The sequence below is a fragment of the Passer montanus genome, unplaced genomic scaffold (genome assembly GCF_014805655.1).
Source record: "Passer montanus isolate IOZ18808 unplaced genomic scaffold, ASM1480565v1 scaffold63, whole genome shotgun sequence".
NCBI lineage: Eukaryota > Metazoa > Chordata > Aves > Passeriformes > Passeridae > Passer > Passer montanus.
The window spans coordinates 380850-662209 of NW_024371371.1; the positions used below are offsets into that span (position 1 = coordinate 380850).

The following is a 281360-nucleotide window of genomic DNA, read 5'->3' on the forward strand; positions in this document are numbered from 1 at the left end:
ATCCCAAAATCCCAATATCCCAACATCCCAGCATCCCAACATCCCAACATCCCAGTATCTCAGCAGGCTGGGTAGAGGGCAGAGCTGGAGGATCAGCAGCTGCTCTTGAGGCTGGGCTGGCTGAGTGGTGGCAGAGAAAAGCAGGAAGAAAAGCTAAAGTGGGAATTATCAAAAATGGACACAAGTATGTTCTTGCACCCACTTTGCTTTCTGGAGGATGGTGCTGGCTGGGAAAGCAGTGTGGCTGCCACCCAAAGGGCACAAACACCAGATTTCATTTAGAGTTTGAGTTTGTGTGGATAACTCCACTCCATGGCTTCAGCTGCATTCACAAATCCATGCTTGTACCTGCAGAAGCAGCATCCCAGCCTGGGAAGGCACTTCAAACTCTGCTTCCTTCTAACGTGCCTTTCTTTTTTCCTGATTTGTTTAGTTTTTCAGGAGTTGCAACTGTGCCTCCTTTATTTAATGGCTTTATTTTTAGTACTTTATAGGACACACATCATCGGGGAGCCAGAGCTCTTAATTACAAACATTTCAGCAAAAAATGGACCATCTCACTGTGTGGTGGGTCTCCTCAGCATCATGCTGCTGCCTTGGAGGCCTTCCTGCCTGTGGTCATTAGAGCTGGCTGGGAGAGGCTGGAGCTACAGGGATAATGGTTATGTTTAAGTTCCCAGACTGTTTTTGAGTCAAATAATGTATTTTCAGCAGGTTGAGCTGTTCCTAAAGGAGGAGATGAAGGTGTCAGGTTTTTTTCCAAACCCACTCCTTATGTTCTCCCAGGAGTGCCTGGAGAGCAGGCACATTTGCAAATGTTTTTTCCCCCCTTTTAGAGCTGTTTTTCTCAGCCTTCTGTGCACTCTTGACACTCCTGCTCTTGGAAAGTAAGGCCAGGAAGCTGGCTCCTGTAAATCCCATTTGTCTGTGCTGTGTACACACACCTCTGTCTGGGACCCAGGGGCCCCTTCAGATGGTGACGTGCATCAGAGGTCTGCAGGGACACAGCCCTGGGATTTTCCCCACCTCCTGGAGCTCCAGACTGTGGGAATCAGCACTGGAGGCTGCCCCCAGGAGAGGCCAGTGCTCTCCTCACACCAGGCTCTTACAGCTGCTCCCTGGCCCTGCACGTTTTGAGGGGCCAAGTTAACCCTGCTCTGCTCTCTCTGCCCCTCATGATCTGTCAAGGGCCACTTTCAGGAGCTGTCAGCCGTGCAAAATGGGATTAATCTCAGAATCATGGAATGATTGAAGTTGGAAAAGCCCTCTGAGGTGATTGAGTCCAACTGCTAGCCCAGCAGTGCCAAGGCCAGCACTAACCCACATCTCCCCCCATCCCAAAGCCACCAGCATGAGCACCAAGCTGCTGGGGAAGGAAGAGCCTCCCTCCACAGAGTCACCCTGAGAGTGACACGCTCTGCAAATGCAGAGGCCAGCTGTGCTGTGCTGTGTCACCCCAAGAGGCTGGGTCTAGGATGTCAAATCACCCTGTCCAGTCCCTTGGTGGCTCCACTCTTCCCTCTTCCCTTGGTTTCTGGTCATGGGATGGGAATGTTCAGCTCTACAATGGTAGCAGGGCAGGGAGAGCCATGCACATGGCTCTCTTCAGACAAGGCTCCCAGTATTTCACTCCCTCACAACCTCAGGACATCACTTTGAGAAGTTTCTGGAGTAAGCTGGAGGCACTTTGCTGAATCTTTCGAGTGAAAGATAGCAGGATTAAATTCCACTTTTGATATAATCCTTAACTCCCTCTTCAAGGCAAATGCAGCTTTGCCTCCAGCCCTGGCTGGTGCCTCCATGCTGAATCACTCTGATCCCAAAGTAAATAAAGCTCTTTGAAAAAGGGCAAATGTTTTCTCAGCTGCTCTTCTCCCCTTCAAACGCAGGGCTGAGTGAAATTTTTATGTCTGCAGACAGAAATATATGCAGTCAACAAATGCTTCTTGCTAGGAAGCTGTCTCCACAAGATAACTGGGTTTTGGAAAGTATACTGAGAATCCATGGGATACTCCTGGGCCACACTGCTCTCCTTCCAGCTTTCCTTTCTCCTCTCCTTAAGTGCTTTACATTTTATGAACTCCTAAATGAGCGGATTTAAGCCATTGCACATTAATCTTGGCATGCAGGCACTTCAGGCTCCTGGTGTCCTCAAGACTTTGTTTCTGCTCAGCCCTGGAGCTGTGTTTGCTGTGGGAGGCAGCAAACAGAAACAGCCCTTTGTCATGAGAAGCAGCAGAGATCTGAAGGGCCAGAGCCCTGCTGTCCCCTCACCCATCCCTGGGTGCTCCTTCTCCTTCAGCTCCAGTTCTGAAGCCCAAAACTGACAGGAAAACCTTTCTGCCAGCTCTGATGGCAGAACATCCCACTCAGCTGCCCCAAATATTCTCACCCCATCCAGCCTTCTTCTCCACAGAAACCCTCTCAAGGCTGTGAATGCAATGTCAACACAAGCCATTCTACTAAATTTTTATTTTTATTAAACTGCTCACATTGAAGCAAAGCTGCTGTGCAATTTTTCCAGTCCTCCCCCTGATGTGCTGCAGGGTTTGGGAAGGGTGCCTCACAATTTAGCTCAAGCTATTCCAACCCCCAGTAGGTTTATTGCTTGTAATAATACACAGCCTGGGCTTGACTCTGAGAATTCACTGCTCCCCCTCAGAGACAAAAGGCTGGTTTGAACATGTAGGTATTTTTAGCTGTGCTGTTCTCCTCCTCCAGTTAAGCCATAAAACCCAAGGGCACAGATATTCCAAGCACCTTTTCCCAGCTCCAAGTAATCGACCATTAGGCACAGATTACAGGCTCACTGTGCACCCAACCCCTGCAGGCAGCAGGAGGGGCTCTCAACACAATCCCTGGAGTTTGCTCCTTCCAAAAGCCAGTTGTGCTCTCTTTTCCCACTCTGTAGAAGCACCATGTGCCAGCCCTAACAAAAGGGCAAACAGGCCAGGAAATGGGGCACAGTGCCATGCAGGGGGGCACCCAGCTCTGCTGCAGCCCCCAGGTGGTTGGGACAGGGGGACAAAACACCGCCTGGGTCAGGTGGCCATGGGATCAGCCACCTTCCCCCAGGAGCAGTGCCAGAGAGGGAAAGCTGACAGCAGAAGGCAGGGGATTTAGCTGGCAGAAACTTGCCAGGCTTAGAAAGGGCAGTCTGGCCACTTCTGGCTGAGGAACTGAGAGCAAAGAATGTTCTAGCAGCTTGGCGGTGACTGAATTGTTCTTCTGAAGTGACAAGGAGATCAAAATAAAAGACTATTTTGGGGCTTATTTTTTAATCCCCTTCTTAGATTACCAGAAAATCCTGGCTCAGCTTTGGTGGGAAACAGGCACAAACTGTACCCAGTCACCACTGCACAGCCCCCAACTCACACCTCCACAACAGGAGTCAAACAGCAACACCACAGTGCTGAGAGGGCTTCAACATCAACTTTCAGGTGGTTTTATGAACCTTGGGCAATGGAACAAAACATTCTGCACAGCAAGGACCAGTGCAGGATCTCCAGCTCCTGCCTACTGAGATTTAGGTGGGACACAGTGAGGGCTGGTCTTCCCAAGCAGCCCATGCTCATTTCCCATCCCAGCAGTGGTGCTGCAGCTCCTTGGTGTTGCACACAATCCTGCAGCCTGTTCTCATTTCCCATCCCAGCAGTGGTGCTGCAGCTCCTTGGTGCTGCCCACAGTCCTCCCAAGCCCAAACCTGGTGCCCTTGAGGTGGCTGAAAGGGACTCAAGGGCAAGCCCAGGGCGAGTCACACTGCAGCAGGGAATGGGGAATAAAGGTTTATCTTGCTTAAACACAGAGCTCAACAAAAGCAAGAGAGAAGGTCACGAGATAGGGACAGAAGTGGAAATTTGAAACAACAGGGGATTGTATTGGACACCAGTACAGAGGTACAAGCAAGTCTTCCTGCAGTCATGGAGAAGACTCCAGTGCTGTCTGCTGTCCTCTAAAGAGAGGACATTTCTCCTCAGTTAAAGCTCTGAAATAAAAATACTTGTAAGGAAGCTGGAAATTCCCTTCCCAACTCCTTCCTTCTTATTTTCTTCCTTCTGTGAGAGGGGAAGCTCTTTCTCATCTGACCTTGCCTGGACATGGTCTGCATGTCGTGTGATTGACCCAGGGGCTCTCCCTTTCCCACAGACTCTGCTTGGACATGCAATGCATTTCCAGGTCCTGTTGACAGTGTAAAGTTCAATTGAGGATTGCTCTGTTTAGCTGTGCTGGGGGCTCATAATCCCAGTGGGTCAAAATGTTTAGAGTTGAAGAGGTTACAGGCTTTTCTGAGGGAGTATTTAAACTCCAGCTGTCAAACCATTTGCATAGAAGAAATTTGTAGCCAGCAGTACATTAAATTGCTGTTTCCTTGTTATTAATCTAGTAATATGTATTGTTTTCCCATTGTCATAAGAGAGTAATTAATCTGTGGCAATTTTATGCCTATAAAATTATAAATAGTAGACCTAAAAAAAAATGACAGTGAAGAAATTCAAGGGGATGCACATTGATGAGAGCCTCATCAAGAAGGGTCTAAGCAAAGCCCTTGGAATGCCTTCAGGGTCTCACATTTTCAGGGTCTCATCTTTTCAGAAACCCATCTAAGGGACTTGCAATCTGCTTCATGTTCAGTTTAATTGTGCACAGAAAAAAGCCCACTTGCAGACTTTGCACATTAAAAGGAGAATTTTAAAAAATTTAGAGCTTTTCCTCAGGGTCTATAAAATGAGCCTGAAAATGAGGAAGTTTGCTGTTGCAATTTCCTGGGAAACCTCAATCTCACCCCCTGTCACTATTGTTCTGTACTTTGGTCTATAACACAGATGCAAGTCTGATAAATTACAGGCGTCACAGACTGTTTTCTTTCCGTTTGCAGGAGAAAAAGCAGCGCAGGAACAAAGGTGACATCTGCTGCCAGACTGAGATCACTTTCCCTAGCTGCTTTGAAGAAGGTGAACCTGCTGCAGGTGTTTGATATGGGAGAGGCACAAGCCAGGCTGTGGCTGGGGCAAGGCCATGTCTAGGACACGATAAGCACTTCTGAAATGCTTATCACTGAAACTCCCCAGCCAAGAGGGCTTTCCTGCTTCCCTCCTTTGTGATAAAGATTTTTCTGTTGACTCAGTGTGGGTTCACTACAAAGAAACAGAGAATGAGGTTGGTGTTGGAGGGGGAGGATGGTGGGATAATCCTTAATGGAGCAAGTTCTGTGAACAAAGACAAAATGAGGCTCGTGTTCCTCCAGGCTCTACTCTGCTGTAACCACAGGCAAAACCCTCCTCTGCAAAGCATTCCACAACCCCAAAAATACTCAAGGTGCCTTTTTCCCCACTTCCATGCAACCCTTTCTTCCTCCTCCTGCTTCTCCCTAAGCACCTGCCATGCCACCACCTGACCTTTCCTCACCTTTTCCCCGAGCCCCCAGTTTTTCTGGTGGCACAGAAAGGCAGGAGACAGCTAAAGCTTGGCTGGGTTCTTCAAGTGCCTAACAGGGTGAGCAGCAGCTTCATCTCCCTGTGCTGAGAGGAGCTTTGTCCCCTGCCACTGTGACTGCTGCCCTTCAGCAGAAGGGGATGAAACTGGGCACTGGACTGACAGGTCACTATGGACAGGGAACAGCCCTCCAAGACAGCTTTTAAGTCTCACATAGAACATTAAATGTGTGGGAAACAGCTCAAAATAAATGAGGGCAGCCTTTACTACAAGCAGATTTCTCAAGCAGATAGTTGGGAACATTGGGGGAAAAGAATGACGTGGTTAGTTTGGGGGTTTCCAGGTTTTGGTGCTGGAAGAGGAACAACAGACTGGCTTTTGGTATGGAGGAGCACAGTAGTGCTAACCTTGGTGCTTGGTTTTTTCTTGCTTTTCTTTAACAACTAAATGAATTAGATCTACTCCTTCACCAATCATTTAAAAGGAAAATGTTTATTAGGGTGATAAACAACCAACCCTGATGTCTCCCATCAGGTAGGACTGGTGAAAAGAGAAGAGGGAATAGAAAAATCACAGAGCCCCAGAACAGCTGAGATTGCAAAGGACTCCTGGAAGTGCTCCAAAATTACTAAATGTTATAGATAGGACTGAACACAACACAAACACTTGTCTGTATCATGCTCAATACTGTTAGTTCCTAAATGCACAGTGCAATTCCTTTTGCTTTGTTGTTTATTTTGGTGACGAGGCTGTTGTTTGTTTTGGTGGTGATGTGATTATTACAGGAGTGAGAAGGGTTGAGGGACCCTCCTTTAACACCAAGTGCAAGGTGAGCAGCACACTGGTCAGCTCTGGCACGTGTTTTGCAGGGACTAGCAAAGACAAGAAGGCAGACAGAAGCCAGAGAAGTCTGATAGCTATTGACGGGAGCCCCACCATCTCTTCATTATCAGCAGTTTCCAGGCTGAGCCTTTGTCTGCCTCTTGTAACCCCCTTCCCACCCACACACATTCCTTTCCAGCAATGCTGCTTTATTTGGCTTGTCATTATCTTCTTGTTAAATCCACTTAATTGGTGCATTTAACTCTTTGTATTCCTTAATAGATCATCTGATATCACTTGTTTACTGGAAAAAAACCCCATAGCTTTAAGTATTATATTTCAAAATAGCATCTAAATTGGGACAGGTCTTGCCAGTCCCAGTAACTCCCCTTCACTCCATGAGGCACAGGGCAAGCTGGACTTGATGAGCTGTGAAGCCATCCAAGTCAAAGCCTGCACACAGCCAGGGTATTTCCAGAAATCCAAAATCTCCTTTTCCACAAGCTCCTTTAGGACAACAAATCTGCACCCCCCTGCTATGGTCTATAAGCTTTTAGTGCCTCCGTTGCAGACTGGAAGGGTTCCTCTCCCTGCTGCTCTAAGGTGATTAGTGCAGTTCCCATGTGCTCTAAATTTCCATAGCCAGATCTACCAAGAGTCTAAGGAAGAAAATCCTGACTGTAAGTGATGCCAGCAAAACCCCTAATGCCAATATGTCTGGAAATTTTAAAAATTTAAATGTTCCTCTGGCAATTTGGTTTTATCTGGGGAATTGCTGCGGGCTTTACGTACATAACAAAGCCCCAACTTCATGGCACCATCAGCTGCATCTACACTGGCAACTTCATCAGTGTAACCCACCCCAAAGGCTCTGCAGCCACTGTCCAAGGCAGCACACAGCTCTGGTGTGGAGCGGGAGGCTCTCTCCTTCTCAGTGAGTGTTTCTGTTGAAGGACTGGGGATGGGGAAGGTTGCCTTTGAAGGGCTTTGATCCACAAGAATTGCTTTGCTACTGAAAATGCAGACCAAGCTGGCACAGCACTCTGCAGTGGGGTGCAGCACTAGGGGCAAAGCTGGGCACCTACATGCCAAGGCATCAGCCAAGGTGCAAAGGGCTGGAGCAGAAAAAGCAGGAATGTGCAAGGATCCAACTCCTGCACATCCTCTGCTAGGGCTTCTGCTGGCCAGGGCACAGCACTAACTGTGAGAACAGACCTGGCCCATGGACAGTACCCAAAAGCAAAGGTTTGGCTTTATTCTCACCCCCTTTGTAACTCCTGGAGGAAGAGTAAAGCTCCTCTAAGTGTTTGGGAGGGAAATCAGGAGGAAAAACAGCAAACCCCCTATAGTGCCACATGTTCTTAACCCACTTTTTTTATTCTGTGCCTGATGCCACACTTTTGGGAGCAGGGCACTGAGCTGGGAGTCTGCAGAAGGCTTTGGCAGAGAAGGGACTGCTGACATCAGGGAGGCCTTGCACCTCTTGGTGGAAACAGCATGATTCTGACATGGCAGCAACATGGGTTAAATTCCAGGCATGAACCAGACAAGTCATAGCTTTAACATGTTAACATGCTCTACCAGGGGAAAAGCTGAAGTATTTTTAGCATGGCCAGAGTGTTTGTCTCTGCACTGTTCTGGCCTTTTTTGGAATTGTTAACTCTGCTCTGGAAACAAATACAATAGCCTTTGCAGTAGTGAAATACCACTTATTTTCTTTTATTGTTTGCCACAAAGAAGACTACGAGTTGTACTTGAAAGAGATTAAAGGAGAAACATACATCAGCTACTTTCAGCACAGCTCACTGCTTTTACAATGCCAACCAGATCACTTGCTGCTTCCCTATTTCTGCCCATGCCCCCCAGCCTTTCCTACTCACATGCTTAGCTCTGACAGAATCTCAGTGGAAAATACATTTTTCTTCATGATGAAATTCCATCCTGAGTCGTTGCTTGAAGGCATTGCCCCCTGCTCTCCTGTTTGACTGGGGTGGGAGCAGTAAGAGGGGTCAACAACACACACATTGCTCACTCATCCTGCCCCTCTCACAGCTACTCAGACCCATCTCCAAGACATCTCAGGGACAATCTGTCGACAGATTACTTGGGTTTATCTCATTAAAACCCCACCATGCTGTGCTGGGGCAGAGCCCACCAAGTGAATCAGGGATAAAGGAGGAGATGAAGTTTAAGCACAAATGTAACAACAAGAATCAACACAAGGCAAGTCTGAGGACTGAAAGGGAAATCACATGGAGGGAAGGAGGGACTCTCCCCCTCTCCTACTTTCTTATCCCATTTCAAATAGTAATCCCTTCCTCCTCCCCTCTGCCTGGTGCTAGCAGAATCATGCAACACAGCCATGAGGAGCAGCCACCTGACAGTCCCAGCTGCACCCTGGCCACACATGCAGGACACCCAGGGAAAGAAGATTCTTGGAAGGATTAATGGTGAGAGAGGCTCATGTGGCTGCAAATAGGAGACTGTGGTTGATCATCTGCTCCCTCTTGATGGGAGAGAAGAACAAGCCTTTTCTTTGTCCCAGTTCTTCTCTTCCTCCTCTTCAGAGATTGCCATTACCAGTCTGGAATTACTTCTCCAGTTACTTTTTGTTGCTTCTGGACTGGGAGAGAAGATGGGGCAAGGGGGTTGTGCTTGGCAGCTCAGACTCATCTCTCAGGCAGCAGGACGAAGAAGATGGCCTTGAGGAAGTGACCAAAACTGCAAACAGCAGCCACGAGCCAGTGGGAGCGAAGGCTGGGGTCAGTGTTCACCACACATTTTGTGATGTCTGCCTAATGAGGAGGGAAGAGAGATTGTCAGAGAGACCCTGAGAGAGCACCTGGCACTTGCACCCTAAGGAGCAACTCAATGTCACAGCATAAAAGACCAAAGCTTGAATCAGTGATGTAATTGGGTCTAGTACATGCTATACAGTAGATGATAAACACTTGGCATGTGCTGTATAGGTCCAAAAAATATTTTGTCAAAACACTGTGGAAGTATTATCTTTCCTGGAACACTCCCAGTACAACTTTCATAGGTTATTGTTCAGCTGCTTCAACACCTCATATGAGAGGTGGATTAAATCTGTGACTATGCCCAGCCAAAAAGATTGAGCTACTACACCAAAATCTCTTGTGCTGACTCCTGATAACATGCATTTACTTTCCTCAGCCTTTACAGCTTCTTTCTTTGACATTTACTGCCAGTGCAACTGCTGCCATTGTCAGGTCAGCCCCTTCTGCAGGCTGTGCCAGCCCCACAGCCCATGGCATGGCACCAGCCCTGCTGCAGCACCAGGGGCTGGCTCTGACACTTCTACACACTGACAGTTATTAAATCAGGCCCAAGAGCCCTGAAAAATACACTTTTCTAATTCCCACCAAAGTGTCCCCCTCTTCAGCCACCCCTGGGAAAAGAAATGCTGCAGGAAGATTATCCAGCACTGCCCATTTTGGATAGCTAAATACAATTTTCCTTCCCTGTTCAAAAGGTCTAGGAAGCCTCGGCAGTATCAGCATTCCCATCCTTTCTGTAGGGCCAGATGCTTCCCAGAGGTTGTCCTGTTTAATATCAGCTCAAGCTGCTTGTACGTTTTCTCTTGCCTTAATGCTTTCTTTGGAAGGCATTCAAGAAAGCCACCCCCCAGTTTAAATCTAAAGCAATGCAAGCTTTGTAGCTTTGTGGAAGTTCATATGCCAGCAGAGATGCCTCCCAGACGTGTGGGCCAGAGTAAAAGATCACTTGGGTAGCCAGTTTCAAGTATTAATGAGAAGCTGGCCTGCAATGACTAAAAAAATAATAAAAAAATGCCCTATCAAATTGATAGAAAAAGCTCTCAGCTGGCATGGGAAGGAGAAAATAGAAAATATTGAGAAGGCGAAGTGAATAGAACAGAGGTAGAGAGAAAAATGCATTTTCTGGTGCAGGAATCAAAATTAAAAGCTTTGCCCATGATATAACAGAGTTCTGGTTAAACTCCAGCCCAGCACAACAAGATGTGGAGTGTGGCTGTGTAACAGGGGCTGCACTGTTAGCACATCAACCCCACGCGGTTCTCAGAAACAGCTTTTGGGAACAGTAATCACATCACAAGGATGGCAAATGTTCACAACCCCAAAAGCTTTTTCTTTACAAGCTTAGCTCAGCAGTCTTCTATATTTTCCTTCTGACACAAGTCTCTCACTGACCAAGCACAGAGGAGTGGGACTCTCAACCCTCAGGTGTTCCTCCCCAAAACAGGACATGAGAGACAATGAATGCTCCAATAATCTTCTCTATTCCTTCTGCCTGTGCTCAAGACATGCATGAGCCTTGCCTGACCAACCTTGAAGAAAGGAAAAGGGGCTGAAGGGACAAATCCCAGAGCCTGGTTAGTGGGTACAGCCACACTAACCAGCCCCATCATCATCTACAGACCAAAGCTGTGCTGCCAGCAGCCTCCCAACACTCCAGCAGCTCCTTGCTCACCAGCTCTGGAAGGCTGGCACAGTGTCACCTCACACTGCTGATCCCCTGGGAGCACCAGGAGCAGCTGAGCTCATGAATAAGCGACAAGCAGAGACTGCAGAAGGAAGGAATACAGAGCATGCCGTGATGGGAAGGAACAGGATGACAGCGTTTTCTCTTGCCTTAATGCTTTCTTTGGAAGGCATTCAAGAAAGCCACCCCCCAGTTTAAATCTAAAGCAATGCAAGCTTTGTAGCTTTGTGGAAGTTCATATGCCAGCAGAGATGCCTCCCAGACGTGTGGGTAAAAGAGTAAAAGATCACTTGGGTAGCCAGTTTCAAGTATTAATGAGAAGCTGGCCTGCAATGACTAAAAAAATAATAAAAAAATGCCCTATCAAATTGATAGAAAAAGCTCTCAGCTGGCATGGGAAGGAGAAAATAGAAAATATTGAGAAGGCGAAGTGAATAGAACAGAGGTAGAGAGAAAAATGCATTTTCTGGTGCAGGAATCAAAATTAAAAGCTTTGCCCATGATATAACAGAGTTCTGGTTAAACTCCAGCCCAGCACAACAAGATGTGGAGTGTGGCTGTGTAACAGGGGCTGCACTGTTAGCACATCAACCCCACGGGGTTCTCAGAAACAGCTTTTGGGAACAGTAATCACATCACAAGGATGGCAAATGTTCACAACCCCAAAAGCTTTTTCTTTACAAGCTTAGCTCAGCAGTCTTCTATATTTTCCTTCTGACACAAGTCTCTCACTGACCAAGCACAGAGGAGTGGGACTCTCAACCCTCAGGTGTTCCTCCCCAAAACAGGACATGAGAGACAATGAATGCTCCAATAATCTTCTCTATTCCTTCTGCCTGTGCTCAAGACATGCATGAGCCTTGCCTGACCAACCTTGAAGAAAGGAAAAGGGGCTGAAGGGACAAATCCCAGAGCCTGGTTAGTGGGTACAGCCACACTAACCAGCCCCATCATCATCTACAGACCAAAGCTGTGCTGCCAGCAGCCTCCCAACACTCCAGCAGCTCCTTGTTCACCAGCTCTGGAAGGCTGGCACAGTGTCACCTCACACTGCTGATCCCCTGGGAGCACCAGGAGCAGCTGAGCTCATGAATAAGCGACAAGCAGAGACTGCAGAAGGAAGGAATACAGAGCATGCCGTGATGGGAAGGAACAGGATGACAGGAGAGAGCTGAGTCAGCACCAAGGTGTGGAAATACTGCTGCCTCCAGCTGAAAAACACGAGCAAACACAGCAAGCAGAGCCAAGACAGCAGAAGATGCTGCAATGTGGTACCAGTGCTTACAAGTATTGATAGTGTTGTGGAGGAAAGTAAGGTGGGTCTCCCTGAATACTTTCAGCACACTCACCCCATCTGAATTTGAAAATAATCTGGACTCAACCTGTCAGATTCCAGCAGCCTGCATGGGGCCATGTTTTAAACACACTGGTGTCAAACTGTCCCTTTAGCTGAGAGAAGTCATGCCATGCAGGTCTGAACACACATTTTAGGGTACCTGATCCTTGCTCTAATGGGCTTTAGTGCCTGCTGGGAGCCAGCACAAGGCCCATACCCACTGGGCTGTATGGGTAGGGGTTAACTGCCAGATGAGAAAATGAACTCCTCAAAGCCCTGCTACGTTCTCCCAAAGGCAATGACCTCACTGCTCTAACCAGGAGCAGCTGCACTCAGAAGCACTTACAAATTTCTATGGGGCTTGCTTAGATAAGCAAAATTGCTCAGCTGTTTAACAATTGCCTCAGCTGTTGTTATCCAAATCAGGCCTACCTGATAAGGCAGTGGAATTGAAAACTTCAAAGCCACTTAGGGCTTTTTGCCTGGTCAGGCACTGATAAGCTGTTGCAATGGCAGTTTGATATTCTATCTGAGTTGTTCAAACAAATTCAATTCACCTACACTGCTTTGTAGCAAATGCTGCCAAAAAAAAAAATCTTTCTATTGCACTACTGGAAAGAGTACTGTAAAGCCACTGCTGAGGCTTCAAACTCTTCTCAGGAGGAGATGATGCCTCAAAGGTTCTTTCTTGCTCTTCCTGTGAGGTTTGCACTGGTTCTGCAGTCTTCTCCACCCTATGGAAGCAGCATGGGAACCTGCTGCTGAATGGAGAACTTCAAATGCCTTTCCAAAATCTCCATGGTTTCTTTCCTGGACCAGCACAGGGGATGGGGGTTATTCTTGGAGCCTCAGCCTAGGCTGATGAGTGAGGGATGGGGGCCATGTGAACGAGGATGGCAAGCCAGGACAAACCACCACCAGCTAGGCTGGCAGTGGGTGAGAGGGCTCCACCAAAGAGCTGTTTGGTCTGGCCTGTGAGTGAACAAGGCTGGGAAATTCCTTGCTGCAGTGCCTAGATCAAGAGGGAGAACATCCAGGGAGGCACAGCACAAGATGGGATCAGCAGCCTTTCCCCAGACTGAAGGGAGCCCTCGTTTCTAGAGGGAAAGCATTTCCTTTCACAGCCCAGAGCTGTATCAGAGCAGCCCAGCAGCCTTCACAGAACTGTGCCTGATGAGGGGCACTGAAGTTCCTTCCCTTCCTTAGGGCCAGGTCCCAAGAGCAATCAGCATGGATTCAGCAACTCCAGTGGGAATGTGCTGTCCATCTAAAGAGGGATGGATGGCAGGAGGAGCCATTTATCTCCTCAGCTGCACAGAACCAGTGCCTGTAGCCACAGCTCTCTTCATAGAGAGCAAACAGGCACAACTTCCCAAGGGTATTTCCTGGGAATGGCAGCAAGGAACCTCGGAGAAAGAGAAAACAATTCTGATCTCTATTTTCTGCTCCTGTTGTTTTTGCACATGTAAAATGTGTTAAGAAGATTGTTTACCTGAAGGGATTTAGTAATTAGATTCTAGTAATAGTTGTTTATATTAATTAACCAATTAGGTCAAAACTGTGTCCTAACTGTCTCAAGACAGTCAAGAGTTTTTCTTTAGTATTCTTTAGTATCTTTTTAGTATCTCTTTACTATACTACCTCTTTAATATAATATAGTATTAATGTAATATAGTATAGTTTTAATAAAATAGTTATTCAACCTTCTCAATCAACAGAATCAGATACCAATCATTCCCTGGATCCTAAGACCCTACATACAGTAAGTGCTGGTCTGGAGATGGGTTTTGCAGCTTGTTTGCTATGCAACAAATTTTCCAAAAATATCCTTTTGGAACTATCCAAACATTCTGTTTTGAACTCTAACGAAGCAATACAAAAATGAAAACAAGATGCTAGCTTATCAGAGCATGCAAGTTTTACAAAAAAAAAAAAAAAAAAAAAGAAAGAAAAAATAATTGGAAACTAGAAAGAGATGCTTTCCTACATACCAGCTCTGTTTTAATGAAACCAGATCTTAGGGGGAAAAAAGTTTCAGAGAATACATTTCAAGCAGCTCTACAGGTATGCAGCTAAAGAAAGCCTCAGATGATACTGAGGCAGGGACTGGCATTCACAGGCAGGAACAGTGGCACTTAATTCCAGGATATCCTCTTCACCTGCCTCAGCACAATTAATTTTTGGAACACAAAATGAGACAGATCAGGGCATTCAAATCAAAGGTGACTTTTAGCCCAGCCAAACAGTTCCCTGAGACAGCTGGCCTCCAGGTGACTCAGTTTTAGAGAGGGGAAGGATGATTTAAGGTAGGATTGGTACTTAGTAAGTGCAAGGGATCCAAAATCAGAACAATGATACTTTCCCAGTTCTTACTATGAACGATCCTCCACAGGAACCAATGCTCACATTAAGTACAGAGAGACCAAAGAAATCCAGTGCTTAGAGGTGAAATGAGAATTAAGCTGGCAGGCCTCATTTTTTGCCAGTTTCTAGAAAACAGCTGGCCAAGAGTATCACAGAATCAAAGAATGGTTTGGGTTGGAAGAGACCTCAAAGATCATCCAGTTCCACCCCCTGCCATGGGCAGGGACACCTTCCTCTAAAATCAGCCTGCTCCAAGCCCCATCCAGCTTGGCCTGAACACTTCTAGGGACGGGGCAACCACTTCTCTAGGTAACCTGTGCCCATGTGTGGTATTTTCTGAGACCCCATTAGAGGAAGGAAATTATGAATCTGACTCCATGTTCTTAGAAGGCTAATTTATTATTTTATGATCTATATAATATTAAAGAATGTTATACTAAAACTATGCTAAAGAATACAGAAAGGATACAGACAGAAGATGAAAAGAATGAATTAAAAACTCGTGACTCTCCAGAGTCCGACACAGATGGACTGTGACTGATCACCAAGTCAAAACAATTCACATGAAACCAATCAAACATGCACCTGTGGGATAAACAATCTCCAAACCACATTTCAAAGCAGTGAAACACAAGAGAAGCAAATGAGATAATATTGTTTTCCTTTTTCTCTGAGGCTTCTCAGCTTCCCAGGAGAGAAATCCTGGTGAAGGGATTTTTCCAGAAAATATGATAGTGACACCCGTGCCTCAGAGGAATGACCCCTACAGTGTCCCACTATGACTGGCTGCTAGCTCTGGAGAAGATCAGGAACACAACAGGTGCTGGTGGGTCACGACTGAAATTAAGAAGAAGAAGAAGAATGAAGAAGAAGAATGAAAAAGAAGAATGAAGAAGAAGAATGAAGAAGAATAATGAAGAAGAAGAATGAAGAAGAAGAATGAAGAAGAAGAATGAAGAAGAAGAATGAAGAAGAAGAATGAAGAAGAAGAATGAAGAAGAAGAATGAAGAAGAAGTGAAGAAGAAGAATAAGTTGTCTCAGCTATGCAGGAAGCTGAGACAAGAATAACTGATGGTTTTGAGGCTGGGACCACGAGGCAGTAACAGAGTTTTGTAAGTTTAGCACCGGTGTGAGGTGTAAGCAGGACAGCAGCAGCCACAGCATTGTGAAAGAGAACAACCTCACACAGCCTTCTGCGCAAAGCTGCAGAGAGCGCGCTCTCACTTCCATCAACTGGGATATTTCCCTGTCTGGACACACAGAACCAAGTGCAATGAGACACGCAGCACATCTTACCCAGCCTCCTCTCCTCTTCAGCCACGTCACCAAGGTCTTGCGGACGAACTCCCCGAGGCAGTCCACGATGGTGTGAACCATGGCGGGCTGCGCGTGCCGCACGCAGTCCACAGCCAGCCCTGCTGCCACGGCGTACAGAGACACCACCTTGCCCCACGTGATGCCTGTGGGGAGGAAAAGAACACTCATTTTTACACACACACACTCTCAGTTCAGTCTTGAACAACCAAAGGAATGACTCTCCTTCATTTGGTGTGTTCATACTGCCTGTGTGCAGCCACAGCTCTGTACGAAAGAAATGGTAGGGGACCAGAATTAGGGAAAACTCTCCACATGGAGAAGCACAATGAAATAATCTGAGCTTGGTATGGTTTGATTGACTCTCAGCAATGGCTGCACAGCTTTGGGGAAAAAGCAGCCCAAAGGCACCACTGGGATAGGGGAAATCTTTTGTATTGCCCTGCCTCTCAGCCACGCACATGCTGCACAGGAGGTGACAGAATTCAAATAGTTTGAACAACCTGGGGGTTTTGTCTTCAATATAAAGCTTAAACACCCTTAGACAAAGCATAAAGCATTCCTGTTTTTTTCTATGTGATACTCAAAGCATACAAAATAAGCATCTTCAGTTCTAGAATGGCACAAAAGCAACAAGGGAGGCAAAGATACAGGGCCAAGAATAGAGGAGTCATAGAATCCTGAGCTGGGTGGACCCACAAGAATCATTGAGACCAGCTCCTGGCCTGCACAGACACCCCAATAATCCCATCCTGTGCCTGATCGCGTTGTCCAAATGCTGCTGGAGCTCTGGCAGCCCTGGGGCTGTGACATTCCCTGGTGTGCCTGTTCAGTGCCTGACCACCCTCTGCGGAAGAATCTTTTCCTGATATCCAATCAACCCCCATGGCACAGCTTCATGCCATTCCTTGGGTCCTGTCACTGCTCACCAGAGAGCAGAGTGCCCACCCCTCCACTTGTACTCAGGAGGGCTGGTGTCCTCTTCAATGTAAGCACCAGGCCTCACCTAAAAAACAGGCAGCTTCAAGGATTTGGCCACTGCCTACTTAACATTGCCTGGGCTACCCCACTGAAGACAGTGCAGGGTGGGAGAGTCAGCCAGCTCTGATCTCCCAGAAGACAGCCTTCCTGCCAGGCTGACCTGTCTGCAGCTAGTGCTCACAGAAGTTGTCCCAGCAGTGGTGATCTTCCTGCTGGTGTCATCAATAACCATGTCAGCTCAGCTCTAGGTACCAGCCAAGCTCCTGGGGGCTGCCCCACCAACACTCCTGGGCATAAATCCTCCACGCTCAAACAGTGCAGGCATAAATCCTTCATGCTCAAACACTGCAGTCAGCTGCCCCTCATCAGGCTTTTCTCAGGAGCAGTGACCTGGAAACACAACCCTTTCTCTGCCATGCAGAACTACTGCTGCACAATTTACTTCATTATCTGTAATATCCATATTTATCAAGCATACTGGGAAGTATTTTGCAGTGTTGGGTCCCTATGGAATCTATCCAAAGTCTCTCCCAAACATAGTCAGAAGCCTGGTGAAGTGCTAATATTTAAAAACCACACAGAATTGTTCTTGAAGGGTTGTGGCAAGGTGAGAGGATGGAAGATGTGTGCAGTGACTACATCTATGGATCAGGAGGGGTTAAACACACCATTAGAAAATTGGATGTGCTAAGCAAGCAAAAATACAATTTAAATGGGGTAAAGAATCTCCCTCCTTCCTTCCCTGCACTCTCAGATCCCCAGGTAGCCTGAACCAGCTCTGGGATGGAGCTCCAGCCTCCTCACAGCAGTTCTCATAGCAGCAGAATGCCCTATATTTCTTTAGAAAACATGCAGATTTCAGAGCATTTCCACAATTCTTGCACTTGGTGCTTCAAAAGGAACATTCACACTAACACTTTCAGGAACTGTTTGCTTTTCCTTAAAAAAACCCCAAAAAAACAAAAAACTAAACTTTAGAGAACTCTTTAAATGTCAGCCACAGGAACTGTAATTGCTCCCACCCTTGTTAGACTGAAGAAAATCCATTCAGCATTACAAAAAACCCCCATTTTTCATGACTAATGTAAGATAAAAAAATCTACAGGTGAACCTTTTGTGAGGCTCTCAAATGCTCTGTGATACTCTGTCCTTCCCAGAACGATCCCTGAGATCAGAGGAAGTTATTAATGTAGCTAAAGTGACTGTTCTTCTGGTTTTATTTGCTGAGCAGACCCCGCGGTGTCCCTGACACCGGCGCTGTCACTCAGGAAGTTCACTGCCTGTTTGGCATTCACACTATTTATCTGCCTTTCTCACATTGTGTGTCACCATGACAGCCAGCAGAACGAGCCAGGAAGAGGCTATGAAACCACAGAAGACTAGACAGAGGGGTTCTCCCTGCAAGGAAGAGGCTGTCCGAGTGCAGGTCAGTGCATTCCACCCAGTGAAAGAGGCTTTCAGGGGTGACCCTCCTTGCTGATGACAAATTCAGCACCAGAGCCTCAGCAGGCTCATATTCAGCTTTAGTATAAGTCAGTTTTACAGTTCTCCATCCCTGCAGAAAAGTGCTCGTTCTGCATCTTGAGTTATATAACAAAAGTTACCCAAAATTCCAGGGAAGAGTTCACTGGCTTACTCCCAAGCTTTTGCTGACAGCACTCTTCAAATATCTGAAGCAAGTCCATTAGCTCTGAGATATTTACGTGGCAGTAACAAAGACTGACAGGACTGAAGTCACTCTGCTACAGAAAAACAGCTCCAATCTTGGTTAATGTTTTGTTTTGAACCCAAGTTTCACTTTCCAACAGAAGAAAAGTGTATCCACAGCCTGTGAAAGACAGAGAGCCAAGACTTCCCCAGCACACAGGAAAGCAGTTTGCTCTAAGGTGCATCAGTCCAGAGAGGATGGAGAGGAAGCCCTTCAGCTCCAGTTTCCCTGCCAAGATTGTTCCTGCTGCAGGACTTGCACGAGGGGAGTGCTTCCCTGGCACATGGAGCAGAAAGAACACGAGTTCTTGGTCAGTGCTTATGATGGTGATGGATGTGGAGGGCTCAGGGGTCACATCCTCCTCCCAGAGCATGCCCAAAGGGGTCAAACCAATCCTTCAGTCTGCCTTTCCTGTTACCAGCAGAGTCAGTCCATGGGCCAGGAGAGGAGGAAATCCCTTCCTGATTCCCTTTTGTCTGAGGTCCCTTTGCCACTGCTGGGCTTCTCACTCACCCCAGCAGGGCACAGCTCGTGCTCTTCTTCTCATATTGTAGGAAGCAAGGGAAGAGCAGCACCTCCAACACCTGGGTCATGCCTGTGGCTGGGCCCCCTGCCCAGGAGGGCTCCAGCACCCCCCAGCCCCAGGCAGGAGAGGGCAGCAGCCCCAGCAGCCCTCCTCTGCACTTTCCCAGGACACCAGCTCCATCAGCTTTTCCCTCTCAAGGACTCCCCTGGCAGGGGCAGAGGAGCACAGCTACTGAGAGGGCAGTGCCTCTGTCCCCTGTGATGTCCAGGCCAGGTTCAAAGGGACACTAATGTGATACATCCCAGCATAAGCTGGAGTTGCATCTGCCCAGTGCACATGAGAAGTGAAAACACATTGGCTCGCTCCAAATTCCTGAAAAGGCCTGGCTGTCATCCACGCTGGGTGAAACAGGCACTCATCACCAAGCAAGACAATCCATTCACAGCTTCCCACTGCGTGGATTAACATGCACAGGAGCTAACAACAACAGGGAATGGAAAGCTGCTCCAAAAAGGAACCAAAAGAGAGAAAGCTCTGCTCAGACATGGAACAAAAGGATATGGAAAAAGTGAAGGGCTGCTTAGAAGGCTTTATAAAAAATAAGAAATTCAAGTTTCACTCTCAGCCAGCCATGGAGCTGAAGGTATGTAAACACTGCTGAGCCCAGGGTAAAATGAATTAGCCGGAGAGGAATGCTCTTGAAAGTGCTCCTGCTCATATGAGCTTGTCTGCCCCAGGGGAGAGATGAAGAAGCCATGAGACACAACTGTGCAGTCTCAGGGCACCACACAAGCTGAGGTTATTCAAATAAACTTCCCTCTGCTCCACTCAGCATCAAAGCCCTGCTCACAGGTCAGACCTTAAAGAAACACCATGCACTGCTACACTTCAGCAGCAGGGAGAATACAGCCAGACACAACAAGCTTTGGTGGAGAGAAAAGCTGAGAGGGTGGGAGAAGAAAAGCACGAGGCAGGAAGCTCAAGCCATAAGGCCTGAGTGATGAGGGAGCAGCAGGATGCATTTCTAACAGCATTTCAGAGAAACTCAGAATGGTCTGCGTTGGAAGGGAACTCAAATCTCATCTCATTCCAATCCCCGGCCATGGGCAGTGTTACACCCCAGTCACTTAATCCCAGGGTTAAAGCCAAGGGTCTTTTGCTCTGGATGGATTCAAAGGAGAAAATCCATGTGAAAATTTGCTGGCAAACTACAGAAAATTAAGGAACATTGGCAAAAGAGTAAGTGAAACATAACATCACTTACCATTGCATAGACTTGGCCCACTGAACACAGAAAACCTTTAAACCCATTCAATGTCACGTTCCATTAGAAAAGAGAAGGGAGAAAAACAGAAAGACAGGAAAGATACAGGAAAACAGACATATAGCTACTAACTTCAGTTCCAGTGAATTAAAACTCCAAAATGAAGGTAGGGTCAAAGGACAACGTGCTTGCCTCATGGTCAGGCTTCTTGAAGCTTTGGCCCATCCTGGGCCTTCCTCCCATGTGGGATTTGCAGTTTCTTGGGCTGACAGACACTGCAGGGTGGGGGTACAGGGCCAGGGCACCACCCCACCACAGCAGGGTCTGACCCACCCCCTACCACGCATTCCAAGCATCCTAAGATGTCTCAAAACAGATTCCTTTTTCCACTCTCTACCAGGCAAGGGCACCTTCCACCATCCCAGGCTGCTCCAAGCCCCATCCAGCCTGGCCTTGGACACTTCCAGGGATGGGGCAGCCACAGCTGCTCTGGGCAGCCTGTACCAGGCCTAACCTTTCTAGGGAAAAATTTCTTCCTTATATCTAATCTAATTCTACTATCTGTTAGTTTGAAGCCATTCCCCCTTATCACTCCAGGCCCTTGGAAAGAGTCTCTCTCCAGCTTCCTTGGCTCTTTCAGGGGCTTGGAGGCCACAGAGAGGTCACCAGGAGTTCCCTTGGAAAGAGTCTCTCTCCAACTTCCTTGGCTCTTTCAGGGGCTTGGAGGCCACAGAGAGGTCACCAGGAGCTTCTCTCCTCCAGGTGAACAATGCCAGCTGTGCCAGCCTTCCCTCCCAGCAGAGCTGCTCCATCCCTCTGCTCACCCTGGTGCCTCCTCTGGACTCTCTCCAGCAGCTCCAGCTCCTTCCTGTGCTGGAGACAGGTCTGAGTGGGGCACAATCTCCCCCAGCCCTGCTGCCCAGCACACTGGTGGTTTCTGGGTCCCAGTACACAGGGCTGGGGCATGCCCAGCTCTCACCCACCAGCACCCCCAGGTCCTTCTCCCAGGGCTGCTCTTGATCTGCTCATCCCCAGCCTGGACTGATCCTGGTGGTCACCCCGATGGAGATGCAGCATTAGCACTTGGCCTTGCAGAACCTCATGAAATTCCCATGGGTCATTTCTCAAGCTTGTCCAGCTCCCTCTGGATGCCATCCCATCCTTCAAGTGTGTCAACAGCACCAGTCAGCCTGGTGTCATCTACATCCACTTGCTCCTGCAGGGCAAGTGCTTTCTCCTCAGAAAGCATTCACCCTACATTCCTGTTACACAGGGCTCACTTCAGCCCAGGCACTCTTGATGAAAAGCCAAACCCAGTGAAAACCAGGCTGAAAGCTTTTAAAAAGCCCTCATGCCTAGCAGCTCTCACCAACAGGACAGAACTGCTTCCTTTAGGAAAGGAAAATGCCTCTCCCTTTTCTACTTCTGTTTTTCCACCAAGTGACCTCTTCCTTCTGGCATTCATTTTAAAATGTAAGGAAAATGTCAGCTTAGCCAGGCCCCAAACCAAAGCTTGTTAAGTCAGGGGACTGTCTCCTGCTGCCTGCAGAGCAGCTTTGGAGCACACATGAGAACCAGTGGTAACATCACAGAGATGATGGTGCTGCAGATCCTTTATCACCAAAAGCAGATCAGGGCCCTGCAGGGCTTGCTCCACTCAGGTGGGCTCACCTCACCCTCAATAACAAAATTTCCATAATGAGCTGTTTGGAAACAGGGGAACAAAATACAGCTTGAGCCTAAAGTCTCTTCTCCCAGATGACAAGCCATGGGACAAGAGGAAATGGCCCCAAATGGCACCAGGGGATGTTTAGATTGGGTATTAGTGAAAATTTCTCCACTGGAAGAAGAGGCATTGAAACAGGCTTAGGGCTTAGTCGAGACTGGTAGACAGTGTGGACAGGAAATGAGCACAGACAGAGCTGCAGTGTGAAGACTCAAAGCCAGACCAGAATGTGGAAGACAGACATGTAAAAGATTAAGGAGAAAACCTCTCCATAAAAAAAAGGATCAAAATCCCCTGCTTCATGGCTGGAAAGGCATTTTAAGTGACTAGTGGGGCTCCCCAAGCTGTCTAAGCACTGTAGTGTCAGACTGTAGCTGTTTTCTTAATAAACTTGGTAATTGGCATGAAAACTCACCCTGAACTTGAGTGTCTGGTTTCCTTTGCTCAATAAGAGCCTCTTTCCTCTGAAGTATGAAAAAAAAAAAGGAATGAACGTCTGGCTGCTACAGCCAACTCCAATTTGCTGGATTTTTTGTTAAATGTTGAGTTTTGAGACTGCAGTGGGATCTAGAGGTGTTAAAAACCAGCAAGCTCCTACCCCTCTGCCACTCAGCAACCTTCTACCTAGGAGAAATTACAGTAAGTTGAAAAAAGCAATTAAATGCACAGCTCCCAGCAGAGATGAGAAAGAATTAAGAACATACATGGAGAGCTCTGGGAAGGTTTGAATCAGCCCCTGTGCACCCAGCACACTAGAAATCATTTCTGCAGCAGGGTGTCTCCAGAGGAGGGGCAGCACTGTCAACAGAATCCAAAATCTCCAGCATTGTCAGCCCCAGAGGGCTGAGTCCAGATTCTATTCTTAATACCCTGAAAACCCAGGTTTAGAACTATGAGATATGATTCCTACTTTAATTTGAAACTACCCACACATTTGGCTCCTGAGCTGAGAAGCTGAAGAACACCAAAAAAACACAGCTCTCCACGAATTTGTCAATATACACTGAGAGCAGGATTCCCAGGAGGCAGCAGGCTTTCTCCCCAGCATCATGGGGATGCAGCATCACAGCACTGCTCCACCTGCAGCATTCCTGTCCTTCTGGCTTAGCCCTCTGTGTCCCTCCAGCTCTGGAGGTGGCCCTGTCCCAGTGCAGTCAGCTGAAGTCACCTAAGACCACCTGAAATGCAAATTGCACCTGAGCCTGCCAGCCTGACTGTTGTTTTTCTGTCAGCCTTGACAGCAGTAAAGCTCAGCACTAAGGGATAGGACAGGGCACCTGCACTTTGTACACAGCCACACGGAGACATTCCTGCCATGTTTTCCCAGCTCTTGCTTTCTGAGCTCACAGGCCCTCCCAAGCCAGCCCAGTGCAAAGACAAGCTGCAGCCCAGGCATGCCCTGAAAGGCTCTTGAGGGCTGCAGCACCAGGCACACAGTCCAACCCCACCATTTCCAATGGCACAGCATCAATTTCCCTAACCCAGGGAGTAAAATCTGCCCTGCTCAAACTGCCAGAAGCCCTGCTTGGGCAGTTCCTCTCAGAAATCTATTTTGCCATCTGTTATGATTCTGGGGAGCATCTGTGCTCTCCAGCACAGGTCTTCAGACCTTCTGCATGTCAGGGCTTCTCCAGAGTGTCAGCAGTGCAGTCAGCTGAAGTCACCTAAGACCACCTGAAATGCAAATTGCACCTGAGCCTGCCAGCCTGACTGTTGTTTTTCTGTCAGCCTTGACAGCAGTAAAGCTCAGCACTAAGGGATAGGACAGGGCACACTGAGACATTCCTGCCATGTTTTCCCAGCTCTTGCTTTCTGAGCTCACAGGCCCTCCCAAGCCAGCCCAGTGCAAAGACAAGCTGTTGAGGGCTGCAGTACCAGGCACACAGTCCAACCCCACCATTTCCAATGACACAGAACCAATTTCCCTAACCCAGGGAGTAAAATCTGCCCTGCTCAAACTGCCAGAAGCCCTGCTTGGGCAGCAGCCCAGGCATGCCCTGAAAGGCTCTTGAGGGCTGCAGCACCAGGCACACAGTCCAACCCCACCATTTCCAATGGCACAGCATCAATTTCCCTAACCCAGGGAGTAAAATCTGCCCTGCTCAAACTGCCAGAAGCCCTGCTTGGGCAGTTCCTCTCAGAAATCTATTTTGCCATCTGTTATGATTCTGGGGAGCATCTGTGCTCTCCAGCACAGGTCTTCAGACCTTCTGCATGTCAGGGCTTCTCCAGAATGTCAGTGGCTCCAGATAAAGAAGCACAGCTGATTGTGAGGATTAAAAGGTTTTGAGTGAGGTCACCTATTTGAAAGTACAACTGAAAGCTGGACTTCTATCCTGTAGCAAGTACTGCCAAAGTGACAGGAGTCCCTGCATCTTGTGACACTTCCATGCTATTGTCACTGGTTTCAGTGGTTTCACACTGCTATGCTGCTAGCAAGTTGCTTTCTTTGGATTTTTAGGGTTTTTTTGGTTTGGTTTTTTTCTTTTCTTTTTTGGTTTTGTTTCCAATCTTTAACATCTACCATCCCTTCCACAGACAACACAACAAGACATTGCAGAAAACCTGTAACCATGTCAGAACCTGCCTGACCTAAATCCCTCTAAAAGGCTTCTCTTCCCTCAATTCCCACAGGCTGCTCTTCCAGTTGTGAGCAGGGATTGTTTTCAGGAAAAGCTGAATGCAGCACAGGGCTTATTTGTGCTTTTGACCATCACCTCTGGAACCAGTCTAACAGCAGCAGCAGAATATTCACATCTAAGCAGAGAGAAAGCTCAAAGCACCTGCTCATCTGGAACAGCCTTAAGGACCAAGACTTCCCCAAGATGAGAAAGGAGAAGCAGCAGGTCTCATTGCAACTCTGGGTGTTGCTGTGGGAAAGGAAGCCTGGAGGAGAGGAGCTCTCTTGTGATGAGTTGTTTCTGGCTCCCAGCATCAGCAGCCTGAGCTGGAACAAGGGAGACTCCCAAGCAATGAATCCTCTGCAGCTGCCAATGGTGAGCAAAGAAGCTTGGAATGAGTGACCTCCCTCTGCAATGAGGTAACAGCCACCTCCTAACGAGGAAGGGCAGGAGGTGCCTTCTAGAACCAGACAGAACCTACCAGGAGGATATTACAACCCAGGCCATTTCCCTGCCAGAAGACAGCAGAGAGGAGCTCTCATTAAATCATTAAAGCAGGGCACACTGCCAAACTGCCCACAGCCCTTTCAGAAAGTGGGCCCCACCTTGCAGGCTATGCCTGCTCTGAGAGAGGTGTTGGATAACACCCTTTTCTTGACTCAGAGATGGGGCAACTGAGAGGTGCTTTAAAAATTTTATTCCATTTTCAGTCTCATGACAAGGGTGAGACAATACAGATGTTATAATTCACACTATCACAATCAGAAACCAACTATTTCCTAATTACAGTACATTATAAGGGTTTTCTGGCTTATCAGCTTTTTACCACACCATGCTATAGATGCCTTAAAACCAATCATCTAAAACTACCCCTCGTGGGTCCCACTAGAATGCATCTTTCATAGGTCTATTTAGTCTTATTTGTAAGGCTATTTTTTGAAACTTTTTTTTTAGCTCTATTTCTCTCTCAGCAATATCTGTCCTATTCCATGGCATTTCCAAATCAACATTTCTTCTCTCAAAGTTTGTACACAAACACATACTATGTGGGCCTTCTATCGGGCCCTGAGAACTCTCTACAAATCACAGAATAATGAGGCTGGAAGAGACCTCTAATCAGCATTTCTTCTCTCAAAGTTTGTACACAAACATATACTATGCGGACCTTCTATCAGGCCCTGAGAACTCTCTACAAATCACAGAATCACAGAATAATGAGGCTGGAAGAGACCTCTAAGATCTGCCATGTCAACCTATCCCTCAACACCTCAACTAGACTATAGCACCAAGTGCCATGTCCAGTCTTTTTATAAGCACATCCAGAGATGGTGATTCTACCACCTCCCTGGGAAGAGCATTCCAGTACTTTATTATTCTTTCAGGGAAATTTTTTTTTCCAATATCCAACCTATACCCTCCCTGATGTAGCTTGAGACTGTGTCCTCTTGTTCTGTCAGTCACTGCCTGGTGGAAGAGACCCAGCCCCACCTGTCTACAACCTCCCTTCAGAAAGTTGTAGAGAGCAGTAGGGTCACCTCTGAGCCTCCTCTTCTCCAGGCTAAACAACCCCAGTTCCTTCAAATGTTCCTCATAGGGCTTGTGTTCCAAGCCCCTCTCCAGCCTTGTTGCCCTCCTCTGGACGTGATCAAGTGTTTCAACATCCTGCCCAGAACTGGACACAGCACTCAAGGTGTGGCCTCACCAGTGCCGAGTACAGGGGAAGGATGACCTCCCTGCTCCTGCTGGCCACACTATTCCTGACACAGGCCAGGATGCCATTGGCCTTCTTGGCCACCAAGGCACATTGCTGGCTCATGTTCAAGTGGCTGTCAACCAGCACCCCCAGGCCCCTTTCTACCTGAACACTGCCCAGCCACACCGTCCCCAGCTTGAATGTTGTAGGGGATTTTTGTGGCCAAAACGTAGTACTCGGCACTAAGACTTATTAAACTTCATGCTGCTGGACTCTGCCCATCCATCCAATCGATCTAAGTCTCTCTGAAGAGCCCTCCCTCCTTCCAGTAGATCAACACAAGCTCCCAGCTTAGTGTCACCTGCCAATTTACTAATGAAGGACTTGATGCCCTCATCCATGTCGTCTATAAAAATATTAAACAGAATTTAATACCAGTGGTGTACCTCAGAGCCCTGAGGGACACCACCAGTGCCTGGCCGCCAGCTGGAATCCATTTCCCACAGGAGGTGGCTCCATCCTGCTCCCTGGCAGGCAGCCCTGCTGGGGCGTGTGTGGGTACTGTACCTGCGGTGAAGATCTGCGCGGCCACGGCCAGGAAGGCGTCGGACACCACGGTCTCGGAGTGCAGCGAGATGTTCAGCTGCCGCGCCACGTTCCGGTACACGTTGGGCCGGATGTACTCCAGCTCATCCCCTGCCAACAAACAGCCAGGCTCAGCAGGACACACTGCACGGAGCCCTGCTCCCACCACGGAGGGGTCACAGCTGGGCTCACTCCAGGGACGCCGTCAGGCAAAGAGTTTCCCCACCCAGCTCCACCGGAGTTTAGGCAGGCAGCAGAGTGCTTAGGGTTGTTGAGATGCAATTCCCACCATCTGTGTAATCACATATCCTCTGAACACAGAGACATACAGCTCCCTCCCAGGATTTTCCTGGGAAGCTGTGAGAAAGCTCAAAGAAAGAATGAGAAATATTTATCTCCACTTGCTGCACCTGTTGTTGTGCACACATGGAATGTGTTATGGAGATTTGTTTAGCAAAGGGGGATTTCTTAATTGGACTCTGGTGTTTTGGATGTATTGACCAATTGGATCCATGTGTGTCATGACTGTCTGGCAAGGGCAATGTGTTTTTCTGAATAGTATAGAATAGTACGGTGAAAAATTTTATATCTTATACAAATATATATATAATATGCGTATTTTATAATTATAATTGGCTTTTCACAAATATTAAAATGAATATTGTATGTGTTATGTTAGAAAGTTTTGCTGTATTCATTTTCTTAAGTAGTGTGTTAAATATAGTTTTAGCTTATAACATAATGTTAAAATAGAAACTATGCTATGCAAGATTCTTTTTTAAAAAGAGGTACTCCTACTGAGATAGCAGCCACAGGACACCTAAATCATTTCAGAAAAAAATAATTTATTGCTCACTTATCAGAAGAAACAAACTTTTTCCTGCCTTGTTCAGCCCTGAAGGCACTGTCAGGATTCAGAGGAAGAAGCTGACACTGACCAGACAGAATCCTTTGCTTGAATGGGAGTTATGCATCATGTATGAGGTGTATGAATATGCAACAGGCTATTGCTTTTAGGGGTTAATCCTCTGTTAACAAGGGTCCTTTTTCAGGCTTATTTTGCCCAGAAAGAGGTACCCGGACTGTCCCTAACTCTTTGTTCTTATTGTCTCATATTGTCCTAATCATCATAATTTTAATTACTCTAATTATATTACTATTTTATAAACATTTTGTTACTGTTAAACTTTTAATTTTTTTTAAACAGTGATTGACGTTTTTCACAGTATAATATAATAAAGTACAATAAAGCAATTGATCAGCTTTCTGCAATGATGGAGTCAATGCTAATTATTCCAGCAGGGACTGCTGCTACGATCCATCTGCACCCTGGGACTCCTAAAGGGAGCAGAGGCAGGCAGTGCCCTGTACCCGTGGTGTGGCTGCAGCACTCCCTTATATAAAAGCTGTTCCCAGGCTGGCTGCCTGCCCTTCCTCCACCACAGGAGACAGGCCTCAGATAAGCAAAGCCATGTCATTTTATTTAGAAGTGAGAAGGAGGCATGTACATCCATGTAAGCTTTTGAGAGATACGCCCTTCCTCAGCACCTCATCAGGCTTGTACAAAAATGCCTCAAGTGCAAGAGAGTGACTCAAGAATGCTGAAGGCTGATGAAAGCCAAGGATCCACCCAGGGCTGCACAACATTAATTAAACAAAGAGACTGCCAGCTATTTTATGCTCACACAGGCACTTGAGAGTCAATCTGGAGTTCTTTCTCCCCTCCAAATGGTTAAAGATGTTCATTTGCATGGCTGGCTGCTCAGCAGCAGGGTACCTGACTTTCACCCCCAGAGTGCTTTCTGCCCAGCTGGGAAATGGCAGGAGGTGTTAGGCCAGCTTGAAGACCAAAACAAAAACCACCAAGGACAAGCAGAGAACCTCGTCCTAAAGGACTGAGCTATGGAGCTTGGGAAACAACAGTAAGCTTTTGTTTTTGTAGCAAAACAAACCATTTTTTTGAGTAGTAGAATTAATAAAGCCCAGTTTCCAAGGGATTTCTCTCTCTGTAGAGGTTCATGGATATTTAATGAAGGTTGTACAGCTGCTCTAGGAGCAGGACACAATGCAAACACCACATGGGGCCAAACCCCTTTGTGCACAGAGAGCCCTTTTTGGCTTAGATTTAGGACACACCATGCTCTTCTCCTGCACAAGGGTGCTCTGGGAAGAGGAAGAGGAATCCCAACAGCTTTACATCCCACTGCAAGACCCAGGTGACTTGGCCCAGCCAGAGGGCAACTGATCGTCCTCAAAATTTCATTTATATGAGAGGTAAAAAGGAAGATGCCACTGCAATCAGGACCTTTTTATAGAGCCATTAGCTACTGATCCTTTATTCATTAATCTGGCACTCAACACAGGCAAAACGCAGAATTCCACAGCTGAGCTCTCCCAGCCCTTTCTGAGTAAGGGATTGTCCCTGTTTGACAGAAGGAGGAAACCTGCCAACACATGGTCAGCCCTGATAAGAGGAAACCTTTCTTGGACTACTCAGCAGCTGTTTTCTCCTCACAGGCAGCACACAGGCTTCCTGGTGAATGTCAGGAAATGGGGATAGCCCTGGTTAGCTGAGAGGGAGGCACAGGAGCCTGGGAGCAGCACTTGGTGGCCTGCCACAGCTCCAACTCCTACCAAGCAGTTCCTGGAGGCCCCAGATGAGATCAGGGTTTGGTTGGAGGCACACATGCCCTGTTCTGCAGCAAGGCACACAGCAGGCAGGAGCATCTGGGCAAGGAAAGCACAGGAAAGCATTCCCATGCTTGGAGAGCCTCCCTGCCCCAGCAGTCCCAGGACCTCTACACTGGTGCTGGTCTCCAGTGCCCTTGCTCTGATGCCCAACTTTGCAATATTTAGAGCAATTTGGGGGCTTCTCCTCCTTTCTCCAGTGATTATGGAGGAGTTAGCAGGGCAGCAGTAGCAGTTTCCATGTGCAGAAGCCCATTGCAGTGGTCAAAGGGCACCTCCCTGGGCCTTGGCCAGAGGAAATACAAGTTCAGATAAACCAGGCCTAGGACAGACACAGCAGGTTGGTCTGGGGTGCCTCATTTGGCTATACCATTAGGTTTTACCATGTCTGACTCATTAATTGCACTAATTAGCCACTAAGCCTCACTGAGCTGATGGAGTCTCCCTCCCTGTGACCTCCAACAGCATTGCCTGAGCCCAGGACTTCTGCTGGCCCACCAGGCAGTTCACCAGAGCCTCTGTGTGCAAGTGGGCTAGGAAATACTCCAATTTCCCATCTCCACAGGCTTCTCAGCACTACCATGAAGGAAAAAACTGGTGCTGCTTGTTGCACTGCTCAGGAAGTGGCTGAGGATCAGCATTCCTGGCAGGTGGCTGGATACCAGCTGGCCTTGTGCTGGTTACAGCAGCAAAGGGGAAAAGAAAGCGATGGGCCATGTGACAAGTGGAGTTTCCAAAGAAACAGGATGGAAACTATTCTTCATCTTAATGAGAAGGACTGCTCACCTTTCTGGTTGCATGGGTACCACATGGTGCTCTCCAAACACATTTGCTCAGAGAAGGCACCAAGTTTCTGGGACTATCAGCCAAATCTTTCCATCTGGACAATCCAGGAGACGCCTTCAGATCTGGTGAGCCACCTGCTTGCCCTTTAACATGTTCCTGGCCACCCACAGAAGGCTGGGTTGAAAGCACATAAATCTCAACCCCCAATGCAGGTGGAGAAGAAAGGGAGTACAAATAGACAGTGAGATTGACAGAAGAAGAAGAAAATTCCCCCAAAGACCAAACAAGCACTGGAAACAAAACCAGAAGTAAAATTAGCATAGAAGAGAAAAGGTGAAAAATAATGATTTTTTTAAAAAAAGTCCTTTAAAACAAACACAGCTGTGCCTTAAAAATAAACTTGGGATAATATCAAACTGGTAGAAAGGGGAGAAAGTGGGAACACCAGCCCTGGTCCTGACTTTGTTAGGCCCAGCTAAAGCTTACTTCACCAGACCTGTTTGAACTCTGATGTAATTAAATCAGATGCAAATGCTGGTGGTAGTTTCCAGCCAGATGTGAACTAATACACCAGCCTGCAGGCAAAGAGGGATGTTGGAAGCAGCTTCCAAGAATAAAGGTGTTGGTTCCCAAATGACAAACAGCTAGACTTGAGCACACAGGATGCTACACAACCCAAAACAAGTGGCCAGGCAACTGTTAACATGTAAAGGGTGCTCCTGGTACAAGCTCTAAAGCATATCTTCATGTCACCAGGCATGACCTTCAAATTGCTCTCCCTGAAGCCCCCAGAGTTGCTGTGCTGTGAAGGTGGCACCAAATGGCAGTGTATGCCAGACAACATCAACCAACTCCTTCCTGCTCCAGCAAAAACCAAGAAAATTCAGGTCTTGCTGATGACTAAGGTAGGAAAAGGAAAATTAAACACACTGTCATTAAAAAGCAGCTTTTTTAAAATCTCCAGCAACATATTTTCTGAGCATCTACTCCCAAATTAAAGCTGGGTGAGCTACTGCTGAAGCCCAAGGCCAGCTGTAGCAGTGCCCTAGAAGATGCCAGATGCATTGTGGCAATCAAGTCACTCACTCTGGGGAAAACACTGCAAGCCCAGTTAAAACACCCAGCTGAGAAAGACTTCTCTAAGTGCTGTGAGAACTGTTACACAGCTGGAGACCTGTGCACACAGAATCAATTTGCTGCTGGGCTTTCTTACACTGCTTTGTGATTTTGAGCTGTCGCAAATCCTCAGAAAAAGGCAACTTTGCAGAAACCCTGTGCTGAGCAGCGCTCCAAGAGACTGAGGAAACTCAGGCAAAGGAGCTGTTTAGGGAAGATCACCAAAAGCAGAGAAGAAACACCTCAGTATCATCACATGAGAAGACTCTTCCAGAAGCCTTATTCTGGTGCAAATCACTCCACCCAAGCTGAGCTCTCCCCACGGCAGACTCACCAAGTCGCAGCAGTATGGTGGACACCTCGGCCAGCTTGCCCCCGGGCACTGGGGCGTTGTACTCGGGTTTGCTCCAGCTGACACCTGCCTGGATCAGCCTTGAGTTTATGTAGTCTCTGCAGAGAGCCTTGGCTTGGGACACAAGCTCTTTGTCAGTGGGAGACCTGTCAAAAACCTCCATCACCTCTGCAGCAAAGACCGAGGAGCGACGCAGCACCTCCATCCCGGACTGCTGAAGCCGCAGCTCTGCGTGCACTGACTGAGGGCTGAGCCAAATCTGGATCAGAATCTGCAGGAGTTGTCCTCAAGGTCTCTCAGAGCTCCCAGCAGCTCTTCTCCACAGGCGAGTTTTTCGTTTTAGCTGGCAAATGAAAGCATCTGTTAGTCCTCTAGCACTGCAAAGATGTAAATCAGAAGCTCAAGAACACGGTTATGCTGAAGTCAGTAGCATCACATTTGCAAAACATTTGTCTAGGTCCACCTTACAGACAGGGGCAAAGTCTTGCATCTTTCAGCCACTGACTATCCCTGGCAGCATGGTCCACAGAAAGGCTGCAGTTTGGAACTCTCGAGGTGTTTCCTCTTTTCCCATTCAGGTTTGGCAGTTCTAGAATCACCCATCAGAGAGACTAGACAGTCAGAGCATGGAAACACTTCATAGAAATTGCAAACAATCTCAGCTTGTTTCAATTAAACTGAAAAAAAAAAAAAAAGAACCCCAAATACCAGTTACAGGAACCTCAACCAGATGTCAACAGACATTCCAGCCCAGTAGGTCACAGATCTTTCTGAAGAAATGGCACTATTGCAAGAACAAGGGTATGGGAGCATTGGAAACGCCTTGTTGGAGACAAGTTTTCTGAGATATATTCTCAGTTTAGGTTTTGGTTGTGCCACGTTTTTTCCCCAAAACAACATGCATAGTACTACTTGAAAACATCTAGCAACAGCAGAGAAAGCAAAACAGAAATGTAGATTTTTGAAAAGGTTTAAGCTGGGAATACCTAAAGGGAAATGCCAAAATTTCTTCAGAGGCACCTGAATTCATCTGCTGATCTGAGTTTTTAACCCAGTGCTGCTTTTGAAGTCAGAGTCAGACCAGTCTTTATTCAGAGGTTAATAAATGCATTTTTTCAGTCTGCAGTTTCAGACACCTACTTACAATGACAATTTTCAAACAAAACACAGCCAGTTATCTCAGTTTGCCCAAGGAAAAATATATTTACCTCTCATGTTGCACTTTTCCCCCCTCAGTGCTTTCTTTTTGGGTTTGGTTTCATGTTTCTTTAGAAGCTCTGCATCACTGGACACCTGGTTTAGGGTTCACAGGACGGAAGGATGTCACCGTTCTCTGCAGAGCGCCAGGCTCCTGTGCTGTGATTTCCCAGGGCTCAGCCAGCGCCTCCTGCCCGCTCCCTGTCAGCACATCCCGGCTCTGCTCCACCGGGATCCTCCTGCTTTTAAGGGATCCAGCGCAGGGGAAAGCTTCTGGCTTTAGCCTTGTAAGGAAGATGAAATAAGCGGGAGGTGGGGTTGCTGCACCGGAGGGAGACGCTCTCTCCTCCCCTTCGGTCTCTCTTAAGGAGGCTCTCGGCTGTTCTGCGCTGGGCTTTCCTCAAGGATTCGGCTTCAGGGGGAGGCTGCGAGCATCATTCCTGGAGCCACGACACAGAAAGTGATGAATGCACTGATGAAACAGGAATAATTCCTGCTGGGTTCCCAGAGCAGCCTCGGCAGAGTTGATGCTGGCCAGTCCTTTTGATAGGTAGCCAAGTGGGGGAATTGTACACGGTCATGTTCAGCCCTGGGTTAGTCCTACATTTCAGTCACTGCCATCATTTTGGTCTGTGTCCCTGCCCATGCAGGGGGCTGAAAAGAGATGATCTGCAAGCTCCCTTCCAACCCAAACCATTCTGTAATGATTTTATGATTAATATAGAGAGACACAACTCAGGGCTAAGGCAGGGCTTGCAACTCCCCCCAAACTGTGAGTAGTCTGGTTAAAAAAAAATGAAGTGGCTTTGCTGATAGGAAATAGTTTATCCAGAATTAAGTGTATTGCAGGAACTTGCCCACTTTATCTCGATGTGTTATGAAAAACATGTCAGTGAGTTCCAATATATTTATAAATTAATTTCAACATCAACCTCTCGTTGCAACATTATCATATTGATGCCACAATGTTCAGCTTTCTTCCATGTGCATGTGTTATAGCATTCCATGTCAATAAACCACGTACAAATGTTGGCTTTTTGTGCTACCATTTGAAACAAAAGAAGTTTTAATAATAGAAGTTTCCTGCAGCCAAGAAATTCTACCAGACCAAACACAAATTCTCCCCAATAATAATTTGTATATTAACAACTGGGTGTTGGGCGTGTTTGAAACACAATTTTTCCTAAAGGAGGTCAGAAGTGAGAAGTAACTGTTGTCATCTTGTTGCCTTTAAGAAAAGACAGAAGCAAGTGCACCTCTCCAAGGTGTTGAGCACATAAATCCCTCCAGTACAACGTGCACCAGTGCTGGTCTTTATCCCTCTAAATCGAGGGATAAAAAGGAACAAATGAACTGCTTGAAAAAAACCATTTTATGTGACTACTGAACATTCTGGCCAGCATCCAGCACACAGCTCAAGCTCAGATTAACACAAAGCATGTTGGCTGCTGTTAACTGGATTGCTGGAACCTGCTTTGCTGTCTTGGAAAAGGGCTGAGGTACCTCACACCCTTCAGCAGCAGATCTTCTTTCTGAGCAGGCTTTTTCAGAGAAAGGAGCAGGGTCAAGGAGGGGTACATGCAGTGATCCAGCACCAGATGTGTTTGCTCCAAGGCTCTCTCAGAAATTTGTTTTTATCCACTAGCCCTACTAAAATTTAAATACAGAAAAAGGCCTGTCCCCCAGAAGCTGAAATCAAGGCTCCAGAGATTCTGTGCTACTGCCTACCCTTAACCCACCTATTCCCTGCACAGTGGGCCTGATAGTGTCTTGGAAAATTGTATTTCTGCCTTTGCCACCTTGATGGCTGAAAAAATTATTTAAAATTATGCCTTAGCTTTCTGCAGCAGCTGACAGCTTGACACAGGGGCCCTATCTAAACTGTTCCTGTTCAGTGGGGCTATGAAATGAGGAGGAATGCTTAAATATCAGTATTGCTTAACTAATGATAATTTTTCCCAGAAATCTGGCAAATATGCAAGTACCACAGTGCTTCCCAGCTCCCTGTGAGTGCCAATCTCGTCCCACATGTGTTCCCTGCCCAACTGTCACAGCATGCAGCACCCCCTCAACTTCCACCCTGCAGCAAAGACACAAAAACTAGAAGCATGAGGGGGTTGTGTACAAAAAAAACTGACTTTGTATTACAAAACCCGCACCCAGTAGTGCATGGTATTCTACCTATATTATTTACACATTTGTATTAAAAATACAGTTTCACGCTGAAAGATGCCTCAATAAGTAAAAACAGATGAAACCACAGCATACCTTGCTCAGCTGACCAGAAAAGAAGAGGCTTTTACAATCCAAGGTGCTCTCAGTGTAATCAGAGCCCTTTTTTCCATAGAATGTTTATGCTTAGAGACTTGATCTATAATGGGAAGACCCCTGTGGCAAAGGAATGACAGGCGACAGTGCAAAAAGCAGTTTTCATCACCCCAAAACACTGTTTCCAGTGTAGCTGTTCCTGGCATGACAGTGCTCCAGCTGGAACAGGCTCCACACCACAGCTCCTGTCTCAGGTGGGGTGACCCAAACAGCTTGGAGCACTCCTTTAGTAAAACCAGGGGACCACAAGGATATATTTTATAAGCATGTCAAGTGGGAACAAACCCTGCAGAAGCCACATCAGAGAGAATACAGACAGAGTTTAATTGTGAACAGCTTCTGCTCAATATTAAGCAGTTCAAGTGAAGAGAACTTGAACTCCCTGAGAAGGAAGTCTCTGGGAAGGCCTTTCAGCAGTTGTAGTTGAAGGAAAATATCCAGTGAATTGTGAGCACACTGCAGAGGGTCTGCATGGCATGGATGCCTGCGAGAGCAAGAGAACAGCCCCAAAGGCCAAGGAGGTCATTCAACATCATGTTCTCACAGCCTGGCTCTGACTGGAGCTCTTGTTGTGTCTCCCCTTGCAGAGCTATCCCAGCCACTTCACACAGCCTACAATTCCAGCAGAAGCTACAACACAGATGCCACGTTATGAACACCTGCAGAGTAAGGACTTGGAGGAGCAGACACTTGCCAAAGACATCCAGTTAATCTTCAGAGAGCCTGGGAACCAACCCAGCCTCTACCTGCTGTAAGAAATGTCCCTTCAGAGACAAGATGCTCTGGCAAAGCTCTGGCGCTGTAGCCAGACCAACTCCTTCTACCAAACCAAGCCTGAACCATGCTCTGCATTGTCTCTCCCACTTTTAATGTACAATCTTATGTGATTTTTGCAGCAATACTTCCAGTCTGTGTTTGTGACGTTATCACTTACCTCTGCAAGCATACTCACAATGTCGGGCTTTGTGCTGCAAAGCTGTACAGGAGGGCAGGAAGGTTGGACAAAACACTTCTTTTTGCATAGAAGTATTTTGCCAGGAAAACAATACATGGAAGCAGCAGCTTAATGGGACCTAAGTAAAATACAGAGGCTTTTTGGACCTTTTTCTTGTTTCTGAAGGCCTTGATTCAAAGCCTCCTCAAAGCCATGCAGTTGAGTCACTTGCTTTATGGGATCGCTTTGGAGGGTCACATACCAGACCAAAGAGTCTGTGTCACAGTCAACTTATTTTCCACAGCCTTTAGACAATTCTCCTTCACCAGGATACAGATTTAGTGACTTAAACACATCCAAACCACTGCTTTGGTTTCTGATGTAGACTAGCACTGATAGCCAAGGCTTTCATCTCTTAACCCACTGCCATGCCCACTGTCACTGCAGACACAACTTCTCTGTTATCCATGTGTTTGACAAAGACAGACCAGAGATATGGTGCACTCCAGAACTGATGTACAAACTGGGTGAAGGAGAAATTGTGGCAGGAATTTAATTTCGGGGTTGAATCATAAATATCTCTACCTATATTCCTGAATGTTATTCTGGTAATGCTGTCTGAGAAGAGTTTAACCCACTGTTGCTGCTCAGGTAGCAGTTAACCAGCTGCTCACTGCAAGACAGCAGCTTCTAGGTACATCTAGGGCTTTGATGAGGCTGCATCATCTGCTTCAGAACCTATTTCAGTAAATATAACTGATTTGTTTGTCTCTTGTCTCCTAATTTGCTTCAAAGTGAAACATTTTACTGAATGGATCAATCATCTCATAGCCACGAAGGCAGCAGACACAAAGAAATAAAAAGTTTTATAGTTGTTCAGCAACAATAGCTTTGTTTGGAAACACAAATATTTACCACCAAAAAGAAAACACCAGATGAGGTCACTGTCCCCAAGAGATCAGACCTCTCTTCCCTTTCAAGCTCGAATCAACAAAGGCAGAGGGCAAACCTTTGTCTCATTCTAGCAACTGACCACCAACAAGGTTTGGGAATCAGCTCCCACTCACACATGGGCTACATGCACGTGGACAGATGAAGACAGGCAGGTCCCTCTGCCTGCCATGATCCTGAAATCAGAGAGCCTGGAGTGGGAGCAGGCCCTTGTGCACTGGTTCAGCAGCATTTGTGAGCTCTGACGCATTTACGCGCGGCTGCAAGACGTGTGCTGGCACACAGACGTGTCCTACATAGGCAAAGGGATTGCTGCATCTGATAAATCTGGGTAGGACTCTGCCCTGTGCACATCTGCATGCCCTAAACGTGCTCCAAGGGATTTAGACTCAGGTTTTGCATATTCAGAATGCAACCTTACTTGTAATGAAAGCCTTGGTGACTTTTGGAATGCCTCTTCAGGCTCTTCAGTCTTAGCCTCTTCTGCTGGGCAGGGCTTTCCAAAACCTGTCTTTTCCAGGTCTCAGACAAGGAGATGAGGCTGATGTCTCAAGTCTGCACAGATCAAACTCGAGTGCATGGTTTCCTCATGCACAGTATTGCACCCTACAGCACCTCCATTAGGATGCAGTTCCACTCTGAGTGCAGCAAAACATTTTTAAACACTTGATACACCTCTAGACTTTGTGGAACTCCACATTGGCAGAAGTTTTCTTCAAGGCTGCACTGGCTGACATGAGTGACCCCTCTTACTCTGGGGAGCAGTATAGGGCTGTTTTCCTCAGCAGCAGGGTCAGCTACAGCAACCTTCATTCATGTCCAGCTGCTCATACCAATTCCTAAATCATCCTTCCAAATTGCACTGTGATAATTTATGGATTGCTGGCACTGTGGACTGGTTCAGGGAGCTGGTTGGGTTTTTTTTTCATCTGGATGTGATAAAACCTTCTATTCAGAGCACATCTGCAGAGATGTATTAGTACAAGCAAGGTAGTTACAAGCAAAAGGAAACAAATTCAGCTTTTCCATCAAGAAAATGCGCAGGAAGCAATTGCACTAGTGTTGATTGTCCGCATAAAAATGCAGCTGTGGTGATCTGGAGCTTCCTAGCCCACTGCAGAAGACAGAGAAATGCTAAGAGAAAGAAATCAACAGATCCTGGTGTGAACTCAGCATGTCTGGGTTTTCCTGCATTTATAAGATGAGAGCTTTTGTGGCTTCTGATGGAAGAGACCTTAACCAGAAGGAGGAGGAAGGAAAAAGGAAAAAAGAGATGGCAACATTCTATTACCTGTTATTAAGGTATGCAAATCTGTCACTTGCAATAGCCAGGACAAAAGCAATTCCCACCTTCAGGCTGAAACATGAGCTTGATCAAGCAGGAGTCCAAAGCAGAGTTAACTTGCTTTTGTTGACCACGAATTTCATTGTCCCCCTTTCCTCACTCCCCTTTGGGCTGGAGTGTTCCCAGGAAAGGCAGCTGGGTGCAGTGGCTGCTCTAAGTGTTTGGGATCAGGTGATCCCACCCCTGCTCAGGGAAGGAGGAAAACCTCACCATCAGCAATCCCTTCTCAGGCTGCCTAGTGCAGTCTGGTTGGAAAAGAACTGCCACAGGTCCTGGACCATCAGTCCAGCAAGAGCCAGGAGGCTCTTGGTGCTCTGCTTCTTGCTCCAGTGTGTCACTTAGCACTGGCATGACAACAGGAAACATCTGGCCAGATGTTTAAAAAAGTACTGCCAAAGGTGCTCGGGATGGACCCACTTTAGTCAAAGTGATTCAAATCAATCTTAATCGCATTTAGGAATCAGCAAGCAGGAAATCTTGTTTTGAAGTCACTAATTTGATCTGTTTCTGAGAGAAGGTGAGTCAGACTCACCTGTTCACTTGTATCTGAACACAGCTCATTGCTAGGGTTTCTCTCTCAGCAAAAAAGGAGAAAAGTGATGTGTATTTAAGCCATTTTACAGCTGATACCAGTCAGAAATTGGAATGTGTCCAGGGTGTTTTGTACTTATGCTATTTTAACTTCCTGTTGCTAGTGTATGCACCCTTGAACATTAAAAAAAAAAGCTATTTAAAATGCAAGGAAAATAGAAATAAAATTATGTCTTTAATAAAGTGCTAAATAAACTGTCAAACATGAAGTTGAAAAGGGTTTTGGAATGCAGAAAAGCACTCAAGACCAAAAAAACCATAACACAACCATTCTTATACAGGTACTGAACTGAGTCAACTGTTGAAATGATTAAGCAGTTGGGAACCAAAAGCCTTCTCTGGGGACAAATTCAAGACTGCTGAGATGTTGCAAGCTCAGATAAAGTCTTTTTTACTGAGCTAATTCAGTTTGTCCTTTGACTATGAGTAACCAGAGAGGTACAGGGGAAAAAATCTACTACATATTAGGCAAGATTAATTACTTTTCATAAAAAGTCTGAAGAACCACTTCAACATAAGCAATGCTACTTGCTTGTATTTTAAAAGTCACTCAAATTTTATGCCATGCTTTCCATCACTTCAGAATTTCAACAAATCCTCACAGCTCTGATAATTTTGTTTTGCAGCAAAGAAAGGGCTTAAATTGGACATGATGATCCTAAGTGTCTTTCCAACCTAAATGATTCTATGAAATATTTACTTACCTACGTGAATAAACTCTAAATAAAAATTTGCACCAATAGATCCCTTTAGCATTCCACAAATTTCACCTGAGCAATGAACTCATTACCTGAACTGGCAATGAGTGCAGTGTCCCACGGGTGATTTTGGGGAGAAACCAGCAATACTCCAGCCAGGTTAAATCTGAAATCTCTCGGCAGCAAGGAGGAGGTTAATAAGTAAAACAGAAATAGGGGAAGTGTTTTCAAAGAATGAAGCAGAAACTCATAAAACTACAGTTCTGGGGAAGAGAGGTATCTCATTCCAGTGACCAGTCTCAGCTGCAGTGTGGAGTTACTTCAGTATTTGCAAGTCAGTGGTTTAAGGGGGAGTAATGTAATGTAATGTAATGTAATGATGCTGTTCAGCATCATTACATGTGGCAAAACCAGTGAAAAATAGCACACAGGCAAATCCCACATGTAAGAACTGCTGCATTGGACAGGAGCAAGCAATGAGAGGAACACTCCCAGGTAGCTTTTCACTGCCACCAAACCCTAAAAGCAGCCAAAACCATCTCCTTCTCTGTGAGGAAGCCAAGCAGCCACTGAGCTGTCTTGTACATTTCCTGCCATGTGTTTGGTGTTAGAGGGACAGTGGTGCCCCTGGTAGAAGCCTCAAAGTAGGGCAGATGAGCAATTTAATAGACAATCTTGATATAAAAGGAGTAGATACTAGTAATGATGAGTTATCAGAGCAAAAGCAGCTGCACACAGACCTGCACAGGGTCTGTGTCTCTCACCAGCTCCCAAAGCACATCTTCACTTAAGGTTCAATTTCTCATGTCCTGGAAACCACAGACCAGTTTTTCTGGACAGAAGCCAAGGCAGGATACAAATTCTTCCTGGCATTAACATACACACAGTATTTTGTTGGGAGAAATATAATCTTTGTGACTTCAGTTGCAGAAGCAGCCGTGAGTTCATCAGGCTCACACTGCAGTGGCCTGGAGTGATTCACACAAATGATGAGTGAACCTTGCAGACCTCAGGGGACAGAGCTGCTGATGGTGGCTTTGGCCCAGACAGCAGAGGCCAAGGAAGTGTTCATTAATGAACAGAAGTTTGATGCTGGCACGAAGTCCCACAACACAAAGAGGCCTAAAAGAGCAGATAGCTTTGCTACCTTGCTTTACAAGGAAACAGAAAGAAAGTTCTTCAGAATCCTAATTCAAGCAACTATTAACTCAACCAGCTAACTGCATCTTCCTGTTTCAAAATGTTTCTGGACAAATGCAGTTGAAGATGTCCCTGCTCTTGCAGGAGGGTTGAACTAGATAACCTTTGAAAGGTCTCATCCAACTTGAACTATTCTATGAACTAAAAGGGAAGTCTTTCATTAATTTCTAGTTTTCCCTTCTACAAGATGTGTTGGGAGTTAATGGGAGCATGGACTCAGTTCAGTTTAGTTCAGTTCTTTCCTCTGAAGTACATGAATCTGAACAATTGGTTTTATTTAGTGTTATATTCTAGTTTAATGGCTTGAAAAAACATGTTCTGGTAAGAAAAAAATGCTGTCAGAAAGGGGAATATCAGCTGTCAAGTCCTCTCTAGGTTTTTGTCCATGAAACCTTGCATGCTGAACTCAGACCCAGGGTTCAGCACTACATTGGTTTTACTTCACTGTGTTTCTCTACACACAACAGAAACCCTGAGTTTCTTTTCCAGGAGTCTCCAAATAGCTTGCACATATTGGTGCTGGCCTCACAAAGCAGCAGCTGAAGCAGTGGAAGCACAGAAGGCATAATGCAATTTTCACAGGGGAAATCTGGAACATACAGGAGTCAGAAGCACCTCAGAATGAGTTAGGAGAGAATTTTGAACTGCAGAGATCTTTGTAAACACACGTGTGACCACACTGTGGTTCTACCAGAATTACAGCTGAGTATTCCTGTTCCTAACTGACACAGGAGTGAAAAAATAGGTGTTTGGCCAATCTGCACAGGCAATAGACAACCAGAACAAGCTCATTTTCTCCAGCGCTTCTGGACAGTACCATCTTTCTCCTTATTTTTCTGGGTGGGTAACTCAGAGGGGATTCAACCACATTTAGAAGCTCCAGTTTAAAAGCAAGTCTGACCTACTGAAGCACAATGCCACGCTGTCAGTTCCAGAACAGTTTTTCCTCTCTTTCAAGGAGCCTGTAAAACAATTTTCATAGGTATTATGCAGTACCAGACAGGAGTTACCTCTGAAGTACTCAGTGAGTGCCAGGTCCATTACCCAGATAAGCCATGTGCCAGCAGCTATCCCTTACAGCTCTGTTAAACAGGGCTCTCCCCACTCACCTGCACACAGCTTCCAGGGCAGCCAGAAGAAACAAGCAGCAAAGCAAAAACCCCTCCAGAATTACATTAGCCACATCCATTCCTGTCTCTGCACAGCACAGAGACCTGCAAGAACCCAGAATTCAGTTCAATCCTCTTGAACTGCCTGCTACCACTACCCAGAAACATGGCTTGGAAAAACAAGCATTCCATGCTCTGGGCTTGGAGGAACCATCATTTAATTTAGGGATTAGTTGTTGTGGGAAGCAAAGGGTTGCTGAGCCAACAGTGTCAGCTGCACTCTGAGCTTTACAGCTGCAAGCATCACTCTTGGTTATTCCACTCTGCCAGGAAGATTGAGAGATAAAGCTCTTTTCTTTGCTCAACACTCAAGACAGCCTTAAGAGCCACACTATCAGCAGAAAATCAGCCCTGTGCAGCCAATATTGCAAGATTTGTAGTGATACAGTCTGAAAGCAGGAAGGAGACTGATGTAGTTTTAACAGCCTGCTGCAGTCTCCATACAAGCACAGATCTGAAGAGCCATCAGCAGAGCCAGTGGATTTCCACAGTTCCAGCTCAGACTGATCTGTCTTGCATGGATGTCTTTGAATTCTCCCTGGCTTTCCTACAGTGAGCACCATTTAAGGCCTGGAGCAGGACATTACAGCCAAAACAAAACAATCACTTAATACTTATCAATAGCTGTGATGCACCCAAATAGAGCAGAACTAATGTCCTATGCCTTACACCAAAGGAAGGAGCAATTTAGATTCAGAGTGATCTCTGCTCCTTTGTTGAATTCAGGTGAGGTACTGCTGCACTTCAAAGTCTTCACCAAAAATAAAGGTGTCTATGGAGAACATCCCCACTTAAAACTGTCTATGTAGCTTGCAAGCTCAGGCAGAGACTGTTCTGGCATGAGCTTGGCTAGCATCTGCTCTAGAGAAGCTCAGGGGCCAAGTCCAGACAAAAACTATAATCCACAGCAAAGAGTAAAACTGCCAATGAGTCCAGCTCTTGCTTTTTTCTGTACAAATGCATTCTTTCCTAGGGCTTGAAGGCTCCACTTTGCATTGGGAAAAACCATATGCCCTGGAAACAGGACAGACTCAAAAGGATCCTCTTGTCAAGAAGATAAGTTGCCTTCTGTTCCTATAGCACTAGTGTTTAACTGAATAATGCAGCAACAGTGCTCTTCCACATCACTGCTCTCCACAATACCACTCCAGTCACAAACCACTCCAGCCTCTTGGTATCCAAAAGGAGCCAGAAATAGCTCCTCTCCAAACAAGCACTGCAGCACCAAGAGAGCTGTTCTTGCAGCACATTTTACAGGGAAGTTTGACCCCCATCCATCCTGCTAAGTAATTCTACCTTTAGGGAGAGCACTTAACACCCAGCTCTCAGGCTAACCACTCTGCTCCACAGCTCTGTTTATGCTAGGAAAGTGCTACCACTTCTCAGGGCTCTTCAGGCTCAAGGTGCCTAAGCTGCTGCTGCAAATAACTGTAGAGTCATAGAATGGCTTGGGTTGGAAGGGATCTCAAAAGTCATCTCGTTCCAACTCCCCTGCCATGTCCCTTAGTGGCTCCAAAGCTAAAGTGCCAGATCTAATATCAGCCAGTCACTCATCTCCCTGCACAGTTATTGTCACCCTCCATGATACACTCCACTCCCTGCTGGCTTACCCTCACCGTGCTGAATTTTTTATGTGATACCCAGGGCAGATGGAAGAAACAGAATCAGACTCGGCCCTACTCACACAACAGGAAAGCTCAGAGTCCCAGGACAGAGATCCAGGCACAGATCAGCACCCACCCTGCTGCTCCATCCTTTGGAAGGGAGATGCCGGCTCCGGGGCTGGATGAACATCTCGGAGCTCCTGGCTTCGACCTGCACGACCCTCGCAGGAAAGGGATGAGCAGTGACAGAGCAGAGGGATCTGGCAGGAGCAGGGCAGCCTTTGCTGCCAGGGACCGAGCGGGGCTGCCGGGTGCTGCAAGGAGCCGGGGCTGCAGGGCGCTGTTGCCACCTGCTGGCACCAGCACAGAGCAAACCAGGCTGGCTTCCCAACCCTCCTCCGTGCCCCAGAGCCATCAGGGCCCCTGACAGCACGGTGAGGGCGCTGGGAGGGCTCTGCAGGCCTGCCGCACCTGTGGGGTAAAACAAATGGGCAGGAGATCTTTCTCCCTTTTTAACTCTGCAACCTAAAAAATAGATAACTTTCTATTCACAACATGGGGAAGGGGGGAAGAGGGTGGAAAGGGTGAGCTGAGCAGCCCCAGGACCCAGCAGCAGGACCGTGCCCTCATCTCACACCCAGAGCAGCTGCCCCACGCCCCAGGGATGTTTCACAGCATCATACTACACTGCTGTGCCCAGCTCTCCCAAGGACACCTGCACAGCCTCTCCGACAGCAGCGTCCTGACAAGTTTCTCAAGAGGGACAGAACAATGCAAATCCGGGTATTTTGAGTATTTCACACAGAAAAATCTATCAGTGCTTGAACCAACCACGAATTCAGAGCAGGTAGGATGTAGAGCACTAGCTCTTGAGGTAATTTTCTCTTGTTTTAAAAAGCTGGAGCAAGCCTGCAGTGGCACTAGACACTGACCACTGGCTACTGACCAGCATCCTTTGCTTTTATCAGCACAGGGGCTGCAGACCAACCTTCCCTGAGAGGAACACATACAAAGGGGGGCAGTGGAGCTGGGGAAGGGTTTGGAGCACAAGTCTGATGAGGAGAAGCTGAAGGAACTGGTGAGGGCTCAGCCTGCAAACGAGCTCAAGGGCAACCTTCTCCCTCTCTACAACTGCCTGACAGGAGGATGGAGCCAGGTGGGGATTGGGCTCCCAGGGAACAAGGGACAGGACAAGAGGAAACGCCTCAAGCTGGGCCAGGAGAGGTTTAGATTGGGTATTTAGGAAAAATTTCTTCCCCAAAAGAGTGGCCAGGCTCTGTCAGAAGCTGCCCAGAGTAGTGGTGAACTCCCCATTCTGGAGGGAGTGTAGATGTGGCACTTGGGGACACAGGCTGATGCTGGGGAACAGTTGGACCTGATGGTCTGAGAGGGCTTTTCCAGCCTATAGGATTCCATTATTCTGTGTCTTACCACACATTTTCACACCCACCCAACCCCTCGCCCCTTTTCTGTCTGACCCAAGCAGGTCTGCAACAACTGGGAATACAGTATAAGAAAAATTTCTTCCCCAAAAGAGTGGCCAGGCTCTGTCAGAAGCTGCCCAGAGTAGTGGTGAACTCCCCATTCTGGAGGGAGTGTAGATGTGGCACTTGGGGACACAGGCTGATGCTGGGGAACAGTTGGACCTGATGGTCTGAGAGGGCTTTTCCAGCCTATAGGATTCCATTATTCTGTGTCTTACCACACATTTTCATACCCACCCAACCCCTCGCCCCTTTTCTGTCTGACCCAAGCAGGTCTGCAACAACTGGGAATACAATAATACAACTGCAGCATTTTACCTTCCAGAGGGAAGGCAGCTCTGAGGTATCCTGCTGAAAAGCTCCTTGTTCTCCAAAGGATAGACAGAGGGTAGGGAGCATCAGGAGAGAAGGCTACAGGTCCTCTGGTGATTCCCTACACACCCCATAGCGAAAAGGAAAAGCTGACTTACTTTAGTGGGTCATTTAAGAACATGTCAGTCAAAGTAACTATTGTAACTTCTTGTACACTCTTCTCTGGACTTCACAGAAACAGAGCAAGGTGTGTCAGCTCACTGGGCCGAAGCTGTAAATACATGGGTCAATATTTCTCTTTTATGTGAGAATTATAAGCGTTATCTCAAGCAATATTTGTTCCACACTGTCAGTAAAAAAATCAATTTTTAAAAATAATTGCCTTTTTATAGAGAGAATATTTAGCAATTTTGACTAACACATCTCTGATAAAGGCTCCAGTTCTGTGGACAGGAAAAAGCAGACTCCATGGGACACACAAAACCCACCACAGGAATGGGGGCTGCAGCACAGCTTGCTTGTATGTAGCTTTCATAATTGATGTGGGGTTTAGGGGCTGGGTGTTGTGCAGAAGACTTATTTAAATACTACATTTTTATGTCACCAGCTTTTAACCAAGTTTTTTTTTATTATTCAGGAGGTTAATCCCTTTGCTTTAACAAAAGAAAATAGGAAAGGGAGAAGAAAAAAATTAACAATCTTGAAAAATCGTACAATAGAGAAGACATAACTTCTAAAAAGCAGTAAGAAACCCTAGCAATAGAAGAAACCCCATACCAGAGATGCCTTTGTTTTTCATCCTGATTTCCCCACAGCATCAAGGCTAAGGCAGCCACTCAACACACACAGCAAATATGTGAGCTTACAGGTACAGGTATTTGATTTGTCCCTACTCACAGCTCTTGACCAATTTTAAAAAGCATGGGAAGAGGAGTAGGAACACCGAAAGCATGAAAATCCTAAAATTTTGTGAAGAAAAAGGTAAGGACAGGTAAGAACTTACTCATACTTGCCATGAAGGCAAAGGCTAACCAGCAGCACCAGAATTAGCACAGAAGGGACAGCAGCAAGGCTGGCTCAGCTCTGAGAGCCACCTGCTCCACCAACAACGTCAGCACCCAGGGACATCATCCCCACCTGCTCCAGAAACAAGGTCATCCCCCACACCACCCCAAGAGACCCAGCAGGAGCTTACTCTGACAGCCAGAAGCAGGAGACAACACAGTTCTGCCCAAAGTTCCCTTTCCCACAGCCCTGTTTCCCAAGGCCAGGTGAAAGCTGTAACCCTGAACACTCAGCAGCTGAAGCCTTGGGAACTCCAGCACACCATTAATTCTCTGGTGCTTTCCTCGAGCTGAAATACCTCCTCTCCTGCTCTTGCTTAGCTGGCTTTTTCCAAACACAGTTCTCCTGGAGCCAGGGACTGGGTTTCTTTCAGTGGAGATAGATGCACAGGTAATTTTTGACATAAAAATTATATCTATACACAACTACAACTTGTAGTATGATTGTTCTATAGTCACAATTGTTAAAGATAAAATAAATTTTTTAAAAAAGGGGAGAGAACGAGCCTGCTAGGAATACAGCACTGACTGAAAACCAGGGAGCAAGATTTTGTCTCCAGTTAATATATTATGGAAATCAAATGGAGGTGATGATGGATGCAAACATGCCATGGACAACCCTGGAGAAGTCAGGCACACCTGCTTCCCCAGGGTCAGCACTTGTTTCTGCATTCTTCTGAGCACATCAATAATCTTCTCCCTTCAAACAGGCCCAGGAACAGCTGCCTGACAACAGAGCAATCACCTCCAGGCCCTGTACCCCAGCTTGTCCCAGCCAGTGTCCAAAGTGAGCAGCTACTGAGCCATGAATGGTTTCCTCCAGGTGGTGGCCAGACCAAAATCCTGCACACAATCTCTCCTGCCCTGTCCATGGAGCAACAGGCTTTGAAGCAGATGAGGAAAAACACCAGCCCACATTTGAACCCCTCTGTGTCCTGTGCTCCTGAGGGCAGCTTTAGCAATTTCAGAAGGAATTGCCATGCTAACCCCACATGACAATCAGCCTTATGAAAGCCTTGTCCTGAACTGACAAAACAAATTAATTGCTGCTCCTGTGTGTATGTCCAGACTTAATAACACAGTAATTAATGTAAGACTTCTGCCCTTCGGCCTCATGCCAACAGTGGCTGAATTAATGACTGTCCACGTGACAAGAGGGGGAGAGCTGAGGCATTGGGGTCAAATTAAATAACATACACAGGGGTCAGACAGAGAACAGTGCACCCCTTGGCCCTTGCTGCAGTGGAACCAGAGCAGAACTTCACCCTCCTTCCCTGCCTGCTTCACATGAAGCTTTGGTTTCTGTCTGTTCCTACATCTCCTAAGTAAAGGTGCCACGCTGGAATAGTGAAGATGTCGTGTTGGAATAAGGCTGTTTTTGAGACAAAATGTTCTGATTTTGTGGGGCTAGAAGGCTGGTCCTGCAGGTATAAACTCACAGCTCCAGCAACCCAAGGACCCTACAGGCAAGAGCTTTGTGCAAACCTCCCAGTGAGGCTCAGCTGATTTAAATACAAAACCAGAATCTCACTGCAGGAGTTTTTGATCCCTGTACTCCATCTATTGGATGTTTCCACTCAGGTACCTCAGAGTGCTGGCTGATGTGATCAGGGGCAGAGAAACAAAGAGAAGGGAGACGGGTGGGGGAGGCACTGCAGAAGGGAATAAGAGGAATGTGGGGGAGCTGCTGGCTGCTGCCAGCCCCATCTGTGCGTGCAGTGACAGCTCCAGCTGTGAAAAACGCCAACCACTTCTTTTTAGAATTTTAAAAGTAATAAAATGGTTATTAAAATAGTAATATAATTAGAGTAATAAAAATTTGAACAACTGGGATTTAGGACAATAGGAGACAATAAGAACAAAGAGTTAGAGACAGTCTGGGTAACCTCTTTGTGAGCAAAATAAGCCCAAAAAAGGACACTCTGTTAACAGAAGATTAACCCTCAAAAGCAACAGCCTGTTGCATATTCATACACCTCATACATGGTGCATAACTCCCATTCAAATAAAGGATGCTGTGTGGTCAGTGTCAACTTCTTCCTCTGAATCCTGATGGCATCTTCAGGGCTGAGAAAGGCAGTCTGTGTGGTCAGTATCAACTTCTTCCTCTGAATCCTGATGGCATCTTCAGGGCTGAGAAAGGCAGGAAAAAGTTTGTTTCTTCTGATAAGTCAGCAATATTTTTTTTTCTGAAAGATTTAGGTGTCCCTGTGGCTGCGATCTCAGTGGGAGTACCTCATTCCTCTCTTTAAAAAAAAAAAAGAATCTTGCATAGCATAGTTTCTATTTTAACATTGTGTTATAACCTAAAACTATATTTAACACACTACTTAAGAAAATGAACACAGCATAACTTTCTAACATAACACATATAATATTCATTTTAATATTTGCAAAAAGCCAATTATAAAATACGCATTTTTCACACCAGGGTTGCTCCTCTTGCTACAGCTCACCTGTGCTTCAGAGCAGCACCAGCTCCCATTAGGAGCAGCCGGTTGTGATGAAGGCTTTGTGTGTCAGAGCCATGGAAAACCTGTGCCGGGGTTGTTCAATGCAGGACCAGCGTTAAAGCTGCCTGGCAAGAGGATAAGAAAATGGTTTGGGTTTTTTGGTGTTTTTTTTCCTTTCTTAGGAAAACGTGAATCAGTCCCTGACATTACAGCACGCGAAGGAAAGCCCGGTCCCGCAGAGAACGAGGCCGTGAGGGAGCTCCCGTCCCCCGGCCTCTCCTCCCGCCCTGCCGGCTCCGCCGGGGCCTGGCGTGCCGGGCGGGGAGCGGACGGCCCCTCACCCTCAGGAGAGCTGCGGGCGGGCCTGTCCGCGTCACCGGGGGCTCCCGGGCACAGTCCCGTAAAGGCTGTGAGGAAATCCCCGTGAGGCTGGGCTGGGAGCACACAGCCGACTGTCCCGCTGGTGCGAGGCGGCGCGGAGCCGCTGGGCCGGGCAGCGCCTCAGGACTCCCCGCCCCAGCCACCCCCGCGCCGCCGCCCGCCCTGCGGCTCCGCCCCTCCGCTGCGCGCGCGGCATTCTGGGCACTGCAGTCCAGCAACTCGGTACCACTGCCGGGCGGTGCAGCGTGAAAACTACATCTCCCGGCGCGCCGCGCGGCGCGGCCTCCCCCGCCGCCGTGCCGTGTTGTTGCGCCCGGCGCGGCGCTCCCCCCCGCCGCGCCTGGTGTCAGGTGCGGCGGCTCCGGGGCCGGGCGGGGCGGCGGCGAGCCGCACAGCGACCGGGAGGGTGCCGGGCGGGGCGCGATGAGTAGCCCGTGATGGCGAGGGGAACGCGGGAGGGGGGAGATGGCTGAGGTGTGAGGGGGATGAGGTGTCCGTGACGGGCAGGGGGCAGCTGTGGGGCCGCACCGTGACGGGGATGCTGGGGTGGGGGGCCGTGGGGAGGGCCGGGCCGAGGGGCCGCGCTGGGCTGGGGCTCGGCTGCTGCTGGGTGCGGGGAAGGGCCGCGGAGGAGAAGGGAACCGGGGAGCGGTGTGAGGGGAAGGGCTGGTGCTGCCTGGAGAGGAAGGTGTGAGGTGCAGGGCTGGTGCTCCCTCAGGAGGAAGGTGTGAGGTGCAGGGCTGGTGCTCCCTGCAGAGGAAGGTGTGAGGTGCAGGGCTGGTGCTCCCTGCAGAGGAAGGTGTGTGCTGAGCAGCTGAGCTTTGCCAGTCGCTGTAGCAAGGACAGGAGTGCTCGCAGTGAGGGGATTGCTGAGGAGGAGCAGGAGAAAAGGAGTGTCTGAGGATGATGCTGGGACTGGTGGTGAGGCAATAGAACTGTGGGGTTAGCTGTAATACTGGGGAGCATGCTGAGGTGATGGCAGGGAAAATGGAGCCTGGGACTTGGTTAGTGTCAAACATTACAATGATGTTCCTTAACACATCTGGAAGGCATTTCTGTAAAGAATTGGGAAATGTGGTGTGCAAGGAGGGCCTGGCATACTTAGAATGTGTTGGCAGGTTCAAGGAGAGAAAAAAGATTCAGGTAACTCTTCAGGGGAATGAGCCAGCTTCCAAGAACCTCACTTGAGAGCTGTGTATTCTTGCTTGTCACAGTTGACCACAGGAGAAATCATCGCTTTCCTGCTGTGCTGCAACATCCTAATCCCCCTGATTTTGCAAAAAACCCCATCCTGTAGGCATGGCTCACCTGAGAGAATTTGCTAGCCAGGTAAGTGGTGATTAAAAGTTTGCTTTAAAACCCTCTTCAAGGTTTTCCATAATGGTGTTTGCTCTTGATACAAGGGTTTCAAACAAATAACCAGAAAATCACTTTTTGCCAGTCTTTATCTCTGTTGCACAGGTCTCAGCTTACTCCTGTTAGCTGATTGACCTGTGCCTGACTCTGTACCTGGTGTTGGGCTGATAGTGATGGTTGCCAGCCATTCAGTGAATTCTTCACCCACTGTGGAGCCTTTCTCTGGGATTAAGTGTGTTCTTTCTAGGGACACAGGAGTCATTGGCTTTCTGAATATTTTTGGAAGGGGGAAGTCTAGAAATGGGAACAGGAAAACTGTGTATGCTGGCCCTGCCAGACATACCTTTCTAAAGTTTCTCAGAAAAGTGGTGCTTGTAACCTTGCTGTGTAAGAGGCAGTGATATTTGATACTGGGTCATAACTCTTCCTAGAAATCTCAGCCTCTGTGGATGTGGTTAAATGCTGCTGTTGTGGTGACATTTTCACAAGAGGAGTGTGGAAAGATGATGCCAGGATTTGGGACTAAAAGCTAAACCACATTAATAGTATTGGCTTGCATCTTCTTCCCTCTGATTTTGGTTGTGAGGCGTGTTTGATTATTGGCAGATGTCAGTACTGAGCACAGGTCTTCTTAAACCATGTTTTGGGGCTTTATTCTGTTCTGCTCCTAGGTGTAGAATTACTAAAAGCTTTAGTGGTTTGAGCTAATGCTTTCTCTGAACCTTTGCTGATTTCAAATTGATTTGCAATGCACCTTAGTTTGCATGCTGTCTTGCACATCAACTGTTTCCCCAAAGTGTGCGTGGAATTAAATGTAAATATAATGCCTGGCTGAGTCACTGTACAGGGAGGGAAAGGGAAGGATACTGTCTGATTAGGGCTGAAAACAGTTCTGTAGCTGCAGAGGAGGTTGCTCTGAAGCTTTTTATGTACACAGCACTCACTCATGAAGCTTATCAGCATTCTAGTGGTTTCAGCTCTGAATTTATTATGGAAATGTTAGACATTGTCAGACCCTGTCATCCCATGACTGACTGGTCTTGGAATAAAAATCCAATCTGTGCTGTCCATTCCTGCAGTCTTTCCAGGAATCCCTGGTGCAGCTGAGGCTTGCTGGGAGGGCAGTAGGAGCTGGCCTGAAGTTTTCTTCCCTGGGATGTAGGGAGCAGTGGGAGGTGCTGTGAAAATCAAGAGATTAAGACTTGCATTGGGCTGTCAGGGGCTTGATTTGTCTTTGATTCTCACTTCTGGTGCTGATGGGCAGAGTTACCTCAGACCACTGCCCAGGCTGCTCTGCCTGTGTGCTGCCATTTCCCTGCCTCAGCTGGCTGTCTCCTCTCTTTCCCTGGCTCCCTTGTGCTGTGAACAAACAGCACTGCAGGCCTCTGCTCTTGGTCTGAACCTTTATCTGCCAGGAGATGTATTTGTGTTAGTTACTGTGTTTAAAGCTCTGATTTGAGCTCTGTTTCTAGATTTGTTGTTCCTTACCTGACCTTGGAGAAGCCATTTAGGTTTTTTTGGCTACAAAATGCTTCATCTGCTGAAGCAAAAGAATACTGTCTGTGAAAAGAGTTGGGAGTTTCAGACAAACAGTGTTTCAAAGTGTTGAACACAAATCTCCCTCTTTTCTATACTCCAGAAATTCAAAACTGTCCCAAGTTTTGGCAGCTGCAGAGAGCTGTGCACAAATTTCATATAGGCAGGGAAGTTTTCAAATGGTTCCAGGGTACAAAGCTGGTTTTACCAAAGTGACTGTTGGTGTCCCAGAGGTGAGTGTTTGTCATGCTGGGTGGGAAGCTGGGGAGCAGAGGAGGCAATGAGGGAAAGAGAAGAGCAGATGAGTTCTATTAAAACCAGCTTCTGTCTTCTACTGTGTTTGACAGAGCAAAATTATATTTGTTTGTTTGTTTGGCTGGTTGGAAAGTGCTCCAGTCAGAAATAACTCTGAATGTGGCTGGAGTTCCACATAAACCCTTTGAAGGTGCCACCTTCCTGGTCAGCTTCAGCTCATAAAGTGTTGTGGCCTTGGCAGTCTTCTGTTACAGAGCTCTCCAATACAGAGCAGTGATTCCAATTCCAACCTGCACCAGATTAAGGAGTTCTCATTTCCAAAAGAGTTTAAGCACCCTCAGTATTTTTTTTGCAACAAATGCAGGCATGATTCTTGCTCTTGAGTATCTTGCGAGTAAGATCCAGCTGGACACAGCCCAGAGAGAAGATCTTCAGCTGGTTCAAATGGTGTTTGCTTCTGTTCCCAAGATGCAGCTTATCTTTTCAGGCAGTAGCTTTGACATGAGGGCAGATAGTTACCCTTTTTCTCTAGTACTTATCCACATCTTCTCAAAGACTCTGGCTATCATGTCTCAGCAGCTGGAGGTGGCAGAGCTGCCAGAGCCATTCTTTCCCCATGAAGCAGCTGGTGTTCCTGCCAGCCTTGTCTCATAGCACACTGCATTTCCTGATAGCTGATGGCTGCAGTGAGTTGGTCTGTTTTAAAACATGGCATCATCAGTCAGGATGGCAAACACTCCCACACCTGTCAGGACAGAGCATCCTTCTTTCCTGTGCTGTGAGATTGGATCCCGGAGGGCAGGAGTGGAGCACATTACCAGGAAATTGTCATCATCCCTTTCATGCTTATTCCCTTCCTGCACTTGCAGCTGAGCTGGTGCATTGTGTGCTCTCCTCCAAAGCCTGCCCAGGCCTGCCTGAGCCATCTCAGTGCCTGACTGACTGCTCTCAGTGCAGAGGAACAGCAGGAGGCTTTTTGCTTCAGAACTGCTGTAACAGGCAGTCAGACAAGGAAAAAGTTACAGTGTAGTGATCATCCCTTTAACGGCTTTACCTGCAGTAGTAGAACATGGAGCAGGTGCTGCTGACCTGGAGCTCCATTTTTTAGCTCTGGGTTCTGTGAATGTGGAAGAAAAATGGGAAGCACCCAAGCTGGTGAGCAGTTGCAAAGGTGACAAGTCCTAATGATCTGCTCTGGGTTATCTGTGCTCATTGAAGCAGGTAATAAAGCAATTCATCTGGATTCTGTTACTTCCTACTAATGAAGTTTTCCAGTGTATGTGTAGCACCTCAATTCCAGAAAATTTCCAGCCAGTGGCAACGAGCAGTCAGACAAGGAAAAAGTTACAATGTAGTGATCATCCCTTAACAGCTCTACATGCAGTAGTAGAAGAAGGAGCAGCTGCTGCTGACCTGGAGTTCCATTTTTTAGCTCTGATGGGTTCTGTGAATGTGGAAGAAAAATAGGAAGCACCCAAGCTGGTGAGCAGTTGCAAAGGTGACAAGTCCTAATGATCTGCTCTGGGTTATCTGTGCTCATTGAAGCAGGTAATAAAGCAATTCATCTGGATTCTGTTACTTCCTACTAATGAAGTTTTCCAGTGTATGTGTAGCACCTCAATTCCAGAAAATTTCCAGCCAGTGTGGTTCTCTAACAAGATAACTGGTACTGAGATAAGTCATGTTTAGGAGAGGGAGGCATGGTGCTTGTTGCACCTCTCACCATGGTGCTGTGCAGGTGTGTTGGGGAAGGGGAGAGTCAGGAGGCTCATCCTTCTCTCTCCTGACAGAGCAGTGCAGTTCCACAGTTGTCCATTCTTGGTGGAACTGCATTTGTGCTGCTCTCTGAGTGCTAAGGCTTTTATGCCCACAGATCTGAACATTTTTGTTTGTCAGCCCAGGTCACCATGTGGTGTGTCAAACTGGATTTTTTTAATGGACAAGGGCTTTTGAACAATGTCCTGCAGACAGGACATCTTAGTTTGTTGTGGAAGTTCAGAGTTGCTGAAAATGCCACCTGGCAATTTCTTCTGTGGTGTCCACAATGGTAATTCACAAGGTGTGCTCTTGAGCAGACATCGACCTGCTTGAATTGGGGATGGGCCTGCTTCCTCCTCCCTGTTTACAGAAAGGGAAGAAATTCATCAGCAAACTGTGCTCCTCCAGCAGTCTGGAGACTGTAACTGTGGCTGGAATGACTCTGTAGCCCTTGGGCCCTGTGCTGGCTCCCTGGGTTCTCTCTGTTGCTGGGTCTGATTTCTGCAGTTTTGGCCAGTGCATGGAGGGATGCTCGTCCTCAGGCCCTCCAGAGAGTCAGACTCTTGCCCTGTCAGCTGTGAGCTCTAAAGCATTTCCAGGTCAGTACTGGGAAGGTAAATCCTGTACCTACAAAAGAAATGTCTTAATCTTTCCACCCTAATGGGGGTGGGCCTGTCTCACCTGTCCATCAGTTACATTGTTTTCCTGAGTCCCTTGGGCAGAATTTCTGTCTTCTTGTCAGAGGCTTTGTCTCCTTCACCACACCTACCTGAACTCCTTTGTCCTACAGAAAACAGGATAAACCAACATCCAAGTCTGGAAGCTGGTTTACAAAGCTGTCCATGATTACAGAGCCTGCCACATAAGGTGGTGGTTGTCCCTAAAGCTGCCTGCCACAGCCAGTGCTCTTGTTTGAAGTCTTGATCTGGAAAAATGAGTCCTGACTCCGTGATGTGTCCTACCAAGCTGAGGGGGAAGCAGTTACTTCCACTTTGCTGTTTCTTACCTCATGGAAAAGTTACATGGGAGGGGAGGAATGTTTTCTTGAAGGTTCCCTGCAGTATTCATGTGGGTAGTGTTTCTTGTTTCTTTTCTGAGCTGAGCAGGTGCTCCTAGGAGATGATCCTCTTTCTCTCCATTCTCCCTGATGTGTGGGAGTGGCTGATGTGTTGATAGGCATTTTTAGGGTGCAGTAGGTCACTGTGCACAGTCATATGTGGGGCACTTTCTTGCCCCTTCCTCCAAGTTGGTCAACAGGTGGAAACTGTTCCTGGTCTGTAGTGAGCCTGGACTAGTCAGACTGTTCTCCCTGCCAGTGGCCATCACTCTCATGTTGTCCCCTAACATTTCTCAAGCTCAGATCTTCTTCCCCCCACTTCCCTCTCTCCAGTCTCTGCTATGCATCTCCAGTTCTTATCTCTGAACATCCCTTCTAGTCTGTTTCCAGTGCATTTGTTCAAAGTACAGACTGTTTGGGTGTTGCTATGAATGCAAAAGGATATTGGGTTATCCTTCTATATCTTGGGCTGGAGTTTGTGTGGAAATCCTGTTGAGTGAGCTGCCTGTAAAGCTCACCTGGGCCTGGCTTACAGCAATGCACAGAAGGCAAACAACCTGTGGTGACAGACTGGCTTAATCATTAAGCAACACCTTGGGCTGCTCAGTGATGGCCTGCTGCTAGAACATGGTGTGAGATGGAAAAATGCAGCCTCTGTGTTCTCTGATAAAATCTGCCAACTCAAGGCCCTTGTGAGAGAGCACTCTCACTGGGTGACGTGTTGGAGGTGAGACTGAGAAGTTCTGGGTGTGGAAAATTCCTTCTTATGGCTTGGCTGCTTCCTAAGGTCAGCCCATATTTTCCAGATTTTTTTTTTTCAAACTATTAAAAAAAAGGCAGAAAAACTAATCACAAAGAACATTTTAGTAGCATGAAGCTACTAGTTGCATGAAGGACCTGGTGTGCAGGGTGGACTGAATTAAATAGCACGAGAAAATGACTGTGATTTATTCCCTTTCTTACCCATATTCACCTTAATAAAGAATTAACTGTGCAGCTGCTGTTAACAAGTCTGTATTTTTCTGTTAGTAACTGCCTGGTTGATGTGTTTAGCTAATGAAGGAGATGCTATTTGCCTTTGCATATGAGTGTGCCAGCTAGAGAAGAGGCTGGTACAGAAAAGGAGGTCAGCTAGATGGAGTGTCCATTCTGCTCTCCTGCCCCTCCTTGCTGCTGACCTTCCAAAAAGATGTGAGGCTCCATCTGCAAACATCTGAGGAGAGCTGAGCTGGGAGCTGCCTGGAAATCAGGCTGCAGCAGAGGAGACAGTAAATGTGAATTCATATTACTGTAATATTTCACCCTCCAGACAAGTAGGGAAGGGTGCAGATCTTTCTAATCATTCCAGTCTTTGAGTGCAGGAAGGCTAGCTAGGGAAACATTTTTATGGCTTCTTGTTTGTGCCCATTTTCTCATCAGATCTCCAAGAGAAAGCTGGTTCTGGTACCCCTTGCTGGTCTGTATTGAAGTGTGAGCAGATGCTTGCTCATGGAGCTGCTTTGGCACCAGTTGGTGCCTGCAGTTGAGCAGCCCTGTCCCAGTGGAGCTGGCACTTTCCATAGGAATATTTGCTGACATTCTCATGCTGGGTTTCCCTCCTTTTCCTCCCCCACTGTGGTCTGCAGGGCTGGAAAGCCTGTGGAAAATGTTTCTTCAGTTCTAATCTTGGATATATTCTGTGCTAAGTTTCTAAGACTGTTTAAGATGTATGAGTTTCAGGTGAATTTATCAACATAATGGGTGCACAGATATGGGGATGAGCTGTATGGGTGGGTGTGGTGCTCTGCAGCCTGGGAACTTAATGGAATTCTCCCATCTCTGCTTCATTTTAGCACTCCAGGGTGGATCCTGAGGAGCTGTTCACCAAGCTGGAGCGGATCGGCAAGGGGTCCTTTGGTGAGGTGTACAAAGGCATCGACAACCGCTCCAAGGAGGTGGTTGCTATCAAGATCATTGATCTGGAGGAGGCTGAGGATGAGATCGAGGACATCCAGCAGGAGATCACAGTGCTCAGCCAGTGTGACAGTCCCTACATCACCCGGTACTATGGCTCCTACTTGAAGGTAGGACAAACCACGGTGCTTCCTTGCCAGTAGTTTGGGAATGGGGAGGGCTGCTGTGGGTGCTGCAGTGGCTGGTGGCACATGGCACTGCAAAGTGACGTGTGAGTGGCAGCATGGCAGCAGGAGCAGTGGTGGCTCTGCTCACTGCACTGACGTGCACTCGATAGCAGACTGGGCTTTAAGGTACTTGCTAAGCACATGGAAATGAGGTGTCCTGTACTTTGTGGTACCAAGAGCAGGGCACTTCACTGGAGAGGAAATTATTTGTTGAAGACAGAGCTTTCCCTGGTCTGACAGTTCTGGAAAGGAAGTTGATGGAATACTTTTCAGAATAGCACAGTCTTAAGGCAGTACCACTGAGGGATTTATGCCTCTGAAAAAAAGAGGAGATTGAAACTCATTCATTTCACATTTCATCAGAAATGGTGACAAATATATGAAGCGAGTCTGTGGAGGAGTACTAATACTGCTTCCACTGAGAGCAGGTTTAGGAATCCCTTATGGAAGTAGTGTTGATCAGAAGTGGCCCATGCATGCTGGCTGCTGGAGGTGAATGTAGCAGTGGGACTGCAGCAAACAGTTCCTGAGCTCTTGGGGTTCCTGAATGTTCCTCCCTTACTTTTCAAAGGCCATAATGCAGTTTCTCAACCTTCTGCTGTAGTTTCATGGACCTGCTGCTTATCTTCTGTTGGGACCCTGCAACCTCAGCATGGAATCTTTCCTCTGAGGAGTAGGAATGTCTTGCCAATTGTACCCTTCATGCTGGCAGCTCTGTTAATGAGATCAAAGCTGCAATGCTCGCCTGCCATTGCCAAGAAGGATTTGTGCTGGATGAGCTGTTGGAGAGATGTTAAAGGGCTCCAACCTGGGAATAAGCTTATCTGTGGGCTGAGCAGTCTGGTGCCTGTAGGAGCACTTGCCCACGTAAAACTGCAGCCTGAGAGTTAGAAATGTGCTGGAGGCAGGTAGTGCTGTGTCAGCAGAAAAGAGGGAGCTTGGGGCTCCTTCCTTAAGCCCCTGAGAGCTGCAGTGGGCAGCATCTCTTGGATTGTGTACAGGACTGCTCCTGTGTCTTGCTGCCTCGTGGGTGTCTCACTTTTCTGTCTGCTTTTATTACTGTCTTTGCTCTTCATTTGTGCTCTTGCCTGCAGGGCACTAAGCTGTGGATAATCATGGAGTACCTGGGAGGAGGTTCAGCCCTGGATTTGGTGAGTAAGTGGCAAGTTCTGGACTATGAAAAATACTGACTGAAGATTTGGTTTGTGAAATGCCCATAAGCCAGACACTCGCCACATTCCATAATTTTGGCAGCCCTGTGCCCAAGGGGTAAGCAGTGCAGGACAGACATGTTGGTTATGCTTATCCCAGGACTGAGGGAATGTTTCATGAAGCTCCCAGTGCTGTTGTCCAGCATGCTGTGCTGCTGTGTGATGGAAGGAGCCAGTGAACTGAAAAAGTTGGTTTTGAGCAGTACAAATCTGTACTTCACCTAGTCAGAGTCATGGTATTGCTCAGTGCTTGCATAGCTCAGTAAAGACATGGTCTATGATTAAGTTACCCCAAATTTTGAGAGAATACAAATCAGAATTTACCCATAGATAAAGGTCCACTGCACTGAATTCTGTCATAGCATTTTTCTCTTCTCTTTAGGACAACAGTGCCCATTTTTCCAGAGAAGTAACTAATGATGTAGGGAAAACTGCTGAGCCTACAGTGACTTGGAGGAAGGTGTAGTGGGGGGCTGTCATCAGCAGAAGTTATCAGAGTGTCAGAACCTCAGTTGTTGCACTGAGAAGGCAGGACTTGGTTAGAGGAGAACTGATGGAAAGGAGAAGAGCTTTGATATAGTGCTCCACAGCCTGAGCATTGATGTCTCAGAGGCTGAAATTCAGTACTTGCATGCTGGCAGAGAGACCTGAACAAGAGAAACTGTTAAAATGTTCTGTTGGCCAGTGTATTCCCAGGCCAAAGTGAGAGATGAACTGCTGTTTGTTTGGGATTTAACAGACTGATAGACTAGCAGAAAATCCCCCAAAGTTTTCTATTGAATGCTCCAAGGTACAAACACCAGCCTTCTGCTTGTAGCACCTAAATCAGCTGTGCAAGAAGGTGCTTCCTACTGAGTACAACCTGCTTGGCCAAGGTTTCCAAGTAACAAACTGAAAGCTGGAAAATCCAAGGCATCAATCACCCTCTTTTAAGTCTGCTTTCTGCCTTTTGTCAGCTGAAGCCAGGACCACTGGAGGAGACTTATATAGCTACTATCCTGAGAGAAATCCTGAAGGGTTTGGATTATTTACATTCAGAGAGGAAGATCCACAGGGACATCAAAGGTAAGAGTGGAGAGCTCAGCTCCCTTTCTTGTAATAAATGTTAGTAACATAATACTCAGAGGTGTTATATTCACCATAATCTGCAAGGTTTCAAAGGCTGTTTCTCAGTGCTGCTTTTCTTGTTGGGTTGCTGTTTTCTGAATCTGATGCTTGTCACTGTATTACAACTCTAGCTTTTCATGTCTTTAGGGTTTAGAGTAACAGTGAGGATCTGTATCTCTCCTCTGGCACTTGGAGTTTGGAGGAGTCAGTGAAAGGCATGCTCAGATATTAGCTGACTTATGTCTGGACATTTTTCTTTTCTGCTGGACCCCAAGGGTGTGTGTGCTGGTTATTGTGGTTGTAGCTCACAGCAGGAGTGAGCTGTCCTCATGCAGGGTTCACAGCCCTAGAAAATCAGGGCAGCTTGTGTCAGCTTATCCTGTTGCTGTTTTTTATAGTCACTGGCCACGTGTGGTGTAGAGAGAGCTGGCTTCTGCCTCTCAAAGAGCAGTGTCCCAGCAAGCCCAGAGCATCAGAGTACTGCAGGAGGATGGAGGGACAGATGCTCACTGCTCTGACCCACTGCAGGAGGGGATGTGAGCAGGCAGGGCACAGAAACTTCATGCAGGGAGATTGGGAGAAAAGATTCCGTTGTGTATGTGAGACTGCATTCTTCCAGCACTGCAAGATGTTAGGGGTGTTGGCTGCCAGGGGTGGGGAGATGCTGATAGGGGTTAGGTAGGGTCTCAGAATGAAACCCCCACCCCCAGACTTGCACAATGTTACAGTCTTATGAGTGAGTGAGAACTAGTACAAGAGTGGGCCTTGAGCCTTTAGAAAGATCTGCTATTTAACCTGGGCTGAATGCTACTCTGGAAAAAAAATCAAGAGCATTAGAGACTGTGTTACCCTCCCTTCTCTGTGTGGCCAGGTGTCACACCTAATTCATGGTGTGTCCCTTCACATCTGCTCGCTGCTCCTACCTTAACAATATTCCCCTTCTGATCCAACAAAGTGCATGAGCTTGTTCTGTGTTACCTAGTGGAGTTCAAAGCCTGAGAATGGGTCTGAAGCTGGAAATGCAGGCTGAGGGTTGTCACTGGGGTGAAGGGGGCTGCCACAGCAGGGCTCTGCTCAGTATTCAGTTCTCTGTGGGCTGGGGGTGATTCAGAGGCCAGCAGATTTAATTGCTTATTTGTGCACACAGCTGCCAATGTGCTGCTCTCAGAACAAGGAGATGTGAAACTGGCCGACTTTGGGGTGGCTGGACAGTTGACAGACACCCAAATCAAGAGAAACACCTTTGTGGGGACTCCATTCTGGATGGCACCAGAGGTCATCAAACAGTCTGCTTATGACTTCAAGGTGAGCTGGGAGCAGGAGGATTGCTTGGGGCTACAATACATGAGGTGGTGCTAGGACAGAAACAGGGGTTGGAAGAGCTGCTTACTGCAGGAATTATTCTTTTCTCTTATGATACAGAGTCTGCTGGAAAAGTTTGTGTATTAGACATGAAATGCCCCATCTGATTTATGTGTAGTTGTCCTAAAACTGTGCTTTCATGTTGTAGAATTGTTCCTTGCTGTTCTGTGTTCTTCTTCTTCTCTTTTCCAGGCAGACATCTGGTCTCTCGGGATTACAGCCATTGAACTAGCAAAGGGAGAGCCTCCAAATTCTGACTTGCATCCTATGAGGGTTCTCTTCTTGATCCCCAAAAACAACCCTCCAACACTTGAGGGTCACCACAGCAAGCCCTTCAAGGAGTTTGTGGAAGCCTGCCTCAATAAGGATCCTAGATTTGTGAGTATTGCTGCCCACCTCTGCATTTGGGTAAAGGTCAGCAGAGGTCAAAAATGCCTTCAACATGAGGAAGGTTCCAGAATCACAGAGAGAGAGAATTGCTGAGCTTACAGGATGGAGACATGAGCTGGACTTCCTCACGAGGGGACATGGAGGGGCGAGCACTGATCACTTCTCTCTGACGACCAGCAGTGGGACCTAAGGGAATGGCATGAGGCTGTGTCAGGGGAGGTTTGGGTTGGATATTAGGAAAAGGCTTTTCCCCCAGAGGCTGGTTGGGCACTGGGACAAGCTCCTGAGGGCAGTGGTCATGGCCCCAAGGCTGCCAAGAGTTCAAGGAATATTTGGATAACACTCTCAGGCACTTTGTTGGGGATTGGTGGCGTTGTTGGGGGCTGTCCTGTGCAGAGCCAGGAGTTGGATTTGATGATCCTCGTGCATCCCTTCCAGCTCAGGATATTCTGTGACTCCAGTAGAAGTCAGTGAGCTGATGGTTAGTGTGCAGAGATGGTTAGATGTGACATGCTTTCCTTACCTGCTCCAGAGGCCAACAGCTAAAGAATTGCTGAAGCACAAGTTCATCACACGCTACACCAAGAAAACCTCGTTCCTCATGGAGCTGATCGACCGCTTCAAGCGCTGGAAGTCTGAGGGCCATGGAGAGGACTCCAGTTCTGGTGACTCTGATATGTACGTACATCTTTTGCGTGGAGGCTGCCCCTGCTTGCCCCAGGGTAGCCTACTGCAAACAGCTCAGGTCTTTTTGCCACCTGAGGTCTTACCTTGGAGCTTTTGTTTGTGGGAGCTGAGTGCTGTTACCTCCTGTTCAGTGGGACTCTGTTCTCTGTTCTGGTCCTAACCTGTGGAGCCTCTTTGCTGAGTGTAAGGAATCAGTACTGACACAAAACTTCATCTGTGTGTAACCAGTAGAACAGGGCTCTTGGTGCCTGTATTTTATGCACCCTTCATTAACTGCAAGAGCTCCAGGCTTTAGTAACTGTGGCAACAGCTGTGTTGGTGTGTATGTGTACTGAGGGGTAAATCTTTGCAATCCCTTGCAGGACAGTCAAGTTATGGGCCTCAGGTGGGAAAGGGCACTTCATTGCCAGATTGGTGTCACAGAGCTGCTCTTCACCTGTGGCAGCACTCAAGTGACCAAGCACTTGGGGAAATTGGCTTATGACATCTAAGTCTAGTCCCTCACATTGTGAGCTTGGGTTGTCTTGAAATTCTCCTAAATTTAACTAGCACTAGAAACTTCTTCAAGCTGGCTGGATCAGAGAGGTGATGTGGTGATTTGGAAACATGATGTAGTACTTAGCTCACATCTCTTTGATTCTATACAGGTGTTGTGGAGACTGAAGTGATTTCTTTTCAGATTTTTTCTGGGATAGGGAAAAGCCTGAAGGCCTGCAGCAATATGGCAATCAAGTGGGGAGAACTTGTGATTCTGGGAAAGTATGGGCAAACCCCCAACGTATGGAGCTGAGTCTTGACTTTCCCCTTTTCATTTGCAGTGATGGAGATGCAGAGGATGGAGACCAGGGTCCAATCTGGACATTCCCACCAACCATTCGCCCCAATTCCTTGAGCAAGCTGCACAAAGGAATGGCTCTTCATGGTTCCCAGAAGGTCTGTGTGCTGTCTGGTCTTTCTGAAGGGGACTGAGCTAACATGAGCTTTTGGGTGTCTTGGGGAAGCCACTGTGCCTTCATCTTCTGTCTGAAATTTACCTCAGTCTGGCACCAAGGGCTGGTGCTCCAGAGTTGCACCTTCCACATCATCATGGTACTGTGACTTGTGGCTTTCCCAGGATCTGGTGATGGGATTGCTGTGGAGGTGCTGTGAATTCACCAAAGGCTGAGTACTTCACGTGCCCTGGAAGCTTTTGCCTGTGCTTGTAACTTCTGTTGTTGCTTTCCAGCCTACTGAGCCCATCAAGAGGCAACCACGGTCACAGTGTCTCTCCACACTTGTTCACCCAGTTTTTGGGGAGGTGAGTAGAACCTTCTTGGTGTCTCTGCTGGTTGGAGATGAAGAGATACCTGACATAGACAAGTAAATGGGAAGGATTTGGAGAAGGGAGGTGTGGAGAGGTGTCTGGTGGGGTTAAGGGACTCTGAAGCATTTGTACAGTCCAGTGGGCTAGACCACATGTGGGGAAAGTGAGTGTATCCCTGGCGTGTCCTTCCTTGTGTTTGGAAGAAAGGCATTAGCCTTCTGCTAATCTGTGTTCTGGTGAGGATCTGATAGAGGAGTATCTACCTCTTAGCTGCATCTTAGGCTTGCTGGTGCCTGGGCAGCTCCAGACTCTGATGTCCATGGCTGAAGTGCAGCTCCTGTTAGAGCAGACAGGTGCTTGATCTGCCTCTCACTGTGCACATCCACAGCAGAGTTACTGAGGGGAAGGTAGGTGGTTAGAGCAGGAATGGGCTTTGCTGGTTACTAGGCTATTTCTTGATCTGTGCAGACTGCTATTGGTAGAAGGCTAGGACCAAGGAGTTCCCTGCCACCTAGCTTCTGGAAGGCAGGCAGAGAAAATCTGTTTAGAAAACCAACCCAGTTCCCCTGCCTTGTGGTGTGGATGGGGATGTGGAGTTGGAGTGAGAGCTGCCTTAATGACAGGATGGTGTCAGTATCAGCAGGGAGGTGACAGCTCACCTTTCCAGCTGGGTGATGCTGTCAGGGAAGAGGAGGTTGATCATCAGGGGGCTGCTGGCTCTGAGCTCTGGTTGCTCTTTCCAGCAGAAGGGTAGGAAATGAGATTATGCTTTGGAAAAAATTATTAGATGCTGCATGTCAGGGTTCTGTTCTTGAGATGCTGGTGACAGACACCCTTTGTCTGGTCCTGAGGAGTTCCTCTTCTGGATCCCGATGGTATGGCCCAGCAGACAGCTGTGCTTTTTCCAGGAATCATTTCTGGGCTTAACTCTTTCTTCTCAGGTCTGCTGCTCTGTGGAAGGAGGGTTTGCTGCATGGCAGGCACCAGAGCTCATTCTGGAAGTGAGCTCTCGAGACCATTCTGCTTTGGAAGTTGGGAGTGTATCTAACTGGCCTCTCTGTGCTCCATGGGCCTTGACTTTCAGAGGTCAGAGCATGAGGCCACTGACCTGGCTCTTGTGGGCCTTGAGCTATGGGATGAAACCACATCAAAACCGTGTTGGTTTGTGATGCAGCTGGTTTGTGCAGCACAGTCACTGATGTCTGGGTCTCTGTTCAGTGTAGGAGCCTCCTGGGGCAGAGTGCTCAGGGCTGTGACTGTAAATGCATTTTGTGCTTTTCCTTACTCACCTTGCTGCACCAGTTCCAGGCAGGAAGTGGCTTCTCAGACATTTCATTTCTGCAGGTTTGATTCCCTTGCCCCAGTTTTTTGATCCCCCTTTCCTTTGATTAGACTTTTGCTGGCTCTAAAAATCTCCCTGAGCAAAATTAGGAGCAGGAAGGGTTCTGGGCAGTCTTGGAAATAACCTGGTTTTTGTGTGCAGTAGAGAGGGCTTGAAAGAAAACTTCTCCAGGTCAGAAATCTGCTTTGCTGCTGGTTGCATGTGCTATTCTTTGCTGTTGGTAGGAAGCTAGAGCTAAAATGTTGGTCCTCCTCACTGTTGTGTGATTGCATCTTAAACCGGCTAGGCTTGATCCCCTCTTTCCATAAAGGGGCTGAAGCTGGGCTTTGTGAATGGTGGAAATCTGACTGAGATGTTTGTAATCTTTCACCTGCCTGCCCTGCATGTGTGTTATTGGAGTTAACATTGAGAGCAGCTTGTGAGGAGTCACTAACAGCTGTGGACAGCTGCAAATCTGGAAGCATTGTGGAGCAGGGAGGTAAAATGACTTTAGGCCTTGGTAAAGTTGAGCTCAGTGCAGTGCTCCAACTCCTGCAAGCCTCCAGAGAGCTCTTCTGTAGTGGGAAGAGACAGCCCAGCACACACTGCTCCCATCACAGGCTGCTGGGCAGGCTGGAGTTCTGGGGCTTGGCATCAAAGGCTGGTGATAAACTGACTCCTAACCTCCAGGGCAGACCCTGAGCTTGTTCTGAGGCAGGCAGCCTTTGGGAGGTGCACATCAAATCCTTGGCTCTAGCATCACAACTATTTTTGGCCTAAGAAATCTGGATCCTTGATGAGTAAGTGAGTTGCCCTCCATGTCCCTGCCACTCTGACTGAGCAGAGGTGTGTGTGGGTTGTTCCACAGCTCTGTGCCAGGAAACAGGTGCCCCACTGAGGAGGCAGGGGCCCTTTTTAGCTGGGAACTGTTTGTTCCCAGCAGGGGACTTGGTGCACAGGAATGACTGCAGCTGGGGATTAGCATCCACATTATTCTGCCTTCTGAGAAAAGGTGAGCTCCAACAACAGGAAAGGCTCATCCTAGAATTGAGGGAAAGAACTGCAAGGCTTATGTAAAGCCCATTAGTCAGCAGGGTCTAATGAGAGCCTAATTGAACTGGAGCAGATGTTACTGGTTCAGCAAGATGCTTGATTGTTGTTCAGCTCCTCGTTTGATGGTGCCCTGGGGAAGGGGCTGTCATATCAGCAGCTTGTGAGAAGAGGGTGGGGAACTGCTCCTGGGGGTGGAAATGTGGGATTTCCAACAACAGACTCCTTCAGGCTCAGCACCAGTGACCTGTCAGGCATTCCCTCTCAACAGAGCTGTGGCTATTTCAAATTAACAACTGGAAGCATGTGGAAGTAGAGGCCCAGCTGGAGTGCACTGACCATGAGAGATGTGAACTGGTGAGGGAGGCTGCTGTGTGTGGAGGTCTTGGAGTGTGGCCTTTCTTCCCCTGCCCCCTGAGTAAAGCTCTCTTAGAGGGGAGTGTTGGAGACCAAGGGACTCAGGATCCCTGGGATGGCAGTTTTCTGCCTTGGCCTCCCAGTCAGCAGGAGCAACTCAAGACTGTTTTTGTGGTTGTTAAAGGTGGTGGTGACTGACTCCTGGCACTGGGTGTATTCTGCCCAACCTGCCTGTGAGCCTGTGTGTGTCTGGGTGCTGAGCTGTCATTAGCAGCAAAGGTGATTGTTTCAGATACACCTGGAGTTCTTTGTGCTGTTATGAGTTTCCAGGGCTGTTGGTCCATTTCTTACAACATTTAGTTAGTTTAAGAGTTCATCCTGTTAGGTAAGGGCTTTGATTGCCATTAGTTCCTGGAGGCAAATTTGAACCCCAGACGTTGGACTTCCACCTTGCTGACCTACAAATGAGCTCTTTTTGGTTCCTTTAAGTGGAATGTGGGTGCCCTCCTACACCCTGGTGGGGTGGGAAAGGGTCTTAATGTCACTGCTGCACTTGTTGTGTTTTCTGCAACAAAATGAGGACCTAATGCCCTGTTTCTGGGTTGCAGCTCAAAGATAAGCACAAGCAGACTGGAGGCAACGTGGGAGCCATGGAGGAGCTGGAGAATGCCTTCAGCTTGGCCGAGGAGTCGTGCCCAGGCATCTCTGACAAGCTGATAGCACACATGGTGGAGCGGGTGCAGAGGTGAGGGGGTGCCCTGAGGCTGAGCCTGGGCAAAGTCCACACAGCCAAAAGTGCTCCTGTGGCACTTCTTCTGTCTGCTGCCATTTAATGGCAGCAGTTCTTTTGCCTCAGAAGCCTTTCCTCACACTGGACAGGTTTCTGTAGTGTAGGTGTGTGTTGCAGGGCACAGGATGCTGCTGTTCACCTTCATTTTGCACATATATCTATGTACACATTGTGTCCTGCTGGTCCCATTACCCAGGCAGCAAGGACTGTGCAAAATCCCATTGGGATCACTTCTGGGATAGAAAGTTTCTGTTAATAAATACCTGTTTCATTGCAAGGAATGTGCTTTAAAGCACTACGTGCAGCTAGTCACTGCTTGCCCACCTTTACATGTACACAAAAGTGTACTTTTCCTGACAAGAATTATTTATTAAACCAGTGAAGGAATGTAGTCTGGTGGAATTTAGTTCTTTGCTGGGTCAAACCTGGCTCCACTGCTGACACCAAGTCCAGTCACATCCTTGTGTTGCAAGTTCCAACACAGCTAACCTGGTCACAGATTTATCAGGCTTTATTTAACATGAATTTGGCTTTTCTTTCTTTCACAGTGGGCTATCCTAAATCCTTACCATGAGAGAAACTTAACATTTGGTTCCTTCCTGGTTAGCAGGCTGGAAGTGTTTTACCATACCAAAAGAAGCTGCCCCTATAAAGACAATCCAAACTATACAACCTTTACACCCTTGAACTTAGGCTTTCTAAGCATTTCTTTCTGCTGGGTTAATGTTTGTGCCTTGTAACTCAAGTACCTGTTGAAGAGAACAGAACCAATAAGGTTGGAAAAGATGTCCAAGATGGAATCCAGCCTTTGACTGATCCCCACTGTGGCAGCAGGACCAGCAGGCTGACTGGCACTCAGGCAGACTGAGCAGGAGTGCACAGAGATGTGTGTGGGTGACTGCAGACAGGTGGTTGTTCCAGCATCATCATTCAGTCAGCCTGGAAATGACACTGCTGCACAGGGCAGAAGCACAAGGTAGTTGTTTTTTGGGGGGAGGCTTGCAAACCCTCAAAGACCTGCTTGCTTTCTTACCATGAAACGTTAGTGCTGAAAACTTATTAGGCTGAAACTGAACCTTGAAAACCACCTTGGCTTTTTGTTAAAAGTGCTGGTTTTGTGTGTCAGGACTGCAAAAAGTGGCAGTGCAGTGGCAGTGGGGGCAGAGGCAGCCAGGCTGAGCCCCTACCCACAGCAGCCCTGAGCAGCTGTCCCCTGTTGCCTCTTGCTTGCAGGTTTTCACACAGTCGGAACCACCTGAGCTCTGCCCGCTGACACTCTCGTTCCCTGCTGCTGCTGTCAGGGGGGAAGGATTTTTTCCAGCTTCATAAGAACTACATCTCTAATCCAGACCACCATCTGTTGGATGTGACGTTGTGATGGACCCCAGGACATTTCAGAGCCTTCATGTTACCCGTGTTTCCATGATAACCCAGGGTGGGGTTTGCAATGCAAGTACAATTTAGACCTTTTGCAGAACCCGAGATGGGTGGTCTAATTGTTTTTACAATGTAATCAATGCAGTTTTTAATTGTTTTCCTACAATGGATGTGTCCATTTTGGCTTGGTTTGATTCACAGCTTGTTTCTGGTAAATGCCTGGCTGCTGGAAAAAGGGAGATTCCCTTCCATTGATAGATGTTTCACAGGCAAGTCTGATGGGTTTAGTCTCCTGCCCTTCCTAAAGAAGTGTTTGTGAGCAGTCTTGTGTGAGTGCAGGGATGTTGAGAAGCTCTCCAGGCATTAGGGCCTCTGGGAGAGTCAGAGCAGATCTCCAGTTGTTCTGGAGGATCACTTCAAGCCCTTCACACACAAGTAACACTTTCCAGTGCTGCAGCAGCTGAGTGATATATGGTTGCTCTTTCCCAGCCTGTCATTTCGTAGGAGGATGGGTTTGCTGATTGTTCTTTTTTTGACTCTGGGACATCCTTTTGTATTAGACCTTAGTTCATCTACTTCAGGCAACAGCAGGACTTGCCTTGGGTCTCCAGGGAGCAGAAGGCCAGGTGGGTGTATTTGCTGTGGGAGCTGGTGGAGTGCCTGTCCTTGGTGCTCCTGGCAGCTGCTGGGCAGTGCTGCTCTGAGCTGGGCAGGCCCACAGGGGCAGAAGGGTTAAAAAGGGGAGTGGGGGGAACACAACAGCTGGAAACAGCAGCAGGGCTTTGCCTCACACGGCAGAGGGACACCACACAGCAGCTTTTGATGCAAGAACCTGTGCTCTACAGGAAGACAAGCTGGATGGCTCACAGTGTGTGGTGGGGCTGGGGGTTCCCAAAAGCTGCTCTAGGCCTCCCTCTCCTTCTCAACCTTCCCTCTGTGCTCCTCCTGCAGCCTGGGATCCAGACTGGCTGCAGCCAGGGCTCTGCTCCAGCTGACAAGCTGGGGTGGTGTTTGGTGGCAGGGAAACCACAGCAGCTACTGCTGTGTTGGCTGCTTGAGGTATCCCAGCAGAGCCATCCCCAGGAGCTTTGCTTTCTGTATCATACTAGTTTATAAAGCAAATCTTTAATTCAGGTAAGCACACAGATCTTAAATCTACATTTTAAAGGTCTAGAAAAATGGACTTAGGAGAATAACCCCAGTAGCTGGTTGCTTGGAGAGCTGCTGTGTAACTAAGAGATTCCCATGAAGTCAGCAAGAACTTAGCCAGCTCTTTGTCTGGCTGTTTGAGTGTGGATGATATGGCTCACCCCAGAGCCACTGAGAACAAAGGCTGGAGCTGTTCAGCATTTTTTTAATGACAGGCCACTTGGTTAGAAACAAGGCTTGATTTTTGGTACTTAGATTCAGACCTGCAGATTTGGAGTGCTGGGCTTCAAGTAGCTCAGGGGGACCACACGTTCCCTGATCCTGGTGTATGGTGTTCACTTTACCTTATGACTATCCCTTATTTATCCTGATGGATAAAATCCTTTATTTATCCTGACGGATAAAGCCAGGCTCAGCAACACTATGAACTTGTACAGTAGAGAAGAGGTGCTGCTGTTGGCTCTCTGATGCAGAGCAGTGTTCTGTGGTGAGAGCAGCTCAGAGCTTGCAGTCAGGAAGAACAGAACAAACCCACTTTTCCCTCAGGAGGAGAAGTTCATGTATAGACAGGAGGCTTGGAGAGGGGGAAGGCAGAGGCTGCAGGCCAGCACAAGGGCCCCTGCTGCTTTTAAAGTTGCTGTTCACAGCAGTAGCAAATGGTGTTGATAAGGTACCTGTGTCATTCCTCACGTGCTCTGCAGTGCAAGGAGGAAACTTTCTAAAGGAAACAGCCCCCACCCCCTTCGCCCAGGATTCAAAGCAACAGTGGGTTTAGTTTTCAAAAACATTGAAAGGGATCTGCCACTTTCAATAAAGTAACAAAACAAACGAGGCTGGTGTAACTGTGTTATTGGGGGACAAGGATTGGTTCCAGCTCCTTTTCTCTGCTTTGGTCTCCCCCCACATCTTCCTCGTGCATCCATAACAGAGCCCCCAGAGCCAAGTGTGTGCCAGGATAACAGCTGCAGGCACATCAGTCTTTCCTGCTGCACTCCAGGAAGCCCCACTATGGGCAGAGGTACAGCTGGGCACTGGAGCACACTGCACTGCAGGTTTGTGCTGGAGTTTGTTCAGTATCTGCCACCTTTGGCTCAGGCTCCACTGGCAGCAGGGCATCTCTGCCTTCCTCTTGGGCCAGCTGGGGCAGGGGCTGCCAGGGACGTGTGGAGTCTCATCTTTGGGGACAATCCACTGCACAGAGGTGGCCCTGCATGAGCAGGGGTTGAGCCTGTGTGACTCAGGGACAGGAGGGACGCTTTGGAGGTGACACTTTGTGTTTAAAGCCTTGTGACTGTCCTTCCCCAGGCAGGAGCAGAAGTGAAGGGCACAGCTGAGGCTGTGACCAGCTCTGCAGTGCTCCTCATCTCTTTTTGCCTTGAAGCCAAGAAGTGGAACTGATGAATGTACTTCTGACTGTGCTTTTGGGGGGGAGTGTTGCTGAATGCTCAGCTCAGCAGGCTGCTGCCAGGACAGTGGTGATGGGCACAGGTAAGAATGCAGAGCTGTGTGGGTGGGTGCAGCTTGTAATTGGAGTGGTGCCTTATAAAAATGAAAGTGTGACAGTTTCCACTCAGGCACCAAGCCTGCCCAGCACAGGACTTGGCTCGTGGCACCCCAGCCCTTGTCCACTGGCACAGCCCTGGTTCTGTGCCAGGCACACAATGCCCCGAGCCCACGCTGCTGCTGCTTCAGCTTCAGCTGAGGTGGGGTCAGTGTGAAACTCTTCTCTGGTGTAACAATCACTGCTCTGGCCAGGGAGGAGAAGGGAGCAGGCACCAGAACAGCTCTGCTCTGTTACATTCAGTGTGTCTGAGTTACTGCACAGTCTGGTTTCTCCAGCAGTGAAGCAGGGCTGTGTTACCCTGGGTGAGGGTCAAGCATGAAGGGGCAAAACCCACTGTAGGGGTTGTTCAGCCTGGAGAAGGCTCCAGGGTGACACAGGGGGAATGGCTTCACACTGCCAGGGCAGGCTTAGGTGGGATAGTAGTAAATTCTTCCTTTTGAGGCTGGTGAGGCTCAGGTAGCACAGGCTGCTTGGAAAAGCTGTGGCTGCCCCTTCCCTTGGAAGTGTCCAAGGCCAGGCTGGACAGACTTGGAGCATCCTGGTGCAGTGGAAGGTGTCCCTGCCCAGGGTGGGAAGGGGAGGGGGTGGAACTGGATGGTCTTTGAAATGTGAGACCATGGCTATTAAGCCAGGCAGTCCCAACTGCATCTCCCCCTTACACACACCTCAGCACCACAGCAAAAAATAAGGAGCTGTTTTAGTTCTGTTCTTGCCTATTGCTCCTCTTAAGGAAACTTCTAATGTTTGTAATTAAGACAAAAATACTCCTGGAGAATTCTGGAAAAAAATGAAATATTTTACAGAACTGATACACCACTGAAATCCTCACCATTTTTAAAGTTCACTGAGGTAAGGTTGTTTTGGTAGGAACAGCAATGTTTTTGCCTTTCCTGGCCTGAGCTCCTGCACTTTAAATGCACAGACATTTGAGCTCAGCATTCTCAAACCAAGAAGGGACTTTGCTGTCCTTCCAGAGGCTCTGGTTTAGAGACCCCACCTCAGCCACTGCATCTTCAAGAGAGCTGCTGAGCTGTGGGTTCACACAGAAGCAACTAAAGGATCATTCACTCACCAGCCCACAGACCTTAAGGGAAGACTTTGCTCACTGTGGGAGCCCCAGTTTGGATGGAGAGCACTTGGAACAGGGTGAGCTGAGATCCAGAGTTGTGGAAAACTACTGAGTAACTTGGACCTGGGATTGTGGGCCCAGGAATGGGGATGGTGAGCTCAGGAATAACAGGCTGAGAGAGTTTTATACCAAGATGCTATTTACTTTGAACAGTCACATTCAGCCACAGTATAACATGTCTAATCAATCCACATGGATACACCTACAACAGGTAATTAAAAAAATAATAAATGAAGACGCTAATAAATTAAGTACATTTAACTTAGATGGGACAATGGTCTTTGTGACAGTGGTGGCAAAGGCTGGATCTGCAGTCACTCCTCTAGGATGCAAATGCCAAGCAAAAAAATCCCTCTGGATTCCCCCTCCCTTCAGTCCTCATCCCACAAATGCTTGAGACCATAACTGAACACTCTGTCCATCCCATTGTCCCATGGGATCTCCACATTCCTCCATCCTCAGAGCATGCAACACTTTCCTTTTGCTTTCACTGCTTCACTGCATTGTTCCTTCCATTAGTACACAAACACTTCTCTATCTACTACAAACCAGAGTCCCCACAGCCCCTCAAAGCCACGTCCAACAGCATCTTGTGGCACTTAGCAAATGTCAGTCCTTCTGTGGAGGCACCCAAAGGTGACAGCTTTACAAAAGAGAACAAGCTGCAAACATTTCAGATTTAATACAGAAATTTAATAGAGTCCACAGACACTAATGCTCCATCTGGAATCCAGTGACTTTTACCTTCATGAGAAACAGAAGATGGATCCCACCCCGAACTGAAATAGAAGATGAGGGATTTTCACAAGTCTTTGCATGACAAAAGCACAAGCAACAGTGACTTCCAGAGGCTTGTTCTCCTACAGTGCTTAAATGCCTTGAAAACATCACCCACACCAGAGTGGAGAGTGTTTGCCATCCCATGCCTTACTTAACTCCTACTACAGGATAAAGAACTGGAGCTGTGATATGAGAGCAGTGATTGAGCCCAGAGGACAAACCATGCACCCCCCTGCACCGACCCACAATCCACCAACACCTCGACAGCTCAGCAGAGCTGAGTCTTCCTGCTTGCCTGGAAAACTGCTGCCTTGGCAGCTCCTGAGGAGCACAGCTGTCCTGGGAGAGCTTCAGAATGAGCTGGGAGGGAGCCAGCACGTGGTGTGTTCCTGTTGGTCTGAGGCAGCTGTGCCAGCAGGCTGGTGGTTACAGCAGCAGCAGGACAGGTTGTGCTGCCAGCCCCACGAGCAGCTGGGGCAGGGAGCCCTGCACCCACTGCTGCCAGCCAGCTGCACCCCTGGAAGCTGCTGCTTTTCTCCCATGTGTGCTGATCATCCAGTCAAAATGTGAAAAGAAGGTGGGAGCTGCCTGCAGGGCAGGTGAAGGTGTCACTGTACAGGTACAATGGAACAAGAACCCTTCCACGATGTGTGCACCCAGCACTGCTGCTGTAGGTTCAGCTGGAACAGACTTGCCCCTCTTCCACCCCACTGGGAATGGATGTGATCCCTGGCTGCAGCCCCTCACTCCCACTTTCCATTCTGGGGGGAAGGAGCCTCCTGGTCTTTGCTTTGCCAACTGCAGAGCCTGCTGTTCCCGCCTGTTTGGTTGGTGTTGCCAGCAGAGATCCAGCTCTGCCCCACGTCACTCTGTGTGAGTGTCCTTCTCCTTGGGAAGCAGCAGGCTCGACCTGGCAGGAGAGCTGGTGGCTCTTTTGATCACCTCCATCCACCTGCCAAGAAAAGACATGAGAAATGTTTAACCCTCACTCACAGGGAATCCTGTCCTTGTTACGAGCTGTACCTCCTTCCCAAACCTCCCAAAGCAGCTATTTAATTTCTTTTACAACTCTTCTGGAAAATTAACTCCTCAAAGGGACAGCTTGAGATGTGGCAAATACCCTGCAGAAGGTGATGGCCTGTCCAAGTAACAAGTCCACAGTGCTCTGAGCTCCAGAGAACTCTCATGAGAGCTCACTGTGTTCTCATCTTATCAAGGATGACAAGCTGACAATAATTATTGCTTTTCTTAACAATAAATTAGGAAATAGGTAACAGCCTTGCTTCTGTGGAAGAAAGCAAAGCAACAGAGAAAAAAAAAACAACCAAGATAAATCCATTGTGAATTGCACGTTTTTCCCCTGAAATCCCTACATGAGCCCAGTGCATTAAAGAGCACAACTTGGGTAGCTGATATCTCAGCTGCTCACAAGTGTGTGACACTCTCCCAAGGAGGTTGACACCTCAGTAAAACCACATTCCAAAAGTACCAATACGACCCTGCATGGCAGGACCCGGTGCAAGGGTTCTCAACACAGAAAAGTTTTGTACATGATGCATTTCACACAGTTTGGACCCTCTGTGGAAGCCCCTAAGAGCAATTAATTGTAATTATAGAGAATAATAATAAAATGTATTACAGAGAAAGCAGACAAGTGAAAGGGAGCTCTGCACTTGTATTGTAACTTCTGCTCCCAGAGACACTAGATAAAAACCAAAAGACTCTTTACAGAGCCTGGGAATCTGACTCCCAAAGAGCTGGAGGAGCTGAGCACCCCACAGCCCTTCCCCTCCCACATTCCTCCCTGGCTCCAAGGGAGCCCCAGACTCCTGGCACAAAGCACAGCTCAAGCTCCAGGTGTATCCCCAGCCCTCCCACACAGAGGAGGGTTCTGTCACAGGAGGCATCTCCAAATATTGGTGGAATGTTATTGCTGAGAATGCACTGGAAGATCACTCAGACTGGGAGGAAAGACACATTCACATTCTCTGAACAGAGAGAAAGATAATTCTCTCTCACAGGATTTTTCCTGGAGAAGCACAGAGAGAAGAAGAGAAAACAATTCTTATCTCTACTTGCTGCTCCTGTTGTTTTTGCACATGTGGAATGTGTTAGGAAGATTGTTTTTCTGAAAGGATTTGGTAATTGGATTTTGCTGATGGTTGTTTATATTAATTAACCAATCACTCCAAGCTGTGTCCTGACTGTTGGGAGACAGTCACGAGTTTTCTTTAGTATTGTATCTCTTTAATATAGTATGGTATAGTATATTCATAATATAGTTTTAATAAAGGAATTGTTCAGCATTCTGAATCATGGAGTCAGATGCCAATCATTCCCTGTGTCAGGGGTGCCCTGATTACTCTAAGAGAGGATGAATATCCAACCACTGAGTTAAGAGCAGGTTATAAACCAAGACAGAGAACAGAGAAAATTACCTCTCAAAGGTGTATTTGCTCTCAGCCCTGAAGAAATACACGTGGGACTTGAACTGCAGCTTGAAGACATAATCCTTCTGAATGCCATCTGCCTCCACAGGGCAGCTGACGGTGTAGCCGAGCAGGGGGAGGCTGGCCAGGGGATAATCATCCTGCAAGAGCCCAGGAGCCAGCCCTGAGTGCCAGGCAGCCCTGCCATGCAGCCTGTGTGCCACAGGGGAGGGCTGTGCACTCTTGTTGAGGAGACAACAAAACTCTTCTGCAAGGCCACCAACAGTTTATAATTAAACCTTCCCCCAACTCCTTTCATTTTTTTTATGGTTATTTGCTTCTCCTCCTCTGCCCTGTGCTGCCTCCTGGGCTCCTTCCTCTTTCTCTGCACCCTTTCTCTGGAACTTGAAGCAGAGATCTGACCAAAAAAAAGTGAAGTAACCCTCACGAAAGAAATGTGACCTCAAGGCAAGAAGCCAGAATAACCCAATTACTGGGTTAACACAGTTTATTTGGTTAATAGGATGAAAAAATTGCTGCACCATGGTTCATTATCAAGCAGGTGCTGGATGCACCATGAGCAGAAAAATCTCTGGAGCCTGTCAGGCTGAGCTGAAGCCCAGCACAGAGAGAAGTGGGCAAAGAAGGGCCAAAGGCTGCTGTGTCCCTCACATCCCTCAGTCACTGCATGAGGAGACATTTCCCCCTCACCCACAGAAGTTCAGTCCCATCAGAACTGGAAATTTTGATTAAATCCCACAAGAAGTGCCCACAGCCTGTCAGAGACCACCTTCATTATGAATTACCCCCTCTTCCCCTTGGATTCTCCCTCCAACAGCAGTTCCTGGCCCCTGGAGCTGAAAGCCAAGGATCCCAGGTGCCCCCACAGCCTGACATCATCCTCACCCCACCTGCCCACCTGGTGTGTCTTGTAGAAGAACAAGCAGAAGTTGGTGAAGACGACCCACAGTTTCTGCCAGCCATTGCTGTTCTTGAACTTCCTCAGCAAATACCCAGAGAGCTGGTTCTGGCACAGGAGGAAAAGAGAACTGCCATGAAATCCCAGCTGCCATCCTGCTGCAGCCCAACGCTGCTCCTGCCCTTGCTCCCTCCCAGGCATGGTGACAGCCACCAGGGTCCCTCCCTTCAGCCACCCTTTCTGACATGCAGAAAACCCAGTGGAACACACTGTGTGAGGAGGGAAATAAAGCAGGAGAGGAAACAGAACACTGCAGAGCTGGGAGATAAACAACACGTGGCAGCTACACGAAGCAAAGCTGGCATGGAAGGGGCTGCAGGGAGGGGAACATCACTGCCTTAGAGTCAGCCAGCAGGACAGGGAAGCCTCTGGCATGGAATGGCAGCACAGGAATTTTGGAATTTGAGAAAAAGACAGGATACGTGGCAGAATTTACACGGAGAATAATTTTTTGAGGCTTAAACAGGAGGAAATCCTGCCTTAACAAGGCAATGGTACACGTGTGCCTCTGAGGACAAGGATCCTCACGTGAGCAAGGAAGCAGGACATTTTCCTGGGCATCCCATGGCTCCTCCCCACCAGCACAAAATGTGAGAGGCATCTTTACCTGGATCATGCACAAGTAATCAGACAGGGATAGGCTCTGGTTCCGGTACCAACAAACATGGGTGATTGTGTTGGGCCGTTGGGCCTGGCCCAGCAAATAGCGAGGAGGAAGCTCTGGAGAAACAGCAAGAGAGCAGAAAACTGAGCAGAGAAAGGGGGAGAGAAAGAGAAAAACAGAATGTTAGGGTGAGAGGAGTGATGCAAGAAAGGTGGCTGTCAAAGGAAAATGGATTGTGAGAAAAAATGACGGTGTTAGAACATGGAACAGATGAGAGTGAGAGCGAGTGCAGGAACTCACACATTCCATCCCAGGACCTGCAGCAGGGTGGGCTTGTTATCCATGCACAGAGCTGTGAGCTGTGTCTTTCCCAAGGTGCCAGCAGGGAAAGGCCTGTCCCCTCCAACAGCAGCCAGCTCAAGTGCCCAGTGCCTGTACCTCAAGCCCAGGTCACACCTATAGCACTTCCCTTACCACGCTGATCCACAAGGTCTCTCTATCAGAAAAACACAGGAGCTCCAGTGCCCAAAGTTTTAACTCCACTAAAACAAGTGCCTCAAGAGCAGAGCAGGACAGGCAGGCACAGACATGTGCTGCAGCCCCCTGCCCCACTGCTTTTGTCAGGTTAGTGACTTCCTTTTTCTGTCCATGTAATTTAGGGTCCTTCCCACTTCTTCCAAGCATGCCAGCCTCCAGGCAGGTGTCCTACCCTGCCAAACTGCTGCCTAAAGTAAAACCAGAGATGGTGCAAGCAGTGTAAGGAGTGCTGAGCTGATCAGCCTCAAACTCTGCAGGACTCTGCCCGGATGTGCCACCAGTGCTGCCTTGCACTGTGAGGAACAGCAAGACTGCATGTACCAGTGGCTCACAGAATCCCAAAAAGGTTTGGGTTGGAAGGGACCTTAGAGCTCATCTGGTTCCAACCCCTGCCATGGGCAGGGACCCCTTCCACTAGACCAGGTTGCTCAGACTCCCATCCAGTCTGGCCTTGGACACCTCAGTGGGCACATAATAAACATCTCTGCCCAGCATAAAATGATGCTGCCATGAAAAGACACTTGGTTGCTCAGTCCTGCCAGTGAGGGAGGGACAGAGAATTCCAACTGAATTCCTTCTCCTTAATTCTGGGTGCAGTACAGCAGCTAATCAGAGCTCAGTACAGCACAGTCAGCCTCTAAAGGAAAATATCATGGAGAGGGAACCATTATAATTATAGAACCATTAAGGCTGGAAAAGACCTCCAAGATCATCAAGTCCAACCTTTGACCAAGTCCCACTGAACAATTTGGCAAAGTGCCACATCCCCACGTTCCCTGAACATTTCTGGGGACAGTGACCCCACCACTGCCCTGGGCAGCCTGTTCCAATGCTTAACCACTCTTTTTGCAAAGAAATTCCTCCTGATTCCCAACCTGAACCTCCACTGAGCAGCTTGAGGTCATTCCCTATTGTCCTGCTCCTTGTTCCCTGGGAGCAGAGCTCAGCTCCCACCTGGCTGCCCCCTCCTGTCAGGAGTTGTGCAGAGCCAGAAGGTCCCTCCTGAGCCTCCTTTTCTCCAGGCTGAGCCCCCCCAGCTGCTCCTGGTGCTCCAGACCCTCCCCCAGCTCCACTGTCATTCCCTGGACACACTCCAACTCTTCAAGGGTTGGAGTGAGGGTCCCAAAACTGACCCCAGGATTTGAGGTGCACCAGCAGTGCCCAGCACAGGGGATGCTCAGCCCTCCAGCAAAGCAGAGTGACACCCCAAGGAGCCATTCAGCCCCAGCATGTCCTGCTTTCCTTTAAACCTCCCCTGCTGTGGTCCCGCTGCCGAAGCAAAGCCCTGCTGCGCGGAGAGCGGACACACAGACAGCCAGACGGGGGACAGCATGCAGAGGTGCGGGGGCCCACGCTCTGCCTGGGCACAGAACCCCTGCCAAGGCCGAGAGGGAGGTGGGGCCGGGGCAGGAGGGACGGGCGGGGCCGGGCTGCCCCCGGGTACCTCGACGGCCGCGCTGTGGTCGGCCATGGAGACGCTGGTGTTGCGGTACCAGCACACGTGCACCGTGGTGTTGGCACGGTGCTGGCTCTGCCTGTCCAGGGAGCTACGGGAGGAGTGAATGTCATCTTCGGACTCCTGCTCTACTGAGACCTCATCAGAGGATCCTGGGGGAGGAGAATTGGGTAGGGGTTTAAGAAAACTGTGCAATGTAAAAGCAAGAGAGGCTGGGATTCCTGAGAACGGCGGTTTTCTCTTGCCGTGGTCCAGTTTTAAGTATGTCCAGCTGAACTGGTTACACAGCTCCTACACCACTCTGAGCACGTCAGTCTGGGTTTCATTACTCAGTTCTGCCTGGGGCAGCTGACTCACGGGATCAAAGGATGGTCTGGGTTGGAAGAGACCTTAAAGCTCATCATTCCAACCCCCTGCCATGGGCAGGGACACCTTCCACTAGAATAAAATCAGAGTGGTTTGAGTCAGTGCTGTGTGCAACAAACAAAAATGACCACACTTCATCTTGAGTCAAGGAACAGAACAGAGGTCTCCAAGAAAAAATACTCCATGTTTCAGCACAGCCATAACACCACCAGACAGGTACAGGAATACTGGGCTGTAAAAGTTGACCTCCAGAGACACTACATTTTGGACCAAAAAACTTACCACATAGTTAAATTGAGAAAAATCCTTTACATAGATTTTTCAACTATGGGACCTTATAAAATTAACAACTAAAGGACCTTATAAAATTAACAACTCTGCAACGGGACCATCTCTGCTGCATTTAAAGCTACCTTGAACATCAGTCTAGGAAGACAAGCAAATCGCTTTTGATTAAAACCAAAGCCCAATTAATTCTCCATTATCATATGACTTATAAAAAGATGTCATTTATGTCATCCAACTCACAAAAGGAAAAGCAGAAAGGACAGGAGAACTGCTGCTTTCAGGGAGGCAGGGAGCACCACTTACTGTTGGAGCGGTTGCAGACGGAGTTTTCCAGAAGCATCTCGGATTTCTCTGTGGATTTCTTGGCCATTTCAATTGCCACGTTCAGGTCTTCCATCCACTTGCCCATCTCCAGGCGGGTGCTGCAAGGGAAGCAGTGGGAATGGGCATCTGCCAGCCCAGAGCTGTGCCTGGAAGCTGAAGGCACGCGTCACTGCCCAAAACAAGGGACAGTGTCCTTCCATTAGAGAAATAAAACCAAAATCAGAATTCTCCAAAGCAGGAGCTTTCCAGAGAGGAAACTGACCCCATACAGCCTCCACTTCTATAGTCAAGCCTTGAAACAAGAATAAATTAACAATTAAACACTTGGACTTTACAGCAAATAAAATGAACAGACAGCTGGCAGGGGTCAGGAGAGGAATTCTGGAGATGGGGGATATGAGATATTAGAAGTGGAGGCTTCCACTTCTATAGTCAAGCCTTGAAACAAGAATAAATTAACAATTAAACACTTGGACTTTACAGCAAATAAAATGAACAGACAGCTGGCAGGGGTCAGGAGAGGAATTCTGGAGATGGGGGATATGAGATATGAGCCATGATTGTTTTGAAGGATAAATGGCAGCCTGAAGCACAGCCCATCTTTTAAAGAGTACCTGACATCTCAAGCAAGTAAAACCCAGAGCACAGGAAGAGGAAACTTCCTTCCCCATGGGCAGGATCCTACAAGGTGAGACCTTCACAACCCTTGAAGGTGTATCTGTATCCACAGGGATGCAACAGTGGAAGGTTTGGCTTTAGACACAACCACACTATTTCTTTGTTTTGGTAACCAACTCTTTTTTCTGAAAGTTTTTAATTTAGACTGAAAATTCCACATGTGGTCTAAGCCTAGCAGCAATTTTTATTTTTGACAGGTAAGCTTTGAGCTATTTTAAAATCATAACAAGGTAAAAATTCTATTTCTTTTTCTAAATTTAGGAATCTTTCAAGCACTTTATGACTCACAGCTGCTGAGAAATTGTTGATCCTAAAAAAAAAAAGCATTCTCAGGTGTTAGGTCGGAATTTTAAAAAATACATCTGCATACCAAACATATTGGCTCATAATTGTGCTATTACACACCTGCTTTATAAATATACTGTAGTGGTTATTTTTCAAGAACAGGTCAGCAAGCAGTAAAACCCCTATGATTTAAGGTTGACATTTAGTGTTCCCACCCTGCATCACTGGCATTCCTGGTTCCAGCTGGGTTTTCACAGCAGAAATGCAGAAAGGCAAAAACTCCTAAAGCTGATCCAGGTGTAGGAGCCATCCTAATTACAAAAAGGCACCAAACTCACTGCACAGAGATAATTTAGAGTGAAAAAGGATTGGTTTTATTTCTAAGTCAGCCTTTATTTTTTCCCCAGCATCCTTCATGAGAGTCTACAGGAACTCTCCCCTCCTCACAGCAATTCATATGTTCTGAACTTTCATTCTTTTGGGTCTCTAAAATATTTGTATGTTTAGATTTTTGTCTCTTGAAGTGGTCTGAAGGATGACACTGGCAACTCCCAAATAAACAAACACAATGGCAAACTTACTGCTGCTGTTTGTGTTTTGGGTAAGACAGAAACCCAGAACCACAGGCAGGTTTGGGTGGGAAGGGAACTTAAAGCTCATCTCATCCCACCCCTGAGGGCAGGGACACCTCCCACTGTCCCAGGTGGCTCCAAGCTCTGTCCAGCCTGGCCTTGGACACTTCCAGGGATGGGGCAACCACAGCTTCTCTGGGCAAACTGTGTCAGGGCCTCAGCACCCTCACAGGAAAAAATTCCCTCCCAATATCCCATCTAACCCTGCCCTCTGGCAGTGGAAGCCACTGCCCCTTGTCCTGTCCCTCCAGGCCTCTGTCCAAAGGTTTTTTCCATCTTCCTTGTCAGCTCCTTCAGGCACTGCAAGGCCACAGTTTGGTCATCCCAGAGCTTTTCTCTCCTCCAGGTGAACAATCCCAGCAGTGCCAGCCTTCCCTCTCAGCAGAGCTGCTCCATCCCTCTGCTCACCCTGGTGCCTCCTCTGGACTCTCTCCAGCAGCTCCAGCTCCTTCCTATGCTGGGCCCCAGGGGTGGGGCAGCTCTGCAGCTGGGCTCTCACCTGAGCAGGGCACAGGGGCACAATCCCAATCCCTTTCCTGCTGCCCATGGAGGATCAGCCCAGGATAAATTACTCCTTCCCAAAATTCAACATTGAAAAAGGAGCTGTGAAGAGTCCTGGGCTAATTTTGAAGTCCAGAGGATGCATGAAACACCCCTCTGGCTCTGCACCACTTGAGCAGTAACCTTCTGGAGAAGGAATCCATCAAAGCCACAGGAAAATTAGGATTACCTGGCTGCCACCACTATGGTTTTCTGTGCAGAATAGATTGTGAAGCAGTGTGGGACAGACCATTCATTCTCACTCTCCTCCACCTGCAGGAAAAGAAAAGATTTTTCTCATCAGTGCTCAGTCACCAATAAACACCAAAACTGTCCTGTGCTGGCTGGGACTGGAGTGGAACAGGATTCCAACCCGGCTGCAGGAAGTGCAGAACAGCAACTCTTTGATGAATACCAGCTACTTTCGAGTCTATTTTGGCTCTAAATGAAAATCTATGGTGTGTTTCTACTGCAGGGGCACAGCACCACGTCCAGCAGGGCAGGGAAAGGAAGGGTTGGAGCAGATCTGGCTCTTTACTCACCGGGGGGTCGAGCACTATCAGCTGCAAACCAAAGACAGAAAGAACAATCCTGTTAGAAAAGGTGTGGGGAGGCAGGAGGATTGGTTACATGCCCAGCTGTGAGCAGGGGGACAAAACATCAGGATAAATAAATCCCTGTTTCCAGATCAGCCTCTCACAGCAGTGTGAAAATGAATGGGCAACAGGGTGTGCTCCAGCTGTTTTGCTAATGTGGAAGAACACACTCATCACCTGCAGATAAAGAAAGCTCTGTCTGACACACATCAAGGTCCAGATGCTGCTGAGACCTGCCTTGGAGCAGTCTGTGGCTTTGGTCCTTGAGCCCTGAAGGAATTCCTCAGCCTGCCTTAGGCAAAGCCATTTCCTTAACCCTGTGATGCAACATGGAACCACTTACCAACATGCCATGCAGAGAGAGGTGGCCGTGGATTTTGAACTGATTTGTCCCTGTGACCCCTTTGCTTGTGTACAGTAACATATCTGAGAACTGGAAAGGCAGGAAGAGAACAATCAGAGTTCTGAAAGCAGCAGGGCCAAGGATTTTTTGACATCTCCTTAAAAATCTGTTGTTTAAAGGCCACTGTAGATGCATGAAAAATGCCATTTCTCAGTCAGTTTGGCCAAGTACCCTTCAAACCCCCCTTTTGTTTACTTATAAGAGAGGAAATTAAATTTTTTAATTATGTTAAAACTCTGTGCCATTAAGGAACCAAGTTGACCAGAGAGTAGCGCCACAACCACACCCTCTAAAAACATTGCTTAGAGTGAGTTCTCAGTCTCAAGTGCTGATTTTCAACACAAGCACATGAAAACATATTTTCCCAACAACTTTAACTTGAAGACTTTGGGTTTATAAAAGTCAGGAGCAACACCCACCAGAAAGAACATCCGCTGCTGTAAGCCCTTCTTAGTGAGCTTGTACAAGCAACCTTCCCGGATGAACTCCTGCAGTGGAAAAGAAAAAGTTAAACAATGTTTGACCTTTCCTGACCTGAGGGGATTTTATTTTCATCCCAGAGTACACAGATGTTGATTGGTGCCCAGCAATGACCGCTAACAGATTTCTTGGAGGCCCGATGACACTTTCCTTCCCTTTTTTTTGTGATATGAATCAGCTCCTTGCTGCAGCCAGCATTTAAATCAGTGAAGGAAGAGAAGGGAAAGGAGCAGAATTCCTGTTGGATACCAGCAGTTCACCTATCACACTTACATCCCACTGCAGTGACTGCCATAGCATCCCCAAAGCACATGCGATGCTCCTGTATTTATGCCCAGTACATCTATCAAAAACAAAGAAACAAAAAACCAGGCAGGACCTGCACAAACTCCTCTAATACAGAGGCACCAGACAGTTCAGCCCAGTGCTGTGGCTCTCACCATCCCTGGGCTCTCTGAGATTGCACCAGGCAGACACAAGCAGAGCTGGGAGTGCATTCCCAGTGGGACACAGCAGCTCCCACTCACACAGAGCACCACACCCCAGTACTCCCAGTGTCTGTACTGGAAACACAAAACTGCAGCCAGAGCTTAAGCAGGAGCTTTTCTGATCTATTCCTCAGAATATCACGAAGGTGATGACCCCATCATCCATGGCATTCACTAAGGGACAGTTACAGGAAGCCTTTACATAGGCCAGAGAGGCAGGGATGGCAAATCCACACTTCAAAGGCACTTCCTTGGAGACAAAACCAACAAAGGCTCTAAGAACTGAGCAGAGGCACTTACCCTGCCAGGTGCTGTGAGGTTGTCTATCCCAATCAGGTCATGCTGCAGCTCTGTGAGCTTCTGGAAGTTTTCCAGGCGGATGAGGCTGTGCTGTAGCTGTGAGGTCATTTCTGTGACTTCCTTCAGGGCATCTGTGTGGAGAACAGCACCAGTGGGACCAGAGCAGGGCAACCCAGGCCACCTATTTCACCCCTGGAAAACTGGATCAGGAATTTAGACCTGAAATTTATAGCCAATTCTAGAACAGAATGGTTCATATGGAAGAGTCCCACAGTGATCACCCAGTCCAAATGCCAATTTAAGTCTATTTTAGAGAAGGGTAAAAAAAGTAAGTGACCTCACAGCATTTCCTATGCTTCTGGAGATCATTGTATATTTGAGATTTTGCTTAAACAAAAAGTATTTACCATTTAGCTGAAAGTAAATTAAAAAATCAAACTATACTATTTCTGCCAAAGATTACTTTGTCTTTAATGGAATTTTCTACACACGCTTCTGATGCTGCAAAACAAGCATATTTTGGTCACATTTTTACATCTAAATGACAAAAAGTTTGTAAAAATAACTACTCTTTTTTTCCCTGCTGGGAGACAAGAAAAGGACTAATTTTTCAGCTTTGGTTGAAGTATTGGGTTCCATCATGAGAAAACCACTTCCTGAAATGCCAGGAAAAAGAATCACTTACATTGGACATAACTGAAAAGAATGAACCTAATAAAATTACCCCTGTCCATAGTGGGAGGGGAATGAGATGACTTTTAAGCTCCCTTTCAACCCAAACCACTCTGAGATTCTGTGAGTGTGTAATTCTTGTTCTCCCAGGGCACAGGCAGGGTTTGGAAGCCCTTGGGGGGGAGCTGCAGCAGGGCAGGGCACGGCTGGGCGCTCACTCACTGCGGCAGTCGGCGAAGTCCCGGTGCTCTGCCGTGTAGTGCTTGCACAGCCTCCCCAGGATCAGCTTGTAGTGCATCAGTCTCTGGATGGGTTTGAGCAGAAAGGTGTTGAGGGGCAGGTAGCAAACCTTCTGCAGCTCAAACTCCTTATAAACCGTCTCCAGCTTCTTGAGGCGTTTGGTTGCTTTCTCCAGTTCCGTCAGGACCTCGTCGTGTTTCTGCAGATAACTGGTGAACTCCTGGGGAAATGGACAAAAAGTGACTTGGGTCAAAGGAGAGCAGCCTTTCACCATTAAAAGAAGTGGCAGGCAGCTCCCATCAAGGCCAAAATAGGTGTTTGTATGGCATTGTGCTCGTGCCTGCTGGGAATACCAAATGCTGGTGGTGGAAATAGCAGTCCCACACTCCTGCACTCCCATTCAAGCCACTGGTTTTAATTACATAATTACTCCACTACTGCAGCACTAATGTAAGTGTCCTACATAGGCACTCTGCTCCAAATGAAGTTGACTTCATTTCAGAAGAAATTATTCTGCTTTTAAAATATAAGCATGTTTTTAAATTAAATAACCTTGTGCATCAAGGTCAACAGGGGAGCGAAATCAATAACTTTGCTTTATTTTCTGCTCAATAATCAACAAACACCTTTTCTCAAGGTAAATGTAGGTGCCTAAATAAGCAACAGTGATAGAAAACCTTCCTGCAATTATTTTACCATGTTTCCTTTTTAAATTGTTTCTCAACAATAACTGTTTGCCAGTTACTTCAAGACTGACTGAAAAAGAAAAGGTTTAGATGGGATATTGGAAAGAAATTCTTCCCTGTGAGAGTGGTGTCAGATACTAGAATCTGATAGTTCATGGCTAAAACAATGTTAGGAACCTTTTGCCTGTTCTGGCCAAACTGTATAAAGAAGCTACAGCCACAGAAGCCCAGCCCTCCCTGAGCATGCCTGACTGGAACTTTGGACTGAGAGTTAAGATGCTTTGGTAAGATAAAGGGAACACTATTATTCAATAATCATGGGTCTAGTGATAATAAACAAGGCAGAGGGAAAAGAATGCATGCCCAAGAAAGTTAAACCCAGCAGAAAATCATTCCTGGGTGGTTTGGGTGGGGGAGGTCACAGCCCAAGAGGCCAGGTTTGCACAGAACCCCCAAAGGGGAGAGGAGGAGAGTTTTGGCTGAGTGGTGAAACCTCTGGCCACAGGCAGTGAACATCCATCCTCCCCTACACCAGCTGGGTCAGTTGTAAAACCCCCAACCCCAGGAAGGCCACATCCATGGGACATGCATGTGGGAAGCAGCTGAGGGGAGGTCATGATCCATCAAAGACCCCCCAAAGTGCTCCCCAGACTCATTCCTGTGGCCTTGCACCACAGGACTGCACGGGATGCAAAGTGATTCAGTCTGCTGCAACAGACTGTGTAAGATTTGCCCCTCTCCAGGGGAGATACCTGGGCATTCCACCTGGCCTGAGCACACTTTAATCCCTTGGATTCTATATTTTGGGGGGGATCCTCACCAAAGAAGACCAGCTGACAGGATAATCAGGATGCTGGTGGGATGCACAGAGTGGATTTATTTTCTTTAATCTCTGTCCCTCTCTTTCTGTTTCCCGTCCTCTTTTCTATTTCTTTCTCTTCTTTCTCTCTTTCTCTGATATTTACTATTAAAAAGCCCATACTATTGACTTTGGCTTATGGTCTCATTTGCATTTCTAACTTTTTGCATTTCTAATAATTTGAAGAACCAAACTATAACAGGTGCTGAGGCCCTGGCACAGGGTGCTCAGAGAAGCTGTGGCTGCCCTGGATCCCTGGAAGTGTCCAAGGCCAGGCTGGACAGGGCTTGGAGCAACCTGGGATGGTGGAAGGTGTCCCTGCCCATGGCAGGGGCTGGGATCAGATGGGCTATAAGGCCACTTCCAACCCAAACTCTCCTGGGATTCTGTGATTAATGGAAATATTAACCCTGAGCTCTGATCCTTGACAAAACAAAACAAAACAAAAGAGGAGCTCAATAATCCCCAAATTTCACACCCTGTTACCTTCAGAGAGCGCATGTTCCTGAGCATGACGTCTCCGATGCGCTGGAAATCCCCTTTCACGTGGGCATTGCTTCTGCCTTCCCTGAGGAGGAAAGAAGAAAGCAACACACATGGGGGATCAAGAAATGTCTGTTTTCTCCCTCCATCTTTCATGAAAATCTCTAGGCATTTGATATTCCTAGTTCACTGTTCAGAATGAAAACTTGGTACATTAAATTTGGATGCTGCACAAAACAGCAAACACAAAGACATGCTTAAAAAACTGAGAAAGGACTAGAAAGGAACTTGTGTGAAAGTCTATTTGAGAGTTTTATGTTTCAGACCTCCACATAAATGTCCTAACACGACCACCTGATTTTGTGAATTTATTTTTGTTTATACTTTTTTTACATTGTCCGCCTCCTCCTTTTGAAAGGGAGTTATGCTGTAATATATAACATGTCAGGTCAGAAGAAAATAATACAAAGTTTAAAATACTAAAAACATCATCTGTCAAACAAACTGCATTGCAAGAACCAAACTCCCACCTTACTCACAAAAATGTTTCCTAGATTTTCACCTGGAGATTCATTATGGAAGGTGTGCAAAAAACACATGCATCCTGTTTTTGATCTTGTGTTCCTTCTTTTTTCTAAAGCTTAAGAGACACTATCAGATTATTTCAACAGTTTATGATCTTCAAGGTGTTTTCCAAGCTAAATGATTCTGTGATTACAAAACCCTCAATCTGGTGCACAAGTCACACAACTACAGGATATTATACACAAAGCAAAGTTTGGAAAATGGCCTTTGTGCAACGCAGTTTGTACTTTTTTCACAGCTTTAATTTCATAAAAGATTTCTCCTCGCTTCCATTGATGCGGAAATACCAACTGCAGTCTGGTTTTGAGGTGAGGATGTACAAAAAGGTCCCCCTGGTCACTTACCAGAGTGAGAGCCTCTGCTCAATCTCCTTCAGAAAGCCTCGGTGGAACTCGTAGATGGGGTCTATGTTGGAGAAGAGCAGTGTCATCAGGCCCTCTGGCATGGCATTCTCCTTGATCACGGCACTGCGGAACCACTGCCAGAAACCCAGAAATTCCCATCAGTGCCTCTGCTTCAGAGATGCATTGTTACTGTGAAAATTCCTGCTCCTGCAGTGATGGGGGAGGAGAGAGTATGCACAGGGAAAATGCAGGAAGGAAGGAGTAGTATTTAGGGAAAATGTAATTTGTGAAAAATGGAAAGATGGGATTTTTTTTCCTTGCCAAATATGAGGAAGATGAGGCCCATGGCTGGCTCTGGGCACAAGCTTGTTTCTGAATGCAATGATGGGATGGTTGGGGACAGCTGAGTGACAGTCAGTTACCCAGTGGCTGCCCCTGCTGCTGCCACTTCCACGCAGATAAAACTGCTCTCAGAGGCCTGGAGCCCTGTGCCAGTCACTCAGCTGAAGACATCTCCTTGAGGTCACATTCCACACTTCTGGCAGGGACGGGAATATTACAAAAATCCTCTGAGATTTTTCTGAGGGATTCCCCCTTCTTTTAGGAGAAGTGCTGGGAAGCCTGTAGGAGGAATTGGAGTGAGATGGTGCTCAATGAGCTTGCAGAGAACACCTCCACTGAGGCCATGTAGCGTTGAGGGACTCAAGCTTTTCTCTAATGAAATTAAAACAGCTTATAGAAACATAACAGTCACAGCGCTCAAACATGGAGCTCAAGAACAAAAAAGCTCTTTTAGAAGTACATGAACTAGAAATTCATGCTGCCCTCCCAACTGGGACTCACTTGTCTATTCTGGTGAAAGGAGGAGGAAGAAACAGAAGCAACAAAACAAGAGGAAACTCTTCAAACCCCCATGGGTTCCATGCCCTTTGCAACTGTCATCTGCTCACAGATCCAAAGGCACAAGGCTAAAAGCTTTCCAAGGCTAAAAGCTTCCCAAGGAAAACCACAGAGGAGACAGCCAGGTTATAAGCAGAGCTGGCAGATATCACTGAAACAGAATGTTGTGCAGTTGCAACACAGAATCAGAGTTAGCCTGAAAACACATAATACTAAAAATCATGTAATATTAACAAATTAGACACTATTCAAGGTAAGGGGCTCCTGCAAAATGTTTTTAGGCTTTCCTTGTTCACAGTTTTCAGACCAAAAGTTTGCCTAGGTCACCAGGATGGCACAGGATGCAGCTGCTGAGCAAGTGCTGGAAGTCCAGAGAAGGTATCTGCTCTCCCACAGAAGGAGCCATGCAACAAGGAAGGGGACAGCTGCTTGGCTCATGGATTATGCTACATCACGAGAGGAAATTCCAAGTTTTTCCAACCTAACAACCACAAATCTGTGAAAGAAAAGGGAAAAGAAATAAAGTCCAACCCACTTACCACTGTAATGACCTCCAGGTCCTTTAAATAGGTGCGTTCTGTGGCAAGGATCTCCTTTGCTATGAAGTATGCCTTGTCAGTGGGGCAGCGCTGGAAGGACACACAGCCACCAGTAAGTACTGAAACACAAACCTCCATTTCCTCCTGGGCATCAGCTCAAACCTCACATCCACTTCCCCTTGCTGTGTGCTCATTACTAACAGGACATCTCTTTGTTCAGTATCACATTCCCAAATACTGACTTTACTATAAAATATTCTTTATATTGTAAGAGTATTAAAAAAAAAGCCAATTATATGTCAATTATAGTAGAATCATAGATGGTTTAGGTTAGAAGGGACCTTAAAGTTTATCTCATTCCAGCCATGGGCAGGGACACCTTCCACTACACCAGTGTGCTCCAAGCCCTGTCCAACCTGGCTTTGGACATTTCCATTACATGAACTTCCATCTCAAATCAAGGGATTTGAGATGGAAATTCATGTAATGGAAATGTCATTTCCATTTTACAAAAATATGGAAACACTTAATCCAATATTCCTAGATTTTAAACACTTCTCTAACCAAACACAGCCCAACAGATTTGCAGTCCTTTTCCAAAACTGTTTGTTTCCACTTACAGTTTTTACTCAAGCTACTCCTTTGAATTCCATATTAATTAGCTACGGGAAAAAAAAATCAAACTGCAGAAGTTGTTGGCTGCACGACTGCTCTGGGCTGCTCTTTAAAGAGAAGACAGAATGGATATGGAAAAACAAAGGAATGAATGGTGGCAAGAGATGTGCAGTTACAACACAAAATCAGTTTGTCTGAAAACATACATTACTAAAATCATGTAATATTAAGGAATTAGTCACTCTTCAAGGTAAGGGACTGCTTTGTCTCCTTAGCTCACTATGCTGGGCTGTAGTTCTGTGCCAAATGCCACTGAGTTATGTCAAAATTTGGTCTCCTCCATCTCTGCCCCCCTGAGGGAAACACTGCTTTGAAAATTCTTCCTTCTGTTTCCTTGTTTGTTATGAGCTAATTCAAAATTCTCTTTATAGAGTCACTTTGAGATGCCTTCCGTGCTGTCAGCACAGCCACTGTTTCCCAATCCTCCAGCTCAATGTTACCCATGGAGGAGATATTCTCCTGGTTGCTCAGTAACCTCTCTATTGAGTCCAGAGAATCCCTAGAGGAGTGTATCCTCAAATAATTAATTTTGAGACACTGTCTAGTCTCTTTTCAGGTTACTTTATGCTAGTTATTGCAGTTCCACATGTCAGCCCACTCTCTGGAGGAAGCATGCTCCAACTCACTCCACAGCCATCCCCTTCAATCTACCTGTCTCAGGTACATGCTGGCAGGCAAAGTCCTACCTAATCTTGGCTTTTTTCCTTGGACTATTTACCTGACTGACCTTTCCTTGGACTATTACCTGACCTGACTGCAGCCTCATATGCTGTGGAACCTCAGTGGGCATCCTCCATAAGCAGCCTCTTCCCAAGGAAACATCATCATTTTTCTGGCTCCCTGGAGCCTGAGGTGACCCAGTTTCACCATCTCACTTCCCAGCCTCAGCAGTTCCTTACAGACAGGAGAGTTTCTGCTATCAGGGATGTTTTTACACAGCCCTGGGTGCCTCCCCTTCTGGACTATGTACAGGATCTTATTGCACTTCTTTGAAATCTTACAGCACATGCAGATGTGTGAAAACATGGGAGCATGACTTCTCCACAGGCAGGTAGTGATGGGGGAATTTTAAAAACTAAAATCACACCATGGTCACAACCTGTCACTTCTCATAGCCTGCATGGATCATGTTTTTCTCCACCTCTGAACACTTCTGCAGGTTTCTGCTTCATTCTTCAGCTGATTCTGTGCTCACCTGGGGCACAAGAGGGCTTTTATTTTCCCAGGCACCTTCTCTTCCTTTCTCCCTCTGCAGAACATCTGCCCTTTCTGTTTATCCTCAGAAGTTCCTGCTCTTTCCAAATTGCTCCCTGGTGGAAATTAGTGCCCTTAACTTGCTTTTTTTCAGTCTTGCAGCAGTCCTAAGTGCATCCCTTGTGCTGAGTGCTGGCAGCAGCTGCTGGGCAGACCCTGCAGCAGAGGAGTGGAAAGGCTGTCCCAGTGCACAGGGGCCCTGCCAAACACCTTCACTACTGCTCAGGCTCTGCAAGGGGAAAGAAAATCTGCTCATGCCTCAAAAGCCAAACACAAGAACTCTCTGAGGTGGCAGTCTCCTTCTAGAGTCCAAAGAAAATGTTTCTACAACCATGCAGGCATCTAGGCAAAGATCTCCCCTTGGAAAAACTGATGTTTCACCATATAATGGACAAACAATCCCACCTGGAAACCTCCAACACTCACCAAGCAGCAACCCCAGCCTGTGGGGAGTGAAGAGCTCTACTCTGAACTTGTAATGACCAAAAGGTTTAACTTTTTATTTCAAACAGCAGGCTTCAGAAATGTTAAAAATAACTCTGAGTGGGGGAACTCCTCCAAAAATGCTCTTTTTAAAGTGGGTTGCTACAAACAACCTCCCTTAGAAAAGGAACAGGGAGAAATCTACCAGTGAGATGAAAGAAAGGCAGAGTGATTTAAAAAGAAAAAAATAAAAAAACAACCCTCATCTTTCTCAAGGTATCAGTACTGGACCAGCAGCAAAGAGCAGACAGCACACATTGTGAGGGCAGGAGAGCTTGCAGAACATGCCCTGATTAACCAGGTGGAGCTACAGCAGTATCACCTTCAAACCAGAGCTCTAGTCAGAGAGATAGTGTAAGATTACATTTTTCTTGTAGAACAAAGCTATAAAGCTCCTGTGAAATGTAACCAATTTCACACTGGTTTCCTCTTGTGTCTGTATCACTTGAAACAATGTCTCTGAATAGACATCAAAGCCTTGGAATATTCAAGTTGATCAAGCTTAAGATCAATACAATAAAAAGAGGTTCCCTTCTAAGGAGTCTCATTTTCATAAATCCGTTTCAGCCTGAAGGAGAGCACAAGCTGCCAAAACACCAGACCTTGCAGAATGTGGCAGAAAGGGTTGGGCTTCACATTTAAGTCAGCTAACAGTCTCTGCTCACTATTTCCAAGCTATAAGGATAAATGAGAGGAGTTATTTTTAAAATAACTATGGAAACTAACAGTAGAGTGATCAGCCAAAGCTATAAACTCCACCTCAAAAAGTCTAAATGGGACAGGGAAGCTGCCAGTGGGGTGGGCTGTCTGCAGCTCAGCTCCCACTCACTGGTTAAAACCTTCCTCTCTCTGGCAATTCTCACACCACGTCCACACCATGGGTGTTTCTCAATAGCATCACAAAACTGCCTGGAGGTGCCCAAGAATGTGGTAAAGACACCAAAGAGCAGGGGCCTGTGACCTTCCTGCCTGAGGATCCTGATCCTGACAGAGGTAAGACAACCAGAACACTGGATGGGGCAAGCAGAAGAGCAGAAGCAAAGACCACACAAGGTGGTGGTTTCATCTTTGTGGCTGTATGGAAAACTGCAGATCCCAGTGTGGCCACAGACTCCAGACAGAACTGAGCTGGGACAGTGGAGCCTTCCTTGCACTGTAATGGAAGGCCCTGGATCCTTCTCAAGCAGCAGAGCCAACAAACCTCTCTGCAAGCAAGGCAAGGAGAGCAGAGAGTCTTCCAGAAAAATGGTCATGGAACTCCACTGTGGACTCCTTTATCCTACTGGAAGAAATGCAGCAAATCCTGAGCTCTACATGGGGGTGAGGAAAACCCCACATCATGTGGGGGAGTCCCTGGTTAAAGCAACCAGTGCTCACTGGCAGCAGAAAGAAAGCAGCCCAGGCAAGGAGCAGCACCCAGACATTAAGCACACCTTGAAGACCCAAAGCTGTTCCTGGTTTGAGACTCTGCACCTGCAAAAGTCAGGAGCATTTCTGTCCCCCTCTTTACAGAAAGTGAGCCTCAAGCTTCTGCAAGGCCAGAGCACTGTTCACGTCTCTCCAGACAGAAGGGTCAGCCATGGAGAGGACAACTTCAACAATATGGCCAGCTCTGCTGACCAAGCCCATGATGAAATGGATGTGAGCGAATTCCCACTGGGCTCAGGCCCTCCACAGCTCAAAGGAAACACCACAGGACCCCTCCAAAGGGACCACCTAAAGATCCTGTTGTGACCAGGAAGCATGACCAGGAGGAACAATGTATGGTAGGATGGAGCAATGAGACCATGACAAGACTGCATGGGAAGGAAGGAACCCAGGAAACTGACTCCTCATACATTAACAAATAAGGATCTCTGAGGATCATTGTGTCCAGCTCCCCACTCCTTGCAGATCCACCTGAAAATAAACCATAAGACTAGGGGCATCATCCAGACATTCCTTGATCTTTGTTAGGCTTGGTGTCATGATCAATTCCCTAGGGAACCTGCTCCAGAGATCAGCCTCGGGGTGAAGAACCTTTCCCTAACATCCAACTTGAACTCATTTCCATTCTGGGGTACAAAAGGTGGATTTTGAACACGGTTCCCTGACACACTGCTCCTGCAGAAACAGAGGGAGGTGGTCCCAGTGGCCATGCCAAGAAGATGCCAGGAGGGCACTGGGGACTCCTGCCACAACAGCACAACACATCCAACCAACCTTCAGCACCAGAGTTCTGCCACAACCACCACAGACCAAAACCCAACCAGCATTCAGCACCCAGCAAGCACAGCTCCTCACTGTGCCCAGCACAGCTCCCACCCCACACCCTCAACACCCAGCACAGCTCCCACATGGCACCATCATCCCCCATGCTCTTACCTTCCTCTTCATTTCGTCATCCTCCTCTATCCTGGCGCCGCCAGCGTCGCTGAGGACAGGGCTGAGCACAGGGGACGAGCCCTGGGTGACTGCATTCACCTGAAAGGCTGGGGGCAAGCCCAGGGGACTCTTCAGCACAAGGGAGGACAGCTGGGGATGGTCCACGGGCACGCCTGGGTGGGAAGACAACAAGAAAATGGAGTGGAAAAGGAGAGAAAATTATTTCAAAGATAGTGCAAATAAGGTGATTACCCACTGTTACAGCAAAGCAGCATTGCAAGCTCATATTATTTTTAAAAAGGTAAAAGAGCAAAAAGACATACAAATCCAAAGACTTCAGTGTGTATTTCAAAGTAAAGGGAGTGTTCCTGTATCCCAGAGGTAACAGGGCAGTGCAGTAAGGACAGACACAGCAACAACCACAGTGAAGGGAAGGATAAATTGCTTATTGTCACAGAAAAAGTGCTGCTGAGTGGCAGCACAATTCACAACACAGGGTTATACTGCAGGAATACAGCTTTGAATTTTTGCTTTTCAATATAAGAGTTACTTTTCAACACAGGGAAAAGCTAGGATGAATTCTTCCATGACTCGCCACTCCCTAAGACAAAGTATGATAGAAGTACATTCAGAATTTAGGGTATCTCCAAAATTGATCCAAAGGGAAAGGAAAGGAGCATGGAAAAATTTAATTCCTGGCTTTTCTAAGTATACAGACAGAATATTCTCAAGGAAACAATTTTGTAGCACTGACTATTAACTGAATGGACACAATCCACAGCTAAATCTGTTAGAAGCAACAGGTACTACTTTGCTTTAGGTTATTAAACTTTTTTTTTAATTGTTATTACTATTATGTGGACCCTTCAGAGATTTCTGACACATCACAGTGAATTTAAGCCTGCTCTTTTGAGCATGTAGATCCCCCCCCCACCACCACCTTGGAGGTGAAAATGACCATTCAAGATCAGCTTTTTTGGACCAAAGGAAGGTGACAGACACACTACACCCACAGAATTCCTCCTAATCTCACATACTATTTTTCTGATCTTCCCTGTGACACACAAATGAGTTTTCTCAGATCAGGTAACTAGACAGGTACCAGCACATCAGCAAGTAGAACTGAAACACCCTCCCAAGCCTCCCCAGCAGGATTTGCTGTGTCACGAGTGCTGAACCACCCACCCGAAGAGAAATGGGGAAATCAACAGCCAACCCCAAACTGCCAAATCACCATTTCCCAGCCGACTTAGAAATCATCACCAAATCCTAACATTTAAAAAAATCAGCCCTCACAGATACCCAGTATCTGCTCACACCCATGGGTGCTGCAGGAGGAGTTGGGAGCTTTCGATTCCCAGCTGCTCAGGCTTGGAAAGCACAGCCAGGGCGAGGCAGCCCCAGCCTGTGACTCCACATGGACAAAGGCAGGAAGCTAAACAGAGCTGCACTCGGTCACCTGGAAGAGATTCAGATCATCCAGGCTGCTGAGTTAACTATTTGTACACTAGTCCAGCACCAATTCTGGAGCAGATTTTGATTCTCCCTAAGCATTTTGTTCATTCACCCCAGGAAGGCAACACTGAAAAAAACATTTGTTTCACCTATCCAGGCACAGGATTCAAGTTTGCTTTTACATGCCAGGAATGCTGAAAAAAACAGCTTCCAAACAAATGAGCTTGCAGGGGTGAGGAGCTTCTTTAAGTTCTTGGAATTTAACACGAAGCAGCAACAAATTCCAGAATCTGTAACTTGAATTGCTTCCAGACAGCCTGAAAGCTCAGCCTCAGTGGGAGCAAAGGGGATATAACCTGCTATAAACCACCCTGCTTTTTTACTCAGGTTGTTCTACCTTTTATCTCCTCCTACGGAAGATGGCCAGGAAATTAACTGCAAACATTGAATCAAAGCAAGAACCCCTCCCCAAAGCCAGAGTGCCTGATGGAAATGAGGCACATTCACAGAATCATAGAATGGTTTGAGTGGGAAGGGACCTTAAAGCCCATCCAGTCCCATCCCCTGCCATGGGCAGGAACAGCTTCCACTATCCCCGGTTGCTCCAAACCCTGTCCAACCTGGCCTTGGACACTTCCAGGAATGGGGCAGCCACAGCTTCTCTGGGCAACTGTGCCAGGGCCTCAGCACCCTCACAAGGAAGAATTTATTCCATCTAAAACTTCCCTCCTTTTGCTGAAGGCCATTCCCTCTTGTCCTGTCACTTCCCTTTTTTTTTCTTTTTTTTTTTTTTTTCCTGAAAGAGGCTATAAGAAGTCACAGAGAAGCTCAAGTTAGCTTTTGGGCTAACATTTATTTAATTAAATATTTGAGCTAAGCTCGGTGTGATGGTGTCTTGGCAGATGATATTACAGGTGAGGACTGAAATTTTCATTCTCATAACCCAAGTCTTCTCCACCAGAGCAGCACAAGAGGACTCCAGGCAAGCAGGTAGGATGTACAGCAATTCCTCATTCTCACAGAGAAGGATGGTAAAGGGAGAAGCCATTTCAACTGCTGCTCAATGTAGAAAACTCCTAATTAGGTGGAAATATTGATGTGAAGATCAAAACATGTGAATGATTCCCTCTGACATCAAACCTTGGTGCTCCGAGGTCCTCCCTTCCCCACTGGCAGCATTCTCCAGTTACATTAAAAGGGATTACACCTTCAGAGGGATGTTTCTGTGTTTGTGTTCTGCATGAAGTGGAAATTTGTTCTCTACAAGTCACACAAACATCCCAAATTGGTATCTGTGAATGCTGGGAGCACAGCCCTCCATGCACTGATGTGGGAATTCGGTGCTGCACCCAGACAGTCAGACATGGCTGCATCCTGTACACAGCAAATTTCTGCCTCTGCACCACACACAAATGCACTTAAGGCAACATCCAAAGATGCATCAGCTCAATGTAATATTCCACATACTCAAAGATCTTCAAGTACACTAATACTTTTTAGTTACACTACGTAGTTAGAAACATGCCCTTAAGCAAACAAACCCAGTTTCACAGAGCCTAGCATACACCTGATAGAAATAAAAAATAAAAACTAATGAACATTGTTCATTAGTAAACAAACATTGTAAAAGCTCTGTAGTATTCAAGAGCACAGCTACAGAATCTGGTGAGAATGTTGAGGATATCCTCCACAGCTACTGTGTAATATTGGTCTCATAGAAGCAGGCTCCATTTGATTTTCACTGAGACAACAAGCAGAATAATAAGATAACAAGCTTTTGGCATCACTTCCCAGGTTTTTTCTCAGCAGGTAATTCCATTCTTCAATCTAAATTCAATTCCTACACAGAAAGCCAGATTTGAGTGTACAGGCTGGCCAAAAGAAAAAATACAGGTTCTCTAAGCTTTATGCCTGGATGCTTAAAATAATTCGAAGACGGACCACTAAAATAGTACCCCAATAATACTGAGCACTATGGGATGGACAAAAGCTACGTGAGGGTCAAATGTCAGCAACAGCTCCTTATCAAATGGAGTGACTCTTGCATTTGACAGAAAACCTTTAGAGACACAACTTTATTATTATACCATTGCTATTACTACTGCTTCAAAAGCAGAGATTATTTTCAGGCTAAAGCCCTGCAGAGGCTGAGGGGAGGACAATGGGAGCCAGCTCTGAGCCTCCCTTCCACCCCATGCCCTGCTGCACCCATCACATGCACAGACCAAATGATTATTTCTAGAGTGAAAATACACAGTATTACTTCCAGAGTGAAGTCACTAGCAAGCTGAGGTACTACAAGTAAAATCCTGGATTTTTTCCCTATCTTCCTTATTTCAAAACATCACAACTAGCAGCTTTTCCCTCTGCAAATCTTCCCTTTAAAAGGTAATAAATAGAGAATCTTGAAAATTATCTGAGAGCCTAAAGAACCGATGAAAAAGACTTTTTTAAATTCAAAGATCTCTTTTTTATCCTCCAACACGTACAGGTCACATGAAACATTAAAGCACATTTACAGCATTTGGCACGTGCCCAGTGCTGTGTACCTGTGAAATCACATACAGAATCCCAAGGTTGGCCCTGATTTTATGGTGACACCCATAAAACAGCTGAAATAATCCCAAATAACCATCCTCCTTCTGCCACCTTTCCACCTTGTAAAAGCCCTGTTTGCAGGGAAGAGGATTTACCTAAACATTGACCACAGACACCTGAACAGCCTGCCAGCTAGAAAACATACAACCACCTTCACATGCTGTGTTTGCAAAAAAGGACAATCTTCCAACAAAAACAGATATACAGGAGAGAGAGTTCAAGGGATATACCCAGTTTAAAGGAGAATTCTCCACAATAAATATAATTCCTACAAAGAAATCTGAGCTTCTAGTCCCATTTGTATCAAAGCAAAAGATCTGCACAAAGCAAGAATTTGAAACCCACACACACCAGTGTTTGCCTACTGTGCTCTATTTCCAATAAAGTGTTACAGGGGGAAAACTGTGTGGAGAAAGCTGGGAATAAAACTATGGCTAGGAGAACAAATATTTATTCTATTTCAAAGGCAAAGATAATGAAAATAAAGCTAAAAAGCCCATGTTGTTATTTATATCAAAGTTTTCCTTGTTTTATTGCATAAACAATTAAAATTATGAATTAGTACAAATCTGTAGGTTCATAATTGGCAATCTGAACAGACACAAAGATACTCAAAACCCCAACATATAATTCAATAAACATTTCCCATATAAAAGATAAAGTTCAAGAGATCAATTAAAAATTCCAGCTCTCTTTGTTTGAATGCAATCTTTTCCTGGCAAGAGTAGCACCTATGGAACTGGGGAGTCCCTCTAACCAGGGCACACACAGCCCTGCTCGTACCGACAAACAGGAATTTTGGGATTCCAGCAACTGCAGAACATTGTGATTCTTGAAAATGTACAGCAAACCTTCCCACAGACCAGTTCAATTAATCGTGTTCCAAATTTGAACTTCCAAACCTCCTGCTCAGCCACTGGAGTGATCCTATGGGAGCCCATGGGCAGGTGATTAATTAAGAGGATTTTATGAGGTGTTTGGAACTGAAAGGTCTCCCCATCTTCTGAGCATGTATATGTACAGCCATACATACACACACAGCCCTTGTGACAAGTGAGGTGTAAGAGTCCCTAAAATGACAGGCAATGACAGCTAAAGGACTACATTGACACTGTGATTACACTCATTCAGTACTGAGTAATTATGGCTTAGAACATTTTGCAAAATGACAATAATGGGAATGACTTACCGACAGGTTTGCACCAAAAAAGCATAAAATTATAACAACTTTTATTAGTGTCTTCACAAAATCTTATCCCTACCAAGACTTGCAACTAGACAAAATCTACCACCACCACCAAAAAAAAAATCAAATAAAACACCCAATACCAAACCATAACCAAGCCACCAAAAAAAAACAAAATAAAAATCCTTTAAACAAAATCACCTATGACCACAATACAAATAAGCACAGAAAAAGGAGATCAATACTTGGTATTATCCAGATTATTCAGCAATTCTGAAATTCACTGGAAATTAAAGTGAAAGTTGAGGGTAGCTTGATATATCACCCTATTCCACCTAAGATAACATATGGCAAGTCCTGGGAATATAGAGCATGTATTACTTGACTAATGAATACTTTAAAATTACAAAGTCTACACACAATAGGTAACACAGGTTAGTAAACTTAACAAAGCTTAACCAGGTGATGAATAGGTCAGAGAATATTCCATGACCCATGTTTTGTGCAAATTAAGTTTCAATAACTGCATAACGATGATCAAAAATGCTCTGATGTAGTGCTTTACATTTAATAAATGTGTTTAAGCATCAGAAGGATTATAAGTACACACACAGAGAAGTACAGGTGGGGATTAAATTGCTCTCTCAAAACACCCATTTTGCTTTCTCTCAGTTGCACTGCAGGGTCCAGTTGAGCACTGCAGAGCTAAGCCCAGCAGCCTGACTCACTGGCATGCATCCTCCAGCTGCCTGGGTTTGCTAAAACAGAACAGAGAGATGTGGAAAGATGGAAAAGAGCCCTGGCACACTCCTTTGCTGAGCTGCAAACAGCTGCTGGCTGCACAGTGTAGAGCAGGAGAACACACCAGGACACCCTGTGGTTCTCCTGCTGGAAAAACACAGCACCAAAACCTGTGCACTGGCTGGAAATGCTCATACCTGTGTGTGCCCCCAGCTCCCCACGGGGTGGGAGGCACAAAGTAAGTGTGCAAGAACCTGCAGAGGAGCAGACTGGCAGGAGTGGGGGCACAGCACAAAGTTTACACACCTAGGTTCTATCTGCTCTACCACAGCTCCTCAAATGCTGCTTTCTTGCATGTGATACTTGACAAAGATCTTCTCCATCTTGTCATTTTTCCTAAGTCATTTCCCCTGTCTCCCATGCTGGGTGGTTCCTGCAGCAGAGGTCACTGCAAGGCTCCTGGCTCTCACACTGCCAGCTCACCTCCATGAAAGGATAGCTTGTGTTCTCAGGACATAAACAGAAATCAGTACCAGGAACGAAGTTTCAGTATCAACACTGCAACAAAAATAAAACAAACTCCAGGGAATAATGCTGGAAGTTAAGCAGCATGGCCAGGACTTGGGACACACCACACTGCCCTACAGCTCACTGCTCCCCTCCTGCTACCCAAAAGCAAATGAAGGGGACAGAGCAGGGAAAGACATTCCTTGTCCCACCTCCTCCTGTCACCTCAGAAAAGGACAGCTCCACTGCACTGAAATAACCCACACAGCTCCCTGGGAAGGTCTGAGCTGCTGCACTCCCTTGATGGCAGCTGGTTTTCTCTCCATCTACAAGAAAGTGAATCTGAATTTCTATGTCTGAAGGAAATTATGAAGAACCTTTGCTCACAGCTTTCTTGCTACAATAAAAACTCTACTTAAGAACCAAATTGTCTTCTTTTTTGTGTCTGTCTGGGAAACCTTGAACAAAACAACACAGCTCAGCAAGCAAAAATATCCTCATAGAGCTTTGGAAATGAAGTGAAGCACAGAAGGAAACCATGACAGCTCTATGCTATCAGTCAGCCAGAGCACAGGTAGAAGTAACAGAGGCACAGCAGCAGCTCTGAACTCTCATTCTGTACCTAAAACCTTCATCTAAACACATCTGTACCAGGGTCAAAGGTCCCCTCACCTCCTCCTCACCTGTGGATCCACACAACTTGCCCTAAGATAGAAGACTGGAATCACAGTCACCATCATTCCTTTGGAGAACAAAAGGGGCACTACACAAAGAATCTTACTGCTTTCTTAAAAAAAAAATCCCTGAGAGTTAGAACTGCCAATAAAAGATCTGCACAGTTTAAAACAAAAGAATAAAACCAGTGAAGATGTCTTTTCAAACTATGGTGCAAGAAGGCAAATTGGCACGTTGCATAGGTTGGTATTTTAGAACTGTCCTTCAGAGATGATTTGAAGATTCTTCGGGGTTTTTTTCATGATGGAAATGAAAAAAAAAAGCTGCCTGTATGTTGAAAATACAGGCAGCTTTTTACTAAAATCTTTTGAAAATGAAGATAATTTAGTGGCATTTATTCTCTTCTAATACATTTAAAGGAATGCTTGTGATTGAGGCACAAGACATGAAACAGAGGCACAGTTATATGTAATAGCTGAATCCTGATCCTCTTTTTAAAAGATCAAAGATATCAAGAGCCTTTCTCTACATCTTTATCTATATACTTGTTCCTGATGCCACCACCTGTTATAGAGTTTGCAGACAGAATTCTGCATTTTTGCTGATTTTCTTTCTCTTCCTTAGGTAACATAATGTAGTTCATTCTGGGAAGAAATCAGACAAATCACCTAAAAATGTACTTAAAGGCACCAGCTCTCTACACCATTACAGACCTCCTCCAAGCCCTGTTTCAAAATGTCACAGCCATGACATCATCTCCACAGGCCTGAATGAAGTCCCACAAAGAGCCAGAACACACATTCAACAGGAAAGAAATAAAATGGAAATAACATATAGCCAAAAAAAAAAAAAAAAAAAAAAAGAGCACCTTGTAGCTCATTACTGGAGATCTGAGCTGATATTTTGTTCTCAATGTGCTTTGTCTTTCTGTGCTGCTGGCAGAGGGGACAGGTTTCTCATGGGACAGCACACATTCCACTCAAACACAAGATAAAAGCAAGCACTGTGCAGAATAGTTATATCTTGGTAAAACTAACCTGGAAGAAATGGGTGACTAAAGGAGGTTTTACCTCCTCGAGTTCTGCCTCATGTTGAAAAGCATTCCATTAAAGTTTTAGTTATCAGAATTTTGAGAAATAATAGTATTTTTTAAATGCTTGAGTAAACAATGAAGGTCTTTAATGATATATCAAGACCATATTTAAGCTGGTAGCAATAATATTGACCATAAAGTTATGTTTGTAACTAAGCTGCTTTTTTGGAGGCATCAGCTGTATTAGTACTGCACTCTGAAAACTGGGCAGAAGGGAACCCCAAAACAAAGTGGTTGAAGGAGATGATGCTTTCCATCACAAGATTTGGGTCAGGTGTTATGGATTTCCCATTCTTGCTTGCATATGGTCTAAAAAATGCTCTTACAAGCTGAAGCTCAGAATTTCACTCCCACAATCCACAGCAGCTGGGAAGGACATTTCACAACTTTGTTGTTTTGCCTCAGTAAATGTTGCTAAATTAAAAATGACCAATTAAGCAATAATTCAATTTTTTTTCCATTACACTTCCTAACTTACAGCTCATGTCTCACATAAAAGTCACCTGTCTAAAAGAATTTACAAAAGCCCTGAAGCTCTAACTGTTGTCTATACTATTTATCTCTCCTAACAACTCAATTTCTCAGAAAAATTGTAGTATTTTTCTGAATACAGTCCATATTTTAAAGAAAAAGTTTAAGCTAACACCAGGTTTACCACCAGCTGTCCTCCACAGACACAGGACAATTTTCTGAATTATTTTGTGAGTATTTTTATGCAGAGTGATTAATAATAAGAAAGAAGGGAAATGTGATGGGGATTAAGTGCTTTTATAGTCTCTGTATATCTCCAAACTGCTGCAAAACATTTGCTGCTGGACTGTTGAAGACACCTGAAGTCAGAAAATAAGCTTGTCTTCACAAGAAGTTTGGAAACTGCTATTTCCATTTGGTTGTGTACACATTCCCTCTTCCAAAGGTAGGTATAGGTTATTTATTCTTCAAAGCATACCACAGACACGTTGCATAGGTTGGTATTTTAGAACTGTCCTTCAGAGATGATTTGAAGATTCTTCGGGGTTTTTTTCATGATGGAAATGAAAACAAACCCAAAATGAGGATCTTGCTACAGTGCAGAAAAGCAGGCAATTTAGTGGATGCAGCTGCTGGTTAACAACCACGTGCAGAAGTGACTGTTTTATTTGGATTTTGGAGGAACAGCATATTATATGAGACTCTTACAGATATGTTTACAGCTGAAGAAATCCTTCAGTATACTGTAAGTTGTGACATCTGCATGAGCCAGTTGATACTTAAAATTCTCTGAAATCAGTGTTTTTCCTAAATGTAGTATTTTCCAACATTGTAGCCTATTGTAGCCCATTCTTGTAGTGTGATGCACAGAAACACAGCATCAAAACTTGGATGCTTCGAGGGACACCGAAGAGGCGCACAAATCAAAAAAAAATTTAAAATCAACTATGTTTTCATTGAGTGATATCACACCCTATTGACTTCCAATCCTGAAAAGCACAGAGGAATCCATCACAAAAATCAAGACCAATCAATTGATTTGCGACTTCTCTGTCCAGTCTTCTTGCGTGAGATTTTTTAAATTATTCTGAAAGTCAAAGGCATAGTTGTCCCCCGTGCTTTGAGCGAAGGGGTTACTGAAGAACAGGTTCACATCCAGGGGTGCAGCTGTTTCTGAGTCCCAGGAGTCGGTGTCCGTGCTGCTGGAGTCCTCTGTGGTGGTGGGAGGGCAGCTGAGCTGCTCCAGCTGGTCGATGATGTCCGTGAACTGGAAGGCCGAGCTGGACTCGGAGCGCACGGAGTAGGCGGGGAAGTTGAGCATGGAGCTGGCCTCGGAGTGGTTGGCAGAGCCGTAGGTGTGCAGGGAGCAGGTCCCGTTCAGGGCCAGGTTGTTGAGGGAGCTGCTCTCGGAGCGGTTGTTGATGAGGGAGCTGGTTTCAGAGGGGCTCAGCAGGCTTTGCATTCTGCTGGCTTGGGCCTTCACCTCAAAGAGCTCTGAGGTGTCGGACGGCCTCGCGTTGCCGTTGAAATCGCTGCCTTCTTCAAATTCAAACTCCTCTTCCATGTTCATATCCACGGCCTCGGTTGAGTACCTGTCAGGGCTCGACTGAGCAGAGACTGAGCTTTGCTGGAGGGTGTCTGCAGCTAAACCAGCTGGCTCTGACAGACACTTGGAAAACTCAGAACCCTTTAATTCTAACCCGCTGTACACATAGGAAAATGCCTCAGAGCCCCCAGCAAAAAAGGACATTTCTGCTGGGTCATCATCAATAAACTCCTCTGACACCTGTAACTGGGAATTTGTCAGTGTGAAAAGAGGGGCCCCACGGCTGCCATGCTGCTGCTCTTTTTCAGCAATGAATACACCTGTGGTAAAGTCATCCTCATCATTGTCATTTTTACAACCAGCAACCCTGCTCTCCTTACTACTTCTCACTACATCTACGTCTACACCACAACCACTCTCAACAACAGGACAAGACGGGTCACAGTTTCCTGCAACACTACCAAACCCAACACCTTGGAGCACGGGAGATCCAGGCTGCTGCATCAGCTTCCTCCCCACTTCTTCCACTGGTGCTGCAGTGGTTTTGTCTGGAATCCTTGTGTACGGTGCTCGGGGGTCCAAGGAGGAGGGGCTGGGTTCAGCAAACATGGGCAGCATAGAAGCAGGACTGGCCAAGGAGTGAACTGAGTGGAAGGGGGCAGCTGTTGAGGCAGGAGACCCTGGAGTTCTCAAGCCCTCAGTGAATGGGACACTCTAAAAGGGGACAAAAAAGCAGAAACACAACAGATAAAAAGGATTTTGTAATACATAAAAACAAATGTAACATCCAGTCACATCCATATGCAGAAGAAATACATGGTTCACAGGAGCTCACTTTACAGCAGACACTGTACAGAACCTGATCCAGCAGCCCATGAAAAAGGCAAGGTTTTTTTCCTTAATTCTGATAACTGGATGGAAAGCTAAAAGCATATATTTTATAGCTGAACAAACATCCACAAAGAAAAACAACAAAATGACAGTGAAATTCTGTGATGCTTCCTTAACCTCTCCCACGTAACACAAGAGCATTCAGTGAAATGATTGTTTCTTGCCATGTCCTGCAGAAGGCATCTTACAACAGCTTTGAGACTGCCAGAGAGCAGTCAGAGAGTACCTAGAGATAACTAATCCTCTGAAATAACATACTAGAAAGTCCAACACTTCCTTTTCAGTTCAGTGGAACTTTGAGTAAAACACTATTCACTTCACACTCCACTGGCTACAACTATCAAATCAGTAAAACCAACAAAAAGAACTGTGCAGCAGACAAAGAGCAAACAGTGGCAGCAATTCTGGTGAGTTGACTCCTTCACTTATCACCTCAGAAAGCTGTTTGTCCATGCCCCTGCCCACAGCCACAACCCAGAGAGTGCTGCAGAACTGACCTGCTTTGGCACGTCTGCGTTCGAGGTGCGGGTGGATGCTCTGACCTTGCTGTGCCTCCTGTGGAACAGAGCAGCCTGTCAGCATCCAACACATGCCCCAGCCTCATTCCTTCCCCCACCACTTATGGCCATGCAGTAGCCAACAGAAACATCTCATCTACACAAGCTCTACTTTATCTGTGTTTTGTTAATAACTAGTTCAAGTCTTAAAAGGTCAAAAGAGTTGTAAATTAAAAGGTGCAAGATAATAAACATACAAAAATGGAATAAAGCAAGATCCAAATCATTCACAGAATCAGAGAATCATTAAGATTGGAAAAGGCCTCTAGGATCATCAATCAAGTCCAACTGTTCCCCCAGCACTAATCCATTTCCCCAAGTGCTTTATCTCCACCTTTTTTGAACATTTCCAGGAATAGTGACTCCAACACTTGCCTGGGCAGCCTGTGCCAGTGCCTGATCAATTTTTCCCAGTATCTGACCTAAACTTCTCATGGCATCACTTGAAGCCATTTCCTCTTGTCCTATCACTTGTTACCTAAGAGATGAGACTGACCCCTACCTGGCTGGTGGGGATCTCTTGGCACCACTGAAGGAGACTTCAAGAACAGCTTGGGGCTGAGTACAAACTGAATACTAAACAGCACATTTTAGTTTAACTCCATCCTTTTTCATTGTTATAAACATCTACAGAAGAATGGCTTCAGAACCAGAATGAGCTAATCTGCAACAATTGTACAAATTTTTAAAAATTCAGCCAACCATATAAAATTTTTTATGTATGTTAGACTCCAAAAAGTGGTATCCTGCATTACACTCATGGTTAGATTCCTTCTATGTCAATAATTAAATAGAAAATCAAACTTTCAAATAGAAAAGGAGTCTGAGACATTAACAATATCTATTCATAGTAGATTAATGCAGACTTTTTGAAATTCCTATTAAGTCCCTATAATCTTTTGTCTTAGGAGTAAGAGTTTCCCACACATAGTTTGCATTTGGAGGAGGAGTTTCCCACATACAGACTGGACAGCATTAGAGTCAAGCAAGGAAAAAACAATTTTATAATGAGAACACATATTCTTAATTTATATATTTATATGTTTAGAAACAATTGAGTATTTTAGGTCACAGTTTCAAACTTGCAGATCCCAAGTTCCATCACCTGCTCTGCCACTGGCTGATTGCACAGCTACAGTGGCACAGACAGGTCCTCACAAACATGATGGAATCTTCAGCACGTGCTGAACTTTCAGACAGCTAAGCCACATTATCCATAGACATCAAAATGTGTGACCAAAACTTTGAAAAGCCTCTATATCATCACAAAATATTTTATTTTTTTTTTACATTTTAGTTCAGCTACCTTACATTTAGGAACTGAGAATGAGCCTGCCTCCAAGCAGCATTAAAACACTGAAATTTAGGCAATTTAGGCTATTTAGGCACTGTGAAAGTCTCAGCTATGTTTTGCCTTACAAAGCTATTTCATCTTACCTTTCATATGGGGTTCTCTTCATCCCACTGTCCTTTATATAATCCACTAGTTGCTTCTGTGTTCGCCCACTGTGAACCCACAGAAGTACAAAGGTTATCAAACACAGGGATGAGCATTAGAGATGGAATGTTTTTAGAATACTTCTTCCTTTTGCTCTCATTTTCTAAGACAAATGAGTGTGCTCTGTTTCTCCCTACCTGTATCTGAATGATGACCCTCTGGTGAAGAACACTGCTTTAGCCTTTGGCTTTGGCTGGTCGAAGAGCCTAAAGAATGTGTGATACTCTACACAGATTTTCCAGAAGTTTTTACACTCATCCCTACTTCCCAAAAGAAACTCCAAGGTATCTTGATATGGGCCCTGGGAAAAAAAACACAGAAGTTCAGTAGCACCTAAAATGACAGTAAGGAGGAAAGGAAGGCACAAATGTGGGCCAACAAAAAAGCTGAACTCCAGCAAAATGTAGGATTTTGCTGTCACTTCTCATCTGCCTTAAAACAATGGGAGTGATTCTGAATGCAGTTAAAATTATTTAATAGCTGTCCAAAATGTTTGCTTACCTTGAAACTGTAGAAGTGTTTAAAAAGCACTTTAATTTAGAAACATGCTCAATATAACCCACCATTAGAAAATTAAAAGAAATTTAAATATTTAAGTGAAATAGTAGCTATTTTAAAATATTATTCCTTTTTTAGTTCTGATGCTTGTCTCCTGGAAATTCAGACAAAACCAGAAAATACTGTATATGTCAGAGTACAGTTATCACATGAAATTTCCAAGGGTCTCCTTGTGAGACACATTGCTACATCAGCAGACAGTGTGTCCTGTTTCAGGTATCCTTGATACATGAAATTTTATTATGCCAAAGTTGGTTTTTTTCCTCTATTTTAATATAATTTAAACACTGAATGCAATCTAGTCATCCAGCATGGAAGCAACAATTTTGATGACATCTGCAATGAAAAACACCTACTGTAAATCAGCCAAGTATGAAAAATGACACAGAAAAGATGAAGCAAGAGTAATCACACCATCCTTAAAATTAAGCTACAACAATCTAATTTCATCTAATTTCAGCCACCTATTCCTACCTGAGGTGTATCAGATAATTTTCATTTGAATCAAGAAGGTGGATGCAACTTTTTCAAAGAAGTACTGAGAAAGGCTGCACCAAATCCTTGGGTCTAGTAATTTTTTTCTGCCTTACATTTATGCATGTGTAAGCTTGTGTCAAGGATAAGCTGAGATTGAAACACAAAACCTAAAGATCATAAGTTGTAGGGTGAGAAAGGAAAGATTGACACTTGAATGATGCAGCCAAGCCTGCTCTCTGAGGCTGTTTTATAAAATCAAACTCCAGAAATGTTCATAATAAAATGAAGCACAGGTATTTTTTTCAACACTGACCAGTCTATATTACAGTAAAAGTTACACAGACCTCTGGGTGGAGCTTAATAAGAAATCTTTTCCTCTTGAAGCTCAGCTTACGGACCTTGGACCAGTTGAAGGTATTGATTTTTGTGTTACCCTGAATCAAAGTGAGAATGATCAAATATTAGCAAACATTTCAGAAAAGCAGAGTACCAAACAAATTCTGTTGTGGTTATATAGATGTGTATGTGGACACATCCAGGTGGATTTTTAGTTCTGGTGACAATATTCCCTTAAACAAGAGAGGCCACTAAGCAGTCTGAGAGGGATTGTGGGAATGATGCATCTCCAAAAGAAGCTGCTCCACAGTAACCAAGGAACAGGCAAGACACAGCTGAGCACCCAAACAGAAATATTTCAGTAAATCAGCTGCCTCTGTGTTTTGGGGAGAGGAAAACTCTATCACTGCATTCATAAAGAGGATTCTGAGCACTGAGTTGCTTCTTTAATACAACAAACATAGTAACACTAATTGGTCCAATCACTTCAATCAATCAGCAGTGCTATACAATGAGAGCAACAATATCCCAGCAAAAAAATCCCCTGGAATATTAAGATAAGAAAAACCAAACCAAAATTCCAGGATGACAGACGTGCCCCAGGGTTGTTCCACAAATTAATTAATTGATGATTTTCTCTCATCACACACCTAACTTCAAACAAAGCCCCTCTACTTCAGTGTCACTTGGTTTTGATGCTCTGCACTCTGCACAAGAACAAGCTGCACCAAACAGAATTTTGGGGGCTTAATGACACTCCTTGCCATAGAACACGTTAAATTTTCAAGGCATCAAAGACACCTGATGTTCAAATGAGAGATTTACTCCAAGACATTGCTAAAAGACAGACAATCTGCCATCCCTGCCATACCTGGAACACCAGCACACCCATGTGTGAAACTGCCAGATTGATTTTGGTGCCCTCACGGTCGGAGGCGAGGTGGAATCTGATGCCATACATCTCCAGTTTCCGGGCGATTTCAAGCACTTGAAAGTCAGATTCAGCAGGAGTTTGACCCCTATAATGAGGAAGAAAAATAAAGTTTGAAGAAAATATGATTCTACAACACTGCCAACACACTTAAGTCTGAACTCTGGCACTAAATGAGAATTTTCTGTCTCATCTAGTTGGGTGGTTTCACTCCATGTCATTGTCACTGAAAGGTCTGTTATGACACAGCTGATGGCCAATGTCAAGTGCATCCCAAGACAGATGCCAAGATATTCATCAGCTCAGAGCTTTTAAAGCTGAGAAACTATAAAGTTGAACAAATCCAAATTCAATCCACAGTGCTCCTCCTTCTGCTGTCTTGTGTACACATTGGCATTAACTAAGACAAGAAGTGAGAGCTGGTAGAGTTGCACAGCCAGCAAAACAGAAACAATGCAAATATTGCAACAGAATGACCCTTTTCAGGTCAGGTTTTGGGACCATGAAATTATTACTCTATTACTACCAGGTGCCTTTGGCTGGATAATTCCCTCCCTGCCAAGGAATCCAGAGAAGGATCTTTAAAATGAAACCTCATCTGCTGTCAAAATTACTCTAAAAACAAGAGGAAGCTGTACACAAACAGGAGCAACTGCCCTGTAAGGGTGCACAAGGTCCAAAACAGCAACACAGAGACTGTTCATGACCTGTCACAGTTTCAGCCCTCACTGACTGCTCCCCAGCTTAGCTGACATCAAACCACTAACATTTTACTCTCCTGCATGAAAACAGTCCTTTTTTTCTCAATCCCCCTTTTTTTCCATGAGAGGGAGTACATTAGATCGTAGTGTATTTTCAGTGGGTACTTGTACTGACAAGAGCTTTTCCCTGTAAGTCAAAACACTCTATAAGTTCATGGGTCCTGACAAGGAGTTAAAGATCCTCCAAGAATGAGCAAATGGTGTTGTGGAAATGAAGGAGTTCTTGGAGTCATAGAATTATAAAATCATTTTATCATTATAAAAGACATTGAAGATGATCAAGTCCAGCTATTGCTAGTGATCATGCCCCAGTTACACTACAAAGCAAGAATGTCTTTACCACAAACATAAGCATGTCACCCAGGAAATGCTACTACTCATTTTTAGGCATAACATGGTCCAGGAGAACCAGGAAAAGCAGGAGAACCTTCTCCTGTGCTAACCCCAGGGAAACCCCACTGCAGAGCTGCCTCCAGATCTGGGGTCTCCAGCCTGAGTGGACACTCCATAGGATGGAGGAAGACCAGAGGAGGGCACAGAAATGCTCCAAGAGCTGGAGCCCCTCTGCTCTGGAGACAGGCTGGGAGAGCTGGGGGTGTTCACCTGGAGAAGAGAAGGCTCTGGGGAGAACTCATTGTGGCCTTCCAGTTTTAACAAGGGCTTTTAAAAAAAGGGGAGAGGGACTTTTTCTATGGACAAAAGGTGATAGGAAAGGGGGAAATGGTGTTAAACTAAAAGAGATGAGATTAAAATTACATTAGGAGAAATTCTTCCCTGTGAGGGGGGTGAGGCCCTGGCACAGGGTGCCCAGAGCAGCTGTGGCTGCCCCTGGATCCCTGGAAGTGTCCCAGGTCAGGTTGGATGGGGCTTGGAGCAACCTGGGATAGTGGAATGTGTCCCTACCCATGGCAGGAGGTCAAAACAAGATTAACTTTAAGGTCCCTTCCATCCCAAAGCACTCAGGAATTCTGTGAAGTATCAGCAGCACAGGACCTGCTGGGCCATTCAGAGCAGTGAGGCTGCATCAGCCACAGCTGGATAAACTGACCCCCTACATCACTACTGACAATGATTAGAAATAACAAATACCAAATTACTTCCATGTGCAAGTTCACTAGGATAAATGCAATGATACACAGAAGACATGGGTGCTAAAAAATTATTATTCTATTTACAAACAACCAGTGCTGAAACCAGATTAGATTCCTGCACACACAAAGACTAAGCAAATTTTACAAGCCTTTTTTTCCAAGAAGAAAGTGGCCTTCCTTCCATAAATCTGCGTTTCATTTTATTAAAACAGATGACAAACTATTTTTAGCATTACCTATTTTGTGTACTATGCTGTGCCACCCACAACATCACTACTAAATAAATTCTTCTGGTCCCTTGACTGGCTTTTCTAGTCATACTCCTTAAAAATACCTCCTACCTACCTAGAGTCATGTGTTAGATGAAAAAATTGTTTAGCTCCACATAGATTTTTTTAAAATATGTATAGAGAATAGTGAAGTGAATTATTACATTTGAATTAACAAAACTAGGGGCGATGACAATACATATTAACCCCAAGTAGGAACTGTCTCTACAATTCAGAACACAATTATGAAACTTATTTCATATGCTGCAGTTTTAAAAATAGAAGTTGTTAGAAAAAGGAATGATTTTTTTATACTTAGTAAAATTCTCTTTTGTGTAAAGACATACACATACACAAAATGCCCTGAGAAAGTAAACCTGAATGCACACAACAGCATTTCAGCAGTGTTCTGTTGCCTTGTTCATTCTGGAAGGGAAAACAAAGAATCTAAAACACTACAGCAGGAAATCACAAATTTATTTTGCCAGCTGCAGAAGGCAGAGATTCAATGACATTCCTGACTTTACAAGCTCAGTCCATAATCCACCATTATCCAAATGTCAGTATTTTGTGACCAAGTAATAGAAAGGGAAGGAAATAAAAGACACAAAAACCTGATTTCAAATGAAAACAGAAATGCCAAAAAACAGAGAGAGCCATTTTTACCACTGCTACTACTACATGGACTAGTTATGTCTAAAAGCTCAAATTGGTAAAGCAGATTTTCCTTCCCCTCACTGAAATGAGTAACTAAGTGCTTTTAACACTGGCTTTAACTGTTGTTTCCATTTCCACCACAGATTCCTCAACTACATCAAAAAAGCTGGAGTACCATGGTTCCTATTTATTAAACATACACGAGACAAAAGAGGTAGATCATAAATCCTGCTTTTGGCCAGGGCTTCCTGAGTTACACTCTGAGCACTGTGTGTAACTCCCACCCACGCTAATTCCTGCTGTAATTCTTCTGAACACAGCGACATTAAGAATGAAAGCAGGGCTTTGTCTTTTCAAAAGGGTGCTGAGGTTGGGAAGGAGGGTTGGAAGGGAAGGAAGGCAAAAACCAAAAAGTGGCAACTAGAAAATTGGAGCTCTAAAAAAATTCCTCACGGACAGCCTGGTGTAGCTGATGTAGAACCACTGACTCTTTATTTCATGTACTATTAGATACATGGAAATAAAAATAAGATACCAGTCAATTTTAAGAGTGCTCACTTGCACAAGCTGCCTGTAGGCAGCAGAGAAGGCTGAGCCTGGTGTGGAGGAGCTGGGAGCAGAGCCAGGCAGCTCTGCTTGTGCCACAGACAGGTACCAAGAGAGGCAGCTACAGAAATTGCCCTCAGATGCTGCCTGCAGGCTTAGCTGCACAGCCCAGCCCCAAAACAATCTGCTCTAATTTTGTTCAGCCATTAAGCAGATAAATCTACTTAATCTTCCCCAGGTCAATGGATGACACACTAATATCAGTATTTCCTGCAAAAACTGCTGTCAATGCAAAAGGTGTTGGTGTGGAGGTTCCTTACAACCATCCAACTACATAAATATTGGTTGTGATAAAATATCCCATGGCAATGGACTTAAAATAAATGCTGTCAAGTGTTAATTGATTTACAGAGCATTTAAACCCAGTGATTAATATAGAACTTTAAAGACGAAGTGTCAAGTTAGAGTTTTTCTAATTTACAGGCAATTTAAAGAACTTAAATTCATGGACAACTAAGCTAACAAGTAGTGAAAGGACGTGAGGGATAACAGTAAATGTAAACATAAATCTATTAAATCTTCTACTTCTTTTCTATTTATGTATGCACAGACAAAGAAACCACAGACATGTGAACACAGGCCAAATGTGTCATGTTGAATCCTGCACTCACCTTGCAGCAAGTATTCTACTACTCACAGGAAGGCAGAAAACATTGTATTTTGGGTGTCTGGGTGTCAGGAATTAACTGCACCAGCACCAAATACACCATCTACAAAATATATGTCTTCTATTTTTAAAAAATTATAGAAATAAAATAGGTTAATTCAGGCTCTTGCTGAAGCAATAACTAATGTGCTATACCAAAAATATAACTCATCTTGTTTACCATTACTACATTTGCAAAGTATAGAAACTATACTCTATGAAAGTAAAAGAAAGTATTTACAAATGTAAAAGAAAAAAATGTTTAATAGAAAATAAGCATTCAACTGCCATCTTTCCAATTACAACATTCTCCATTTACAGAATGGATTGGATACACAGGTTCTGTTTTACTCAGGGTGATGACATTCTCCCACTTCTAATAGCTACAGTGAAGCAAAAAAAAAAAAAAAAAAAAAAAAGGAAAAAGAGAATAAGAAACACTGTAATCTTCTGGTTCAGCATTCCAACAATCTTTTGATGTAAGCAACACTGAGAAAATCAAGAAAGTTCCATTACAGTAGAAGTGCAGATACTTTCTTCTGCTAACCCTACTCCTGAAACCTTTTCTGGGACCGTGGAGGCCAAATTTTCTAATAGTGAAGTAAAAAAAAAATAAATAAAATAAAAAGGAAAACAGGCAGAAGGAAAGTGCCACAGAAACAATCCTGCCAGAAATGGGTTTCTCTTCCTGAACACCTGGTTTGTACAAGAAATCTTTCAGGAGCAATCATCAGTGGAAAAATCACAGAATCCCAGGATGGTTTGGGTGGGAAGGGACCTTAAAGATCATCCAGGACATCTTCCATTATCCCAGGCTGCTCCAAGCCCCATCCAACCTGGCCTCAAAAATATTAGTCTGCTGAAGGTAAGTGGGGGAATAATAAGGTAAATTAAAGGAAATAAAACATTAAAATAAATGAAAAAAGTAAAAATGTGACACATCAGAATAGTATGAAAAAGAAGCATTTGTGTCCAATTGCACTGTGCATCCTCACCAGGAAAAAGCCAAATGCCCAGGTCCCTGCTCCTTGGAAGAGAAATGAGGAAAAGTGTGACTACACTGAGAAAACTCAGCACTCTCCTCAACTGCTGAAGAAGGGAAAGGGTGGTCAATATTCCCTGAGTAAGGGAAGAGAAGGGATGTGTGTGCAGGTTTAGGCCTGGGTTCATTTTCCTCACAGCAGCTGGTACCAGGCTGAGGTTTCTGTTTGAGCTGGGGACATGTTGATAACCCAGGGGTGTTTTCCTTATTGCCCAGCAAAGCTCACCCAGAGCCAAGGCCCTGTGTGGAACACACACAGCTCCACAGGGAGGGGCTGGGAGAGGGGCACAGCCAGGACAGCTGATCCCAAGTGACCCCAAGGACATCCCATCCCATATGGCCTGTGCTCAGCACACAGAGCTGGGGGAAGCAGGAGCAAAGGGAATATTTGGAGTGATGGGGCTTGTTTTCCTAAGTCTCTGTTACCTGTGATGGGATCCTGCTTTCCTGAAGATGGCTCAACACCTGCCTGCCAGTGGGAAGTAAGGAATGAATTCCTGGTTTTGCTTTGCATGTGTGTGTGTGGCTCTTGTTCCACCTATTTAAGCTGTCTGTACCTCAAGCTGTGAATTCTCCCACTTTCACCCTTCCAAATCTCTCTCCCAACCCACCAAGGGGCAGCCAGCAGCAGCATTGGGCTCAGCTGGGGTTAAACCTTGGAAGCCACAGCTAATTTTAAGACTGCACTGCATGCAAAATTACATTTCTCAAAAAAAAATGTTTCCAAAGGCACAGGGGAAATTTGAAATGTACCTTCAAGGTAACCAGGTATCACAAACATTCAAAGGTAACCTTTTCTAATCCTATGTCTCAGCTGTTAACCTGAACATGGCTTGCATGTACAATTCTAAAAACCTGCCTTAAAATAAGATTTACAAACATTTTAATAATATGGCTGTATTAAATGCAATTCTTAAACAAATTTTGAAAAGTACATTTATGAAGCAAGAAATCTTTACCTATTAACCTTTCTCACAGGCAGAAATACAAACTATTACTGTAACCAATGATTAGAAGTTACTTGTTTGAAAAAAAACCTCAAATCTATTTAACAGAATCTTTACCTATTAACTTTCCTGACAGGCAAAAATACAAACTTTCCTTACTGTAACCAATGATTAGAAGTAACTTGTTTGAAAAAAAACCTCAAATCTATTTAACAGAGCTACCAGGCCCTGACTCAGAAGGCAGTCACCACCTTTCCATCAAGAGGAGCAAACCAGGAAAATTCCCCACAAGCAGAAGCAACTGAACAGAGCCCTGGTATGTGACTAATGCTGGGCTGCTCTGCCCATGCTCTGGGGGTACTTAGATCTAAAAATCCCACATTTTTCCTCATATTTGAGAGCCATCAGCCTACCCTGCATGGTGTCATCAAAACCTTGCATGACCCATTGGTAGCTTCAGACTCCACAGCACCTTGCTGTAGTATCACAATGCTGCTGCAAGTTCTGTGAAAAGGGTGTTTCCCCTTTTAATTTGCTTTGAAATTACTAATTATTTCAGCACTTTTCTTCAGACAAGAGAAAAATAATGAAATTAATGGTTTTCCTACTCTGGCTACTTTCTCCCAAGGTGAAGAATCCTAGCATATATTTTAATTTACTTCAAAATTACTTTAAATTACTTAAACATTTCTTTTGTTTCTTCATCATTTCCACAAGCACCTCAAAGGTTCAAAAGCAGAAAAAGGTAACCACCTGACTTCATGAAGAATCAACAAACTAAAATTTCATCATTAGCGATAATTTCAGTACAAGTTAAAATGACTGATCACAAACAGCAAATACCTAATTACTGAAATTCTCAGGAACCAATTTCCCAATACCACAGGATGTGTCTTTAAATACAGATGCTGCCCTGAAAAACCTTTGTTCTGTCTTAAAAGAAAATCAGTCAGCAGCAATCCATGAGTTCACCCACAGAGAGCAAAGGAAAATCTAAGTTTGGATTAAAACACAATAAAATGCATGTGTGGACATTCACAATTTTTAAAAGAACTTCGAATTCCTAAATCCTAATATGCAAGGTCTCAAAAATTACAGAAAAATAAGTTCCTGCAGTTCCTGACTCCATGCTGGAACTAATTTTATATTTGTGGCAGAGTTTCTTTGCCACTAATAGTCTTCCCTTATTTCAAAAATACCCAGCTGTAAGATAAGGCATTGCATGAATTCTGATGGAAGTTATTTCTTCCCCAGTCCCTCCATCCTCCTCCATCTCCCTTATGCTTAATGTGTAGCAAAAGAATATGATGCAATTGATTTCTAATTATTTAGAAGCAAGAGCTCTGCATATGCTGGCAAAATTGAGCTTAAACTTTGTAGAATGGAAACTCTAAAGAATTATTTTGCCTAAACCCATTATTACATGTAAGCTTTCTTTGGGGCCTTATTAAAGGCACACTGCAAAAATCACTTGAGGAAAAATTACTGCCCAACAACTCCATCCTGACTATGCAACTATTGCTACACCAAACTTTCTTGCTCAAGGTAAATGATGATTAATTTACACACTCCTAGTGTCATCCTGTCATGCAGCTGCTCAACCTCCCCCAGGGAAGCCCATCTGCTGCCCAGGGGTTCCCTTAGTGGTTTCATTAACCCTCACTTACACATGCTTCCTGTGGAACTCCAGGATCTTTCCTTCAAGTTTTTCCTGGTTTGGCAAATATTGGTTTGTTTTAAGGTGTTCTCGATCTTCTGATTCATCAAAATCTCCTATTTCAGCTACAACAGAAAACAAAACAATGTTAGAGTAAGAAGAAACAATGGAAAGGAACACTGACAAAATATTTGGTAAGGAATTAAGAGAGACCTTTAAGTGCTTCAAATTTGTGCATGATGTTTTGTATCCAGCTTCATTTTACTAAAAATCACATTTATGCCAAGCTGACTTCCTGCAGATTACAATGTTCAGTATGTTGAGATATTCAGTATTTGAACATTGTCTGGAAAATTTAGACTTCTTAAAGGTGCAAGATGTGAAACTTTTAGAAGACCTGTGAGGTGGTCTAAACATTTCCTCCTTACAGATACCTTATACTAAATAGCTTATTTCAACTTATTTTTTAGTATATATATGTAAAATAGTAATAGACAAGGCTACTTGGGAAGATGAAAGTTGCAGATGGAATTTTGGTCTCCACATATCCATGTCTTTCAGATGCAATGCTGTGAATTTAGGAATATTTACAGAAGAAAAAAGCATTATTGTAAACTACAGAACAGCTTCCACCTGATACAACACGAAACCATCAGAAGCCTTTGGCTTGGAATACAAAAGCACAAGGCAGGCAGAACATGTGGCAAATGTATATAAAAATTACAAGTTGAATAAATAAATTTTAAGAATTTACTTTTTCTGATAAAAAAAGAGCTTGCAACATTAACTTAAACTAAAAGGTTTCAAAAGATAAAAGTACATATGTTGCCCTAAAAACTTCCCAAAAACTAAGTTGTGAAGCTCATTTCTGTGGAAGGATGCAAAAAATGTAAGAAAATTCAAAAATTAGACAAACACAAGGGCAACCAAATAAATGCAGTCAGTCTGTGGAGCTGTGTGTGCAGTGATTATGGGATGGATGTAGCAAAGGAAGAGTTGCCATATGCTTGCCCTGTGTCTGAGGGCATCTGCCATCAGCTACTGTCAGAGAAAGGAATGGGATTGTTCTTAACAAGAACACAGCAAATCCTGTTTAAAACCTAGCCAGCACAAGAAGGAATGAGTCAAAAATACTGAATATTTTGTAAAATAATTTCTGTTGAAAATGAACCTGTTCTCTCTTCCAGAAGAGCAGAATCAGGCTAAGCAAGGCCTGATGGTGAGAGTCTCTCATCAGCTCCACAGTGCTGGAAAACCATGAGCAGGTTTTAGTGGTGCCACACACACAATACAGATTTGCTCTTCCAATAAAATCACCAGAAGAAATACTATAATAACTGTATTATTATATTGCATTGCAGAATTAGACAATCCATAACTATTTAGCAGTGCACATGTGAAGAAAAATAATTGATCAGCTTTTGCTTCCAGCCAGCCAAGAGCCACCAAAGGCTCTGTCTGCAGGTTGGGTTGCAGACCTGTGAACACTTCAGCTGCTGCTCCAGAAATTTGGTGTCTGAACTCAGGGTTTCCAACCTCCTTGTCCCAAAGGCCACATTTTAGGTCTTTAAGCATGTACAGACTGAGCCAGCAGCAGCATGGAGTGCTTCCTGATAAATTGCTTCCCATTTCCATTTTCAGTCCCAGCGAGGAGGAAAGCTGCTGACAGCCCCACTGCAGAACCTGTTCCAGCATGGCTCTCAGCTGTGTTTCAGCCCAGTTCCTGCACAGCCATCTCCTCCCAGGCACAGGGAAAGTGAGAAGTGGAGCCAAGGAAGCACCTAGACAGCTGGGAACAGCTGTCTGAAGAGTGCTGGCAACAGAGCTTGCAGAGCCAGGGAAACAGCAAGGGGCTGGTTTTGTACTACCCCTCAGAAACCAAATTTACCTGGTACAAAAGCACCAGCTGCTCCTCCCCACACCAGCCCTGATGACCATCCCAGGGTTGAAAACCAACACTTTTACAGTGTGTGGAGAAGGAAATACTGTGAGACAGAGACTTCTTTCAGTTACCAAAAGCTTCCATGTGTGATTGAATGTGGGTTAGCAGTGGCACCATCAGCAGTGGGATACTCACACTGCAGAAGGTGGGAGACCAGCAGGGCAGCTGTGTTGTCACTGCAGGTCAGCCTCTCCTCTGCCAGGTCCCTCTTGATTTGCAATGCAAACAGGTACCTGCAGGAGAGGTGCAAGGGCTGGAGTTACACACACCATCCTGACATGTGAAAACACAACACAACAACTGAGCAGGAGCTTATAAAAGCAGCACCTCCTGATCCTTCTGCTCTCCAAAGAATAACACAACAGCCTGGCTACCAAGGAGCCAGGCCAAATCAAACCAAAATAACCTGTGACTGTCCCAGTGCAATTTATCAGCACAGAAAGACTCACAGGAACAAGAAAGCAGAAGGAAAACCATGTTTCAAACAGTAACAGTGCAGTAACAGCATTTTTAGCTGGAAAGAAACTTAACATTTCAAGTGATCTTATTTATTAGAAAAAAATATGGAAGAATATAATTGATTCCAGTATTTTGTTAGGAAAACTAATAAGCATTTCTGTTAGCACTCAGCTAGTCTACTCAGCAGTTGTATTTTTCAGAACTATATTAGCAGCCTACAAAGACAGTAAGAAGTTGAATTTACTTTTCTTATACTGCTCTATTAGTTCAACTAAAATATTTCCCATCCAGTAGTTAAAGAGGAATAATTTCTGTTTAACAGTTTTGTATGCTGTTCCTTTTACTTGTAAGGAGATACACTAAGGACTCCAGTAAAGAGGCAAGAACTCACTACTATAAACCTTCAAACTAACAGACTGGTTCCTCTTTAGTGAATTATACCCTAAGAGATAGCACTAACATTTGTTTAAATAAGAGTTTATTTTAAAACTTTATTCCTGAAGTAAAAGGTACTAAAAGTTCTAAATTTTGAATCATAGGGATTTTTTTAAATTTTTAAGTACTGTAAGTATGTATTAAAGGCTTCTCAAAAAGTATGCTTTGCTTTCTGTATGTCTGATGAGCTCTCAGTTTCTCTAGTACACTCACAAGAGAGAATACAATATCATTAACAGCATCATTAACTACCCAGATGCTCTAAGTGCAGACCATAAATACTCAATAAATAGGCAAAATACAGTTCCTGCTCTAAAAAGCTGTATTCCTAATGAATTCCCTATATGGAGCAGCAGTTAAAATAAGAAAACTTGGTGCAAAGGAAATATTCAGAGAGTATTTCTCCTCAGAAGAGACAGTCACAACTGTTGTCATGCTGGCTTGTTCTTAAATACATCTGAAGGATAATAAGGAACCTCTCTGAGAGGAATTCCAATTAAAAGTAGTGAAACTGTGAAAAGCACTAAATGAGCTCTTCAAACATCAACATCTGGGTAATGTCCTTGTTAGAGACAGACTGCAAACCAGGTCCCCAGGTGCCAGCAGGTGGATAGGGCTGCTTAACTGGCCACAGATCCATTAGCAATCCACAAAAACAACCCATGGTGAGCAGGGTTAAAATTGTGAACAGTAAAGTGTGTTTGGAAGTTTAAATCACTTATTAAAATATGTACTGATTATTTTATTTATTTTTTATAGACAGTGTTTATAAATGTTAGCATTTTCTGTATACTCTGACTCCCTTGACACCAGGATGATGGAAAGCCCTAACCTGCGCTGTTTTCTGTTTTGAAAAGTATTTTTTCTGATAACATTCATCTGCCAACACATGTCTGCTGACACTGTAACATTCACTGTAAGTGCTCCTTTACTCATCTTCCACCTCAGTTTTGCTTGAAAGCAGCTGTGCTGCCTTCCTACTCTATTAATTCAGTGTATAAAGCATGTCCAATCATTCTAAAAAGACTTTACCTAGTATATTCCTCTTGCAGCTGACCCGGGTCAGGAGGGAAAAACTTTACAGCCAGACGAAGCATCGTAGTCTTTGGTCCTAGAAGAAAAGTTGGTCATTTCACAAAAACACCCCATGTTCTTCATAAACACATGCACATTCTGTTTGCCAACAGGCAGAGAAATAATACAAAGAAATTCTAGCCAGTTTAAAATCCCAGCTAACCACAGCAGGCTCTGGTGTTGATTGTTCATGTCAAGTGAGATAAAGCAGCTGTTTTCTAGAGGAACTTGGATGCCACTGACAAGGTGAATCTGCAGGCTGAAACTGGAAAAACAGCTTCATGCAATGAGAAATCTCTAATACCCCAAAGCAGCATAAAAGACCATCAGAGGTGACCCAGGGAGAGGGTCCCAGAAGGGAGACACATCCCACAGGCTCCCAACACCCACCTCCACCATCAGGAGTGATGCCAGCAGACCTGATGGCTCCCCATGGAGATACAAGGGTGTTTGCTCCCTGCTCCCAGCATGCCTGGTAATACACATCTCCTCCCATTTCCAGAAAACTAATTTAAGTTTTAAAATTGAAGAGAACCCTTGGTCACTGCTGGAAACAGTCCCTAATGCTCTAAATTATCAGTTCCAGCATCACAACTCAGCCTGTGGAGCCACAATCCCTGTTCCACCTGGATTTCTGAAGGAATTCCTACAGGCTACAACAACCTCTCACCATGCCAGGACTGGGCACCACTGTTTTCCTACTGTTTTTCCTGCCTGAAAGCAAATGAGGCCAAGTATTGCAGAGGCAAACAAAGCACTGGGCAGGCTGTGCTTCCAGGAGCCTCCTGAGCATCCACCTGATGTGCACAGGCACCCCCTGGACCAGAGCCAGGCTGTGCCCCCAGTGTCCTCGTGCTACTGCTGTTTGAAAGTAAACTTAGCCAAATTAAAAATAAATCAAACTTGTTGGAGCACAAGCAGCCTGCTTTTTAATTTATTTTAAGCACCAGGATCTCTCAAAGCTTAAAACAGTCCAGTTTAACCCCATCAGCCCCAAAGTACACTGATTTTTTCTGTCTGGAATAACTCATTCCCACAGGCCAAACATTCCTTCACCCATCCTCTCGTTTGCTAATGAGCAAATAACAAACTTTGCTTTTTGACAAGTAGCTGGGAGAACTCACAGAGTATCACAGCTGTGACAAGAGCAGCTCCCAGCCTCCAATTCCAGAATTACCAAAGCTTTGGTCAACAACAACAAAAAAAAAACAAAAATCCACATCCTAATTACAGCGTAGCATCTAGAAATGAAAGGAGGCTGGAAATAACACCCTGTAATGACACAGAAAGCCCACATTTGGCAGAGACTAAGGATTCTACAGTTCTAGACATAGTCCAAGTGAGGGAAATAAATAGTTTTAATGATCCCAGTTAAAAGATCAAAATTTTACATCAAATTTCTGAAAATACTCTGAGCCTCTGGAAGACCTCCACAAGGTTAAGAACAGTCCTGCACATTACTGATGCAAATCAAGTGGAAGTATTAATGTGGGAGCAATATTGGAAGTGTTTCAAGCATCACTTATATCAAATAATAATAAATATAAAAAAATTAAAAACATAATACTGCATATTTGCTTCTGTAGCACAACCCTCCTCTTTTTGTTTAGCCAGTCTTGCCTTTCCTCTATGAATAAGTTCCACTCAAATCAGGAAAATAAACACTTGCCCAGTCTTAATCAAGATGCAGGATTTATTTTAAGAAGCCAAGTCTGAGCAAAAGTAAGAAACAAAAAGGATGTGGGAAAAAATTACCCAGGCAGGAATGGTGAAGACAACTCTGATTTACATAAAGTAGCAGCACCTCAGAGAAGGTACCCAAATGTCAACCTGATACTGTGTGTCTGTTAGGAACCTGAAAATTTGGATCCAAACTCCTTCCCATCTGGAGTGGTTCACTAGTAAAACTGACTGCATTCATTTGAAATTAATTTTAAAATTCCAAACCTTATCACACAAGACAAAGTTCAATGGATGTCACACAGCCAAAACTAACTGGGAGTAAACCAAGAACTTCTGTTATTAGAGAGATGTCAAAGACTCAGAAGTGCCTGTCTGCAGGTACACAGCAATCACCAGCAACATCAACCAACAAGTTTGAGCAAGATCACCTTAAAATCCATAACATCTGTGTTCCCCTGCTGCTGGACCAAAAGTTAGAAGTTTAACTTCAAAATATTTACATTCTACAGGAAAAAAAAAAAAAACCAATATATAGAAAATAGGACATTTTAGTCAATTTAAAATTGATTTCAGAACATGAACATTTGCCAGACAACTGACTGGTATCTCTTACAGAATGATATTAACAAAAAAATTAAATAAATCTTTCCGTTTCACTGGCAACATAACATGGGTGGCAGACTGTAAAGAAGCCATAAATCTTGGTACATCCCCATGATTTTAGACCATTTTAGAACAATGTTTGTATCACCAGGGAACACTGTGGTCTAAGGTCAAGTTTCCACAATTTATATACTATAGGAGAGGATAGAGAAGGAGTAACCAAGCAGCACTTGTGATCCACAAGATTTTTTTGACTGGGATATAATTCCTCCTAGCCAGGAGCATATAAAAACACAGCACTTCCAACATCTTTTTGGCAGGGAAAATAGAGTGAAAATATTCTGTACTCTCCCAAAGGAGCCTTATTTTATAGATGGTTTGGCTCTTCTGGTTAAAAAACAGTGCCGACAAAAGTCAAAAATCATGACCTTAAAGTTACAAAATGAGCTAGAATTGATGATTTCATATTTTCTGGCAATCAATTTTAGAGAGAAGAGTAGCTAAAAGCTACTTCCCAGTACTCATTTTCAACATATTTCAATCAAGATTTGCAAAGCAGTAGGAATCCACCACACCCTCCTGATCTTGTTCCTCCACAAAGCCTCTACAATCAGAACCACAAAACAAACAAATTGCTTAACTGTGTTCTACAGAGAAAAAACAAAAAACTGGATCTAATCTTTCAACATCTGAAGAACCAACCAGCAAGCTGCATTCTTCAACTGTTTTAGGGCTTTAAATTGCCTGTCACATTAACACTTTTTAGGTGGCATAAAGACAAGACCACACTCCAGAGCCACCACCCAGGTGGGAGATCCCCACCTCTGCTCCTGAGCATGTGGAAAGATCTGCCATGGGAATCAGCCAAAATGTTCCTTTTTCTTCCCACGGTATGACAACACAACTTCCAAAAGCTAACACAGCAAGTGTTATATTTCACTTCAGTACAACACCAGCTGAGCCAACCTATCCAGATATTTATCAGAGAAAGAACCCTGCCCGCAGGAAGTTTCCATTCCACCCACCACATACTGCCTATTAAAATGTCAGGTTAGCATGCCCCAGCAGGAACCACTCTCACCCCTGCCATGTGTGTTTTACAGGGAAGCATAACCAGTAAATCAAGTAGTAATTGTGAAAGCAACCCACATAAAGAAGATGCAAATTAAGGAAAACTTCCTTTTTTAAAACTACTTACTCCGTACTTGTTTAATAACAGGTTTCATAGGTTCCAGCCAAATCTGAAATTGGAGAGAAAAAAATTACAAACTTACATTCTTATTTAACATAATATGAAAACATCAAAAGTAAATTCAAATTAAACAGTAATTTATGAGTAGCATTTCTTCCTCAATGCTGTAATTCCTTTGCTTTACAAAAAGTGTACTTATCTATTTGAATTGACATTTCTCATGCATCAATACAAAAGCCACTGATCTGTGCTTAAAGCTCATCTGGACAGAAGAGCCAGGTCAGCAAAAGCAAAGCCCCAGTGCCAAGAGGGCAGGAGTCGTGCCAAAAGCTACAGTCTGACAGGAGCCAGGCTGCAGAATTACAGAAAGTCTGCAGAACATGCAAAGGTCCAATGCTTTTTTTCCCTTCTGTGCTATTTCTGTCACTCATCCCTAGCTACTTAAGGCTCAATATTAACTTCCCACCATTTTTTCCCTTTTGACAAGCATGTTTTACAAGAAAGACTATTGTTCTAGTAAAAGGAGAATCCACAAAAGCAATGTAAAATATTCTGGAAGCTCAACCTTTTTCTTTTCCCCACTCTACCAAACAGAAAATTGTTACAAGACAATTATGTTTGGTCCTTACTAGTTACTGTTCTGTTTGTGAGACAGTTGAGGATTTTAAGAACATTATTAGCTGCAGGAACAGTTTGGACACCATGCACAAGCAGCAGAAACTAAACAAGCTTTAGTGTATTTCCTCAGTTCAAGAGCAGCATGGAGAGTGCCATTAGCATTCCCTATGTTCTCAATCATATTCTCTGCATGTGAGTCCTAAATCTTAAAAAAAGTAACTTAAAAAAGTAGAAAAAACAAAAACAAATCAAATGAAAGGAAAGTTTGAGGAACATTTTCTAGTCTAGAAGCCACACTGTCCTCTTTGCAAGGTACAGGATAAGTGACTAGGAGGCTTAAAGGTGTCAGCATTGATCTAGATCAATGATTTAAAAAGCTTGCAGGTCTGTGTGCCTGCTGAGGTTTTTGTTGATTAGAAAGAGGTTTGGAATGGCTCTTCAGGAAAATTAATTGAAGACTGAATTAACTGAGGATAAATATGAACACTACCAAAATTAAACACCATAATTTGATTTTGTAAGTGCTCTGCAGAGTACACTTTGAGTTCATGTTTCTGCTTTCAGAGGAAAGGAGGATTTTATTTCTGTCCCTGCAAGTGGGAACATCAGCAGCTATTTAGCTTCTTTATACAATTTCTGAGACTTAACAAGAAGCAGGATCTGTTTCCTCCCTTCTTCAATAGCTCTTGTCATTCTCCTGAGTGAAACAGATTTACAAGAATCCAAGAGATAATCCCACAGGAGACTACAGGAAACTGCAGCAGACTGAGAAATTTTTGTCACCCAAGGAACTGCATTCACCCAACATTTTTATTATACCAGATTTGTCAGGGAACTGTACTCACCCAATATGACTGGATATTCTGGAACTCAATTCCAAAGTAGTCTGACTCAATCAAATTCAGATGCTTGTAAACTTCTGTCAATAATGTCTGGCCGTAACATTTTGACTAAGGAAGCAACAAAAAAAAAAGTTACAGTGAGATTAATAAGAATAAACAAGCATAAGTTTACAGCAAAAACAAATGGCATCTTTATAAACCGGGAAAAAAATATCATAAAGATTGTTCACATTGTTTTTATCACTGTAACACACAAACATCTAATATGGAGGACTCCATACAAAAACCCTTCACAGAAGCAGAGGAACTGAAGCTGGCAGGGGCCACGGGAGGTCAGCTACCCCAGCCTGCTGCTCCCAGCAGGGTCAGCAGAGAGCTGAGCAGACCAGCTGCGGGCTATTTGCAGCTCCCTGACAAACCCACACGTTTGTTTGTGTAGCTGAGGGCTGTGGCCTGGAGCAGGAGCTGCCAAATCCCTGCTCCACACAGACCCCTCACTCGTCCCCACACCAGGAACCCCAGGCCACAGCAGGCAGGCTGGAAATGCCTGCGGACAGCGGGAACCCACCCGAGCCTCCTCACACACCACGCTGCCTGGGCAATCCTTTCAATGAACCTCTCCCTCGAGAAACTCACTCACTCACTCACCCTTCCTGAGAGCCAAGTTAGGGGCAAAGCCACAAACAGCAGCAGAAAACAGCTACAGCAACACAGGAGAGAAGGGGGGACTTGCACAGCACAGCCAAACCAGCGACACTTGGGGCTGCTGGCTCAGTCACCCAGCCTGCTCCCAGCACCTCTCCCTGCAGCAGCTGCCAGGGGAAAAACAGCATTTCTGAACCCACACACCAGCCCATCTGCATCACCCAGGAAAGAATCCAAAAGGCTGTCACAGCCCATTCCAGAAACACAAAAACCTAGCAGGGTGCAGCAGGAGTTGCAAGGCCACCAAGCTCCACCTTGAGCCACAAAGCAGTCCCCCAGCTGTGGGGACAGGGAGTGGCACCATTCTGGATGACTGGGTTATCCAGCAGAACACACTGGCAGCCTTGATGCCACTGTGGTTTTGTTCATTTGGACAAGTCCAGTGATGGAAGGCTCTTTGACTTTCCCATCAAAGCAGGAATGGGGTCCTGTGATGAATCTACACACTCAGAATAGTACCTACTTTAAAAGTATGAGGCATTATAATAAATTATCACAGAATCACAGGATGATTTGGGTAGGAAGGGACCTTAAAACTCATCCAATTCCATCCCCTGCCAGGGACAGGGACACCTTCCACTAGCCCAGGTTGATCCAAGCCCTGTCTAACCTGGCCTTGGACACTTCCAGGGATCCAGAGGCAGCCACAGCTGCTCTGGGTACTCTGTGCCAGGACCTCACTACTCTCACAGGGAAGAATTTCTTTTCAACATTTCAACTAAATCTACCCTTCTTCACTTTAAAGCCAAAGTAGTGATAGAATTAGAATAATTCAATACAATGCAAATTAAAATATCTGAGAGCAAGAATGTGCTATTTTAGGCTTAAAAGATAAAAACAAGGGGAATATTGGGGAAATAGTTTCACTATAGTTTCACATTATGAGGTGCATTAAAAAATCAAAAGTAATTGCTTCTTACAGGAAAAATATATAAACTGGCAATGTTTTTAGAACCGTGCAAACGCCCCTACAATACTTAAAAAAAAACTTAAAATTTCGTAGAGAAAAGTCTGACAGCCCTGCAGTGCTGCAAATCTGAAATGGCTTTGGTATCTGCAGTGGTGTGAGCAAAGCTGACTGACTCCAACCCTGTAACCTCAGAGAAAAGCACAGAAGCAGGACAGAGAGTGACAGAAGTTGGGTTTGTATCTCTCACTCAGGCTTTCAGCAGCCATGGTACCTGGAAGAGCAACCACAGCTTCAGTCAGGTGACTTCATCTGGTGCAAACACAAGTCATTCAAAAAGTTTCTTTAATGCTGAAACCCCTAAATAAAACTGCAAGTCAGGAGAAATGATGCAGTTCTCAGTCACTGCAGATGGTACAGAGATGCCAGGCTGAATGCTGACATGGTACATGAATATGAGTACTCATCTCTTTTTCTGAACAGGTTTTGTGATGTATAAAAAGGTATTTTCTTGGTAAGAATACAGCTGCATTTTCTTAGCCAAAATCTGTGCTTCCAGAAGACTCTGTGGGTATGGGCTTTGGTTTTTAAATGGTGACAATGAAATAAGGAATGATACAGGTAATGGCAAGCCACATCTCCAATAAATTACATTCTTTCTCTGCTGCCTCCTGCACATTTCCCATGCAGGTTACAAACTCTCCCACAGGAGACATTTATGCCTGGAGAAATGGATTTTGGAAATCAAGTTTTTTAATTTTTAACTGAAACACATTTCTTGCTATTCACAGAATGACCAGTCTGGAAGAGACCTTAAAGATCATAGAGTCCAACCCAGCCCTAACAGCTCAACTAAACCCTGGCACCCAGTGCCACATCCAGGCTTTGTTAAACACACCCAGGGATGGTAATTCCACCACCTCCCTGGGCAAACCATCCAGAACTTTATCACTCTTTCTGTAAAAAACTTTTTCCTAATATCCAACCTAAATTTCCCTTGGCACAGCTTGAGGCTGTGTCCTCTGGTTCTGTCAGTGCTGCCTGGAGAAAGAGCCCAGCCCCAGCTGAGCACAGCCACCTTTCAGGGAGTTATAGAGAGTGACAAGGTCACCCCTGAGTCTCCTTTTCTCCAGGCTGAGCACCCCCAGCTCCCTCAGTCGTTCCTCAATGGACTATGCTATGGACTTGTGCTAAATATTAAAATAGTAACAGAAGAAAATATCCTCAAATACAGTAGGACCTTTGTTTTTTAAGGTCCATACCCACACATCTGTGATTGTACACCTCCTTTTCCCAGACCCCACAGAAGGGAACACTTTTCAGCCAGCAATGTCTGTGGGGAGGCAGCAATGTCCTGACCAACTTCACGTGCAGAAAATGGGATATGAACCTTGCCTTTTCATGGTACAGCCTTTGAACAGGACGTGTCTGTAACCCAGGTCCCTGATTTCTCATTCATGAAACAAAAACCAATTGTGGTTCCAACCACCTTTTGTCAGAACTGACACACTTGGATTAACTCCTGAAAGATGCCTGCTAACAATCAGACAAGTTTTACAGCCAAACTGTGTGTGCACTGATCAAGGAATCTGTGTGCAGGGCTAGTTCCAGACAGGCATTAAAATAATGATCCCAACTGGATTCTAACACACAGCTTTCTTCCATTTCAACTGAGCCACGTCTCCTGGCTCCACCAAGTTCCGTGCCTGAAGACAATCTAGCTGCCTTCATCTCTCCCAAAAAAAAAAGAGGCATCATGGCACAGATCCCTGGCACTTCTCCCCTTCCACTGTCAAGTCCACACTCCTTCAAGAGAAACTGGGGATGAAGAAATTTAGATGGCTGGAGCTAGTTTAATTGGCAACCAATTAAACTATAAAGGTGCCATCCAAATGTTAGAAGTGTAAAATAATTTTGCTTGGGTTACCAACTGTAATTTTGGGTGTCATTCACAATGAAAAGCTAAGAAAAACCCCAGTTTAAGCTCAGTATCATTTTGTATCCTTTCATTTTGAAAGAACAGTATTAATTTTATTTTAAAATAAAAATGGGGTTTGAAAACTTGAAGCAGAACAGTCTTTTATTATTTTGCCTCAAATTCGTTGGGAAAACTCCTCCTAGAACTATTTGGTTCCTCAAGTTGTTTATTGCATTTATAACCATCCTTTCCAAAGAGCTGAACATTTTGAAGTAGACAGAAATGAAAGTAACATAGTGGGCAGCTCCATGTCATTGTTTAATTTGCATAAAAGCAGCACAAAGCAAAATATTTGAAGTAATTTCTTAATTACTGTAATTTTGACATCAGGGCAAGTAGCTGCATGAATGCATTTCATAAAGGTCCTGCTTTCAATACAAATTCACAACATGGCATACTTTCCATTCCAAACTTCTCAATTACTCTTTATTTTCTGCCAAGGCAATGACTACTGATATAGCTGAATTATTTCACATTAAAAAAGAAAGAAAAAATGCAGCAAAAAAAACCTGAAATAGGCAGCTAACAACAGCTTTCCTTGGTGACCCTGCTCTAACTGTACTGTAGATAATTTTAGTAAGTCATCATTAGAAGACTGATAAGTAGAATAGATTTATTTCAAATTGATTTCTATAGTGAGATCAAGCTCTAAAAGTTCCCTCAGCTTTGCAAGTGCCAGCAGGACACCCTGACAGGCAGATATGGCACAGAGAGCCTTGTGTGGCAAGAGAAGGTTCAACTTCAGACCCTGCTCAGTGCTAAGACAGCACCAAACAGGAACAACCATTCTCAGCTGAAGTTTGTTGCCTCAAGGAGGTATCTGTACTTTTTATTTTACCAGAAAAATAAACATATTTAGTATTAGGAATGCTTAGGACAGAGGAGTAAGATATAACGTATTATTTAAAAAAAAAAAAAAAGTCATAACAACTATTTTTGTTCTATGGAATCATACAATCTCAGGATGGTTTGGGTGGGAAGGGACCTTAAAGCCCATCTCCTTCCACCCCTTGCCGTGGCAGGGACACCTTCCATTATCCCAGGTTGCTCCAAGCCCCATCCAGCCTGGCCTTGGGCACACTTCCAGGGATGGAGCAGCCACAGCTTCTCTGGGCACCCTGTGCCAGGGCCTCACCTCCCTCACAGGGAACAATTTCTTCCCAATAACCCATCCATCCCTGTCCTCTGCCAGTGGAAGCCATTCCCTGTGTCCTGCCACTCCATGCCCTGTCCCAAGTCCCTCTCCAGCTTTCCTGGAGTCCTTTTTGACACTTGGAAGGGGCTCTGAGCTCTCCCTGGAGCCTTCCCTTCTCCAGGTGAGCACCCCCAGTTCTCCCAGCCTGGCTCCAGAGCAGAGGGGCTCCAGCCCTTGGAGCATCTCCGTGGCCTTCTCCAGACTCACTCCAGCAGATCCATGTGTTCCTGATGGGGTCTCACCAAAGCAGAGCAGTGGGGGACAATCAAGCCCAGTGTTATATGTATTTTCACAAATGTCACTCCCACATGGCAGATCCCTTCTCTGCCATAATGTCTGAGCTTAGGAAGAGAGAAGAACAAACTCACAGCCTAGGATTTTCAGTAGACCATAGCTCAATATTATCAAAATCAAGGCTTCCTCTCTACCTCCCAAACTTGTCTTCCAGAACATCTTAACTTTCTGCTTTTACATATTTTAATTTAAAAACCAAAAAAGCCCATATTTTCAGAAGGCCTAGTACTCTCATCTTCCAAAACTGGCAAGCTGTCCTTTCTCCAACTTTCCAAAAAAGAAATCCACTTTTGGCAGCAGATAACCTGGAAGGGAAAATCAGTCCAAAAGTCAAGAGTTTGGAGAAAAAAGTTATAAAGCTGACATATAAAATGGAGCTCTTGTGCAGTCAGAGCCATTGGACCCTAGCACCAGCAAACACCTTGGATTTTTGTGTCACAGAAATCTGCACCTGTCAGGAGACAATTCCCCTAGTTAATAGTGGACTAATAGTGGATGTGGAAGTTTAGTTTTGACATCATCACTCACAAGCAGCCAACACAGAGCACCCTGTGAACGGCCAAGGCAAACTAAACTGATTTAAATAAAGGCCACTTCAACACAGATTTTTATTGGTTTTTCTTCTTTGGGGCACTTTAAAAGTTTTCCTAATGAAAAAGTGATTTTTCACTTTATGGCAAATTAAAAAAAATAGACAATTGGCAACTAAACATAGACTTGTTATTTCCTTTCTTAATCAGAAATATGCAAACATTTTGGTGAGTTTATAGCTCTGTTTATCTCCAACCCTTCTGTAATCTGTTAGATCTCTGTCCAAATGAAGCGTGAGACAGAAAAAACACTCCCAAAACTCCCTGTTGATAACCATCATTAATGCCACATATAAACAAAACTGCATTTCTGAATACAGGGTGGACATCAGAACCTTTATTAGAAAGAAGGAAATAATCTAATATGGCAAGGAATACCAGTCATTAACTTTGTGCTTTCATGGCTGAAACAAGATGACCATACAGCTCCATATCTAGTATTCAATCTGCAGACTGGAAAAGCAGTTTTCCTTTTCAGAACTTTATTAGTTTTCTCAATTTTGACTGGAACTAGTAACTCCAATGAAAATACTCCCTGATTCCCCACAAACCAGGTAACAACTCTGTCAAACACTGTTTTCATGTGCTCAGCCAAATTGCTTAAATACTATTTTATTTTGATCATCTGAACATCTAACAATTAAGCTTCAAGTCTTTCAATTTTTCTTTTAACTCTTTGTGAAAAAAGGGTATTTTAAATACCTTTATTTTATCCACCCTTCTATACTGACAGGTCCCAACTACAGGTTACTTTACTAAGACCACACCAAGAATACCTTTTGCAGAGCTTTTAACAGCTTCCAGAGCACAGGATACAGCCTCAACTTTATTAGTTTTCTCAATTTTGACTGGAACTAGTAACTCCAATGAAAATACTCCCTGATTCGCCACAAAAACAAGCACCAGGTAACAACTCTGTCAAACACTGTTTTCATGTGCTCAGCCAAATTGCTTAAATACTATTTTATTTTGATCATCTGAACATCTAACAATTAAGCTTCAAGTCTTTCAATTTTTCTTTTAACTCTTTGTGAAAAAAGGGTATTTTAAATACCTTTATTTTATCCACCCTTCTATACTGACAGGTCCCAACTACAGGTTACTTTACTAAGACCACACCAAGAATACCTTCTGCAGAGTTTTTAACAGCTTCCAGAGCACAGGATACAGCCTCGTTATCACAAAAGGAGATAGAGTGCACTTTCATCTTGAAAGTTCTTCTTTATGAAAAAGAAGTTATTATGTTACAGAAAGAAGAATTATTGTGTTACAGTATTTCTACACAGTATTGAAGTATCATTTACTCGACTATGGAAGCTGCAAACCCAAATAAAAATTTCAGAGCTATTTTAAGTTCCATTATTACATTCCATACTGGGCGTTTTTTTGTTTAGGAAAAAAAATAAAATTCTAAGACTCTCTCCCCGTGATTTTTTTTTTGTCTTCGGATTTCAGTGGTTGGTTTTGATGTGGTTTTGTCAGGGTTTTTTTAAGCAGAATCCACAGCCAGACAAATTATTCTAGAAATGGAAGCCTCTGGCTCATTTAATTAAGGGTAGCTTTAAAATTATGATCATTTAAAGGATCATTTAAGGCAATGTCAGAGCACTGAACCAGCTCTACCCAACGAACAAGCTTTTCCTGAGTGGCTGGACTTGCTGGATGCCTGGAAGTAGGAAAACAACAACTGGTTGACATGGGAAGACATTCCCAAAAGGGAGGGAATTATGTGAATGAGATTGGAAAATGTATGCTTAGGTAGAGAGCATGTAGAGACAAAAAATGGTCCTAAGTTTTTAGAAATGGTGCTGTGCTGAAATACTTGGACTACTTGGAATAAAACTGCTGTAGACTACTTGGGGAAGAAGGAAGTCACATTAATTAACACCGTGGGCCACATCCTTGGACAGAATTTCAGAGGCACTGCTGGATGATTTGGCACCAGAGTTCCTGCTTGTTAATAATTAAACATCCAGGTGACAGCAGTGACAGTATCACACAGAGGAGCAGCTTTGGGGTGGCTGATCCCAAATTCAGGTTCATACCACAAAGTCTAAGCACCTCCTTTGTGCACACAAAGGTAATAAAGAGAATGAGAAGTCAGGAGACTGATCTCAATTCTTTCCCCCTTGAGCTTTGCTCCTTGCACAAACCCCTGAACCCTTCCACAGCCTTTCCTTCAGGCCTGGCCACCCCTCACCCTCAGACTGTTGGGGCTTCTGGGACCTTGCACAGCTTCATTTCATATGCATGTATATGCATATAAATAAAACTCTATTTTTTTTTAAGTAATTTTAAATATAGAAAATATTCTGTTTTCCTCTGTTCATAAAAAAAAACAAACAAAAAACAAAAAAACCAAAAAAACACCAAAAACAAACAAAAAAAAACACACACAAAACACCACCTCACTAAAATTGCAAGTCTTTCTCCATTATTTATGTTTTTGCCTCAAAACCATCACCCATGCCCACATTTACCAGATTTAACCCAGGTTTTCATAGAATTCCAGAACAGTTTAGGTTGGAAGTGACTTGAAAGACCACCTCATTCCAACTCCTACCATGGGCAGGGACACCTTCCACCATCCCAGGTTCTCCAAGCCCTGTTCAACTTGGCCTTGGACGCTTCCAGGGGCAGCCACAGCTTCTCTGGGCACCCTGTGCCAGGGTCTCCCCACCCCCCAGGGAACAATTCCTTCCCAATATCCTATCTATCCCTGCCCTCTGGCAGTGGGAAGCCATTCCCCCTTGTCCTGCCACTCCAGAACCTTGTCCCAAGCCCCTCTCCAGTTTTCCAGGAGCCCCTTAAGGTGCTCAAAGACCTCAACAAGTTCTCCCCAGAGATTTTCCTTCTCCAGGCTGCACAATCCCAATCCCAATTATCCCAGCCTTCTCTCCTAGGAGAGGAGCCACAGCACCCAGGAACTGTACTTCCCCTGCAAGGTGTTAGGCTACTCCAGGCTGACACTTCTTTGAGGAAACCTGCCCAAAGGAAATTGTTTAAAACATCCAGAAGACAGTTATGACAGACTCTTTGGACAAAAGACAAATACAATTTGGGTATTTTTACAGAAAGGCCAAAACTCCCTTTTGTTTTGTGCAAAACTGAAATGTTACCAGCTGTCCTAACATCACTCCCCCCTGTACTTTGAGCAGGTTTGATAACACAGTGATGGGTTAATGAATACCTACAAGCCAGATTAGATAAGGCCAAGCTTTTCCAACTTCCCCCTTGCCAGCAGGGGTTTCCTACACCATCCCCTTCAGGCTATCAGCCTGAGTGGGCTGAGGGCACAGCAACACTTTTTCCTTCATTATTTCAGTTGAAGACATGCCAGACAGCTCTAATAGAGTCTCTACAAAGCTGTGGGGTTTTTCCCCTTTTCTAATTCTTGTTTTTATTAATGAAAGATGCTCAGTCAGAGAGAGGGGCCCACCCCCCTCCCATATCCAACACTCCAGCCTTGAACAGTAAATCTCTCACACTAGGCATTGCCACCATAGCACAGCTTTTTAAATATTCAATATACACAGTCTCTCTTTTACCCAAGAAGGTAGCACTGCCCTTTCCAAACAGGAATTTGGTTGCAAGGAGAAAGGGCTGACACACAGGTGTGCTTTTGCAACCCTGTTTAGCTAAATGCACATCCCCAAGTCTGTGTGCTCTGAACCCTGAGAGTACCATGACACACCATCCTGGCTCAGCTCCAAGTCCCCTTTTCCAGCAGACACAAACCTCAAATTTCTCTGATCTGCCTCTCAGCACACTGAATTTCTGTAGCTGTCTTTACCTGCCTGTGGGTTGATTCTTGGTTTGCTTTTGGGTTGTCTTCCCTTTCAGGCTCCCTATATTTTACTGAATTACCCATCTGTGGGCCCCACCTTGAATGTCACCCACACACAAAAAAGGTTTACAAGGTTTCCAGTGGACTTATTTTTGGTTTTTTTTGTAGAACACTGCATTTCCTACAGCCATTTTGGCTGAATGGCATAAGACTGATTTCAGCTGATTTTCAGTATGCTACATCACTAGATTATGAAAACAGAAACAAACACCTGCCTAGCCATACAAAATGTTATGAATTCAATCCACTATATTAATATTTCAATGACTGTAATAACACTTGATCACCATTCTCCTAAATGGTTTCTGTGTTTCAAGATGTGTACACATAATCAACTTTTTGCACAGGGATATTCAGACTGTTTTTTCTTTATTGCAGTACAACTCAATTTTCTTTACATATAATGTGACACCTAAGATCAAGAGAACCGTAAAATAATAATTTTGGCTTATACAATTTAAGTTCATATTTTTCCTAAAAAAAAACCAAAAACCAAAAAACACTTGAATGAACAAAACACACACTCTAAATGTCTGTCAATAAAATGGCTGTTGTTTCACCTTTCCCCACCCCATACCACATTCCTACGTAGCACCAAAAAAGTCAAGCTTCCAAACACAAAATAACAGGCCTAAAAAATACAGAGTGGAATCAAACAGCACACAAGATGCAAAGCTTTAGTTACCTTCTTTTTAAACCCTGTAATAATTGCAAATTTAAAAAAGTGAATTACTAACTTTCTCTTCTGAGGTCAGATAAAAATAAGTCCTAAGGCAGCTTATTTGCCATATTTAGGAGACTCAAACTGAAGCAATGACAAACATCTGGCTATGATTCTTTCTGGAATTTTGACTATTTCTTCCTGGCTAGGGAAGAAAAACACTGTGAGCTGACCAACAGCACCTCGATTCCTCCAGCACAGCACTTAATAGGATTCAGCAGCAGACTATCCCTTGACTCCTCACATATTTAAGCTGTTAATACTTTCACAGCACAGAGGGGGAAAGCCTGTATGAAAGGAAGGGCTAAGCAGGCACAGGGACAGCAAGGCAGAGGCAGGAGGGCACAAGTGCCAGAGCCAGGACTGGGCTGCCTTTCCCACCAGCAGCATGCCTGAGGCTCCTCAAGGCACACAGCAAGTGCTTTTCAGTGCCCACAGCAACATCCCAGTGTTTAACATACACATATTTCTTACTTAAAATTACCTAATAACAGCAGTTTAAAAATTGCATCATTTCTGCATCATCCCCATGGAAGTTCTGGGGGCACTAAACTACCAAAAGGCTGCTACTGAGAGCAGCATTTTGCCACGTGCACAAGTGGGAAACACTTCCCAAATCATGGGAAGGATATTGCAGTCAGATTGCTTCCTCTGCCATCCCAAAAACTTCCTGCAGCCCCAGCCCAGCTCCTGATTTCAGGGCCTCCAATGGCTGGTCAAAAACAATGGGCATCCCAGGGGAAGCCACTTTCATGGCACTTCTTCAATCACAGAAAACTGCACAGAAACCAGAATAACCAGAATTATTCCATTCTAAACATAAGGATGGAGAGTAGCTTTGCACTTTTATTAATGCAATTTATAAATTTCAGTTAGCCAAGGAAGTGCCCAGCAAAGACACTATCAGACTAATCATCAAGTACACATTTTCAGTTTAATATAGAATGAGCCACTTTGGTTTTGCAGTAATGTAATAGTTTTGCAGGGTACATCAATGAACACCAAAGTAGACAAGAGCAGTGAGAGGACACTAATTAATGAGAAAATAAAGGGGGGAATTAAAGTGTAATCTTATCTGCCTAGCCTGTTCTCAGGAATGGCACTGGGGTGGAGCATCTCCCTGCTAGGAGTCCACTGGTGCCAGAGGGAGAGGGACACACCAGACAGCATGGAAAGGATGCAGAACATCTTTACTGCATTACATACCAAAAAAAATTCACAAGAACAGACTTCTGTTCTCAAAACAGCCCAACAAAGATTAGCACAAAAGAAAAAAAATCCAGTTGAAATTTTCCCTTAGAGTGGAGCAGGCAGGCAGATTCTATAATAAAATGTACAAATATTTTTGATTCCCAAATTTCATTTGACATCCAAGCAGAAAGAGAAAAGGAAGTACATGCCATCAAAGAAGCACCAAGTTCTCCACAAACAATTCAGTAAACTTGAAGCATAACAATATAAACTACTTTTTCTGGGGCACTTCCTCATAGCATAGAGAATATTTCATGTAAAAGAATTTCCTAAAGGACACATATTTCTTACATAAGGAACAACACACAGGCCAAATATTAAATATCATCTGATGACATTCCATTAAATGTCATTTTGGTGAATTCGACCCAGCCCAGACCTTTCTACTTAAGAGTCTGCCACATTTTTGTGCTGATCAAAACCCTCCAAGTTTAATCTCTTCAGAAAATCTGGAAAGCTGGCAGAACTTCTACTGTAAAACCCTGATTACTTTGAAGTGTGAACTAAACTGAATTTGCCAATCATTCATCTCGTAGTCTGCAAAACCACCCTTTGGACAGACTTAGTCTGGAGAGAAGAGGCCAGGTACCCCATGAAATGGCACATGCAAGATTTGAGCTGACTGAACAAGCTGGCTGTAAAAAGGGGGGAAAAAACCTCATGGAAATAATGAATATTGCAGCTTAGCTGTGAATGGATATGTTTCATTCTCTCTTCTGTTTTGGAAGGGAAAGGAGAACCCATAAATAGCCCATGTTCACTTTTTTTAAACTCCAGAAACCATTGAGTATTTCTCCATCCCCTAACATTTAAATCAGATTCACTGAAGAAAGGCTCTGCCCAACATACTTTAAAGAATAATTCCCTCTTAGTAATTAATAAAATTCCCACTTAGCAGTCAAACCTTATGAAGAAGATGGGGAAAATGGACAGAGACAGTGGACATAAAAGGTGGTAGAATGTAGCTATGTGGGACTTTTAGCAAACTTCCAGGTACACCAATAACACAAAGAAAAGACTGTTCTTCCCCATTTTGTTCTCTCTCCATCCATTACATCACTCTGTCAGTCTCTTTTCTTGCTCTTTGGCAAGTTAAGAAGTCAAGTGGGCTACCAAAAAGGGGAATCACCAACCCCTGCCGGGAGAGAAGCAACTGTTTTAAATACATCTTGGAGAAAGGAAGGGAAAACAAGGTAAAGCTGCATGGATTAAGTTGTTACTGTGGCTACTCTGTTCATCCCATATGGTTAAAAATGCTGCTGTGGCTCAGTTTAGGCAGGGAGGCAACAATCAGGGCTACTGCATCAGGTTCCCCACCACACTGCACAGGGAAGGGTCCTTCCAGGAGCTGATCCTACACTCAGTCTGTCCTTCCATTGACACACCACTTTTCCCAGTAAAAAGTCACTTGCCATAGTTCTTACAGACAGAAGAGAAAATGATTTGAATAGGAGGGAAAAAGAAATACCCCAGACCACCTTTTGGGATCACCCACATCTCCCCAAGCAGGCAGTGCCAAAACCCCATGGGAAAGGCCTGTGTGCCACTGCACTGACAAACTACTGCTGACCTGAATCAAACACAAACACACAACATCACATCTTCTTTTCACATCTAGTGACAAAAATTACAAAAGCAAAGAGAAGTGGGCAAGTGGCAATCTGAACCTGCACTCCTCTAGGACAGCTGCTTGGCCACCAGTTTCTCTAGCTGCTTTTTGAAAAGTTACTGTGTTAGCACACACCACCTATTGAGCAACATCACTGCCTTCTCCTAACTCCTGCCCTCAATCCCAAGTGAAGAATTCCCATTTTCCATGACAAACAGCAGTCAGCAGCTCCTGCTATCCCAACAGCTCACCAAAGAAATCAGGCAGATGGTCACAGTTTAATACCTCATGCCTGTTTTCTATCATTTGCTACCTTATTTAGCCAAAACTGAAAGGCCATGGAGGCAGTGTTAGCTGGACTGTAATGCCACAGCTGCTGACTCTGGACCTTTTTGTGCTCAGTGCTCTGAAGCTGACCCAAGGCTGACCCCTTTTCCTCATCACTCACAGCATCAAGCATGAGGTTTCTAAGTCTTTCAGTTCCAACTGATCTCATAAAGAAAAGCAGCACAATATTAATTATGGCCTCAGCATGCTAGTGCCTGAATTTGGGTGTTTCTGTGGGTGCCATAATCAGAGAGAGCTTTCCAGGTACAGAAAACTAAGATAGCTCCTAATTATGGGAAACACATACAACACAAGCAGCTGAAAGCCCCATAAACCTGGCCTTGCACTGACTTTCAAAATTACAGAGCTGAGGGTGTTGCTTGGGGTTTTTTTCTTTTTTGAATCAAAACACAAAAGCACCATCTACATCAACTTGGAAAAATAAATAAAATTATCCTTCAAAAGAACCAAAGTCAGCAAATTTTCTAAAAAAATATTCTAACATAATGTAATGGGGAAAAAAGAGGCTTTTGTGTTCTATGTGGTACATGAGGAATGGGTGGGTTTGCAGTACCAGACACTGTGTGTTTAAGTGGAAGGATACAGGCACAGCCTCATTCTTAAAAAAAAAACCAAAAAAACCACCAAACAACAACAACAACAAAAAAATCCAACAACCAGATTTCACATCTGAGACTTGAACAGCTGGACAGAATCTGTGGAAGACATCCCCAAATCCAGTATTTCTTCAGAGTTCCACAGACATCTTTCTCACTCTAGTTGAAAAACCCTTTTTGAGTCTATGCAACAAACTAAGGCTCCAAGTGGTGATTACAGATTACTGATTACAGTTTGATACTAATGTAGAGTATCTGATAGCTGAGTATCTTCACTACAACACAGTTGTTTTCTAACAGCAAACTAGAATTAAACTCAGAGGTTAATGCTGAAAATGTAACAAGGATTGGAAGGAAAAAAAAAGTTTTGAAGCAGAATCTCCCTAATTTGTGCATGGCTTCTGTGTCTCATGGCAGATTTCCTCAAGCATACTTTTAAATAAACATTTTCAGAAACACTGAACTGATACTGCTTTGCTGCATGCACCTCCTAAAGCATGTTGGCAATCAAAGACTTTCAAATAGGAGCAAGTTTACTTGGAGAGGATACAAACCATTGAAATAATTAATATATATCAGTAACTAAGGCAAAGCTCCTCTGCTCTCCCAGCTGCCAAACTGACAAAGCTGCATGTGGCTCAGGAAGCAAGAATATTTTGGCAGGAGACAGTTGGTGTTCCCCCAAAGCAAACAACAAATAAAGACTCTCCTTAGAGTATGTGCTTGTATTTAAAGTCTGTTAAAAACACAAAACATCTGTTATACTTGAAAGATTTTAAAAAACAAGCCATGAAACTGCTATCACTACTTGTAAGCAGGTAAATCCCGACAGGAATCTTCATTCAGATATTGCCTCAAAATGTCCCAGCTCTCCACAGAGGCACCTCCTTGTGAGCTTTAAATCATCAGAGGCTCAGTGTACTTGAACTCAGGCTTAAACATCTCTTACCTCAATGTCAAGAACTTCCACCGTGTTGTCCAACATCTTGATTTTGACGGGGAGGTCGCGCTCGTGCGCTTTGGCAGGCGATGCTGCCATGGCAGTCAGGAGGTTCTGTCCTGGCTCCAAGGTACTCACTCCTGAGCTCTTCTGGGCACCCAAACGAGAGCCCGGCGTCTGCAGAACTCTGTAGGTTCCTTCTATCTCTCCCATCTTCCAACAGCAACCAGAGTCTGTAGAAACATGGAAGAAAATAGATGGTTAGGGATACAGCCTGAAAGATTTCACACTGATATTGTGTATAAAAATGCCACTCACTGAAGCACTATCACAAAATCCTTATTTAACACTATTTATCCCACTAGCAAAGTCAGTAATAAGGTTAATGAAGCTCTGGAAGGGCTTGGAGCAACCTGGGCTACTGGAAGGTATCCCTGCCCATGGGAGAGGTTGGAACAAGATGAGCTTTAGGGTCCCTTCCAACCCCAACCATTCTATAATGACTAAAATCCAACAGCTGGGAAGAAAAAAGCAGGAAGAAAAACTAACCATTCTGAAGCATGAGTAAGAAATGGGGTAGTCAAACCTTTGCCTTCTGCCCTCTCAACATGAACATTTTCATTTCTGACAAGGTTTTTCTGCTGATGAGCCTCCTCCCACCAGCAGCATGAGCACTGGGACAGGGAAGGGTGAGGCAGGTACCTCTCATGGGTACCCAACCATCCCACTGACTGCACACTGAGATAACAAGAACTGTTAACTTCCTACATCCCCAAAATGATAACTCGGGCAAAACCCAACTGCTGGAAGCTCAGAGCCTCCATCAGGCACTGCTACAAGGTAACAGTTCCTCACCTCACTAGCAAATTTGTGCCATACCCAGATTAAATCTGTGGGCAAAAATCTCAGTTGCAGAGACTGACACTAGTGACTGTAGGCTGACTCCTACACAAATCTTGCTGTCACGGCTTGGTGGCAGCTGTGCAGAACAAACCTTTAATTTGACATGGGGAAAATGTGCCATGAGGCTCTATATCTGCATGGGGACCACAGTGGGGTCTACAGGAAGGTCAGGTCTGTGTGCTCAGATTGCAGCACAGCCTCTGCCCCATGCCCACTGCTGGCACCAAGTACATGGCAGCAAGGTGCAAGGCACCCAGCAGGAACACACAGAGAGGCTCCCTGGGCCTTTTGGGTGAATTACCCAAACACCACACTTGCCCCAGAAGTCCACACTGTGTCCCAAGAGTCCCCCCAGTGCAGTGGGACAGCCTTCACATCCAAAGGAGTGACAGGTTATTGTTTTGTAGTAAATGTGTTTTGTCAGAAAAGAGAGGCAGCTCGTGACAACACTCCTTTGTCTCTCTATGCTCAGAGTAGGTAGGCAGCCTACTCCAAGGATTTGAATGAAGCCAGCCCTATATGTCCTTACAAATTACTTGGGGGTGGTTTATGTTTCAATTCTCACACACATTGAGAGTGCTCAAATGTCTTCCTAGCTTGCAGCCAAGTGCATTTTAACATTTTGGGGGGGTTATTTTTGTACTTTTAGATCCCTGTAGAGATAAACTTACTCCAGAAGGGCAGACAGATGCCTCCCCACCTAACCACACCCACCACAAGACTTGTGTGGCTTCTGAGCCCCCGCAGAGCCCTGACCAAGCAGCACAGCTGAGACCACCCAGAGATGGCATCAGCCTCCCAGCTGACAGCATGCAACAAGAAAGTGTGACAATCACAGAATCATTACAACTGGAAAAAGTCTCTGACATCATCAGGTCCAACCCCTAACCCAGCACTGCCAACACCACCACCAAACCACGTCCCCAGGTGCCCCATCCACACATGCTTGAACATTTCCAGGGATGGGGACTCCACCACTGCCCTAAGAACCTGTTCCAACGCCTGACAAACCTTTCAGTGAACAAATTTTCCCTGATATTGAATGTAAATGTCCTCTGACACAGCTTGAGGCCACTTCCTCTTGTCCTGCCCCTTGCTCCCTGGGGGCAGAGCCTGACCCTCACTTGGCTGCACCCTCCTGTCAGGGAGTTACAGAGAGCAAAAAGGTTCCCCCTGAGCCTCCTGTTCTCCAGGCTGAGCTCCCCCAGCTGTGCCTCATCTGACTTGTTCTCCAGACCCTTCCCCAGCTCCACTGCCCTTCTCTGGACATGCAACAGGGACCTAAAACCAAACCCAGCATGAAGGATGAGCTTAACCTTAAAAGTGGGCACACACTGCCCCATGCCCAACCTCCCAGCTTTGGGTGACAAATAATCAGAAAGTTTCTTTCTTGGGGTGTTTTGTGTGTATTCTGTGGCTGAACTTCTTGGTTCCTGCGGCCACACAGCCAAAGGGAAAAACTTTTAGGTCATAAATTTTAAAACCACCCTAACAACAAAATTCAGCAGAAAGAGGTGTAAACTGGGTATCTCTAACTGCTAATGTGAAGAGAAACCAGAGCTTGATGTGGTCATCTGCATCCCCTTGATATTGTGTCTCTTATCAGCATGGTAAATTTTTGCTATTGGCATTCAGGAGCTGCCCAGGATGGGTCACACTCCTCACAGGGCTCTTTATTAGCCACCCACTCTTAAAATTAGTGCTCCAGGAGCACTCATTCCCTCCTGAATAAACAACTCCTGGAAGAGACACACTCTGCAGTTACTCAAAAGGAAAAAAATGCAAGCAGCATCAGCTGAGGCAGCAGAAGGAGCAGCCCTGCAGAGACCTCAGCAGCCTCCCCTCCAGCTGGAGGCAGCTGCTTCCCCAAGGCCAGGCAGGCAGGCCACCCAAGGCCAGCCCAGGAGCAGCTCCTGGGCACTCTCTAGCTTTGGTCACCAGCCAGGAGAGACCAAAGTCATACCAAACAGAAATTGCACGTGTCAAAGTCCTTCCCCACAGGTGGTAACAGGAAAAGTGGACTCAGTGGGGCTTGACCTCACATCCCACTGATGACATGTTCCTAAAAATATTTACGCCGGCCAATATTCAGATTTTAAAGGCCAAACAAGCACCAGGAAGAACATACAATGTGCAGAAGCATGATGCCCTTGGCCTGCTGTGCCAGCTGGGAGCATCCTCCCCATGCCACATCCTGCTCCCTCCAAGGCACCCCACTGATGCCACCACAGCTACTGACAATCCCAGACAGCCCAGTCTGCTCCCTCTGCCTTCAACACCCAGTGTGTGAGGAGTGCCAGCCAAGCCAAGCACTATTTCCAGTTTCACCACCACAGTTACATATCATGTTTTAAGTACTCTGACTACACATGACATTTCTGGACAAAAACCACAGTATCATGGTTCAGGAAACACTTCTGTTCAAGGGGCAGACTACCTGAAAGGAAGGGGAAAATGAACTAGAGACACTGCAAGCTCCAAGAACACAGAATTTCTACAGGCAGAGCAGAGCAGAACATCCCACCGAGAGCCTCCTGCCATGGGTGAGCCACAACAAGATCTCAACAATGCAAAACTGAAATATAATATTACCACAACACTAGTGTTCTGGGATAAAAAAATCTTCCTTGCATTGCCTCTCCCTGAACTTGCTTGCACCTAGTGTTTATCCTGATAATTTCCTACAAACTGGGACCAGGCAATTAAGCTAAATCTGCTCCCTGAAGCACAGTGACTGAATGAGTGTTGCTCTGAGCCCTAAATGAAGGAGCAAACAAAACAAAACTTACAAAACTTAGATAGCTGTATATAATCTTTTTTAAAAAACTTTTTGTACCAGGTACTTTTGGAAATAGCTTTTAAGTCACAATGAGTTTCTACCTGGATGGAATAAACTTATTTTTCAGAAGCAAGACAGCATTTTCAGCTACCAGCAAATCTGGAAAGGCAACTTATACCTGAGGATATGCAAAATCATAGAAACACAGAGTGGGTTTAAAGGGACCTTAAAGTCCACCTTGTTCCAGCCCCCTGCCATGGGCAGGGACACCTTCCACTAGTCCAGCTTACTTTTACTTCAAGCCCCATTCAATCTGGCTTTGCCCACTTGGATGACACCAAGAGCTTTCCAAGGAACCCCTCTGAGCTCGGTGTCTTTGGTCAGTGGCAGGGTCCATGCTCCATCCCTCAGCCATGCAGGAGGCAGACTGAACGAGGCCGGTTTCCCAGCTCCTGAGTGTGAGCAGGGTGGTCCCTGCCTTCCATGGGAAGGGATCGCTACACACGGAGCAGCAAGGAAGCACGTAAAAACAAACTTTCCTCTCTTAACTCTTTAAGCCATAGCCACATTGGGCTGACACGAATGATGCACCAGGAATCCACCACGGCAGCGGAGCGCTCAGTGGTGAGAGGAGCGCCGTGTCCCCCCGAGCCGCACCTCGGGCTCCCCTACGACGCCGTCCCTCCTCACGGCCTCGAAGGGTTTCACGGCTGTCCCTGCGGAGCCGCACGGCCACACGCCGGCCGGGACGGAGCTGGCTGGGCGGGGAATGCCCGCGGCCGCTCCCGGCCAGGTGAGCCGGCAGACGCAGCACCCTCCCGGCTCGGCTCCCCTCACGGAGGCGGCTCCGGGCTGTGCCGGGGCGCGGCTGCCCACAGGGCAGGGGCCAAGCCGCCCAGGCCGGAGCTGCGGCACCCCGCTGGGGAAGCCGCTCCCCAGGCCGCGGCAGCCCCCGAGCCGGAGCCTCGTCGCGGGCAGTGGGCAGCGGGGCCGGGGCGGGGCCGCCCCACCCTGCGGGCGGGTAACGGGGCCCGGGGTAGGCCCCGCGGGCTCGCACCGCGCTGCCCCGGAGAGCGGCACAGCCGGACACGGAGCGGGCCCTGCCGCCGCCCCGCCGGTTCCGCCGGGATTAGGGGATTATTTTGCACCGAAGCGAAACCCGAAGTGTGGTTTTGCAGCACGAGGAAGGCTTTAAAAGAATATTTCCATGCAGAGCCAGCTCACAGGCTGCTGCGCAAGGCCTGCACCCCAAAAAGAGGTACATGAAGTCCCCAGTGCCACCCCAGACATCCATCAGGGACACCCCACAAATCTCATTTTCTATGGGGAACACCGTCCTGCAGGACCACAGCATGCCAGTAACCAGCCCCGGGCCAAGGAGTGAAAATTTTAGGTCCTCACTAGGTTAAATTTTTCACATATAAATTTTAAGTGAGGATAGAAACACTGCTACAGAACAGGAGAAAATGTGGGTGCTGCACAGGGGCTTCGGGCAGTGTTGCTGGCCAAAGGAGCTGAAGACAACAAAAGCAGCATCCTCCTCCTCCTCACTCCCCCGTCAGCAAGCCCATCCCTCACTGACACATAGAATAAAACACGGTAGGAAATTCAGCACAGGACAAACAGATCTTTGCACTGTCTGGATTTCATCAGCTCTACAGCCGAGGCCAAGGCTGGCAGATAACAGGATAGCCAGGAAAAGAGCTCTTCCTGAAAAGGGCCACCCTTCACAACCCCTGAGTCACCCACAGCTCACTACAGTCTGCTCTTCAAGACAAGAAGGAACAGGAATGAGAGAAATCCCTGTGTTTCTCTAGATATGGATTGTTGGCCTTGCATGAGAAATGCAAGGAGCCATCTTGTTTCTGAGAACTCGACCTTTTCACAGCAATATGAAAAACAAAATACCGGCGTAGCATATGACTTTTGGTAATAAAAAACACATAAATTATGCAGAACAGCACTTTCAAACAGAAGCAGCTTCATTACTCTCACTCACCAAAAGGCAACTTGCAAATTTAGTGAGTAATTCCTGACTAACAGCATTCTCATCTCTTCAAAAGAACAAAAGACATAAGGTTTTAAAAAATACGCCCCATGATTTGTTCACCTTAAGAAGTGATGTGGAGCTGAAGAATCTCATGGATACAGAAAAAAAAAAAAACCATGATTTGTTCACCTTAAGAAGCGATGTGGAGCTGAAGAATTTCATGGATACAGAAAAAAAAAACATAAATAGGAAAGTTGCAAAAAAGTACACAACATTTTAGACAATTCCATTTAAATGATCAATGGTGATTTCAGTCAGGTGAAGTGCTTTCATTACTGACAGGCTGTTTCAGTATCTTATTTGCATGGCTTTTTATTTGCAACTTAAGTGCTATTACAGTTTCACATCCTTCAAAGTGCAGACACTTCAGTCATCTTCATTTCAATCACTTTCTTTAACATCTTAAAGGAGGACTAAAGTTTTCTTGTAGCAAAAAAGCAGCAGCCACTGAGAGAACAAATCTGACATGATCACTTTAAAGCCACATACCACCACACTCAGGTGAGGAAGAAAAAATTACAGATGTGGCAGAGCCTTCAGAAACATCAACACCCTGCTGCTGCTGCTTTATGCTTCACTCAAGAGTCCTGACTTTGTTGCTTACCCAAAACACAACTTACTGACCTGAAACAATGCAGTAAGGAAAAGGCACAAAGGTTCAGTGTTTAAGTGTCCTCATCCCAAACATCTCTGTTTCCACACACAGCTCATTTCTGACCTGTCTACTCACACAAGCAAAATAAAAAAAGAAAAAATCCATCATATCAGAGAATTCCAGAATAGTTTGGGATGGAAAAGACCTTAATGGTCTCTTCTGCCATGGGCAGGGACACCTTCCACTATCCCAGGTTGCTCCAAGCCCCATCCAACTTACAGGGATGGAGCAGCCACAGGGTGCAATTAGGAAGGGCCATATTAGGTTGAACTTCTGTTCTATACACTCAATCATTTTATAAATCCTCAGCATCTGTAACAAAAAACATGTTTGAGATGTGGTGTTTGGTGATTTTGAAAACTAAAAGAGGGAGTGGATTTGTTATCTCTACCAGACTCAGCAGTATGTTCTTCACAGCGGTGCACAAAGACTTTTAAGTTTCTCTAACAGCCATGAAATCAAACTTTTCAGCCATCCAAACAGTGTTTGAAGCCTTTATAGAAGAAGGAAAAAGTTTAGAGACCAAAACTAGAAGAAGAATGTCATCACACATGAAAGCCAGCTGTTGCAAGGATGCAGTGTCAGGGCAAAGCACAGCTTTCTCCTTTTGAGATAAAAACTGATAACAAGGTGTAACTCTCTCACTCAAGTAATACAACAGATAATCTGTACCACATTCTCCCCTTGGCCTGAGCAGGACAATTAGAATTCCCCTTTCACTACACTGTAATGTCATCTTTTTCTTTAATCACCCTCTGGATGAGGGTTGAGGAAGTCCTTCAAAGCAGACTTCTTATCCAACCAAGATAACAGCTGAGAAAGCTCCTTTTTGTTCAGCTCCTTCACCATGACAAAGAGAAACTCTGCAGACTGAAAATGGTGATTTTGTCAGCACATATTTTCCAAATCCACACTACAAAGCTCTGTCTCTCAGAGGTCTCCATCTCACAAGAACAAGGCAAGCAGTTTCAAATGCTTACATTGTGTCTTCCCTGCTGTCTAGAGCAGCAAGTTGGCATAGCTGAGAGCAAAAACCATTTACCACCACTTAAGCCAGCATTTTATACCATGTACACCAAACTAACTGGGCCACGTGTCACCAGTTCACTTCTCCAGTGTGTTGTGCTGGGACACCACAATGAGCACACCAAGGATGAAAAGAGGAAGATGGATTGATATGGGTTTCACTGCAGGTGGGTCACTGAAAGCACCAGAATCCCTTTTGGGGCAGTTCACAGACCTTTGCCACAGTTCACTGCCACTGTCCTGCTTTAGTTCAAGCCAGAGCCTTGTGTGACAATTCTCCCATCTGTTACTACCTGGAGATATTCAACAATTTCCTGTAGGCATCATCAACCTAAGCCTAAGCACAGCATCACTTAGGACTAACTGGAAGGGCTGAGAGCTTTCTCCACAACATGATCACTTTTGAGGACCTGGTGACACTGCACCACCTGTAGAGCACCTCAGAGGTCCACCAGGGGAAAAACTCACTTTTCCACAACTGTGTTTACATGTTAGATGGAAAGTCATGACAATTAATGACTACCCTGGCCATGTCTCTGGTCTGGAAGTGTTTCAGCCCTGTAATGGCCCATGCATCAGAACCAGACAGAGACCAGTTGTCTTGTCTTACTAACCCATCCTCTGGATTGCCTCCCACACCACCTTAGACATCTCAGTAGGATCAACAAGTCATTCCTCAACCTGCCTCATCACTGATTAACAAGTTCTCTACCCAACAGTCACAAAGACCTTAAGTTTGTTTCTTAAATAGCAAAATAAAGTGAATTTCAGCAATTTTAATCAGCTGGTGCTCCGTACTAACAGCCCACCAGTACCACAGATGGTAGAAAAACTGAAAAGAGAGAAATCATAAAATCTGACCAATCCACTAACTCTCATTAGCAAATGACAAAAGACTCAAATCAAGGTGAACAGGAATTGCTGGATAAGCAGAGATATGATCCACACAATGAGCACAAAGATTGAACAACACAGCCATACCTGTACATGCCACTGACCAGAATTACTCTTACTCCAGGCTCACTTACTGTTAAAATTTACTGAAAGCATAGGAGAAATATTGTTCTTCAACAGCAATGAATGAAGATTCTTCAAAAATGGTCAGAATGCACCTCATTCTACTGGCAGAGATGGAACGGCAAAGGCACTCAGCAGTAACAGTACCTTGCTAAACCAACTGATTTCCATGCTACAGATACTTGTAGACACTGTGGTTGGGATTTTACACTTCCAACCTTAAATAATTCTGCCTCCCACAATCATGCTCTAGCACTTCTCCCAGAAGGAATCTTTTAGTTTCTCAGATTGTTCCCCTTTGGAGTATTTTTCAAGAGCCCATCTACACACACTGCAACTTCTAATGACATTGGCCTTTATAAAGCACAAAGTCCACCAGCCTTAGACCATGACCTGGAATTAAACCCTCATTATTAACCAATTCCTTAGAACAGGCCTGGGTATATGAACAGGGAAAACTTCTGCTAACAGAAAAACCCCAAGAGGCTGCAATGCCTTTTTGCAATCACCTACTTTGACTTTCATAATTACATCTCTATTTTAACTTGGCTCTCATGGTGAAGGTGGCAATTAGAACAAGTAAATTAGGCACAGCATCTGTTCCTACCTGCACACACACAGACACACTCACTCAGCAGCTTCTCTCAGTCTGACTAGTGAACTTGTCCAAGCAAGTCTTCCCTGCCCAGAAGGTTCAGTCTGTAGCCAGCAGCAGTTCTGAAGCCACAGCATAAAAATCAAGAGCATAGACAAGCTACAAACTGCAATAAAACAGAGCTGCTGAGCCACAACACTGGAACAAAAGTCCAGGCAAAATCTGACAGCTGTGTCTGCTGTGTTCCTATCCACAGGTAAAAGCTGACACAGACAATCCCTTATTGCCCCCACGTGGTGCATCAATCCTATTGCACAAAAGCACGAATACGCCCAGAATTCCTCTAAATTTGCTTTAAATTGAATCCAAAGGTTTTTTGATAGATGTTAGTTCTGTGACTGCAACAGCCTAAATGTGAAGCTGCTACCAAATAGTCTTGTCTGCAATTATATTGATTTATTCCCCTCTCACACTTAATAATGTCTGCACAGTGAGGGAAACCAAGCATGTCTGAAGCAGCAAGGCCTGAACACCACCCCCCAACAAAACTGGGAGTGTCAGAAAGCTTACTCTGCCTTTTTTTATTATTATTTTTAAAGTCCCATTGAGGTTCATCTCATTTCCCTGCCCATCAAATCAGCCTGGCTTTTGTTACCTCAGAGAAGTTGCACAAGGTTCAAGTCAGTCCTGCCTTGTACAATGCCTCAAAGATCTACATGAAAAATATCTGTGTGTGTTTGGGGGGGTGGGGAACAAGACATCCCCAGACAGAAACCACTGCTCCCCCACAATCTGAAATTCTGACAAGAAAAATCACCTCATCCTCACATACCCATCAACTTTAGTCAACAATCAACAAATGCACAAATTCTCAGTTAAATATAAAAGAGAAAGAGGCCTAGTTCTGTTTCAGGGACAGGAAACTTAGAATAAAATGATAAATTTAGTCCCACTGCTGCCAAGACACAGCCCCTGAGCTGAGCCCAGCTGTCAGACACATGGACAGCCATCCCTCCACACTGTGTTTCCATGTTCCAAAACAGCCTGAGACTATTTGCTGGGCAGGAAAAGAAGATTCAAACCAGTTTTCTTGCTCTGAGTGCAAACTTTCAAAGAGACTGAAATATTCCTGGAGAGCCAAATCACATGTTCTCTGCAGGGAGAAACTCTGAACTCAGAGCAAGTACCACTACAGGAACAGCTCAACCTAGGTTTTGGGGTCTCCTTCATGGAAAAGCTTCTTAAAAGTAAAAATAAATAAAATAATAAAAATTAATTAAATAAAAATAAATAAATAAAAAAAACCAAGGGAATTAATTGGAAATTGCAAGGCACAGGAGTGAGCATGTTCTGAACAAAGCCTTTTACTGTCAGTGCCTTTTTTTCCCCTTTTTTAAATAAATATGCTATTGAAGCAGCACAGGATCTGGTTTACTGAGTGTTTTGCATTAGCTCTCGTGGGTGTGTATATTTACCTATTTTATAGAATACACTGAGTTACCTTCACAACACTTGTAGGCTCCTATGTTTCCTACATGGGTTTTTCCCCAAGAATTTTTGGCTTCTGCTTTTAAAAATGAGGTGATTCCTCATTGCCCCACCAGCTTCAAATTATTTGTCAATAAAAACAGGAGGACAGCCAGGCTGAAGCACTTCAAGCATGATGCCTCAGCATGGTGAAGTTGCTAACGGAATCCACATCTTGTAACTCAGATCTCCCTGACTTTTTGTCATGTCTTCCTGGATGTGACTTACAGGGCTGAACAGAAATTTCTGTCTGGCAACATGGATCACTCTTGGTACAAAACCTTAAACCTGACACCATTTACATCACCACAGATAAGATGTGCAAAGCTGAGAGCCAGGGAGGGCTGGGATAGAGCAAAAACAACCAGCTCCATCAGTTCCACAGAACTGTTTACAGCAGGTTTCAAAGGGAGCAGGATAAGCCCCAGGCTTGGGAGAGGGAGTAGAGCTCCTCATTCTTTTCCTACCTAGGAGTTCTGTGTTTCCTACAGGAGGAAGGGCTGCACTGCTTTCTTTGTGGGACTGCTCCATGAAGCCAGGCAGGATGGCTGCAGGGCTGGGTCTGCTCTCGCCAGGGTAGCTCCCCAAAAGTGTGTTGCTCTCTCTCTGAGGTAGCTGGACACCTCCTCTGCTTTGCTGGACTGACAGGCTCTCATTCCTGTGGGTGGGAGTGAAATTCATTTGCCTTCTGCATTTCAAGCACCGAAACTAAACTTGCAAACACACAGCTACATCAGATCTTGCCTTGCTAAATGCTGCAGAAACTCCACAAGGCACCTGAAACTTGGGCACACCCTGCTGTGGCTGTGAGCCAGGCCCAGGTGATCCCATCATGTCTGGGCTGCACTGCCAGGGTGTCTGGCCATCACTGCACTCCTTAGACAAAGCTCTTCCTCCTCACACTCCATTCCCACTTTCTGGGCTTGACCTGCAATGACATCAAATGTAACTTCACTGCACATGGGCTCACCTGGGCACTGAGACAACAGCCTGGTGCCAGCACCCTTCATGTCTTCATAGAAAAGGAAGAAAAGAACACATGAGCAGGTGGCAGCACTTCCCATTTTTTGGATTAGGAATTTTTTTAGGAAACTACACACCAAGGGTTGGTCCAGCACAGGGACAACATTTGCTTCACTGGTAAAATGACCTGCACTGCCAGCCACATGCCACATGTCTTGTTCAGCATCTCTGGGAAGAGGTGGCAGACATGGCAGCAACAGGGCTTCAGGACAACAAGCTGCTCATCAAATTGTTATCTCTCCTGAGAAATTGCCCTTGGGAATCGTGGGCTGTGGGAAAATCTCCATGGCAAGCTGAGTTATGAAGTGTTTTAATCACAGCTTTCTTGCACTGCAGGAATCCTTTAAGCATTTCTTTCTGGCTTTCTCTGACAGCAGGAGCTCTGTGTTAAGCTCTTTGAGCTATGTTCCATACACAGCATGGAGAGAAAACAGCAAGTAGGGAAGAGCACATCATTTCATGGAGTCCTTTGCACTGAATTCCAGTACAATGTCCTTCCAAGCAATAGTTTCAACTCTTCCCAAAGCCTTTATGGATTATATTCTTGCACATTCCAAGTAATTACCACCTCATTTGTCCTCTAGTTCACACACTTCCCTAAAGCATGTAGCATTTCAGGATCTACTACAGAGTGTCCAGAGAAAGGCAGGAGAAGTTACATTTCTCATTTTTCTTTACTCAGATGTCAGGAAACAAAGGTTTATAGATATTTTGTTCACTTTCTTTTTCTTTTTGTAACCACTAAGTCTGTGTAACAAGCTAGCAAAATGCTGAGAGAAATCCTTCTCCAAGGCCCAGAAGCCAGATAAACCAGCAAGAGCACCACAGAGAAGCCAACAAAACAGACACATAAGGTGTGCTCAGCCCTGTCCAAATACTCAGAAAGATCCAGGCAATATCTGGCAGTGTGGAGCAGGAGAGTTGCCTGAAAAAGGCACTGTGTGCACTGAGACAGAAACAGCAAAGGACTCAACTGACATCCAAGTTACAACCCACGAATCTGAACTTAATTTCTTTCAGTCCTGAGAGGATTTCCTACTAAATGCCTTCTGAATATAGTATGGATTGGTAGCATTTGTTAATGAATGCCAAACATTCCCTTCCACTCACATCACAGGAGAGCTTTCTCCTCAGCAGCTCACTCTGAGGTCATTAGAGTGTGTATGAAGACAGAGGTGTGACTAATTCGTCCACAGGTGTCACACAAATGGGAAGCCTGGGAGCAAGCAGTGTCAATTTGATCTCCAGCCCAACCATCCTAATATTCAAAACCACCTGAAAAGGCTCTGAATGATTTTTTTCCTCATTTTTTGCTGAAGAGGCCAGGGAGTGAACTTGAATTACTCTCCTCAGAAAAGGGAACATTTGGGCATACAAGCCACCATCACTCTAACCAGGAAAAGTGGAACCTACAAAATGCTACCCCAAAAGTATGGATGAAATACAAGAAAAATGCTGGGAGCTGGCAGGATCCCAAATGGAAGGAGCAAAGGAAGGGAGGCAGTCTAAAGACAGCCATGGTGCCTGCTGCTCTGCTTTCCTCCCTCTCAGCAGAGGGTGCTCTCTAGTGATCAGCAGGGTCCAGTAAAGAAAAGCCACGGCTCAGCACACTGCAAGGTTCTCCTCTCTGGAGTTTCTCATTGCAAATATTCTGTCACTTTAAAAGGCTCCTGTACTTCTTTAAGGGTGAACTTCCAAACCACAGTAGCAGAGAATTTCCCCAGAACCTGGCCCAGTTTCTCCCATGCTATGCATGTTTAGTCATCCTTGGGGGCAGATCTCTGAATCCTCCCTAGAAATGTCTGTCCTGACTCTCAACACGGTATGGAGCCCACTGAGTAGACCTGGCAGACTCAGCAAGAAGAACATGCTTTCCTTAACATACAAAGGGAATTCAAAACTCTCAAAAGCTGTTGTAACAGGCTGGAGGGAGGAAAAAGGGGTGAAAAGCTGGGGAAAATCAACCTCCCTGTTCTCCCTGCATAGCAGCACTGAATACTCATCAAGTGACCCTCCTTGTCCTCAATGTTATCATGTCATAAAGTGGCACCCCACAGTACAGCGATAAATCAATGCTGATTGCTCTCCCTGCCCTGATAAAAGCCCCATGAGGAGCATCTATGGCAATACACACAGAGTTAGGCACCACACCCACACTGTGACCACAGACAGAAAATGCTTGGATCAAACCTGTTTCCAACCTGCTCTGGGCACATCTGTTGTTATCTCACTGCTTTGTGCCCCACACTGGGGCTGAATTAAGGCTGTCCTGATTTCAGAATTGTATTCTCCAGTTTAGTGCTCCCACTGAAACTCCAAACCAGGCCGATCACTTGCTCCCTCCTCCTCCTCTCTCCCTCTTTTATGCATTGGGATGGAGAGGAGAACAACAAAATGTTGTAAGAACAATTCACTGAAACTCCAAACCAGGCCAATCACTTGCTCCCTCCTCCTCTCTCCCTCTTTTCTGCATTGGGATGGAGAGGAGAACAACAAAATGTTGTAAGAACAATTTACTGGAAACAGCAATGAGATAAGAAAAAGAGCAGTAATAGCAACCACATTAAATAACAAAAAGGATACAAAAGAGAGAGTGCTTCACATGGAAAAATGCTTACTATGGAGCTCAACCCCACTGCCACTCCAACCCTGCCCTTCCTGGCTGTCCAAAAATTAACCCTGTCCTGGCTGGAACAGGGCACTATTTCCAACATATCACCACAAATTAATATTGAGTATAATAAAGAATCACAATAAACACAAAACAGCTTTTTAGCATTTTTATTACAGTTTTAGCTAATTGTAGTACATAGATTATAACAGGTTTTTGTACCAAGAACTAGTAAGTTTTACTACCAAGTATAAAGCTCTGCAAATTCAAAAGTATTTTTACTCCTAAAGTAAAAACCATCAGAACACAGTAAAATAAAAAGAACTGTGGCCAGTTCAGCAAGCCACTAAACAGAGTCTACCTTTTGTCCCCAAGCCTTTCTGCTACTCATTTCCTTCTTTTATCAGAAGTTTTTCTGAGAAAAGTAGTATTGCTTTTCATGCCTTAGCACAAAACCATCCATTTCAAGACCATGCCAAGAAAAGTGAAGGAGAACTAGACCTTCAGAGACATCAGGCACACTATGAACAATTGTCCCAAAGGCTTGGGAAGAAACAGTAATTAATTACCTGTCTTGAGTATTTCAGCTAAAATGCCTAGTACCACAAACTTGTTTTTTTTCCCATTAAATGCCAAAACAACATACAAAAATATTTCTCCTGTTGAATTTTTAGATCAATTACTTTTTTTGCTTAATAATCACATGAAATGCTTTATCCAGATCAAATATTTTAATTGATATGTAAATATTCCAAAGAAATAATTTCACAGATGGTGACCAAACAGCACTAAAAAAAATGGACAATGTGCTCTTGTTCCCATGTTAAAAATAGAGGGAAAAAACCCTATCAACCCAATACACACAGTGAGAGTGACAAGTACCACCAGGCCCCTGTGCAGACATTTTACATTTCACAGTTTTTCTTCAAGTACAGGCTCATGGTAATAGAAATAAATAAGGTGTTGTGGAGTGCTCTCTGACAGTGCTGCTACATTACTTTGGTCCTACAACTTCTTTTGAAAAAGCAATTCAAGAATTTAGAAGCACATATTTTTTCCATCTAAGTTTTATATGTAGAGATTTGACAAAATGGGATTTAACTCTTCTGTGCATACAAAAAGGTTCTAATTTTCACTTTTGTCAAGGTTAGAGAAGGTCAAATGAGTCACGTCAAACTTTGATAGCAATTACTTTGGAAGAGAGAGCTACAGTTCCCCAGCAAAGGCTGCAGTGTAGGGTTTTACTTCACATTTTTAGAAAGATTCAAACATAGAACAGTAGTTTCAGGCAGGTAAAAAATTCAGTTGATTAATAGCTTTATATTTAATCTAGCCACTGAAGCACCACTGGAATTATACATTAGCTGTAGAAATTCTATTTTTTTTTCACAGGAATATAAAAGTCACAGCTGCACCTGAGCTCAAAGAGCCAAAAGAAGTTGCAATTCTATCTATTTGTTTATTAGCTGCTCAGATAAGGATGTTTTGTGATAGATCAGATGAAGAAATCTGATTGCTGGCTTTATCAGGAGCAGCAAACAAGCCAGGGTGTGTCACTGCTTGCCCTGTCAGCCACCACCTGGGCAGTTGTGTTGATTATTTGCTGCAAATACAACACGAGGCATGATCTGCAGCACAAGCCCAGCTAAGATAAAAACAGTCTCCTTTGCTACCAGGATGAAGAAAGTGACCCCGGCCTGATAAAAGAAAACAGAGTCTCTCCTGAAGTAATACTGCTGACTCCATCCTGGAGCAAGAACTTAAAATACAGTTTGCATTGATCCTGTCAGGAACAGGTCACTTTAAAAAAGAGAAGTGTGCTAATATATATTTTTACTAATGTAACAGTTTAGAATGCCCTAAAAATAGTATGAAAATACTTATTAGGAATTATAGAACTTCTTATCCTTGGATATAGGAAACACCCATGCATAGAAAACTACTCTTTGGAGTTTACCTCATTCAACAATAAAATCAGCTTTATGCAAGTTTACTTGGCGACAATAATGCCAGAAAATGGCAGGAGTGATTTGTGATGGCCTACAATAAACTCTTCAAAATTAGCTGCAATAGAGTAAGAGATTTTAGGAAAACAATAACCCTCAAGGTTAAATCTAGAAGAAATAATGCCTGTCATGTAACATACAGTGTGCCTCTCACAGAGGCATTTCCTCTTCTTTCTTTTGCTAAGACACAAGGCATGCTTGAATTTTCATTTGATATTTTGCAGAGGCCAAGGAAATCCTCTGCTGTGAGCAGAGACAAAGGGCTGCTGGTCTCACACACACATGTAAACACTGCAATATTTATAAAATTAACCTTGCAGGGGTGCAGCCTTAGTGAGGTGACTCTTACCTGGCACTGAACAAGGTATCACTGACAGCTGTTCATTTCTAAATGGAATACAAAGTTAAAAGAAAGGAGCTAATAAGGTACATTAAAAATATTATTATCTACTGCTTATCAGGCTAGAAAACTTTCAATGACTATTTTGTATCCCTAATAGGAAATTTAAAATAACCTCAAGAAAAGAAGAACTAAAGAAAATAAAAGTCAAATGTGTATAATATATAAAAATACCAACTGACTACGTGTTATAAAATCCATCTCACAAGATGTTACCACAAAACAGTCCCACATTAAACTCCACAGCAAGCTCCAGATCACATGGAAGCAAGAGGCATCCTTTTGTCCTCCACCACTGCAATCCAGCTCCAGAAGGTCTCCTGTGAGTCAGGGGATAAAATCATCTAAAAACAAGACAGGAAAATACCATTTCAGATCAGCAGTCTTCTCACATTAAGAAACCTGAAAGAACTGCACACATTTTATAAGTCACAAGTAAACAATGACTTCATCATGAGATTAAGAAACCCAGCTAAACTATTTCAAAGAGTTCTTCCATAATTCCTACCAGGATATATTGTATTGACTTTCTGGGAAATTTTCATATATATACACACATACCACCACACTGTTTAGTTTGACTCCAAGCCATCTAACTTTGCAAACAGCAGTTAATCCTTATAAATTAAAATTCAGACTGAAACCTATGGAAACCCATCTCATTACAATTTTTCCAAAACTTCTTAATACCAAGCACATTAGAGTACAGCTAAAGGAGAAGTCCCTTAGGTGGCTGTTTCAGCATCTTACCCAAGACTTTACACATGGTGCCCATGAACTGCACTGCTGTCACCTTCTCCACTTTGCATCTGCATCTGCATCTGTGCCTGCATTCTTGCAATCATCTCCTGCATGCGACGGAGCTGGAACAGCAGCACAAAAGAATTTTGTAGCCCAATCTCACCTCAGAACATAATTCTTCACTGTCACCACTCTAATACTTATTTTTATTAAAGAGGGATCACCTATCTGCATTTTCTTTATCTGACAGGTAATGTACTCAGGTTATGGCATCTTCTTTTACTGCTCTTCATCACTGAAGAGGCTGGCATTTACTGACTGAAATACATAGACTTTATTATTGTAGCGTGGGAGGGATTTTTAAGCATCCCAAAGTGGAAGTCTCTGACATTGCATGCATAAAAACTATGGTTCTGAAGTACTGACCAAGCATTTACACTTCCTAAAGTTTATCAGGAAAAAAAAAGCAGCCTGGTTATGTCCCTCCAAACCACTCCTGTATCTGTCATCCCCTCCAAAAAATTTGTCAGGATTATTCCCCAACTCCCTTGCTAGGGATGGCAGGTGGAAGCAAGTATTACAGACAAACCACCCAGTGAGACACAAGCATTATTAAACTTGGTAGAAACTCAGTTTTAGAGTATTGCATTTTAGGGTAACAGACTATGTTAGAAGTAGCTTTTTAGTTGAAATCACCCATCTATTAATCCCATTAACCATGGCTTCTTGCTTGTGTAGTAGATTCCCATTTGTCCTGCCATCTGTGATCATGTTAGACCCTTTCCCTTCTGTCATCTACTTCTCAACAAGGCTATTAATCTCATCTACCCTAGCACAGGACCTGCTTCAGCTCTCCACTTCAGCCTTTCTGCTCACATTTGACTTTTCATTGCACTTTTTCAAGTCTTGTCTATCTATAACCTTTATAGGTTAGAGGAACAGGAAAAGCAGCATTAGATCTATGCATTATAAATTGTCACGGTGGCAGAATGAGAATTTCAGTTTAATTTTTTATTTCTAACCATTTTTGCCATCATTCTCTCTTTTGCTGCAGAGCTGAACTGACTTTGTCCCAATCTGTTAACTGTAGAACCCTTGCTCCATGAGGATGGCTCTCCTTGCCCACACAGTGTGTGTTACATCCATTGCTGATCACTACAGTGGAATCATGTTTTACCACATTCCACTTGAGCCAAAAAATCCCTATCCTGAGTCTCCTCTCACCTCTTCTCATTCAGTTCTCTTAGTGAACCTTAAATAACTTTATATTGGCATATAACAGTTTTTCCTTTATGAATTACTAAGAGCATATAAATATTTGCTCTAAAGTAGCAAAAAAAGAACAACCCCCCCCCCCCATGACAAAAATATAAAGTTCTGTCATCTTACTTCTGCTTCCTTCTCAAGCAGAATCTGGTCTTCAAGATCATACAAATATTTGCTCTAAAGTAGCAAAAAAGAACAAAAACTCCCCCATTACAAGAATATAAAGTTCTGACATCTTACTTCTGCTTCCTTCTCAAGCAGAATCTGGTCTTTATTCACTTCTTCATCTTCTATTTTCCTAAAATAATATTAATATTGTTAGAAACATAAAATCACTAAGGTTGGAAAAACCTTCTAAGATTGCTGAGTCCAAGCATTAACCCATCATTGTGTTCACCATTGCACCACGTCCCCCAGTGCCACATCCACAAACAGTTTGAACACTTCCAGGGATGGCACCTCCACCACTGCCCTTTGGCCAGTGCCCAAACACCATTTCTGTGAAGAAATTTCTCCTTTTATCAATCCAAACCTCCCTGGTGCAACCTGGGGCTGTTTCCTGTTATTGCATCACTTGTGACTTGGGAGAAGTGACTGCCTCCCACCTGGCTTTATTCAGGATTTCCTACCACTTTTTCTCCTTCTCCATGTCACAACAGGGAAGTTCTTCTAATGGAGCTAATCAAGCAAGTGCCATCAAACATGCAAAGCAAACAAACTGGTGTGTGTTAAAAAGTTAACAGAGAAATACATTGCAAAAAATCCTGTGTAAATAAAAATAATTAAATTATTGTAAATAAATACATTGTAAAAAAATATGCTGTGCCCCAAAACCTCTGAAATCATTTGTGAGTACAGTTAACAAACACCTATAGTCAAGCACTCCTGGTAGCAGAAGTGCAAGCTTGAAATGAACTCACATGAAATTTACCCTCACAGTAAATCTAACAATGTTCTAGTACCATTTCAGAAATGTGAAAGCAATGGCCATGGTATATGGGCCACTTAACTAGAAAATGTACAAAAACATCAGTTTCACATACCCAACTTAACAGCAACTTGAAATCCTCTAAAAATTGGATGACCTTAGGTCACATTACCTCTAAGGTCTTTATAGAGACCTATTGGATAAGAGGTGACAGAACTTGGGAAGTCTGGGGACTTTTACCTTGAATTTTAGAAAGCAGGATTTAAAATCAGGAGACAAGAGCATTTTATCTTTCTTGTAGGCCAATGCTACAGGCAGAAAACTCTAAAAGGAAAACTCCTTTTGCTGAAAACTGACCAGACATGTTACAAAATGTCCGTTAACAGCTTGATGGAGAAACTTTTGCAAAAGGCCCCAAAGCCCCCAAAATGTGCAATTCGGAACCCTCTAGTGGCCGTAAGAAGAGACGCAGCTGAGGCACCGAAACCAGGAAATGCAGTTTCCCACAAGAACTCCCCAGCTCATCTTTACAGACCCTGCTATTGTATTTAAAAATGGGGTGGACTGCCCAGTTCTCTTCCCAGGAAAGCTGTGTCCTACCCAACCCAGCTCAAAACAGGGCTAACAGTCATTACCCTGTGACTGCTACTATTTATGTATGTTTAATAAAGCACTGCAAAAAATTTTATCTTTTGTGTCTTTTTAAAGGCCCCATCCAAATATTCTGTTGATTCTGAAAAAAACCCACACTCTTTTTAAGATATCAGCTCTGATCTAATTTGCAGATTTTTTTAAGACAACATTTATCATAGACATCTGTCTCACTTAGTACCTGCAACATTCCAACCCAACTGTGTTTAAGCCTCAGACCAAAGCACAGATCTATTCCCACAATTCCCTAATTCCACCACGACCACTTCAGATTTACCAAATATTTTTTGTTACACTCTTTGTAAGCCGGTCAATAGAACTTGATGTTGACTGGAGCTACAGAGCTGCCCTTGGTCTACCAAATCCTAAGCAATGCAATGGTAGGTGAGACAGAGAAAGCAAAATACAAATTCAGAAGAGTAGAAGGCAGCATGGAACCATGAGATGACAACCTGTTGCCTCGTTTGAGCCTCTCGGAGCGGAAGTTCTCGTAGTGAAGGTCCTGGGTCACCTCCTGAAGGTCTTGCATGTGAGTGCTGGAGGAAGCAAAGTAATTAAAAGATAAAACATCCGTGTGTCACATCAGTTTGTTTAAGCAGCTCTTGCATTTAGCACAGTCTTGGATCAATGAGCTCAGCATGCACGCCCACTTAGCATACTAATTTAAAGCTAATTTCAGTTAAATTGGTGCAATAAAAGACACAGAGAGGCCACCCCAGCCCTGAGACTGCCTGACAGGAGCTGTACTCCTGGGCGAGGCCTCTGATGAGTCTGAGCAGGTGAAACAGAGTAGCAAAGACCAGGAAAAAAAAAAAAACAAGCAGGGGGCTTTTCAAGTCTGCTCCCTTGCAGGTGGATCTACTTATAGGTACACTGAAATTTATGTTCCAAGGCATCTGAGCAGCAATACACCAAATTAAACAAAAGAATCAGACAAACCATTATTTTCACAGAATCACTGAGTAATTAAGATCTCAGAGAACCTGTGGGTCCTGTGTGGTCCAAGCCCTGACTAGGCCTAGCTCAGCTAGGTCAAGGCTGCTCGTGGCCTTCTCCACACAAATTCTGCATGTGTCCAGGGACTACACAACTGCTGCAAACCCCCAGTGCAGTGCTTGATTATCTTGGTGATTGTTTTCTAAACTACCATTTTAATTGCAATTTTCTAACTTACATTAACATGGTCCTCAGCTTCAGGAAGTCATTATGCTCTGGATTCTCCACTTCAACAACACCCCACGGGTAGAGACGACCTCTGACTTTTTTACCTTTTGCTTCAATGAGTTGATTGGACCCCACCACACAAAATGGAATGCTGGCCTGAAAGCCAAAAGTGCAAAAGTTACTTATAATGAACCAGGACAAACAACTCCAAGAACAACTCTTGTTCTGCTCAGCACTGCATATTATGGTAATAAGTTTATAATTATTTTAAATTAAAGGTGTAAAATAAATAAAAGTAACTGCTGCCACCATGTTCCAAGCTAGGGAAGCCTGGGCAGAGACACAGTGACTCACTCCAGGTTACATTGCAGGTCTTGTTCTGAAGCCATCTGAGCAGTCTGAAAAAATACAATATATTATCTATGTATATAACCTATGAAACCAGTCACACCTTCAGGAGTCTGGTCTGCTCTTTAAAATCTTCATCCTCATCTGATTCAGCATCAGGCAGGTGATAAATCTTGATGCCATGCTCTTCTATTTCATCCAGAATCTGAGATAAGCAATAAAAGAAAACGACACAATATACATGGAGAATCAGTAATTTTAAATCTTAACATAAAATTACTTAATACACAGTCTCTTAAGAAATGTGGATTTATCTTACTGATCCAAATTGCTCAACAAGGATTTGGTTTTAAACACCATATTTCTTCATGATATTCAACAACTACTTGCCATGGATTTTCATATAAACAAGAACATCCACAAAACCACCATCCTTTGTGGAAACTGTGCTTTGTTAAACCTTTGCAAATTTTTTGGTGATAATAAAGGTGTTGACTTAGAAGTTATACTTGCTTTTTATAGTTTAACTTCTTTGCTCTTACCTCTGAATTACTGCTTGGGGGGAGGTGGGGTGGGAGTGGTTGAAAAACTGAGATATAGACACTACAAATACTTTTTTCTTCATGATTGCCAGTAATGGTATCTGCACCAGGAACCCATCTACCATAGACCTCAAATTTTGCTCTTTATAAAAGAACAGTCTTTATTTCTGCAGAATTCTAAACATACCTACTAGAGTATAGTATATATAAAGTCACTATTTTTATTCCAGATTGGGTAAGATAGCTATAAGGATTTTCAGAATAACTGACAAAAATCATAAAGTTTTCTATGCAAGAGCTAAGACTGGAGCATGTCTTTGCCAAGTTAATTCTAACACTTCTTTCTAAACTTCATAGCTGTTATTAGCTCATGATGGTTTGTTGAATCCCACCTCCTCCCAGCAAACACAGCAGCAAGTCCTGCATGACTGGATGTGTTAAGAGGTCTTGCCTCTGGAAGACAGAACTGGAAGGCTTTAGAAGGAGTAACACAGTGGAAGAAAAACAACATCACAACCAGAAATATCTCTGAAAATCCCATTTTTGAACCACCAGAATTCTGACTGGGTAAAAAACCCAAACATACATATGTATATTACATATGCAGATACTATCTCTGCTTTGGGACTGATTAAACATGGAACAGAGCAATTACCATCAGCAAATGTATTTAAATATTTTTCCAAAGTTTCAAAATTCATCCAATCTAATTGTAAATGTAGCTAGACTGCCATTTTGCAAACAACATACTAAGGACAATTTCTCAGTTAAATACATAATAAAATAATTTACAGGATATCAAACTACATATTAAGTGATGCTCCACTGTGCACGAGATTATATTTTCCTCAGCTAGGACAGAGCAAGGTTAAGGAGAATGCCCCTCTCTTCACAACACATTTCTGCACGCCACAAAAACACTCACCCTTTTCTTTAGTCTCTCTCGCTCCTTCAGAGAAAGTGTATCAGCTTTTGCAATCACTGGTACAATATTTACTTTGTTGTGTATGGCCTTCATAAACTCAACATCCAGAGGCTTAAGGCTAAAATTAAAATACGGAAAATTTTAATTTATTTTTACGCTAAATTACCAATTTATTTTCACTCCAACATAAATATCTCTCTTTACACAGAGAGAAAGAACACAGCCAATTAATGTCAGCAGTTACAACAGTTGCTTAAGTAATGGCAACCTGATTCTGAAAATTTAAGTCACCAGGCACAAACCAACTCTCTAAAATAAAATAATGTAAAAAAAAATGACAGAGAAACACCTACCCATGACCAAATGGTGAAATGAAATAGAAACAGCAATGAACTCGATTATCTATGATATGCCTTCTGTTCAATCCACTCTCATCATGTAGGTATCGCTCAAACTGCTCATCAATGTAAGAGATTATGGTCTTAAAACTGTAAAACAAACACACATTTGAGGAATCACAACTTCAGGACTCTTTCAAAGGTAATATTAAGCCACTAAGATACCCTGCTGGTGACCCAATCTTCTGTTGGACAAAAAAAAAATAATTTCCTGATTCTACAGAACAGGGAAAATAGAAAAGCACATCTTAATATTTTATTGGAATTCTAGAATAACAAAGAATAACAAGCTACTATGCATACTACATATGTATATAAAGATAAAATATACATAAACCAACCTCAGTTCTACCACAAATTTCTCTTGGCTTAGTGTTTCTATCTTGATTAACATTAATCACACATTTTCAATATATTTTAAGGTTCTTGTTGCAAATTGATTTAAAATCATAAATGGACCTTTAAAGATCACCTATATCCAAGCTACTCTCATAGGCAGGGACACCTTCCATTAGTCCAGGGTTCTCTTGAACACTTTCAGGGATGAGGCAGCCACAGCTTCTCCGGGCAACCGTGCCAGGGGCCTCAACATCATGACTGGAAAAAAAATCTCTGCTACATCCAACCTAAATCTGCTTTCAGTTTCAAACCATTGTCCCTTGCTCTGCTACTACAGGTCCTGGTATTAAGTCTCTTTCCATGTTTCCTGTGAGCCCCTTTGATACATTTCAAGGTCTCAGCAAGATCTCCCTGGATCTTCTCTTTTTCAGATGGAACCCCAACTCTCCCAGCCTCTCCTTACTGCTGCTCTAGCCCTTGGATCATTTTTGCGGTCCTCCTCTGCACCTGCCCCAACAGTCCATGTCTGCCATGTGTGAGAGCCCCAGAGCTGCATGCAGATCTCACAGGAGTGGGGCAGAACTCCCTCCCTCAGCCTGCTGGCCACACTGCTTTTGATGCAGCCTGGGATACTAATGGCTTTCAGGGACTGCCTGCTCATATCCAACTTTGTCCTGGTTCTGGCCCAGATCTACAGGAGGGGGCAACTCCAGAGAGGAGCAACTTACTGCAGTGTGCTGAGCCCTGGCTTTTATTTAGTGGACACTGCTCATCACTAGAGAGCACCCTCAGGCAAGGAGGAGGAAAGCAGAGCAACAGGCACCATGGCCATTCCAACTGCAGCTGAACCACTGCCACAACTGTGCCACAAACAGCTGCCCCTACACTGAGGAAATCCAAGGCCAAATCAGTTTGCTTAGTGAAGCAGGATGAAAGGATGTGAAAGGATGAAGAGGAAGCAGGGCCCTCACAGCAGGAGGAAGAGGCAGGGCCAGAGATAATCACCCAATTGCTATCCTTGATGAGCTGCAAGACACGTGAAAAGATTTCAGCTGCCATTTGGGGGAGACCCTGGCACCCTGGCTGCTCTGGTACCAGGACATGGTGTCCCACCATATGGAACCAGGTCACAGGGAAGCCAAGCAACTGGGATCCCTGTCCTGGGATGTGGGCATTGACAAGGGGATTGGGAAGAGGACAGAAACTCTCAGCTGTGATGGTGACTTCTGTCGAGCATGAGGCAGAGGTATTGTCTCAAGGATGATCTAATGGTGTGACCAGGCAGGTGGAAGGCCTTGGAAGAAGCTATCCAGTACCTGAGAGAATTAGCAGTGCTGGAGGCAATCTATAGGGGTCCAAATAACCATCAGTCCCCTGTAGATCCAGATGAGGCCCACTGTACACATCCATGTGGCAGAAGTTTGCACAGAGCACTCCACTGTTGTATGTCAACTCATTGGCATTGATGTCAATAAAAGAAGGAGAGCAAACAGTGCTTCAGGTGACCCAACTCTGGCAACATGAATATAATTTTTTTCTTCCCGACCAACCTGCACCTCAGCTGTGGAAAGACTGTCCAAGATAAGGAAGAGATTTGAAAAACTCTAGCAAACTAGAGAGGAAATGGTCCATACTCCACCAGTATGGGCCTGTCTGCTGTGGGGAGCAAACACCCCCATCCTCAAGAGACAGGATGTACACCACATGGTAACCTGTGGTTTTACCTGCATGACCACAGCAAAGACATGAGGAAGTGGGATGGAAAACCCACCACTGCCTCAGCAGCAGGGGTGTAGGAGTTGAGAGGAAGCACAACCACCACAGGAAATTCTTCAAGCATAAATGCAGCTCCAGCTTCCAGTGGGCATGCCCTCAGAGAGAACAGAAGGGCTGATGTTACTCCTGAAGTGTAAGGCTTCAGAACACTCACAGTAAATTTATGGCATCAGCATGTTGGAAAACACAGCAGAGGAAGTTTTTGAGCAAGGGGAGAAGACAATCCAAATCTTCCTGAACGTTGGTTTTGCCATAAAACAAAGTAAGGTCAAGGGACTTGCTCAGGAAATCCATTTTTTAGGATAAAATGGCAAAATAGGCATTGTCAGACTCCAATGGATGTGGTCAACAAGACAGCAGCTCTGTCCCCAGTGACCAGCAGGAACGAAGCTCAGGCTTTCCCAGGTGCTGTGGGATTTTGTAAGGTGCATCTTCCAGAGTACATTCAGATTGTAAGGCCTCTCTATCATGTGACCCAGAAGAAGAATGATTTTAAGTGGAGTCCTGAACAACAACAAGCTTTTGAACAAATGAAACAGGAGATTGTTCATGCAGTAGCCCTTGGGCTCACCAGGAGAGGACGCGTGGTCTTGAAGCTGAATTTCACTTTTTTGGGAAATTTAATTTCCAAAATTGTGGGGAAAGGCAGAGGTTGCCTTGAGAGACGTGGGAAAAGGGATTACCATTTGTGGTCTTGAATTTCAGTTTTTTGGCAAATTTAATTTCCAAAATTATGGGGAAAGGCAGAGGTTGCCTTGAGGTTCAGGGGTTTGAGAGACGTGGGAAAAGGGATTACCATTGAAAACTGATTGCTATTGATGTCAAGATTACTTCTCAGTATTTACTATAATGTAAATTTGTAAAAAAAACCTAATTCAACCTAACAAACAATCTAAGACGATGAAAAGCACTGAAAAATTAGGCACAGAATCTGAGAATGCTCAAGTGAATATGGACAAGATCAAGGGGTGGATTTTTGCTTGCACTGAAGAGTAGGTAATTTACTTTCCTAGAGTATTATTGAGACTCAAGGTCACTGTTCACTTAAAGACCTTTCAAGCAAAAAGGAAGTTAACAAAGAAAGAAAATGCAAAGTTATTTTGCGTCAAAGTTATTGATGCCTCTTCACATGTATTGGAATTAATTCATAACCGAAATTAAACTTCCTCAAAATTAGAAAACAAAAAATCCCACCTTGAATTCAGCATTTCACAGACACACAGCACACTTCCACCCTCCAGGAGAGAGAAGAAAGCTGTCATTCTCCACAGCCAGGTCAAGAGTGTGCACGTACCAGTCTCGGCAGTTGATGGCATCCCCATAGCCCGGGGTGTCCACCACCGTCAGCCGCAGCTTCACGCCCCGCTCCTCAATCTCCACCGTGGAGGCTTCGATCTGCACAGTGCGCTCAATCTTATCTGAAAGACAACAAATCCATCCTGCAGATTCCAGCCTCTGAGAGCATGGCATCCTGAGATAAGCTCCAAAGATGAATTGGTAGATAAAACAGCATAAATATTATTCCAGCGATTGCATTCTAAGGCCTGATAACAAAAAGACTCAGTAATAAATTCCTTCAGTGTTATTAGAGGACTATATGAAATTTCATATAGATTTCAGTTCATTTTCTTAAAAATAATGTAGAAATTAAGGCAAAAGGGACTGAGACAAAACATAGGTATTGGGAGAACAATACAAAATTATACATAATGGATTTTTTTCTTAAGGCTGGAAGTTACAAGTAATCATCAGCTAATATATAAAACTATTAAAGCAAGTCATTCAACAGGTAGCAAAAAGAGAAAAATCACATCTTTTATTTTATTACCATATTCTCTTTTGCTGGATTATTGCATACCTTGAATAACATAACAAAAATAGGACAAGGAAATGAAGAATAGGAAGTGAAGTTCTCATTCACTAAATATCAATCCATAGCAAATGAATTAAGGTGCAAGCAGGTATAAACAATTCATATGTTTACAATTGCAACAGATTAAAAACTAAATAAATTCTCTCATTGTTTTAGTCGATTGTTTATCTTACTGTAACACAAAGACTGTCTTTAAGCAAAAGAAGGGATCAAATTTCTAGGTGTTAATATGAATACACCCAAGGACTAAAAAACAAAGACCTCACAGACATCCTGGGTGCAGAGGAAAATGGTTTTATCAAACAGCTCAGGTGTCAGGAAATACATTAGAAACTACTGGAGCTAGAAATCACTGCTGGCTGTTACCAAAATTCAAAGATAAAAGTATTCAACTCCAAAAACCATTGAGCAAAGATGTATTTACCAGCAGCTCCTGGGATTATCCTTTCTGGGTAGAGATCTGTCAGGAAGAGGCTGTTTATTAACGTAGATTTTCCTAATCCAGATTCACCTGTGATCCAAACAAAGATAATTTCAACATATTTACATAAATAATTTCAAGAGTATCTGGCAGTATCATCTGACTACAGATTTTTTCATATTTCTTTCAAAGTAAGAATTTACAAATTCTAATTTTGGATTAGCCAAAAAGGTTTAGTTTACACAAAAAGGTTGAAAGCCAATTTTTACATCTGGGCTTTGTAATGCACTTTCCCAGAGCTTTCACTGATGATCTGTAATTAATGCTGCTAGTCAAGTGGAGTTGTGACCCATTTAGACTTAAGATTTCCCATTTCATGTCTCCTGAGTTTTTAAGACAAGTTTTTCTGTTATCACTCCAGACTGTGAAATATCATACCCAGTGAGAAGCCATATCCTGTCAAGGCTTTATCATCAATTTAAACAATGAAAAATGCATTGCTGAACTTCTGTACAGCCAGGCAACATAAATTGGGATTCATTTCTGGTTTTTTATGCCAATATGGCAACCAAGAACTCAAAGCAAGAGGAATATGGCCACTGAGCAATGTTTTTATACTGATGAACTTCGGGATTACCAAATTGTACCATAAGTATATTTTTGTTCTAGAGATACTGATGGCCATGAGGAGAATTTAGACTCGTTAAAGATCAAGATTTTAATCAGAACAAATGTTTATAGCATAAAAAGAGCAGCAACTTGAAACGGCTCAGTACTTGAGTTCACTGAAGAGACCTTTTTCTAGGATTTCAGTTTTATTTCAGGTGTTGATAGGATTAAAGTTTAAAAAATAAATGTTAGAAAATGATGGGCCACAGGATCTCTGAGTAACACTGAAATATGAATCTGACAAAAACATCTGAACAACAGAAAAAAAAAGGACAGAAATTGTTTTAAAATGAAGCTTTGAGTAGGAGCTGGCAGTTTTTAATGCCTTACAGAATGCAGCTTTCAAGATCAGACTGTGCCAGTGCAGCCTGCACCAGTGAAGGTGACATGCACCCAGAGTAACTCAAAGTCACATGAAATCATTTCAGCAAAACCAGAAAAAGATGATTTCATCCAGTGCCACATTCCACTGTCTCAGTATGGGCAAACATTACACATAAACCAAATCAGTTTTCATAGCCACTGTCAATGATTATATTGGCTACAGCAGTTTAGTGACTCTTAAGTGAAATAACTATTTAGATGAAGTCATAGCTTAATAATGAGAATGAACATCAAAATAAACACAAGTGACTGGGATTTCTTTGGGAGCAACACAGCCAAGCAGCCAAATTCTTACAAACTCCAGTTCATATTTTCAGATACCACAGTAAACAATAGCAGAGAAAAAAAACATAACCAAAAGCTGTGTAAAACAGCCAAATCATTGATTAGCATTCTGTCAGCACAGGCAGCTTTTAAAGTATTGTCCTGCTCAGAAATGAAGGAGGATGGCAACTTAATGAAAAATGATAGTTCCAAACAGGCACTGTGACACAGCCCACAAGAGAGCATACTTAAACTCCATGCATATTTGAAGAGAAAGCATTCACATTCCAAACCGTTGAAATAATCAACAATTTAAAGCACAGTTTATTTTATCTTACATCAGCTGCCTCCCTCTGCTTGTGTATCTTAAAATACCATGCCAAATTTTCAATGAAATTATTTTTCTCCGAGTCCTCTTCCTTTAGTTTTCATTAATCCCTTAAAATACTGGCAGGCAACAACAGTAAAGTCCCACTTCACTCCAACATGGGTGGATTAATTCTCTTTCTGTTGCTCTTACACCATATAGTTTCTCCTCAATTTCTATTTTACAAGAGACTAGAAACAACTGCTGGTCTGTATAATTTTACATTGCTTTCTTCCAGAACTGTTTTACGTGGCACTGTTTGCAATTAGAATTCCAAGAGATCTGGAAGTTTAGTTTAGCTACAGCACAGAAAGCAGATCTTTCCTTTCTCAAAACTGTTCAGAATTCCAGGATCACTGAACAGTAAATTCTGAAGAGTTACAGTAGATAGCATAATTTGAAGCAGTTACTGATAGTTTGGTTTTACTCTTAGATTTTATGAGATATCCTTTATGGCATCATCCAAACCAAATCCAATGAAACATACAGTAAAAAACTGCAATAAAATTCTAGGGAGGCAAAGACAAAGGCAAACCCTGTACAACACTGAAGAACAAAATACAAAAGTAGGACAAAAGCAGTGCTAGGGCTGTCATTTGGCAAAAGTAATGAAAGGTTTGAGGATAGGCTCTCCCTGTAACTACTGAAATCCAAAACCATTAAGAAGTTAAACACCTCCTATCATGCACTATCTCACCTCTCCTGCTCATTCCCACTGTGATCTCTCTTAGGCAAATCTAGCACACAAATGGGATTTATTTCTTGTGGTGCCAAGTAATGAAGAGCCTAATTCTATTAGGGTACTTTTTGTGAAAGCCTATTTAAAAGCAAGAATTACAGAGTTCAAACACCAAAACTCACAAGTTATGGCTCACAGAGAGACAGAGAAGACACCCAAGCCTGATTTGGGAGTCTGTTTAATTTTCAAGAACAGCAACCCATCTCTCATAGGATCAAGGTATTTCTGCAGACATCAGATTATTTATCAACACAGACTCCCAGTGAATTATCAAATAGAATAACACTTTAGATTACAACTGCTAACATAAAATCATGATCAAAGTAAAAAGTAACAGCTCACATCAAAACAAACTAGTCAAATTTTCAGTATTTCTCACCCTTACAAGAGTATTTGGAAGGGTTGAAAAGACTAGAGTTCAGATTGTTTTGAACTAAAGAAGCATAAACAACATTTTAAATAGAATGATCTCCTTAATACCAGTGTCTTAATGAAAACTCACAACTAAGACAGTATTCAAATGCAAAACCAGCTCTAAACTACGTTTTAAATGGAGTGTTGGAATCCTGTAGGACAGGGGAGAAGGAAGGAAGGAATGATTGCTGGAGTGCACAATACAATTTCTTCACCCACAAACTTATTAATGTATTCAAGCATGGTTTGTAATGTGGTAAACAGCTGCTGCAAGAATCAACAAAATATAAAAGAAATCTAAATGCAAGAGTAAAGGAAATTTTCTGACTGAAGAATTAAAATAGTGCAAGTAACATTTGATTTAACTTCAAACTCCGTGGGAGTAAGTACTAATTGTGAGAAAAACTATAAAATGCTTCCTTACCAACCACCATCAGAGTAAATTCAAACCCCTTTTTCACAGACTTTCGGTGAACCTGATTGGGAAGGTTTGCAAACCCAACATAGCCAGGAGTTTCAGGATTGGTAAATTGAGCAGGCTGTTGCTAAAAATGAAATTTAAAAAAAAAGATAAAATAAGACAATAATAAGCAACCACTCAGGACTTAGTAGTTTGTATAACTGCTTTCCTCACTTAACTCAAAATGTTTGAAGCTATGTGACAGAGAGGAAGCTACTCCTAAGTTCCTGCTACTCAACAGTTTCACAAAGAAGTGCAGAACAACTACACTGACCTAGAGCTTAAAAAACAAAGCTTCACTTGTTCAGCTATCCAGCCAAGATCACCTTAAGTAAAACAGAAACAAACTCACAAATACTTATTTATCAAACTACGACAAAATTGTGGGCACTAATCACTTTTTGAACAGTCCTCACACACAGTTAAAATAGTTTTCTATGGACTTGAATAAAAAGATGACCATTCCTGATCCATTTTTAGCACATCCAAAGGAAAACACTGAGCAATTTGTGAAGTGAAAGCCATCTGCTGGAAGTGCTCCTCAGAGAGCTCTCCTCAAGTGTGGGGAAGGGGAATTTACACAATAGTGTTTAGAATGCTCACTGCTACAGATATGGCAGAGAAATCCTTACATCTCTTAGTTCCCTCTTCAAACACATTACTCAAGCACCCTTTATCACTCATTTCTCTCCAATAAACCAACGTGGATGTTTTACCAACATCATATCAAATGCTGGGGGCCAAGAATTAGAGGAATCCCAGCATGACAATAATATTTTAGGATATAATATTTTAAATGAAGAACTTTATTAGAAACCCGTTGATTCTATTAGTAAAGAAAGAAATTAAATCTAAACCACCATTTCCTTAAATGATGCCTGCTCAAAACAAAATTGCAGAAAGGAAGTTTCAATGAAGATACCAGGGAGCTTTTATACAACTCTGACCAAAATTAAATCCCTCCAAGAGTATTAGTTAACTGCAGAGATTTATACTTGCATGAAACTACTTTAATCTATGTCTTACATCACTCATCTTTCAATATTGTGACAGTAAATTTCAAATACCCTTCACCATCAAACAGATGAAAGTTGCATAATTTGTCATTGAAGATTGACATTTAAAACCAAAAAATGTATTTCCCATTGTTACATTGGAAGATAAAAGTGTTATTCTTACCTTGGACATTTTTAGGGAAGGACAGGAAAAAATCTGAAAAAAATAATAATGTTTATCAGCTTATTAAAAATTGCATGAGGTAAAAACTCACCCACACACCAGTGTAAAACCTGCTGTTACACACTAAATTGAAAAAGGAGCAATGTGACTGGATGTCCAGACTGTGACACAGTGCCAGCTCCTTCACAGAGCACAAGCATTTGACTCTTCTGTACTAACAAGGGGCAGAGTTTTCAGCTACCATTGCTCCTGTAAACGCAGTCAGACAAGAAATTCAAGCAACATGAATGTGGGCTGAAGGCACCAGATGTGTGACAAACCATTCTGAAGTCTTCAAATCCACATCCTTTCTGGAAACTAACCAAACACCTTGCTAAGAGACACCTTGCTCTTTAGAGGAAATGGTTCCTTCAAAGCCAAAAAAACCCTAATTCATGTATTATTTTTCTTTTCAAGCTTCTCTCTCCTCAACATTTCCAGGCTTGAGTGCTTGAGCATTTCCATGCTTGCTTTCCATCCATGCTTGAGTGTTTTGTAAAGAGCTCACAGCTTCAAAATGAAACTTTTTCTCTTCCTCTTTTATCTAGATGCTTGCAGACTCAGCCATTCTACCTTCTGTTTACCAATATAACATTTTCATATGTAGCTGCATGTGAAATATAAAACAGGCACAAAAAAAATTTTAAAGATTTCTTATCTAATGCTTCTGTGCAAAAAAGTCTCTTAACAAAGACTCACCAACCACTAACTTGCATGATTTCAGGAGATCATGTGATTTACTGTGGCAACATAAAAATGTCAGGATATGCTGTATCTGCAAGTGATAAAGAGCTCAATTCCCCTTTCCAGCCCCTCCCCTGGCTCACCCTCTTACCACAAGGTATCTGTTCCCACTCCCAAAGCCCTCAGCCACCTCTTACCTAGCTCACTTGCACTTTTCCATGGATTTGAAATTATCACTACCTGATTCTTTCCATCTTCCAAGCACATTTTGTCAGCAAGTTCAGCTTTGTGTGAAATTACACCAAACTGCTTCAGTTTGCAGCTCCCTTCAGTCTGCTCCTCCCAGCAAAGAGACGTCTTGGAATCAAAACAAACTGCCCAGTGTTAGACAGCAGAAGCCCAACTTTTTGTGTCAAGCACAAGGCAAAGTTGTTTCAATGTGGGGATTTTCTTCTCAAAGCTACCATATATACCATACACGATTTTAACTTCATTTGAGTTTGATGGGAGCTACAGACTGAAGATGTTAAACCCTGAAGCAATCTGGTGTCCTTTCTCATGAAGCCAAATTTGCTGAGAAAAACCTGGCACCCTGGTTACTGACACAAAACAAAAACTGGATAACATGGCTCTCAAGTGAAATTGTAAGACAAAAATAAAATCTAGTATCTGCAACATCTGTATTTCAGTCCATAAAACAGTCTGTGACCTAGGATGTATTTAGCTAGTGAAGAGTTTATCCGTGAGCCTTTGATCATGTAAGATTGCTCTGATAGCAGCTCTTCCTTCCAAGAGTGTTTCCTGCCCAGTGATATCATTGATTCCTGCTCAAGCATTCTCCATGAGAGGCTTTCAATGCCAAACAAAACCAGATCCTGCCGGAACACAGAGGAACATTCTTTTAATTTGTGAGACTTGTCTGTCACCCAAGTATTTCTCAGAGGCGGGCTAAGAGCAGAGGAAAGTTTCTCACAGGGAAACCAAGCAGCGAGCAGAGCTATGGCTACAGCTACATTTTAACATCCGGACCAAGCACAGAAACTTTCCACGAATGATCTCTCCCACAGGTCAGGTCTGAGCGCTCCCACACAAGCGCACCCGAACCCCAAGGCCCCGTCCCACCGCAAACCAAGGGCATCGCACGGGGGGCTGAGGGCTGAGGTCGGGGTTCGGGTGCCTCGAAGCAGCCCAGACTTTCCTCGGGAGCTGGTCGGTCACGTCCCTCACCCTCCGCTCCCAACAGCGCGGAGTTTTCTAGGAGAGCGTGCTGAGAAGCACACGCTGTGGGAGGGGCGCCCGCCCGGGGGTCCCATGGCGGCCGCGCTGGGACGGGGCCAGGGCGCCTCAGCTCCCGGGCAGCGCCCGCAGCGCTCATCGCCCCGCTCCCTCCCCACCACCATCGCCCCGCCTCAGCCAAACCCCTCAGGCTCGGGGGTCCGAAACGCGTGCCTAGAAAGGACAGACCCGCGGCTAAAAGGACAGACCCGTTCGCAGCGCTCCCCTCACGCCCGGTGCCGCTGCGGGCGGGGCAGGGCCGCTCACCTCCGCGCGGCTCGCGCCTCCCTCAGCCGCCGGCCCCGGGCTCCGCTCCCGCGCGCGCACGGCCGCCGGAGGGGGCGGGGCCGCCCCGCCCCAAGCCCCGCCCCTGGGCGGAGCAGGGGCCCCCCGCGCGCACGCGCGCGCCCCGTCCCCATAGCAACCCGCCGGGACGGGGCGGGGCCGCCCGCATGTTGTAGGTCACGCACATCCCCTGTGCTGCACCAAGATGGCGGCCGGGCCGTCGGCCTCGTACCCAGCCTAGGCTTCGCTGCGGGCCGACTAGAGGTAACGCCGGGCCCGGCGCGGGAGGGCGGGGGCGGGAGCGCCTCCGGTGAGCGGGGAGGAAGGCGCGGGGGCCGCGGGGCCAGCCGGCAGCACACAAAAGCCATGAGTCATGTCCCGCTTGCTCCCCCTGGGCCCGCGCCGCCGCTGAGGGGATGCGGCCGAGGAAGCGGCCGCTCTCCCCCCGCCTTCGGCTGCTGCAGGGTCCCGCCCGTGCCCCCGGGCCCGGCTGCTGCGGGCTCTGCAGGGGCAGCGGTGCCCATTGCCGCTGGTGCCCGAGGCTGAGGCTGCGCCATGCGGGAGGGTTGTGGCCTCACCTGTGGCACTGCGGGTAGCGTCAGCCGCCTCTGAGCATGATGCCAGGGGAATTCAGCCTCTGCTCACCTGCTCTCTGTGCCTGCAGGGTGGTTTTATTCCGGGTTATTTATAGGCCAGGATGATCCAGCAGCACTGAAGAGGGTTAAGCACGGGGCACTGGTGGTTCTTGAGCTATAGCTGAAATGGCACATGATAAGTAGCATTTTTCATGATGGCTTTCCCCAAATAGTAGGGGAGGTTTCATAACTGGCAAGAATAATTTCTTCCACTGAAAGACAAGAAGCAAGAGAGGAGATTGTGCTGTGAATGTTGGTAATACAGAGATCAGTTAACTTGTAAGATGAGGCAAGGGCTTTGAATTCACTAAGTTTAGAATTTGGAACATTCTCAATTCTGTGCTTGTGAAGTTAAGATTAGTGACATTCAGTCCCAAGGTGTTTGAAAGAGTAATTTCTTGTCTTATCCTGTTGTGTAATGGCAGAGAAAAATCTGCACACTCATATGTGCTGCATTGCTTTGTCACCTCTTTTCTGTTCAGTAAGGTCGGTGAAGAATCTGCCTGGTGATTTCGTCTCCTTTTTTCCTACTGATTCTATTCTGACAGCTGTCTTCAGTTAGAAGACAACAGATAGATTTGTGTTGTTTTTGTTTTATTTTTTTTCTTCCCCAAACCTGACTTGGAAGTGGTGTTTCATGTATTGTTTCATAGGTGGGTTGGGCATCCCTCTCCGTGGTAAAGGAACATATATCAGAGGTGAAGCAGGAAAGGAAGCAATAATCTGATGTGTGGCTGTGTATCTGCTAAAGCTCTGTCTGTCTAACCCTTTGTCTGTTTAGATTCAAGCTAATTTGTACATGGATTTTCATAAAGCATGGCCCAAATCACAGGCAGAGCCATCTACAGCAAAAACACACAACCTTTTTTCATAAAGGCCCACATTATAGTTTTACAGGGATCAGAAGGACAGCATAGTAAGTGCTCTCACTAGATATGGAACAGTAATGGTGGTCTGTGACTGCAGGGTGGCAGAGGCAGTGTCACCAGCCAGCCTGAGCTTTGCCACTGCTCCAGAGTAAGTCTAGATCATTCTCAAAGGACAGTTTTCCAAGTAGCTTCTGTAAGAAGCAGTTAAAGATTGCTCCAGGTTTGTTCTATGTAGCTCATTCTGGTGTGTCCACAGCTGGTAGTGTGATACACACTCCTGTCTCCTCCTTTGTTGCAAGGTAAACTGATTTTTTCTGTTGGCTTCTTTTTCATCTCTCCCCAGTTTTGCCTGATAGGGTGAAAAATTGGTGTATCTTCTTATGATTTTGAAGGTTATTATGGTCCCTACTTTTTCCATTAGTCTCACTTACCTAGACTGGGATGATGAGGGAGGTTTCCCTTGAACTAGAATTGGATCATAGTGTTGTTGTTGTTGCACAGCTTAATGGGTAACATAGTAATTGATTTTGGTAGGTTAGGGGTGGTTGTTCTTAGTCAAGTAGCTGGTCTTTTTCCATTTAACATTAAGCTGCCTCTGAAGAGAGTATGGTCTGTTAGAAGAGAGTTTTGTAACCTTGGGCTTTCCATAGCTGTTATCTGAGTGGGAGCCATCCCAGACAAGGCAAACTGTGCAGTTTGCACCTTTTTGAAGAAAATTGGGATGTTTGACTGGTTACAGTATTTCAGGTGTTACTGCCTGTTCCAAAGCATACTATTCTCTTTGTAGAAGCTTGTTGAGCTGATACAAATGCATTTAGGATTGTGCTGCTGTGAAAATTTGGGTAATTGCTCCAGTCAGATGGTCAGAGTAGTCAGCAGTGGCACTGGGACCAGTCCAGAATGTTCAAACTAAATTTTGAAGGTTATTATGGTCCCTACTTTTTCCATTAGTCTCACTTACCTAGACTGGGATGATGAGGGAGGTTTCCCTTGAACTAGAATTGGATCATAGTGTTGTTGTTGTTGGTTGTTGCACAGCTTAATGGTAACATAGTAATTGATTTTGGTAGGTTAGGGGTGGTTGTTCTTAGTCAAGTAGCTGGTCTTTTTCCATTTAACATTAAGCTGCCTCTGAAGAGAGTATGGTCTGTTAGAAGAGAGTTTTGTAACCTTGGGCTTTCCATAGCTGTTATCTGAGTGGGAGCCATCCCAGACAAGGCAAACTGTGCAGTTTGCACCTTTTTGAAGAAAATTGGGATGTTTGACTGGTTACAGTATTTCAGGTGTTACTGCCTGTTCCAAAGCATACTATTCTCTTTGTAGAAGCTTGTTGAGCTGATACAAATGCATTTAGGATTGTGCTGCTGTGAAAATTTGGGTAATTGCTCCAGTCAGATGGTCAGAGTAGTCAGCAGTGGCACTGGGACCAGTCTAGAATGTTCAAACTAAATGCAGGTGTGTGGTTAGAATCATAGGATCATTTAGGGTGCAAAAGACCTCCAACATCATCAAGTCCAACCTTTCACCCAGCCCTGCTGTGTTCACCCCTGACCCATTCCCACATCCACACATCTCCAGCACTCCAGGGATGGTGACTGGTGGGTTGCCTGTGCTTCTTCCCAAAATCCAGTCTAAACCTTCCCTTCTGAATGAATGGTTCACTTACCATAACTGGGAGGGTTTTGTTAATTTCAGTGGTGGGTTTCTGTAGAGTATGATATTTATGTGGAAATGTTTCTCTTTGAACAAAAGCCACTCAACAATGGTTAAATTTTGTTTTGTATTTAAGAATTCTACAGAAGGAAATCCTAAGTTCTGTATTGTGCAGAGCTTATAAAATAAACCTCAGAGTGAAATAATGAGACTGGCAAGTGTTCCCATGGGTGTTTTGAACCCTTAGGGGAATGTTGTTACAGTCTTGACAAAGATGTACAGAGTAGGGGTGGCTTCCCCATCCCTGGAGATGTTTAAGGCCAGGTTGGACAGGACTTGGAGCAGCCTGGCCTAGTGGAAGGTTCCCTTCCATGACATGGGTTGGAATTGGATGGTGGTTAAGGTCCTTTCCAACCCAACCAGTCTGGGATTCTGGGATTCTGTGCACCCTTCCATGACATGGGGTGGAATTGGATGGTGGTTAAGGTCCTTTCCAACCCAACCAGTCTGTGATTCTGGGATTCTGTGCACCACTGAAGAAGCTTCAACAGGCCTTTTAAAGCAGGCTGAGAAAGGTGTGTTCACCCAGGAGGTAACAAGTCTGACTTGTCCAGGAGCATGGTGCTGAGAGGCCCAGGGCCTGCAGAACTTCTGCAGCATGTGTCTGTGGAGGAATACAGTGTTACTGTATTAAAATATGAGAACAGATAAAGAAGAAACAGGAAAATAAAACCCAGCTGCAGGATTAAGTCTCTGTTCCTCTTCCTGATTACCCTACCTTTGAAAGCAGGATGCTGGGTAGCTTGTTGGGCTTTGCTCATGTTTTTTTTAATTTTACTTATTGTTTTTTCTAGGCCTTTGGTCTAGAAGCTGTTCCTGCAGGGTCTGTTCTGTCATTGTGGCCTGTGAGATTGCATTTGGAGTGGAAGGGAGAGCCCTGGTCAGTAGGGCCTCTTGGGGAGGGGATTGCAGAGGACTCAGGTGGTCTCTGGCCTCCAGGTGTTCATGCTAGACTGGTGATTAAGTCAAGAATCTAGGGCTTCTTTCAAGAGCTCTTTCCATTTTAGATATTCTTAAGTTAATAGAACAATTTTGGGTTACTAGCTTATCCTGAGTGTGGAATTAGACCTGAGAGATTTATATTTATCTGCCCTTCAGCTTTAAAAGAAAGCAGATTTTTAGGATATAAACGATCTATTAAAATCTTGTGATTTGCATTCCCATCTTAAATTATAAGTCCTGAATGCCTAATGCCTCTAGTGATCTTTTTCCACTTCTTCTTTCTGTGAACTCATGTTGGACCTTAGCTCTCATGGTGCAACTTCAGTGGGAGGAAATCAGAAAGTCAGGTTGGAAAAAGATGTGTCAATAAATGGTGTGGAAAAGTTCCAGCCAAAGCAAGGGTAGAAACTGAGTTGCTAAAGGATTTATGTGTTTAAGGTTTTAATTACAACAAGGAAGAGTAATCAGGCTGTGATTAGCGTTCTGAGTTTATTTCATTAAAAAAAAAAAAAGGTGTGTTAAAGCTGAAATAGTTAATTTGTCCTTCATTTAGGTGATCTGGTGTTTCTACCTGCACAAGGTCTGATATTTTCCCAGCAGTCTTGGAGATGTACAGGAATCACTTCTGGCAGCTTCCATATAATACAGATATTCCTCTTTGATCCTGCTGCTGGACTTCACTCATCTCTCACAACTGGTTCTATGTTGTTGACTCTTGCATCTGGCAGATCTCTCAAGCCTCAATGACGCCTACTAATATTTTACACCTTATTTCTAGATCTATTAGCATGTGAGTACCTAAGTCCACGTAAGCACTCCTGTGGGGGCAGAGGGCTGACCTTGGCCACAGCTGCCTGGCCCGTGGGAGCTGCCTGTGTTGCTGAGGCAGCGAGGGAAACATGTCACTCTTTTGTGAGGAGAAGGGGTTGGAGCAAGGAGTTATGTCCAGCCAGAGGCACAAAAGAGGCACTTGCAAAGCAGCAGGCAGAAAAAAAAACAGGGAGAAACCTGAGAGAAAGGATAGACCACAAAAGGCTCATCTAGAGGAAGTCATAACGAGTTTGACTTCAGTGGAAAAACAGCACTAAAGAAGGGAAGGGATTGGTTCAGTAGCTGCAAGGCACAAAGAAATGGTGACTCACAGGAAAAGTTTTGCCTTTGGGAGGATTGGATAGTACAGGCATATTTATGCGACCTCCCTTAAATGATGTTATTTAATTGAATTGCAAAATAAAATGGATTTACTTGTTGATGCAGGATGGAAGTAGTACCAGATTCTCTTACACTCCACAGCACAGTGTCTGGAGCTGTTTTCCAGCAACAGTTTTGCTGTTTTACTGACAAGTTTTCAGTGATGAGAGAACCACTTGGGAAAAGTTTGGGGATGGAACAGATAGATTTATTTAGTATTAATGGGAAAAAAGTGACACACCCATCCCTCCTCCCTGAATAAAAGACCCCGACAACAAAACAAACTCAAACATGGAAACAAAGCAAAACCAAGAAACAGAATTCTGTAAGGAACTTGCTTTTAAATGTATGTCAGTGTGATTCTGGTAAAAGTATCCACACATGTGTAACTTGTGTGTATGCCACATCTTTTACCTGCAAGAGACATACCTGTGAAGGAAAGTTTCTGGGCGTCCTCATATCATGGTAATTGATACTTGTGTGCTCTGAATTCAGCAACATCCCAGAAAATAACTGGATTTTAAGGAGGAAAGACTTGGAACCCTGTTGTGTTATGACTATTCCAATCCTGTTTGGAGGAGGCAGGACCCAGCTTTCTCTCTCTGTTATTGAATTGATAGTTGCTTGCTGAGATCTCTCTCAAAGCCCATGAAATGCTGTCCGACCCCAGGTAACGTGTCAGGATTCTGGTTTTAAAGGAAGGTTACTGGTATCATGTGTCCCAGTAAATACCATGAGGCAGGTGTAGCTGACTGTCACAAAGGTAACCTCTGGCATGCTTTTCATCAGGGATTGGATAACAAATAATCTTCTTACATCATTCAGATTTCAGGCTTGGTTCCAGGTATTGGCACACAGCACAGCCATCACTCCCTTGCCCCTTTTCCCCACCCATGCTGGTTTTGGTTGACTGGTATTTCAAAGGTTTTACAGCAAGTTGCTGAAAAATCTGCAGAGGCTTTTTTTCAGAGGAGCACTGACTGCCTTGATGGCCAGTGCTGGAGTCAGGTGGTACCACCTGCTGTAGCATCACTTGCTACTTCTCTTCTGCTTTTTTGTAGTCCTGTGTTTTTGTCTATCCCTGCATTTGTGGCACTGGGAATTGAAGTGGGTATTTAAAAAATAAACTGGATATTTGCCAAAGATGAGTGACAAACAAAGCCAAGGGCAGGCTGTGTGGCCAGAAGAGGGACCTCAGGCATGGGATGGGTACATGGGTTGAGTCAGAAAAAAGGAAGAAAGTAAGGGATAGAATTAACATTTCCCCACTGGCAGGGACAAAGGCAAAGCCAGGGAAAGCAACTTTGGGGGAGGAGACCAGGAATAATTGCAGTGGACTTATTACTGCTTGCCCCAGAAGTTGAGGGGCATTTTTGTATCTCCAGTGGGCACTGGAAATGGTGTGGACTGCCTGACTTCTCCTGCCTGTCTGAAAGAGGAGAGCAGGGTTCTGTTGTTTCTACAGTCCCAGCAGTTTCCATTGCTCAGGAGAAAGTAAGTTTGCTGTTATCTCTGTGCCAGTGATAAAGTTGAAGGTAAAACTGTGCTGGAGCAGTTGAAAGGAAAGCTGAAAAGAACAGCTCCCACAGCAGGCAGGGTGAGAGTGGGAATGGGAATATGTTATGGTTGACCTGCTAGTGCATATGCCTTTGTTTTCAAAGTGAATATTTCAGCACTTGGTGCAGTGTGCAGGGATTTAGGTGTTTGGTCTTACAAGGGCCCTTGGAATGTCTGGAGAATAGCAAGTTGTAGGTATACGACTATTGCTTAAAAGTTGTGTAGCATTGAAGAAGCTTAAAAGTGAATTTTTACTCTTTTGGTTTCATTAAATGAAAATCCTGAGTAGATGGCTCTGTTGCTTGCAAGATAGCTGTAGGTAAAATGAGAGCAAGCAGTGAGTATTTACAGAAGGTTAGAAGTTCTTGCAAATTTAGGAAACATTACCCCTCTATTTTATTTGAAAACTCATCTTGCTCAGGACACCATTCCAAGTGGGTGGAGGACTGAGCAGCATGAGGTATCAAAACAAAAAAATTGTACCCAAAATCGTTCATGTCCTGTTCCAGTTCAGCCCAAAGATCAGCAGGTAGAACTGGGAATGATTCCGTTATGGAAAGGGGTTTTAAGCATAAAATAATATTATTTGTAACAATTAGGGGGAATAGTTTTACTCTGAATTCTCCCTAGCTGTCCTTCTCTCCTTTCATAGCAGGCTTAGGGTGGCCTTGCAAATTTGGAAGGGAAGACTGTCTGGGTTTTTCACTGTCAGTTTAGATCACTGTGATGTAATTCTGTCTAACACATGAAGAGCCTTTTGCTTGGCCTAGTAGAGATTAGGAATTAGTGCTTGTCTGTGGATCTGCTGAGCCCCTGTTGCATGTGCTATGAATAGGACAAAGGGAAGGCAGTGCTTAAATAGTGAGGGTCCGAGCACTGCTTTTCCAAAGTGGCAGATATTTACTTTAATGCTTTTTCAGAGGAATTGTTGCCAAACTGAAGGTGGGTTTTTTTCATTTTTAAATAGTTCTGTCCTGCTCCAAACAAAGCACTAGCCTCCCTGCAAGTTTCAAGCTTTTATTCTTTCAAGTGTTTTGTTTGTTACAATAATGCTGATTTTTCTGGGTTGTAATTTCAAGCTGCTTATGGCAACTGAAAGGTAGAAATAGAGAAAAATAAAATTTACAGAATTAGAGAGTCTCGTGAAGCCATGTGACTTGGGAAACTGGAATTCAGAGCAAAACATACCAGAGCACATAGAAGTTTATAAAAATGGAGCTCTGGCATTCTCTTGAGTCTTCGTTATCCAATAAACATTATGAACTGAGGAATCTTTAAAAACTTTCAGGGAGCCTTGAGCAACTTTGCTGAGGTTTTTTTTTTTATATTATACCTTGAATCAAAGTAGCTAAGCAAGATTAAAAAGGAGCCTTGAACAACTTTGCTGAGGTTTTTTTTTTTTTTATATTATACCTTGAATCAAAGTAGCTAAGCAAGATTAAAAAGAACCGTAACCCAAACAAAACGGACAAAACCAAATGTCTGTTTACATTTTTGCTTAAGTTGCAATTTTTCTGCTCCTCCCCTGAAAAGTGGCACTGGGGAGGTCTCATTTAGTTTGCCACTGTTCTTCTTTCTTTTTTTTTTATTTTTATTTTCTGTATATGTTTATCCAATCAATATGAAAAGAAGTGATTGTTGTCTTTATAAACTGCTGAAAGCAAGTACTTAAATTCTGCCCTGCCAAACATCAGCTTAAGAGTAGCTGGAGGAGGTCTTAGTGGGTCTGGTGACAGGTTTGAGTTCAGGGACACAGCTGACTTACCTTTTTCCACATTAACTGTCCTATACTCAGAAAATGTAAAGTTTCAGGCTTGCAAATTCCTTGCCTTTTCAAGCTGGGTGATGTAAAGTGCATGAGAGCTGCTGGCAGCATTTCTTTAAAAAAAATTGCCACGTGTTCATTTTATATTGCAGTGGCCAATGGAGAGAGATCAGGAGACACTCAAAGGTAAACAAAAGAACTTCAACCCGGTAGCCAAAGGAGAGCAGAGTGAAACTTTCCATTTGAAGAACAGAAAAAAAAAAATACTGCATACTTTGTTCTGCAGTATCTCCAAAATCCTCATTTCTTGGTAACTGGGATATTAGCAGACTTTGGAAAACACCTCTCAGCTCTCTAATAGTGGAAGATTTTTGTTCTTCTGCAATGTAGAAGTTCTGCAGAACCCCTCTGAAAGCACCTGGGAGTGATAAGCACACAGTGTGGTGGTAATTTAAACTAAAAACCAAGTTCAGATCAGCATAAAGAGCCAACACTGAAATTTGGAGTTCTAACTGCAAGTAAGAAACCTTTTTTCACAGTAAGGATAGTCAGCTATTGGAATAGGGTGCCAAGAAAGTTTGTGCAGCTCTGGAGGTTTTCAAGACCGGAGTGAGGAAAGCCCTGAATGCCCTGGTCTGACCCTGCTTTGAGCAGGCCCCAGAGTCTCTGACCTCCATGTGTTGCCAGATATTCTGAGTTTCTGTGATTTCTGTGCTGTTACCACTTTCCAGGCAATATATTTGGAATTTTTTTCTGAATCACTTTTTCCATTTTGAGTCAAAACAGTGTTTTGCTTTACTGTAAAACTGGAAGATACTGTATTTTACTTTATCCCTCATGTTTATTCCTCATGGAAATGTTTATTGGTTCCCCAAGGCCAGGAACCCGCAGTTTGCTTCTACTCCTTAAAAATTCTACTCCTTTGCAACTTCTTGAAAGCCAAGTTCATGTTAAATCAGATTTCTCTCACAGTGCAGGTGGAAGGGCAGACTCAGACTGGTCCTCTGTGGCTTCCTTCTGCTTTGCTTTTGAATTGATTTTATTAAACTGTCCATTGATTTTTTTTTTCTTCCTCATCTCTGAAAAGGCATTTGTTTTGTCACAGCACCTGACATCCAAGGATCACATCATTCTGAACAACCTGAAATGAAATAACGAGTCCACAGAGAAAATCAAGATGCTGTGTGTGTATGTGTGTGCACAGCCAGGGCAACCAAGAGAATTTTGCTGGTCAATTCACCAAATCTGCAGCAAATCTAAGAGCAGAGCTTGCGTCTCTTTACTGGGTTCTTTTTTGTTTGGTTTTTTTTTCCCCATTAAATCTTGTTTTCTCACAGTGTCCCTGTGTAAAACCAGCAGCTTTTCCTCCCTCTGCAGTCAGATGGTCTGATGCTCCTTGTTCACACTAGAGCTCTGTCACACCAGTAAGTTGCTCCTGTTCTTCCTACCTATTCTGCATGCCCCTTGTATATTAGGGGCATATAACATAATATTATATATTACGTTATAGGGCGCCCTGTGATAGTCTAGGAAGGGCAATGTCTATATTCTTTGCTAGCTGATGGTTGCATAATTTTATTGTCAGAGTGCCCATGAAATAAGTCTTTTAAAGACCCATATTTGCCTCAGAGGCCTGCTGAGGTTTGTAATTTTCCTTCAACATCCAGTCAGTTCTTCTGTTCCAGCAAGAGCATTGCCCTCAATAAACAATGTGGGTTACCAGGAGAAAGGCAAGGGGTGTTGCACCCACCTGGGACCCTGTAATTTATATTTTATACCACCCAGATCCTGTGTGAGACAGACACACCAAGTCACTCATCCTCCTTCCACCACCCTCTCTTCTTCACAGTGTCACTAAGTGGTTGGAGCTGGGATTAGTGTCTAGGCTTGGGTAGACTTTTCTCTTTCTACCTATAATTCTCTAATTGGGTATTTACAGTGGGCCTCTGAAGATGGTGGAGCTGCATTAAGTACAGCCAAGGGGCAGAACTTAGCCTACAGAATCATTTCTTCCCAGCACTGATGTGTGAATGGGGGAGGTAGGTGTCTGATTTGCACATCCCTGGAACTTTTCTTCCTCATGGCAAATAAGTAAAAACTAGGCTCAAAGTCAGAGACATGAGCAATGTGGACTCACATTCAGTCATTTCTTATGATGAAACTTTTTTTATTCTCTTAGCAGAACTATCTATACAGTTTGACTCCTAACTTCAGTTTAACAGGGATTTTCTGTAGAAATGCAAATGTTCTGTTGGAAGATCCCCTGGCGAGCCACAGCGATAGCTGTGGAGCTGAGACACGTATCCTGCTTTGGCTGAGAACCTCAGTACTCTCTGCCATACAAGTGCCCTGCATCCTGAATCCTCTTTTGCTTGCTTTTTCTAGTGTGATGCAAAGTATACCCCCAACCCTTTTCTCTTCATGCCACTGGCAAGGGATGTGCTGAAATGGATGCTTTCAGGGGGTAGCTCTTTTGTGGTGTTCTCTGACTTGAGGGTGTGGGATAAGCACCCAGAGTACAAAAAGGGTGCTTATTTGTACAGTTTTAGAAATCTGGAGTTATATTTAACAGGAAATAAAATCACAGCACACTCTTTGGAACATACTTGGGTTGCTTTCCAAATAAGGCTTTTGGTTTCTGGCAGGAAAAATAGGACTCTGTTATAACAACAGAAAATACAAATAGGCTAGAAGAAATGCTTTGCAAAATCCCAGCTCAGCCGAGGGTGGATGTGCCAGGAAAGACCAGCCTTTTTGCTCCAGTAGTTTAAGGTGCAGTTTCCTTTCCCTCTTTCTCTTCCCCAAGAGCTCTGGGGTGAAGTGATCATGGAAAGCTTCTTAACTCCTTAACCTTGCCTTCACATGGGCGAACACATGTTCCAAAAAAACAAGCCCCAAACCAGTTCAGTGTTACTTTTATCTCTGTGTGTGTGTTTGATGTTTTTTGCTGGTCCCATTTTTGTCCTCCCTCGGACTGGTGATATGAGCTGCCAGCCTGATAAGTCATGGAAACTACACACTGCCCAATCCTTCACCCTTTCTGCCACCCTTTGGTGCTCTCTTTGGGAGGCTTATTTTTCTTTTATTCTAACAAGCCATGAAATTTGGGCCTATTGTAATGCTGCCAAAATACAGGTTGCCTGAGGGAGAGTGGTTAGTGTTTGTCCAAAGGTTGGGTGTCTTCTTCTGTCTCCATTCCCCTCAGCTACCAAAAATTCCTGCACCTGGCTTATAGAGGAGCCATTTTACACACATCTCCATGACAAATGTATTTTAAATTTATTTTTTAATGTGAGGTTGTAGTTTTGGACAAGTAAGTAGACAGAACTGACCTGAAACAATCCCTGCAAATCCCTCTCTACCCAGACTCCATAGCCTCATTGAAGAAAAGGTATGGGATGGAACACGGATGGTCGATGTGCTGGTGGGAGCAGGAGGTTGAAATAAGCCTCCTGGCACCCTCTAAATGTGTTTTTCCCATGCACAGTATATTGCACTTATGTACTTAGTGAATGTGGGAGGAAAGGTGAGCTCTTCCCCCTGTACACACACCTCTTTCCCTGTGGAAGATCTTCCTCTAAGGAGAACAGCTTGTGACACGTTTCCTTCAGCAGAAATCATTCTTTGAGGGTGGCACACAGTGAGGTGCTCCAGGCCTTCCAGTAGCTTCTGGGACTGGCAGACTTCCCTCCCACCACTTGCAACTACAAATAAAGGAAGAGCAACAGGCAGAGGAGGATTGCCTCTTAAGCAGGCCTGGAGAGGAAGCTGTGATAGAAGCAAGAAATCCATAATGATCTGGCAAGCTGTGGCTGCAGCAGCACTCTACAGAGAAAGCAGGAGAGGGCCATGCTGTTATCCCAGAGGCACAAGGTGGCATGTCCCCACAGAGGCCCTGCTAAACCAGATAATGAGGTGGAGTTCAGGGAGAATGATGTTGATGCCTTGGTGTGATGCTGTAGGCTGGAGGTTGTGATGCTTCTCTGGTTCCCTGGCACAGGGGATTGTGGTACTTACGTTAGAGTTAATTGGAAGTTAGAGTGTTGAGAGGAGCTTTGCACTGCAGAGATAAACATGAGGGAGCAAAATCACCGGAAAGGCATCTGCACCTTAAGCAAGGTCCTGAGTCCCAAATTACAACACCCTGCACTGCAGCTGCTGCCCAAAGTCTGGAGGTGCTGAGGTTTGCCCAGGTCCCTGGAGCTCTGCTTTTGCATGAACCACCAAATGCCTTGTTGGGAGCCTTAGTGGTGCTTGTGGCATCCCCAGCCCAGGTGGTTTGTGTCAGAGCAGCCAGAGCCCGTTCCTGCAGCACATAGGATGTGGCAGCAGTGGTTGCTGCCTTTCTGTGGAGAACCCCGTGCCTGGAGTGGTATTCCTGCATCCTCCAGAGATAACAGACTTTGAGGAGAGGCTGGGCTGGGGGAAGATTGGCACCATGGCCAGGCACCTCTGTGATCTATTCTTGATGACTGTTCTCCTCTGTTTAGCAGACTTCCTGATTTCACCCACAAGTGTATCTTTATTTATAGTTATAAATTGTGTCAAAAAATTCAAGTGTTTCGATGATGTCCTCCCAGCCATAAGATAAAAAGAGGAGAAATGGAGAAATCTACTCTTGTTTATTAATAAGTAATAAATTTACTAAAGGCTAAATACCATCTATGTTGCCATAAATACAGTGCATGAAATGTCTAAAATTTACTGCATGTACTCAAAAGCAGTTCACCCAAAGACCTCAGATTTTTGTGGTCAGAGCTCCACAGAGCAGCTTTCGTTTTGTTTGCTGGGATCTGGGAGTGAGAAAACCAGTCACTAAGTGTATAAGTTATGAATTATGAGAAAGATTAATGCTTTGTAGGAAAATGAGCTAATGCAAAAATCAGTTCAAATTTGATGTATTTTTACAGTGATGGAGATGGGACAGGTTTTTTCCTTGGGTCCCTGAGGGTGCAGAGCTAATAATTAAAAACATCTATATTGCACCAAGTAATAAACATCCTCTGTGCAGGAAAGGAGAGTATTGTGCTTGCTGGCTTGCCTTTCACCTCCTTCACTCTTCCTCATTTCTAAATTAGATACTGTAATAAGTAGAGGGACTCTTTTTAACTTCTGGGGTATAGGAGTGTGTTGTGGTTTGGGGGGTTTTCTGTGGTTTTGTTTAACTTTTTTTTCTACTCTTACCTTGCCCCTTCTGCCTGCCTGCAGCCTCACTTGGGGTGGCTGCTGCTGTGACACCGTCTGTGCAGGAGGAGGTGGATCAAGCTGGGGCCTCGGTGTCCCTCATCACTCGGGAGCGGGCAGGAGCCCCAGCTGTCCGCTCTCTTCTCTAAGTCGCGGTTTTCAGGCTGATCAGAGCCCTCTAACCCTGCGTGAAACCGGGTTTGACCCAAGTGGGTAATCCTGAGCTCTGGGGGCGCCGCGGGGCTCGCTAAGGGCGGTTCGGTGTTCCAGCAGCCCCAGCCCCCTCTCCGCTGGGCTGCGGGCGGGAGGCGCGTTCCGCGGTGCATCCGCAGGGAAGGTGCAAAGGGCCTGAGCCGCGGATATCGGCCGGGGAGCCGGCGGCGGCGCGGCCCCGAGGGCGCGGGGCGGGCGGTAGCCAGCCGCCATTCGCTTCCCTTGCCGTGCGGGAATGGGCCGCCGGCAGAGCCGCAGCTCCCGGGCCGCTCGGCCGCAGCGGGGCGGCCCCGGCGGCGCAGGGCACGCGTGGCGGGCCGGCCCCGCCGGGAAGGGGCATGTCCCGCTGACGTGCGGGCCGGGGATTGGCAGCGGCCCGGCCTATATAGGCGGCGGGGCGGGCGCCGCGCCGTTCTCCCAGGAGCGCTCCGTTTCTCCAGAAGGGCGGGCGAGCGGGCACCGGCCGGAGTGAGTCACGGGGGACGGGGGGCGGCCCCTCCGCCGCGGCCGCGGCGCCGACGTGGAGGCTGGCGGGGAGGCCCGAGGCGGCCTCGCATCCTCCCCAGGGCACCGACGTGTCGGCGCTGCCGGGAAAGTCCGCGCTAACTTCCCGCCGGCCGGGCCGGGCAGGGCAAAGTCCGGCGAGGGAGGGCATCCGGCGGTGGGAGGTGGGGAAAAGTGGCCCCGCGGCGCGGCCTCGGCCGGCGGTGCCATGGCTGTGCCGGCCGGCAGCAGCTGCCGCGTTTGGCCGGCGATGGGGCCGGGCCGACGGGGAGGCCGGGCCCCGCGGCTGTCTGGGGAGGGGGCGGCCGGGCCGAAGCGCGGCGTGAATCCCGTTGGTGGGAGAGGGTTAGTGGCGCAGACCGAGGCGGTTCGGGGCCGTCTTAGGGTCTGATTCCGACAGGAGCTAAAGCGGCCGGAGGCGAGCGTTCATCCGGTTCTGGTCAGCCCGCGGAGCGCCGGCGGCGGGCAGCCCAGCCTGCCCCGGGTCGCGGGGCCGAGCGCTCCCCTCCTGCCGTGGCTGTACAAGGATGAGCGCCCTGGCCACCGTCGGCGGGGGGAGGTGCCAGCGCCGGGCTCGGAGCTGGCCGTGCCCGCCGCGCTATCCGCACCGGCAGCGCTCCGGCGGCCGCGGAGCCGCTCTCCCGGCTGTCACTGGGCCCCGCGGGTGCTCCTGCCCCCCGCTCGCCTTATGCGGCCGCCCCCGGCCTGCAACCCACAGGGCCGCAGCGGGCTGGCGCTGCCGGAGCTGCGGCTGCAGCTGCCCCGTGGCACTGGCCGCGCCCCGACCCCGTTCCGGCCCCGTCCTGGTGCGCTGGGCGCGCCCCCGCCGCCCCCTCCCGCTCGGCCCCGCACTCGGCCGGGCACGGCGGGGCCGAGCGGACCTCGGGGGGGTCACGGTGGCGGTGCGGGCCTGGGTGGGCTCCGGGCGCAGATGCCCGGTCCCAGCCCCGCCGCGAGGCGCTATCTCTGGCTGCCCCAGCGGGACGCGGCCGGGTGCACGTCCTCGGTGGCGGGGCCGCCACAGGGCTCCTCCTGTCCGGGGCCAGACGCGGTGGCGGGGCCGGCGCTAGTGGAAGAGTAAACATGGGGGATGGGTCAGGGTGCCCGCGGCCAGGGCTGCGGTCGTGTTGCGCTCTGTGATGCATTAAGTCGGGAATCGCTGCGGAGGGAGACTGCATTCTGCCACGCAGCAGCTGACTGTCAGCGTGATTCCCTCGGAACTTGGGGGCCTCCAGTCTCTGAGGGAGCCCGTTGGTTTTCAGAAAGCAAGTATTTTCATCTGTGTCCACTCATCACCCAAGAGGTTTCCCTGTCATGTGTGAACAGACAGAGGACAGTGCCTACCACAACCAGCCCAACCCTGCTGTGTGTGGTTCTCACTGCATGGCATTAACAAAGTAATAATGTTTTTATTAAATGTACTTTTAAATAACATGTAACTGACATTTCCATCCACAAGAACTGATTGTGTTGGCAGTGTAACTCATGACTTTGTTTCTCTTCATACAAATGTTTCCCATGTGATTAGGTCTGGCCCTTGCTGGAGGTTATTTTTAGGATGATTCTCTTTGAGAATTTGTTCTCTTTATTGAAGTGTGCTTTAGACTTCTGTAACTATTTGGTGCACAAGGCCAGCACTACAGGCAGGTATCAACCAGGCAGTTTGAAACCTGTTGACCCAGTCAGCTGCATGCTGGCATGACGTAGCTGTAACCTTAGTTTCAAAACCTAAGTGGGAAGCCAAGGAGGTGTAAGATCCAAATGCAGCACTTGAACTGCTGGTTTTGATGTTACATTTAAAATACCATTCTAATGGTTGCCTCTGATTTTGGCCAGAGATGAATCCCTGAGGCCTACAATATACCAGATGCTTGGGATTGCTGGAGATGAGGAGTATTTGTTCTTAGCTTCTTGTATGGGTGACGAAGCAGAAATTCATATGGATAAATGCTGCCCTTTGATTTTGCATTGCCTGCTCTCTGAGGTGGAGGCTGCAAGGAGGATCTGTGCAGCTGCTGTGTACACAGTGAAACCAGCAGCTGTGCCTTGAGGTTGTGTCTTTCAAGTAGGTGCTATATTGGGTGTTGTTCACTGATTTTTTTATCCTTACCCTCCTTCTCTAAGGAGGAAAATACATGCAAGATCAGCCAGGTGGTGTTTTCTGGAGAAATGAGAGTTATAAGCACATCTGTGCCTTTAGCAAGGCTCTGGCCAGAGCTTGACAGCTGTTTGTGATGTCTAGCATGCTTCTTCTTCCTGCCTTCATTTGGAGCTTGCCACGAGGTGGTGGCACCCTCGTTAGTGACCCAGCAGGCTGGAGGAGCTGCCACAGAGTCTGCAAGCCTTGGTGAGATAGTCTGGAACAGGTGCCATGGCAGTAATTTGCTTTCCTTGGATCTGTAGCAGCTTGAGCAGCGCAGGCATGTACTGTGGACACGTAACCACGTCTTACACTGTGGTGTAACCCTGGACAGCAAGAAGATTTCTCCAAGATCAGGTTGCTAGTCACCCTTTCTGTACACAGCAAATGCCTTGCAGAGATCTGCATTGCTGCAGCAGCTGTACTGAGCAGCATGACTGGCTGTCCCAGTACCTGCTGCCTCATTCCTGGATTAATTGCAGCATTAGCTCTATTGCTCTGACAGCACAGTTTGTGCTGCCTTCTGCCTGTTAAAGGCATGTTGAAGTAGGGGAAAACAATGGCCTTGGCTGAGATGCAGATCAGGCCTGTATGACTCTTGCATCACTGTTTTTCTCTGTTCTTCCCTCCTTTCCTTCTGCCACCATCAGCCTCCCATACTGCAGCACAGCTCTAGCATAATGTGAGACACCCCATCAGCAACACTGCATTTTTAGGAGTCACACTGGTTTTGGGAGCCTTTCCTAACTTATTGGAAGGTCAGAGATGGCAGCTGTCACTTTCCTGAAAACAGTCAAGTTTGCTGTACAGAAGATGGTCCAAGCAGCACTTCAGGGTGTGTGTGGCTCTTGTCCCATGAGCAGGCAGAGACCCTGCGTTTTAGGAGAGTGCCAGCTCTGCAGAAGCACACAGAACAGTTCTGGGGGACTCTGGCTGTGGGTATTGTACAACTGGCAGGGTGTGTACTGTACTGACTTTTACATTTTCACTTGTATTCCTAAGCACTTTTTCAGTAAATTTGCAGATTCAGATTCAGGAGGTGGAAATCCTTTCTCAGCAGTGTGTTTTTCTTCCTGGTTCTGCCTTTTGTACACATTTAAAATAGTCCATGTAAACCAGTGTAAATTTTCTTATTCAAACTTTCAGATTTAGGCCTGGAGGGAGAATTTAGTGCCTGGTGCATGATCTTATTGCAATAAAAACTGCAGAGCTGGACTGCCCAGCAGTTTAGTGTGGAGAGCTCTGAGTGTTTGCCTTAGTTTGTGAGGATGTCTGTGTTGATTCACCCAAGCTCCACTGAACTACATTCCTAACTTGTGACTGATGGCAGTGTTGTTGGCAGGTTTTCAGGTTGTTAGTCTCTTCTGACTAGAGAAGGTCTTGCTTGCAACCCTGAAATTTCATGTTTTGAACATCTGCTATTAATTGACTATAGTTTTTTGCCTGATATTGGATGGCTACTCTTGTAGCAAGTGTGGTGAAAGAGTAACTACTCCAGACTTCCTGCTGTGAAGTTTGAGTAGATGGTGGGGCTGCCTGCAGAGCTAGTAAAATGTGACAGGTGTCATGTGTGGGGAGATGCAGCTGAGTTTGAGAGTGTTTTGGATAAGGTGCAGCTTTGAACGGTACAGGCCCTGTTGGAAGTCACAGTAACAGGGATGTCATGTTTTCTGTTTTCTTGGATCTAATTTATTTATTTTAATTATTTTTTTTCTCTACAGCAAAAGCTGGCAGGCTGACAAACAGGCAGCTTACAGGACGGACTCTCTGGCTACTGACCATTTAGCTGGTAAGTTCTCATTTTGGGGAGCCAAAGATCTTGCTGCTGCTGAGCTTGCTAGTCAGGCTTTCTGAGTGTCTCCCTAAGTCAGGCACCTAAATAAGTTCCTCATGAAGAGGAATCAGCTTCCTGGGTCCTTTCTCTTTTATCTCTAGGGGTACACGATGGTCTTGGACTGACTGTTCAGCCATTCACATACTCATGTAAAAAATGTACACCATTCATATTAATAAATTAATGAGACTGCACTTTAGGTTAATTAGAGTATGCTTTAAAAATGTGTGGTGTCCCCCTTTCCAGTGACCTTCTTAGGTTACACATCCTCTCCCTTCTTAGGGAGGAGCTCTGGTTTTGGTGACCACTGTGTAGGGAGGAAATATCCCCCCAAAATTCCTGTCTGTTTCAACAAGGAAATCAGGCAGCTGATGGGCCCTGGGGGTCCTTTTCAAGAGGATGACTGGAAGAGTGCTCAATAATACCTACTTTGTCTTGCTGGGCTGACTTTGCTCACCCTGGGTGGTGTTGGTAATACTGTTGCCACTTGCACCTCTTGCAGTGGCATACCCGGATTGTGTGTGGGTGGGAAGTCGACAATGAGCTCCGTGGCAGTTTTGACCCAGGAGAGCTTTGCTGAACACCGCAGCGGCCTGACCCAGCAGCAAGTGAAAGGTGAGTTCCTGAGATGTGCCTCTCAATTCAGACTGCACAGCCCTCTTATCCAAGCTCAGTCTGTGTGTCTGGTTCCCCAAAAGTGTGCATTTCCCTTTCCTAAATTAGTGTTGTGCTAGATTAGCTTTCCACCCCCAGCAGCACAGTGGAGGTGCTGCACAGTTCAGGGCTGTGAGGAGATGGGCATGAACACTTCAGAGAGTTCTGGCTAGCAGTGCTCCCAGCCCTGGGATGGGGCACATGCAAGAGTGGGGCACTGAGCTACACGAGAGCCTCATGGATCAGTGTGCTGGGCTGTCATTTCCACCTTTTGCTCAGCCAGGTGCTGGGGGTGGTCACTAACCATACAAACTGACTCTCTGGTGGGTTTTGGCTTCCATTCCCAGCTGTGAACAGCCCCATCTGGTATGGCCCAGTGCACAAGTGAGTTGAACATAATGTACAGGCTTACAGGCTTTCCCTAGACTTTGCCCTAACTATAGTCCTTCTCTGTCTTTTTTCTGGGCTTATGTTTGTCTTATCCCCTTCTGACCTGCACCCTTTGGTCCTTTCACTTCTTTCTGCTCAGCCTGTTTCCTGCTAATTGAACCCCTCTTGACAGAGTTGGCAATAAGGTGCTGTTCACTCCCTGCACCCCCTGTGCCAGCTCAGACAAGGCTGGTGGCTTGTGGCATCCACTGCAGTCTGTGCTGTGCTGATGTCAGTCGTGCTCCAGACTTGGCAGCCCCATAGGCATAGTTGTAATAGGATTAATAGCAGGGCACAAGCCATTTGCTCTGCCTTGTTAGTGGTGCCTAATTACAATTGCACTGCCTGTGAACAGGGGCCTTTCTGCAGGGAAAGTGACTCATTTGCCCTATTTGCTTTACTCCAGTTACAGCTTTAAACTCTGAAGAAGAGAATGATCCTCCAACCTACAAGGAAGCCTTCCCTCCACTCCCTGAGAAAGCACCATGTTTGGAAGCTGCCCAGGAACCTGCTGGTCCCTGGAGCAAAATTCGACCAATAAAGGCTTCTGTCATCACTCAGGTTGGTGGGAGTGGATGTCTTATCTCCTGTCTTTTCCCCACTCCCCAAAGTAGGTGAAGTGAAGCATTCCCTGGAGTATGAAATCCTTGGTATGTCAGCCTTTTTGTTGTATTTTACCCTGGTACTGCAGCTGAGAGCTAGGACTGCTCTGGAGGGGGAGGGATGTGTTGGAAAACTGTCCAGAAGGAGCCTATCCCTGTTCCACAAATAGCTGAAGCAGCCCAAAGGGAGGATTGCAGAATTCCTGTAATGAGTCCTACTCCCCCTTTAGGAAGAGTCCTAGTGAGGGGCAGACTGGCTGCTGAAGTGCTCCTGCACTTCCCTGGGCACAACTGATTGATGTGCTGCACAAACCTGGGAGGTCAGCATGCCACCAAAGTCCTGTATAGCCACGAGGAGAGAGGAACTGTCAGGCAGAAGCACACTGACAGCTTGCTGTGCTCTTTTTTGTGTCCGTGGCTGAGCAGGTGTTTCATGTGCCGCTGGAGGAGAGGAAGTACAAGGACATGAATCAGTTTGGAGAAGGCGAGCAGGCCAAGATCTGCCTTGACATCATGCAGAAGACAGGAGCTCACCTGGAGCTGTCTCTGGCAAAGGACCAGGGCCTTTCCATCATGGTCTCTGGCAAGCTGGAAGCAGTCATGAAGGCTCGGAAGGAAATTGTTGCTCGACTGCAAACTCAGGTGAGGGCAGCTAACTGTTTCTCACTTGATCCTTCTCTTCCCCAAGACTCCTGAATGCTTTGAGACCTTTGGGTGTGTGTGCTTATAAGCCAAAGAGGTGTTATTAGATGACTAATTCAGCTTTGCCATATATTTTCAAAGCATACAATTGGCAATTTGGAATGGAAATGAGGCTTAAAATAGGGTTCAAAGCTAATTACAGGCCATGGTGTTGCATGAAGGGTGGAGTTTTCAACCTGTGACTTTGTGCTGAGGTGCTGGTGCTGGCAGGCTACAGGCCCCTCACACAAAATTCATGGTGTGTGAGAACAGAATGGTGCTTTCTCTGAAGTCCTTCAGAGAAGACTGTGGTGGGATGGGAGAAAGAAAAGTAGAGAATGGGGAGTTCTGCCAAATGCTGGAAGTTTCAAATTGAGGTTCTGAGTTGTGTAACTTGAGCCCCATTGGTAAGTAATTACAGACTCCTTGTTTCAGTTGCTTCTCCTTTCAGTCCTCTGCATTTTGATTTCTTACTTTCAGGTTCTTGAGTTCATTATCAAAATGGTGCTTCTCATTGAGATCCATCATAGCCAAGTGTCATGGTGTGTTCAAGTGTAATGTCCAAGGCAGTTAATGCAGTAGTTAATAATCCGTCATAGCCAAGTGTCATGGTGTGTTTTTAAGTGTAATGTCCAAGGCAGTTAATGCAGTAGTTAATACCATGTCTGCTCAGTGCTGTTCAGCCCGTGTGTCATGCCCTGCCAGAGGGAGGAAAAAGGGACAAACTCTACATAATGTGCATCTGAAAAAATAGTTTAGGTTGTACTACCACAGATCCATGCCCCACTGTCCTCCGATATCCCTCCTACTTGGCCCCAGGTCTGAAAAGTGTGTCTGTATTGCAACTTCTCCTAGGCTTGGCTGGCATCAGCATGTGGACAGGAAGTTGAAGAGTCACACCAAGTGATCTTTTTTTATTTGATTTATTTCTTTTTCCACTGTAGCTTGAATTGTAAGTGCCTAGTTAGTTAATAGTTACATATTCCCTGGGCTCAAGAGCATAGTAGCAATCCTAAGCTCAGTAAAAACTCATTGAAAAGGGTAGAAGTCAGGAATCCCTGTTACAAGGCAGCCCTTTAATGCTAGATTGAGAACAGTTCTGGGGACCCCTCTTTTTCAAGAGAAAAGCAGTCCCTGAAGCAGCATGTGCTGCTTTGAAGACACCTTAGTGCTCAGTAATGGTAAGCATAGTTGAGCTGTCTGCCTGCTGGAATAAGTTTCTGGTGTTGAATTTCAGTTTCCTAGGAGTCAGGCCATGTCTTCTTCTCTGTAGCCTTGGCAGCAGATATCAGAGCTCAGATAAACTCTACCCCAGAGCTGTCATCCCAGTTGCTCTCTGGTGCCCTGGTGCTGAGAGACAGGGGAGCATAGACACCTCCTCATCTGTGCCTGAAGGCTTTTGCTTGTTCAGAGTACTGCTCCTGGGAAAACAGAAGGCTTTTTAGGGAATAGTGGGGTTTAGACTCCTGGAATACAGGCACTTTAGATTAACTCCACTGGCATTGTATCAGTCTTGTGCTGGAAGGCATTGTGTTTACTCCTGAGTTGTAGCACTAAGCAGCATCTGAAAAGCTTTCCCTGTACAGGCAGGGGCTCTCATAGATGCTTGGCCTTTGTATTGCAGGCTTCAGCAACAGTTGCCATCCCCAAGGAGCACCACCGTTTTGTCATTGGAAAGAATGGTGAGAAGCTGCAGGACCTGGAGCTCAAAACTGCAACCAAGATCCAGATCCCCCGCCCAGATGACCCCAGCAACCAGATCAAGATCACTGGCACTAAGGAAGGGATTGAAAAGGCCCGACACGAGATCTTGCTTATCTCTGCTGAGCAGGTACTTCAGGCCTGTGATCACTCTCATGTCATTATCTGAACAGCCATTTTGGTTCTCCATGGTATATTAGATGTTTGTAGCCACCATGGCCACAGCCAGTGGTAACACTGTTAGTCTGAACACAGATGTATAGCATTCCACTGCTGTTTGAGCACTGCTTCCAGGTTCTGCACCTTCTGCTTGTCCCTTTTGTTCATCTCTGAAGTCAGATAAGCACTTTGCATATTTTGAAGTGAACCATATTAGATAGCAGCTGAGATAAGACAGGAGATTAGAGGTGAATGTCTTAATTTGGGAAGAGCAGTGTTTGTAGATGGAAAGGGATATGGAGCCTGCAAACTGGAGAGGGTGCTTGGGCTAGAATGTCAAGCAAGGCAGCACTGGAAATTCAGCTGTATGTGGCAGAGATGGTAATAACAACAATTTCCACTGAGAGCTGTTCTGGATTCCTGCAGGATAAGCGTGCTGTGGAGCGGCTGGATGTGGAGAAAGTGTACCATCCCTTCATTGCTGGCCCTTACAACAAGCTGGTGAGTGAGCTCATGCAGGAGACAGGGACACGCATCAACATTCCTCCGCCCAGCGTTAACAAGACAGAGATAGTCTTCACAGGGGAAAAGGAACAGCTGGCCCAGGCTGTGGCTCGTGTTAAGAAGATCTATGAGGAGAAGGTATGGATGGTCCCTAGAGCTTCCTATCTTCCCCCTGCTGCTCACAGCCCTTCTTCCCTTCTTGTTGTACTTCTGTGCATCCCTCAGTTGCATACTCCTCATGTCAGCTCTTGCTCAGCAGCCCTTGCAGTACATGGACCTGGGTCTTAACATTTTCTTGCCCAACAGAGTGGGATTGGGGTGATTCTGCCTGGGAGGTGACAGATCTCCTGCTTTTCGTGTAATGGAAATTAGCAGACCACAAGGAACTCTGTGGGTGCATGTTTTCACAGGTGCTGCAAAGGAAGGAGGGAAGTGTGAAGGCTACAGTGTGGCCAACTGACAGTATCAAAATTGTTACATGAGTAGAAGTTGCTGAAAAGTAAATTTCACTTCAGTTTATTTTCCATTGCTAGCGTCACTGTGAATATCCTTGTTGTGGGTTGTTGGTCTGTTTTTCCTCATGGTTACGTCTGCATTTGTACCAGTCTGAATTTCAACACAGATAATCAGCTTATGGCGTGGTGTTGCATTACAGCACTGCCTGGGGACAGCTGGGCATTGTGCAAGGGCAGGGGTGTGTATGTGGTCTCTTCCATGTGGTGTCCCAGGGAGCTTAAATGGAATTTTTGTATTTCACCTGTACATTTTGAGAATAGGGCATTCTGTAGGCAGGTCCCAAAGATGCTAGGCTACTGCATAACTCCTGTGCTCACCTTTGCTTTGATCTTTCCTGGGTGCTGTGCTTTACTGCATCTTGTGTCTCTTCCTTTCACTTTTGTCCTTCCCTGCTCCCTTGTGATTGATGCTCCAGTGCCTCTGCTCCTACAGAAAAAGAAGACTACTACCATCGCTGTGGAGGTGAAGAAGTCCCAGCACAAGTATGTCATCGGCCCCAAGGGTAATTCCCTGCAGGAGATCTTGGAGAAAACTGGAGTCTCTGTCGAGATCCCACCCACTGACAGCAGCTCGGAGACGGTGATACTGCGAGGCGAGCCTGAAAAGCTTGGGCAAGCATTGACTGAAGTCTATGCAAAGGTACTGATGGGATGGGCCAGGCTCCTTTGGAAGCCCCACAAAGACACATCCCTGGGCACTGACTGGTGGAGAGGGGTGGTCTCTGTCAGGCTGTCAGAGATGCAGCTTAGAACTCAGTAACGAGGGTGCAGCATGGGAACTGGAAGGGAATTTTTGTGAAGGCCTCTTCCAGTCTGTCCATCAACAGCTTCTCTGTCTCTCAGGCCAACAGTTTTACCGTCTCCTCGGTCTCAGCCCCCTCTTGGCTTCATCGTTTCATCATTGGAAAGAAAGGACAAAACCTGGCCAAAATAACTCAGCAGATGCCAAAGGTATGGATGAACTATTTAGCTTAGCACCAGTTGAAGTAGAATGTGGTTTAATCCAGCTAACTCTTTGCAGAGAGAGAAATTTATTTTAGCATGGATAAAAACAGGGAGGAAAACAGATCTTATCATATTCGAGGGAGCTACCAAATTCTACTGCTTCAAACACTTCCCATCCTATGTAACTGTCAAGTGTTGAGTCTTTCAAAGGAAGTTTTATGTGTTAGTATTTGAAGAATTGATGTAGTAGGAGACCTGGAAATGCTGAGTTCAATGCGACTTCTCCCTTGTGAATTGGATGGTATCTGGAGAAAGGCTAGGTGAGGAACTTCTCCAAAGCCCTTGCAGACTCCAGGACAGCATCAAAACCTTATGCTCTAGACACTGAAGTGGGCAAAATTGTAGCTTGCCTATTTCAGAAATTGTGTACCCTTAGTGGAAGGGATTGATGGTGTATGTCTGACTGACAGCATTGACCTGGCTTGTGTCTTGGAAAATTCTTACTGGTTTCCTTGCCTTGTGTCTCAAGGTTCACATCGAATTCACTGAAGGAGAAGACAAAATCACTTTGGAAGGACCTACAGAAGATGTGAATGTGGCTCAGGAACAGATTGAAGTCATGGTTAAGGATCTGGTAAGTTTGATGGTGCTAGTGTTAATGTATAAGAAGAAAGTGGGGAAAGGTGGGGAAACAGAACAGAGATGAAGTGTAGTTCATGTCTGTGGGTATCTTCACAGGCTTAACAGAACTTGCAGAAGGCGAGTTGTGTGGCAGGTGAACAAAAACCTTGGTCTTTAAGCTTTTCTTAAAAAAATCACTAGCACATCTTTAGTCTTTTGATGCAGAGAAGGAAAGATTCTCTTTCATTCACAGCTGGAGAGGCATTTAAGTCCCTTGAAATGTTTCACAAGCATGGTGCTCTCAGCTCAAAGCAGAGAAGTGTTCTGCTCTGCTAGCTAGCAGGAGGAGTGCTTGTGGCTGGCAGCTGGAGTCAGTGCCTGCTCTGGCAGTGGGCACAGGCAGCAGCAGAGGGGGCCTGCCCTGCCTAGCCCTGTGCAATTCTTTGTAGATCAACCGGATGGATTATGCAGAAATCAATGTTGACCACAAATTCCACCGACACCTCATTGGCAAGAACGGAGCTAACAGTAAGTGTGCTGCCTTTCTTATCCTTCTGTACTCAGACTCTCTGTGATAAGCCTATCATATCGTGGCAATGTAATGGAGGCAGCTCAGCCAGGGTGCTGCCTCCATTACATTGCCTTTGCCCTTCTGGAGTGAAGTTGGCAGAAGAAGATAAATGGGCAGTGAAGCCTTGGGATGGCTTTAATGTCTTGGAAAGTTGAACAGATTACTTTGCTGTGTCCTGGCAGAATTTTTGTGTTTTGGGGAGGTTGGGAAATTGTCTTTTTTCTTTTTTTCAAGTTGGTCTGTGTGAATTTCATTTTAGAACTCGGTGGGGAGGGGGGTTTTAGAAATCTGCATGGTGAGTTTTTCCCCAAAAATGAATTTAGGATTAGAAATGAATGAGTATCTGCCAGTCTCAATATGGTGGTGTCTGGGGAAGAAATAGATGCCTCACTTTGGCAAGTTAACTATTGCCTCTAGATGCCGTAGTATTTAATTGCACAGATTCCTGTGTAGGATCTGGTCTTGCTGAACCCCAGGGTGAAGAGGCACTTTCCCCTGATTCAGTTCCATCCCCTTGGCCTTTCTTCAGAGGCTGATGTACTCCTTAAAGCCTCTAGTCAAGGTGTCTTTGCTTCCAAATTGTGCCCTGGCAGAGTGTGTCACCACAGCCCTTGCCTTGCAGTTAACAGGATTAAGGACCTCTACAAGGTGTCTGTGCGCATTCCCCCGGACAATGAGAAGAGCAACCTGATCAGAATTGAAGGAGACCCACAGGGGGTCCAACAGGCCAAGAAAGAGCTGCTGGAACTCGCTTCCCGTATGGTTAGTGGGATGTGATGCCTGGGAGGCTGTGGGGTTTGAGCTCTTGTGTTCCCCAGTAACCTTCTGGTAGAGGTTTGTGCCCCTGGCCCACTGAGCACTTGGATCTCATGACAAGTGCAAGTTCCTCTATTCCCTTGGATCCTCTTCTGTGTCAGCCTAGAGTGAATTCTGTCTGGAGGAAAAGCATTGATGACAAGTAAGCTGTTGGGCAGCAAACTGGTAATGACAATTATGTGGCTCTCCTGCTGAACACTGTGGTTAAACTCTGTTCTCCACAGGAAAATGAACGCACCAAGGACCTAATCATTGAGCAGAAATTCCACCGGACCATCATTGGGCAGAAGGGCGAGCGGATCCGGGAAATCCGGGAGAAGTTCCCAGAGGTGAGGCTTTCTAGGAGATCAGGGATTCAGAGGACATGTTTCCTACATGGGTAATAGACACATGATCAGCAAAGTCATAAATGTAGTGTCTCTGTGAGTATGAGAAATATCTAACTGATATGTGTGTGCTCATACATTTAATACATGTGAGAAGATGGTTCTGGCTAGAGACTGCTGACAGGGTTACCTGCTTCCAAATGGGAAAGGAGATATGCAGGATCCCCCCCAACCTTTGCACATGTCTGACAGGACAATAATTGTATTTGTTTAAGTTGACCCTAAGTGACTGTTTCCTGCAGGTTATCATCAACTTCCCAGACCCTGCACACAAGAGTGACATTGTCCAACTCAGAGGTCCCAAAAACGAAGTGGAGAAGTGCACCAAGTACATGCAAAAGATGGTGGCAGACCTGGTAAGGGAGCCTTCTGTCTGCTATTCTCTCTTTCATGCCTGGATAACCCTGGAATAGAGGAGAGCTGTAGTGCCTTGGCTAGGGCTGACACACCTCAAGATGAGGGAACTGTGGAATGGTTCTATTTTTATGGGGCAGGCAAGGAATACCTGTTATTTAAGGGCTATAGGAGAGGGTACATGTCTTTGCTTATTCTTGGAAGTGTCCCATATGAAGAATTCCTTGGGTCTAAGCCTGTTGTCAGAGGCTTGTTAATCAAGTTCCTGGGATGGGGTCTCACTTGCCAGGATGGTCTAATCTTCAATTCTCTCTTCCTTTCTCTCTTAGGTTGAAAACAGCTTTTCTATTTCTGTTCCCATCTTCAAACAATTCCACAAGAACATCATAGGGAAAGGAGGTGCCAACATCAAGAAGGTGAGATACCTTTCCTGTCTTCACTGCTCATTATGGTGACTGCCTGCAGTGAAATCTGATTCACTGGTCTCCCCTGCTCATTGGTAATGCAAAGTAAAACCTCCAAGGCCTTTTTTTCTGACATGGGACACCTCTCAAATAATTTTGCTGGGATTTTTTTTTTTTTTTTGGTGGCAGATCCGTGAAGAAAGCAACACCAAAATAGATCTCCCAGCTGAGAACAGCAACTCAGAGACAATTGTTATCACGGGCAAAAGAGCAAACTGTGAGGCTGCTCGCCACAGAATTTTGGCTATCCAAAAGGAACTGGTAAGTGAAACAACTGGCCTGTTGCAGATTAGGGACTTGAAAACATAAAAATAGGAGTTACAGGAGATAAAAATATAGAAGTGCTTGTAGTGGGGTGTTGCAGGAGGGAGAAAATACAGATGTCAATCTGTTGTTGACTCTTCAACCAAAGTTTGTGGCTGCTGATGCATTAGGAGTGCCCAGTCCCAATTTCCTCTGGTCAGGCATTTCTCATACTCAGGTTCTGCAAAGCTCCTGGCAATGTAGGAGCTGGGGAGCAAGCAGAGTCTCTGCAAACACATACCTACAGCTTAACTAACATCCCATACTGTCCTTGCTTAGGCCAACATCACAGAGGTGGAGGTCTCTATTCCTTCCAAACTCCACAATTCCCTCATTGGCGCCAAAGGCCGCTTCATCCGCTCCATCATGGAGGAATGTGGTGGAGTCCACATCCACTTCCCCACAGAGGGCTCTGGCAGTGATACTGTGACCATCAGGGGCCCAGCCCAGGATGTGGAGAAAGCCAAGAAACAGCTGTTACATCTGGCAGAGGAGAAGGTGAGCCTTGCCTTACAGGGGAAGGAGCAGGTTGGTTTGACCAGCTGTTTCTTTTTGGAGGTTGAAGTGATTCCCTCTGTCTGCATGGAAGCCTTTGGTATCAATAGAACAAATAATCTTTTGAGGGATTTGAGTACAGTTTGGATGATTAAAAGAAAGCTGCTCTTCCATCCTTGTGACAAAGAGTTCTTCTCTCATGGGCAGAAGAACTGTCTGTAATGCATCTCTGGCCAGACTGATGATATACTCAGAGTAAAGGCTCCCTGCTTCTGTGGTTTGAATGTTCTTGGGTATCTGCACTTCTCTGAAACACTTTACTCTGTAGCTCTCCTTCACTTTTTTCTTGATCTCTGCATTTCAACTCCTGTTCTTCCATTTCACTGCATATATTCAGATTTGAGAGCTTTTGGTTACAAGACCCTGCTCTGAATTATTGTGGCTGACTGACTGGTCATTTTAATAGCAAGCTTTCTAGGGTCAGCATGTGAACATGTTCTCCACAGGAATTAGTTGGTTGCCTCTGAGAGCCTGGCTTGCAGCAGTTAGCAAATGATTGTGTTACCTTTTGTGCAGGGCAGACCCTTCTCCTGGGGAAGTCTGCTTATATTCTCATTGATCATGCTGAGTGTACAGTTAGTTTTTTGGTCCTGAGAGTGTCTTTGGGGTGGTGTTTTTAATTTAAGACATACTTTCAACAGTGTGCTGCATCTGCCTTGCTTTTGCAGCACTCTGCATGTGGGTGCAGGCAACATATCTACATGCTGACTGTTGGTGCTGGTGGTATTTTCTATATATTGACATGTTCCATGGGTCTCTGGCTCCTTTCAGCAAACAAAGAGTTATACCGTGGACCTCCGTGCAAAGCCAGAATACCACAAATTCCTTATTGGTAAGGGTGGTGGCAACATCCGTAAGGTGCGAGACAACACGGGGGCCCGCATCATCTTCCCCACCTCTGAGGACAAAGATCAGGAACTGATCACTATCATGGGAACAGAGGAGGCTGTCAAAGAGGCACAGAAGGAGCTGGAGGCCCTCATCAAGAACTTGGTATGAACTTTTTCTACTTTCTTGCCTCTCACTATTGCAAGGTGTAACGAGGCAACATGAAGGACCTGCTTGTCCTAAAAGCATTTGCTGCCCTTCGTGGGAGCTCAGGAAGATCCTTCCTTGTCTTGGGGTGAGGTTGTAAGCTGATTGCTGTTGAGTGCAGCCAACTCATGCCTGTCACCAGGACAGGTGGTGTTGACTGGCTGTTGTGTGTTGGCAGGATAATGTGGTTGAAGACTCCATGGTGGTTGACCCCAAGCACCACCGCCACTTTGTCATCCGTCGAGGCCAAGTTCTCCGTGAGATTGCAGATGAATATGGTGGTGTGATGGTCAGCTTCCCGCGCTCCGGCACCCAGAGCGATAAGGTCACCCTCAAGGGAGCCAAGGACTGTGTGGAGGCAGCCAAGAAACGCATCCAGGAGATCATCGAGGACCTGGTATGTTGTAGAAAAACTGTTTCTTCTGTACTCTGTTCCCTCAGCAGTGTCCTGCTTGAACCTGCCATATGACCAAGCTTTATGTGAACAAGTCCCATGGTAGTTCTTGGATTTGAACCTTAGCTGTCAACATATGGGGTCTGCAGACTTTAGATCCTGCCTTGGGCGTAGCAGCTGGCTCCAAAATGCCAATGCTGCATGAATGAATCTCCTCTGACAATCTTGGTTTTTAGGGGTGGAAGAAGGAGGCCACTCCTTGATGTACCTCTGGACATTAAAAGATTGGAGCCTTCTTGTTCCTCTCCATGTCTGGCCTTGGGTAGTGGTTGCTTTCAGGGGTTTCCTGCACTGCTAGTATTGGCTTTTGGAAGCAGTCAAGTGTCAAAACTGTTCTTTTCCCATCTATCTTTATATTTTTTCATTTCTTCTAATGCTTCCTCCTCTTCAGAGTACTAAAGAGTTTGAACTTTGCTCTTGGAAGCCTTTAATGTGCTGAGTTGAAGGCAGCCTTCTTTAAATCCTCTGCTCTTCTACAAGAGAAACGATCCTTGGAAATTTTGAGTTCTTTCTCTGTCAGTCATTGTTATCTTTTCTGACTCTTCTCTGTGTCCATTTTGAATTTCACCATGCACTAACATCCTGTTTTGTGGTGTGAAAGAGGCTGCATCACAATAGGGCCAACTCTGCTTTCCCACAGGAAGCTCAAGTGACAATCGAATGCACCATTCCCCAAAAGTTCCACCGCTCCATTATGGGCCCCAAAGGGTCCCGGATCCAGCAGATCACCCGGGACTACGGTGTCCAGATCAAATTCCCTGACAGGGAGGAAAACCCAGGTATGTCTGTGGATGCATGTCGGGATGGTAGTTGGGTTGATCAAGTAAGTGTAGTGTAGCCTACACTCTGTACCAGTGGGTATGTTCTGCTTAAAATTCATGGAGAGAACTGACCCCTGGTGTTCCTGCTGTGTCCTTGAATCTGGGCTTAGCATCAACCTTGTCTTCCTGGGAACGGGACAGTTTCAGGACAGGTCTGTCAAACTGCAGACCTGGATGTTGCAAACATGTTGTCACTGCAGAGTACAGGGAGAACAAGGACTTACCCTGACAAAAAAGGCTCTGTGAGCTTACTGAGGTCTCTCTGAGCTGTCACTGGTGGCTGAGCCTTAGGATCTGGAGGAGGGTGATAATGAGTGAGGAGGGGGCTCTGTGCACTGAACACCAGACTTTCCATGTTTTCAGCCCCTGTTGTGGAGCCAGCTGTGCAGGAGAATGGTGAGGAAGGTGGGGAAGGCAAGGAAGGGAAGGACACGGATCCCAGCTCTCCGAAGAAGTGCGATATCATCATCATCTCTGGCCGCAGGGAGAAGTGTGAGGCAGCGAAGGAGGCACTGCAGGTGTGTGGCTTTCTCAGCCCCTTGTTAAGGTGGTGATGCTTGGATGTAATTTTTGGTGGTGGTAGTAAAAGCTGCTCAGTCCAGGTGCAATGCAAGTAGTCAATGATGTTGGCTGTACAGGGGTTCTGTGCTGCTCAAGGGAAGCCCCTCTGCTCTGTGACTTAGCCTGGCAGCTTGAAATCATAATGCTTGACTTGGTAATTACTAGTGGTTGTAAGCAGCCCCAATAGCCATAAAAGCATGACATGATTGTTTTATGGAGCACAGCTGAGAAGAGGAGGAGTCTGGTTGAGCCTGAGTCATTCCAGGTTCAGCAGACCTTGCCATGCTTCTGTAGTGATGTTTTCCAAGTCTTTGCTAGGCTGAAGCCAAGGATATGAAAGCAACCTGTCCCACAGGTGGGGTTTCAGATGGCATATTTCAAAAACATGCAACAGGTCATTTTGGTGTTCCCAGTTGTCCTCTGTTTCTGTCAAATTTGTATCCTGACTACAAGGGAATGTACCTCTGGTCAGCAACATATTCTTTTGGGCAACTACATGGCAAGCTAGAAGACAGGAGAAGTTTTTCCACTGGTAAACTGTGCTCCATCCCCTGCAGGCTCTGGTTCCTGTCACCATTGAGGTGGAAGTTCCCTTTGATCTTCACCGTTACATCATAGGCCAGAAAGGAAGCGGGATCCGCAAAATGATGGATGAGTTTGAAGTAAGTTGTTGCCCTTCCTTCCATCTCCTCTGTCCTGGAGAACCTGTGACTGTGTTGGGGGTTTGGACAGTTACAACATACTCAGGTCTGCCGTGGAATCCAAGGCTCCATAGTAGGAAAATGATCCCTGGGTGTTTTGGACCCTGGATCCAGGTCTTGGTAGGTTTCGTGCTGAAGCAGTACAGTCAGTGTTGATGTTGTGAGTGTTGCATGACTTGTTTGGTGTCTGCAGGGATTCCTCATCAGTGTGAGAGTTGTTTTCCTCCTGGGCCCTGGGAAACAGCTCTGCTGTGCCTACCCTTTCAGGAGAATTCTCCAGAGCCTCCGGGCTGATGCAGGTTGGCTGCAGTCAGTGTTGTTGAACGTATATTTGTTTTCTGGCCTCTCTAGGCCAGCACAGGGGTTGGAGAAACAGAATTCAATCCAAAAACCATCTAGAAATGGTCCCAGGCAACTGACTCCAGGTGGCCCAGCTTGATGACCTTCTCTGGTCCTTGATAACCTCAGCCATTCTGTGGTTTTTAGGCTGCCTGGGTGGGAGCTGGTCTTAGTGCTGGGGGAGACCAGGGAGGTGCCAGCTTGCAGTCAGAGGCATCACAAGTGATACAGAATGAGCAGTGATACAAAATGATAATTGCTGCTTGTTACTCAGGTAAACATCCAGGTGCCTGCTCCTGAGCTGCAGTCAGATATCATCACAATCACTGGGCTGGCTACCAACCTGGACCGTGCCAAGGTCGGGCTCCTGGAAAGAGTGAAGGAGCTGCAAGCTGAACAGGAGGATCGGGTAAGGCCTGTGCCTGTTCTTCTTCCTTCCAGCCAAGCATGGCTTCAGCCTCTGGGTGCAGACTCCTGGAACACCTCATCTTTTAGGAGCACCTTTAGCTGCTCTGTGGGTGTGGAATGGTCATAAATGATTTACTCAAAGGTAGCTCATTTACCATGAACTGACAGGAGAGTTTGGGAATGTAACTTTGGGCTGTCCAGGTCTCTCTCGACCTTCATGTACTTCTGAGACACTGGTGGGTGGGAACCTTGCTGTGCTGCCAGTCTCTCTCTACCTATCCTCCCTGAATCCTTATCACATCTCTGAATAATAGGTTAGGGATGAGTTGGGTGGTTGGTTGTTGTTTGCAGTTTCCCTCTGAACTTGGTGAAAGCACAAAGCTCCAGTGGATGGATGGCTTGGGTGCTCAAGCATGGCCCTGCAAAATCTGTTCCATGCATCTCAGAAGCCAGAAGGAGATGCTGTGACTTAAGAGGACATCACTGGAACTGCCATGGTGTGTTCCTTGCTCTCACTCTGCTTCTCCTGTTCCAGGCCTTGCGGAGCTTCAAACTGACAGTCACTGTAGATCCCAAGTACCACCCTAAAATCATTGGGCGGAAGGGAGCAGTGATCACCCAGATACGCACAGAGCATGAGGTCAACATCCAGTTCCCTGACAAGGATGATGAAAGCCAGGTGAGAGATCAGACAGAGTGCAAGGATGGCTAGTGGTTGTCTCTGAGCCTCTTCTTGAGAGCTCTGAACTCTCTCCACCTTTGGATAAGGAGGATGGTGAAGGGGATTAGCAGGGAGAAAGCTTGCTCAGCTGCTTATGAGCTTGGTGTCTCACACATGTGTGTGCCCCAGGCCCAGGACCAGATCACCATTACTGGCTATGAGAAGAACGCCGAGGCTGCCCGGGACGCCATCATGAAGATCGTTGGGGAGCTGGAGCAGATGGTGTCCGAGGATGTGACTCTGGACCATCGTGTTCACGCGCGCATCATTGGTGCGCGTGGAAAAGCCATCCGCAAAATCATGGATGAGTTCAAGGTGAGCCCTGGGGCAGTGCCACACGGGTCAGGCTGGGCTGGGCAGCCACTTCTGCTGTGGAGAGAGCTTGGTGATGAACGAGGCTCACATCTTGTGGTTCTTGTGTCTTGTGCCTGCTCTGCATCTTCAGCTAGAACAGACATGAAAGAAAGGCCAGTGCTGCCCTGCTCACTTTCAACTCCACCAGCATATGAGCAGCATCCCTGGCCCAGGACACCCACCTGGGCTGTCTGGACACCATAGTCAGACACCAGCTGAAGCATCCCCACACCACCTCAGCTCTAAGTCATGTTTCTCTGGGAGCCAGGCCAGGAGCTTTTACTGTTTTGCTGGAACCCAGGCTAAAGTAGAACTTGGTGCTCTGGATTGGCTCTGCAAGCAGCACTGAGTTCTGTCCCTCTCTGAAGCCCTTTTGTTGGGTTTCTTGCAGACAGGGTCCCAGATGATCTTGACAAAGAGGAGGAGGTGTGTCTGTCAGCTACTGTGATTACTGGAAGTGGGCAGCCAGGCCTCTTGCTGGGAGGCTCTGTGAGGAGGCTGTCCCCAGACTCCTCAGCTACCTTGAGCTTAGTTCAGGGAATTCTTCTGGCTTTCCTCTAGGGTACTGTGGATCCCCTTGACTGGGAATCATGGTGTATATTCTCAGGGCTGTGGATGTGGCAAAGTTGGCTGGCTCTGGGGGGGTCAGGAACCTCTGCCCTGATAGCATATGGCATCAGCAGCAAGCTTTACTGCAGGGCCAGCAGTGAATGTGAATACTGAGGGATGGGATTTTGGGGACTTGCATTTTGGCTGGGCTCAGTTATTGAAACAAACTGGTTCCCAAGTGAGCACCCTTTGGGTTTGGTGCTGTCTTGTTTAGATTTCTGGCACCCATCTGTAAGGCAGGGTGTGAGAGAGCACAGGGCTTGTGCATGGGGTGCACTAGGCCAGCTCTGTAAAGCCATTGTCAGCCAGGATTATTCTGTGGCAAACACAGAAAGCTCATTGTGCTTTGTGGTGCTGGATCAGTGGTAAAAATGCTTGCAGCAGTGTGAGGACACTGTCTGGAAATGCAGCCCCTCTCCTGCCTGTACTGCCCAGAAAACTCAGCCTCTGGGAGTGAGAGGGGCTGCTGGAAACTGGGTCCTTACTACAGACTGCTCTGCTTTCCTCCACAGGAAACTGGGCAAACTTTGGGGCCAGCTCACCCCTCAGTGTCTGAGCTGTGGAGGTGTAAAACAGACTTGTGGCTGTGAACAGACGATAATTAGGGCATCAGTGACTGGTCTGTGATTCCAGTGACAAGGGTCATGGGGAGTCTGTGGCATTTCAGATGTGCAGGTGGAAGTGTTGTGCTGTTCCTTGTGTTCCAGGTGGATATTCGCTTTCCCCAGAGTGGGGCTCCTGACCCCAACTGTGTGACTGTGACAGGACTCCCTGAGAATGTAGAAGAAGCTATTGATCACATCCTGAACTTGGAGGAGGAATATGTAAGTGTTCAGCAAATCTGACAGGGCTTAGGAAGAGCTTCCCCTGCCACAGAGCTGGATGTCTCAGCTATGTCCATGTGGTGTTTCCTTCCACTGCATCAGAGAAATTGAGCCCTGTGCAGGTGGCTGTCATCTTCCACTGCAGCTGTCCCTCAGACCAGCTGGACTGCCCCCTCTGTCCAGGAGAGGACAGTGAATGAGAATGCTGGGACACCCCAGGATGTTCTTGCCTTGTAGCAGCCTGCACCAGTTAAAAGTTGTGGCCCTCAGACTAGTGCAGACACCATTTTTGGTCATTGTAGAACAGGCTGGTGAGCTTGAACAGGTTGCAGTGTGGTGAGATGGAGGGATGGGCATTTTATTGCAGTTTGAGGAGCTATCCAGATCCCCCCTCACTGGTTGTGTTACTGCAGCTTGCAGATGTGGTGGACAACGAGGCAATGCAGGTGTACATGAAGCCCTCCTCACATGAAGAGTCCAAGGCCCCCTCCAAGGGCTTTGTGGTGAGAGATGCCCCCTGGGCCACTGTCAACAACGAGAAGGTGAGTGCTGCTTGTGCTGCAGGCTGGGGGCACAGAGCGTGGGGACACTTCTGTCTGTGCTGGGGACACAGCAGTCTCTCTCCCTGGTGACACAGAAAGCAGCTTTTAGCTGCTCTTTGTGGCCTGAGCACAGGTCTGGGCTCTCCTGTCCAGCTTTCAAAGCACTTTCCCAGTATCTTGTCACTCTGGCTACATCAGTGTGGAGCTGTTGGGGAATGGGGGATCCTTACCAGAAAATGTCCTGCCAGGTTGTGTTATTTTTAGGGGTTGGGGTAGGGCCTGGGACTTGAGCCTCATGCTGCAGCACAGAACTGGCTCAGTGTTTGCAGCTCTGAGCTGGGACATGTGGCAGCTCATCCTCAGCTGCCCCAGTGCTGCTGCAGGGCTGGCCTGACCCTGCTCCAGTGTCCCAGTTGAGGAGCTGGGACCCTTGGAGCCCTTAGCACCTTATCTGCACCCTCCTCAATGTCACCCCTAGATGTCCTGGGGCCACAATGATCCTTTTTATCCCTTCCCCATTGTCTCTCCTCCTGGGATATCAACGATGCTGCTTAGTTCAGGGCCTCACCATGTAAGTTCACAGCAGGGCAGGAGCTTAACTTGTTCCCTTTTTGTTTGCTCTAGGCCCCTGATATGAGCAGTTCTGAAGACTTCCCCAGCTTTGGGGCTCAAGTGGCCCCCAAGACTCTTCCCTGGGGACCCAAACGATAATGACCTGGAAGCAGAAACTCTCCAGCCCGCTGACCTGACACTAACCTGCCACAAATACTCCTGTCTGAAATCTGACCCAGCGGCTGGAGCACAAATCAATTGTCCCAAGAGGTCTCCTAATGGTGTCTGGAGTGCTAGACCCCATCCTGCTCCCCTCAGCTATCACCGTGTCTAGGACCCACCCTCATCTCTTGATGGATATTCTTTCCTCCTTTGGAACAAGACTTCCACTCAGATTCAAACACTAAATGTGTGTGTTTTTGTTAGAAACTTCATAATTGACTCCAAGTGGCTAAGATTTGCAGCTTCCCAAGCGCTAGCAGAGCAATCTGCTCTCTTGAGCATGTCTGACTAGGCATTCTCGCCTTCATTAGGAGACCTCCTTTACTGTGGCTAGGAATCTACTTCCTGTCTCATGACCTCAGGAAATAAATTTCCTTGACTTTCTAAAGCCAAAACGTTTGCCCTCTTTCCTTTGTGTTTATCCCAGGCCTTACCTTACCTTTGTAGAGTGCAATCAACTTTTTTTCCTTTTAACTGCCAAAAATTCATTTAATGCTGATAGCTGACTGTGGGGAGAGAGCTTCAAATAATCTATAAGGTCAGAAACCTGCTTTTTAAAGAAACAAAACCTTCAATAGGCTGTAGAGACAACAGAGATGGAAGGGGCCAGAACAACATCTGGCTGCTCTGGTCAGGAAAACAGCCGTGAGCGCAGCGAGCCGCGTCCCTGCGCCGCACCAAGCACAGCCCCAGCCTGCACACTCGACCAGTCTTCCAGTGCTTGATGACAGACCCTGCTCCTTGTTCCCCTTCCCAGCAGTGTGAGCAGGCAGGAGAGCCAGCACACGGCACTGTGGCCGCACGGGACAGGTTTGGCTCGGCCGAGGTGGCTGCAGGGACACGGCTCAGAGCAGCTGGTGGGACACAGCCTGGAGGAGCTGTGGCTCGCTGTTAGTGCTGTGGCAGTCACACCGTTCCTGTTGCCTTCTTTCTACCTCAATCAGCAGTATGATGGGGGCCTCTCGATGGTCGTGGGTTAGCTGCTGCTCTGCTGTCACCTGGGCAGCCGTAGCAGAAGCGTGGAGGAGAAGCAAGAGGAGCCTTGTGTCTCTGCACAGCTGTGAGAGCTGCTCCAGAGGGGAGCAGAGCATGGTGGTGCTGAGGCAGGCTGTGAATCCATAGGACTGCATGCTGAGTTAGCACAGGGCTGTGGCTGGAGCTGTGCCCTAGCCCTGGGCTGCAGAGGTTGTGTGAGCCAGGCTTCTGCTCCGACAGCACTGGGGGTTGATGTGTGTGCTGAGCCCTCCTGAGACCTCCATCATGTGGTAGAGGGTGATCCATGATCTGTACTCGGGGCCTCTTGCACCTGGGCCCTGCCACAGCTTGCTCAAAGGGTGTTGTCTGAGCTCCTCCGGCAAGAGGAAAGCCATGTCTTCATGGAGGGAGGCATGTAGCATGGGCTTTTTGTGTGCCCCCACTTCTCTGCATTGGTCCTACAGAGCTTGTAGTCTGAGCCATTCCTCCTCTGTCCCAGCTGCTTCAGCTCTTGGCCAAGCAGCAGTCCCTAGCCTCTCTTGTCTAGTGCTGCTGACAGAGCACAACTGTGGCAGGCTGAGCCCAGCTGCCTTGCCTTCCCTCCTTGGGACAGGCTGAACATGCCGATGCTTTTCCTTCCTGCGCCAGCTCTTCTTGGCAGAGACTGCTATGCAGAAGTCAAACCAAAACCTCACAGCGCTCTCCTTTAGTGTGAGAACCAAGTGAAACAGCATGGCCCGTTGTGGGGTGCCTGGTTGGCCCTGGAGGACAGGGTGGCCTTGCCTCCAGCACGGGAGAAGGGGAACTAGGGTGGTACCTTCCCATCTGCGTCTGTCAGGAAATGGTTAATACCCTGTAGCTTAGGTCTGCCCTGCATCACCAAGCCTATCACCCCCTCCTCTTTATTCCCCCGTGCCCTCACCAGTTGCACAGCAAGGCTTGAGTTACATCCAGGGCACCCACTGCCTTGGGCTCATGCCCCACAGCCCAACCTTCCACTCTAAAGAAGGTCATGAAGTGATTGTACCTAGTACTGTCCCCAGCACCCTCCTTCCGCAGCAGACTGTGGCATGTGTCCATTTCTTCTCTTTGACGTCTTCCATATTGTACGTTTCCATAGCAATGATCCCTTGGCCTTAACTTTGGAATTTGGAGACTATATGCAAACATGTAAAAAGGCTCATGAGTATGGATGACACTGGAATTTTATAAATTCTAAAATAAAACCTGAAACAGCTTGGAGTGTGGTGGATATTATTTCTGCTGGTGGGGTGAGATCCAGGGCAGCCCATGCTTGCCTGGGTTTAGCCAGGGATTCAAGTTTGCCCTTGAAGGAGTGGGACTCACATGGCAAGTGGTGGGTGGAAGGAAGGGGGTGAGAGCAGGAAAGGGGTGGGAACTGTGCCCTCCTCATAGGGAAACACAAACCTGCTTGCCTCCAGGCAGCTGGTGCCAGGGATGCTGCTGGTGTAAGGGAGGAAGGGGAGGCATCAGCTCTTGCTCAGCTACTTCTCAGCCAGAGCCTCTTTGGCCAGGTACTGTTCACACTTCATCTTAACCTCATGCATGTCAGGTACCAGCCGTGCAATCACATCCAGTAGGGAAACCCAAATGCTGGGAGAGGATGGGAGGTGTGCTGAGTCCTTACCCCTGCCCCAGCAGCACACCCTGTGCCACCCAGCTGGGCTCAGCAGCTGGCACCTCAAAGGGGATGATGAAACCCGAGCATGTGGCCAAGGGCAGGCTGCCCTCCTGGCCCTGAGGGCTCCCTGACTGAGGGGCAGAGTGCAGCAGGTACTGACTGACCTCCCTAGCATTCCTCCTGCTCCCAGCCTGCCATGCCAGAGCACAGCAGGACCAGCCCTCAGGCAGCTCCTGCTGGGCCCTAAGTCACGGGTAACCCGGCCCTGAGGGAGTTTATTCCTCACAAAAACCCCTCCCTCCACAAGGGTGGCCAGTGACCCTCCCCACCCTGCACACAGACGTGTCCAAACACTCAGCCCTGGCACGAGTGAGGGCCCCAGGACCTCAAGGAAGTGGGTGGACAACGTGGACCTGGCTAAAACTCGCTCTGCTAAACAAAATATTTGCTGTGGCAGAGTCAGAGAAAGGCAAAATGCCAGCCTGAGGAAGGAGGAGCCAGCTGAGGCAGGAGCAGGCTCCCACCTGCATGGGCGTTGCTCTGCAGGACAAAGTCTGTGGTGTGTGCACCAAGGTGAAGTTCGTGTGCAGGCTGCTGCTGTGGATGTGCCTGTAGTATGCATGGGGCAGAAAATCAGAGGTGGAGGCTATGAGGAGGGCCTGGAGATGTGCAGCAGGAAATCCTGCAGCTGGGGGACACCCCATTCCCACCCTCCTTCATGCCCTGTGCTTCTGGGGTGGTTTTGTGCTTCTCCTTGCCCTCAGCCTGCCAAACCAGACATGACCCTGGTCTGGAACAGCAGACAGTTGTTCTCTTCCCCCATTATTGCCAAGCAAGAGCATGACAGCTGCCCACTGCCCATGGCCAGAGCTGCACCTTTTGCACAGGCCACCCACCCTGAGCACTGCTCCCCTCACCACGCTGCATCCTGCAGCACCCAAAGGAGTTCTCCCCAATTCCCTTACTGCACCTGCAGCCCCTCACACCCCGCTGACCCTCGGGTGCAGAGCCAGGTGCCAGGGCTCCATGCCCACCCAGCCACAGGCTGCTCACAGGTGCACTTGTGGGCATGCAGGCACATCTCCACCCTGTTCCTGAGCAGGATGAAGAGGGGTGCCAGGGGACAGGCTGCCACAAAGATGGTGATGAAGCCAAACTGCAGGACTGGGAGAAGGAGGAGGACGAGGAGCAGGGAGGGAGGGACAGACTGAGATGTCAGCATCAACTGCAGCATCTCACAGCCCTGTCCTGTGGGGAGTGGGGCAGCCCTTCTCCCTGCAGCCCCTGCAGGCTGCTCAGGGTGAAAGCTCCTTCCTCTGGGGACTCCTGCATTCCTGCCTCTCCACCCCAGCTTTCTCTCTCCCAGCACCCCTCAGCACTCCCCAGCCCGAGGCCAGTCCCCATCCATCTCCAGGAATTCATCAAGCAGCCCTTTGAACCCACAGCCCTGTGTGCCTGCTCCACCAGGGCTGACTGCCCCTCCTCACCCTCCTCCTTGGCTGAGAGGAGCTTCTGCTTTTGCCACCAGCACTTCAGCTCTCTGGAGGAGCCAAAGAAGGGCCACCATGTCCTCTGCTGCTGAACATGCCCTTGGCACCCTGTGTGAGCTCAGGGATGTGTGACAAGCCAGGGCACACTCAGATGTGAGCTCCTGCAGGTTGGTGCTGATCTGCTTCCCCTCCATGATGCCAGCAGCTCCTGAGCCAGCTCTGGGGCATCCCCTTGGGCTCCCTGCAGGGACAGGGGGCTCTCAGCCTGCTGGCACAGGGAGATGGCACCCCAGTGTGGGAAGGCACTCCCACAGCACACACCAGCCCGTGCAGGGGCTGGTCTGTCCCAGCTGGCACTCAGCCCTCACTGGCATCCCCAGAGAGCTCAGGTGGTTTGTGGGGCAGCCAACAAACCTGCAGGAGCCATGGCAGGGCTGTGAGGGGACACCCCAGGCTCTGAGCCCAGGAGTGCATCCAGAGCAGCCCCAGGGAAAGAAGGGCTCCTCTGGTTCACACAGAGCCTCTTCCTGTCTGCCAAGGTGGGACAAAAGGGCTGATGAGGGTCCCAGGCTGGCACCAGTTAGCCCACACCAGCTGGCACTGCCTCAGGCCCAGGTGTGCTGTGACTACATGGGTGCTCCCACTCTCTGATGGGTCAGTCCCCCTGCCTCAGTGCTCCTTGCCCATGTGGCAGCAGCACTCCCCTGTCCTTTAGCTGTCACCATGGTATTTTCTGAAAAATCCCTTCACCGGGATTTCTTCTCCTGGGAAGTTGAGAAACCTCAGAGAAAAATGTAAACAATAATTAACTGATTCTTTTCTCCTGTGTTTGCTGCCTTGGAATGTGGCAGGTGCATGTTTGATTGGTTCCATGGGAATTGTTTTTACTTAATGACCAATTAAAGCCGGCTGTGTCGAGGCTCTGAGAAGTCGCTTTTTATTATTCATTTTCTAGCCTTCTGATGTATCCTTTTCTCTATAGTTTAGTATAGTTTTAGTATATAATTTTTAATAGGATAGGATAGAATAGGATAGGATAGAATAGAATAGGATAGAATAAATAGAATAGAATAGAATAGATCAGCCTTCTAAGAATATGGAGTCAGATTCATCTCTTCCCTCATCCTGAGACCCTCACAAACACAACATTTAGCCCTGCTCAAAGACCCAGGAACCTGCTTTTCAGAGCCAAAGAAAGAAGGGATGGGGCTCTGGAGGAGAAGCTCAGAAGCAAAATGAAGTGAGATCCCACAGCTGTCCATGGGACAGGAGTGGTGACTGGGGGGTCACCAGGTCCCCTGGAAAGCAAGGAGGCTGCAAACCCCATCAGAGCCCCACAGAAATGCAGCTGCTGGTGCAGAGTGGGACAGCCAGGAGCTCTGAGGCACTGTCCCCTTCCCCTGCAAGCCTGGGGACCTCAGCCCCTCACCTGCAGAGGCACCTGGAGCTGGAGCTGCTGCACAGTAGCAGAGCAGGCTCCGGGTGCCTTCAGCAGCACCTTCTTCTCCAGAGGAGTCATGTGCCGTGGGAGAAGGTGACTCCAGCAGAAGATAACAGATAACAGATGAGGCTGCTGGCACCTGGAGCTGTTTGTGTGGCAGCACTGGGGTGACTGTGCTGTGTGGATCAGCCTGGCAGAGCTGACCCAGCAGATGAACACAAACACATCCACCCCTGCCTCCACTCCTGGAGGAGCTCCCATGGCAGGGTGTATCCTCCCCTGGATCCACCAAACCCCAAATCATTTACCACAAGGGGATAGAAGTCTGGAGTCAGATCACTGGGTACCTTCTCTGTGTGAATCCCAGCAGAGTGAAGCCTGTCCAGAAGTTTCTTCCTCCAGGTCCTGTGGATGGCAGCAGATCTCTCCTGCAAGTCCCTGTTCTCAGTGTCCTGCTGCCAGCTCAGCTCCTGGGGGATGGTTTCCCACAGCAGGACCAAGCCTGAGGCAAGGAAAGGATCTCGTGATGGAACCCAAAGCCACGTTTGTCCTGTCTCTCTCCTCCAGGACCTGGTGCTCTGGTGGGGCTGGGCTTTGTCTTGTGAATGAAACGAGGAGCTGAGGGCAGGGTGTGCCTGCTCTGGAGGGCTCCAGCCACTTCACCTGGGTGTTCTAACGGGAAACAGGAAGCTGGGAGAGTTCATTAACAGGACTGAGGACTGCATCACCCTCATGAAAGGGAAGGGCTGCAGCACCTGAGGAGGATGATGCTTCCCAGGGCTTTTCAACTGCTGCAGATGCAGCTCAAGGGTCCAGACCAAACACAGGTGCAAAGGGACAGCAATACCACACTGCCTTCTTCAGTAGAAGCAGGATGTGATTCAGATTTTCTGATGGCAAACACTGTCTGCAACAAAGCGTTACCAAACCCTGACCTTGCTCACCATTAATATATTAACACCAGTTTGTCCCCAGTCCTCTCATGAGCTTGTAGCTGTGTTTAAAAACATGAGTACAGAAAGGCTACTCCCCCTGCAGCCCCATGTTGTCCCACCAGGTATACCTGGTAACTAACCTGGGTCAGATCTTTTTTCACCTTTTTACAGGCCACTGCTGGGCCTTGACCTGGAGGTGCTGTTTGTCAGGACATTCCCAACCTGAACGTGTGTCACAGTCACCAGTGGTCAGCAAGTGGCTCCCACGGCTTCAGCCTGCTGCAAACACCTTCTGGTAAAACCTCCCCCATGAAATAAAAACCACAAGCACACTGAAGGCTCTTGTGTTAAGATTTAATAATAATAATAACAACATTTCAAAAACAATGAGTGCATTGTACACGAGACCTGGTTTCAGTGCTTTTTGTTGACTTTTTGCCCTGTGTGTGTCAGTGTACTGAAGACCTGGGGAGCGGTGAGTGGATAAAAAACCCTGCTGGGACATTTCTTGGAGGAGGGCAGGGGAGGGAGGGCACAGGAGGCTCAGAATCGAACGAAGGTGGCGTCGATCTGCCGCACGGTCGGGAGGGCCAGCATGATTTTGCGCCGGTACTGGGGGTCCTTCTGCAGGGGGTTTCTCTCCAGGTACACAGTCTCCAAGTTCTTGGCTCCTTTCAGCTCATCCAGGTCGCTCCAGCTCTCTATGAGGTTGTCATTCATCTGCAGAGCACACACAGGCATGGTCACAGCCACGGGGACCCCCAGAAAAGGGGAGCAGCCGTGGTGCTGTGTCACTGCTGCCAGGCACCACCGCTCACAAACTCCTCCTCCTCAAGATCCTTCCTGCCCTGGAACCCTGAGATGAGCTCTCCTGTCTCACATGCCAGGCCTCAGCACTAAACCCAACACCCCCACGCTGTCCTGGCTGCTGGGCAGATGCCCCACCCTTCAGAGAGCAGATCCAGCCCAACCAGTGCCAGGAGAGACCCTGCAAGACACCAGGCCAGTCTTTGCACCATCTCCCTCTCCACTGTGCATTTATGGGCTGGAAATTGTTATATCATCATTTATTTCCACCGTGACACCCATCTTCACTTTAATGACTTCTCAGGACACATTATAAAAGGTCCCAAACTGACATGAAAAGCAACATTTTCCTCTCTCCTCTACATAAATTTCCCTGCAAAAAATTGCTTCTACACTCCAGAGGAAATGCCAAGCTCTCTGATTTGGGTTCTTTCTCCTGCCTCATTGTTGGCTCAGCAATTGCACACAAAGGAATGAATGCTTCAGCTGTCCAACAAGGAAGCAAAGCTGCAAGGTGGCCCCATGCTGCCCAGCCCTGAGACAACAGCACCCTTTGCTTTTGGATACAGTCACTGCAGCAATGCCACCTTCACATCAAACACAAAAAACCTCACTGGAATGGTCTCATTCTGCCACAGCTCATTACAATGTTCCTTCAGCCAAGTCACTCAACCTGCAGGTATCTCAGTCCCTCCACTGGGGATGTGCTACTGGGAAACTGCTACAAGACTATCACAGTGGACAGGATTTTGAATTCTGTTTACTTAAGGTGTTAAAGGACATTGTTATGTGGCTTCAATTGTGCAGTCAGTGAAAATAAAAAATAAATTGGGATATACAACACTGGTTTCCATTGAAAATTCTGCCCTGCTCCTTTTCAAACAAATCAGTTTTTTTAAACATAGTATTGGAAGGCTGGAACAAAGCCATTTTTGGGGCATTTTCTGTGCTCAGCTAACAGATCTTGGCCAGTACTCTGCTCTGACAAAGGACTCTAAACACACTGGTGTTTTTGCAAAGGACTCCAGCCATGTTCAGCTCTGGCCTCTCCTTTCAGTACAAATGCAAGCAGTGCAGACACCTCCTGTGAGCACAGCACAGCAAAGAGGAAAACAGGAGGGAATTGCAGGGGATCAGGACATGCCCCACAGCAGCCACACTGCACTGCCCAAAGATTACTGGGCAGCTAAATGGGCTTCTCCTCAGCCCTGCTCCTTAGAGAGCTCCCTGCAGGCAGGCATGGCCAGGTAGCACTGCTGGGGGGCTGCTCAGCCCTGCTGCAAGATGAGCAGCACCATCCAAGGAGCCTGGGCTCCAGACTCCAGCTGGGCTCCATTTGAAGCTGCTTCCCACTCCTTTTCTCTCAGCATCTGCCCAAGAGTTTCAATAACTCCAAATGACAGACATTGCACAGCACAGCTCTTATTCTCAGCCTCGAATGCAGAGACTCTACAAGAGCTGAAGCACAGGCCAGCTCATGAACAGCTGCTGCTGCTGCTTCTCCATTTTCCACATGAGCACGTTTGTGCACAGCTCCCAAACATGGCACAGAGCTGATGCTTCAGGACAGGGCATCTCTGAATTTCCTGACCTGACCTAGGAAAGCCACAGAGCTCAGCAATTCAGGCTGCCAGCAAGAAACAGAAGCAATCCTAAGCTGTTACCAGCCTCATAGGAATGGAAGCAGAAGTTGGTTTCATTTTCTTCATATTTATAACACCACAAACACACCAACCCTGCTCTGAACAAGCTCTCTGCTTCCTCTGGTCATGCTCACAGAAAGAAGAGCTGCAGAAACAGGACATGTGGGGCTGTTTCATAACCAACCTGAGCATGAAGGCAGAGCCCATTTCCTAGGCACAGACAGGCTCCTTACCACTCAGCAAAGCTCAGCAAGAAATCTTTAAGCTGTTCCCTTTCCCTAGGGAAAACCACCACACACTTACCCAGACTGTCAGACCTTAAAGTGATCACCAGAACTGGAGGAGCTCCCTCCAAGGCACACATGCCCACATGCTGCCCATCTGAAGGGTTTCCCTCAGTGTGGCGCAGACATTTTGGGGAAGAGCTCTGGCCTGTGCTTACCCAGAACTCCTGCAGCTCTGTTAGGTGACTGATATTCTCGATCTTCTTAATTCTGTTGGCTGCAATATCCAGCATTGTGAGTTTGTTCTAGACAAAGCAAACATAAAAATATTAGATCTCATTTCCTTTCATCTTCTCTGTGCCACTTTTTCCAGGCTCAGAGTTGGAAACTGTCAGGGGCAGACATGTTATTGCCAGCTGCTCACATTCAGCTCAACTCTTGCTGCCTATATGGAACAAGTAAGATTGTTTTAAATTAAGTTGGGCTACTGACCCCCCAGAAGTGACAAAGTGACCCCCCATGTGACAAAAATGAAGGCAGTTACTGGCTGGATGGAACTGCCAGCCAAGGGCTCCTAAAAAGTGAGCTTTCCCCAAAGTACATTAAGAGGAGGATTAAAAATCAGACCCAAAGTGTCCCCTTGAGCAGCACAGTTGAACAAACTCTTAGCAGCAGGAAACTCAACAATTTTAGAAAAGTTTTTGCTGGGTGAGAGTGAAAATGAGCCAGGCTTCCACAAAATCCATCCCATCCAAAAAGACAGGTATGTACATTGGCAGGAAGGCAAGCTGCATGCTATAGCTGCCTCTCTTACTCCCAGCTCCAGTTCTGTCCTGTTGAAAAGCACTCGTGGTTATCCACAAGCTGCTGTCTGAAAGGCTGCAGCAGCTGTGTCCAGGAGCCTCCCCATGACTGAGGATCAGTCAGGCCACTGCTTCAACCACACCTCCCTTCCCCATGTCACAAAAAGAATCCTACTCCAGAATATCTGGAGGATCTTTACCCACACAAGATACTTTAACATACAACAAACACTTGGATATTTGTGGTCTCTCAAGAGACCCAGAAACTGGGGAAACTGAGGAACAAAAACTTCCAGAAAAGCCACTAAGCCAAGCAGCTCAGGGCACCAACTGTGCTGCAGAGTCAGGCAAAAGCTCACATTGTTCTCCAGGCCCTCGATGACCTCGATGCCGTTGTGGCTCAGGTACAGCTCCCGCAGGTTCACCAGGCTCTGCAGCCCCTCAATCTTGGTCAGACGGTTGTTCTGCAAGTGCAGCAGGCTCCTTAGCACCCTCCAAACAAACCCAGACCCATGGCACCCACTGGGGAAAACCACTCCTCTAAAGTATGGCTGGGAAGGGGAAACAGAGACCTTGGGAGCTCAGCTGGTTGTCTCTGCACCACTGATGCATGAGGGAATCCCAGTCTCCAGCAAGAATCAGACTCTGACCTTCCCATCAAAAGTTGCAGCCTGAAACTTTTTGGCTGGGTGCCTTAACAAACAGCAGGCCTGTGCATGAACAGTGCTCATTTTGTAGGTCTTTCCAAATGGGAAAGTCAGAGAGGCAGTTACACACCTTAATCACACTGCACTCTTGTCTTGTCTGCACTCTTGCAGGACATAAAGCTAATTCTTTATGTCCTACACAATAATGCACACACAGGTACCACAGCAGGGGTCAGTGTGGCTTGCCAGCAGCTTTAAGAGCTACTACAGTGCACAAGCACTGTCTCATGGGTAAGAAGGAGATGCAGTGAAAGAAATTAGCTGAGTGTATTTTATTTCACCTTTTAAAAAGGAAGAAGCTGTTTGAAAGCTCACTAAGGACAGACTGCATTCAGCACAGGCTCGTTCACATTTCTTGCCTCTTCAGTAAGAAGGCAGTGACACTGAGCCTCTGTCATTGTAAGGATTACCTGCATAACACTTTCAGTGTTATTTAATACATAAGGAAACAGTGTTTCAGGAAGGAAGTAGAGGATAACACTCATTTCCTCTTCTTTCTTCCACAAAAATCAAACAGCTGTTTTATAATTTTATCAGTGTCTGTCAATCTCAAGTAGCATGAAAGGATGAAAAAAGGCAACACAAGGAATATCACACTTCCTTCCAGCACAGGAGTTTGACCCTAACACTGCAGAGCTGCTTACAAGAAGGCTGGAGAGGGATTTTCACAAGGGTATGCAGAGACAGGACAAGGGAGAATGGCCTTGAGCTGAAGGAAGACAGGTTTAAATTAGGTGTTAGGAAGAAATTCTCCTCTGTGAGGGAGGTAAGGGCCTGGCACACAGAAGCTGTGGCTGCCCCTGGATCCCTGGGGGAGCCTGGGACACAGCCTGGGATGGTGGAAGGTGTCCTGCCCATTTCAGGGCGTGGAACAGGATGGTCTTTAAGGTTCCTTCCAGCCCAAACCACCCAAACAACGAGAAGAGCTGATCCTGTCTCACAGGGTGGTGCAAGGCTTTCAGAACACAAGCAGTACCTGTATACTGAGCACAGTCAGGTTTGTCAGGGCATCCAGGTTCTGGAGCTTGGTGATTTTATTCTTTCCAAGGAACAGACTGTCAAGGTTAGTCAAGGTGTCAATGTTTTCAATTACCTGTGAAAGGAGCAGAGGAGACAGTGTTACTGCAGAACTCCACCTGGGAGGTGTGGCTGTCACCTTGTAGCCACATTATAACCATGGGGTGTATCCTGGGTACAAGATACTCCTTTGTGAAGGAAAAAAAAAAAGCTGTCACTAGTGAATGGAAAGAGAACCTGGGAGGAAAGAACACAATTTGTAAATTTAGTCCTGCACATCAGTGACTGTATAACACAGAGGTGAGTGTTCAGCTTCTCTGCCATAAGCCAAGTTAGCTGTCTCACAGTGTGTGGTTATTGGATTTTAGTTCTGGTTACACAGCCTTGCTTCTGGCAGAACACACCCCAGCAGTCTGAGTGATGCACACTTTTTAAATACACACAGACACTGCTCCAGTTCAGCTTGAGCTCAGCCTTCAGGAAGAGAAAATCAGGATTGCTGGGAAGCATCAAGGATATTACAAAGGAAGGGAGAAAGCATGAACAGAAGAGTGAAAACAGGAAAAAGGGTAAAATTACAAATGGCTTCTGCAAACAAAAGGAGACACTTTTATTTCACAGGGAAAAGCCTCTGAATTAAAAAACCAAGACACTGTCAAAAGCAACAAGGACTTCACAACCAGCCTTCAGCTCCCAGTAAAAACAATAATATGGACACAGACACACCCAGAGCTGTGTGACTGAGCTCAGGCAGGCTGTGACATCTCAGCTTTTCCACATGCTTCCTGCCTGCCAAAATTTCAAACCAGCAGTGCTGGGGGGCCAGGCCACTGAGTCCCAGCACACCTGGATCACTCTGGGTGTTCACCTGTGCACGCAGTAACACAAGGAAGGAGAAGATGGACACTCAAGAAAGGTGAGAAGCTTTAAATCTCTATCCCACAGCTGCCAGAAGACTGAACATACAGTGTTAATCAGCTCAAATTTGCATTCACCCCCCTTCTAGATTATGGACTTAGCCCTGTTGTGACCTTGCAAGAAAAATTATGGATTTGTTGCTCATTGGCAGCTTCTCCAGCCCTGAGGAGGAAATTCTGATGACTCAGTACAGGGAGAGGAATGGAACAGATGAACATGAGGGGACAAAAACCTAAGAACAAGTAAAGAAGTGCTTACATTACAGCTGCCTCAGTCCAACTTTAAGAAAAAAAAAAGCATTAAATGTGTCAGCTCAAGCATAAAGTTCTGCTCCCCAGAAGAAACAGAGCAAGAAGTGCTCATGACTCCAAGGTAAGGGCACTCTGGGGGGTTTGAGTAGGCAAGAACAGCCCTGCTGCAGCAGCTCTAATACAAGAGAAGTCAATGAGGCACCTCAGAGCCAAGAACACTGCCTGAAGAGTCCACAGGCTTGTGCCCTAAAGAGTTAAGGGTGTGTCCAGCTGTAAAACACAGCCAAGGCACCCTGACCAAGAGAAAACCAGCCCAGGAGCTCCAGGTACCCCCAGGCAGCACGAGATTTCTTGTGCCAAGTCCCAGGTTACTCACTCCAATAAAGCAATTAGAAGCATAGAACACTGCTGCTTGAAGAAGCCAGAATAGAATTAACAGACAAACAGAAAAAAAACCCACCAAAAATAAAGTAATTTAAGAAGCTTGTGTTACTCATACTGTGACAATTTAGGGTTTTTTGTTGTTGTTTGTTTCTTCTGTTAATATGCTCAGGCTCAACATTGAGAAAACACATAAAATAAATCTAATCTCATTATTAGAAATACTCCTTGGCTTGACAACATTATTGACAATGTACAGCCTAAGTATCAATTCAGAAATCTAGCTGGATTTTTTTTTCCAGATGATAATGATGCATAGATACAGAATACAGTACAGTTTTGTTTAACCCAATTTCTGTAATGCAAGGATCAGTGTGCTGAGCCTGCTCTGCTTCTGAAAAAAGCCAAGTGCTTCTCTCCAAAACTCCTGCTCCCCCATCCTGTGCAAACTCTAAGGTTCCTAATCCCTCATCTGACCTGGCTGATGTTCTCACACTCTTTATCCCTCTAAATAATTTCATTTCCAAAGCAAAAATTCCTGGAAAACAATTCAGTCCAGTTTGGCTTTAGGAGCAAACCAAAATTTTTCCTCTTCAAAAATGCAGCACACATTTCTGCCTTAGAAGGCTGTTTTTAATAGATGAAGTTTCCTTCTTTTCTACAAAGACAAGTGTTCTTCCACAACTCCTGAAACAAAGAGGACAAACTGACCTTTTCCTAATCTTTCAGCATAACAAGTAATTTCTCAGAGACTATAAATGAGCAGCACCAACTTACACCACACTGACTGAAATGCACTCATCTTCTCTGAGTATTTTGTAAAGAGCAGGTAATTAAAAAAGCTTTAAAAAAAGAGATTATTTTGCATGTTGCAAGTCCTTTGTGTCATTTGTCTTACCAGTTCTCTTATGAACTGAGCAAATACATGAATCATACCTTAGGGACAGGAGAGACTGCTCATACCTGCTCTCCTGTAAATGGCAGAGATTTTAAACTGAAAAAGTCACAATCTACATAACAAAACCCCAAAGCAATCAGCAGTACAGTACCAAGTTTTAGGTTTTAAAGGCATTCTAGAGCAAAGCCTCAAGAAAATTTTTTTCCTAAACAAGACTGAGTGCCATAGCAGGCTATCAATTGCACCTGCAGATCAAACTCATTTTGTTTTCAATAGGTTTCATGCACTCAGCACCAGCCTGTAGCAAGGTAAGAGAAAACAGCTGCTAGTTTTGATAGGCTTGGCTCTAGCAGGAAGAAACAACCACCTGCAAAAGGAAACACACGGGGGATGTAAGAGTTCATTAAAGACAAAAATTCACAAATGGTGATTTAGCAGCCAGGCACTAATGCAAAATGAAAGGCTCCAGCATGCACAGCAATAAGCACAGGGAGTGACCGGAACAATAAAAACCAACAAAACTGCAAATCAAAGTCAATGCAGTGCACTTTCAGAAAATGCCAATATCACAGCACAGAGCTGAAAACTCTCCAGCCAACATCTCTCAGAGCAAACCTACCCGAATTCGATTGGACCCCAACTCTAACATCTGCAGCATCTGCAAGCTGCTCAAATTCTCAATTTTGCTGATTTTGTTGTTGACAAGGAAGAGCTTTTTAAGCTGGGTAAGCCGATCCAGTCCTTCAATGTGTCGCAGAACATTAAAGGAGATGTCCAGGACCCTGAGGCAAAACAAACCAAAGGTCTCATCAGTCCATCAGGCAGGGATGATTCTGAAAGAGGCACTTTTAAACTGGTGGGGAATCTCCCTCCATGTCTGCAGAGATCAAGCTTTTGCTAGGCCTTGAAGCTGAAGTCATCAATGTAATTCCTTTTTATCAGAAAACACAACAAATAAAACTCTCAAAATACTTCTGTAGTATGTTAGGAAAAAAAAAATCATCTGCCACATGCAGAAGACAGCCATTATTTTGCCCAGCCATGGAGCTGCCACAGTGGGAGGAAGCCAATCTGCATTTTCCTTGGGAAAGGTACCTGCCTGCAAGATCTGCTTCTGACAGGACCATGCCAAGGGCTCCCCTGGGCAGAAAGCAGTTGTGATGGTGAGCAGTGGGCCAGTCCTACCCCAGGGGGAACAGTTCTGTAATGTACCCCCAGAGTGATCCAGGCAAGTGCCAGAAACTCAGAAACTTGGAAGAGTACTTACTCCTTCCCTAACACTCTTGAAAAAAACCAAACCAAAAACCTTACCTGAAATCTCCTGTCATTTTTGCAGGAATAAACACCTGTTACACAGAGCTCTCACTGCAGGAGCAAGGGGGGCCTGAGAGCTTCCACACCTGAGTGGAGGTTACAGCCACCAGCCAGTCTCACTGCCTCACACAGCACATTTCATTTCCAGCTGCCTGTCCCTGGGCAGCTTCAGGATAATGAAATCTGTGTACTGCACAGGTTGAATATCAATACAGAATAGACATTATCCTTCACAGAGCAGCTAAATACATTCTGAGAGAGGCTCGGGTGATAAACACTGGACTAAGTACAGCATGAGTAACACAGTGAGCAGCAAACCACCCCCAAACTAATCCTGGTGATTCCCCTGGACTCACTCAAGGTCCACCAGAGACTCCAAGTTCTCAATCTTCCGAATTTGATTGTCATAGAGATCCAGCTCCCGCAAGGTCTGCAGCTGCTCCAGGTTCTCAATGTGCTTGATCAAATTCTGACGCAGACACAGGGTCTAATTGTTGAGAAAAGTTTAAACAGAAACAGGAAAATGGCTATGAAGGATTGTATGTGATGCCTTCTGGTTTACAGTCTGAAGGGTGAGGGTTCCCCCAAGAAGTTTTGCTGGGAATTTGTTGGGTTGTTAGTGGTTTGTTAGGTTTTGTGTGGTTTTTTAATACAATCTTTTCTTGGTATACTCCTATTCTATAGAAGGAAATATTTCAGCCACAATGGTCAGATACAGTAACAGCAGCCCAGAGAGGATACAAAATCTACATCCTTGGAAATACTCAACAGCTTAACTGGAGAAGGCCTTGAGCAACACGTTCTAACTGGGCCTGCTTTGAGGGCTTTACTGAGATCCTTTACCATGCACTTTATTCTATGTTCAATCTGTTGTGCTAGTCCAGGATGTGCCCTGATGCACTGCCTCCCATCCACTTCCAAAACACACTTGCAAAATGCCAAGATTTTTATTATTCCTTGACAAATAGATAAACACTACCTTTTCCAGCTAAAAATGAAGCAACTCACTAAACCTCAGCCAAGAAGAGACTGTCTCTCTGTCCTCTTAGAGGTCATGTCTACAAAATCCCCAGTTCAAAGAGGCATTCTCTATTCCCCAGGACTGTTACCTTCACTTTCTTGAGCACCTCAAATCCTTCAATCTTCCCAATCCGGAAATGATTCAAGTCAACATCCTTAAAGAGAAATGGAGGGATTTAGCAGTTGTTTCAAAACAAATCTGCTCTTCAAAGATCAACCTGGCACTTTGTTCTAAGGAAATCACAGTCTTACAAAATGTGTAGCTCATTAAAACTTCCCTTCCAAGAGCATTTGTAAAATGGGTTTGGCACATGATTTTACCACCACAACTGAGACACACAGCCTGAACCTGTCAACTGCAAATGCAAAATGTCAACTGCATATAATGCAACAGCCCTTTCCTGAGTCTGAGCATTACCAAAAGTAGAAATCCTCAGAAATTTACTGAGATGGAAAAATTCTTGCATAAATAAAGCTTTGCATAAAGTTCTCTTACCTACTTTGCTAGGGCTTAACCAGAACACAAGTTGCCATTTCCAGTTCCAGGCCTCAGATGAGCAGGAACCACTGACAGTTTGAATAACCAGTGGTTTTGTGAATGTTAATTCTGCACTGGCAATCAGCTGAGGCACTTCCCATCTGTGCTGTTCAGCCCCAGATGCTCCAGATTTGAAAGTCAAAGAGAAAGAGAGCACTTCCCCAGCCTCAGAAGCAGCTCAAAGCCTCTGCTGCTGACGGGCTCACGAGGTAGCTGATGCCAAGGCACTGGGCTGGGTAAGTCACTGTGCCTGTTCCAAAGCACAGGGCTCACAGCAGCCAACAGCTCACTGAACAGACTCCCTGAAGCCCACAGCCCAGCAGCAGCTCTTGCAGCACAGACACACTCTGAGTGCATCTAGGCTTCATTTAAAATTCTAAAGTACTAACGGAACCTTTCAGCTAGTGATGAAAAATAGAACACCTCTACTTCTAGTCTAAAGGCTCTGAATCAGCTCTGGGGAGGATCACAGCAGCCAGCACCTCAGAAGAATGAGATCTTTGAACCAGGTTTCAATACTTGCCTTTGCTTGCTGCCGAATAAAGCCCATAAGGACAAAAATCTGCCTTTACCTCAGCCTCTGGGTCCAGGCTAATGGTCTCCATGTCCACTGGTGTCTCCGCTTCCCCTGCAGCACAAGCAAACACATGACAAGCTCCTGTACCAGACAGCCCAAGGCAGGAAAACAGCCACCATGCAGAGAGCAAATGCTCCTCAGGAGCAGAAACACATGAGAGGCACAGCTCAGACATTCTGCTTCATTAAAACCACGAGAGCTCGTTAGGGAAAAACCTTTTTTTACAGCAGGGTTTCATGCTCAGATGTAAAACACACAGATCAGCCCAAGCTGCCTGTGTGGCTGCTGGGAACTGCAGGCTCAAGGGTGGGCAGGATGCCTTTCCTTCACACCTACCCCATCCTAAGTGTCTGTGCTCCTCTGACAACATAATAAAACCTTGACAAGAAGGAATCCTAACTGCCTAGTGAGGTGGCAGGAATGACCAAACATCTCAACAATCCCACCCTTCAGGTTTTGGTTTTTGTTTTGTTTATTAGCACTGCCACTTTATGTCACTGTTGTGAACACTTTTGCATGGATCTCCCTTCCTTTGTTTGGCTGAACTCTCTACTATGCCAGACAACACTGTTTATCCCACTGCATGAATTTCCTTGGGAAATGCTTTTACAGCTCTGGAAAACACCCCAGCATTTGCTGTGCTTCTACCACAGCACACGAGGGAGGGAAATTTACTGGAGAATTCATGCTGAATAATTCATGCTCTTTCCCATTTGGTGCATCAGTTTCTGAAGAAAAACAAAGTCTGATTCAGCTTTGCAAAACTGACTTACAACACGATTTGCAAGATTTTTCTACTTCATGTGCAAAGCTTCTTTGAGTGCTACCAAAAACCCAAGCAACTTTAATTACAGTCCCATCCCAAAGGCTTTGCACTAACTCCAAGCTCATTCCCTTAACCCAGCAGCAATGACTATTTTCACAGCCCAGAATGGTTAAATCCCTGTAAATGTCAAATGTTCCTATTTAATGAGTGTTCTTCCTGCTGATGCTTGGCCTTGCAAGCAGCAGTGCAGGCACAAACAGTACCAGCATCACCATTTTTAATGCCACCATCCAGCTCCAAGGGTTTGGTGGTCCACAGATCATCACTGACCTTCCTGTATTTGGGCTGTTGCTCTTGCCTGGACATTTAAACAGGAAAGAGACTCACTGAGCTGATTCACAGAAGTTAAGACTGAAAAAGCAATTTTTTTTTTCTTTTTTAATAGCGGGGAACATAAATTATATTTTAGGAATGCAAAATGAGCTGGTAGTCTTGGGGATGTTGAACAGCAAGACAGAAATGCCACCAAAAACTGACAGACATACACGTGCCTGTCAGCAATGAGCAGTGAGCAACGCCTGCTTTTTTCTTATTTTAGTTCCATATCAGGAGCTCTGCCCTTCAGCAAGGGAGTGGGATGCCCCACCCTGCTGCTATCAAGGCTGTACCTCTCTGGCCTCTTTCTTGGGTGCAAAGACTCTCAGTGAGAAGAGCTCCAAGCCAAACAAGCAGCCTTGCAGAATTTACAGCCCACAGGAACAGTGCCCAGCTTTGGAACAACAGTTATTGAAGATATCACATGAAAAATCCAAATTATGCCCCTGGTATTGAGTGATACTGGCAGTAACTTAGTGGTCATGGTGAGGAAATTTTTGAGTTTCAGGTCCTTTGAGACTTTAAAGTTGTCCAACAGTAAAGCAAATTACACACTTGGTGAAGAGAAAAATCTTCAGCAAAAAACACCATTCAAGCAATTGACTTTGGCTAGGAAGTTTGAATATTTTAATTTATTACCACTTGATTTAGGTAATGTGTTAAATACTCTGTTCTGAGGCTCCTCTTAATTTTGACATATGGCTTTGAGAGCCCTCTCACAATAGCCAGTGTGGAAAGCAGCACTCAAATCCAAAGCTGCAAAACCAAATCACACAGAATACACACTGAATTCACTAAAATAAAAGAAATTTAAAACTGAACACACAGGCAGGGCTGTTGTGTACTGAAGTCAACTGCCATGAAGTCTATGCTCTGTGTATAAAGCACACAGCAGCCTGAGGGAGATGTGTGTCTGGTATGAGCTGTAAATCAGTATTGGTAGGAAAATGTTAAAATGCATTTTCTCTCAAGAGCAGAAAAATAAAATAAAAAATAAAAAAAAAGGAAGGAGAAAGAAGAGAAAAATGGTTCTAGCAAATTTACAGTCATTTTATTTATGAAGTGACTGTATATAAAAAAACCTCTGAACTGACCCTCCTACAAGCACTTTACAGCCAGGACTGCAATTTCCCTTGCAAATTGCTTTACTCCACACTTCTCAATGGAAAAAATCCCATCACTCTGGCAGTGAAGTTTCCTAAGTGAATTTCTGTGTAACCCATGCCTGCAAGCCACATGCCTTTGCAGAGGTGGAAAAAAAAAATCCTCCATTGAGAAAACCCAAATTCCACAGTGGGAACAGTCATTACTGAGTTATGTAAGTTCACAGTACCACAGGCATTTCAATCACCAAAAAGCCTAACTACACTTTTTAAGTGCATATGCATGAAGAATATTATAAATAGCTCAGTTACATGATTTCTAACCAGAGGTTCTATTCCTCAGAGAATTAGCTAAATGATGAATTTGAAATTTCAGCTGTTCAAGCTACTTAAGATCTTCTGTGAAGAAAATGTGGAAAACTCATCATTTTCCTTTCAGCTGAGACATTCAAAGCTGGCTGTGGAAAGTATCTCAAATGTTCACAAATTATTCCTCTGCTTGGTTCCTGCCCTAGTTTTCTGAATGCTTACAGTTTGGAAAAAGCAACAATACAGTCATTATATTAAACAGTGCACAAATGTAATTCAGCAAACAAATCTGAATGTGCTTTTCTTGCTTTCCCTAGAGTGAAAGTACATCACTTCTGTATTTCCTTTCATAGAACTCCCAGGGGAACAATGTGCAAAATACAACCTCCAACACACAGCTAAGTCATGGCAGCTGAGCAAACACTCAGGATTCCAGGCATGCAGGGGAAAGCTCTGTCTGATCTGCATGGTTCCACCAACTGCACAGTGCTGGGGATGCACAGTCTGCAAAGCCATGAAGCATGGAAGAGCATTTCTTTAGCAATATTTAGGGGGTTTAAACTATCAGCAAAAATTAGATCTATATAGAGGGCATTTAGTTATGAGAAGAGATTTAAAATTCTAGTAACAATTTATCAGTTTGAAAGATACTTTGGCAAATCCCAATGTGCAAGGTTAAGATGAGCAGGGATCTGCTGTAAGAACTACAATTTCTTTCATTATTTCCCTTCCAGTATCCCAATAATAATAATAATGATACCATGGAGATCTCTGTCAAAAGGATGATGTTACACTTCAGACTGCACCAAAAGCTCTGCTGAAATCACCACACAGGGTGTGCAGAAATGGATCTGCTCTGACAAGCTCCATGCAGGGCACTGAAAACCCTTCCATCAAACATCCACAGGCTTTAAAGCCTGTCAGTGTTTCTACCCCATGTTCCAGTGCAAACAGCGGGATCAGGAGGAAAAGTTTACACCCAAGAGGATTCAAATATATAATTCTGAGATGTCTTAGAACATTTTAAATATGTTGTTTTAATTAAAAAAAATTAAAACAACAAAAGGGACAGGTTCCCTCAAGCCATCTAGAAATAGTCTTGGTTGCCTTCCAAAGGAACCTGGCAATTCTGTAGGCAGAAAAAAACTACATAAACTAAGGCAGAATTAAGCTCCTTATGATACTTTATGTGGAAAGATTTTCATTAGAAGTTATCTAAATTTCCACAAAAGAAAAATATAAATAAAGACTCTTTCCATTTCGACATCAAATATTTCAAAGAGAAACAAGGATGGGTAAACAAACAAGGGGGAAAAAAAAAAAAAAAGCTCTATACTAGCAGTTCCGAACACGGATGGGTAAACAAACAAGGGGAAAAAAAAAAAAAAGCTCTATACTAGCAGTTCCACAAAAAGCAGGCAACTTTATTCTAGCAAGGACAACACTCCGGGTTCGTTGCCATTCGGGAGGAGGCTCCGGGGCAGGTTCCCATGGCTACCCCGGCAGGCGGCGGCGCCGAGGCTGGCACGGTACCTGCGGAGCTCTCGCCGTTCTGCTCATCCCGCAGGCTCTGCTGGCTCAGCTCCGTCACCAGGCGCACCGCCTGCTTCCTGCCCTCCTCGTCGCCCGACTCCTCCGACTCGATCCTCTTGTCCACTGCACAAGACACAGAAAGGCAGAGTCAGGCTTCTCCCAGCACAGGGGCAGCAGGCAGGAGAAATAACCAGGATTCACATAAACGACTAGGCAGTTAGTAGAAATCCTAAGTTAACTAAATGAAAGGTTTAGTCTTAAATAAAAGGCCTCTTACCCCTTGTTTCTACTTTGATTTTGGGTGCACTTTTTCCTCCCATCACATCTTCCTAAAACCAACAATCTGGGAAGAAGACTGGAGGAAAAAGGAAATTTCTTAGATCAATGAAGTGCAATTCCAAAGATTACGGAGATGGAATCAGAACGATTACATTTTAAGAGCTTTTAGAATTAAAGAAAAAAATAAAAAAGAATCAGTATCATGTACAATAGTACCAATGACACGAAGAAGTGAAAAAAATCCTCGCAGGTAAGAGCAGCCTCCCCCGAGCAGCCTGCCGGGTCCCCTCAGGATAAGCGAAGCCCGGGCCAGCAGAGGCTGCTCGCTGCCCCCTCAGCCTTTCCTCTGCTCTCACCGGGCACTAAGCAACACCAGCGCCACCCTGAAGCCTTCTTTCTCCTTATCTTTACTTTTTGCGTCATGGCAATCTCCACAACCCTGCTCCTGGCCCCCGCGGGTATCCCGCCCTGCGGTGACACACACCGGCCCCGCCGGACACCGGCCCTCGGGCCGGACACACGGGGGCTGCACGCCCCCGCCGGGCCCGCGGGCCCTCCCGGCGCGCAGCACGGCACGGAGGCGGCGCTGGAGCAGCCCCCCCGACCCCGCGGCCCCGCGGCAGCCGCGGCGGGCTCTCACCCTCCATCATCTCCTGCGGCGCCGCTCCGCTCTCCGCCGCCATAGCGCTCCGCCTCCCGCCGCCCCTTCCGGAAACCGCCTCCGCCGCCGCCGCCCCAGCCAATCACAGCCCGCGGGCCCCGCCCGCACCCCGCGCGGCCTCCTGGGAGTTGTAGTTCTGTGCGGGAGGCGGCCGGGAGCTGCGCCCCTCTGCCGGCGCCTGGAGCCGGACGCGTTACGCGCTGCTCTCGGTCCCATCCTCCCGCCTACAAACCCTTGGGACGAACAGCTATCCCCCCGCGGAAGGGCTTTACACCCGCAGCCCCCCGCCCCCGGAGCAGGTGGGCCGCGCTGCCTCGCGGAGCGCGGGCACGGCGTGTGGCGGCGGCGGCGGGGAAGGGGAAAGCGGACGGGGAGGCCGGCGGGACCAACGACCGGCCGGGCCCGCGGGCTGTTTTGCCTCCTCCCGCGCTCGTGCCCCATTTGCTGCTCTCCGTGCCGCTCGCACAGCGCCTGTGCTCATTGGCGCCGTGGCTGCCCGGTCCCGCCCGCCTCCCCTGCGCGCCTGGGGCGGCCGCCCTGAGGGGCCGCGGCCGTCACCGGAGCGACCCGACCCGACCGCTCCCGTCCCCTCCTGTCCCGTCTTCAGACTTCCCGTCCTGTCCTGTCCTGCTCCGTCCTGTCCTGTTCTGTCCCGTCCCGTCCCCGAGCCGCGGGCCCGGCCGGCTGCCCGGGTGTGAGGGAGGCTGCGCTGCACTTGCCGATTCAGAACTGCCAGTGAGTTTCCGAGTTACCCAAAGGTTGTGGTGTCAAAGCCAGCAGAAAGAGGGGAGGGAGCTGAGCAGCGCTGACAGAAGGAGATGCGGCGGTGGAGTCCTGTCGGTCACTGCGTCCTGCAGAAGCCTCTGGGTTGGAAGGGGCCCAGGAGGATCGCAGAATCCAGATTTTCCGTGGATAGTCCAGAGAGATGGAGCCCTCACCCGGGCGGGATGCTTATCCAGCTCTGTGCTAACCACACAGACCGAGCACAGAGCAGGACGCTCAGGGATGAGCGTTTTGCTGTCACTTGCAGGCTTGTGGATGGCAAGGCATCGTCACCTGCCAGCGCCGGTCCCTGCTGCAGGCCTGACTCCGTGTCCTTTCATTCTCTTGCAGGTGGTGGTGGCTCCCTAGGCGTGGCTGGTGACCAGTGTGATCATGGCTTACAGCCCCTCTGAAGGGGCCCTACTGTCTCCATCAGTCCTTACTCACCTGAATGACTCTGATCTGCTGAGCAGATCCTTCCCCTGGGGCAGCAGAAGCAGGAGGAGTCGTCTCTCAGGGCTCTGTCAGCTTGGAGCATCACTGCCTGGTGAGCACTCTGAGCTCCCACGAAGCTTTTGGGCAGTTTCAGATCTTCCCCTTCCTCAAACCTAGAGATAACAGCAATATGGATCTGCCGGGATGCACTTGTTCAGTGAGCACCTGAGCCAGGGATTGCTGCAGGCTGGGAGAGCTCATAGGGAAAACATTACTGGATAGGTGCTCCCAGAACCTTTGAAAATTGTTGTGCAATCTCTTGGCACTTTGTAGCCTAGGACAGTGGTGTGGACACAGATATTTCAGTGTCACATGCTGTGAACAGTTAATTAAGTGGCTTCCAGCTAATGCAGGTTTTAGTAAGAGCTTAAGCACTTAGTGCAATTATTTAATGACTGTTTCTTTTTTAATTAGAGATATTTCAAAACATTTAAAAAACTGCTAAGTAAAAAATAAAAGTTAACTAGTCTGGTTAAAACTTTTGAATGTTGGCAAGTGGTATGGACTAAGCTTATGTGTTCCAGATTCAAAAAGACAAATTTATTAGAAAAGTTTCTGCTTTCTTTAGTTTCACTGATTTTATTTTCTTTAAAAATCTAGAAGCATGTATTTTGGGATTACTTGACAGTTGCTGCCAGCTTTTTTTTTCTTTAATTTATTCCTCTGATACTCCTGTTACAGCAACACTGCTGACCTTTATGTTTTCACAGGGGAGAAGTGCAGCTCTTACTGTTTGTCTTCTCTGACAGCTCGTCACATTTGTGCCAGCAGAACTGGTAACCCGTGGGCTCGGTGGGATTCTGCCTCTCTCTCTGCTTCCCCTGGAAGCTCTTGCTCCTTTTTGCACGGCCCAGCTGGGGAGGAATCCAGCCAGCACCTCCCAGCTGCTGCACGCAACCCAAACCGAGCCGTCTTCACCGTGGATGCCAGCACAACAGAGGTACCTGCAGCACAACCTGCAGCACAAGCTGCAGCACCCAGCTGCCCAGAGGGGCTGCAGGCTGTGTGACAGCAGGCTGAAATCACTGTTTTTCTCTTGTGTGTCTGCAGGAAATCAGTGCCATGAAGGTATTTTGTAGTCTGCTCCAGCTCAGTAGTCTTCTAAAGGCTGATGGGTTTGTTTCCATGGCAGGTTGTAGTTAGTAAAACACACACAGTAACAGCAGAAGCAAGGATTTATTGAGGCTTTTCTCACACAGGCCAGGGAGTTGTGGACTCCCCATTCCTGGAAATGTTCTAGGCCAGGCTGGATAAGGCTTTTAGCAGCCTGGGCTGGTGGAAGGTGTCCCTGCCCACAGCAGGGGGGTGGAAGTGGATGGTTTTTGAGGTCCTGTCCTACCCAAACCATTCTGGGATTCAATGGTTCTGTAAGAATGCAGCTGTGGAGTGACATGAGGGAAGAAAGGAAGAGCAGAATGTGCTTCAAGCCTTCTCTCTGTGAAGTACCAACCCTGAAACGTGTTTGTGGTGGCACAAGATTCCTTTATCTGCCCCAGTAAACATTTCATTTGCATTGGAAGGGAAAGAATTTCTCTGTTCCTGTCTGAGAAGAATCTAAAAATGGGTTCTGACACCTGTAAAGAGCTGTGCCATGTTTTAGCTTGAGCTGAGAGTTTAGTTTGATGACACTGAGCCCCAACTTGCTCCATTGCACAGGCTCCAGTGTGAGCAGTGTGATCACTGCACACCTCTGAGCTTGGATGCAATTTTGTGGCTGCCTGGGCTTTGCTTGCAAATGAAATGTTGTAGTTTTGCCTCCATGGATGTCATTGTTTACAGTTAAAAGAAAGCAGGAAACCTAAAAGGAAAGCAATGGCTCAAAACCTCCTAACCAAAAAGATGTGTGGGCAAGGGATGTCCTAGAATAAGAACCTATAATGAACTCAGAATTGTAAAAAAACATTTTATTTCCACCAAGAGAAAGGGATATTACATTAAACACATTAAAGCAACAACCTGAGGAGACGATGAGCTCTTAAAACATTTTATTCTTTGTTTAGGTTTGTTTTTTTCTGTTCTTTTCTAGATCCTAGTGGCCAATGACCAAGCTTGCAAGTTGCTTGGGTGCAGTAGCCAGGAACTCATTGGTCAAAAGCTGTCCCACTTGATATCCAAATCTGGCCAAGAGGCTTGGGAAGCAGTGGGTGAGGAGTACCTGGAAACTTCTGAATGTTCATCAGTGGTTTCTGGAGCTGTGGTATGTGAAATGTTCAAGGAAATACTCTCCACCACATGAAGTGCTTTTGTAGGCTTTGGTTTGGGTTTGTTGTTTTTTTTTTTTTTACATTTTCTACATAATTTCCTGATATATTTAACTCTGTGGTCATTTGGCAATTGTGTCATTTGCAGGAGTGTTTGGTTTAAAAGTTTGCAGGTGTGGGAATTCAAAGGGCAAAAGATGATTCAAGGGGACACCCATGAGAACCTTGCAGCTGTCAACACATGGAGTCACTGTGACATGATCAAATCAGAACTTAAAGGACATTAGATTTTTTAATGAAAAAAATCTATTGTGGAAAATGTCCCAAATGTCTGGTCCTTAAAAATATATTTTAAATTATCTTTAGATTGTGCATATTATAAAGGTTGAAGCCATTGAAATGCTGTGAAATGTCTGTGTCAAAACAGCATAGTTAGTGCAAAAGAGTGGAATTTATTTTTGCCTAGAATGGGGTTATTTATAAGAGAGCTGCATGAGAAAATCTCCATGTTATTTTCTTTTGCTGCTGTTGTGAATTGTCACTAGAGAGTCCTTGGAAAATGAGCTCATATCCTTTCTGGTGTGTTATTTTTGAACTGAAACTGTTGGTATCTCAGAGCCTTATCTTCCTGAATCCTCAGTTGGATATGGTGTGGGGGCAAAGATCTAAGTTTGATTCAGTGAGAATTAAAATTAAATGTCTCACAGAGGCATTTAATCTAAGCTGTTCCAAATACTTTATAGGATTCAGTGTGTAAGTCATAAACCCATTCTGTCAAGATAATATAAAAATCATAAAAGGTTTGGGATGAGCCTTGCAGGCTATGAGATAAACAAACATTTTCTGATCTAGAAGAATTTCCTCCCAAAAGAAATTAAACTGCTGTTTTTGCAGCAGAAAGTAAGGACTGTGTTACTAATTGCGAGTGTTCATTAGCACCATGGGACATCCCTTAAATAGGACATTTCTGAGAGGCACTTCACACTGCATGCAAGGTGTTAGAGTGGTACATTTATTATTCTGAAGTCTTTATGCCTTTAGACTTCCTGAGGCGAGGAGAGGTGGTACAAAAGTAGCAACATTTTGTCTTATTTTCAGACATTTTAATCTCTGTATTAAAACTCTTTGTGTTCCCATAAAATACTAGTAAGTAGTCAAGAAATTGTGTTTTTCTAATAATGGCTGAGAAATATTTTGGCTTAGTATCTTACTCTGTTTGAAATTTGTTCTAAGTGACCACAGTCTTAGTAAGTCATGTCTGGTGTTTTTCTGATAATGATAGGGAGGTATCTTGGCTCAGTTTCTTACTCCTGTTTGAAATTTGTTCTAAGTGACCACAGTCTTAGTAAGTCATGTCTCCATTTCTGAATCTGGTGGGAAGGTGGATGTTCTTGGCCACCTCAATGAGAAGATCCCTGTCTCAGTCTGGCTGAGGCAAATAAGAAGCAAGGACAGCCAGCGTTGTGTGGTTGTGCTGGAACCAGTGGAGAGACTTTCAGCTCGTGTCTCCTTCACAGCTGAGGTAAGTGTTTTCCTAACAACCAAACCAGATTGCAATTTGTGAGAGTTTGAGTGGGAGTGGAAGGTGTCTGAAAGGCAGCAGGCACAGGTTGCTGTTTGTGAACATGGAGTGTGTCCGTGGCAGGGCCTGAAAGCAGGGCTGTGCATGCAGGGGCTGTGCATGCAGGGGCTGTGCATGGATCTCTGGTGAGGCTCACCCTGATGTGTTTGATAACCCACACAGAAATGCACTCTCTCTCCTCAGGGGACATCTTATCTTGAGCAGTGTTGGTTTGGCAGGGGGTTGGTACTTTGGGGTATGGATGTCCTTGTGAAGGGATGATCTGGCTGAGGAACAGTTCTGTGAGGAGCACTGGACACCTCTGCCTCTCTCCTGGGCAAAAGGCAGGCTCCCTGCACAGTGATATGGGAATATTTTTTTATGCTGGGTCTGCTTTTACTGAGTGAGTTGTGTCCACCAAAGGACAGCAGAATGAAATTTCCTGCCACTGCTTAGGTAACTGCAGAAACCATTGTCAAAGCATTGAGTGGACTGTGGCTAAAATGTTAAAATTTTAACAATCCTCTAAATTTTCCTCCCCAGGGAAAAATTACATCCTGTGATCTCCTTTATGCTCATCTCCATGGCTACCCAACATTGGAAACAGTAGTTGGACTCCACATAAAGGACCTGATTCCTTCTGTGCAGATCCCTCCTCTAGGCAAAAAAATCCCAAAGGTATAGTACAAGCACCAGCCTCATTCTTCCACAGCCTTCCCATTTGCAGTGCATGCTGCTTTCCTCCTTACATTACAGAAGAAAGCCTTTTCAGGAGAAGCCTGATTCCCCTGGAAAGGGTGGGCTGCCTTTTTGTGGAGCTGCTGTCTGAAGAGTTCCTAACCTGGATGAGACTATGCCCTGATTTCTCACTGGAATCTGGCCTGGTCAAAGACAGTTTTCTTCAGTCCTAGCTTTGTGAGACACCGTGCTCTCTCTGTAAGGTTTTTAAGATTCCTTTTAATTCTTTAGCCCATTTCAATCATGTCTATCTGAGGAGTGAAAGAATACCCAGGTCTTGCAAATGCCATGAAAATGGGCAGATAGGGAGTTGAAGGAGGCCTTCTTATTAATGCCTAATTTGTTGATAAGCTGCAACATAGACTGGTCTTCATCTTCAGCATATTTATTCAGTATTTCAACACTGGATTCCAAATCCTTAAAAAGCCAGATGTTGTTCATTTTGATACTCACAAGATTGGTTCCTTTTCTTTTTCTGCTCCTTTTTTTGAGAATTCCCGTGTCATTTTATACAAACAATGCAATAAACCCAGAACATCTGGTTAGAGGTTTTCTGTTTGACTTTTGCTTGGTTGGGATTTTTTCTTTGCTCAGACCCTCAGGATCCAGCGAGCTGCAGGTCGATGCAGAGAGGGCACCCTGTTTCCTCTCAGTTTAAAGCTGGAAGTCAGCCACGTGGAGCAGGAGCAAGCAATGCAGGAAGATGAGATTCCACAGGCAGAAGGCTCTCTCCCAAGCTATCAGTACTCTGCTACAGTTGTGGTTTTCTCCACCATCAGTGGCCTGATCACTGTCCAGTCAGATGGAATCATCTGTGGCATCACGGATAGTTTTGCTTTAATGCTCTTTGGCTATGAGAAGAAAGAGCTGTTGGGAAAGGTAAGATAAGTTCATATCCTCCCAGAAGACTGATACATGTGGCAGCATACCCACTGGAATTGTGAAGCTGTTTTACACTCCTTGCCATCCCAAAACCCCTGTGTTCCACATGTTTATTGAGTGAGGTGTGGGATGCAAATTCCCATGCTGGAATTGCTGAGACTTGCAGTGCTGAGGAGCTGCTATGGATTTCAAGTGGCCCAAAGCAAGCTGCACAGTCCTGTGTTCTCCATTGGTCATGTGGATCACTTTTGCCTGGCTGTCCATGAGAATCAGGCTCACAGACAGAGATTGTCAGCATTTGCCCCCACCCTGTGAGAGTTGGCCTAGCTTTATAAGGTTTTGTTCTTTGTTTTAGAACATTACATTCCTGATCCCTGGTTTCTATAACAACATGAAAAGATGCAGTGGCTGCTCTTTGCCTTTACCTCCTCTGGATGATCCCACAGGGACAGAAGGTGAGTGCCTTTTGGCAGGTGTCAGTGCCTGCCATACAGCTGGCTCTGGCTGCTGTAACCAAGGGGAAACAGCAGAACAAGAGGTTCACCCACAAAAAGAGAACATTCTTCATAAAAGCAATGCCCATCCATGCAGTTTTTAAATCAGGTTTCCACTATAACCTCAGGTAAAGAGAATTGTTCACCTAAGATTGAGCTTCTCTCTTCGTTGCCAAGAAGATAAAACTGAATATCCAATTTGGAAATTACAGTGAGAACAGAGAATACTTTGTACTTAACAAGCACTTCCCTTCCTCCCTTCCTTCCCTCCCTTCCCTGCTAAAATACCCTATGGTATTTTAAAATGTGTGAAATATAGCTTTTGTGACTGTATTGCAGCAGAGCTGTAGCTACTTAGGATTAATATTTTAAGGGAAAAATCTAATATTCTGACTTGGCTTGTGCTGCTGGCTAATAGTCAGTGTTATGGTTGCTGTATTTCAATCAGGGAGACATCACTTATTCCTCTGATGCAGTTTGCATCAGAATTTACCAAAATGTTACTTCTCTGAACACAGCATGAATAAAGAGAAGCAAAGAAGCCTCATGTTTCCATATCTGTCTTTTCCAGCCAGCTCTGCCCAACACAGAGAACACCAGCAAGTTCATGCTTTCATCCATATCACATTTTAGGCTGGTTTTGTCTCCTTTTTCCCCTATTTTTTTTTTTCTCTTTGCTTAGAAATGCAGGTCTGTGCTGAAACCAATGCACCCACTGGAACAAAGAAGATTTAGTAAACAGTGTACAATTTCTTAGGTAGTTCTTTGATGAAATGATGCCCCTAATGTAGGAGTAGTTCAGTTCTTCAGTGAGGAAGCATTGTTGGCACTCAGCTGTTACTAATTAAACATTGTTCTAGATTCAAATCTAGATTTGTTCACTCATTACCTTCTTCTGCAGCAGTAATACTTGGTTTACTTCATCTTCCAAACTCATCTTTTTCTTCTGATCTGTTATCACTGGGGAAGGAAAGAACTTCCTCTCCTTTTCTTCCAAACATGTTTAGACTCTTTTTATCTTACAGTTTCAGTGAGTTACATAAATCCAGTCCAAACCTTTCCACTACATTTGTTTGGAATGGGCTGTATATGTGTAGTTTGAGCTTTTTTTTTAATGCTGCTGCTGTATGATCATTTTGATTTCAGTCTCTTTACATTATTGGCATTTTTTAGGCCTCTGAACTTGAAGTAGCTAATGTGTGATACCAATATCTGCCCAAGAGCTTTGCTAGAAAAGCAAATTTTGGCAGCCCTAAAACATGTAGATTCCTGCATGTGGTGATTTCTCAAAGTAGAGTGGAATGCTTGTATTTTGACTGGTTTGCCTCAATCAAGCCTTTTATACTCAATTCCTTAGGAAAGAGACAAACCAAGGCAGCTCCAAGTTTATTTTTAATCACTGTAGCCTCCGAAGCCTAAATATACAAGTTTAAATTGGTGTGGTTTTGTTTCCTGTTTGGTACAGAGAGCAGCTTCTTGGCTGCATCTTTAGCACACCTTCTGTCAAGAGATGAAGAGCAGAAATTGGAGCAACAACACAAAGATGACAAATTAATACATGATGAGAATAAACAAAAGAATGGGACCAGTTTCTTTCCTCCTCCCTCACCTCCTGAAGCAGCATCCACCCCCAATAACAGGTAGGCATTTCACAGACTGCATATTCACTTGGGAAAATGAAGAGCTGTGATGGCAATCACCAGCAAAAGCTGATTTTTTCACCTGTTTGATGTCTGTGGGAAGGTGTAGCAAGAGCCTTCCATGCTTTGCTGTCTTTAGAATCTGCGTGCTGTTTGCAAGACAGGCTGAGCTGTCCCTGCCTTACATTTTTATTTCTATCTGCACAAGCTACCATTGTAAAGGTACAGAAATTGCAGCTCTAAAGGGGACCAAATGTTTCATCCAGACTAAGGTAATTAGGCTCACTAATCATGAAAAGTGGATGTTTATCTCCTTCCAGCTGGTGTTGCACTGCAGTCAGGTTACCTGGAGGCAATTCTAAGTGTTATTCCTCTGGTTAACTGTCAGGTCATCCATTAAAAGAGGGTACTGTGTTCCTGAAGTCCTGCCATTTTTTCTTGTACATTTCCAGATCTTTTTCTTGTTACAATGTTATAAATTCTGTAGAAGTGCATATGCCAAGATGCTCGTGGCCTACCTTAGTCAAATTTTAAGCCTTCCACATTAACAATTCTAGCTACAACTCTGCTCCAGTTGTGGTTTTCTCCACCACAGTAAATATTTACTATCCATTTTAAGGTATAGACTATTACAGCACAGATCTTGCTGCTTTTTAAAGAGGCTGATAGTGTCATTTTTTTGTGTATGATATCTCTCGTATCATACTTGTAAGTAAGGACTGTAAGTGCTCTGCTTCATTGTTTTTCTATGCTGCATTTTTACTAATGGAAATGTTTGCAAAATACCTTGTGCCCTGGGTGGATTATTAAAGGTACAGTTCTGCATTTATTTATTTCTCATGTATTTATATGAACTCTATAAAGCCGTATTGAACTTTTATATTTTCCCTGTTAGAGATTTTTGAACATGGTATAATTCTGGAAATCAATGAGTACATTAAGCAAACACTTTAGGTGGATAAAAAGGTTTTAAATGTGGTCATTTTAAAATTCATCACACAAGTGACCTGATGTAGATATTCTGCATACTTCCTAAACAGTTCCATTATTAATGGCCTAACATAAAACTAATTGATTTAGTCTACAGTATTACAGGTAGCTGGGCAATGGCTGTTTTTTCAGGGCTTCTAGCTACAACTCTGCTCCAGTTGTGGTTTTCTCCACCACAGTAAATATTTACTATCCATTTTAAGGTATAGACTATTACAGCACAGATCTTGCTGCTTTTTAAAGAGGCTGATAGTGTCATTTTTTTGTGTATGATATCTCTCGTATCATACTTGTAAGTAAGGACTGTAAGTGCTCTGCTTCATTGTTTTTCTATGCTGCATTTTTACTAATGGAAATGTTTGCAAAATACCTTGTGCCCTGGATGGATTATTAAAGGTACATGTATTTATATGAACTCTATAAAGCTGTATTAAGCTTTTGTATTTTCCCTGTTAGAGATTTTTGAACATGGTATAATTCTGGAAATCAATGAGTACATTAAGCAAACACTTTAGGTGGATAAAAAGGTTTTAAATGTGGTCATTTTAAAATTCATCACACAAGTGACCTGATGTAGATATTCTGCATACTTCCTAAACAGTTCCATTATTAATGGCCTAACATAAAACTAATTGATTTAGTCTACAGTATTACAGGTAGCTGGGCAATGGCTGTTTTTTCAGGGCTTGGGTTTCTGTCACAGCATATCTCCAAACCCTGATGCATGGAGACATCCATCTCCTGTTGGACAGACAAGGGAACTTCTGTTTTTAAGACTGGGAGCATCCTGCTGAGGCCTGAGCACCAAATTGACTTACAAGATGAATATTGAGCATGATGTTATTAGTGCCATCAAGGTTCTTTAGTTAAAAATAGATGGTCAAAACATTTCTATTAGTTGTTCTTAATGCCAGACCTGCTGTTGTAGAGACATTTGTCTAACCTTGTGTAAGGTATATTAAGAAATTGTCCCAACAGATATCCCTGGAAGCTTGTTAGTAGAATATTTTAGGCAAAATCCTCTTAGCCTGGCCCTGGCTGGTTGGGAACCAACCATCAGGTCCATCAGACCCAGATGTTTTCTGCACAAAAAGTCATTTGGACTGTTTGATTTGGGCCTATAAAGCTGGACCCCTTTTTTGGGCAAACTTGGAGACCTCACTTACAAGTAGGTGCATTGCATGGGATTTTCCCAATTGTGGGAAGGGTTCTGCCTGGAGGCTTGTTAGTAGAGTATTTTAGGCAAAATCCTCTCAGCCTGGCCCTGGCTGGTTGGGAAGTGGGCCATCAGACCCAGATGTTTTCTGCACAAAAAGTCATTTGGACTGTTTGATTTGGGCCTATAAAGCTGGACCCCTTTTTTGGGCAAACTTGGAGACCTCACTTACAAGTAGGTGCATTGCATGGGATTTTCCCAATTGTGGGAAGGGTTCTCCAGGTCCTCACTGAAAAAAGGTGCTCCCCAGCAATTGCAGACTCTGGATGATGGTATTTAGGCAATTGCTGATGGATCTTTCTCAATCACTTTTCTTTCTCCTGTAGTAATGATTAGATGCATCACCTTGTTTATTTTTGCTTATTGCTAAAGCTGAGTGGGTAATAACCTTATTGTTTTATCAAATGTATCTTTTTTTCTTCTGTGTTGCCTCAATATTAACAGTAAAATAAGACAATTCTTTCCATTAGTGTCAGTGCCCATTCCATCACCCCCATCAACTGGCAAAACACCTGCCATGGGGATTAGGTTTTTTTTTTTTTTGTGGTGGTAAATGGTTTATGATTTATATTTAGAAATTAAGCTAGAGAAGGAAATTATCCATAGGGAAAGAGTGCCATTTGAGTGTACCTGCTCTTCTTTGGTAAATTTGTCAGGATTTTGGATGCCTGTGCCAACAGCTTTCTGCCTTTTGCTTTTTAACTTGAAATAAATCTATTGGTCCAGGTTTTAAACAGTGACCATATTTAAATGGGTATTATACAGCAGGACAGTTTTTTTATTTTGTAATCATGATGTTGCTGATAACTTTGAGTCTTTGCACTGAGGACAGCCTTGCTACAGATGGGCTCTCAGCCTTATCCCAAAGGCTGGCTTGACACAATCAGAGCAGTGGCACAGTGCAGAACAGTGGAAACTTCAGGATCAAATAATTCTCAAAAGATCTCTCTGCAAGGCTCCCTCACCCACCACCTGACTCACAACGGTGGGATTTAGGTCACAACTTGGAGACTGCAGAGAGAAGCTGTCACAGTGCAGGATGTCCTGCAGTAACTCTTGCCTGTTTGTTCCAGACTGGAGGACAAGCTAAAAGCAGCAGCCTGTGACCCAGTGAAGCTGCCTTCTGAAGGCACCTGGAACTCACCTGGAACACCAACAGTGGATGAGCCATGGCCTGGGACAGCTCTGAACTGCAGACAAGACTTGAAAAGCCACATGGTTCCAGGGCAGGTGTCAAAAACAAACTCCATGTGTGATGCAAAACATTCCAGCCTGGAGCATATTGCTGTTGACAGCTGCCTGCTAAATGATCCTTCTACCTTCTTTGCATGTGAAAGAAAAACTGGCTGTGATGTTTGCTCAGGAAATAAACCAGGCTGCAGTGCTTCTGCACCAGGAGCTGCCACAACCTCTGAAAATGTGAAAGAATCTGAACTGAACTGTATTTGCTCTGCTCTTGAGGTACTGGGGCTGAATACTGGTGTCAAGGGGAACTCACACAGTTCTTTAGGTGTTACTGCAGCTCTTGTAGGAGGATGCTGCTCTGATGCAGAAGACTCCAATGTGCTAATTGGGACCAACTGTGCCTTTCCCACTCATCAGGGAAAGCAGCTGCTGAGTGATGCTGCCACAGAAGCTGATTCTGGATGGCTGGCCTCCAGAAGGCATTTACAAAAGTCTGAGGAATGCTCCAAAGCATTTCCTGAGAAACCTGAAACCCTTGCAGAAGCTGTGGGGGACAGCTCCAACAGAAATCCCCTGCAAAGCAAAGGAAGGCCTGAAGAACACTGTCACTTCCTCAGGCAGCAAAATATGGAGATCAAAGTAACATCCACCCCAGTGAAACAAGGAGGCAGGCTAAATCCAGCAGCTCCTTTGGCCTGGGAGATTCTGGAAGGCAGCTACACTGGGAATTGCTGTCACAGAGATGGTTCACAATTCAGTAAGTGAAACCTTGTCCCCTTCCCAAACTCTTATTGGGGTGCTCCTTTTCACCCACAGTTTTGCAGAATGCAGACAGTTCTGGTTAGAAAAGTCACAGTGGAGAGGAAGGAAGAAGCATCTAGAAGAAAAAAAATGGTATTTAAGTTTACCCAGAGGGTATCAGAAAAGGAGGTGGTATCAAATACAAAGTTGGTAAGAAATTAATCCCCTAATACTCTCAAGACACAATTAAAAATTGTGAACCTGACAACTTTTTCTGAACAGAAAACACAAACTCCAGTTTTACTCCAGTAAAACTGTAAATTGCATTAAAATTGTATAATGGAATTTGCTTCATTCACTCCTTCAGCTGCATTCCATGGCTTGTTGAATAAAATCCATGTTTTTATGTAATCTAGAATACCAGTGTGAAATGAAGTATCACAATTGGACACTGACAGGTCTCTGCTGGAGGCAGCTGATAGGTACCTCTAGAACAGCTGTGCTGCTGTCAGCCCCTCTGAAGATTCTTTACTGAGCACTTCCCCAAATTCTGCACTTTTTGTCAAGAGCTCTCAATTTTGTCCTAAAACACCTGTGGTCTTGTTCAGCACTAAAGTTACATTCTGGAATTTTCATTTCCTCACCTGTTTCCCCAGGCATACTCTTCGAGGTGAAATGTGCAGAGCTGCAGGATCCCTCTGTGCTTTTCTGTGTCTGGGTGCTGAAAGACATTTCACAGAGCCAAAAAGAAGCTGTAGCAAAGACTCAGCATTTGCTTGCCAGCCTGGCAAACTCTTCCCAATCTGTTGCTGATCTTTCTACTAAAAGTCTTGGAGAAGTAAGAAATCCTGCCTTTGAATATTGAACATATCTCTCTTTGTTTGACTGCTAAGCTGAAGCTAAAGTCAAAAGGGTTTTCAAATTAATGACATGAGTTGGTGGGGTGGATGTTAGTTTCTTTTTTTTTTCCCTACTTTTTTTTTTAAATATACTAAAACAAAATCTCAGTTGCTATTTTGTAACACTTGTGGTGTGGGGCTTAGTGTAGTTACCTGTCCAGCCTGAACAGTGCAGTTCCAAACTGCAGGACACTCATTAAGATATATATATATATATATATGTAGTGCAGTCGTCACTATCAGTACCAAAGATTCCTCATTTTATCTATTCACGCAGATGTTCTTTTCAGTATTTATTATTTTCATAACTGTGATTCTGTGGCTAGTCATTTTTTGCTCTTATTGTAACCCATATATCTGTACTTAGGCCATCAGATCAGCTTCACTTTTCAACAATTCCCAAAGAGCTGAAGATCTTGAAGGATTAAGAGCATGTGAAGGAGAATATGCAAAAAATTACAGCACTCTCAATCTTATTGGCAAAGGCTCTTTTGGCTTTGTCTGGAGTGCCAGGAGCAAGAAAGATCAGCAGGAGGTGAAGTATTTCTTGTTGCTCTATTGCAATAATAATTCAGGATGAAAACTGAAAGGTTAGAGCATTCATTTTCTGTTAACATTATACTGTCAAAAGCTTCTCTTTGGTAGTTTGGGGTTTTGCTTCATTTAAACAGAAATCTGTAATGGAAAGAGGATAGCACAACATTTGCATTGATGTGGTGTATAAATGTTACCTGAGACAACAGGTGCAGAATGAGTTAATTAACTAATTAATGCAGATAATTGAACCTGTTGAAAGAAGTAGACAGTTATCTTAACAGAATTATAGGTTTTATTCTTCTGTTACTAAAGAGAATGGCAAACCTCAAAATCTGTATTGTGCCATGACTCAAGAATGGGGAGTAGATGTGTTGAGATGATGCACCTCCTCTTTCTCAGGAGAAGTATTGTTTTTCAGGAGTATCTTTTCCAGGAGAAGTATTTTGGGTGCTCAGAGGGCAAGTTCTGGTGTTTCTCTTGTTGGATGTTTAGTGCTCTTTCCCTCCACTGCACCCATGTGCTGTAACTGGTTGATAAGAGAGCTGGCTTGCCAAAGCCTTTGGAATTGAGAGCAGCAATAAATATATTCCATTTATGTGTATCATTTGGCTTCTAGGACTAAATTAATTTAAACACATCCAAATATACTTAAGCTATTCACATCACATGGGGTCACTTCCATGCCTCTTGTAATGTGAGGCACTAACAGATTTCCTGGAAATTAACTTAGCTGACACTCCAAGCCCTGCTTTGGCAGATGATGCTGAATGCTGTTGCCTTGTAGGTTATTGTGAAGTTCATCTGGAAGGAGAGGGTGCTGGAGGACTGCTGGGTGGATGATCCTGACCTGGGGAGGGTCACTCAGGAAATTGCAATCCTTCAGAAGCTGCAGCACCCCAGCATCATTAAGGTACAGTGGCTGGGAACTGATGCAGTTTGCACTGCCCCAGGTGGTCTGGTTGCATCCTGGGTGTCTGGTGTTCCTCTTCAGGAGTGAAGTGTCCTGAACTGAATCTGTCCTTTCAGGAGAGAAAGGAACCTGTTCATCCTGTTTTGTTTAGGAGGGTGTGTCACAGCAGATTGTTGCTTGCTTCCACACTTTTACCCCAAACTGATCTGAAGATGGGATTCGTAACAGAAAAAAAGCTATTTCAAGATGAGATGCATATCTTGGAAGTGTGTTGTCACATCTGAACATGTACCAGTTCAGTAAATAATCTGGACACATCTTGTTTCACACTCTTTGTTTTGAGGTTGCTGGTTTTGGTTTTGGAGTTGTTGTTTTCTTGGTTGGTTGGTTGGGTTTTTTGCTTCAGAAAGAGAATTCCTCTCAGATTTATTTCTGCTCCCAGTTTTAATGCTGTAGTCTTTTCAAGAAACATTTGTGCTTAGTGAAATGAGACTTTAAAAATTATTTTATACACCAATTAAATCTCCAAGAGGATAACAGTCTTTGTTTTTAAAAAAAGGGCAATGTTTGAGGATGAAGCACATGATTAAACAGGTCTTTTATTTATAGGTGCTGGATGTATTTGAAAATGATTGCTTCTTCCAGCTGGTGATGGAGAAGCATGGATCTGGTCTGGACCTCTTTACATTTATTGATAATCAGCCCAACTTGGATGAACCATTAGCAAGTTATATATTCAGACAGGTGAGAGCAGAATTGCTCCATGCAGGTGAGAATTGGTTAATGTAAGAACCAGCATTCTGTTCCACTTAATACTGGCTGACAACTGGCACTGGAGTTGTGCTCAATACTTGCAGAACCTTTCCCCCCCATTCTGTAGGGCTGATTGAAATGCTGCCTGCAGAAACCTTGGTAAGGATTACTTAGAAACAACAAAAAAGCCTTTCCAGGACCTTCCTGCCTGTGAGGGTTTCCCGTGGAGCCATGGCCCCTCAGCTGTTAGCAGGAAAACTCACAGCCCTGTCACCCAGACACTTCATGTAGCACTCACATTTCCTCTGAGGGAGGAGGAAAACTCACAGAAGCTGCCCCAAGCCTGCAAAAAGCCACATTTTCATTTACTTCAGTGCTTAGTTTAGATTGGTTACAGGAGTAAAGGGCTCTGCTCTTTAAATCAAGAAATTATATTGGATTTTAAGGTGGCATAATGCAAAGTAATTCAGGGTCGTTTCCATGAGCCAGGAGCTTGCCTGAGGGCTGAATTGTCCTTTGTTTAGGGAGTTAGCCACAGCAGCAGTCCCCAGGTAATTTCTCTTCACGAGTTTTGGAGTAAATTCTTGCTCTAGGGTATGCAGGAATTGCTTGTGTGTGGTAACCCCCCCCAAAACCTTTGCTGTGCCCACCCTGCCCTCACCTGGGGTGCTGAAGGAAGATGGAAGCCAAAGGTGTCCCTTTAGCCTTGTGATGGATCAGCCCTTTCCTTAACCCAGCCTGGGGTTTGGAAGGCTGAATTGTTCCCTCAGATCTGCACTGCATTTCTCTGCAGAGGCAGATTTATATTAAAAATAGAAACTTTTCTCCCTCAGCCATCTGCTTTTCTTGTTAAAAACATTGTAGGAGTCAGGATCATCTCCAAGGTGATATCATTCTCATATTATCCTTAATTATGGCATTAAAGCATGAATCGTGCAGGAGAAAGAATGGGCTTTAGGAGTGACTATGTTATTTATACCAAACTTGGCTCTCAAATGCTTTGTCATCCTGCAGCATGGAAGGCACACAGTGATATCCTTCTGGAGAAACCAAAGGACCCTCCAAATGAAGCTGGGATAAAAATAGAGTAACTTGCAGGATTGTAGCAGTGAGCTCCAATGCTCTCAATCACATCCTGACTGCAGCATCCCCTCCTCCTGCACATCTGTGAGATGAAAGCAGCAAAGGCTCTTTAAAGTGTCTGCAGCAATGGTGACAGGCAGGCCTGAGGCCATTTCAGTTTCCATCATTAGGATGTATATCTTGTTTAGGCAGTGTCAAAACAAGCCAAAATGTGGCTCTGGGAAAGCTGTGATGCTGCATCAATTATTCAGGGACTCTGTGTAGTAACACCCAGTTCCTTCTGTCTCTTCCAGCTTGTATCAGCTGTTGGGTACCTCCACTGCAGGAACATCCTTCACAGAGATATCAAGGATGAAAATATTGTCATTGCTGAAGACTTCACAATTAAATTAGTGGATTTTGGTTCAGCTGCCTACCTGGAACCTGGGAAATTATTTTATACCTTCTGTGGGACAATTGAATACTGCTCACCAGAAGTGCTGTCTGGCAAACCGTATGTCACTCTCTGAAAAGTCATTTTTGTGCCATCACACCAAAAATAACCCCTGTGGGCAGGGCTGGAACACAAGCCAAGCTGCTGTGCCATTGGAGTGCTGCTAGAGCATCCAACCACAGGAAATGCAGCCAGATTTAAGGCACTGCAGTGCCAGAAATCACTGTGAAGGTCTGAGTGCATACAAAGTAGGGCACTCTAGTAACAGAAATCAAATTGTAAAAGCTTGAATATATTCAAAAGTGTTTCTAAAACTGTTGTCAGGCTCTCTCTAGCAAAAGCTGCTTTTTCAGAGGTGGAGTAAGCAGGTATTGCTGTTGATTGCACCTTTTCCTTGCATGTCTGTGCTTTGTATCCTCCCACTCTCATCCTCTCTGTTCTCTTTTCTACGTGCTCCCCTCTATTTGAATTTTTGCAGTTTGATCCCTGTTCATCTCCCCACTGATTTTCGTGCTCTTTGGGACTCCAGGATTCTTCCCTTGCAGCTTCTCTCGCTGCTGTTTTGGATATGCTGCCTAGATCTTGGCTCTCCTCCCTCTTCTCTCCCTCTCCAAGTGCTCTGTACCTGGCAGCTGGTGCTCCACAATAAAGCTCCCCACCACAGGGGTGGCACTGCTGTAAATGCACGAGCCTGGATGGATCTTGCTCCTCCTTCACAGCTGTTTCCATGGGTCCTCCTCCTAAAGCAGTGGGGGGAGAAGCAATGCAAGGAGAGGAAATTCCTGCTGGGAATGAGATGAAAGGTGAAGCAAGCAGCTCTGCCCTGGGAGTTCCACCTCTTACTGTGAAGGAACTGGCATGTTTTCTCAGATGGAATTGAGACAGTTAACATTTTTTTCCAAATAACTTTTGTTTTGAAAGGGCTGGGAGGATGTGTTTGCTCTTGCAGTTAAATATTTACTTGACAGTTTTGGCTGATGATGAAGAAGGTGGAGGGGTAAGTTCTTGTCACCAGCTTAGGTATGTGGAAGTCTGGGTGCATGTTACACCTCATACTCATCAGCAGAAACTGGTTGGCTGTTCTGTGCTTGCTTTTATTTCCTGGAGCAGGATAATGCAGACTCCTCAAACACATGAGAACCTTCTTAGAATTCCCACAAACTTCCTATGTTAAAATAAAAATTGGAAGCAAGGGCTTTCAAGGCTGTTTTTTTCTTTTCACTTTCTTTAGCATACAGCTCTGTAGTTGCAATCTGAGTTGAAGCAAGCTTATCTCTGCACAGGTACCATGGCCCTGAGCTGGAGATGTGGTCTCTTGGCATCACCCTTTACACCCTGGTGCTTGGGGAGAATCCCTTCTGTGAGCTGGAGGAAGCCTTGGCAGCTGTCCTGAGTCCTCCTCGCCCCGTGTCTGAAGGTGAGCTCTTCCCATTTGCTTTTCAAAAGGAGCAGATCTCCTGGGAAAGTATGAGCAGTGTTTTTTCACCCCAAAATAAAGGGGAAAACTGAAAAAATGCTCCCTAATGTGTTCTGTGACGATGTGGGAAGCTGCTCAGTGCAGCTTTTTTGGGGGGATTTGTCCTTCTTTGAACATAGACTGTGTCTCTCATTCCCAACCTGCCTGAACTGCAGCCTGTGCTGTCTCTGCCAGGGCTCATGGATCTGCTGGCCGGGCTCCTGCACCCCGTCCCAGAGCAGCGCACGACCCTGGCCAGGCTGGCACAGCATCCCTGGCTGCGCCAGCCCGTGAACCTGGCACATTACACCTGGCACGAGGTGTTTGCCTCTGACACCTCGCTCTGAAGGCTCCTTCAGTGAGGGATGACTTAAAAACTCTGAGCTCTGCAGCAGGATAGGTCCCATTGCAAGGTTACCTGCTGCTACCCACATAGACTCAGGTTATTACTGTTCTTACCCAGGGCATGTTTCAAAGATGTGAGGCGAAGATTTTAATGCTGTTTAAATTGCTCATAACTTGGGAAATATTTTTATTGCCTGGTTTTACTTTTTATATGTAGTTTATATATTTTTCTGAAAAGTGAATGAATAAATGACTATATTATATAAATAAATAATAACATGTCTGTTGGTTTTCTGGAATATGTGTGCACAAAGGAGACTCAAAACCAGACAGGTAATCACATTATTTGGGTGGGAGGGCTGGGTTGGTAGTGTCGTTCTCTTTAGTATCTGAGTCTGGCCTATATTCAGGAAAACAGTCCTCAGTTTTGATGAGACAGATAGTGGGAAGAAAAAATAGATTCAATAAAGAGAACTTGGTCGAGACATGGGTAGCAGGAACATTTTGGGGTACAGGCCAGCCGGGGCCAGGCTGCTTGGGAGGAAGTGCTGGGGAAAGGCAACAGCTTTGGACTCTGCTATCTCAAACAACGCGCCCTCACTGCGTTCTGTAGCACCGCGGCCCGGCGGGGATCGGCTCTGCGGCCATCGGAGCGGACGAGGCGCTCTGCCCGCAGCCCCGGGCTGTTTGTGCCCGGCGTGCTCCAGCTCCCCGCTCCCGGCGCTGCCCGGGGCGGGGTCGCGGCCGGGCCCCGAGCACCGCGAGGCGGCGGCGGCGCAGCTGCTGCTGCTCGGGCTGAGCGCCGAGGCCGCCCTGGCGCTGCTGGAGCGGAGCCCGGCGCTGCTGCGGCTGCCCACGGAGCGGCTCCGGGAGCGCGCCGAGGAGCTGCGGCGCCTGGGGCTGGACGGAGGTAGGGCAGCGAGCGGGGCTGCGGGCGGCACGGCGGGGCTCCGCCGCCGGGCTGCCCGCTGACCTACTGCCCGCAGGCCGGCTGCAGCGGGCCCTGAGCCGCTGTCCGCAGCTCCTCCACGTGCCCCGCAAGAGGCTGCAGGCGGCGGTGCGGCTGCTGCGGGAGCGCTGCCTGTTCACGGCGGAGCAGCTGCGGGAGGTGCTGGGGACCTGCCCCGCCGTCCTGCGGGAGGAGCCGCGCACCCTCCATCAGCAGTTCCAGGTGAGGAGCGGGACCCGCGCTGCTGGCGGGACGGGCTGCGGGAATAGGGCGGTGCCTGACACCCCCGTGCCGCCCGCAGTACGCCTACTTCAGAATGGGGGTCCAGCAGAAGGAGATGGTGAAGGCTCGCCTCTTCCAAATGCCCTTTGCCGAGCTCCGCAGTCGGCACATCTTCCTGGAGCGCCGGGGGCTCTACGAGACCCCGCACAAAGGACAGACCCAAATTAATAACCCAAAACTGAAGGACATCCTTCAGCTCCCGGAGGAAGACTTCTTGGCCAGCCTGGCCTACTCTACCCCAGAGGAGTTTGAGGTCTTCAAGAAGCTGCTGGCTCGAGAGGAGGAAGAGAAGGAGGAAGAGGAGGATGTGGATGCACTGTACACAGAGGATGATGATGATGATTTGGACAGTGATGAAAGTAGAACAGCCCGGGAATGAGGTGAGGCTCCGAGGTGCCAGCCCTCCCCTGCTGCTGCACCCACACTGGGTGCTTTGGGCTCCCACCCCACACCAGCACAAGCTGGGGTGGGTGCAGGGCCCCATGGTGCCAATAAATCCCATCTGTCAAATACAACACCACTCATTCCTCCTCCTTGCCCAACTGCTTTAAAAAACAAAACAAAACAGTTTCCATAAAGTGTTTTTATTAAAAAAAAAAATCAAACAAAAACCCCTAATTTATTTCCAAGACTAGGTTAAAACCTTCTGGCTGCATTACATACTGAGCCAGCTGTGGGACAGGAGGCTGTGGGCTGCTCTGCTGGCTGGCAGTGGGACCAGGCTGCCTGGTGCTGTGGGGACAGGTCCTGGGATACAGAACTGTCCCATGGCAGGGCCACCTCCCCCTCCACAGCCCATGTCAGTGCTGATCTCGTGACTGGCAGAGCAGTGGTGCAAATACTTTCAGACCACAGCTCCAAACTCTCCTGTCTGGGTTTCCCCTTGCCCTGCTCTTCCTGCTAGGGAGGGCTGGCTGCTTCTCCTGCCCTGGGAAGGCAGGGCTGCTGTGCTTGCCAGGCAGCTGGAGCAGGACCAGGCAGCCTTGGAGGAAAACAAGGCATGTCTGTCCTGTGGGAGCCAAGCTGGAGGTGGTGCAGGAGGGGAGCAGCACACTGGCCAGCTGCTCGTGGCTCCACAGTGTCCCTGCCCCAGGCTGAGCACTGTCACACTGCTCCCAGGAGGGAGAGGGTGGTGGCAGGAGCGCTGAAACTCCTGGGCCTGTCTCTGCTTGAGACGTGGCTGAGCAACAGAGCTCTGCTTGGCAGGAGGGGAGGCCCTGCCCACCAGGACAGTCCCACTCTGCTGGGGCCGTGAGGCTCTATACCATAACTGCGATATATCTCTGGTATGTGTTAATTTATAATATACACCGTGTACGTTAATACACAAATCTATGTTTAACTAGTGTTGTCATACAAACTCACAAAAACTAGGAACGTTTCTAAGCTACGCTTTTTCTTTCCTCGCCTGCCCTGCTGCAGTGCTGGGTGCTGGTCCTCTCCTCCACATAACCCTGCAGCACTGGTGCCACAGGGATGTGCAGGGCAGGGATGGTGTGTGGGGATGGCTTCCTCACCAGGCCTCTGCTGTGCCCTGCACTGCTGTGGAGGCAGCTGCAAGTGTGGTGGCACTGGCATGCCTCAGCTGACAGATTTCACCCTACAGATCACATTTTAAATTCTATTTAGGTGCTCTATTGGTTTCTGAGCTGGAAATTTGGTTAAAACCAGGGCTTGTTTACAAAGCAAAGAAAAAAGGCAGGCAGTAGAAGCTGCCTCAGTTTCCCCTGCTAGAGCAGAGGAAACAGGAATGCTCCTCTACTGCCCGTGCTCACCTCAGCACTCGGAGCTGCTCACCATTTCTAACTCATCTACAGAGGCTTCTCCTCAGAGCATGTTTTTGGGGGCCAGATTGCAGGTGATGGCTAAAGCTTTTTGGTCTGCATTAAACTGTTTTATTGGAGGGTTATAGGTAATTTTTAACCTTGGATTAGGAAAACAGATTGGTGCAGATGCTGTTGGCAAGGAGCTGGGCTGATCCCTGAGTGAAGCGGGGAGCCCGTCGCTGGTGCAGAGTGGCTGGGGGTGCTGAGCAGGGCTGGCCCCTCCAGGGGCACTGCTGCTCAGCTCCTCAGGGGCAGAGGGGGCCAGCAAAGGCGGTGCTGGGCCAGCAGGGGGAAAGGGAGCACTACTCAGAGTGCTGATCCAGCTGCGTGTCCCTAATGGGCTGCAGGAGAGGGAGAGGTTGACACCAGGCAGGAAGGCTCCCCTGCTGTGTTCAACCCAGTGAGCAGATCTGATCTTCCTGGTGTTCAATAAGCCCTTAGATGTGGAAAGACGAAGCTTCTACTGCTTTAAACCCTGTGGAGGAGCAGGAGTAAAATGAGCTGGTGTGCAGAGCTGGTCTCTTCCCACCCTGTGCACCAGTCTTGTGCTGAGAGAAGGGGACCTGCTGCCCCCAGGCCTCCAGCCTCTGCCTGGCCTTTCTATGCAGGAATCTCTTGTTCATATGGAATTGCCAAACCAGGGGGAAGCAGAGCATGGCCTCCACCCCAGCCACAACGAGGAGCCCTCAGCTGTAAGCACTCACACCCCCTCAAGATGGTGGCATGAGCCAGGTTGTGCCCTGGCCTGCACCACCTCCCTGACTCCCTGCACGAGCACTGGCCCTGCCTGCAGCTGAGGAGGGCTGGGGCAGGTACTTACTGCTATGGCTTCTTCAGTGTGTGACTGTTGCTTGGCTTTCTGCAAGAGAAGGGAGGACAGCACTGTCAGCCCCAGGCCCCTGGCCATTGCTCACAGGCCAGCACACAGCTCTGGCATCCAAGCTTTGGTCATGTCTGTACCCCTTAGCAGTCCACCCCCAGCTGGGTGTCCCCATGCATGCTGGGGCATTCCAGCCTGTCCAGGATCCCAGGAAGGCTGGCACATCCAGTGTGCTGTACCTGCTGCTTGTCCCCTTGGAACTGGTGCTCTCACAGCTCTCCTTGTAGCAGATATCCTGCTGTACCTTGTAGACTCTCCTGGACCTGCACACACAGGGGAGATGTGAGTGTAGGGGACAGAAGGAAGAGATGTGCTTTGATGAGAGTGAAGGGCAAGTCTGGGTATTTCCCCTATTTCCTTCCAGGCTGCAGTAGCCACCAATGGGGCTCAGCCTGCTGTGCTGGAGCACTGATCCCAGCCAGGCCTTTGTGCCTCCATCGCAGGGAGGCCGGGGCAGAGCAGAACCCCCCATGCCCTGGCACTGCATCAGGGCTCCCCCAGCCCTCTGCCCACAGATGGAGAGGCAGCCAGGAGCTGGATGGGATCTGCTGCTCTCTGGGGATCACACACACCAAATCCAACCTTGCTGCTACGTGGGTGGGTAACACCAGCATGGGGCTGTCACTTCAGCACCACCCTGCCCTGCTGCACAGCTGGGGTGGCCACAGGGACATGTCAGGCTGCTCAGCCTGCACTGGGGAGGGGGCAGCTGCCAGCTGGGCTTGGAGACAGCCTTGTGCTCACTCTCCCTTCCCCAAAGCCGAGCTGCAGGGAGACACCCCCAGCTCAGAGCACAAGGGGAAGGGGGCAGCATAACCTGCAGGCAGTACTCACAGATAGTGGCAGGTGCCTCCTTCCCACACTGGGAATGACCTGGTTTCCGAGTACAGCCGCGTGCACCAGTGTGGCACCTTCTTGCAGGCTGCTTGGGGAATAGGAGAGGGGAGCTACCACTGAGCCCATCCCCGGCCCTGCCTGCCTGTGCCTTGTGGCAAGGGGCTGGTGAGGCCCCCCTGGCTTCCTGGCCATGCTGGCCCACCAGCAGAAGCAGAGCCCCCAGGCTCACACTGCCTACCTAAGTCTGTGGGTAAGGCAGGGGCCTGGCTTGCCAGGCAGAGAGCCCAGCCAGGAGCAGGGACCAGACCTGCACTCACATCTCCTCACACTGAGAGCAGAGCCCAGCCCCTCTCTCAGCTGCCAGCATGACACAGATCTCTAGCAAAGCCTGGGCACTGTGGGAGCCCCTGGGCGCTGGCAGGGTGTGCTGGGTGACCTACATGCTGGGGGACATCCTGTGACAGGGACAGCCACCAGCCTGGCAGTGCAGGAGGCAGCTTGGCCCTCGGCTGGCACTCACCCAGCTGGCAGACCCGGCCCTTGAAGCCCGGGCGGCAGGCACAGTGGTAGGACTCTTCATCTCGGGTACAGGTGCCTCCATTCCTGCAGGGATTCTTGGAGCAGTTCTGCCCCTCTCCTGCAAAACACGCTCGACCGTCAGCCTGGGGCCACAGCTCAGCCCTGCCAAGCCCCTGGCGTTGCCAGGGTGCTCCCAGGCAGAGCAGGGGGGTGCCTGCCACGCCTCCAAGGAGGGCAGGCTGGTGCTGAGCAGGTTGCCTGTGGGGCCAGGGCTGGGTCCTGCTGCTGTGGGTCTCCCCCTGGGACTTACTCTTGCTCTTTGCCTCACGCAGCTGCAGTGCCAGGCTGTCCCAGCTGGACACCTCTGTGTTCTCCAGCTTCACTGGAGCCTCTGGTTCTGGACAATGAGAGGATTAAATGTCACCTTCCAGGCCAGAGCCAGACCCAAAGGCAGCTCCTCCAAGGGGATCCAGCCTGCCTGCAGCTTTGGGGGACTGGTCAGGCCTGAGGCAGTGCTCTAACCCTCCCCAGCAACCCTAGAATTGGGGTGACACTCTCACTCCTCCTGGAAGGGGCTGGGACACACAGTCCTGGGGAGGCAGGGGCAGAACCAGGATGTGCATGAGGCCAAGGGCTGCCCTCAGGTGTGCCAGGCCCCTTCCCCACCCCATGGTGTGGGGTTCACAGGTGCTCTAGGGTATCTTGGGTTGGCCCCCAGTCTTCTAGGGATGGAAAATGGGGGTTAAGTCGGGACTAGTGAGGGGTTTCTCACCCAAGCACCCTCCTCTGGTGTGAGGCTGCTCTTGACAGTGGGGGCTGCACTGGGCTGCACTGGAGGGCTATGGAGCCACTGCTCAGGCCCCTGCTGCTGCTGGCATGGAAGAAGGGCAGCCACAGTCAGCACTGCCTCCCATCAGCCAGGATCCTTCTCTGGGCTCCCCTAGCCAGTCCCCCTCTCCTCGGGCAGGGGTCTAACAAGCAGAGCAGAGTTTGCCTGCCCAGGGCCAAGTGAGAGGGCTCCATCCTCCTCTTCAGCTCCCCCAGCCCTACAGCAGCCTGCCTGGCTGCCACCCCAGCTTGCAGGGAGGTGCAGGAGATGGTACTGGCTGACAGGAGCAGGGCACAAAGGCACAAGAGCACTTACGTGTCTTCACAGTGATGGATTTTCCCAGCGCCGTGCCAAACCTGGCACTGATCCTCCCTCTGCCATCCACCAGCTCTGTGAACCTGGGACAGGAGAGCCATAAGGGTACAGGGCACTGCAGGTCCCCCAGGCTTTAAGTGTAAAGCATTCACTGGTGGCATCAGGCTCTGTGCAAGTCCCATGGGGGAACTGCTCTCAGGGTAAGGGGCCTGGCTGAGAACCCCAGTGGGTGGGCAGGAAGCTGCACCCCAGCAGGAGCATGGCTCGACCCTGCACACACCTGGGCATGGAAGCTGGGGAAAGGGACTGGCTCAGCCTATGTGTACAGCATTCACTGGTGGCATCAGGCTCCGTGCAAGTCCCGTGGGGGAACTGCTCTCACTCTCAGGGTAAGGGGCCTGGCTGAGAACCCCAGTGGGTGGGCAGGAAGCTGCACCCCAGCAGGAGCATGGCTCGACCCTGCACACACCTGGGCATGGAAGCTGGGGAAAGGGACTGGCTCAGCCTGTTGCTTGGGCCGAGTGGAAGGGCCAGGAGCGCTGAGGCAGTGCTTACCTGGGGGCTGGCGAGGGCTCCTCAGCCGTGTCGTGATCTGCCAGCAGGCGGAGCTCCGGCAGGAAGGCTGGGGGCAGCCGGTTCCGCAGAACCCGGGGGTGCCCGGCTTGGCTCCACCGTCTCTCTGGAGCCCCATCCCTCTGCACTGCAGAGCAAAGGATGAGGCTTAATGGAGGCAGTGTGAGCCAGCAACTGACCTCCCAGCCAGTTCCATCATCCCAGGCTGCCAGGTGGCACACACACACTCTCCACACACCGGGGGTGCAGGTGCCCACCACCAACCCTACAACCCCCACCTCCCACTGCAGTGGGTGTGTGTCCTGTCCCCACAGCCTGCTGCAGACACCCAGTGCTGGCGCAGCAAGGGCTGTCACTGTTGCCATACTGGTTTCCACCCTGTACCCCGCTTCCCTGTGATCCCATGTGCTGCAGCAGTGCAGCAGAGCCGGGGGCACTTACAGGTGCTGACGTGGAGGTGGATGGGCTCGCTGTGCAGCTGGCCTTGCTCCGTGCTCTGCACAGCTGTCAGGGACAGGTGGTAGCGCTGCCCGGGCAGCAGGTCCCGCACCGTGTAGGACACCAGCTTGCCGTTGGGCACGTAGCGGCTCTTGACGCTCTGCGCCGTGGTGACATTGATGATGTACCCCTCCATGGTGCCCGCGGGCGGCTGCTCCCACGCCATGGACACAGAGGTGGCGGTGACGTGCGAGGCGGTGAGGTTTTGTGGGGGGAGAGGCCCTGCAGCAGGCAGGGGATGGGGAGGAAAGCGGTCAGAGTGGTGGCCCTGAATGGCCCTACTTGCTCACATCACCTTCCTGGCACTGCCCAGACCAGCCCCGAGCCTGCTCCAGCCATGGCATGCACAGTGAGGGGATGCTCAACACTAGGTCCTTGCCAAGACAGAGCCTCAGTGCACCCTGGCACCCAGGTCAGCCCTTGCCTTCTGACTGCCAGACAGCAGGGGATGAATCTGTGCATGGGGCTGGCTCGTGCTGGTTTCAGAGACTGAACAACATTTGGCAGGGGAGGACATGCCAGTGACTTTCCTGGCCTCGCCAGCCCTGCCTGCACACCTCCTACTTGCTGTGCTGGCCAGACAGTCTGGCAGCTCCCACACCTCTCCCTCCCCACAGCTTTCCTGCCAAGCTGGGATGGCAAAGGCAACCTCACTCACTTGTCCACACATGAAAAGGGGCTGTGGCCAGGCTCTCTGAGGGGTGGTCTTCCACTCCCAGGCCGCTCAGCGTTGTGACATGGATGATATACCTCTCTCCTGGCTGCAGGTCCCTGTGCAGGACAAAGAGAGGGTGGGAAGGGGTAAGCAGGGCAGCCTGGGGGAGCCAAGCCCTGGCAGCAGCAGCAGCCCACTCACAGGAAGGTGTACTTGGCCACGCTGCTGTTCAGCTCCACGGTGCGGCCTGCCAGGTCCCCCGTGTGGCGGATGGAGACCCTCACCCTACTGACAGTGGAGTGCTGGAGGCGGTGCAGAGCCCACTGCACCGTGATGGCACTGGCAGTGACATTCGTGATCTCAAAGCCTTCCACCGGGCGCGGTCCTGGCCGGGGCAAGCAGAGAGGACTGCGGTCATCGTGGGTCACCCCCTCCCTTCCCCCTGCGCCCCCAAGGGGGTCCTGCTGGCACCTCTGGGTCACCTTCCCCAGTGGAACAGCTCAGTGCCACCTCTCCCACTGCACTCATGCTCTCCTCGCAGTCTCCAGGCAGGCGGGAGGCACATCTGTCTGCCCACCCACAGGGCCTTGTGCCACTCAAAGAGCCCTGACGCTGTCCCCTCTGCCCCAGCTCCCTACCACAGCTCCAAAGGGGCTGCAGTGCCCAGGCCCAGCCCTAACTATAGCACCATCAAGGTTGGAAGAGACCTAGGAGATCATCCAATCCAACCATCCTCCCAGCACTGTCACTATAACCCCTAAAGCACATCACCCAGCACCAGATCCAGATGCCTCCTGACCACCTCCAGAGATGGTGACTCTACCACCTCCCTGGACATGCTATTCCAATGTTTGACCACCCAAAGAGTGAAACATTTTTTACTACTATCTAATGTGGATTCCCTGTCTTGGCTTTAGGCCATTTGTTCTTGTTCTCTCTCTGCAGGCCTGACAGAATAAATCAGCCTCCACCACACAACAACCTCCCGTCAGGGAGTTTTGGAGAGTTATGAGGTCCCCCTGAGCCTCTTCTTCTCAAGGCTAAACAAACCCAGCTCTCTCAGCTGTTTCTCATAAGGTATGTTTGCTAGACCCTTGACAAGCCGTGTTGCCCTTCTCTGGACATGCTCCAGTGCCTCAATGTCCTTTTTAAAGTGAGGGGCCCAGAACTGAACGCACTGCAGCCTCAACAATGCCAAGAGCAGAGGGATGATCACTTCCCTCGTGCTGCTGGCGCGCTGCCCTCTACACAGGTCAAGATGCCATTGGCCTCCTTAGCCATTTGGGCCCACTGTTGGCTCATTTCAGCCAGCTGTCAACCAGCAGCCCCAAGTCCCTTTATGCTGAGGAGCTCTTCACCCCTTCCCCAGCCTGGATCTTCAAGGGGCTGCTGTGACCCAAGTGCAGGACTCAACACTTGGCCTTATGGCACATCATGCTGTTGTCCTTGGCCTTTTTGTTGAGTGTGCCACGGTCTCTCTGCAGAGCCTTCCTACCCTCAAGTCGATCAACACTCCCATTCAACTTGGAGTTGGCTACAAATTTACTGAGGGTACACAAAATCCCTAGGCCCAGACCATCAGCAAATACGTTAAACAGGACCAGCCCCAAACTGAGGCCTGGGGAACCCCACTAGTGACTGCTAAGTCCATGGCACACTTCAGGTGGCCATCCTGACCCCAACATCCAGCCGTGGCTTGAGGCCCCATGAGATGCTGTGCCCAGCATCATGCTGCCATCTCCTCCCCTGGGCTGCACTTGGTCTCAGCCAGCTGTGGGAAATGGGGCTTTACCACCACCATTCTCCTCTCCTCAGAGGCCATCTGCTCTCCTAATTCCCTCCATTCTGTTTGCATTTGATTTCCACATCTGCCTGGGGATCGAAGCTGCTCTGCCTGTCCATGCCCCAGAGGCATCACTGTGCCCCTTCCTCTGCTCATGGAGCAGAGGTCCCTGACAGCCCTGCCCTTGCTGCCATGTTCCCACGGCAAGCCCAGCAGTATGGCAAGGTGACCGCTTCACAGGGTTGCAGAAGCCCCGCTGCCTGCCTTGCACAGGGGCTCCTCATACTCTCCTGGGCACAGTGACAAGGAGCAGAACAGCCTGGCCCCAATGAACAGGGCTCAGGAGCAATCCCTGCTGCAAGCTCCCTCACAGCCCCTGGACAGGGTGAGCCACAGGGTGTCAGGCCTTTTACTCACAGCAAAGAAAACAGCGATTCTCTGTGTCAAGCACTTTGCAGAGGCCCCCAGCTGGATTTTAGGATCTGCACCAGCAAACCTGCCAGGTGTGATACCACGCTGTAGCTGGTGGCAGGCTGGAGGTGGCAGCACAAAACCTGGCACCTGCAGGGGCCGCGCACGCTCACGACCGTGATCCCCCTGGGCACGCTACTCACTAGTGCGCGTGGTGAGCATGACGGGCCTGCTGATATCATTCTTGTTGTTCACGTTGCGTTTGACTGAAAAGACAGAAATATTGTAGGCTCTGCCGGAGGTTAGTGCCCGCAATTGGTGGGCAGAACGACTTCGGTCCACAAAATCTGTCCTGCGGTAAGAGCCGTCGAGGGATACGTACGTCACGGCGTAGCCGTCAATGAGTTGCCTGGCAGCTGCGTCCTCAGGTGGGTGCCAAGAAATCAACACACCAGTGTCCTCCACCCTTTCCACCTTTAATGAGGTTGGTGGCAGCAATTCTTCAGGGTGTGTGCAAAAGCAAAGGGGAGAGGTAATGCCATGAATCTTTAGAGAACAGACCCCGTCAGCAAGCGGCAGAACAGCGGTGATAAGAGGACAAGGTCCTCGCTCGTCTCACTTGGCACACCTGGCAGGGGCTCTCTGGGGGTAAGCCACCCCTGGCCCAGTGGGCACAGGAGGAGCCAGGGTGCCAGGAGCATTCCCTGGTATCACTGGTGGCCAAGCACTTGCCACTGTGGGATGGGGTGAGGAGTTTGGGGGAGGCCAGTGCCAACAGGCTTCCCTCGGATGCCTCTGCCTCCCCTCCTGAGGGCATCCGAGGGATTGCCATTGCTGCAGGGGAAACCTGTCCCCCATGTCCTGGTGCCAAGCTCAGCACCTGTGGCAGCGACTCAGCATGCCAGCACCCACCCATGGCACTGGTGGGGCATGGGCTGCCCATGCCCAAGGCAGCCCCCAGCCCTGCCCGCCTCAAGGAGTGCTGCAGGTCCCGGATGGTGTTGAGCCCCTCATGGGCAGTGGGCACTGCCAGGCTGGCGTCAAGCCCCACATCATGTCCTGCTGCTGCTGCTGCTGAGGGCCTTTACCTTTTTCGCAGTTCTTGCCTGTGTAGCTGACTTTGCAGGTGCAGCTGTGGGTGCCATTGCTGGGCAGGCAGTAGCCTCTGCTCCCACAGGGGCTGGAGAAGCACGGGTCACTGGCTGTGGGAGAGGTGCCAGGTTTGGCAGTGTCAGCAGTGCCACTGACACCAGGGCCGCCCTGCGCTGCCCTGCCTGCCTCACCTGTCTCACAGTGGTAGCCAAAGAAACCCTCTGGGCACACACAGAGGTAGGAGCCCCCGTAGCTCTCACACTCCCCTCCATTTTGGCAAGGGTCTGACTCGCAGGCATCCACTTCTGCAGGGGGAAGAAGGCCAACAGTGAGCATGCCAGCAGCCAGCTCCCAGGCTCCATGAATGAGCAACAGTGACAGACCCCCACGGGGGCAGCAGGGCAGATGCATAGCCCAGGGTCTGGCACAGCTGGGCTGGACACTGAAACCCCCACTGTGCACCATGGCACCCACATCCCTGGGAAGGGGTGGACACCTTAGAAAGGGAGTCTATCACTGGTGGACACTTCATTCCTTGCTCCCTCCCCATCAGAGCAGTTTCAGCTCTGCCCCCAAAACTACAGGCAAGGAAGTGCAACAATGAGCAGCCAGGTGATGGCTTGGGGTCAAGGTGTCCAAGACAGCAACCAGCTACCTGGCATGGTGCCAGCCCTGCCAGTGTCCTGGTGCCCACAGTCCAGCCTCCCAGTGACCCAGGAAGAGAGAGCCCCTACCTGTCTCACACTGGGTCCCCAGGAAGCCCTCAGGACAGTAGCAAGCAAAGGACCCGGGGAGGTCTTGGCAGGTCCCACTGTTCTTGCAGGGCTCCGACTGGCACTCGTCAACATCTGGGGTCCAGTGGGAAGAAAGGCACCAGCTCAGCACACAGACAGCTGGTGGCCAGGGACAGGGGCTTGGAGAGGCAGCACTATTCCCACAGGGCATGGGCCCTTCCCATGTCATTTGCTTCCCAAAGCCCAGTGGCCAGCGACATCCCTGCTCCTGGATGCCCACTGCTTCAGGCCTGTCCCTGAAGAACACAGCCTGGGGACATTCCTTCAGGGATACCTGGGGACAACTGGCAGTGTGGGGCTGTGCTAAGAGATCCATTCCATAGGGTGCTTGTGTCATGTCCCCTCATCTAACTTCCAACAGCCCACCTTCCCCTACCACTGTCCTCTACAGATCCCAGGGAACTGGGCTGGAGCCACCTGCCAGAGTCCCACCACCTCCCATGCTGTCCACTGTCCCCAAACAGGAGCAGCATCTCCCTGATGGAAAAACTTATGGTTGGCTGGGAGTCCTGGGAAAGAAGCCCTTTCCTCAGGCTGATCCAAGCACACACAGCTCCTGGTAACCTAGCTCCTTGTGATGGAGCTCACAATCCACTGGGGCTCTCCCAAGGGCGGGAGGGTGAGGAAGGGATTGTGACAGTCCTGGAGCATGCCTGGCCTGGTGTCTTACCCAGCTCGCAGTGGTAGCCGGTGTAACCTGGCTCACACAGGCACAGGAAGGCAGAGACACGGTCCTTGCACTGGCCACCATTCAGGCAGGGCTGCGACTGGCACTCATCAATCTCTAAAGGCATGTGAGCAAGGGAGAGACATGAGCACAGGACAGGGGGGAAGGCAGCAGACAACTGGAGTGCATATCCTGGGGTCACCAAACCATGCTGATGACCACAGGCCACTGGGATGGTGTCCCAGGGCTTGCCCACTCCCCAGCACTCCTCACCATCACACTCAGGGGGGTCGCTCCAGACACCTGGCACACGGCAGACACGGGGATGGTTGTGCTGGCTGAGGATGTAGCCCAGCTCACACTGGTATTCAGCCACTGAGCCCACCTTGGTGGAGTTGAAAGAAGCCTGGGCATGTTTCACCTCACTGGGGATGCCACAGTCGATCTCTGTGGAGAGACAGGGGATGAATGGGGCCAACAGAGGCACCCCAAGTTCCCAGCCAGCAGGGGAAGTGCAAGGCCCTTACCAATCTGGCAGTGCTTCCCTACATAGCCCAGGGAGCAGGTGCAAGCATAGCCCCCGCCGAGGTCCTCGCAGGTAGCCCCATTCTCACAGGGGCTAAGAAAGCAAGGGGAGGGCACTGGAAGAAGAGCAGAGCAAGGAATGAAACCAGAGCCGGCCCCCTTCCCCTTCCAGCAGGGCACAAGGAAGAGTTGCAAGGAAGGGGGCTCAAAGCAAGCAGCGAGCTCCTGACAGTCAGCCCCAGAATGCCCCCAGGCAGTGTCACACCCTCCTCAAACGTACCGATCTCGCAGTGCCGGCCGGTGTAGCCTGGGGGACAGTCACACTTGTACTTGCCGATGTAGTGGAAACAGGTGCCTCCATTCTGGCAGGGCCCCGACGCGCAGGGGTCCGGCTTGCCTGGGGGCACAAGGTGGGCGTGAGGCCGGTGGGGCAGCGGCCACCTCTCCTCCCAGGGGGGCCCGGGGGGCTGTACCGATCTCGCAGTGCTTGCCGGTGAAGCGGTAGGGGCAGCTGCAGTGGTACTCGCCGTCCGCCTCCCTGCAGGTGCCGCCGTTGCGGCAGGGCCCCGCGCTGCAGAGCCGAGGCTTGGCTGCAGAGAGAGCGCCCAGAGCGGGGTCACCCCGAGCTGCTGCGCCCCACCAGCACCCCACAGCCCTCGCTGCTGACTGCACCCTGCGTCCAGCAGCACCACAAAAACTGCACCCCTGCAGATGTGTGCTGGGGCCTTGGGGCCCAACAGGTGCATGATGCTGGGAGACAGCTGGCTGCCCCCAAGGGCAGAAGTTGTGGCATGTAAATAAAAAATATCAACACTGATGGTGTTGTACGGGAAACAACTGGATCTGCTGCTGCAGCTGTTGGGTGACACGAAGTGAGTCATTCAATCCCTCCCTCTACCCTGCAGGATGGGATGGGAAAACCTGAACCAACTTCCAGCTCTGCAAGTAACTGTTCATCTCCCAAGAAGGTCTAAGCCCTTCTCCCAAGCTGTGCCAGGTGCTGGGGCCACAGAGAGCACTGTGGAGGTACCTTTCTCGCAGTGCATGCCAAGGAAGCCTTGAGGACACTCGCAGATGTAGGAGTCATCGTGAACCTTGCAGGACCCCCCGTTCAAGCAGGGCTCTGAGTCGCAGGGGGACGGCATCGCTGCAGAGCCAAACACAGGGCATCACCAAGGACATCTGGCCAGGAGTACAAGGGCAGCAGGGTACCCCCTGCTCACTCCCACCCCAGGGCTGTTCCTGCCACCCCATGGAGTCTTACTGTGGTTGGTGCCATAGTTGGTGTGGCAGACACAGAGGTAGCTCCCGCCATACTCCATGCAGTACCCGCCGTCCGGGCACTGCGTGTTCATGTTGCACGGTGTCGTGGTGACTTCTGTAAACACATGGCCAGGGCCAGCCTCTTTCAGTCAGTGGCAGGAGGACACCCACATGGAAACAGGAGTCTCCTAACTTTGCAGGGTCCAATGAGACAGGATGGATCCTCTGGCACAGACAGTGCAAATGGTAATGCCCAGCCTGGATGCTCAGTGAGCTTCAGCAAGGGAGCACACAAAGGCCACGACTTCCTCCCCACCCATGGGAGCTGAGCTGAGGCAGAGGCTGGGAGAGGCACAGCTCCAAGGGAAGGAGCTGATGGAGGTGGAAGCATTGCCATCTCACCAGGTGACAATATTTCCAGGCTCAAATTCAGTGTGTGCCCCTGGCACTGTGCTAGGCTCAGGGATGGGCAGTGTCTCCTTGCTGACCCACAGGCTGCCTGACTCAAGCATCCTGGAGGGAATGAACACAGCAGACAAGAAGCTTTCACCTACCAAATTCACAGAGGAGACCAAAAAACCCAGGAAGGCACTGGCAGACGGTGACGTTCCCCTCCAGACAACTGCCCCCATTACGACACTCACAGCCCTCAGAGAGCTCTGCAAGAGAGGAAACAGGAGCTTCCCAGGACCTCTCCTGCTTGTGGGCTGGGACAGAAAAGCAGCCTTGCCAGATGCCACTCACAGGGGAAGCTCAGGCGAGCAGCAGCCCTGAGGCCCTCAGACACACAGGCACAGCCTCCTCCAGGAGGAGGGACCCTCTGCTCAATCCCAGAGCCCTGAACAGGCCCTCTGGGGCTGCTGCTGCTCCCTCTCAGGAGCATGAAGGCTCCCCTTGACACGCTGCCCCCCACTAGCAAGTCCCCTTGGCTGTACTCACGGTCTCGGCAGTCCTGCCCAGTGTAGCCCTCCTGGCACTCGCAGACATAGCCCCGCTCGGTCTCCAGACAGCTGCCTGCATTCTGGCACGGGTGGGACAGGCAGGCACCAGGCATGCGGGGCCCACCTGTGGGGAATGGAGAGCCTGAGCTGGACAGGTCCAGTCTGGGGCTGGAATATCCTCTGTCCTGGGGATCCTGCTGGAGGTTCCAGCATGGTCAAGCAGCCCCGCAGGAAGGTGCTCCCTCCTGGCAGCACCACGGCCGCTCTGCACGTGCCAACCACCAGCTTCAGCAGTGCCTATGACTGACACAGCCCCTTTGCAGCCATTTGCCCATTCCTGCCCAGTGCTCCTGATTGCAGTTTCCATGCCAGGCTGGTCCAGGCACAACCTCACTCACCGTACTGGCAGTTGTTGCCATAATAACCGGGGGAGCAGGTGCAGATGTAGCGGCCAGGGCGGATGTAATTGCACGTCTGCCGGTTCTGGCAACTCCGGTCCTCACAGGAAGATGAGTCTGGTAAGGGGAAAGCAAAGATGTCAGCAGGAGGAGAGCCTGGGCTTGAGAGAGGGGCCATGATAGCCAGCAGAAGATGGGGGACACAGTCCCTGCCGTGGGTCATGCTGGGGCACAGGCACCTGTCTCGCAGCGCTGTCCCACAAAGGGCTCCAGGCACACACAGGTGTAGTTATCGACCAGGTCAATGCAGTGCCCACCATTCAGGCATGGGCTGGACTCACATTCGTTCACCTCTGCAAGGGAACGCCAGGAAAGGTCATCAGGTCATGTGTGGGCACAGCCAGCTCACCTGGTGCCTCCCTCCCAGCCTGGATGATGCCCAGGAGGGTGAAGGCGATGGACAGGAAAAAATAGGGGCCAAACATTCCCCTCCCAAAACTACATCCAGGAATGAAGCTGACTGGGAAGGAAGCTTGCCAAGGTATGAAATGCCACCATCTCCATCCCATACCTGTCTCTGTCACCTACCTGTTTGGCAGTCTTCCCCTGTGTACCCCAACTGGCACAAGCATGTTGCTGTCTTGTTCACCACCTGGCAACTCCCACCATTCTGGCACACCCTGTTCTCACACGGTGATTCTGCTGCAGGAGAACATCAAAAAAAGAGGGGGCAGGGATGTCAGCCTAGGCACAGGACTAGCACATGGCACCCTCTACACATGGTGATACCAGGCCTAGGCAGAGCACAGGCTGGAGCCACCCATGCACCTTCTGTCAGGAGACAGTGGCCATGTCCCCAGGCATGACTGTCCCCAAAACCTGTCCTTAGGCAGCTCAGCTCTTCATCCCACCACACCCCCTGGAAGTCAGTGTGCTCTGCTGGGCATTTCTCCCTCCCTTCCTTCCTCCCCCACAAGTCAACTCCCTTCTCGCCTTTTCCACTGGCGCGGCAGCTTGCTGGGAGCCAAATGCCTTGGCGGCACTTCCACTGGCAGGCGGAGGCCAGCAGTGGGGAAAACCTGTAACCACAGCCCCTGCCAGGGACTGGGAGGGTCTCCCCTGGCTTTGAAAAGCTTGGGACCAGAGCATCACCTGCAAAAGCAGGGCCTGCAAGGCTTGTTTGAGCACTGCCTGCCAGCTTTTCTGGCTAAGGGAGTGGTGGTGGAAGAGTTCTGGCAGCAGTGCTGAGCAAAGCCCTCAGAAAAGTCAGCAGCAGGAAAGGCTCATGGCCAGAGAAAAGCTTCTTCTGCCTGAAGCAAGCTGAAATCTAAGCTGGCTGTCACAAACTGCTAGAGCCCAGCAGCTACTGCAGGAGCCCTGGTCTGAAGAGCCCTCCCAAGAGCTGAAGTGCCCCCCAAGCCTGGGGTCTCTGCTTTGCAAGTGCCACACTGCTCACCAGTCTCGCAGCTGTTGCCTCTGAAGCCTGGCGGGCACCTGCAGGTGAACCTGCCAGCACCGTTGAGGCAGGTGGCTCCGTTCTGACATGGGTGGGAGAGGCACTCATCCACATCTGAAACAGAGCCCCAGGTGGGGACAGGACCTCAGGGTGGGGACAGACAGACCGCCAGCACGCAGCAGTGACACCGAGAGCGAGACCTGCTCCCTGCAGCAAAGCGCTCACCAACATGGCACCTCTTCCCAGTAAAACCGGCCAGGCAGGAGCAGGTGTAGGAGGGGTTCCCCGTGATGCAGTCCTCAATACACTTCCCCCCATTCAGGCAGGGCCGCAGTGTCAGGCAGACAGAGGCTGTGGGAACAGGCAGTGACCCCTGTCAGCCCCCACCCTGGCAGGGCTCACCTGCCACCTTCCAGCCACACCAGGGCCAGGGTCCTTCCCTGCACCCGCCCGGCTCCCTGGGGTGCTTGGGGAGCCCGTGGGGCTGCCTGCCTGATGGCAGGGCAGGGGCTGCTCCTTGCGGGCTCCCCTGGGGCAGGGGGCAGTTTTACTCCTCCTGTGCAAGGGGGAGAGGCTGCACAGCTCTGCAGCCTGGCTGGGGAAAGGTCTGCTCCACTGGCTGAGGGGGCATGAACATGCCCTCACTTTTCATCCAGGGCAGAGGGAAAGGGGACGGGAGAGCCCATGTACAGAAAATCCACCGACAACGCAAGACACACAGACCACGAGTGGGAAAACACGGCCAGGGGGAGGTGGGGATGAGGAACCGGAGACCAACAGCTCTGTGAGACACGTGCCAGGACCCCCAGAGTGGGGAGCATTTCCAGGCCCTGGCAACCTAACCCCACATGGCAGGCTGGCATTCAGCAGCCCTCCATTCAGCTCAGCCCAATGTACGAGGAGTGATGGACACATGCACCCCCCAAGGGTGCTGGCCCCTCATGCCCTGCCTGGCAGTGGGCTGGCAGGGGCCCAACTGTGCACATCACCTCCTCCCCAGCCTCCCTCATCACTCCCCGCAGGCTTCTTTAACTAAGAACTTTTCCTCCCCTTCCCATTCGCTCTCCCAGCCGTTCCCAGCCCCAGGGCAACCACAGGTGCCATCCCAACCACAGCAGGTGCTGAAGACAGTCCCCACATAGCTGCCTCCCCTCCCTCCCCAAAGCCCTTCCAGACATCTCTTCCACCCCGCGGAGGTGGGGATTGAGGCAGGGAAAGATGGGGCTGGAGAACAGTGTGGGGTTGGGTTGGGAGTTAAGTAAACCTAACTGCTGTCCTCTTACTTGTATTGCTGCAGCCCCCCACTTGCACCTGGGCATCATCGATTCTGAACACCCAGCGCCCGGGGATACCCACATTTGTCGTCATCTCCACGTCAGCGATGTCATCGGTGCGGGATCCGGGGATGTTGAAGTAGCGCTTTCCATCACCAGCGTTAAAACCTGCCTGGAAGGACAAAGGCACAGAGTAAAGAGACATCACTAATGCACGGGAAAAAGGCTGGAGCACCAGCACTCATCTCTCTTGTCACGTGGCACCACTCAGACCAACTTTCCCTTTCCACATGCCACAGGCCAGTCTCAGTCCTGTTCACACGACAGGACAACAGGGTGAAGTGGTTGCTTGGCCTGCTCAATCCCTTCCTGGGAATTCAAACCCCATTTGCTTCCTCTCCACCTGCAGCATCCTGCCTGCTGCAGGGTGTTCACACGACAGGACAACAGGGTGAAGGGGAAGCTTGGCCTGCTCAATCCCTTCCTGGGAATTCAAACCCCATTTGCTTCCTCTCCACCTGCAGCATCCTGCCTGCTGCAGGCTAGCAAGCAGGGAGCCAAGCACGGATCAACTGTCGGTAAGTTCACACATCCAAGTGGGTACTGGGGTTTTTGCGGGTGTGGGTGTTGGCTTTTTTTTCCCTTTAACACAACAACACACACAGGGATGAAATAAAACTACAAGCAAAAGCTGTGCTAGCCGTGGCAGCTGCTCTTAAAGGCTGAGGTTAGGAAGCAAAAGGGACTGTGAAGTGGCAGCCAAGGCAAAGATCTGTGGTTTCGGGATAACAAAGCCCCCTGTATGGTCTCAGCTTTGAGAGCCAGAGCACACACAGATATTTAAGAACTCTGAAGAAGGAAAAAAAAAAAACAAGCAGGGGGAGATTTTCCACCTCCAAGAAACCCAAACAGGAGCCACGAGCTCCGAAGGCGGATGTGCTACCCAGGCACCCCAGGGGCTACATTTGCCACTTACCTGTGCTGCGATGCCACCGAGCCCAGCAAAGTCCCCCCCACTGCTGGCGTGCATACCCGTGGTCCAGGTGATGGACTCATAGTTAAAGATGGTGAAGGAAAGCTTGCCATCCGTGATGAGGACAATCTGGAAAGTGTTTACCTGCAGCAGGGAGGGGAGGAAAGCAGTGAGGGACGATGAACCAGTCCTAAAATAAAGTGACAGAAACTACATTCAGCAAAGGGATGTTTCCTACAACCCCAGTCCTCCTCTACGAGCAAGGGCATTAGAGTTTAATTATTTTTAATCCTAACTTGTTGTGATCCTGAGCTAGAACAGCTCGCTTCTCATCCCAGAGAAATGGGAAAAATGGGGGAAAATATGGATATTGAGCATCTGGAAGGCAAAAGGTGCCTCACTTTTGCCCAAGGAGGCTGATGATGTAAAGCCTCCACAAGGCACAAAAGGAGGATTTGGTATTGCTCGCCCACTATTGCTCTCTCATGGCAAGGTATGGTGATGGAGCCATCATGGTCAACATGGCCAAGATCACGGCCAGCTGAGCTCTGCTGACAGCTCTGTGCCAAGTGGAAGGTCTGGCACCACACTGAAGGCACACAGGTGGGGTGGCTGCTCTGCCTCAGCTACTCACTGGTGAAAATGAGTTGCCCCCGAAGAAGGTGACTCGGTACCAGGTTGCAATGAAGACCCACTGTGCAGAAAACCCTGGGAACTCAGGGAAATACTGGGCAATGTCCCTGCTCGCTCTGTCCAGGATGGGCTGCTCCGTGCTCTCTCGGTAATATATTTCACCTGCCCGCCGATTATCCACATCTGCCCAGAAAGCAGCAACCACACGCCGGTCCTTGGAGATGGGGAAGGCCACTGGTGTGAACTGGGAGACCTCCTTCAGGAATGAGATGATCCCATTGTTGTTTACCTGCGGAGAGGAAGGGAAAGAAACGGGTGGCCACAGTTGACTCCTGCTGCCAGCAGGAATCCATGTTTTAGAGGTGCTTTCCATTTCATCTTCCTCTCCCCCTCCCCTTTCCACAAACATTGGAGCGCTTCCCCTTCCTGTCCTTAGAAGCAGAGACGTGCCTCAGCACCCACAACACCCCCAGCCCCCCGGGCCAGCCGCCTGCTCACTGGAGCGCGGGTGCGGGCCGCTGCCCGAACAAACCCAGCCCTGTTCTCCAGGCCAGGGGAAGGAACAGCTGCACAAACTGCAGGAGCCCTGCGCATAAAACAAACAGTGCCCGGTGCGTGGGGCCAGCTCACGGCACTGCTCTTGGCAGGGGAGAGGGCCTCAGCTCGCTCCCCAGCCTCACAGGCAGCCCATGGGCTGGACCCTCCTGCCAGGGGGGCTGTGGGGCCGTGTGGGCACTGGCCCAGCGTGGGAGGAGCCCTGCTGCATCCACCCCCGGCAAGCACAGCACCCCGGGTGAGCCACCATGCTCTGGATCCCCAGGAGAGCAAGCATGGCCACCCCCAGCAAAGCTGCTCTCGTTAAAGGGGGGATGCCAGACCCCCAGGCTCAGATACTTCAAGCTGTTCCTCAGCACTACTTGAGGCATTTAGGGTTCTGGGATGCCTGGCCCACGGATGCACAGCAGAGGCAGCCTGAGCCCAGGGAAGGACACTGGAAATAGTGGATGTTGCTGCCTGGAGTGTTACCTCCCAGCTTGGGGATGCAGTGGGAAATGAGGAAGGGGAAGAAACCCCCTGCCTGCCTGAACAGGGATCAAAGGGATATGTTCTCACCCTGAGCTCCCAAATTCCCTGGAGGACACCCTGCCAGCACTCTGCCACAGTGCCATGACTGGCAGTCCAGTCAGCTCCAAGCCACTCTGTTCCCCAGCCCACAAGCGACCGTGGGACAGGCAGGAACACACAGACTCCAGCCAAGCTCTCCAGGCAGGATGGAAAAGGGGGCCTGGTACAGGCAGGAGGCTCTCAGCTGGAGAGAGCAGCTCTGGCACACGGGCAGGCAGCAGTGTCACACTCGTGTGCCAAAAAGGAGCTGGGAGCCAGCATCCCCAGGAGCCATGTGGAAGCCAGAGTGCCTTCACCCCAGCTGCCAGCACACCGAGGCATGGGGGGCTGAGCTCTGATGGCCTTGTGCAGCCCCTGGGGGAGGTCCCCGGTCCCTGAGGAGGTCTCATAGCCCCTCCATCTGAACACAGGGCAGTCCTTACTGTGACTAAGGGAAAGAGGATTCTGTTTTCCCAAAGCCTCCGTAACCCCACTGTGTCCGCAGAGGAACATTCTTCCCTTGATTAAAGCAAGATGGGAGAGAACCAGAGCCAAGAAGGGTTTTTTTTGTTGTTGCTGGTTTTTGTGAAGGAGGAGGGGGGTGGTTGGAGGCAGCCCTTGAGCACAGAGGTTTCCAGGTGAACTCAGCCCTGTGCCAGTCCCCCAGGACAGCAGCTCCCAGGGGAGGAGGGCCCCTGCCACAGGGACTTCTGTGCTGGGGGCAGGCAAGCTGGCCCTGCAGAGCCGTGGGGTTTAGCTCAGGGAAAGGGGATGCACTGTCCTCTGATCCCTGCAGCCCCTCCAATACCTAGAGCTACATCCTCTGCATCCTCTATGGGACAACCATCATGTCACCTGGCTTCTTCCAGCCCCTTGTATCCTTCCACAGTGGCTCAAGCCCCAAGCCTGCATCCCTCCCACCCGACGGCAGGGCTGGTGCTCTGATCAGGGGAAAAACACAACCAGGCAGGACTAAGGACGCCCTGTGCTGAGCCAAGGCAGTGGAATGGTACTTGAGCCCAGCTCTGGAATGGCATCAAGGCAATGCTCAGCCCTCTCCTCTGCCACCTGGGTCTGGGCCATCACTAAGCCCAGAGCAAACCAGGGAGATGGGATCAGGATACTGAAGGATTCACTGTGCCAGGTGGAAACAGCCATGGGGAGCTCAAATCTCACTTCTAGATGCAAGAAAGCACCACTCAAAAGACTCCACAGACAGCCAGGCACTTGGGCTTGCCCCTCTGGCCACAGCCACAGGGAACATGATGGGTCAGGCATCTTTGGCCACAGTCTCCTCCCGGTGGCTTAGGGGCTGCAAGGGAGTGTGCCACCAGTATTCCCAGCAGCCCAGTGTGTGCAGGGAAAGGCAAGGGAATCAGATATGCCGAGTGGGCAGCTCAAAGTGCAGCTGTCTTTATTCTAATCACACCCAGAGCCCCACCAACACCCCTTTGCTGCAGCAAGGGCCACCAGCCAGGGGCCACCACGCTAGGGCTGCAGCACAGCAGCTCTGGGCTCTTGCCCACCAGATGTGTCCTGCTTCCCGCTGTCGGGATCCCCCAGCCTGTCACCAAGCCAGTCCCACTGAGGCACGCAGGCAGTGCAGGCTCCAGCAGGGCTAAGCCCCGGCTCCCCACCGAGGCTGAGGCTTTGCCCAGCACTGCCAAGGCTCTGGGGCCACGGTCCTCGCTGGGCACCCCCACACTGAGCCCATCATCCTCGGCACAGCGCCGCTCCCCTGATGCTTCCAGGGAAGCGGGGACCACCTGATGGCCCCCAGGGAAACTCGGATGCATCCAAGCAGGGCAGGAAAGAGGAAATAAGAGAAAGGGAAGAGGAAGAATGAGACAGAAAAGAGGCAATTAGAGGGAGGGAAAAGAGGGACTAGGAGGAAATAAGTGGAAATTACTCACATAGAGGCCGGTGTGCCCCGCACCAAAGAAGGGGAAGGGGATGGAGAGGGGCCGGAGCTCGGAGCCACCGTCGTCCTGCTTCCGCGTGGCGGCGTCGCCCTGCGCCGGCCCGAAGGGGTAGAAGTCCCCGAGCGGCACCTCCGCAGCGGCCCACAGCCACTCGCCCAGTGCCACCAGCACGGCCCAGCCTGCCAGGACCTGCATGGCCGCGGCACCGCCGCTCGCCTCTCACGGCGGCACCGGCCACGGAAGCATGGCGGGGGCGGGGCGGGGCGGGGCGGGACGCCCGCGGAGGGGCACGGGAGGGCGGTGGCGGTGGCTGTGGCTGCCCGGAGCCGGGAGCCGTGCGCTGGGAGCGGTCCCGCAGCGCGGAGCGGAGCGCACCAGAGGCCCCTCAGCTCTGAGGCGCTCCGAGCGCCCTCACCCTGCCGGCCACGCCCCCGCGCCTCATTTGCATAGCCGGGGTGTGGCCGGCCAATGGGCGCGCGGCGCGAGGGGGGCGGGGCCCAGGGGGCGGGGCCGCGCTCCGCGGGGCGCGCGCGCGGCGGGGGCGCCCCCCGTGGCACCGCGGACCCGAGTGGGCACCGAGACCCCTGTGCCCCCCCTGTCCCGGTCCCTCAAAGCACTGGGCTGCATGGGGAACGAAAAAACAGTGAAGGAGAAAAAAAACTGGGCCGTTTACCTCTTTTTCCCTGGTTTTTTGGCTTTTTTTCTGCGTCGTTTCCCTCTTTTTCCCTGTTTTTTGGCTTTTTTCTGGGTCGTTTCCCTCTTTTTCCCTGTTTTGTTTTTTTTTTTTTTTTCTTTTTTTCTGGGTAAAAATTCTTTTCAGGAATGCCGTGTTTTAGGTTACACTCCAGGCTCAAGGGCTTCTTTGTCTTTACTGGAGGGAAAAAAAAAAAAAAGGCAAAACAAAAACACCCACCCCACATTTATTATCGGATATACATGTAATTTTTTCCCCTGTTTTTTTGGCTTTTTTTCTAGGTAGTTTCCCTCTTTTTCCCTGTTTTTTCGGCTTTTTTCTAGGTAATTTCCCTCTTTTTGAAATGGTTTGACTGGGAGAGGCTGAGCTCCCAGGAAAGGCGAGGGCTACTCCCAGGGAAGCCCCAATGGTTCTGAATAATTGTCAGCTCATGGTGGGTCCCAAAGCTGGACCCCTGGCTGACTCCTGGGATGCCAGTGCATCCACATGTGCCCCCAGCAGGCAGCCCTGCCTGAGCCCTACTGCCCATCCCAGAGAGCTGGCCCTATCACTTTAAAAATCTCTTGGAAGAAAATGTTAAAAGAAGAGGAGAAAAAAAAAAAAAGAGAGAGAGAGAGAAATATCCAAAATAAATAAGCAGCCACATCCGGATTTCTCCCCTAGGACGCTAATAAAGGTTTTATGGGTTTGATATGAATTACCCTCCCTGGCCATTCAGCGCTGGTTTTCTGGAAGGCATTAGGCTGCAGAGCCCAGCCCCAGCGCTGCCGAGCTGGATGCAGCAGGGGCACTGCCATCCTGCTGCCCCTTCTCCTGGCTGCAGGCCACCTTCTGGCTGCCACCTTATCCCCACCAGAGCGAGCCCTGCTCCCAGATCCCATCTCCCGGCCCTGCCATGCCTGCCACACGCTCAGCTCCCAGGGAACACGGGGATGCTGTGGCAGGACCTGCCCCTCCTCCAGGACCAGCCCTGCAGGGCCATCCTGGGCTTCTCCTGGCAGGTTTTACCTCCAGGGAGGGGAAGGGCGGCCATCCCAAGCATGAGGGGAGGATTTTGCACAGGAAAGCATCACCGCATTCCCCCCTCGCTGTCCAGCCCAGCTCCCCGGGACGTTAAATTGGAAGCAGTAAATGGAGCAGGGAGAACAGCTGTGGGCCCCAGCTGCAGACATTTCCTCTGGGCCTGGAGCTGGAGCCAGTGCAAAGCTGGGCTCTGTGCTGGGAATGCTGGGGGGGCGTGGGGGAAAGCAGCCCTTTCTGCACAGCATCTGGCCAAGCTCTGTCCTGCACCACCCACTCCATCTCCAGCGGCAGATGCCCCTTTCTGCCACCACCTTTAGGGTGTCCACTCTTTGATGGCCACCAAAACGGGGCCAGGACCTGCCCCACCATCCCGGGGGTGGCTCTGGGGAGGCTGTGGAGGGGACCCTGCAGCTCCCAGGGGGATCCTGGACTCTCACCCCAGCTTCAGCTGGAGATGCTCCCCGGTGAAGAACCACCTCCAGGAGGGAGAGATGCTTCTGCTGACCCCAAGCCTGTCTCTACCTGGTTTCAGGGCTGCCCCAAATCCACAGGGAGTCACCCCCTGCCCCACAGTTCCTCCCACAAAAGGCAGCCCAAGAAAACCACAGGGAAAGAGCACGAAGCCTTACCCACCCCCAGCCCTGTCAGAGCCCGAGCTTGGGGGACATGTGGAAGGGGCCTGGGGAGCTGTTAATGATCCACAGCGCATTCAGCACGGATAATTCAGGCAGAGGGGACTGCAGGTCAGCACATGGTTTGGATTTGGCTCTCCCCTCCCTTGCAGCTAATTGGGCCAAGCCCAGAGAGCGTTCCCTGCGGATGCCAAACACGTGTGTGGCACAAGCAGCACCTCCTGTGGGGGGAGAACTCGTCCTGGAAGCGCCTTCCCCAGGGTGGGAGAGGCAGCCAGGTAGACCAGGGAGGTGTGTGGGTGTTTGAGGGGAGCTGAGGTTTACTGAAAGGGTTTGAACTCGTTGT

General features: G+C 46.7%; 9 protein-coding genes across 24 annotated transcripts; 4 read left to right on the forward strand and 5 right to left on the reverse strand.

The window, feature by feature from the left end:
* Positions 1-7955: 7955 nt before the first annotated feature.
* Positions 7956-44121, reverse strand: BOK (BCL2 family apoptosis regulator BOK). 3 transcript variants are annotated; one of them, XM_039728047.1, is made up of 5 exons: positions 43955-44121; positions 31784-32144; positions 26842-26970; positions 15738-15901; positions 7956-9050 (listed from the first exon to the last, which is right to left on the reverse strand). In XM_039728047.1, the coding sequence occupies exons 2-5, from the start codon at positions 32004-32006 to the stop codon at positions 8925-8927; spliced, it is 642 nt and encodes a 213-aa protein (XP_039583981.1). In that variant the 5' UTR covers positions 32007-32144; positions 43955-44121; the 3' UTR covers positions 7956-8924. The 3 variants fall into 3 exon arrangements, with proteins under 3 accessions (XP_039583981.1, XP_039583982.1, XP_039583980.1); XM_039728048.1 differs by lacking the exon at positions 43955-44121 and adding an exon at positions 33010-33413 and having other exon boundaries at positions 7956-9046; XM_039728046.1 differs by lacking the exon at positions 43955-44121 and adding an exon at positions 33010-33383.
* Positions 44122-50264: 6143 nt separating this feature from the next.
* Positions 50265-70529, forward strand: STK25 (serine/threonine kinase 25). Its single transcript, XM_039727960.1, has 11 exons — positions 50265-50841; positions 57307-57537; positions 58689-58745; positions 59762-59870; positions 61060-61217; positions 61467-61652; positions 62197-62342; positions 63170-63284; positions 63577-63648; positions 66991-67127; positions 68406-70529. The coding sequence occupies exons 1-11, from the start codon at positions 50812-50814 to the stop codon at positions 68443-68445; spliced, it is 1281 nt and encodes a 426-aa protein (XP_039583894.1). The 5' UTR covers positions 50265-50811; the 3' UTR covers positions 68446-70529.
* Positions 70530-72064: 1535 nt separating this feature from the next.
* On the reverse strand, positions 72065-146154 carry FARP2 (FERM, ARH/RhoGEF and pleckstrin domain protein 2). Its single transcript, XM_039727953.1, has 27 exons — positions 146005-146154; positions 141675-141898; positions 126688-126792; positions 125231-125273; positions 121705-121783; positions 119914-120011; positions 117847-117961; positions 110101-110248; positions 109238-109327; positions 107996-108159; positions 107798-107866; positions 106301-106358; positions 105386-105626; positions 94641-94813; positions 89865-89954; positions 88426-88559; positions 87500-87581; positions 85451-85688; positions 84557-84687; positions 83708-83776; positions 83229-83318; positions 82480-82562; positions 80134-80252; positions 79165-79328; positions 76520-76627; positions 75610-75761; positions 72065-74123 (listed from the first exon to the last, which is right to left on the reverse strand). The coding sequence occupies exons 2-27, from the start codon at positions 141876-141878 to the stop codon at positions 74036-74038; spliced, it is 3135 nt and encodes a 1044-aa protein (XP_039583887.1). The 5' UTR covers positions 141879-141898; positions 146005-146154; the 3' UTR covers positions 72065-74035.
* Positions 146155-156006: 9852 nt separating this feature from the next.
* On the reverse strand, positions 156007-176438 carry SEPTIN2 (septin 2). Of its 2 annotated transcripts, none has more exons than XM_039728035.1 (13): positions 176371-176438; positions 174106-174138; positions 172891-173011; positions 169633-169719; positions 168630-168753; positions 165176-165310; positions 164823-164940; positions 163459-163560; positions 163018-163163; positions 162296-162379; positions 160505-160562; positions 159008-159120; positions 156007-158601 (listed from the first exon to the last, which is right to left on the reverse strand). In XM_039728035.1, the coding sequence occupies exons 2-12, from the start codon at positions 174112-174114 to the stop codon at positions 159016-159018; spliced, it is 1089 nt and encodes a 362-aa protein (XP_039583969.1). In that variant the 5' UTR covers positions 174115-174138; positions 176371-176438; the 3' UTR covers positions 156007-158601; positions 159008-159015. The 2 variants fall into 2 exon arrangements, with proteins under 2 accessions (XP_039583969.1, XP_039583970.1); XM_039728036.1 differs by having other exon boundaries at positions 176313-176438.
* A 75-nt stretch (positions 176439-176513) lies between these two features.
* Positions 176514-215555, forward strand: LOC120511247 (high density lipoprotein binding protein). 3 transcript variants are annotated; one of them, XM_039728031.1, is made up of 28 exons: positions 176514-176652; positions 194823-194890; positions 195438-195550; positions 196425-196579; positions 197047-197262; positions 198926-199132; positions 199588-199803; positions 200614-200820; positions 201024-201131; positions 201655-201759; positions 202196-202274; positions 202940-203079; positions 203358-203462; positions 203762-203875; positions 204203-204289; positions 204467-204598; positions 204920-205138; positions 205967-206188; positions 206409-206627; positions 207325-207463; positions 207869-208023; positions 208624-208728; positions 209381-209515; positions 210050-210193; positions 210365-210550; positions 211906-212022; positions 212436-212564; positions 213189-215555. In XM_039728031.1, the coding sequence occupies exons 3-28, from the start codon at positions 195475-195477 to the stop codon at positions 213273-213275; spliced, it is 3804 nt and encodes a 1267-aa protein (XP_039583965.1). In that variant the 5' UTR covers positions 176514-176652; positions 194823-194890; positions 195438-195474; the 3' UTR covers positions 213276-215555. The 3 variants fall into 3 exon arrangements, with proteins under 3 accessions (XP_039583965.1, XP_039583966.1, XP_039583967.1); XM_039728032.1 differs by lacking the exon at positions 176514-176652 and adding an exon at positions 190823-190925; XM_039728033.1 differs by lacking the exon at positions 176514-176652 and adding an exon at positions 190996-191125.
* Positions 215556-220159: 4604 nt separating this feature from the next.
* PPP1R7 (protein phosphatase 1 regulatory subunit 7) lies at positions 220160-236061 on the reverse strand. 5 transcript variants are annotated; one of them, XM_039727903.1, is made up of 11 exons: positions 235925-236038; positions 235283-235360; positions 235006-235128; positions 230915-230970; positions 229894-229959; positions 229141-229271; positions 228090-228252; positions 224982-225098; positions 223658-223762; positions 222714-222800; positions 220161-220541 (listed from the first exon to the last, which is right to left on the reverse strand). In XM_039727903.1, the coding sequence occupies exons 2-11, from the start codon at positions 235323-235325 to the stop codon at positions 220365-220367; spliced, it is 1068 nt and encodes a 355-aa protein (XP_039583837.1). In that variant the 5' UTR covers positions 235326-235360; positions 235925-236038; the 3' UTR covers positions 220161-220364. The 5 variants fall into 5 exon arrangements, with proteins under 5 accessions (XP_039583839.1, XP_039583837.1, XP_039583838.1 ...); XM_039727904.1 differs by lacking the exon at positions 235925-236038 and adding an exon at positions 235501-235668; XM_039727905.1 differs by lacking the exon at positions 235283-235360 and having other exon boundaries at positions 220160-220541; positions 235925-236061.
* Positions 236062-236095: 34 nt separating this feature from the next.
* On the forward strand, positions 236096-255529 carry PASK (PAS domain containing serine/threonine kinase). 4 transcript variants are annotated; one of them, XM_039727898.1, is made up of 17 exons: positions 236099-236244; positions 237059-237254; positions 237913-238142; positions 239229-239399; positions 240785-240925; positions 241508-241642; positions 242297-242581; positions 242940-243039; positions 244544-244718; positions 247998-248866; positions 249507-249688; positions 250117-250284; positions 251071-251196; positions 251806-251940; positions 253326-253525; positions 254749-254882; positions 255117-255529. In XM_039727898.1, exons 2-17 carry the CDS (start codon positions 237101-237103, stop codon positions 255266-255268), a joined length of 3357 nt encoding a protein of 1118 aa, XP_039583832.1. In that variant the 5' UTR covers positions 236099-236244; positions 237059-237100; the 3' UTR covers positions 255269-255529. The 4 variants fall into 4 exon arrangements, with proteins under 4 accessions (XP_039583836.1, XP_039583832.1, XP_039583835.1 ...); XM_039727901.1 differs by having other exon boundaries at positions 236100-236244; positions 237952-238142; XM_039727899.1 differs by lacking the exon at positions 236099-236244 and adding an exon at positions 236580-236680.
* A 223-nt stretch (positions 255530-255752) lies between these two features.
* Positions 255753-257009, forward strand: MTERF4 (mitochondrial transcription termination factor 4). The gene is made up of 3 exons (XM_039727924.1): positions 255753-256176; positions 256253-256437; positions 256517-257009. Exons 1-3 carry the CDS (start codon positions 255753-255755, stop codon positions 256874-256876), a joined length of 969 nt encoding a protein of 322 aa, XP_039583858.1. The 3' UTR covers positions 256877-257009.
* Positions 257010-257065: 56 nt separating this feature from the next.
* SNED1 (sushi, nidogen and EGF like domains 1) lies at positions 257066-278995 on the reverse strand. 4 transcript variants are annotated; one of them, XM_039727972.1, is made up of 33 exons: positions 278657-278995; positions 275641-275928; positions 275010-275150; positions 274043-274205; positions 272985-273110; positions 272760-272873; positions 271892-272002; positions 271543-271656; positions 271304-271420; positions 270904-271029; positions 270519-270623; positions 269966-270079; positions 269732-269848; positions 269175-269291; positions 268982-269098; positions 268704-268817; positions 268450-268623; positions 268180-268293; positions 267450-267563; positions 266907-267020; positions 266712-266825; positions 265827-266123; positions 263631-263814; positions 263433-263545; positions 262718-262996; positions 262259-262403; positions 261704-261786; positions 260870-260956; positions 260561-260677; positions 260038-260125; positions 259383-259466; positions 259144-259182; positions 257066-258798 (listed from the first exon to the last, which is right to left on the reverse strand). In XM_039727972.1, exons 1-32 carry the CDS (start codon positions 278858-278860, stop codon positions 259146-259148), a joined length of 4332 nt encoding a protein of 1443 aa, XP_039583906.1. In that variant the 5' UTR covers positions 278861-278995; the 3' UTR covers positions 257066-258798; positions 259144-259145. The 4 variants fall into 4 exon arrangements, with proteins under 4 accessions (XP_039583906.1, XP_039583905.1, XP_039583909.1 ...); XM_039727971.1 differs by having other exon boundaries at positions 271892-272005; XM_039727975.1 differs by lacking the exon at positions 268704-268817 and having other exon boundaries at positions 271892-272005; positions 278657-278994.
* Between the last annotated feature and the right edge of the window lie 2365 nt (positions 278996-281360).

Coding starts and splice junctions, on each gene's coding strand:
- PASK (XM_039727898.1), top strand. CDS start 237,101: ATGGCTTACAGCCCCTCTGAAGGGGCCCTACTGTCTCCATCAGTCCTT. Junction 244,719..247,997: donor GCATCCACCCCCAATAACAG/GTAGGCATTTCA, acceptor TGTTTGTTCCAG/ACTGGAGGACAAGCTAAAAG. Junction 248,867..249,506: donor CAGAGATGGTTCACAATTCA/GTAAGTGAAACC, acceptor CTGTTTCCCCAG/GCATACTCTTCGAGGTGAAA.
- MTERF4 (XM_039727924.1), top strand. CDS start 255,753: ATGGGTAGCAGGAACATTTTGGGGTACAGGCCAGCCGGGGCCAGGCTG. Junction 256,177..256,252: donor GCGCCTGGGGCTGGACGGAG/GTAGGGCAGCGA, acceptor TACTGCCCGCAG/GCCGGCTGCAGCGGGCCCTG. Junction 256,438..256,516: donor CCCTCCATCAGCAGTTCCAG/GTGAGGAGCGGG, acceptor TGCCGCCCGCAG/TACGCCTACTTCAGAATGGG.
- STK25 (XM_039727960.1), top strand. CDS start 50,812: ATGGCTCACCTGAGAGAATTTGCTAGCCAG. Junction 57,538..58,688: donor ACTATGGCTCCTACTTGAAG/GTAGGACAAACC, acceptor TCTTGCCTGCAG/GGCACTAAGCTGTGGATAAT. Junction 63,649..66,990: donor TTCACCCAGTTTTTGGGGAG/GTGAGTAGAACC, acceptor TCTGGGTTGCAG/CTCAAAGATAAGCACAAGCA.
- LOC120511247 (XM_039728031.1), top strand. CDS start 195,475: ATGAGCTCCGTGGCAGTTTTGACCCAGGAGAGCTTTGCTGAACACCGC. Junction 206,628..207,324: donor AGGAGATCATCGAGGACCTG/GTATGTTGTAGA, acceptor GCTTTCCCACAG/GAAGCTCAAGTGACAATCGA. Junction 208,729..209,380: donor AAATGATGGATGAGTTTGAA/GTAAGTTGTTGC, acceptor CTTGTTACTCAG/GTAAACATCCAGGTGCCTGC.
- SEPTIN2 (XM_039728035.1), bottom strand. Junction 163,164..163,458: donor AGCAGACCAGACTCCTGAAG/GTGTGACTGGTT, acceptor TTTGGCTTTCAG/GCCAGCATTCCATTTTGTGT. Junction 160,563..162,295: donor AGGCTCAAACGAGGCAACAG/GTTGTCATCTCA, acceptor ATATTATTTTAG/GAAAATAGAAGATGAAGAAG.
- SNED1 (XM_039727971.1), bottom strand. CDS start 278,860: ATGCAGGTCCTGGCAGGCTGGGCCGTGCTGGTGGCACTGGGCGAGTGG. Junction 269,099..269,174: donor CGGCAAGCACTGCGAGATCG/GTACAGCCCCCC, acceptor TTGTGCCCCCAG/GCAAGCCGGACCCCTGCGCG. Junction 261,787..262,258: donor GAGCCCTCGCCAGCCCCCAG/GTAAGCACTGCC, acceptor CTCCTGTCCCAG/GTTCACAGAGCTGGTGGATG.
- FARP2 (XM_039727953.1), bottom strand. CDS start 141,878: ATGGGAGAGATAGAAGGAACCTACAGAGTTCTGCAGACGCCGGGCTCT. Junction 110,249..117,846: donor GAGTTCCACAGGAAGCATGT/GTAAGTGAGGGT, acceptor TCCTCATTATAG/GGGTCAAACTCCTGCTGAAT. Junction 107,867..107,995: donor GGGTCATCATTCAGATACAG/GTAGGGAGAAAC, acceptor GTGGGTTCACAG/TGGGCGAACACAGAAGCAAC.
- PPP1R7 (XM_039727905.1), bottom strand. CDS start 235,967: ATGGCGGCGGAGAGCGGAGCGGCGCCGCAGGAGATGATGGAGG. Junction 229,960..230,914: donor GCCTGGACCCAGAGGCTGAG/GTAAAGGCAGAT, acceptor TTTCTCTTTAAG/GATGTTGACTTGAATCATTT. Junction 222,801..223,657: donor TCGAGGGCCTGGAGAACAAT/GTGAGCTTTTGC, acceptor TGCTTTGTCTAG/AACAAACTCACAATGCTGGA.
- BOK (XM_039728047.1), bottom strand. CDS start 32,006: ATGGAGGTGCTGCGTCGCTCCTCGGTCTTTGCTGCAGAGGTGATGGAG. Junction 15,902..26,841: donor CGCGCAGATCTTCACCGCAG/GTACAGTACCCA, acceptor TCCTCCCCACAG/GCATCACGTGGGGCAAGGTG. Junction 9,051..15,737: donor TGAAGAGGAGAGGAGGCTGG/GTAAGATGTGCT, acceptor CCTCCTCATTAG/GCAGACATCACAAAATGTGT.